The sequence below is a fragment of the Columba livia genome, chromosome 8 (assembly GCF_036013475.1).
Source record: "Columba livia isolate bColLiv1 breed racing homer chromosome 8, bColLiv1.pat.W.v2, whole genome shotgun sequence".
Taxonomy (NCBI): domain Eukaryota; kingdom Metazoa; phylum Chordata; class Aves; order Columbiformes; family Columbidae; genus Columba; species Columba livia.
Window position 1 is genome coordinate 7149293 of NC_088609.1, and position 243821 is coordinate 7393113.

General features: G+C 46.1%; 10 protein-coding genes and 2 long non-coding RNA genes across 37 annotated transcripts; 7 read left to right on the forward strand and 5 right to left on the reverse strand.

The window, feature by feature from the left end:
• The first annotated feature begins 1672 nt into the window (after nucleotides 1-1672).
• Nucleotides 1673-28108, forward strand: FAM20B (FAM20B glycosaminoglycan xylosylkinase). Of its 4 annotated transcripts, none has more exons than XM_065071765.1 (8): nucleotides 1673-1816; nucleotides 9758-10288; nucleotides 13033-13119; nucleotides 15531-15640; nucleotides 17768-17939; nucleotides 20124-20315; nucleotides 22563-22622; nucleotides 24356-28108. In XM_065071765.1, exons 2-8 carry the CDS (start codon nucleotides 9912-9914, stop codon nucleotides 24585-24587), a joined length of 1230 nt encoding a protein of 409 aa, XP_064927837.1. In that variant the 5' UTR covers nucleotides 1673-1816; nucleotides 9758-9911; the 3' UTR covers nucleotides 24588-28108. The 4 variants fall into 4 exon arrangements, with proteins under 4 accessions (XP_064927837.1, XP_064927839.1, XP_005501147.1 ...); XM_065071767.1 differs by lacking the exon at nucleotides 1673-1816 and adding an exon at nucleotides 2238-2415; XM_005501090.3 differs by lacking the exon at nucleotides 1673-1816 and adding an exon at nucleotides 2524-2606.
• Nucleotides 28109-30238: 2130 nt separating this feature from the next.
• On the forward strand, nucleotides 30239-39340 carry TOR3A (torsin family 3 member A). Of its 3 annotated transcripts, none has more exons than XM_065071770.1 (7): nucleotides 30239-32347; nucleotides 32540-32624; nucleotides 32955-33068; nucleotides 33808-34073; nucleotides 34686-34861; nucleotides 36645-36769; nucleotides 37229-39340. In XM_065071770.1, the coding sequence occupies exons 1-7, from the start codon at nucleotides 32339-32341 to the stop codon at nucleotides 37477-37479; spliced, it is 1026 nt and encodes a 341-aa protein (XP_064927842.1). In that variant the 5' UTR covers nucleotides 30239-32338; the 3' UTR covers nucleotides 37480-39340. The 3 variants fall into 3 exon arrangements, with proteins under 3 accessions (XP_064927842.1, XP_064927841.1, XP_021141487.2); XM_065071769.1 differs by having other exon boundaries at nucleotides 32339-32624; nucleotides 37229-37486; nucleotides 37969-39340; XM_021285812.2 differs by having other exon boundaries at nucleotides 32339-32624.
• Nucleotides 39341-39481: 141 nt separating this feature from the next.
• On the reverse strand, nucleotides 39482-88077 carry ABL2 (ABL proto-oncogene 2, non-receptor tyrosine kinase). 4 transcript variants are annotated; one of them, XM_065071737.1, is made up of 11 exons: nucleotides 87689-88077; nucleotides 55453-55623; nucleotides 54442-54737; nucleotides 53524-53796; nucleotides 52618-52702; nucleotides 50878-51055; nucleotides 50063-50247; nucleotides 49598-49750; nucleotides 48134-48223; nucleotides 46711-46884; nucleotides 39482-46057 (listed from the first exon to the last, which is right to left on the reverse strand). In XM_065071737.1, the coding sequence occupies exons 1-11, from the start codon at nucleotides 87864-87866 to the stop codon at nucleotides 44367-44369; spliced, it is 3474 nt and encodes a 1157-aa protein (XP_064927809.1). In that variant the 5' UTR covers nucleotides 87867-88077; the 3' UTR covers nucleotides 39482-44366. The 4 variants fall into 4 exon arrangements, with proteins under 4 accessions (XP_064927809.1, XP_064927811.1, XP_064927812.1 ...); XM_065071739.1 differs by lacking the exon at nucleotides 87689-88077 and adding an exon at nucleotides 84994-87657; XM_065071740.1 differs by lacking the exon at nucleotides 87689-88077 and adding an exon at nucleotides 65421-68793.
• On the forward strand, nucleotides 53727-55953 carry LOC110357811 (uncharacterized). Its single transcript, XR_002411715.2, has 2 exons — nucleotides 53727-53866; nucleotides 54422-55953. It is a non-coding gene; the product is annotated as an uncharacterized LOC110357811 (long non-coding RNA).
• Nucleotides 88078-89711: 1634 nt separating the features above from the next.
• Nucleotides 89712-102145, reverse strand: LOC110357810 (uncharacterized). The gene is made up of 4 exons (XR_002411713.2): nucleotides 102006-102145; nucleotides 101289-101438; nucleotides 97260-97350; nucleotides 89712-90768 (listed from the first exon to the last, which is right to left on the reverse strand). It is a non-coding gene; the product is annotated as an uncharacterized LOC110357810 (long non-coding RNA).
• A 54-nt stretch (nucleotides 102146-102199) lies between these two features.
• On the forward strand, nucleotides 102200-131577 carry SOAT1 (sterol O-acyltransferase 1). Of its 5 annotated transcripts, none has more exons than XM_065071761.1 (16): nucleotides 102200-102347; nucleotides 105555-105678; nucleotides 113593-113651; nucleotides 118475-118623; nucleotides 118714-118773; nucleotides 119211-119318; nucleotides 121030-121312; nucleotides 122360-122438; nucleotides 123121-123202; nucleotides 123913-123958; nucleotides 124381-124510; nucleotides 125443-125540; nucleotides 126027-126125; nucleotides 126617-126752; nucleotides 127544-127689; nucleotides 128554-131577. In XM_065071761.1, exons 2-16 carry the CDS (start codon nucleotides 105561-105563, stop codon nucleotides 128608-128610), a joined length of 1650 nt encoding a protein of 549 aa, XP_064927833.1. In that variant the 5' UTR covers nucleotides 102200-102347; nucleotides 105555-105560; the 3' UTR covers nucleotides 128611-131577. The 5 variants fall into 5 exon arrangements, with proteins under 5 accessions (XP_064927833.1, XP_064927836.1, XP_064927835.1 ...); XM_065071763.1 differs by lacking the exon at nucleotides 102200-102347 and adding an exon at nucleotides 102604-102745; XM_065071762.1 differs by lacking the exon at nucleotides 102200-102347 and adding an exon at nucleotides 102781-104588.
• Nucleotides 131578-132539: 962 nt separating this feature from the next.
• AXDND1 (axonemal dynein light chain domain containing 1) lies at nucleotides 132540-153612 on the forward strand. Its single transcript, XM_065071742.1, has 25 exons — nucleotides 132540-133654; nucleotides 134320-134501; nucleotides 134868-134968; nucleotides 135562-135688; nucleotides 135787-135872; nucleotides 136650-136706; nucleotides 136830-136935; nucleotides 137653-137774; nucleotides 138271-138411; nucleotides 138838-138942; nucleotides 139564-139684; nucleotides 140285-140386; nucleotides 140923-141089; nucleotides 141941-142004; nucleotides 142432-142666; nucleotides 144951-145164; nucleotides 145791-145884; nucleotides 146570-146778; nucleotides 147801-147897; nucleotides 148874-149104; nucleotides 149954-150079; nucleotides 150231-150359; nucleotides 151516-151607; nucleotides 152475-152626; nucleotides 153096-153612. Exons 1-25 carry the CDS (start codon nucleotides 133558-133560, stop codon nucleotides 153212-153214), a joined length of 3276 nt encoding a protein of 1091 aa, XP_064927814.1. The 5' UTR covers nucleotides 132540-133557; the 3' UTR covers nucleotides 153215-153612.
• Nucleotides 153613-156325: 2713 nt separating this feature from the next.
• On the reverse strand, nucleotides 156326-162804 carry NPHS2 (NPHS2 stomatin family member, podocin). The gene is made up of 8 exons (XM_005501093.3): nucleotides 162479-162804; nucleotides 161162-161265; nucleotides 159600-159672; nucleotides 159217-159299; nucleotides 158744-158947; nucleotides 157983-158038; nucleotides 157210-157288; nucleotides 156326-156743 (listed from the first exon to the last, which is right to left on the reverse strand). The coding sequence occupies exons 1-8, from the start codon at nucleotides 162753-162755 to the stop codon at nucleotides 156465-156467; spliced, it is 1155 nt and encodes a 384-aa protein (XP_005501150.2). The 5' UTR covers nucleotides 162756-162804; the 3' UTR covers nucleotides 156326-156464.
• A 1719-nt stretch (nucleotides 162805-164523) lies between these two features.
• On the forward strand, nucleotides 164524-182066 carry TDRD5 (tudor domain containing 5). 3 transcript variants are annotated; one of them, XM_021285736.2, is made up of 12 exons: nucleotides 164533-164585; nucleotides 165076-165314; nucleotides 166263-166691; nucleotides 167474-167601; nucleotides 170337-170557; nucleotides 171544-171750; nucleotides 172490-172556; nucleotides 173426-173626; nucleotides 174850-175008; nucleotides 177048-177173; nucleotides 179623-179839; nucleotides 180683-182066. In XM_021285736.2, exons 1-12 carry the CDS (start codon nucleotides 164578-164580, stop codon nucleotides 180874-180876), a joined length of 2196 nt encoding a protein of 731 aa, XP_021141411.2. In that variant the 5' UTR covers nucleotides 164533-164577; the 3' UTR covers nucleotides 180877-182066. The 3 variants fall into 3 exon arrangements, with proteins under 3 accessions (XP_064927844.1, XP_021141411.2, XP_064927843.1); XM_065071771.1 differs by having other exon boundaries at nucleotides 164538-164585; nucleotides 170337-170446; XM_065071772.1 differs by lacking the exon at nucleotides 179623-179839 and having other exon boundaries at nucleotides 164524-164585.
• A 10290-nt stretch (nucleotides 182067-192356) lies between these two features.
• Nucleotides 192357-206574, forward strand: LOC102098462 (protein FAM163A). 3 transcript variants are annotated; one of them, XM_065071782.1, is made up of 6 exons: nucleotides 192380-192430; nucleotides 192538-192612; nucleotides 201485-201581; nucleotides 202111-202133; nucleotides 202616-202730; nucleotides 203879-206574. In XM_065071782.1, exons 5-6 carry the CDS (start codon nucleotides 202638-202640, stop codon nucleotides 204269-204271), a joined length of 486 nt encoding a protein of 161 aa, XP_064927854.1. In that variant the 5' UTR covers nucleotides 192380-192430; nucleotides 192538-192612; nucleotides 201485-201581; nucleotides 202111-202133; nucleotides 202616-202637; the 3' UTR covers nucleotides 204272-206574. The 3 variants fall into 3 exon arrangements, with proteins under 3 accessions (XP_064927855.1, XP_064927854.1, XP_021141414.1); XM_065071783.1 differs by lacking the exon at nucleotides 192538-192612 and having other exon boundaries at nucleotides 192357-192430; XM_021285739.2 differs by lacking the exon at nucleotides 192380-192430 and having other exon boundaries at nucleotides 192474-192612.
• Nucleotides 206575-206751: 177 nt separating this feature from the next.
• LOC102096237 (ADAMTS-like protein 2) lies at nucleotides 206752-227644 on the reverse strand. Of its 9 annotated transcripts, none has more exons than XR_010474228.1 (18): nucleotides 227028-227300; nucleotides 220543-220680; nucleotides 218259-218334; nucleotides 217663-217765; nucleotides 216596-216741; nucleotides 215746-215869; nucleotides 214474-214554; nucleotides 213868-214043; nucleotides 213167-213587; nucleotides 212136-212556; nucleotides 211202-211308; nucleotides 210890-211016; nucleotides 210105-210318; nucleotides 209331-209486; nucleotides 208906-209069; nucleotides 208234-208410; nucleotides 207425-207569; nucleotides 206752-207303 (listed from the first exon to the last, which is right to left on the reverse strand). XR_010474228.1 is itself a non-coding variant. In XM_065071777.1 (18 exons), exons 2-18 carry the CDS (start codon nucleotides 220572-220574, stop codon nucleotides 207185-207187), a joined length of 2799 nt encoding a protein of 932 aa, XP_064927849.1. In that variant the 5' UTR covers nucleotides 220575-220680; nucleotides 227581-227644; the 3' UTR covers nucleotides 206752-207184. The 9 variants fall into 9 exon arrangements, 7 of the variants coding, with proteins under 7 accessions (XP_064927849.1, XP_064927850.1, XP_064927848.1 ...); XM_065071777.1 differs by lacking the exon at nucleotides 227028-227300 and adding an exon at nucleotides 227581-227644 and having other exon boundaries at nucleotides 208906-209076; nucleotides 210890-211019; XM_065071778.1 differs by lacking the exon at nucleotides 227028-227300 and adding an exon at nucleotides 227581-227625 and having other exon boundaries at nucleotides 208906-209076.
• A 5369-nt stretch (nucleotides 227645-233013) lies between these two features.
• TOR1AIP2 (torsin 1A interacting protein 2) lies at nucleotides 233014-241720 on the reverse strand. 2 transcript variants are annotated; one of them, XM_005501096.3, is made up of 6 exons: nucleotides 241137-241720; nucleotides 239962-240159; nucleotides 237934-238236; nucleotides 237471-237791; nucleotides 236963-237061; nucleotides 233014-236083 (listed from the first exon to the last, which is right to left on the reverse strand). In XM_005501096.3, exons 2-6 carry the CDS (start codon nucleotides 239993-239995, stop codon nucleotides 235320-235322), a joined length of 1521 nt encoding a protein of 506 aa, XP_005501153.2. In that variant the 5' UTR covers nucleotides 239996-240159; nucleotides 241137-241720; the 3' UTR covers nucleotides 233014-235319. The 2 variants fall into 2 exon arrangements, with proteins under 2 accessions (XP_005501153.2, XP_005501152.2); XM_005501095.3 differs by having other exon boundaries at nucleotides 236897-237061; nucleotides 241137-241376.
• Between the last annotated feature and the right edge of the window lie 2101 nt (nucleotides 241721-243821).

Below are 243821 nucleotides of genomic sequence, written 5' to 3' on the forward strand. Positions count from 1 at the left end.
AAAAAAGGTTTTCATTCCTAGGCTTAAAAATGGAGGAGGGGAGGGGAAAATTCCTGGAAAGAAATATATTTATTTTCCACTTCACACAGGCCAGTCTGCAAATGCAGTATTTGTCGCAGTCTTAAAGTATCCAAAGGTGTTGCATTCAACCATGTTTTAAAAAGTTACAGCGAGCCAATGATAATAAAAAACAGTGCTGCTAGGATGCAAAGTACCAAAAAAATCCAGGATGATCTGCATGGGAAGGTTAGATCCTTGTGCAAGATGAAAAATGCCCCACCAACTTATCTCCATGAGAAATTGCTTTCCAGCACCGCAGAAAGAAACTTTTTTGGCTTAGGAGAGAGCTGGAGCGGGACATAACTACAGTGTTTCTCAACAATGTCCCGTCTTTCCTGACAGCCCTTCCCAGCGTGCCTGATGGTGAACTCCTTCCCGTGCAGCACACGGGAGAGCTGAGGGACAGAGCCTCCGCTTCCTCCGCCACAACCTCCTGGCGTGGAATCTTGTGCTGCTTCTCATTGCCCTGGTAACTGAGATCGGGTGCTCCCCATTTCTGACTTGGCCATCAGACCAACTTCATCCGCATGGCACACCCAAGGGTAGGGAGGGGTTTATGGGGAGGCCATCTTCCAAGTCTGTGTGCAACGGACTTCTCCCTTTCCCCCACCCAAATAAAGAAATAATGATATTTAGTCTTGAGCAACACTTGGTGCAATAAAAAGCAAGATGCAGCCAAGGGAGACCTGGATGGTGAAGAACTACATGCAGTGCCCTCAGGAGGCCTGAAGAAAGGGATGGAGTCATCTTCCATGGCTTGGTGGACTCGCTCCAGGAGTAAGTGGAAGCAGGGTGGGCAAAAGGGACCAAAAATACTATCAGAAAGAACAAGTGAAGCAGGAACAATGGAGAAAGTGTTCTGGATAGAGTAGAGCCATGGGGGAATGGGGTGTGTAGCCTGTACTGACGGAGCACACAGGGTGACTTGCCAAGCTGCTGCTCTGCCGTGTTTCTCACTGTTGTATTTTTCCGATAAGGTTTCTGTGCTGTTCAGTGGTGACTCCTGCTGAGACAGGCTGGCATTGCACCAGCTGCGCCTTCCCTGCCAAACTTCCAGTAATGCCTGCTAAATTAAATCAATGCTGGAGCATTATTTTTAATTAGGAATGTGTAAACATAGAGGCAAACAAATTAATATATGCAATAGCATTTACATAGATAAACAAATTCTATTAATGATATAGGTAAATTTTAAAAGGAGTTATATTATTTAGGACTATAATATAGATAGTATAATAAGACTATATAGTATAATAATACTGTATAATATAGTCTAATAGGGCTTTTCTTCTACATTCACAGAAGCCAGATACCCCAAATGTTGTTGTGTGCTGTTGCAGGCATTTTGTTCACACCGTATTTTAATATATTTATTAATATATTTATTTATATATTTTAATATATTTATTAACGTTTCCCTGGATTTCACCCTCAGCTCTTGGATCTCTGGCCCGGAGCACCAGTCCCGGAGCTGCCCCCCGGAGCCGGGCCGGAGGGGGTTAATCCAAGCTCGCAGCCCATTGGCCGGCCGGAGGTGGCGCTCCTTCCGCCACTCCCATTGGAGGCAGTGGCCCGAAGGCGCTAGGAGTCGTCCAATGGCGAGGGACGGGCGGGCGGTGAGTGGAAGGGGGCAGGTGGAGCGCCCGCCCATTGGCTGCGGGGCGGGGCCGGGAGCCGGGCGGCACCATGTTGGGGAGCTGGCGGGGGCTGGCGGCGGCGGCGCCGGCCGGGGCTATGGAGCCGGGCAGCGGGCGGGGTGAGTGCGGCGCGGCGCGGGGGACGGGCCGGTGAGGGCCGCGGGCTGCTCCGCGGGGTGGTGGAGGCCGCTCCCGCACCTGCCTGCGTGGCGGGGCGGTGGCACCTGAGGGGCGGGCACGCCCCTGCCGCCTCGCCCTGCCCGGGGCGCCGGCCTGAAGCCGGGATCGGGGGGAGGATGGTGAGGCACCCCGTCGCCTCGCTCCGGGGCCGGGGTGGCCGGCGGGGGCCGGGCATCTGCCACATGGGTCGGGTCCCGGCTGAGGAGCCCCGCGGAGAGAGGGAGGAGCCGTTAGAACCGTTACGGCCGTTGGCCGGCGCGCGCAGGTGCGCAGCCGCTCGGCCGGGCCTCGCGGGAGCGGCAGCCGCGGCCTCCCGCCCAGCTGCCCCGCGGGAGGAGCCGGCGGGCTGGGCTGCACCCCGCGGCGGGCCCCGGCCGGGCCTCTCCGCCCTGCTCTCCGGCGGTGAGCTCCGCACGGCTGGGTCCCCCGGCACGTAGGACGCGTTCGGTCTGGCCGGGTTAACCTCGCTGGAAATGCCTCTGCGGTTTCCGTGTGGGGGGAGAGCAGGTCCCCGAAACACCTCCCCGTTTCATCCGTGGTCAGTTGAGGACTTCACAGAAATCGCTGTGGCAGATGTGTGTGTTAATCTGCTCTCTTGCATTTCCTTCCTCTCCTGGATCCTTGCTTTGGGATGGGAGAAGAGCCCCGCGCAGCTGGGAAGCCTTTCTAACCATGGACTGAGCTTGTGAATAGACTTGCTCCCAGGGCATCGATTGCAGCCCAGCTCAGGTCATTGTCCAGTTGGGAAAAATAAGACGTGTATTGTTTAGCAGAAATGCTGAGTCTAGTTGTCAAAGCCGTGGGTTTAACCGTTTTTAAAGGACATCTGTGTTTAGCTCCTTTCTGGATGCAGATGTGTATAAGCAGTGCAGCTGTTTTGGTTCATGCTGGCTGAGGCCCTAGTGCTACAATATACGTATGTGCTTTAGGGTCTGAGCAAACAGAGGAAACTGTAAAATGTAGGTTGTAGTCTTGCAGTGAATTCAATATGAATAGATTCTACCTGGTGCTTATTATAGAATAGAGCATTAATACTGCAGTCTTATTTTAATTTGAAAATGATTCCATGCACCTCTTATGTCCTGAAGTCTGACCTACTTAGTTGCAACAAAATTTGTCTCTATTTGCAATACAAAACCTCAGGAGGGTGAGGCGGATTTTGTTGTCTTGCACGTTAACAAAGTTGGCAGCTCAGTTCTGATACCGAAGTCTTTTGTTCTCTGGTTCGTTGTCTGCTATCTCTCTTCTTAAGAGTTAGGGAAATTGATTGGTGTTGTCTTATAGCAGAGACGGGCTCGTTGATATTGAATGTCAAGTGGGTGTAGAGACCCAGGTTGAGTTTTTGGTGCCTATCTTAGGTATGAACTGAATAAACATAAGAGCATCAAGTTGAGAAGGAAAGCTACAGGATTTTCTTAACTGTTCTGGCTTTACTTCCAAGTTGGAAAAGGCTCCCTGAAACATTTCCAGCTCGCTTTGTTGACCACAAGGGTCAAGTAGAACCATCAGTAACTGGGATGGGGATGAGGGGAATTATATCCTTTGTAGTGAAACTGTGTTTTCTGATCAGGTCCCAATGCCCTCCACTTCTGTACCCTCAGTTCCTGGCTGTGTCCCTTACCATTCCACTTTGCAATACTTTCAATTCTTCTTGTACAGCATTTCCAGCTCCTCTGTGTACCAGCTGTGTGCATGCTGGTTGCCCAGATGGCTGAGGCGAACAGGCAACTGTTGAGCTGCTGCTGCAGCCTTTCCCCTTGTGCTCCCCAGCTGCCAATTTCCAATAAACGCATAAACTCTGTCTGCAAAACATCTACTGTTTTCTCAGATGTGTTTGAAATTAGCCAATGGATCCAAAAGCTTACTGCTGAAAAGTGTGATTATATAAACTTTGTTTCCATAGGAAACCCTGCTTGAAGGAAAGTTGTTCTGTGAGGAGAATTGAGGAAGCCTGGTTTCCTGGGCACTTGTTTGCCACATCCTACCGTGGTAACTCCTGCCTGTCTCCTACAACCTCAGGCCTCTGGTAGCCTCCTTCCCCCCAGCACTGCACCCAGGTGCCACCTGTGTCCCCATCAGCCCTGTCTCCATGGGTGCTGCCAGCTGTGTCAGATGTCCCTGTGGCTGAGTGGCCAGCCAGCTGTGGGGAGAGGCTGACAGAGAAACTGAGTTGTCCTTGGCTTCTTGAGGCTCCTGTCCTCTGGCCAGTTGGTTTTGCAAAGCTCGCAGATGCTGACAAATTTGGCTGAAATGTGGGTGATGGATTCTAAAGGCAAGGTGGACAGACAGATAAATAGTTATTTTCTCTCAGAAGCGGTGTGAGAATCTATCAGGCTGTCACTGACTTTTACAGTCGAAGGCATACATAATGCAGTGGTTAAAATGCTTGTGGTCTTTTATATTTTATCTATACTCTGGCTTTCAACCAGGGATGCAGTTGTGCACGTGGACTGAGTTGAGCATAGAGTGTCTCAAAGATTTTGCCTATAGATCGCAGGGCTTTTGACAGAAAGAGAGATGGAGAAATAGCAGGCAAGTAAATATGTATGAAGCCTTTTGCGCCAGACTGCCAAACTCGTACACAAACCAGTATACAGAGAGTGGAAGTGACAGAATGAGTCTGAAATATCTAAGCAAAGGTCTATGGGAGCCTGCCTGTGAAAACTGAAATAACAAGGCTTAGGCAGAGAGGGAAAGCATGAGCCTACCCAAGGAGTTGGACAGAGCGGGGAGGATAGGAAGAAAGATCAATCTGGTGAGACTGATAAATGCTTTAGAAAGAGGAGAATGTCACTATTGTATACGCTGTTTCATCAAGACATTTTCTGGGATATACTGGAGAACTTTTAAAGACCTTTTAATAGGAGTTCCTAGAAGGCATAGTGTATTTGGGAAGAGAAAATGTGCATTTAGACAGGAATTAGAGCATACTTAACTGTGTTTCAGTTGGGCATCTGTTTGAGCTATGATTTTTTTGTGTACTTGTGCTGACAGACCAAACCTTTGCCTGCCCTCAGACCTGATTTGTTATTCAGAGCATAATAAAATCTTAGCAAATTGCACACAAGTATTTTTGAGATAATAGTTTTCTAGCTCTGTGATATAAAAATAAGATGATGATATGTGGCATAGTGTTGACCTTGTGACTAATAAAAACCTTTTTTTGGGATGTGGTGTTCTGCTAACTTTGCAGACTGCTTATGGTAGCTGTGATTTTGCTGCTTTTTGAACTAGGACTACAGTGTTATGCTGTTGGTATTTAATGCCAGTGGGCATGCTTTAGGTCAGGCATTTGTGTGCACTGTGACCCCTCCGTGATATTTAGAAGATGCTGTTATTTGAATATTGAGTTGGAAGACTCGTTACTTGCTGAGAATACAGACCTGGCTGTGATGAGAGACAAAATCGATCAGGAAATAACCTGAAGACATAGTGAAAAACAAGAAGCATTTCTGAAGCAAACTTGCCAGTCAACTACTCTATTAAAAAGCTAGTATGGTTATTTCTGACTGTTTTATTTTCCTTGTTTATCAGGGATATGATAAAAAGGCAGTAGGTTTTTCTCTGCTTCTGTGACATAGAGATGGAGGTTGGGTGGTAAAGCAACAACTCTGTCTTCTGTTAAGTAATGGTAGTGGGAGATAATGCTAAGCAGAGGCTTAGGGAAGAAAAAAACAAAACACTCCCCCAAAAAAAACCAACCAAACCAAACAAACAAACCTTTTAGAGTTACTTGACCTTGGTAGGAGATCAGCAACTGCAGGGTGGAACTTGTGTTGTTTTGGGACTGTAGGTACTTGGGGATTATTCTGTCATTGTATTGTGTTAGTGCTGGTTGGAGGTTTAAAATGTGTTTGACTTCTGAAAACTTCATTTGTGTTTTTCCTTCTCTGATAGCTTCTAGTTCAAAGATCATGTAGTATCATTTAGTGCATCCCATATTCCCACAACTTTTACACAGAAGTGGATACGCTGTCCGTTTGCCCCTTTTTGTCAAACAAGAAAACCTCTGAAAATCCTCCCACCCATCCTAGTTTCTGGAACAATCTCCTTTTTGGGTATCCGAGATGATTTCTGGGTTTACATTTGTCATTGTCATAGACCCTTTTGCCTTTTGTTCCTGAGATGTGCTGACAGCTCACCCTGTTTTTCCCTTTTTAACATTTTGAGGATGTTACGATTCCATTTGTTTCTGTGACCACCCCTCTGATCTCTGGCCTCATTCCAGAACCAGCTTCACTTTCTTGAGCTTTCAAAATCCTATTTTCCAGTGACTTGTCTTTTTCTTCAAATTACTTTCTTGTAAAATTGTTTAAATATTTTCTTCCAACACTTCGACGCTGTCACTCATGTCATCTTCAATTTAAAACCATAAAGTCTAAGTTCTCACTTTCCATGGTAAAATTCTTCATGAAGGGATTAATTTTTGCTGGCTTGTACAACCAGGAGCATAATGTTGGCACCTGAGGAGTAATGTGCTGATTGCATAGCAACCTCAGGGGTGGTTTGTTATTTGCTGGAGAAAAGCAGCTGATAATCGTTTCAGCAGATGTCATTAAAAAGTCAGAGCTGACTCACCTGCTTAAAGCTACAGAGAGCAGAATCAGGGAGTAATTGTATAACTTGAAGAGGAATGTTTGAGGATTGGATGTTCACTTAAGGGAATTACTGAAATGTCTTGTAGCAATTTTTTGTCGTTGTTGTTGCTGTAAATTCTATCTACATTGTTGGAGGTTTTCAGGCAAAATTAGCTTTGAAGCTGTCACAAAAGATAAGTAAATGACTTCTAATTTCAGTTGTAGCTCTAGTTATATTCTCCTCTCTATCCCCCTAAAAGAATACTCCTAGAAATAATCAGCGTTCCCAAAAATCAGTCTAGGAAAGCATGTGCCCAGCTTGAGCTCCAAAGGTATGAAACATTTCTGTCCAGTGCTTTAGTTGGCCAGCACTGGGCTGTGAGGCTTTCTCAAAATATGTATGTGCATGTATATGTATCTCATAATGAGGGGTAACTGTTCTGAAATGAACTGTGTTCTTCTCTGTAACTTCTTAGAAGCTCTAATAGATTTTTAAAATCAATGAAGGCAGATCGTGATAACACCAATATTCAAAATTATTTAGAATTAGTAGCTATAAAGAAGTGAAATTATGGAATTACAATGAGAGGGTGTGGTGATAGCCTGATCTGCATTGTTTGCTTTCTTAGGTTGAAGAATAATGTTATTATTTAGGGCTATCTGAGTGACTCTTTCTGTATTTGCAAGAACTGGGGCTCTCAGCTCAGGTGCATCTTTCTTATCTGTGCTTCTCACTCTGGTGCTTGCAGTGTGTAATATGCAGATTGACATGCTGTTTGGAGAAATGCAGGCTGTGTGAACAGAACTGAGAGGAACAATAATTAGTTTTAATTTCCATATAAACATGTAACTTGTTGTACGTCACTATTAGCACAAGCACTTATTTTCCAATAGATTAAACTCAGTATCACATAATTGACAGGGGACCATAGTGCTAGTTTGAAGCATCCCTGAGACTTGGTAGCTGCCTTTCACCCTATGCTCTGCCCTTCGTGGGGTTTTCATGTTGCTGCTAACGTTTAACCACCAGTTCACATTTCAGTTTTAATTCACTGTCATTAGGAGACTTTCACTTTCATTCTTGCCTTTCTGCACACAGGTTTTATAGGAAGTATTCAACAAGCAAAACGTGTGACTGGGGAAGGGCTAAGCTGAACTGAGCTGTAATCTGTGGCAGGACAGTGACGGCAAAAAAAAAATCAGCTGGTAGCCTGGGCTCAAAGCCATGCTTCTGCATGGTCAGAGCGTGTCGGCTCTAAGTTGAGCGGTGCCCAGCTTGGTGGCTGTGCCGAAAAAAGTGATTTTGAAAATGGGAAGATCTGACAGTTTGTTACGGAGTTTCCTCGTCCCTGTAAGTGGGTCTTTGTGACTGTTCCTAAGTGGTTAGGCTGCTTATCCTTTGTTGGGCTGGCCTGGGCCATAGGTTTACCTGCACGTATAGTGACAAGTGCTGCGGCCAGGAGAAACACTTGTTCTTGGCCTCATGGTGTGCCCTCCTTAGATGTTTATGTAACTACGTTGGAAGCCGGATATGGTGAAGGAGGACTGAAGCTAAAAATGAATAAATGAACATGTTCAAGCTTTAGCACTGCTCAGAGTGCAGTGCATGAAGGTGGGAGATACATGGAGGGCAGGACCATTCTTTAGGTGACAGTGCTGACATAATTTGGGGTACCCCACTGTAGATCGGTGGGCTTCATAGGCACTTGATGGGCCATCTCTCACTGTTGGAGCTGCTGGGCCCCCTCCCTTGTCTCTCTGATGTGCACTAGTTGTGGTGTTTTGTAGGCAGATGATAAACTGTGCATTGGCTCAAGAACTAACAGCAGAAGGTAGTTTACACACAAACCAAAGAAGGTGGTTTATGTTTGGGTGGGTTGGCAACATTGAACGTTGAACCACCTTGCAGCTGGGTTGTGTGAACGCTGACACTGCTGCGTGGGAAGGTGGGAGGTAGGGTGGGCCTGCTGTAGACCTGATGTAAATTTATTTAAGGGTATTTGTGCGCTTGCACTTGCTTTTATGCTAGTGCTCTTATACTGTGCCAAACCTGATTCTGCACTGATGGCCTGCTCAAAGGGTGCACCATACTGTTGTCTGCTCTTTGCCACGGCCTTAATCTTCAATGGAGGCCACACGGATGCTGAAGATGGCTGTGATCAGTGTTTGGCTCATAAACCATGATCTGGCTGTCCTTGGGTTGCTGCTGGTAAATTAACTTAGCCCGTGCAGCCTGTTTTTCCAGTGACATGATTAATAATGACTGGCTTATACGCTTATTGTTAAATCGCATGAAAAGGCTTTTGTGGATTAGTCCTGCCGCTGCTCAGGGTGCCATTTGTGGTTTTTGTGGTTACCGTTGCTTGTGCAGAGAAATCTTTGGGTCTGAGGGTTCCTCAGAGATGTGTCTTAGTATCCATTTCCAGTTGGTTTTTGACTGTGTTGAACTAGTATTATGAAGATAATTTCTGTCCTCATAACTGAAACAAAGTTGATTAACTGGGTCTTATGTGGTCCTTATATGCTAATGCTGTACTGGCAAAGGCTTGTTGAGGGGTAAGACATGCCTTGCAGCCCATTGTGAATACAGAAACACCGATGTGGCAGTAAGTGTGTTGTAAGAGATGTTTCTGAGAAGTGGCAGTATTAGTGTTTGGGGTTTTTTTTTCCTTGTTAATTCGGTGTTGAGATTACAGATAATTTGCATATTTTTTGTGGTTAGTGGTTTTACAGTTGACTGCAGAAGATAAAGATAGGTAGTAAACCACAAGGAAGTGAAGATGTCCCTTTTTTTAGAATGGAAAAAATATGCATAAATTGTAGTGGCAGCAAATGAGAGGCAATAAACAAATTAAGTCTATTCTGTCCTTATGTCTCACACCTCCAGGAAACTAGGCTGTGCAGCTTTTCTCACCAGTTGTCAGATGTCAGAAAATCTACCCGGGAGCTTTCTCTTGAGGGACAGATCTTCAGAAAACCAGAGGTTATGGGTTTTCTTAGTAATGGCAAAGTTTTTGTGAAATTGGAGATCAGCTTTAAAGACAATTCTCTGCAAAAGTCTTGCCCACGGTAGTTGCTGTAGTTATAATTTCAGCTGTGTAGGAATGCTATCAGGCGATTTCCCATTTTGTGGAGATCACCGAAAGGCGACAGGCGGACAGCAAACCCCATGTGTTGTAACAGAAATGTCTGGGCTTTAGGATACAAGTGTACGTAAATGCAGACTTACATTCCAAGAATAAACTTGATTTTGAGTTTGTTGGGATCTGCAGGAGTGTAAATTTCTGTTTTGTTTATTTTTAGGGGTACCAGAAGACGCTTCAGTGGTGATACCTCTTTCACAATGCAAGTTATGAATGAAATGAATTCACTAATATCCCCTTCCTCACCCTGATCTCCGATAGACTTCCTGTAGCGCTTGGAAGAAAGGGTCAGGGGAGAAGGGTTGAAGGTCACCATGAAGCTAAAGCAGCGAGTTGTGCTGTTGGCCATCCTCCTTGTCATCTTCATTTTCACAAAAGTTTTCCTGATTGACAACCTGGACACCTCAGCTGCCAACCGGGAGGACCAGCGCGCCTTTCACCGGATGATGGCGAGCCTCCATGTTGAGCTGGACCCCCGCCTCGACCACACGTTGCAGTCCCCTTGGGAGATTGCAGCCCAATGGGTGGTACCCCGGGAGGTGTATCCCGAGGAGACGCCCGAGCTCGGGGCTGTTATGCACGCCATGACAACCAAGAAAATAATAAAAGCTGATGTGGGATACAAAGGGACCCAACTGAAAGCTTTGCTAATACTTGAAGGAGGACAGAAGGTTGTCTTCAAACCCAAGAGGTAAATATTTCCTTCAGTGACTGAATAACTACTTTATGTATTTATTTATTTTTTTTTAATCTCCACGTTGCTGCATTGATGATTAAATTACAAATTTACACATAAATGGAAAGGCTATTCTAATATTTGCGAGACAGCACGGAGCCTTGCTGGTCCTCTAGCAACACTAGGTTGCTGTGCCAGCTGTCTCTCAGGCTGTATAGCTTCGATGCTCGAAACAGCCTGTCTTCAGGTTAAAAGAATAATCACTGTGTTCAGTCCTGAGGGAATGTTGTTAAACCTGATGTTTTCTGAGCAGTACCTTCCCCCGATTGTGGGAATGCAGGTTGTGGCAGTGTAGAGACAAGTCTTGCCTACCGTTTCTGAGTTAGAGTCATGTCAAACTGCCACAAGAGAATGCTGTTTCAAGAACAGGGGGTGAAAGTTGGCAGTGGTCTTAAAAGTAGATCTGAGTGTCTGGCATGAAGACTCTCAAAATCACTTGGTAGGTGAGAGTGAAAGCCCTTGAGTTGCCTGTGTACTAATAGTGGGTACTGGAGGAGGAATGTAAGAACGGGCAGGTAGTGATACTTCCTTGGCATGGCCTCTGTTTACGGTGATCCACAGGGGGATTTGCCGTGATTGAGCATTTATGAAGAGTCTGTGCATGTCTGTAAAGGTTCTTGAACTGTTTGCCTTTAGGGAAAAAGAGAAGAAAGAAAAATGTAAGGAAGAAAGGCAGGTGTGTTTTATGGGACTGCACTGCAAATCTAAGCTGTTGTCATCACAGAATGAGTACATCTCCAAAGGATATTGGATTGAGCAAGCGTGAAATTTTTCTGTCATGTTAATGAATGATTAGAGAATGAGAATAAAATCTGCCCTCCACTTCTTGAATTCACAGTCCTGTTTCTGTGTGGTCAGTTAACTGGTCTGGCTGGAGCTTCACTGTGGGGCTGGGCTGTGTTTCAATGGCGTGAACCTTTCACACACAAGTCTTGGTGATACGATAGGCAGCTCATCCAATAAATGCCGTAACAAAACATGGCATTTCTTCAGTGCTTTTTGTATAAATGAGTCCTATAAAGCATTTCACTGAGCATTAAATTACATTCCCATAATGGAATGGCTGTGCAGGCGGACACAGTCACTATGCTCCATCAAGGACATGCAGCTGGGAATGTTTATGGGAGTGCTAGACAGTGTATAGGGGTGCTAGACAGTATGGCCTTAGCTATACTGGTAGAGCCGTGTTCTGTTTGTGACTGCTAAATAGATAGGCTTGTAGGTAGAGTCTTGTTCTGTCATTGCAAGGTAGTCCCTTTAACCAGCTTTTGTCCTGAAACATGTCAAAGTTACTACTAAAAACCGTTTTGAGAAAACTTACTGGTTAGGGAAGAATGAATTCTCTTGATTTGCCACCATTGCTCTACACAAGACTAGATGCCTGCTGGGCATGGAAGCAAGAATTTGTTCTGTTTCACCAATAAGTTTTAGCTCTGCAGCTTTAAAAATGAGAACATGTTTTCAAAAGCCCTCTCTAAAAAAATAAAAAGACCTGACACTGGGGACATGTTTGAGGGTTAGCCGTCTCATTTCACAAAATAGTTGAAATCCAGCCTAAGTTACTAATGATTAATAGTTGCTCCCACCACATGCCAGTGATATGTGTGAAGTAAGATGCTTGTTTGGTGTAAGTTCCAATTTGGAAGGAATTGTCCAATCCTCCCAAAAACTCCATGCCACCCTGTGCTGGTTGATTCACTTTTGAGCTGCCTTGCAGAGAAACTGAAGTGTTTGCTCAGATTGATAAAGTGGACTGTGTTGTGTTGCCCAAGAGATCTTCCCTGGGCAGGATTAAAGCACTGCGGCTTCTCTTACACTGTTGCTGCTACTACTACTTGAGTGCCAAGTCTGTTAGAAACAATCCAGTTTACACAATTTGATACATAGGTAGAAATGAAAAAATAGGCAATCTGATTTGGCCTTACTTTGTTTGAAAAGGTATTGCATTTCACCCATTTGCACGGCATTGATTATGGAATTTTATGCTCATCTGAAGCATGCTTCTTAACAATAGCTAGACCTGATTCAAATGTCATGAATCTCAGAAATTTGTTTGCCTTGACTATTTAAATAACATCTATTTTAAAAGCAGAAAAAAAAAAAAGGAAAAAGCCCATCACTTCACCAAAATATGCCATTGTTGTTGTAATGAGTGTCCAATTTCCATTTCTTAGTGTTCATTATGTCTTTTTTCCGACAGAATAAAGGGTCTTTTCATATCCAATATTGTCCTCAGGTTCACGCTTGCTGATCTTCTAGCTACTAAAGATTGCATTTGGCATTTCTTCCACAATATCAGATTGTATTTTCATGTTAATCTACAATCCATTCTAACCCCAAAATCATTTGTGGAGTTGTTCTTTCCAGTATAAATAGTCCCCTGTTCTGTAGCTGGGTCTGTGTTCTTTGTTCTTGGATGAGGCTTGGCATACAGTTGAATTAAAACTCATTAGTCTGAATGAGCACCGCTTCCCAAGCTCTTGAGACCACTGCATGTCACTGACCTTTCCTCCTTATTTACTACTTCAGCAGACTGTACACTATTTAGTCTCATTAATATTTCTTTCCTCTCCTATTGCCAATCACTTTGAAAGTGACCCAGGGTCTGTTTCACATGGCAGTGTTATTGCATTTGTTACTCTGAATAGCAAAATTGATGGAAATCCTGCATTAATCACTTTGTCTTATTTCATTTACAGATACGCCAGGGATTATGTAGTGGAAGGAGAACCATACGCTGGCTATGACAGACACAATGCAGAAGTGGCGGCCTTTCACTTGGATAGGTACGGAGCTATTGGGTTACCTGGTTTTATTGTCTCTGGTAAGTGCTTTGTCAGAGTTGGGGAAATAGGAGTTCCTTGAAGAATACATCTCAGACGTGAGCTACTTATAACCTGCCAACATACCACATTGAAACCAAAAATGAAAATCAGCTTTTTTGTGAAACTTCATTTCAGAGATCTATGCAAGATTCTAACATTTAAGATTTTTGTTGAGAATTTGAAAAGGAGAATGAGCAGTGAAACCACTGATGCTTCATATTGTATGGAAGAAAGAGCTTAGCCAAATCACGTGGAAGCATCTGAAATGCGGAATTTATGTGATAAATTAATGTCTAGTACACTAAAAGGTCCAGTGTATAGACTAACAATGTAGACTAAATGTGAATCAGTGCATCCTAGAGGAAAAAACAGCTATTCTTAAATTAATTGTATTCAGGGGTACCCAGGTTGTTTTGTGGACCTGAGCTGGAGCTGCAATTACTAGAAGAAAAAGTTACAGGACATACAAAGAATGGGTCAGAACATACCAAACACTGAATGTCAGTAGTCATAAAATACAAGCTAGAGGTGCATTTTCATCTAGAAGAAATGAGCGCAGTCTTGGTCTCATTGTAAGAGGACTATATTGGCACTTTGGAGAAGATTTCCAAAGATAATTCAAGATGTGAAAGGTTCTTACATGAAGAGACTTAAAATCTTGGGAAATGGAACAAGGAGGCACAAATATAATAAAGAGCAGAATGGTTGAACTTAAAGTGAGGTTTCTCACTACATAAATAAGAGGCTTATCACTGTGACTGAAATCATAGATGGTAAAGTTATGTTTGTTAGTCATAGTTCATCTTTGGAACTTCATATGGAAATCAGTAGTTCTAGGACAGTTTAGTGATAATTAGTTGTGTAATACACGTTACTGCTGTTGCAGTCTTGAAGTGGTGGGCTAAAATCAGGGTATGTTAAGATCAAAAAAGTTATGTAGCCAGACATCTGTTGTCCATTTGTGCTTTCAAGAAAAATATAGGCGTCAGTTTCCCTAAAAAAGCAGCTATCACACATTGTAAAGCAAGAATTCAAAGCCTCTTTCCAGTGTCCAAACCCCTCTGTCTTAGCTCTTCCTTGCTGCTTGGTTGTGTTGTGCTTATTTCTCGGGCCTTTCTCCTCTCTTTGCAGGTACGCGTCTCTATATTCTTCAAGAATACCTAGCAGGAGGTACCTGCCCACATAACATTAGCACATACCTTTGTTTAGAATGGTGTCAGTTACATATTTTGTCTGAGGATGCCCTTGTTTCAAGAAGGATCTTGTATGTGTACCACTAACGGCGGGGCTGTGTTATCCAGGATACTGGACTTTCAGCTGTGGGTCTGAAAATACAGGATCAGGTTTTCTAGATCGAAGCTCTGTGCTTATTTACTTAGAACACCTGCATTTGCTCAAGCCGTACATAACTCTCTGTATCAGCTATGACTTTAGTCTTTATGCATACAATATTTGCTCAGGCATTTGGTGTTGGCCTTTTTAGAGGTATTTTATACTTATGGAAGGGACTTCCTCATTGAATAGCTAAAAAAAATACTTCACAGCTGTTGAAATAACTCTCCCAGTATTTCTGTAAAATGTAGACTGTCCCTTTTTGGGAAGGAACAGTCTGTTTTCAGTCTCTCTTTCTGAGATGCAAAGACTACCAAAAGGGTATAAAAAGTAGATTAAGAGAGTTGGGGTAGTTTGTACACCTCCTTGAAGCGCTTTTAAAATTCCATTACAAATACCCGAGTCATTTGTGGTCACAGAGCAAAGGCTGTGGCAGACATGGGAGTGGAACCTGGATCTTGTGACTGCAAGTTTTATGATTATTTTTCTCACCTCTTCTTTTCCAGACACTTTTCAGTTATTCAGTTTTGTTACACCATTCTCTCTTCCGTTCTCCCCCCTCACGCCAAACAAAATAACTCTAGATTGTTTACTTTCAAGTATAATTGAATTGGGCTTAAACCTAACATTTTAATAGATAGTAATTCCCATAGATTATAAATGATCTTTCCAGGTGACCAGCCCAAAGACCATATGGTTACTGCTTGAACTTGCACATAAGACAGATGATGGATATTTCTGGTATGAGGTCTGAGAGCTGGAGCATGATGCATCCTGTGTTGTTCTGCTGCAAATGCTCTAATAAAGGAATGTCACCGATGGCCTATAAAGCAAATTTACCATCCAGACACTTAGGAAAAAGGAGTTTCCTTACTTTGCCTTGGAGAACAGAGGAGGTTGCTGCAGGGTTCCAACTTTATTCTTTGGTTTCAGCCATCTCAATTTCAGACAGTGGCACAGAGACTGTGGGTTTGTTTTAATTTGGTAATGCTGCCCATGTTGCAAATTGTCATGTCATGTTTTTTTTCACCCCAAATTAGAATTCTGGGTTTCCGACGAGCTCCACTGGTGGTTGGCAGGTTTGTGAATCTACGGACAGAGATCAAACCAGTAGCCACAGAGCAGCTCCTGGGTACCTTCATGACTGTGGGTAAGTGGATTCTGTGGGTTGTGCAGCCCAGTAAAGAAAGAACATGTTTAATGAGAAAAAGAGCCATGGGAATCTGACAGTTATAGAACAGTTAACTATGATACAGGAAACTAGTAAGTCTCTTTCTGTGCCAAGAGGGATCATAACTTGTATAACCCCATTTGGTGGGGGAGGCAAACTTGATTTCCTCCAAGTTGTTTTTCCTCTGTAGCTTCTCTGTGTTCCCTCGTGCTGCTGTTATAGATGGGATTTTTTTCTACTAAGAATGTTTTCTCTGCTGTCAGAGGTGGTAAGAGAAGTCTGTGATTAGACCTGAAAGGAAAAAAATGGAATTGTATTTAACGCAAACACAGTGGTGATTTGGGGTAATTTATAGAGCTGATGCGTCGGTTGGTATTAGATGTTGTTTGTGCTATATCAGACTCTGCTGAGCATTCATAACTAAATGTGTCAGAACTTCTGTATGTTGTTTACACTAATAATGCTGTGAAGGACACTTAATGGGAATTATTAATGTGAACTCCTACCAAGTGGTCATTAAGCACCAAGAAATGAATTATGCTGCGGCCTGAACTCCTTCAGGCTTTCATAAAATATCCAATTATTACTCTTTTTTTTTTTTTTTTTTTTTCAAATTAGACTCTAGAGGTGATTGTTCATTACAGCTGATAAATATGCGTGCCTGTGTGTGTTTCTATTGCAAGCACTGCTGGTAGTCCTACCTACTAAGTTTGCCTAATGCTTTCAGTTATAAGGTTTAACTTTCAGAAGAGAGTAGTGCTGCCTTGCCAAACTCTTTTTGCATTCACATTGGGTGTCTGCCTCAGGCAGACTTGACTTTTTCTAATTTCAGCCAAGATAACTAATCAGTTTTCTAGCAGAAGTGCTGACTTCAAAAGTGCAGCTCCAGAAGTTTTCATTGCTGTTCTGCAGAGCATGAACCAAAGAAATAGGTGGATAGGGAGCAGGTTGTGATTCCTTGTCAACCCAAATTTGACCAAGTTTCTGAGATTTTGAAGGAAAGATAATTCATGCACACTCAGTGCAGATTTGCTAGAGCTGCAGCTGGAATCTCAAAGAATTCTGTCTTTTGCTGGACCTGCTGCAGGCCATGGATAGGAAGAGAGACTTGCAGGGTTTTCATAAAAATGAGAGAACTGGTCTGCTGCAAGCTCTGTGTTGTAAGTGATCATCTCTGCGATGTTCTCAGGTTGTCTGATTTGCAGAGTGGGAGCACAAGAGCTGGATCTGGATGGAGGATGGCAAAGGAGTGCTGGCTGGTCAAGGAATTACGAGCTGGGGAGGATGTTGGGTGTAGAGCCAAAGAAGAAAGGACAGGGAATAAGTGGAATCACAAGTGAGACATAGTTGAAGAGTATTTTGGAAGAATATCTGTGAATACGGAGCTGGAATTGACTTGGCAAGAGTCAAGTGAAGGCAGATTAGAAGAGTGAAACACAAGTGGTTAAGCTAAAAATGTTAATCTAGGCTACGTAGTTTACTGCACGCTAAAGGCTATGTAGGCCTTAATAGACTACAGACTGCAGGGTTTCATTGTTCTGTCCTGTCAGAAGACACAGGTGAAACTTCTGACATGTGCGTTCCTGGGTCACACGGCAGCTCGTTTGTGTTTCTCCCGCTGAGTCAGCTCAAGTGACTGAGCCCTGTGGCAGATCTCGGGGCTCCAAACGCATCTGAGTTCTGCTTAGGCTTTTTTCACTCATCTCTTTTTCATCAGCTTTTTCAAATAAGCGAGAAACCCGCCACCTTAAGGGTGAAGTTTAAAAAACAAGGAGGGCTAAGGTTGCAAAGTCAAGGTCCTAAGGACTAGGAAGAGATCACAAAAACTTGTTGATAGTGCAGTGTTGTATTAACTCTCAGTGTGATAAAACCATGCGAAAATACAATTGCTTTCTCCTTTGAATATTGGTCTTCAGTGTTGCTTTGAATGAATAGGTGTCTGTTTAATCTCTTGAGCCTCTCCTTCTCACAAGTAGGAAGCATCAGGTCAAGTGCAGTGAAATCCTATTGCAGGGAAGGTTCTGCTGCAACAATATGCTACTAAATTTTGGTTGGCATCCCTTGGATTATGTTCTGTTCTTTTGATACCTTTTGGGTTTTTTTTAGGTAATAACACTTGCTTCTATGGGAAGTGCTACTATTGTCGGGAAACAGAACCAGCTTGTGCAGATGGGGACATCATGGAGGGGTCAGTGACCCTGTGGCTACCAGATGTCTGGCCTCTTCAGAAACATCGGCACCCGTGGGGCAGGACATACCGTGAAGGCAAGCTTGCCAGGTATGAGAACATGATAGGCTTATTCTTTATACATGATAGCTGGTTCAGCTTACATAGGTAGGCACCGACAAGTTCTTACTTGCTTTGAATACTATCAGTATTTGGTGACCATGCTCAGCATCTAAAGGATGTTGGCAGAGAAGGAAAAACATGGGAGACAGCAGTTTGGTACAGTAGATGGAACATGTCCGAGTGTTTGGGTTGGAGATGTTTTTGCCATGACTAGAGCAGATGGTTTTGAACTTAATAAATTTTTCAAAGTCTGTGTCCTGGACAAGTGGTTTGAAAGAGATTTCATTAGTCCTTGATCTAAAATATCCAATGATGTGATTGTTCTCAGAAAGAATCTCATCCAAAGGCTTCATTGAATTGTTTTAGCATATTAAAAATACAGTTTGATTTTTTGAGCAGCAGATGTTGTCTCCTTTTCAACAGGTCAAAATCAGCTGTAAATTGCAGTAATGAATTGACTTAATTTCTTGGAGGTGTTTCTTTTTTGAGACTGTTTTTCATCATAAACTGCCTGGTTATACAGGAGCTTACCCTGATACCTATGCTGATGTGATATTTGCTATATTTTAAACTTACCTTTTCCTTGTTCAGGTGGGATTGCATGGTTCTGTTGTCTTGCACCTTGTCACATTGCGCTTTTCACTTTGAGAGGATCAGGAGAATAAAACATTCTAGATGTCATGCTCTCCTTTTTCTCTGTCTGGTGATTATGGAAAAATAACTCTGTAGAAATTTCTTTCCTGATCTAGCTGCTTCTACTCTGTCCTGAGTTGACCCTTGAATATAATTTGTATAGTCACATTAGTGTACATAATTTTTAATGGATATGTAATAGGTAAAATCCCTGACCTTCGAAGTCCTATGCTAATATAATATGAATGATCAGAAATAAATGCTGGAGAAAGTTCTGTCTTGAAAGAGTAAATGAAAAATGAGAAGAGACTGCATGGCATAGCTGAAAAAACGTTCAAGGAGATTAAATACTAATGTATAGTAAAAATGAGAGAAAGAGAAACAGTTGAGGGAGAGAGAGGGGTGTAGCATAAAATAAATGTATCCAGTACAAAGAGGAGTACATTATGAGACAGGAATGTGTGTGACATGTTAACAAAAACATCGAGAAGATAAAATTTTGGCCACGCCGATTTGGGTAACTGGAAGAAAGAAGGGATATTGGGAGTTCAGGCTTTCAGAGCTCTAGAAGATGAAGTGGGGTATGTGGCAGTTCTCATAGTTAAATTCTGATCTCCCTGCTTTTCTGACTGCGATTTTGAGCATGTCAGTGAGTTTCTCCAGCTTGTTCCCTCCATTTCTGTTCACAGATGGTTTCAGGCATTTCCAACTTAACTGCTGTTTTGTGAAGGATTGTTTCAGTCCTTACATGGAAGATTTTGTACATATACTTGTTATTTAGGTTGACAGTTGGACAGCATATACACCAGAGATTTGGCTGCTTTGGTGGTGGTTTTGAATAGCTTTGAAAACTAAAGAAGAAAATGAGAAAATTTTAAATCCTGGCTTTGGAGAATTGAGACGTGACATCCATGTTACAAGACCACAAGTACATGCCTGGGTTATGTGTAGAAGGGAAGGAAAGAAAAAAGGAAGCTTGAAATCTTGCCATTGGTGGAGAAGATGAGAGGATCTGAAAGGACAGTGGGGAGGAAAGAGACAGCTGAGTGATGAACACACGAGGCCCTTCTTGGAACAGAGGAGGTCATAAGTAACCGTGATGAGGTTATTTGTATTAGAAAGAACAAATTAAGATGATCACTGGAAAGCAAGACTGATAGGAGCAATAGAAACAGCTACAGTACTTGAAGTCCTTAGTTAGGAGATTTAAGAGAAGCAAGTTGTGATGGCAGTCGTGCTGTGAGGCAGCCTGACCACCCCTGAATTCTGAGCAAACTCTGGCCTTGTTTTCTGTAGGAAGATGATGTGTAACCTTGCACTGAAACTATAGCTTGCTCCACAGTCTGGGGTGTTAATATAGGATTTACTTTTTTAATAAAACACTTTTGTCCAGCTCTTTCTTCTTTTATATAGCCTTTCCTGCTGAACTCACCTTCTCTTTATGCACTTGTGAGTGTAGGGGCAGTTATAAACACCGTTGGTGTGCTGTGATGGAGTGTTCCTTGAAGATTTGATTTGTTTTCTCTCAACGGCCCACAGGTGGGAGTATGACGAAAGCTATTGTGATGCTGTGAAGAAGACTTCACCTTACGACTCGGGCCCACGTCTTCTTGATATCATTGACACCGCCATCTTCGACTATTTGATTGGAAATGCTGACCGGCATCACTATGAGAGCTTCCAGGATGATGAAGGAGCCAGTATGCTTATCCTCTTGGATAATGCCAAAAGGTAAGAGAAATCCTGATGGCCAGGCAGTGCTGAGCACAAGGACACACATTTATCTGCTCTGTATCTCACTGTTTTCTCCCACTATTTTGTTCATTAATACCTTTTGTGCTAAAATTTCAAATCTTTCCTACTTATCAGAAATTACTCACCAAATATTGGGGTCCTTCAAAGGCTGTGATGCTTACTCTGTACTCTAAATACTATGGCTGCTTTGGGCAAAGTCTTACCCAAACTACAGAAACGCCCAGATTAGCACAGTATGGCCTTTTTTCCCCAAGCAGCTTCTGAAGTTTGCTTGTTTCACTCCTCCTATTCACAGAAAAGCCCCTCCCCTTTATAATTGAATTAATAGAAGGTTAAAATCTTATGATTTATTATTTAACAGTGAGTATTACTGAGTGCCATAGTATAAGTAGATGTTTTCAAAACGTATCTGAATAATCTGGCATTCCTTGCCTTCTGGATCAGTCTGCTCTGGGTTTAAAAGGTTTAAAATGGAGATAGAACCGATACTGAGAGCAAAATATGATGATGTCATGAGTGTAGACATTAACTGTTATCGAAACAAAAATGAAGCATTTGGTAACTGAGAGGAACTGATGAGATGTCCTTCTTGAGGCCAAACTTCACTATTAAGCATATGTGGTTGAAATTCTAGTTGTTCTGTCTTTGCTATAGATTTTATGTGTCAGCTGGCATAGCTTAAGTTTAAATCATTGCAATTTGCTTAATTTTTCTTAAAAACATGATTTAGTCCAGAGGCTCCCGAGTTGTTTTTGTTCAGATGGGCACTGCCATCTGCAGCAGCACTGAGTTTCCCCTTCTGCGGATGCACCAACATCTGCTGGTTGGCTCTGGCAGGTCCTGCGCCAGGCTGTGCTCTGCAGGGCTTCATGTACCACTTTGTACCAAGTGTACATAGCGTTTGAGACTTCCGATCTGGACAAATTCTTGGAAAGCTCGGAGTTACCATTTCTTTCCCTAATTGCCTTTCACATAGTAGATTCCTTCCTTACTTTGTTTGTAATTTGTCTGCAGTGGCTGAGTGTTTTGTCTTTATGCATTGGCCTGTTCAGTAACATGCCTGCAGTTATGTCAGCAGGATGCATTTCACCTTGGGATTGCTTTAATTATTGCTGCTTTCAGGCTGCTTTAGGTGATTTTGGCAAAAAATGTCTTTCTGTAATGCTCTGGCAATGTGCTAGGAGGAAGTTAATGTATTAGTCACTGGAAGTTAGTCACTGGAAGGTAGTTCAAGGTCATGTCAGACCTTTCATTGTTGTACGTGTGTATAACATTATGAAAACATTTCTGGTGGGGCTTTGTAGGCCCAGGATTAAACTGTTTTCTTCAAAGTTTAAGTAATGTTCTTTCAGCTCCTTTGAGATAAGTGATAGGGGGACAGTTTTTCCATAGAATCATAGAATATCTCAACTTGGAAGGGACCTGTAAGAATCATTGAGTCCAAATCCCTGCTCCTCTCAGGAGCACCTAAAACTAAATCATACAACTAAGAGCCTCATCCAGAGCATCATCCAGATGCTCCTTGGTGCCGTGACCACTTCCCTGGGGAGCTTATTCCAGTTCTAAAGCTACTAATAACAGAATTATTTGAGCAGACTAATACCAGACTCCTAGATTAAGTTATCTTTATTGAAGGGAAAGTTCTTTGTTGAAAACAGTGTTATGAAGGGGGTGAAACTAAAATGAAAAAAAAGCTCGTGTTTAGATGAAATTTGAAATACTATGAAATCCTTTTGGCAGGCTTGCCTTAGAAAGTGTGGTCATGAAATGATGCAGTTGATCAGCTTGTTTGTTGAACTGTTGGTCTAAGCCTGGCCATCTAAACCAACACGTGGCTGCTATTTCCTTCATCCCCTGTCCAGCTGTGTCAGACAGGCAAAGCTCCTGCTCTCGGTGTCCAGAATACCAATGACTCCTTTCCCTTGCTTTGCAAGATGAGGTCAGTTTCTAAACTCCTCTGAATTTTGTTTCTAAGGTGGCTTGGTCTGATAAAGAACTAGGTACGCTGGTATTGCTTCCGTTTACCTGGTACATTAGCTGATGCTGTTGAGAGTGGTATCTGTAACTGGTTGTGCCCTGATTATATTTTAATTTAAATTATTTGGGCTGTTGGAGCATGAAATTGCCTAGTATTGATTTTTTTGAATTCTTTACAAATCTGTTGGTGTTGAGAACAACATTAGGAGTTCAACTGGTTCACTTAGTTTTAATTTTGCTTTTCAGCTTTGGAAACCCTGCCCTGGATGAAAGAAGCATCTTGGCTCCTCTTTATCAGTGCTGCATGTAAGTGAAATGCAGGGATGCTGTTCACTTCATTTATGTAAATGCTGTCCCTAGGGTTGCAATATAATTAAGTTTGAAGCCTTCTGGCAACCTGAAAACGTTCACTCGGGTACATAGTGCTTTACTTTTTTGAGGTACTACCTTTGATGCATTTTCACTTCTCAAGAAGCTGAGAAATACATTTATATTAAGGTAGTAAATCAGACGGTAGACTGTAGGAAGTAGTCTTGCCTCCAGGTCACTGGTTCAAATCTGTCCTTAGTCAGTATGACAGGTACTTTGCATCTGCAGCTGCTTCATCCAGCTCCTGCCGAACAAAAGTTCACATCACAGTTTGAGCTCTCTCTGACAGAAGCTGAGGACTCGACGTGTCTGGCAACTTAACTACCTTCATTTCCCAGTGTTCTTTCTAAAGAAAGATACAGCACTGCTCGGGGTCCTCCTTTCAAAGTGAAGTTTTGAGGTTTTTTGCAGGATTTTTTTTACGCTTTGGCCTTGTGAATTGTTTGTTCATTTCATTTGTAGAGGCTGTGACTTGTTGATTTTTGTTTTCTGTCACCTCTCTCTCACCAGGCTATCGCTGCTTCTCATTAATAGATAAGAGTATCAGAAAGAAAAATACTGAAATATCCATTTACTGTCTGTTGCTTCAAGATAACACTAACTCCTTTAAGCCTTCCAAATGAAACATGTAGTTGAGAGTTCCCTGAGCCTGTCCCTGGAGGGTTCTGTCTCCCGAATTGCTCAGGGCCCATGAAGCCTGGGTGCCCTGCAGAAAGCCTGAGCTCTCAGCCCCTGCTTATGCTAAGGCTTTATGCACGCTGCGTGCTGCAGTACACCTGGCCGACCTTCTGCAAGGTTCTTCAATTAAAGTAAATGATTTTCAAATTCTTTAGTTGTCCTACATTAATTTAAAATACATTTTTCACTTCCTGCTTTATGAGGGTCTTTTGAAGTCTTTCTCATCTGGATTCTCCCAAATACAACTAGGACAGAAGCTGATCTATATAAGAGACACTGCAGTTTTCTGCTTTTCAGATATCCTTTCTTTCTGATACCAACCAAATGCCATTTAAGAATTCATATGCATAGTTGTTTTAACTATAGATTTGTTACAACGCTTACTCACACTGCTGGTTTCTTTAGAGGCCATGAAAAGCTGAGAGTTTAGACCGGTGATGCTAAAACACACACATTTGAGGGAGAATCCCAAGAGACTTCACAGAACAAGACAGTTTAGATGGGCTGATGTGAACAAGTTCGGTGGCCAGTGAAGCAGAAGGATCACTGCTGAGTTCACCTTCTGTGGAAATTCAGTTGACTGGCTTTTGTCCTTTGTGATTAGTTGTTGGTCAGTGATACTCTTCCTGAGGTGACATGAGTTTTGGTTTTGAAATAACAGCTGCACTGTTGATCTTCTTTCCTTTTCAAACTGTATCTGGGAGGCCTCAGGACTGAAGAACTTCCTTGCTAGCAATTGAACATAATAGCACAAGAATTACATCACATTAGATTCTTCTTCACATTCAGTCTTCTAGTTTCACTTAGATATTGCATGTAATGCAGTTATACATGGACCCTTCCATCTCAAAAATTGCTTTTTTAGTAAGACTCTGTTCTATTTAGACAAAATCATGATATAACAGGCTTCCTTGAGAGGCTGGTTTTGATATTACTGATGGAACTTGAGCTGGACAGGGCCACAATGACATGTTTGTTTCTTTCTTTTTCAGCATCCGGGTTTCTACCTGGAACAGACTCAATTATCTGAAGAACGGAGTACTGAAGTCTGCCTTAAAAACTGCTATGTCCCATGACCCCATCTCACCAGTGCTTTCTGACCCTCATCTGGATGCCCTAGACCAGCGGCTTCTCAGCATTCTGGCTACAGTGAAGCAGTGCACAGACCAGTTTGGGCCAGATATTGTGCTGGTGGAAGACAGGATGACACTGTCTCATTTGTAATTGTAGTGGAACACAGATGAAACTCCTTTTTTTAAAAAACAAACAAAAAAGCGATAGGAAAACAGCACAATCAGTTGGGAAAGGCTGTGGCCAAGGTGAACTGAAATGACCAGGAGAGCTTCTGAGCCAGAGAAACAGAGGTGACACTGGCTTTTACCTTCGGCTGACAGCGGTGAGAGGTGGGAAATTGGAGCCTTGGATGGCTCAGTACCTGTAAGGGCATCTTGGCCATTGTGGTGTGTCCATTGCCGGCAGTGGACGTTGCACTGGATAAAAATGGCTCTTGACGTTGGTGGAAGTGTGTGAAATACAGACACTAATTTGTGGACTGAATCTAGAGGAGATGAACAGTGTGAGCCTCTCCCCTTCTCTTCCCCACACACGCTCTTGCGAGTTTTTGTCTGATTCAGGGTTGTATATAATCAGCTGTGAGCTGGTTAGGCATTTTACTGCTTCTTTAGAGAATGAGGAAGTGGTGAATAAAATAATTATTAGACCGAAGAGTTGTGCCATCCCCCCGGGGGTGGGATGTTCTTCTGAATGCCATTGGGGTGGGAGAGGGGACCTCTGCTGCTCAATTGTCTTTTCCTCGATAAAAGACTAGGAATGGGCTTTGCCTTGTGTTAATGCTTCAGTGTTTTTGCTGAAGTCCTATCAAAGATTTATCCACAGGGTTGGAGATTTAGGGGAGGACAGGGTGGTTATACAGCACTTGGTAATTAAGAAGTTAAGGTAAGTTTCCATGTGTCCTGTCATTGTTTTCCATTTATAAGGAATATGGCAAGGTCTGAGTAAATATTCTTGCAGTCCTGTGTCCATATTAACCAAATTTTCATTGTATTGTAGCTGAGGAGGAGGATAGAATCTGTCCTTGGAAGCAGGTTCTGTTTAGTGAGGACGTGCTGCTTACTCTGTGCCCTATTTGATGTGGGGAGTCTGGGCACCTTGTGCTGGCAAAGGAGAGGTGTATTGCTGGACTTCCCCAGTAACCACCAGCTGTGGGCAAGGCCCCAAAGAGTGGAGCAAAACCTGAACTGTGCTCGCTCTTCTTCAGCATCTCATACAGAGGGAGCTTCCTGCTGCTTGATGTTGTAATCCCAGCTCAGTGCTGCTGCTTTGTGGACACCAGCTGTTTTTCAGTCGCACCATCTACCTGGTCTGGCTTGTGGCTGAGCTGAGAAGCTGTGAACACTTGCAGTTACGTTTTCTGCCTTCCCCAGCTGCTTCCTGCAACCCTCTCTGGGATGTTGACTGGGCTGGTCGTCCTGGGCTCCTCACGCCTAATGGTTTTGCTGTAGAGAAAGGAGAGTTGGTCTGAGTTGGCTTTTCAGGGCAGACTTGTAGCACTTGCCTTGCGTTAGTCCTGTCATCCTTCAGCACCGCGTCAGCCTGTACTGTGGATGAGCTTGTGGCCATAAAACTTGTGATGCTTGCGGTAGGCCTGAGTCTGTGTCTCCAGAAGGGAAGCAGCTTCTTCGTTATGTTTCCAAATTTAGCAGCTTTGCATCTATTTTCAGTTCAGACAGTATGGTTCTTAGAAGTAAGGAAAGAGTTCACTTCCCAAAGTGATTATGTATTATTGGACTTGTGAGCAAGGGCAGCAAAATGTCGGTTTAAGACCTTTTCCCTGTCTGTCAAAATTTCCCTAGCTCTACGGTCGTGTGCTGGGCAGATCAAGAGCTGTTTCCTGTTCTTGCACCTGCTGCCGTACCTGATCAAAGAGGTGTTAGTGGAAGAGTTTATTTTTAATATGAAGTTTTATTTTGCTGAAATCTTTGTTGTTTTTCATTGCCTGAGTGCAGTACCTTGATAGTAGAACGCAACTGTTCACCTGAAATTGAATTTTACGTTCTTCTAGATCTCTTCTGGACTTGGCCACGTCACAGACCCATCCCACGGTTAGGATGGGATGTGAAGTTACTCATTGGTGTTACCAGTCAGGTCTGTAACGCACAGCCTGCTTTTAGGACACTGGTGTTGAGCTAGTGCCTGATTATCACTGTACTTGATGAAATAAGGTGTGTTTAGAAGCCATGGTCCCTTTGGTGAGTTGAAACCACCATCGCAGAGGTGCCTTGTGGGTTCTCTACGGGATTGCGCTGCTCCCTCCCCGGCTGGGCTGGCCGGTTGCTTGGCTGGCTCACGTTTTGGTGGTTGAGCGAGACAGCGTTGGCAAGTAGTGCAGACAACAGTTAGGTGGTTAGTGAATGCTTTTATTCTGAAGCAGAACAGATGCATACTGAGGCATTTTGGCATGAACTGTTTCCCAGGGAACTGAAGATGATTTACACAAAGGGGAGACAGTGATGCACATGGTAGTGGCTTATAGCATTTTTAAAAGCACGTTCTTTGAGCTTAATCATAAGCACTTAATATTTTGGGAAGGATCTACCAAAATTTGAAGTTCTGATTTCTGTATGATCATTCTTGATCATTTACATTTGATTTATTAATGGATTCCAGAAAACCCTCTTTCTATCTTTATAAATCAAATTAGTTTTCGGGGCTTATGTATTGCTTGTTTATGGGGCTCTGAGCTGAAGCTTTTGCCACCAGATGGAACTTGGGGGATCAGTTTTCCCCAGTATGAATGTCAAAGACATAAAGCACTGTATTAGTTTACTTGTAAACAATGGGCATGAAGTCCAGCATCATCAGTAGGAGGAAGCAAGAAACAATTGCTTTTTCCTTTTTTTTGTTGTTCATGTGGATGCTTCTGGTCACTGTAAACACCACAAGAGCTTGGTGTTCGGCAGCAGGAAAGAAGAATAAATTCCTCTCTTACCCAAAAAATCAGGAATATCTGATTTGGCCTCATTACAATCTCTGGCTTTTTGGCAATGATCATTGTCTTGCTTAAATACAAAACCCTGAGTAGTTTTAGAATCAGTTGTAACTATTGCAAAGGGAATCAGAAGCAGCACCCGCATGCAAACAGGATCTGCTTGAATCTCTGAAAACCAGTGTCATTTGTGAGGCAGGTGCTGTGCTCTGTTGATGAGGTTTTCTTGACACCTTCTAATTCTTGTTCGCTGTGCACACTGTCACTTGCTGGCTCCAGATGTTACAAAATGGTTGTGTTGTGGATATTAGTAATATCAGAGCGCTTGAGGCACAGAAATCCAGAACTAATTAAAGAGAGAGCTTCATCACCCATCTGCTATTTATCTCCTCCTTCCTAAGTCAGCCGTCGGGCTGGAGGAGGCTCTGAAGTCGGCTCCTCTTCCAGCAGCTGATGAACTGGAGTGTCTTGCCAAACAAACTTCAACTGAAAAATACTAATTTATTAAGAAGCTAATTTATTTACTGTGGCAGCTGGAGCAGGATGCTTGAAGCAGACACCCCTCGTGGAGCTGTGAGGATTGCCTCTGGGAGCAGCTGCACAAATGGAGGTGGCTAATAAGAAAACAGAACGCAGTCGTGACTTTCTACTTGTATCCCCCAGGATGAGATTCTGCATAAAGCAACATTGTGTGAATAAAGATTTTAATAAAGCAACATTGATAGATTGTTTAAGTCTCTCTCTTTCTCTACCCTGTCTCTCTTATTCTAACATGGTGAACTGAATGTTTAAAGTGTTTTTCTTCTGACGTATCATGGTTATTCCTTCACTAATTGTTATTAATTACATTTATTCCAGTCATGTATTTCCAAGAATGGAGTCAAATGTGCAGGTTGCTTGCAAGATCATTGTTGGTAAGGAAAGATGTGTTTAAGAAGTGTCCCAAAGTGAGACAAAAGTTGAACACAGCTTTAAGTGGTCTTTGGAGAATGAATATTTTTTGCTTTTGAAAGTGCACCACATGGCCCTGCATCTGCCAAGCCACCGAGGCTGATTTCTTGGTTCTGTCCCGATAAGCCAGTGTTGTTTTATGGAGCAAGGGATGTATATTGAGTTGGCAAGAGATGCATATAGAGTTGGCACATGTTCATGGTTGTCTCCTCTAAGCTTTTATCGAAGCCCTTTTACGAGACGGGGCAAGTAGATGGTCATCAAAATCTGTTCCACAGAATGCTGGGACTTAATCTGCCTGTGTCAGCGCTTTTTGTCTTAATAACCCGCTGCAGTGAGTTTTTGAGAGGCAGGAGGTGATGCTCACAGCTCTGAGTGTTGGGTGTCTGGAAGCCAAGGAAGCCACCGAGAGCTGCTGTGAACTTCTGAGGATGGTCTGAGCCGCTGGGGGCAGGACTCGGCAGCCCCACCGTGGCACCGTGCCTCTCCTGGGAACAGTCTGTGACCTGGCCTGGACCGTCAGCGTGATGGTGGGAAGCAACCAAAAGCACCTGCTTTTTTTAAAGCTTAAGTTTCTCAGTTGAAACTTTGGATTTGCTGGTTTTTGGGTTCTATTTTGGGGGTTCTGGGGAGGAGGATGTGCTAGGGGTTTTTTTGTCTCCTAGCATTGTGTGGTGACAATCATTTTTCATATCCTCCATCTCTATTTTTGAGGTGCCAATTTACTCAGGGAGCACGACAGGATTCTGGCTTGTGTATAATCAGTTCAACAACTTGCAGAGACTACAGATGCTTTGAAGTTTTGCAAGGCTGAAATAGCTAGTTTTGAGAGCTGTTTTTACAAGCACTTTGTTGTATTACTGCTAAGTAATTTTGGAGTGCTTTGCCGTAGTAACAGGGTGAGAATTCATATAACTGGAAGATTTTAAAGTGTTTCTGATTATGTAATGAACATAAGTTTACAGAAGAATGGACAGAAACAACTTTGAGCCAATGAAGAACCAAAGGCTTTTGAAAATTAGCACTTCCCCTGAATTTCTTTTGATTTCTTTCCCTACAAATTGTTATTGATTATAAAAATTAGAAATGAAAATGAGTTCTTATTTCATATATCCCAAGTGTGGGACTGGTGCTCTGTTGTTTTTTTCTCTATGGAGTCTCAGTATTTTAAGAGACTGGGAATAGGATTTTGTGGGGAAAAAAAATAAAGAGGGGAGAGGACTCCCCTTATATCCTTTATTCCACATCTTCCTTTTGTTTAGGGTTCTAATCCATAGCGGTGTTGTACTGAGCTCTGGAGGGAGACTCCACTCCTCCTGCCTTCTGTCAGAGTTCATTTAGGGATGTGCAGAAGGAATAGCTGCATGGAAACTGGAAAAGCCAGAAAAGGGGGGATGTGTGGCATTTCTCTGTTGGGCAGACACAGCCTGTATGACAAAATCCTGGGTTGCGAGCTTCCCTCTGAGAGTTCGCTTGTACTGAGTGGTGTTGGTGGGGCTGAATAAGCCAGGCATAACTGCATTTTCCTGGTGCTGTTTCTCCTTTCTTTTTAGACGATTCCTGTGCTGTGAGACCTGACTGGACCTGAGATCATGGATTTTTAATCAGGTGGCCGCTGCTCACCAGAACTGCTTTGGAATAACCAGCCGTGAGGTGAAAAGCTGTGCAGCTCATCTCTGGGGTCTTGCAGATCCCTGCAGCTGCCTCTTCTAGCAAAACTGTCAGCTGAAGATTACCAAATACTGCAGTGAGTGAGTGAGATTCAGCACAGGAAGCAAAAAACAAACTGGGGATATAATCCCTGCAAGCTGTACTGGGGCACTCGCTGCTGTGCCTCTGAGCCCCGTCCTTCCCAAAGTCAGGTAGGACCGAGTTCTCCTCGCTGTTGGGCACTAGGATCTCTTCCTGTCTCCTGCAGCTCCGCTTCTAATCCTTAGGGATAATTTCCTCCCTGAGGCCCTGCGAAGGGCAGGGAATTATTCATGGGGTGGAATTTTTATTTTTTATTTATTTTTAGTCACCCTCCCCCCTACTTTTCCCCTCTAGCTTTTACAATGTGCCATGTTCGAGTGAAGCTGGCATCCCAGGAATGACGCTGTGGTACCCTGGAGCTGGTGTGGTTTTGGACAATCAGTTGTCTTTCAAAATTTGCTTTTTCAGACTTTTTTTCCTTTGGATCATGAGAACATCTATTTTTGTTATTCAGTCTGTCCCTTTTGATAAGTTCTCTTCAGCCAAAGCACTTATCCCTGGGAGGGTAGAGTTTGAATGTTATTACAGCTGTGAATTTTTTTATAAATGTGTATATTTTATAAATGTTTCAATACTTCCACTAATTTTCAGAAAGACTGATAGCAGTTTAATTTTCTATAGCTACAGTGAGTTCGATTTTAAACTTTTCTAAAGTGCACCGGTTGTAGTTGTGGTTAAGTTATTGCAACTGATGTTTTTAGCCTCACTGACAATTTTTGAAGCTGGAGGGGGTGATTCTGTTAATACCAGTGTCTTTAATACTGATGTGCAGTTTGTATAGCCACCTGTAGATGGTGATAATGCTCCGCTCCATGGCTGGTGGTGCTGGATCCTGCTGCTCATCCACCTGAACCAGCGAATTGCCAGGCTGGAGGAATTGCATTTACTGTCCTTCTTATTTTTATTTGTCTGAGCATGTGGGATAACCTTGAAATCCTTTCCATGTGTAAAGCATCGTGGTGTTGTCTTGCTTAGGATGCGTCGTGAGTGGACTTGTCCTGATGCTCAGTAACCTGTAGAAGTGTTAGTCTCTTATAGTAAGCAAGCAGTGGGTACAGCTTAAGGGAAAATTCAAGCTCCATGGAGCTTATCCAGTTTTCATCTCCCTCCCACAGCTGGGTTTGTGTGTGTACCTGTTTCCAAAATCAAAGCCAGGCTTTGCATGGGATCCTAGAATCTCTTGCTAAAGCACAAGCAGTTCATGTGTATCTCTGCACAGGGGTTTTTACAGCTTGGTTGTTAGTGGTGAGCTCGGTGCTGGTAATGAGTTGTGCCTCAGTTCTCATATGTGATTTCACGGTGGTTCTGTGCTGGTCTGAATTGTGTTTTTCCTTCCTGGCTGCCTGAGTGGAGCCCACCCTGCCTGTGGTAACGTTTGGATGTACCTGTGCACGAAGATGCACTGATATCAGAGTAAGCAGCAACACTTCTTGGGGTAGATGAAGAATGACACACATGCAGTGTGGCACAGCAAGCCCAGCCCAGAGCAGCAACAAAACTGCTTCTGCGAGAGCTCTGCTCTCCTTGCTCCACTGAACCCCTAGCGCTGCCGGCAGCAGATGCACCATGCACAGCACGTTGCGGCTCCCTGTGCTCCTGCTCTGACTCATCCACCGTCTCCTGCTCCCTTGTTTGCGCCTGTCATTTTTGTGTCCCCTTAGAAATGATCCTGATGAACAACAACTTCCATTGTGGGGGGAAGACTTCAGCTGGGCCACTTAGAAAACAGATTATTTGCCTTCCCTGGGCATTTGTCACTGGTGCTGCAGCTTTTCCCGGTGTGGTGGCCAGAGCCGGAGGGCTGCGGTGGTGGAGCTCGGCATGAGCGGGCTGGTTGTGGTGTCAGGGACAGCTCTGCAGCCCAGCTGGAAGATGAGCCTCTCGCCTCCCCTCCCTGTGAGGCTTGGCAGGACCTGGGGAGAGGACAGGGTCCAAGTTTGGTGCAGAACAAGAGACCAGAGGGTGCCTGCTGCCTCCTTTCAGGAACAAGGCCAGATTTGGCAGAACGGCTCTGGCCAGATCTGTGTCAAGCCCAGCACTTGGGTGCAGGAGAGGTCGGCGGCTGTCTGCCCGTGGGACAGGGGACAGACACGAGGCGGTGGCGGTGACGCCACCGCACAGCTTCCCGCCCATGACTCCAATTGCCGGCAGCCAGGAAGTGAGATCACAGCTCGGGAGGTTTAAGGGAGGCCGGGAGCCTGCGGACACCCAACAGAGCCGGGACCGGCTCCACTCCCACCCTGCCGGGGATCGCTGACCCAGCGCCATGGGCCGGGTCAGGCTCCCGGCACCCCTGGGGCTGGTCTGCTGCCTGCTGCTGCTGCTGGGGGGCTCGGGGGGCCGGGGGACAGCGCAGGGGCCTGGGGAAGAGGAGGAGGGCCCCGGGGCAGAGGGGGGACTGTGGGGCAGGGCAAAGTATGAAGCTGTGAAGAAGCATTTGGGAGCTGTGGGTGCTCTCTCCAAGCAGTATTGGCAGTACGTGGCATGCAAGGTGTGGCATGAGGGCTGCCAAGAGGAGGAGGAAGAAGAGAAAGAGCCCAGTGCTGGCCCAGGTAAGCACCATCCTCCTTTTTCTCCCTCTCCCAGGACCCAGTGGGTCCAAACATCCCACCTCCCCCAGTCCCTGGGGATGCTGCCCTTCCCTTCCCAAGAGTCACTGCTCCGGGCATCTCCCTCCTCACTCGGTGTACCCCAAATATGGGTCTCTGTGCCCACCTGAGTGAGCTGCTGCCCATTGTGCCCTGATTCCCCTCCCCACAGCATCTGATCCCCTGCACCTGGGAGGAGGGCTGCTGTTAACAGGGCTCAGCTGAGCATCCATACAAAATACAAAGGAAGGACACTTGCTGGCACATTTCTGCTCAGACTGCTGCCTTTTCCAGGCTGGAGTTTGCCTCTGGTGGGTCAGGATTACCTGGAAATCCTCTCTACGTGGTACTGTGGCTTTGGCAAGTGCTGCGAGACAGGAGACTGCAGGATAGTCAACAATATCACAGGTAGGTGCTGTGCTTGGGAGACTCCAAAGAGTGCTTGTCCCCGCTGCCTCTCCCTACTGTCTCTTTTTTTGTTTGTGGGTATTTTCTTTTGAAGAAAAGTGTATTTTAGCAAGTTATAGAAGTAAAAGGCACCTCTGAGCAGGTTACTGAGCTGGTGGGAGGGTGAGGGGCTGAGCTAAGTCCCATTTCTCGTAATGCATTTGCAGTTCTGAGACACAAGAGAGTTTGCTACTCGCTGTGCAGTGTATGTGCTCCCATTTGCCACTAGCCCTGCCTTCACACAGTAGTTCCCAGGTAGGTGCAGTGGGACCCAAACTGGCCCAGTATCCAGCCCCAGGTTGGGAGGGCACACTGAGACCTTCATCTAAGCCCTGTGTGGGTGCCTTTGTATTTTGTTGTCCCTGAGATTTCTATTATCCATAACCCTCTGCTGGGAGCTCATGGGGGCCCATGGGCTTCAGCGCTCTCCAGTCACCAAATACCTGCTCCTTTTCCCAAAGGGAAAAAGGAGCCAGTGGAAAATCTGTGTCTCTTTGCAGTCAGGGGCTGATGCAAGCAGCACAGGCAGCCTGTTGCATTAACCCTGTGGCTTTAAGGCCACTTCAGACCCCTCTCAGCCAGGCAGCCCCCCAGCAGGACTGCGTGAGCTTAGTGCCTGCCAGGTTCTCTCTTCTTCCCCCCTGCAGCAGCAGCTGGGCTTGCAAGTTAAAGCTGAGCTCTTGCTCTCCCTTTCCCCCAGGGCTGGAAGCAGACCTCAACAGGCAGCTCCACGGGCAACACTTGGCCAAAGAAGTCGTTGTCCAGGCAGTACGAGGGTTCCTGCAGAGCCCACAGCCGCAGAAGGCTCTGGTCCTCTCCTTCCACGGCTGGTCCGGCACAGGCAAGAACTTTGTGGCCCGGATGTTGGCCAGTCACCTATACCGGGATGGGCTGAAGAGCAAGTGTGTCAGGGTGTTCATCTCGCTCTTCCATTTCCCCCACCACACATACGTGGACTCGTACAAGGTGAGAGCTGACAACGTGGTGTTGCTGTGGGGACGGTCCAGTGTACTGGGTCTGGCTGGGGTGGAGTTCGTTTTCTTCGCAGCAGCTGTAGGGTTCTGTATTTTGGATTTGTGAGCAGAACATGGTTGCTAACACAGCCTCGAGGCTCTCTCCTTCTCCCACTCCATCTTGCAGTCAGTAGGGTGGGGGTACACACACCAGACAGCTGACCCCAACTGACCAAAAGGATATTCCATGTTGATTTACTGTTGTGCTCAGCAATAAAAACTGAGGGGAAGGGGGGGTTCTGGAGTAGGAAGCCATTGCTTAGAGACTGGCTGGCCATCAGTGGCAGGAATTAATGATTGCCTTTGCATCGCTTGCTTTGCTTGCTTGCTTTCTTGTTCTGCTTTCCTTCACCTATTAAACCATCTTTAGCTTGATTTACTCATTTTCTTGCTTTTACTCTAGATATCATCTGCCCTGTCGCACTGGGTGGGAGGGAAGGAGCCAGTGGCTGTGTGATGCGTAGCTGTTTGCCAGGGTTAACCCATGCAGGCTCAGCCCCTGCATGGTGATCTGGTGGCAGCAACAGCTGCTGGGCTGCTCACACCCCTCCCTGCTGCTCTGCAGGCTCAGCTGAAGAAGCAGATAAGTGAGACTGTGCAGCTCTGCAAGCAGTCCCTGTTCATCTTCGATGAGGCAGAGAAACTTCACTTCAGCCTCCTGGATGCCATCAAGCCCTTCATGGCCCGGTATGACAACAAGGACCAGCTGGATTACCGGAGGTCCATCTTCCTCTTCCTCAGGTGATTTCTGGGCCCCCAAGGATGTGGGGAGGAACAAAGTGGTGATGGGCGTTATCCTGAGATGTGCAATGAGGGGCTCAGGCTGCAGAGGAGGGGAAAGAGATGCTAGCTCCTCCACGAAGTGTTTGCCTTTATGGTCAGTTTTGCTTATTGATGCTGAGCATCCTCCCTGGGTTCAAGGCCTTTGTAAGAGGAGCTAAGGCCAGCTTAGCTGGTACACCTGGGCCAGTGTCCTGGCTTTGAGACAAGGAACCGGTGAGTGAGAGCTAGCGTGGTGTCCCCTGCACAGCTGAGCAGGGAGATCTCGCTGTTGGTTGCAAATACTGTCCCTGACTCTGGTCTAGGGGGGATGCATCTAGGGGGAGAAGTGGGACATCTCAAAATTGATGTGAAGTAAACACGTCTGATGCAGCTAGTGAGAAATGCTAAGAAGATATTAGTATCTTGGTCCCCCTTCAATTTAGGAGTTAGACCCTTCGGCTTGGCTCTGCCCGGTGTTTGAGGAGCTGACCCCGTTTCAGTCCTACCTGCGTGGGTCTCCGGCAGGAGCCGTGGTGGAGGGGGCAGATTGTCCCTTGTTGCTCAGGGCAGGGTGGACGTGCTGCCAGCTGTGCTGAGCTGACCTTGTGTCCTACCTACCAAAGCCATGCAGGGGCCACTGGTGGCTGACAGTGGGGCACTGGGCCAGTGTCCTGTGTGCCAGCCCCTTCGTGCCCCCAAGCAGAGGGGAGCAGGGTGCCTTGAACTGCAGTAGTGTGTAATCATGGGGGGGTTTCATCATACGTGGTGGCAGTGTGACACAGACCTATTGTGGGGAGGGTTGACTCTGCCCCAGGGTTTTTTGGGACACTGGTCTGGCCCTGCAGCTTTGGCCAGGTTTGAGGGATGGGATGGGACTGGCTGGCTGTCCTCAGGCAGAAGCGGCTGTTCCTCCTGTGCTCTGGGTGGGAGCAGCACCAGCATGAGCTGAGGGACAATAGGGGTGGCTTTGTAATTTTTCCTCCCTTCCATTTGGGGAGTGGGTTCAGAGTGTCTGACATGAGGAAAGATGGGCACAAGATCTGTGTCCCCCGGCGCCTCTCTGTGTCCCCTCCCTGCAGCCAGCTGGTTCCCAGTATTGCCAGCTCACTGATGGTGGGGCACTTATGGGGCTGTTGGCTGAGGCTGCTGCAAACCCCACACCAGCACTCAGGGACTGTATGGCCTTGAACTGCTTTCTGAGGTGAGGGGCTGCCCAGGAGCCTTAATGGCTATCAGGACCCATGTCCCCCACCACGGAGCTGCCCCCAAAGCGGGTGTCCAGCAGAGTCCTCACGGGGGACCTGCGCTGCTTTGTCCCTCCTGCAGCAGGTGCTTTGCCAAGTGCTGGGCTGGCACTAGAGTCCCTGCTCCAGACCTTTACTTCTAGTGGGACTCCTGCCCAGTGCTCTGCCCTCCAGCTTGGACTTTCAGGAGTGCTGAGAGTTTGGTGTGGAGCCAGGTGTCACCTGCAGGGTCGATGACATCCAGCCAGGAGAGAGGACTGATGGGGGATTCTGCTGGGCCCTGGTCCCACCCTGGGGGAGAAGGCAGCTGCCCCAGGGACTGGGCTGGCGAGATGGATGATAGCTGTGTGTGAAGGGGATCTTTGGGAAGGAAGCTGGTTTCTCCCTGTGCCGGTATTTCAGATGCTGATCCTACACTGCAAATCCTTTGTTGTCAACAGAATTGCAGAGGCCTGCTGGCAGCTCTCAGCAGTTCATCTTTGATGGCGTGGTTAATAACTTTCCTTCTGTGTCTGCAGCAATCTCGGCGGCAATGCCATCAATGAGGTGGCCCTGGACTTCTGGCGAGCTGGCCAGGCGCGGGAGGAAATCTCCATGGAGTTCCTGGAGCAGCGGCTGCGGCTGGAGCTGCTGGAGCCTGCAGGTGAGCTGGGCTTACGCAGTCCCACCCACCCTGCGCTGTGCGGGCGTGTGTGCTGCAGAAGGAGCCTTTATTCCAGCCCTGCCCTGGGGTTATTCGCGATGGGAGTCCCTTCATCCTCATTAGCACAGCCCCATGAGCAGTGAGGCACAGGAGGCGGGAGCTGTGGCTCCTTGTCCCCTTCACCCCTGAAAATGGCCAGGGTGCAAGAGGGAGCCCAACACCATAAGGAAGTACCAAGGCTTCTCTGGGGACTCAGGCTTCTCTTGGGCCAAGATGGCCAAGCTGTAGCGATGTTCTGTGTGCAGGCCAAGTGCTGGCCAGCTCTTTGAGTGGGTGTCTCCTACCACATATGGGTGGGCAAGCCAAGGCAGCCCCTTCAGAGACAAGCCTTGCCTTGCAGAGACGTGCCAGCTCTCGGATGAAGTTTCTGAAGTTTTTTTGTCTCGTGTTTTGCTGCAGAGAACGGTTACGCCAGCAGCCACCTCCTGGAAGAGAACCTCATTGATTTCTTTGTGCCGTTCCTGCCCCTGGAGCACCACCACGTGAAGCTCTGCGCGCGGGATGCTTTCCTGGCCCGTGGGCTTCCATACACTGAGACAACGCTTGATGAGGTGGCCAGGATGATGGTGTTCGTCCCCAAAGAGGAGAAACTTTTCTCTGCACAGGGCTGCAAATCTGTATCCCAGCGCATCAGTTACTTCCTTCCTTGAACACCAGGTGGGACTGCACTGGTGGTGAAGGTGGTTCTGTGGTGGTGAAGGTGGTTCTGTCCCCTCACACAAGGTCAGGCAAGCAGGTTACCCAGCCCTGGGCTGGCACAGGGACAGAGACTTAACCCCTTGAGGCCCTGAGGGCTCTTTGTGGGGAAGGAGGTGCACCCAGCCCAGCCTTACTTCTGGGATATGGGGCAGCCTGTGCTTGGCTGCCTTTGAAGTTTGTCCAGTGTTTAAGTCTCTTCTTCTAGCAGGTAGCAGCCTGAAGCAGAGCTCTGGTTGTGCTGACAGATGCTTTGACATGATCAGGGATGTCCAAGGCCTTGGTTCGTTACCATGTAATGAAGGCCTTGGATAGACTGGTCCTGTTGAGACAGTCCAGCAGAAGCCACGTCCTCATCCCTATCCCCATGTGTCTCTGCCACTTGACAAAATTGCACAGAACTGTTATGCTGGAGCTGAGTGTTTTTTCTCTCCTGCACTCAGGAGGTGTCTGCTGCTCGGGGACGCCTGTGCCAGGATCGTGCTTTGTGCACGGAAAGAAAATGACGGAATGATCTCCTCTGGAGATGTCAAATCCAAAGCTGCTCACTTTGGAGTGTCCCTTTCTCATTAGAGTCTTTCATTGTGTGGAAGCAGCTGCGGGCATGAGGTGAACTTCAGCTGAAATTCATTTTCTAAGGTGAAGAGCCTGTTTACTTCACCACAAAATGAAAATGGGGAGACTAATTCCCTTCTCAAGGGCAAAGGACAGTTGAGGATGGTGGCTGAAGGAACAGGCTACAACTGAATCTGGGTTTTGAAGGATGCAGTAAGTGTTTTCTTTTTTTCAGTATGTTGTGTGGTGTGTTGTTTTGGCTGGTATCAGCTTTACTACACCAAGGGGCTGTTTGCTGTCTGGGTACTTGCCAGCTGATAAGTATGTTGCAGCAGGACCAAAAACATTTCAACAGTGTTACAGGAATCACTTTGTGACCTTAAGGTCAAAACTCCCTTCCAACGCAGCGGGGCCGGGCGATGAGGTGTAACTGCACGTGCCAAGGCCGGGGCTCAGCTCCCCGCACGCCCCGTGGCCGGACCTTGGATCTATTTTAGGCTTTGAACCTCGCTGCGGTGCCAGTGATGAGCAGCACGGCCTCTGGAAAAACACTGACCAGACACAGGTACGAGTCCTGCGGGCTCCGAGTTGGCGCTTCTCTCTGGTCACATACCGAGGCTTCACAGTCCACAGCAGCTGCTTCCTCACTGCTCAGCTGATGCAGAGTTAGGCTGAACTTACCTTTAGTCTCAGTGCGTGGAGTTACCAAGCACTTCTGAGACTCAGGTTATGGTTAATCTCTTAATCACAAATTGTCAAACCTAGAGCTTCAGCCTGGGCAAGAGCAGTGGGAGATGTGCCCAGGGAAGGCGGGGGGTGAAAAGCCACAGAAAGATACAATTCGGGTTGTGTTTCATAACCTGGGCAATAAGTTTAGGAAGTTGTTAGTTCAGGTTTAGTTGCTTAGAAGGTTGTATAAACCAGGATAACCTGTGATTATATTTTTTTAAACAGTACAGGTAGTTCAGCTGTGCGGGTCAGGCTGATGCTGAGAGGAAGGGCTTTGTCAGCCATTCCACGGGCTGGTATGAAGTTGGCAAGTGAAGCGGTTCTTACTCTGTTACTGATTAAGGACGTGGTGCTGTTACTATTGAGGGCAACTGTCAAACCGCTGATGCAAGACCCTGCGCTCTGCAGGTCACATGTATGTTTGAGAATTACTTGCTTATGCAACCCCAACAGCAAGAACCGCTCTCCACTGGCCACAGCAACGTTGTTTGATTTTAGAGTCATAAATAAAGATACTGCTTTGCTTTGCCATCTGGCAGAATTAAATTATTTCTCAATTTTTAACGGGTTTATAATCATCTTGTCCTTTCTACTCAAAATAACAAAGCTCAGGTTAGTACTGAGCAGCTTCAAATATTCCTTAAGAACAAAAAGCAGCCTTTACTCAAGCGGTTTTTGCCAATAAAATATTGCAACCTTTATTTAAAACAAAATGCAAATTGGCAAAACTTTGTGGAACGACAGGCAAAGAGGCCCTTCAAAGAGCCTTATTTACATCAAGTTTAACACTGTTCGCAGTTCACAGTCAGACGATAGTGAGAGAATTAAATTAGAAAAACAACCAAAATATATTACAATAACAATTAAAAACAAAAAACAGTTGACAACACTGGTAGAGTGATTGGTGATTAACGTGTTTCGTTTTAATCCGTTCCTGCCCTCAATGAGTTCACTACTGATACAAACGGCGTGCCGACACATAACGACCTCCTTTGGTACAGACATTTCTTACCGTGTAGGTATTGTAAGTCAGGTGTCCTATAACCTCGTATTTCCTACCGCCAGGGAACAGGCTGAAGGTTTGTTCTACACTACAGGCAACTGGAGCACAACCCCATTCTGAACTGGGAGGTTTCCGAGCGTGCTGTAGTCGCTACCCCTTGGTTTTCCTGCTGGCTACGGAGGAGCAGCGGGGCTGGGTTGAGTGTTTTTAAAAAGACAATAGCCTGATATATTTGCAAATCTTCTGGATTCATTAGTGCTCCTCACAGTGGCTGATGATGCCCAAGAGCAGCCACAAGCACAAGGCCGAGCACCTCAGCTGCTGGGGAAGCTGCCTCAGGTAAGCGGTGCAGACACTGGGGTTGGGATTTCTTTGCTCGGTGACTGCACGGCGTGACCCATCCTGCTTGCTCGCACCCGCTGCCCTTCAGGGAGGGGCTGCTCTGTTAACGCAGCAGTTTTGGCGCAGCTGCTGCCCCACGCAGTGGGGTTTGGTTCCTGCTGCCGTGTGCCGTGGAACTCCTGCACCAGCACACCTGATGGCGTGCCGACACTGACTGTGTCTCACTGACACAAGTGGTGCTCAGCAGAAATGTTCTGTGTCAGGAGGACGGGAACAGACAGCTTCCCGCCCCGCTTTCCCCATTGCATTCTGCGTCAGCAACGCTGCTCCGTTCAATTCCGCTTTCCCAGCAGCTAAATTTGATGTAGTCCCAAGACCCAGACTCTTAATTCAGCTTCACCCCTGTCCACACTAATGAAAAATAGGATAAAATGGAAGTGCTGCCAGCCAGACAGCTGAGTGTACCCCTTTGGGGTTAAAAAGGGCGTACAGCGCAGGAAGAGAGAATTGCACCTGTGAGTCGGCTAATTCCCCACAGTAGCCAGGAAGAGAAAGTGCCCCATGTCGGCTCACACATGCGAGCGTGTGCTTTGTGCTTGGCGTTACCAGGCCCTCTGTGATGCCGTCCCCTGTTGCAGAGACAACTGCTTTAAATTCCAGCCCATTCTATAGTGCATGTGAGAGAGCCTGGCTGGAATTGCATCCGCACCCCATGAGGCTTCAGACAGGGGTGAGGAAACACATCAGGAGTTTACACTTTGTCCCTACCCTAAACCCCGGAGCAAGAGGTGCTGCGCTTCACAAATAATGGGGCTCCAGCATCCTCGGGTTACTCTGAAGATACTGTGCAAGGTGGAAAGCAGGGAAGCTGCTAAAGTAGAGACCTTTAAGGCTGAACAGAAAGCCAAACCTAGCAAAAGGGAGAAGGAACAGTAATAATTTTAGGAGAGTAACTGTGGAAGGAAGAACTGACGGGTGAGTTAGAGCAGGACCAACTTTCCCAGGTCCCCTCCTTTTGCTCTCCCACCAGAGAGCAGGGGAAAATTCCAGTTTGGGAAGGTTGGAAGCAGAAGCAATCCTGCAGCCTCCTATTTAGGACAAAAAAATACCCCTAGCGTTAAATGAGCTCTACCTCTGCCACTATCTACCTACCTGATGTCAGACAATAGGTAAGAGCAGAGAAAATGCTCTCCATAGGAGTGATGACAGACAAATCCCAAACTCCTCTGTTGTGTGTTTTCCCTCCCCCGGAGGGATCAGACCTGAAGGGGTTTCTGTGTTGCTCACAGCAGTTGTGGAGTCTCCATCCCTGGGGATATTCAGCAGCTGTCTGGACATGGTCCTGGGCAGCTGCTGGACCAGACAACCTCCAAAGGTCCCTTTGCACCTCAGCCTCTGTCACTGCTGTCCCACTGCCCACCCCTGTCAGGAACAGGGAGAAACCACGCAGCATCTGCAAGGAATTGGGGATGAGCAGCAGGGGGGGCAGTTAGTTCTTCCTTGGGGCATGGTTGGTTTCTTCAGAAAGGGCTGAAAGAGGGGAGTTTGAGCAGTTAGAAAGTCCAGGGATTGGTTGCTGTTCTATCACTTCTCCTGCAGCTTTTCTGGAAGACAGGCATTCGGAAAAAAACAAAAAGGCTTTTTTTCAAAATACTCATCAGAACTGGACAAAGATCCTTGTAATTTTCTGGTTAAAATACCCTTCCCCTGAGAATCACTTCAGTTTCAGTCTTGTTTGTCCTAAGCTTAGTAGTAAAATGATGAAACTACACGATTGTCTGTCTTTCTGCCCCAAGGAAAGCTCCCATGCTCCCGATTGTTTAAAAAGCCACGTGAAGCAACACCACGAGCCTCTTCCCCTTTGCAGGTCCTATCTCCAAAGGCAGTTAGTCCGGTGTGTGGGATGCACACCTTCCATAAAGATGACTGGAAGAGATAAGGTAAACCACAAAAGCCCTCAGTAAAGTCTACAAGATAAGCGTTTGTCACTCGGCCTCCCCTGCGGACCCCAGGCAAGCTCAAAATCCTCCTGCAGAACCAGACAGCTGGCTTTGTTGGGCCAGCCTGGTGCTGCTAAGTCAGGATGAGTAACCCACGCTGCACTTTCCTTTGTCTCCACTTAGGCACCAGCTCACTGGGAAAAAACCTGACTTGTAGGAATAATTAATTCACTTTAATGCCTGTCAGTTGGGCCGGAGGGATTGCTTTTTGTTTTCTTTTTCTCACCATCTCACTTACTTGGGACAGTGAAGTTCACGTGGTCCGTTTTGCTTTGCGTGCTGCTCCACTGGTGCTCATTCATGCATTGTGACACAACTCTGTTTACCACAGACCAGTAATAAAAAGAGGATTCTCAGACACCAGCCCATTTCTAAAGATTTTTCAGGCCACTGTCTCACTGTGCTCCATGGGAAAAACAGGGACGCTCAGTGAGACAGCCCAGCTGAGTTCAAGCATCAACAGGGTGATGTGTCTAGAGAAACATAAGTGCCCATCTACATTCACGCCTGTGCCCCAGCTCAATTCTAAATGCTCAAACTAAAAGCAGCACAGTCACACTTTAAAAACGTTTTTTAAAAAAAAGCATTTTAGCCAAAAATAAGAGATTTAAGGTGCAAAGCAAGCCAGATCCTCTGTCATCACCAACAGTGTGAAGTGAGCAGCAGCATGCAGGGTAATGTGTATTTGGAACCAGGTATCAGGCCTGTTTTCTTCCTCTCTCAAACCAACAGTGAGTTGAGCTCTTCCTACTCGCCAGTCCATGTACATCTCGGGGAGCTGTGCGTATACACAGAAAATCAGATTTTTGAGTTCACGACAGCTACAAAGAGCACTAGGACCAAGGAAGACAACTTCAAGCATATGACAGCTTTCACCCTGGGATTGTCAGTAGGCAGCAAACATCAGCGACCATAACCTTGTGGGAGCTCACTGGGTAGAGCCTTAACGCGAGATTCTGATCTAGCCTTTAAACTGCAGCAATAAATTAAAAAAAGATGGCTGTGATTTCCCCATGTGCTGACATACATAGTCACCTTCACATGCAGGTGGAAAGCCTGTGAGACGGGTAAGCACTAGAACAAACCCCAGGACACTGTCAGCGTGAAGTGTTTGTGTTACATCAGGAGTAGGGACGGGCCCAGGGAACCCCGCAGCAGCGAGGGTGCGCGGTGGGCGGGCGGCTCTCCGCCTGCTAAAGGAATGTGGAGAGCAGCCAGGAGCGGCAGAGGCTCCGCCTGACCTACCATGGGTCCTCAAGATGATGGAACTGAACTGGGGAGTCAACCTGGTAACAAGGTAAAAAACAAACTAGAGCTTAAAGAAAAAAAAAAAAACAAACCAAACCCACCCACCCTCAATAACAACACTGGCAAGTTGTGCAAGAGCCCCAAACTACTCACAAAAGACCAACAAGCAGCACCCGTGCTAGACCACTAGAAATAGGTAAGAGCTGAGCAGAGGCTGTGTGGTGGGGAGGGGGTATTCCAGTGGTAAGTCTGCCCAGCATCCCTGACGCTTCTGATACGACGAAGATGAGAACATAAGGTGGACAGGAGGGAAAAGGGAGAGTTTCATATATTAACTTAATTTTGCAGTTCTCATTACAGCAGCAGCAGCGCTGTGGAAGTAAGCCATCATCCAGGCTAGTGCATCCACCTCCAGCAGCTCTGAACACTGTCAGTGCATTAGACCTTTCCCCCAGCCGCACGCAACCTCCCCCTGCAGAGCTGCTCCAGCTCCGGCTGCTCGGTGGTTGGTACCATGGCAGCCCCAGGGCCTTTCCTGCCCCTCGTTGGGAGGGCAAAGTGTGTGTTTGTGCAGGCGGGGAGGATCTGTACAGCCGCACAGCCTGCAGCCACTCCAGTACTCCAGCCATCACACATCAAACTGTCCTTCCCAGAGCAAGAACCTGCCATCGATTCTCCTGCCTCTCCGAGGGAAGAGCAAAGACTTCCCTCACCACACTGAGCAGATCAGAGTGGCAAGGTAGGGACAGATACTTGATGTTCTGCCCCTTTACAGCTTTAATCTACCCCTTCCATCCCCCTTTTCTTTTTTTTTTTTTTGAGATGAACCTGTAAACGTGAGGAGAACTCAGTGATCTGAGGTACTTCACATACTCAAGTATCAGTCTTTCCTTTTGAAAGCATCAGTACAGAAAGAAAGTCCCCCCCTCCCCGCCTGTATTTCTCTTACCCAGATTGACAGTAGCTACCTTTGCACCACATCGCTGATTTCTTGGACGCATGACAATAAGTTATTAAGGACGGGGTTTGCCCCAGGGACCCCAGCAGCTGTTGAGGACACCTGCAGTTCCTGCAGGCTGAGTTCCAGTTTGCTCACAGCTTCCCGGAAGGCAAATTTGTTGCGTGTATGCGGGATGCAGTCCACGTAGCCTGAGCAGTAATCCAGGAGCTGGTGCCCCGTGTCCACCAGCTGGCTGTTTGGTGTTGGCTCGGCAATGGCACTTGAGAGAAGATCTGCGCACTCCAGCAGCGCTTCCTTGCTGATTTTGTCTGCGGAGATTTTCTCGGCTGCCTGTTTGGTCTTTCTTAGTGCTACTTTTGCACCAGCCGTGCCGTTGGCCATTTTCACTGGGGAGGTGGAAGACGATGACAGAGGCACTTGAGGCGGAGGCATCACGGGCCTCCCAGATTTTCCACCAACAGGTGCTGCTGCTGCCTTCTTACTCCCATCGCTCGACTCCAGTGCGTGCTGCGCTCCCGCCGCGTTGCTCAGCTCTTCTGCTGCATCTGAGCAGGCAGCTGGCTGTTGTAGGAGCCTCATCACTGGTGGTGGAGGTGGAGCACACTTTGGTTTTACCCGTCTGGGCCGGTCCCTGTCGCCAGAAGAAGTGACCTGATGCTCAGATAAGAGCTTAAATTTGTTACCCTGAGAGTCTGTGCCAATGAGCTGCACGTCTGCTGGAGTGTGTTTTAGAGTGGGTGAGATTAGGACTGGCACTTTGTGGTTATGAGTGGTTGGAAGTATTGCTGCAGCCTTTCCTGGAGATGACCACCCCGGTCTCTCGCCATCCTCAAGGGCCCCTTGCCGTGGGCCACTGTTTTTTTCTTTGCCCTTAGGAGCTGCTGCGAGCCCTGGGCTCTCCTTCTCTTCCGATCCGGAGGGGGTTCGGAAGGGGAGCGCTGTGGCACCCCGCGGCAAGAGTTTTGCTTTTGGTCTCTCTCTGGTCAAAGCAGGGCCTTCTTCAAACCTTTTGGGAAGCAGGTCACTGGCCCTCCCCGTGCTCTCATCGGGCTGAGAAGAGGTGGACACTGTCCGTTCCAGCTGGATTTTTGACCTCTGGGAATTTCTGGGTAGGGTCATTGCCATCCTATCCTGCTCTGGGAGCCCTGAGGACATGGAAGATGTAGAGTTTGACCTTGGAAAAGGCTTTGAAGCTTCTTCACTGCCAGTGGGTTTTCCTGCTCGTAAACCCAGTGTCTTTTTAATCAAGCGTGGTGTAAAGAAGCCAGTGATGCCCGACCACCCACCACCGGTGTTTACGCCCCCACCGCTGCTGGTACCAGTGCTGTCATCATTGTAGAAGGTCCTCTGCACAAAGCCCCCACCGTAGCACTTGGGTGGTGCCAGGCTTGCGTCCTGCTGCGCGGAAGCAAAAGAGAACCCGTCCACGTGCTGCAAGGAAGCAACAGATGAAAAGTTACCCGTCAGCTCGTATTTCTTATGGGGCTGATTCTCCATTTCCCGGAAGGAACTGCTGCGCTTGGGAGGCGTGGGAGCATTCCTCTTCTTCATAAAGGAGCTGAAGAAGCCGCCTTTCCTGTCCCTGGTGAAAGTGGTCTCTTTGGCATCTTCCAACAGGCTGCTGGGGGACTTGTCCCTCTGCTTGCGAGGCAGCGCGGGAGACCCGCTGCTTGGCTGCGTGCTTCTGATAAAACCTGGACAGAAGAAACAAGTGTGAATCTGCAAAATCAATTTCTACTTCTGCCTCCCTGTCCTGCAGTGGGCTTTACGGGCCTGGTGTATTTAGCTGCCCAGGTTCTGCAGAAAGAGACTGAGAGAAGAAATCAGCACTTATATTTTTGTGCGTGGCTGGTGTGCTTTTGAGTTTGTTTGGTTCTTTTTTTTTTTTTCCACTTTTTTCCCACTTCTGAATGTATGACTTCTCTGTTATCTGTACTGGGGAGGCTACTTAGAAGAGAGATCAGGTGAAAGTGAAGTTGTTCTTGTCTTACAGTTTCTTATTCCCTTCCTGTAGTGTTTCTCCTCCTTTCCCACATACAGTAAGTATAAAAGAAAATCTCTTGTTACACTGTCAAATTTAGTTTTGAAGCTATAGTTTTTAAAAGAAGCAGCAAAACTAAATTGAAAAGAAAAAATACAATGGGATTTACTGAAAGAACATTAAACAAGCTGTATTGTTTTCTAGTTGTTCATAAGTAATTGGGCTGCCGGGGTGGCCAAGAGAGCAGCAGAGAGCACCTACCCACGTCACATTGGCCGGTTTTCTTCTGTTTCTCTGGCCATTTACACCAGCAGCAAGCCTGTCCCAGAGCAGGTGGCCTCACTGCCACTGTCCCAGTGCCCATACCTGGTGCTGAGCTGGAAGCCGAGTGCTCCACTGGATCTTGTGTTCCCTCAATGTTCTCCTTGTTCTCTGCCTGTTTCTTCAGCGTTCTGGTCTTGGAGGGAAGCATGGGTAACCGGGGCAAGTAAGGAACTATGGATGAGGAGGAAGCTGTTCTTCCCAGCTCCTCTGCTACCTCTGCAAGGGGAATAAAAAAAGGAAAATCATAAAAGGAATATTAGGAACAGAGACCGGCAGAGGAAAAGAAAACCTGGGTCTTCACTGCAAATCCAGACTGGCAAGAAGAGATACATGACTGAGAAATGCATAGTTTATGGATTTAGTTTGTCCTCAAATCCAGAGGTAATCAGCGTAAGTAATATGTTTTTTGTAATGCTTTCAAACTCATCCACATCTTCATAAATTCATCAAAAAACCCCAGTGGTAGGATGTGTACAAGAGGTCTGGTATGAACCCAGCTCTCTCTGGGGTTAAGGGCTGCTCAAGAGCTAAAGCCAGCACTGAATGCATTTGCCTCTGTTTTTAATTAAGGTGCCTCCTGTTGATGCTCCTGAGTTCCCCCAAAAGCTGTGTCCTGTCTCGATCTGGATCTAAGCTGCTTTGCTGGAAGCAAAATACCGCACCTCCCTATGGGAAATGAAGGCTGCATGTTTCTGTCTCACCAACAACGCAAGGTAAGTTGTTTAAAAAAAAATCACCACGCCAGAAAAACTCCCACAACCTCCTGTTCACACGCAGGTTGGCATTTGTGGGGGTCACTCCATGTGCCTATTCTAGATCCTCCCTGATAGAATTCAATCGGATGTGTTTTTCCTGTAGTAGGGAAATGGATGGATCAGCTTAATATTTAATTTAAAAATTCAGAAAGATGCTTAGACATTTCTGCTTCTCCGCTGTCTAATATCACACTGCTCACTAGTATTTACCTATTAGTTTATTACATTTGAGGCCTGAGTTGCACAGATTAGGTCCTAGAAGTACCTAGTAGAAAATCCAGAGATTAAGGCACAGCTTTTAAAAATGAAGGCTGGGGAATAATATTTCATGACTTAACTGCTGCTATCGGCAAAGGACTGTGATACCCATACATCTTTCTCTCTCAGCATCACTTGCTATTCCTTACTCTTCAATCTGGGAAACAAGAGGCTTCCTCTAACAGAGAGGACAATATTCTTTAGATTAACTCTTTGGCATCTTAGGGCTCAAAGGCAACTATACTGACCCCTGCACTGGTGTATCTCTAAAATTTATTCAGTATTTGTGCAGCAACTAAGAGAATGTATTTACTCACTTATGGTTAAGAAATTAAGAAAGGGATGAAGCTTCATCACAATCTCCACTGCCAGCAGATGAGCTTTGAAGGCCCATCCACAGGACACAGCACTTGAGGGATGACCTGCAGAAATAAAGCAACATGGACTCTCACCCTCTGAGATGCTCGAGTCGTGGAACATGGTTTCAAAAGCCTGGTGGGTCTCAGCAAAGGATGGTCGGTCTGGCGGGTTCCATTTCCAACCTGTAATGTGAGAAAGCAGAGGAAGTCTCAGTGCCTGAAGATAACTTTTTGATCTGTCCAAAGAGACAGAAAGCACCTAAGCTTCCTCAACTGTAGTCAGGCGCAATATCCTACTACTGAACAGGCTTTAGAGTCATTCGCAGATATTAATTCACAGCAGCAGTGAGTCACCCTCCTGTATCCTAACAAACAGATCTTGAGAGGAAGGAACCAATTCTAAAAATCCCCATTCTCTGCCAACTCCACAGCTTTTTCTCATCTTCCTGTTCCTCCCTCTGAATTTCTTGGGCAAAGAATTCCATGTTTGCTACCCTGGCTGTTTGGACTGAACACATCTAGCCCAGTCACAGATAACTGTGTGTGCAGAGTTCCAGGCAACAAACATTCTGCTCACATGCTCTTAATACTGAAATTCAGGCAGAGCCTTCCAAAAGGAGAATGTGTTCACTCTGTGGGGGAAAGAGGAGGACAGTGCATTGATCTGTGATGGAGCTTGGAAAGTTACAGAAGGGTATCATGACAAAAAAATGTCATTTCTGTAGTTAGAAATCTGCACTAAGGGAATGTGTTCTGGAAGCACTTTCAGTTCATATCACAATAGTGTCTGGAAAGCGACTGGCATTCTGCTCATTTTAGGTGGCATTAATATGAATTTCCTGCTTTTGTCAGCTTTCTGAAGGTTGGTTTTGTTTTGGCTTTTTTTTTTGAAGCAATGTCCTTCATTGTCACCCAGCTTCTTTGTTTCGTAACTGAAGTTCCACTCTGACTTTTCTTGACATGCTGGGGATCAGGCACCGCTGGCGACAGGCTGCCGAATGGCCTCATACACCCCAGTTTGTCTGTGTTGTCCCTTGAGGGCCACAGAGATGCCTGAGTTAGCATCAAGGAGGCTCTTCCCACCCTGGTCACACTGACAGGGTCTCTCTGCTCAGAGCTGTTTACCTTATCCAGCAGCACGGCCTGGTTTGCTTCCTAGGATCTTCAGCCTTTTGCCCAGGATATTCTCTGCTCTTGTGGGATGGAAGGAGATCGGCAATGCTCTTAAATGCTGTTGCTCTCTTCCTGTATCTTTTATTTTTATATTAGTGGTTTTTCAGTCTGTTACGAAGCACTAGGGAGCTTTTCATGGTGTGCTTGGAGAATGTGTTTTGTGCAACACCTTGTCAACTAAGTGCTATCTAGCTGTACTCAGAGATGACAGTTCTTGTTCCCTAGAGACCAGACTCATTTTGCATCAGTAACCAGGTACATCTCAGGTGACAGGGCCACATTAGCTAACAAAGTGGCACATAAGAAGCAAGGACTTCAAAGTTAACTACAGATTTCTCTCATCCCTCCCACGCTTTGTCCCCCAGCCTGGAAGAAGATACTCACATGCCCTCATCAGTTCGTAAACCTTTGGAGGGCACCCCTCGGGTTGTTCCATCCGATATCCCTTTTCCAGCAGATCATACACCTGAGAGAGGTCAATGCCTGGGTATGGTGACATCCCATAGGTAGCAATTTCCCACAACAGCACCCCAAAGGCTGGAATTAGAAAAAACAGAATGCCTGGTCATACATCTGCCCTCTTCTTGTGTTGCTCGTGACATTGTGGCCTGTACTGCAGCTTGAGGCAGCATCTCTTTCTTGCAGATACTTCAGGCCAGTCTAATTTCAGGCCAGTCTAGATGAAGACATGACATGATAAAAATGCTGTTGATTCATGAAGCTGTGGCCTGGCATGTGACTGTCTCCTCCTCACGTGTTTCTGCCCAAGCCAGAAAGCAAGTTACTGTCTAGGCTGGCAAAGAAAAACAAAACAAAACAGAACAGACCACTGAAGTGGAATTTTCTTACCCCACACGTCTGATTTGATTGAAAAGGTGTTATAGGCCAGGCTCTCGGGAGCAGTCCATTTGATCGGGAACTTGGCTCCAGCATGAGCTGTGTAGGTATCTCCAGTCATAAGCCGACTTAAGCCAAAGTCGGCCACCTTCACCACATGATTTTCTCCAACTAAGCAGTTCCGCGCTGCCAGGTCCCTGTATAGAGGAAAACAAGCAAACTCCTTTACTGGAGCAAGAGCTGGGCTTCTGAATATAGTTTTCTGGTTGCATAGCCTGTCCCTCCCTTCTGAATTGAAAAGCACCCTCTTTATGCAGCAAAAGCCACGTGAGCTTTGCTCCCAACAGTGTCAGGCACTGAGTGGACTTTTAGGAGCAATCAGTAAGTCAAGATTAGGGTTCATTTTCTATTAAATTTCCAGTAATGATAGCAGTTATGATGAGAAGTTTATGTTTCCTAAGAATAGGATGAGATCAGCATCTCATCACACACTGGTAACAGCTTTACGGCATGGCTTTATCTGACTGGATTAAAATAGAACATAGTGACTGACAATGCCCTACACAAAGAGAGTACATTGGAACAGGACACCAACAACTTCCATAGCTGTCAGGCAGTTAGGCACAAGACTATAAGTCTGCTATGAAAGTCATGGGCAGAAGGAATTGCAAGACGCTATTGAAACCAAAACAGACAATGGATACCCCAGTGTGAAACCTAAATCTGGAAGAAACATCCCCATAAAGAAGAATTCCTGGGCTATCATGCCAGTGGCCTGTTCATCATTACAATCTGAGATTGTACCAGCTCAGTGTGATTTTACCCACCTGTGAATGAAGTTCTTCTTCTCCAGGTACTCCATAGCGGAGGAGATCTGGGTGGCCATATAGAGTAGCACCACAGCACTCACTTCCTCCCGGTTGCATTCCCGTAAATAGTCCAGCAGGTTCCCGTAGGGCATGTATTCTGTCACGATGTAGAAGGGAGGCTCCAGGGTACACACACCTAGCAGGGAGGAGGGGGAGCATATGAATAAAGCTTCCCTTTCTTCCCTAGCTTAGCACTACTCCTGATTTAATAGCCATTTGTTGCATTTTGTAACCAGGAGCATTTCTCCAAAACATGGAGACTTCCATCTACAAGACCCAGATCAATGCAGCCCAACTTAAAATTCAGTGCTCCTGTCTGTTTATCTGTCCATCCACTTTATGGATAAAGAGAAATATGTCTATCGTTGCTATTTCTATATAATATACATAAAGAATATCTGTTCTTTGGAGGGTTGCAGAATGAAACTTTAATGCATGCGATTTGCTTTTCTTGCCCTCTCCTCCTTCATAAAGCTAAAGAGCAGCCAACTGGCCGTAGGTACCTGTCAACTGACAAGATTTCCAGACTGCCATGTCACTACAGAGTAATGTGGAGCACTCCCATGTGTGCAGGGGAAGGGATCGGCATGGTGGGACCTGCTCCCAAAGCAGCATTCTCACACATTCCGCAGATGACTACTCGCTACAGTCACCGCAATTATCTGCAAAGTGGAGGAGGAGGGCAACAGGAGACTCATGTCAAATCTCTGCCAGCTCCCACTGCAGCACTGCTGAATGCCTCTTTATACCATTACACACATGCAGGAGTGAAACACAACTACACTGTGCATCAGAAAGAGCAAAAATGCGCCTCTATGATGAGAAATATTTTAGTTTCTGCTCATGTAACCAGACAGGGTTGGGCAGCCACTTCATCTGTGCCCATTTCTTAAATGAGAATAGTTGCCATTATTAAAAGCCTTCACATTCTTCACATTTCTCCTTTCATTCTAGGCTTGGCTTGACAGCTTTGCTCCTGAAAACAGCAAAAGTCTAGAGGCAACTAAGCACTAGTAAAGGTTTAGGGTGTCTCCATAAGAATCTTTGTACGTGTAGAATTAACAGCTATGCAGACCATTTAATAGCGATCCTCATACCACGCACGTGCCAGCTCAACAAACGGGGCACAGCCACGCTGTAAGGCCTGCAGATTTCTTCCATCCATGTGCTGTTTGATCCGACCTGCATCTCCACTGCCTTGACCTCACGCACTTATTTGGTGATAAACAGAGTCCCTTATAGCAGCAGTGATCTGGCCGTCTTCTGCTTAATTTCGGACCAATTTGTTCTATTCAGCGCAGCTTTTCTATAAACATCTCTGATTTAAGGAGTATAGAGAACGGTATTTGTTGTGCTTTGAATATATTTTTTCTTTCACTTTGAATTTTCTTATAATTTTGTTCTGTTCTATCAGAAAAATAAGTAATGGAAAATAATTTTGTAAATCTGATTGAACACAGCAGAACATCAAAGTTGTCTACTAATGTAAGTGACTATATTTGATGATTTATTTAAAATTAGTGTCTGTTAGCTCCAATATTACATAAGGGAATAAGCTGTCAAAAATACTACCCCATAACCTGACCTGATTAAAAAGGTTATGTAAATACAGAAAATCTGCCACTGTTTTCAAACAAGATAGATTTCATTTTGGCAGAAACTCAAGTGAAAAAAGAAAGAGTAAGGAATTCCACTAACCTAACAACTGCACTAGATTCGGGTGCTTGATCTCTTTCATCACAGCAGCTTCTTTCAAGAACTCTTCCACCTCCATGGTATCTTCCTAGATAAACAGAAAGGCAAAAGAAAGGGCAATTCATTATCATGACCAATGTCTGCTGAACACCAGGTATCTGAGCTGAATATCAGTGATGGAATCCTTAACTCCATTCTGCTGGTTTGGCTTTTACCAAAGCAAAATACAACACCCCCAAAAAGCTGCCTGGCTGGCCTGCAGTGTGGCCAAGCCACAGATCCGCAGTACCCAGAAAGTGCTGGGCTTTCTTGTTCTGTAGCTGTTGTGGCTGGTCAGAGGAAGATTGTCAGGGCCACTGACTTAGTTCCCCTGACAAGTTATAAAAATTACGCTTGAAAGGTCCCTTACTTAGTGGGTATGTAGAATCACAGAATGTTAGGGTTGAAAGGGACCTCAAAAGATCATCTAGCCCAATCCCCCTGAACTGTAGCTGTTAATGTTAAACAGAAAGCTTTGAAAAGAAAGATAAATGGAGAAGCTGATTTTTTCCAGGAGTAGGGGAGTGGTTGTAGAAGCTATTTCAAACACCTTTGATTTCTTAAAGCTTCCATGGCTCTTCTGAGAGAAGAGGACTTGGTAAGTAAATGGTACAGATCTGACTTGGACATGCAGTTCCTGCAGGTGCTTGCTGGGCAAATTTAGATTTGTTTCTAAGCCACATGCACTGGTGCAAGTTCGATAAGCTTTGTTCTGCAAAGCTACTCTCAAGCATGGATGTTATGCATATCAGCACAGTCCATTTGCTGATATTCATATCATTAGGAGGTATAACTGAGAATGTTACAATTTCCTTACCCTTATGATAAATGGCAACCAAACAAACAGCGTAAAACAATCTGAAAACTCACCTTTAATGTTTTCACAGCAACTGTGAGATTGTATTTCTTCCAGACACCAACGTACACCTCGCCATACTGCCCTCCCCCGAGTTTGTGCTTCATGGTGATGTCAGTCCGCTCCATCTCCCACTTGTCGTGGATGGGGGACACTCCATAGACAGTGGGCTTATTGCACTTGGGTGCTGGGTAATGCAAAGTTGTCACCAGTCCATCTGCTACCGTCGAGTGATGGTGCACTAGCTCTGCTAGCGTGCTGAAACGGCTTTCTGCTGTCACATATACCTGTGAAGAACAAGCCAGGAATCTACTTAAACGAAGGCAGCTGGAAGCTCTCAGAAACACTGGGAAACAGGTAAAAACATTCTAGCAGGTTTAAAAGGGAAAAAAGGTAAGGGAACCAGACTTTGGAATATTTGTTGTGTTGCTGGACAAATGAATGTTAATCTTTGGGATTCTTACCTGCGGAAGGCAGCCAGATCTAAGCTATCACTTGAGAGCAGTGCTGTCTCCTGCCTCACGCTTTACAGGACTAGAAACCGCAATTCTTGCAGCCAACTGCAAGGCCAATGTCTGCATCACTCAACACATTGTACTGCTATTTGATCAAGGCTTCAAAAATGCTGATCAAAACTGCTGACTTATCAAAGCTCTGCTTGTTCTAAGTGGTGTCGCATCAAACTACAACTGCTTTGCTCCCTAGCTGCCTTCCGCCAGGAAAAGTACCATCTGCGCTTCTTCCAAAGTGCTGTTCAATGAGTTACCACCAAACTCTGGGCATACGTGTTCTTTTTTTATACTAATCAACCAGTGGACCTGTTTTCTCTCACATACACCCCTCTCTTAACAGTCTGCAACCTGAGATTCTGCACCACCTCTTAATTAATATCCTTATTTCCTCTCCCCACAGCATTATCCAGAGATCCTCACCTTTCCATCTGAGGTGGTATTGATCCTGTAGTGGTAAACACGTCCTTCGTACCTGAGCGAGATGGACAGCTGCCCTGGGCTGCTCTCGCTTTCACGAACCAGGAAGCTGCCGTTGATGAGGCTGCTCAACAGATACTCTGCTGCGCTGCGGGACACTGGCCCGTGGTACCACGAATGCTTTTCCAGGCTGTTCACCGGCGTGATGTAGTTGCTTGGTACCCAGCCCTGCCCGTTCTTCGAACGTACCTCACTCCATTCACCATTCTGGTTGTAACCCAGGACTCGCAACTTCTCACCTATGACCAGAAAGAAAATAAGCACAGTGCAATCTATCAGGTCTCATTAAGGGATACACTCACCATCAGCTGACTACGCCTGGGTTTAACGATAAAAATCTGCAGCAGTGATCTCATAACTACACTGCTTTATATAAAGTATTTACAAAGTAAAGTTTCAGATGGAATACTTAGGATACTTTTCCCTAATTTTCTGCAGTGTGAGTGACTGAACTCAAAAAGCTTCCCGTAGTCCAGCTTCTTAGACTAGATGGACTTTTTTTTCTTGGAGGGATGAGGTTTGTATCCTTCTTGAAGCCTCTAATGGCATGTGATTTAACACAGTTCTACAGCAGGTCGTATCTTGATACACGTACTGAGCAGAAACAGAAAATCTCTGTGCATTTCATAATTCTGGATTTTGTCGCAGCTGAAAGTGGGACAAAGCTGAAAGCTGAGTTTTGCTATCATCAATAATGCAAAGGTCCTCCTCTCTGCAGCCAGTGATTTGGGGAGCAAAGAGCAACAACTGTTACACAAACCCGTATCTGTACCAGGAGAACTGCCCGGCAGGTGTCTCTCCAACACAAGTGAGAGAGAGACCATCTGCTTATAATCATAGGTTTAGAGAATAATCTTCTCTAACTGCACTCATTCCTATTCCTATCTGGAGAAGGATTCTGTTCCCTGTTGCTAATTTTTCAACCTAGTAGCTGCTCTGCATTCACAGCCTCACCTTTGGTGATGCTGAGCGTGTTGTCGCCGCTTGCTACAAAATCGTAAAGTGCAACAAAGAGATTGGGGTCGCTCTCGGTGGCTCCGAGCAGGTTCTCCTTGGAGCTCCATCTGATGGCTTCATTCAGTGCCTGGGGCTCGACATCGCAACCATAGGGGCGGTGCAGGGCCTCTGAAGAAAGAACAGAAGAGGAAATTACTTTGTGTACAGTTGTGAATAGACCAAAACCCACTGCACAGCAGAGCTCTTTATGGAGAGGGAACACCACACCAGCACATCTTAGATCGGTGTTTTTCAATACCCACTTTGCTGACTCTTGATCCTACAAGTTACTTCTAAGAGGCTGGAGAAGGTGATTAACTGCCTATAAACCAAGTAGCAAACTATGTATATATAATTTATATTTAATATTTATTACATTATATATATTACTATTTGAAAGTATTTAAGCATTCACAGATAAAAAATGGATAAGAAAATAAAAAGCACTTTTTAAAATGACGTGAAGTAGTGAAGGAAACTTTTTAACACTGAAATGCTGTGGTTTATGTCTTCATCACTTCTGCGGCTGAAGCAGACAGCTTGCATCTGAAACCAACATTGCAAATACAGGTAAGACGGACTAAATTATGGTACATGTGATCTATAGATTGGGACAGCAACTGATTCAGTATTAGCAGCAATTATGGTGATTTGTGATACATTTCAAGGCTGTGTAAAGAAGAGGTGGAAAACTGACAGGGACAGAAAGTAGCACGGATGGTGCCAGGTATTTAGTACCTGTGTTTCTGAATAGCCAGGCAGTTCTGTTTGGCTGTTTAAAACAGCCAGCTGATGCAAACTGGACAACTGACGCAAATTTGATAGTACAAGGGAGTGGAGGGAAAGAATCAGACCTCTTTTATAGACAAAAGTCTCCACAGTCTCTGTGACCACAAAAAATAACCTAAATACACAGAGTTTTGGAAAAAAATGTAGTAAAAAGCAAAACTGTCTGAACACTTCATTGGTCCACGCCAAGACTATCATTGGCTTTCTAACCTGTAGAGAGGTTTTCCAGGAACATGTAGCAGAATAAATTTCAATATTAAGACAAAAGAAAGAGCAAGTGATGCAGTTTCATACATGTGGGCTGCTCAAGGGGGCAAAAAATATGAAGGGGTAAAGATATAAATATTTTCTCTGATGGTACAACTGACACAAGTTCCTGTCTCAATATGTATTTCCAAATTCTCTTGTTGAACTCAATTATGGAAATTCACTGTAAAAATATTTAAGTAAATGCACTAAACATAAAAAAGTCCTCTTGAAAGAACTGGATGCTTTCTTCACTCATCATTGCCTTGGCGCGATTCTGGGGGGCTGAGAAGTCAGGCTGAGGATATTTTTAAGCAGACCACAGCATGAGACTGTGTGTATATAATGCCCCCGCCCCGTTCCTGCACTCCTGTGAGATTTACATTCATAAGCGATAGCCTGTCTATAAGGCACTTTAAAAGAGAACAAAGAGCTCCAATGCAATACAGGGCAGGAAAACTGAGAAGTCAGTGAGACACAAAACAGGAAGAGGCCTGTGCCAAGTAACAGGCAAACAGATGCCAAATCTGTGTCACAGGACAGAGCTCAGGCCTGGAAAATGAGGACACAGGGGTTCCCGGCAGCTACATGCAATCTTTCTACTGTATTGTAGGTACATGACAAAGTAAATGGTTGAGCTTTTTTCTGCTTTGTTTTTAAACACATAACTAAGTGGCTTTTCACTGCATTTCTCATGATCATTCAGAGTTATATTGCTCGTATAACCTGCTCACCTCATAATTAATTAATAACCTACCTCCCAAGCCTCACTGAAGTAGCACCCTAGTTCTCTTAGCAAGGACAGAAGTGACTAGAGACATTAAGGTACCAAAATGTCACTTCTTTGATGGCATTATCTGTGGATACAATACTCAGATACGCTTCTTGCTCCTAACCATCAAACACAACTAGTTTTACAATATACTAACCCATCAGACTGCGTGCTATCCTGGGAAAGAGAGGAAATCCCAGTGTCTGCTCAACTACCTGCATTACTATATTATAGCAACGTCCCTCTGTTATTTTTTTAGGGTTTGGTATGTGCATATGCATGTCGAGTTGTGAAGTGCCAGGAAAGAACACCCGTTCCTAAATCCAGCTCCTTTATGGAGTAGAAATACATATTTAATTAAATAATGCATTCTTTATATTCCTACAGTGAATTGTGTTAAGAGTGTTTCAGTGCCTTAAGCAAAGTCACTCAGCAGATGTGCTATACAAGAAATCTGACTCATGCATCTCTGCTAAGGAGCAAATGCAAAAGTAGGCAGTGTTTCCAAAAAATATCCCACCTTTCACCTCCCAAATACCTTAAAGGTGTTTCAATAACTGCTTACTTCCAGTTATACATCTGCCAAAATGTGAAAGACTTTAAAGTAGACTTTGATTTAAATCACACATTTCTGTTTAAGTTTCTTTCTCAAGCCCGAAACGCTCATGACCTGAGCCCCCAACCCCTGCTTACCAGTCAGCACAGAGCTCAGCATTTAACTGTGCACTCACAGGTAAAGCCTGAACCAGCCAAATTTCAGCTCAGCCTCAGAGCTGCTGCAGCAAAGCCGGGGACCAGCTAAGCCTGCCCACTTCGACCAAGGCAAAACCAGCAGAGATGTCACCTGCTGCTTAGTGCTGAGCAGCTCTGCCCACATGAAACCGCTTGTGGTGGCTGTGCTGGGTTGCCAGCCAGGATTCAAACAGATGTCGGGCTACCATGGCTTCCCTGGGAATGCCTGGGAGGCTGGCACATGTTCTTAACACCTATTTTATGTACAAAAAAAAAAAAGCCAGCAGAAATTAATGTTTGATGAGGAGCTTCAATCACTTAGCTACAGTGCTTACCTAAAAATCACATCACCTAAGAATCAAATGCTTTTAAGAGTTCATGTCTCACTAACTTCTTTCACTTTCATTTTTAGAGTGACTTGGATGCGTAAGTAACTGTAAAGGTTATCCAATATCTACTAAAGGAGAGTTTACCAGGACACCAGAGTACCTACTGCAGGTTATTATCACATAATAACCTATGCGACTCAATACGGTGTGGGATCTATACCATCCAATACGTAAGGATATGGAAGGTCAGAGAAACATGATAATCACATAGACCTCATTAAGGAAAAGAAGATAACCAAAGCGGATCGCAAATGATACTAATCCAACTGAATAGTCTTCAAGTTCTATTCACAACAAGAGTAAAGAAATGAGCTGGGAAGTTCTGTTTTATAGAAGCTCCTTTTAAAGGCTAACTATAAATCATGTAGTACCACTTTCATTTCCTATACAGTGGAAAACCTACATCATCATTTAGTGTACAAGTAGTTCATGGTCATGCTTCACCCATCTCCTTCCTTTCCTTTATTCCCACAATACAACTGGCCTCTCTCCGGATATGAATTCTTTTCCTATTCAGTCCACATGTAATGGGTGTTTTGTCCCCCACCCTGTGCTGCCAAATTACCAATCTCTTTGGTCCAAGAGCAGGAGGCAGTATATACTAAATCTTAAATTTTAGAGTCACATCAAGTGCTGAAGTGGTGTCTACTTCTGAAATACTGTTCATAAAAATGAAGCATTTCAACAGTCCTAAAACCTGCATAAAATCAGGTAATCTCAGTCCTGCCCATGGCTGATCTCATCCTACAAGATAAAGAGAGACTTGGGAGGACCCACATCCACCTCGAAGCACTTAGAGAGATACGGGAAAGGAACAGCACAGCATTACAACCCTGAGCATCATACCTGTGAAACTCACACCAGGCTCAGAGGCTTCCTCGCCAAGGCAGCAGAGCAGCTTGCCCTCTTTGCCATAGCTGCTCGACTGGAAGAGGACGGTCCCCACAATCATGCTGCGCTTTGCAACAAGCAGAAGAGGCTGCTCAACCTGAGAAGTCCTGGGCTGCCACTGCCAGTGCAAACACCGCCACACGCAGACGATCACCACTCGCAAGGCTGGAGGCCAAAGAAAAAGCGAGCGCTGCCGAGAGGGCAAAGGAGTAACTGGGAAAATGAAGCTGCGGGTTAACTTGGTTATTAGCTGGAAGTGAGGGTGGAGCTTCCCAGGGAACGCAGGACAAACAGAGGATGTGGGGACTGCAAGTTGAAACAGTTTTGAGATGACCTATAAAGACAGAGTTTTGTGCCGCTAAGAGTTAGGCAACAAAGTGTTTGGGAAGAAAGCAAACAGTTTCCTTGGAGAAATTCCTCTGTACGAATTACAAAACAGATCACCCATTAAGGGGACCGCCCAGATTGATTCATTTTTCCACTCCACATGCCATTGCTAGAGCACTACTTACATGAATCAACAGGAAACGATGCGAGTGAATGAAAATACACGTCTAAGAGGTGTACAAGCACTGAGCAAGTAAACACTCTTGAACATTTTAGAACGAAACAGAGAGCAAGAGCAGTACAGTACACCCACTCTGAGCTGCGTATTTGCTGATTTAGGAAGACTCAGGACAGCTCTCCAAAAGGAGACCACCAAATTACCTCTCAAAAAAAAATATGATTTGGTGGATGAATTCTCTAAAAGCCCTAGTTTCCTAGCAAATGCTGTATGGCTTGTAGCAGGACAGGTTCCTCCTAACACATGGACAAGGAAGGGTTAAAGAACAAACCAATCTCATACCTGGGAGGGTGGTGGGCCTACAGAGGGGTATAAAAGGGAGCAGGGAAAGGGAAGTCAGTGCTTTGGACTTTTGCAGGGGGAGAGGAACTGCTGCAGCCCACCAAGGCAAAAAAAAGCAGCATTCTATAATCCATGAACCCCACTGTGCTGTGAGAAAGGCAGCTGCACCACGTGATGAGGACTCACATCAGGCTAAAGGTAAGAAACAAGCAACTTGGCTTGTTCCAAATGTTTGTGTTTTGTAAGGCTGTGGATGTAGACAAACACTATATAAGACTGTGGATATGCTGTGCTGACAAGGTGGTGTTTTTCCCTTTATGGCCTGTGACATGAGTTGTTTCTCCCACCACCATAACCTAACGTATTGTGGAAAAAATAACCAGACAAAGAAAATGCCTTAGGATACTCACATACTGTTGTCTTGCTAAAGCTCTGACAGGTGGGCAACTCTTTTCCTCCTCCTCCAAACCCAAGCTTAGTAAATCCTGCAGTGTGCTACCCAGCAGTTACAGGTTGAGATTCCTTTATTTATGAGCTCCTAGGCTTTATCTCTTTTCCCCTTTGTTTCTGCCTCTTGCAATTCATTTTTCCCCTCTTATTGGCTCCAAGCACTCTTAATTACACTGGCATTTGTATTAACCTTAGTTTATCTGTTAATGCACAAAGAATAAGCAGAATTAGTAGGGAAAAGCAGCGTAGCCTCAGAAACATGTGGATGAGCTTTGTGACAAACACACTTTTCAGGTGTATCTGAAATGGTTCCAGGAAATAACAAGCTACATATGGATTTGTGACTAAATTAGTCTTAGCTCTGATAGTTAACAACCTTAGCTGAAATAACAAATTTACTTGTTAGTTAAGATACAACAGGTAAGTAACAGGTATGTGGACCAAAGAAGAAGTAGCAGAAAGTTAGGTTGGGTTAATAATGTAACTTGTAAATATATCTGTTGAACCCATCAATTTTAGTGTCTGCCAGAAGAATATCATTAGCCAAAGCTTAATGACTGGCTGGTCTGTTAATGAGCTCCTGGTGGGAAACAAGTCATGGCCAGCACTGGCATTATGGGCAAGTAACATTTTACCTGCAAGTTTACTAAAACAGGGCAGTTCTGTCCCTGCACCCTTCCAGCCACCACCCTCCTGAAGGTGTTTCTCAGAGGGAGGGATATGGGGTGTCCCTGTACAGCGTGGAGCTGGTCATAAGGTCCTGTCAAATGCACCCAGGCTGAATAAAATCAGGCATCTTTCTACCTTCTAGATGAGCTTTATTTCTTTCACAAGCGATTTTCCTAGATAGTTGTTTTACACTGTAGGCCATCACCTTGACATCTGCATCCACCACATCTACATCCTGTTCCTATTCCCTTCACAGTAAGTGCACAATATAAAATCTTAATTCTGGTATTTTCAACTTCCTCGGTGGAAAAATCCATGTTTCAGGCAAAGCAGCTCTTCCCAGCTCTTTAAGTTATTCCCTGTGGTGCCCTTCAAAGCCATTTCCTGAGAGTGGTTACCCTTCCTGTGCAACTCATCCACTTAAAAGTATTTCTCTAGTTCTTCTAGCAGTAGGAAAAAGTTGAATGTAAGGAAGTCTTGCTGACTATGCTACTTTGAAATGTGGAGTTCAGGGAGTGTCCAAAAATTTTCTATACTCTGAACTTATGAACCAACTGTCCATGTTTCTTAATCAAACAAAATAATGTGTAAATGGAAATACATCTCTGAAAAGGATTTGGTTGTGCTGACAGCAGGCCAAAGTGACTGGTTTGTCAATGGAATGGAGACAAAGAAAGGGTTATAGGGTAAACACTGGTTGTTGCATAGAGTCTCGATCTGGTATGTTAGCATTTAAAATCAAAAACCATAGGGTGTACACACATGTGAGGGTGTATATATGTACACACATTGTGTTCTATCTTCTGGCTTCTCAAATGCGCCTTTTTCAGAAAGGGGTGCTTTAATACAAGGCCACCAAGATCCCCCCATATGCCACATTTTTCACTTCCTTTTCACTTCGAGTTTTCAAACTACTGATACAAATATCCGTGATGCTATTTTGCACACAGACTCATTTTATCTGCTTTTAAGACTACCAAAGAATAGGCACTGGTCACTTTACAGCACAGAAAGTAAACCATCAAGTAACTAATGACTGCCAGTATAACTGCTATTTTCTACCATCTTCAAAGCATACGTCACTTTACATCACTAGACTTCAAGATCTTTACCCAGCTTGTAAGTGGGAGGATTTCTGCCTTAGTGAATACAAGGAAACAAAGTTGATAACACAGCAGCAAGTGGGTTTCCTATTTTGCTGACACGATTGGAACAGTATCAAATTCTACAGTAGCTCTGTTTCTGAAGCCAAGTCTCAGCACTTCCTACTAACCAAAAATACTCAAGGCAAACCAGTGCTGAGCAGGCCAAGTTCCTGCTGTCTAATAATGTGGTAGCACAGAAGCAGACCTATGAACTTTCTTTACCCTTTAACAGACTTAAGCCCTTACCTAAACAGACCACCTAGAATTTCTGCTGACTTACATGTGGCCGTGATAAACACCAGTTTAAAAGGGTCAGACAGCTTGCATATGGCTTTGGTAAAATGTAGGCAACCTAAGTAAATGCCATTCCTAGGTGTTCCTCTCCTGGAAGTGATCAGACTCCTAATAACATGGTTTGCTTGAGCTGAGCACAGATCCATAGTTAGTCCTTGGGCCTCCCACAGAGCGGTGCAAGGTTTAAGTACTGTAAACAACCCACTAATTAAACCCAAGAAATACAGCTCCAAGCCAAGAACTTGGGATGGGCAAGGAAGAGGTTTCTATTTATGGTCCCAGGCTGGGAGAGACAGAATGGGAGGAGACTTCAGAGTCAGTGACAGAATTGCATCATGAACAGCTCACATCATATAAAAAGAAATGTTTCAAGCCAAGTCAGTAGCACTGTATTGCCTTAATTATGAAAATATCACTTTTATTAACCTTTTCTATTTCAGAGATCTTTGGTATTAGAGAGAGAAGCACATGGAGAAACCTAATAGGTTCTCCTACAGTTCACCTCTTAAATGCACATTTATTTTGCAACATGACAAACAGCTGCATTTATTCATGGTTAAAGCGGTAGCTCTTCACCTAGAAGACATGCTTTTTGGCTAGCTTGATTATAAAAATTCAAGGCAAACAGGGTTTGGGTTTCTGATGTCAATGAATTTTAATTGGTAGAAGGAGAAAGACAGACTGATCTTAACTAGTTACATCAGTGTATGAATTCATGACATTGTCTACCTGAACATGATAAGAGGTTAGCTGTGTCAAAACTAAAACTGATGTTGATAGAAGAAATCACCTTTATTCTGTTCACTGGTTCCAGTCACCCTCTTCCTTTGTTATCAACACTACCAAACATTCCAAGCTGTCCCTTAGCCCCTTTCCTGAGATGTCAGTGGTACATAGGTGTGTACCATTTCTCCCAATATCAGCCTAATGCAGCACTTCCCTACTTTTTCTCTGCTTCCTCCTGGTAAAGTAGTATATTTTTAGTACAGAACCCAGAATGAAATAAATCAAGCTTAAGGTCCAAAGTATTCATTTGAAAATCTTCCATTCAATGCAAGATGCATAAATCTCTTCATAAATCAGCAACTGTATAGGCTGTAAGTGACCAAACCTTCTACTGCAGCCTTTGGTGGCATTTCTATTTTAAGAGAGAATTTCAAAGTAGATAAGTATTAATCATCTTCAGTACAAATGCTGCTAACCCAATAGAGTGGCTCTCATTACCTCCAAGCTCTTCTGTCCTCACAGAACTCTGGCAGGACGGTCACCCTGGGATAAAGGCAGATAGCAAAGTGACGCAGGTTTTTACATGCATTTAAAGAACAGTTTAGGGTGAGGAACTCATGAGCACAGGAGAGCTGGACCTAAGAACTATTAAAAGGCACAATGGATGTTTCCTGTCACAGTACTGGCAATGGTAGGAAGCACCAGAATCCACTCAAAGTACCAATCTAACTTCTTTGAATGTGCCTCTGGGTGAGGAACCAAAACACAATGGCACAACAGATAATAAGAAAAAGACTCTCCTGAAGCGAGACATTTCAATATAAAGTGATATACAAAAAAAAGCTACAAATGTAACCTCTTCTCAAAATCCTGAATACTGTATCAAAATGTTTGCTACCTTATTTACTAAGGATTTATTCAGCTGCTATAAATCTAGACAGCTTTGCAATTGCTGGTAGCTAGAAACAAAGACACCCACTGATTTAAAATGCTCTGTATTACATACCCATTTCCATTGAGTACTGAGGTGATGAAGTTCCAGTCTTTGTTCCTCTGAATCCTGCCTACACTGGACAGTAACTACTCCCACAATAACAGTTGTAGGGAAAGGAGTGCTATGATTTCAAAGATAACTGGGAAACTGCGTACATGCAGATCAAAAGCCTGTCTGGCATTCTTCCTCTGCCGTGCTAAGTTCCAGTAAAACTCTCCAGGATGAAGGTAAGGAGGAGTAGGTCACCCAGTCCTTCTCCAGGAAAGGTGGGATGGCCAAACATTAAGACAGCTTACAGCAAGTCATTTAGCACTTTGGTTTCATTGGTACTTTGGGAGAGAAGTTGCTTAATGTGGATTACACTTCAACAGAATTCCTGAGGGGTGATCCTTGTGGGCCCTTCCATTCAGGATATTCTATGATTTATACTGGCAAGATTAAAGTCAAGATATCATCTAATTCTAAGCAAATCAAATGAATAGCTATTTACTCACAGTGTTAAGACGAACATTAAGTAAGAGTGCTTCTGCAAAAAGACTACTTGCAAAATCATGGCTCAACCAAGCCCTAAGCAAGCAATAAATACCTACACTCACAGTCTAACTGGTGGGAGGTTTATTTTGCAGATGTAAAGCACTAAGTGATCAGACCTTCCAGTTAACATGACATAAACATCCAAGCTGTTTTCCCAATGACATAATTAGATATTATTAGAAGTTCTACAGTATTAGGCCCTCTCCTTAGACTCAGCACCTGGAACAATGACCACATTAATCTGTTTCTCAGCTGGCTTTTTGAAATTTATTTTTAGCCTTCCTAGTTAGAGGGAAAACTTGGAAGGAGAGGGTACAACCTAACTCACTGAGCGGTAATCCCACAGGAGTGAAAGAAAACATCTAACAGCCCAAATTTCAGCTGATGTCACAACTTGAGGCCCAAGTAATTATTTTTGCAAGTGCCTTGGACAGGCAGCATTGCTTACCTTTCGGAGGATATTCAGAGGGCAGAGCTCCCCAGGTGAGCTGATACAGCTTCAGTTTCCAGTACATGAGTTTAATTTTTTTAATGGAATCCCAAAACGCTTGTTAGCACAGATGCGACTTCTCAGTTCCATCCACCCACACTGAATATGCAGCAACTGCCAAAGCTAGAGTACTTCTGTTTAAAAAAAAAAAAATTCTCTAGCTAAAAATAAATCACAACACTGCCACCCTCATTTGTCAGCAAGCAATATGCTGTTCAAGCCATTGTCCACAGCCATTTTCTTCTCGTGAACAAAGAAGGGCTTTCCTTTTATAAAATATTTACTTCGTTAGACTAAAATACTCTTGTGATCTTGCCTCCTTTGAAATCTATTTGTCTTAGAAAATAAACCAGCGTTTTCTTTTCTCCAAGAAAAGCCGAGCTTTAGCATGAATACTTGCCCAAAAATCACATGCTGTCTTGTTAACAACAGAACCAGGGAAAGCTCTTAATGAGGGTCCTTGTCAGGAGATCCCCAGAGTCCAACATTCAGCTGAGGGACTTTTATGTCTTGCTGCTCCTCAGCCCTCTGGGCTGATTCACTTTTAGGGGGAGGCAGCATGAACATGCACGTATGAGGTCAGAGAAACACGTCCAACACACTAAACTTAGCTCCTGGCTGCTGCGCCGCTTCCCGGTGGCAAAACCCAGACTTGTCACTTGTCACTGGCTCTGCGGAGCAGACAAGGGGCTCCATTCACCAGCCCCACATCCAACAGCTGCCAAATAACCAAGTAACACAAACCCTGGGCTCGGCAGGAAGAGAATTCCAAGCTCAACCCCAACAGCTTCACAGTTTCAGGCTGTGTCGCTACATTTGCTGTCTCAAGTCCACCAACAGCGGTGTTTAGCCCTCGTGTGTCTGAGTTCAGTACTAAGACAATAATGTACTCATAGAAATAACTTTTTTTTAGAAAAGCCTTTCTAGGTTAACGCAGAACTAATAGAGCTTTGAAGGAAAAAAAAATGACAGACTGCGCAAGTTCAATAACCTATTCTAAAAGTCATCAAACCTACAAAAAAACACAATTGTTTAAGTTGCTGGTGTAGTAATAAAGTCAGTTTTATTACAAAGAAAGATAACTGTAAATTAATAGACAAAGTTTATTATGAGTTGAGTGGATGTGGATTGAAAATGCTAATTCAATTAAGTGGGTTTCTGATATTATTTCAGTAGAGATCTGGGGGTTTTGACATAACAAAAGAAAACCAATGTTTTAAAAATAACTGAAGAGGAACGAGGCTAGTTGATATATTCAACTTGAAGGAATTTTATGCAGCTAAAATACAAACGTATTTTATACGTATCTGCCTCTGTAGTGGCAACACTACTGTAAAGTTAGGCACTGAGATTATTTTTTCTTTTTAGGAAATACAAGTACTTCTTGATGGTTAACATCAAAACTACAGAGCATCTAAAGGAAGCGTGATAGGGAAAACAAGTCCCACGCCTCAGGTTTAGCAGAACGCTTTATGTCAATAGCAAGTCAGTAGCTGACAGCTGGGATTCTTCAGTCATGTAACAACCGCCATTCTGGGTCACAGCCCAGTGTCCTGCTGCTACCATTGCCAACAGAAGCTGCCTGGGCAAAGGGTAATGGTATTATTCCAGAATACTTCTCAAACCTCCAAGAGGTTGTATCTCAAGGTCTTTCTGAGCGAAACCTGGCATTGTTGTAATTAAATTTCCCAACAACATGCTGCTTGTATTTTTTTACCTAGTTGCTGTTTGAAGTAATGCAAACTAAACATTCTGGGAGGATATTTTTTATGTGATAAGTTATCAACAACTCAACTGCTCTTATTTCTTTTGAAGTTCTTCAGTCTGTATAGTGGCCAATGCCAAATGATCGCTACCTGTTGGTGCTTTCCCCACCACTTGTGATCTTCACAGGCCTTTACCTTATTCTGCCTCCACCACCACTCCTCCAAGCTGAAGCATTTGTCTTGGGCACTCTGATGTTGTTATTGCCTTTGGTCACCTTTAAACAGTCCTCCTTTGACATTTTTCTAGCTCTACCATACATCTCTCTAGAAACCCAGATCAGAATTGCATGCCATATTGAAATCATAGCTTTGTACAGTAGCAGAATGCTATTTTTCTATTCCTATTGCTCTGCTTTTTGGACTATAATTCTAAATATGGTAATGATACTGTCTTATAACAGCTCAAAGATTTATTTCTACTGTTGTAGTAGTTGGCTCAGAGCTAAATACCTCATATGAAAAGCTAGAACCATCTTCTTCCACATACTTCCACAGAATTTTGTATCACTTCTTCAACTTGCAAGATCTTCCTGCAGTTCTTCAGTCAACTTCTGTATCTCCTGTCTTTAACAACTTGATATTATCAGCAACTTTATCTTGCTATTTGCCTTCTTTCTCTTCACATCATCTCTCACAGTCTATTAGCAGCTTTCAAGCAAAAAACGGGCGAGTTGAAGAAAAGTTAGAAAGTTGAGTACAAGACATTTTCTTCATTCCTGTTTGATTGCTTTTTCATTTCTAGCACCTTTTCACTGAACAAAAACATTATGCCTTCCAGCAAGTTATTTACTATAATCAGTGTTTAGTACAGTGTATGATCTGGCTAAATCATCAGATACTGCTATCATATGGTGAGGAGCACTTTAAAAAAAAAAAAAAATAAAATAACTGTAAGGAAACTATTGAACTAGAAGAGTGGTTAAAGAAAGTGTATTGCAGATTTATCTCCATTTGTCAAAAGACAAATCCCCATAAGAGCCAAGATCTGTTGCTAATTTACAATGTTAATCTGAACACTAGCAGTTTGTTTTTCTACAACGCTGCAAAGATTTCCTCCTTGTGCTGGGGAAATATCGAAGAGGAAAACAGCTGTATGGATTCATCTAGGATTGTAAAGGGGTTTGAAGAAATCCTAAGTAAATGAAATCTTATTTTATTGAATTGATACCACAAAGCCTTCTATTCACCCAGAGTAAGAGGAGACAGACAATGGAAACTATATTGTAAGAGCAAGGCAGGCTTTTCAAGACTGGATTTTATGCAAAGTAACTTAAAAGCATGTTACTATTAACAGTGAGAGGGGAAGGGACTAATGGTGCCTTAGCCCCCCCAAAATGCAGCTGCTCTAAAAGCAAACTATAGACAAGTGTTCATTTGGACTACTTCAGTGATGAAGTTCAATTGAGTTCTATTCCCCCAATTTTAACCAAATCTAGTCTTCTTTTGTTCTGATTTTCATCATGTTGCTTATAGGTTTTTGAACAGAAACACCAAATGACAAGGACAGTATTCACTCCCTTCTAAAACAGATCCAGCAACTAGAAAAAGCAAAAAATGATTTCATTTTGTCACCTGCTAGCCACGTAAGTACCTGACTAATTTTTCCTGTTCATAGGGTGAAACAACAACTCAATGTTGACACAGTCAGGTAAGGAGACCCACTGGTAGTTATTTAAAGAGCCTTCCTCCCACTTAATACTGGTATAGGTGTATGAGACATCTGTCCTGCTGCCAGTACTTGTGGTGGTACGACAGGGATGCTCAGAGGATTGGTTGGAATATTGTCAGCTGCTTTTAACTGAAGGCTACTCCAGCCTTTATTATTGCTTCTGCCTTTGGGTGCCACTTCCCCTGGTGCTTAATTTACTCTGCTTACTATATATATATTCAGAAAAAAGAAGGAAGACAGAAAGGGCTGGAAATACCCAGTGGGAGGTCTAACATTGCAGCTCACTCAGCAGTTTGTTGCCTCTCGCTCTGTAAAGTACTGGTTAGTTCCTAAATTGCATCCATTTACAACCTCAGTTTTTGTGGATGTTACTGTGGGTAGTAATATGCTTTTCTGGAGAGCTAAGGAGTATAGCACATCATAAACTGAGAGGATGGATCAATATCACCTTGCCTCTTGTGGTACTGGTAAGAGTTTTTACACCTGCAGCAGTGGCAGCAACAAGGAGAAATGCACAGAAACTGCCATTCAAGTTGATACGAGTTATTACTGATATTGTGATATGCGTGAACAAGACAAAAATGTGACTTTAGGGCATACAAATCAGAGAAATCAAGCCATTCATACAGCTCAGAGGAGTACTTGCAGCCCACAGAAGGAATGGTGTCCGCACTCTACTATCACCATCAATTAAAGGATGGGAAAATTAATGAAGTGCAAGATGACTTAACCAAACTCCAAAATAAGACCTCTGACAAAAGAACATCAGCTGCACTCAGTTTCATGACAAGATTTTTGACCAGTTGTGCCATACTGCTCACTTTGAGGGAGGTACATAAAACTGCTCCTCAATTTAGGAGTGTGGTTTTATGAAATATGAATTTTGAACTGAGATTGAGACCGAAGTCTAACTGTACCATCCAGCAGGGAACTTACTTACAGTGTCTCCAAATCTTCTGGTCTGAAAGGCCAAGAAAGGTCCCTTTATCTTGTTAATTTAAGATTCTTTTTTTCTAATTTGACAGTTCTACCTCATTCCTTCTTCCTTCCACTCCACAACAAAACATTCCCAGTTGTTGCTGGCCTATATAGGTTGTCAGGACAGCTGACTGCTTGGATTACACAGACTGTATTGTATCCCTTCACAAACCAGCCCCACTAAGTGCTTCCTTTGGGACCAGGGCTCGCTACTCGGCTGTACCAGCACACCAGGTGCTGTCTTGAAATTGGAAATTCCAAGACAACAGGCAATCCTGCAAATGCTCCTCTCAAAATCATTCTCCCTTTTAAGGCTCTTCAGTACAAACCTCCTCCAAATCAGATATTTGAGTAACCAGAAGCATGGTGAACTTGTATTCAGTTCTGACTTAGAGACAGAATTCTGACTTTGGCCTCTTGTCCAGGTACTGGAAACTAAAGCAGCTCTGGGTTTTAGTAGCAAGGGAGAAGATTTTTCAGTTACATTTCTACTTTTACAGCAGTTACCTACAGAAATCCTGTATTCAAATGTTATTGGAATAACTGTAGCTCTTATCTGTGCAATAGTTAGAAAGCAGAACATTTCCCATCCCACATAGATACTGCTTCCAGCCAACGGCTTCTCTTTTTTCATCCTTACAGAGACTTTTTATTTAGCACTAGTACAAGACAGTAAATCACTGCCAGTTTCTTGAGATGCTACTAAAACTCTGCCTTTTAGGGCACTTCTCTATTGGAATTCCATGCTATTGTGACATGTTACTTGACTTGAATTTCTTTGAAAAAGTACCCTTGATGTAAACTATAATACAAGACACACCTCAGCTAAAGAATTGCTATTTACCAAGCAACAGAGCATCCCAAAGCAGGTCTGATTAACTTTGGACTGGAAGCTGCCCTCTTCAAATGGGTCTTTCAGCTTAGAAAGACTTTATAGAATCAGAAGCTAATTAATATTTGAAAGTTATTTGAAGGATCTTTAGAATTAATGACTTGTTTCCTGTTCATCTACATCATTGCCAGAAACAGTCTTTGCATTGCTTTCAGGCTACTTTAAGCACTTAAAGCCAATGTAACTGTGTTCCTTAGAAGTAACAACTTCCTGGACAGGTTATAGAACTGAGCGGGTGCCAAAACTGTCAAAACCAGTGAGGGAAGTGAGGCAAGGAAAGATGTTTATATGGACATATTATTGCTTTGAGAACTAAGTCTCTTACAATCTAAAATAAACCATACAAGCATAACAGTGTTAATTTTTTATAAAGCCTGCGTGGTCAGTCCCTGACAAACTGAGAGAAGAGCTGAAATTTAGAAACCTGGAAGTACCCAGCACATCTAAGCTCCTTCAGGAAGGATGCTGAAGCTGCTTCATAAAGCATCAGCAGAGATTCTGGGACAAACACCCCTTAAGGTCATGCTTTCTTAATGAACAGTAGATTGCCTGTACCCCGGAACAGGAAATCCCCTGAAGCACCCACAAAGATCAAGTGAGGCACACATGGAGACAAGCAACACACAAACCAATGACTGAAATACAGAAGATAAGCCTAGAGAATGTCTAGCAGAGACTTGCATAAAGTATGATTTTTTTTTTCTCTAAAAAGAATAGTAAATTAAACATGCAGGGTCACACCTCAGGTTCTGAAGCTGGAAAAGCTGAGTAATGGCAAACATCAAATCATCACGATCAAACAGACCAAGCAAAATCAGCCCACAAAAGGACTGATTAATCTAGGTTGGCATGTTCTCTTATTAGTAACGTCAAATGTGACTGTTTAGTAAAACTTCTGTATTAAGAATTGCGTCTAATTAAAGTGTGCCAGAATATTATCAGTGTAACAGCTTCATTCCTAATTGCTAGAGAAACTAGATTAACAGATTTATTCACAGATCTGTGACTCCTTTGGCAGAAATATTCGTCAGATAATCCATGTGGTCATTCAACTTCAAGTTCACATCTACTTCAGTGTGAAGGACAGCCGGCCTTTACTTTAGCTGTCAGTGTCACCAACTCAATGACAGCAACAAGGAGCTGCTGTTCATTGGCACTGGGTTATAATCAAGTTTTCATTCATTCCACTAAGGCCAAGAACTCAACGAGCACTGAAGTAAAATACATGTTGAAAAATCCCACCCTTAAACCAGATAAGAGATGATCCTTTTTCTTAGAAACTTTCGGAAGTGATCTCTTATGAAGAAATACTGCCTTTGGCTCTTTAAGGTGGTGGTGGTGGGGACAAGCTTCTCTTTTGACAAGTTTTCACCAATTCAGTCTTATATTGCAATTCAGATGACCAGGATTGAAGCTGTCTGTACCCTATAAATTTACTTCAGGGTTAGGTATTTTCTAGATAAACTTACAATCCTCTCCATCTTAGCCAAAATTAATGTAAGTCTTCTTACTTTGAAAATCTCTGGTAAATCTTTTGAAAATTATGTGTTGTTAATGTTGTAGACAGCTTATTTGTAACAGACTTCATACTATGGGTACTGCTACTGTTGGCCCCATTAAGGGGAAATTACATTAGACACAATAGGTGCATGCTCTAGCAGCAGAACTAAACCTAAATGACTCACACAATTAAAATATATGGAATCTAATGACCATACTTCTGAAGAAAGGGCAGGGCTTCCTATGTAATGACAGGTACAATATAATTACAGGGAAATGGACAGTCTTGGCTTTGTTCTTGAAACATGAAGGTGGCTGCTGTAATCTAAGACAAATACACAAAATGCAGGGGGTTTTTGTTGTTTTGGGGTTTTTTTAATAATTTTTAGACACTGGAAGGGACCTCAAAAGATCATCTAGTTCAATCCCCCTGCCGGAGCAGGAACACTTAGATGAGGCTACACAGTTTGAACTGGGGAGGAAAAATACTCAGGTCTGGGTGTGGAGGTCTCAAATCAGCTTTATAGGGCACTTTGCCTGTGTTATGGAAGCAGTATATCACATAACGGTGGTAGCCTGCTCTCAAGGAAAAATTACAACTCGAAAAATCAGCATGGGAAAAAAAAGTGATAACCTGGGCAGGGGAAAAGAGGAAGAACTGAGAGCACATTTGTAGAGCACAGAGAAACACTATGGTCTATATGAGTATTATTTATGTTTAGAGGGATGTGGAACCCCGTCCAGGCTTAGACCAGCCGAACTCAACCTCTATAAAGAGTTTAGCATTATCTTGACAACTTGAATGGGGATACATAGCCCTTACAACCATCATTAGACGCTTATGAAAAGAAACACTTCAAATAACTCCTTACTCTAATTAAGATCCCCAAATCGAGCCTTCTGCAGCTGTTGAGATTCATCTCCCGTTTGTGCCTGGAGATGCGGGGTGGGGATCACTGGGGAGAGTGCAGACCCGAGCGGTAACCGCACAGCTGTCTTTGGAGGCATGCTGCTAAAAGGACTCAGCATTCCTCCTCACAGACCAGGCCAGAGATGCACTGTCGTAATCTTTTTCAGATTTAAAATTGCATCAGTGCTAACATACAAAGCTGAGAGCGAACATGTCATCCAGTGATGTGTCTGTTCTTTTACACAAGAGGCAATCAGGAAACAGCAGCACAAGCATCTCATCCCCAACAGTGAAGTTTTTCTAAATCTAGAAAACTGCTTTCTGGAAGTCGAATTGTTCTCCAGACTTGTGACAAGATGCATTAAAATTGTTCCAATGAGGATATGAATTCTAGTAAGATTTATTTCCAAGCCCTCTAAGAAGTTAACCATCTAGCCTACTCAGATGTCTACAACTAAACAATAAGATCCACAATTTTTGCTGAAACACTTTGCTAGTAAAGTTACCAGTTTTGTGGGTGACTTCCCTCAGTAGTGCTAACCATGCTGTACCCTTCACTACCAGTAAATGCTTATTCTCACATGTGTTAAATTCACAGCCTACAGAACATTCTCAGTCAGGGCATGCTAATATTGTGACTTGATACTACAGGGGATATTTTTGTAGCACTTTTTGATATTTTATTCTCTTGACAATCCTACAGAGTAGGGTAAAATTTGTACTATGCCGAAGAAGGTCTAAAGCAAAGCAACAGTCATTTGTTAAATATCAGACTGGAAGCTGTGGCAGAGCAGGACTCAAACTGGTGTTAATCAGCCATCCTTCCTAAAGGGCAATACTTGGAGCTTTTGTTACAAAATCCTTACAGCATCTCCATGAGTACCAGTTTCAATACAAAGACATAAAACACTTTGAAAACAGCTACTGTCTCAACTACTGATGCTCTCTGAACAAAAATTCCTATGCTTCCTCACACTAATGAAGTAGGATTAAAACAGCTTTAAGTTCAAGCATCAAAAAAGGGAAGAAAATCTGTCCTAGGGCAAAGCACAACAGAAAGCCTCTACAGTCAAAATTGGAAGAGAAAGCACAGATGTGCCGTTAGTTCTGCTAGAGACATGTTGCATGAACCATCTTGTGTACTCATGCCTCTCACTTATCTGTATGATAAGAGTCTTCCTTTTCTAAACTTACCACCCTACCAGTGGAAAAAAAAATGGCTAACTAAATAGGATTAGCTATTAGAAGACAGTTTTCTTAACTGCAGGGATTTTTACTCATGTCAAGATCTCAGTTTTTTAATAATTAAACATGGTAACTTCATGCATGTCTGCATTCCTGGTTTTAGAGCTGGCATCCTTTGTCTGTCAGCAAAGGCAAGGAACTGGGGAACAAACTATTTCACTAAGAGCACAGTCAGATAGGAAGATACTGTGCTAACAGGGCAAGAAGGAAGAGGGCTGTAAGGAACATTTGACAAAGAACAGTTGTTTTTACAAAACTGAGGACCTGTCGTCTGACCCCAGCAAGGGGGAAGGACCGAGAGACATCGGACTAGGAATTTGTAATGTAGAAGACGGTCTTTTCCCAGAATATGTACTGACACCTGTATATATACCGATACCTGTATTTTCAAACCGATTTAGGGGGGAAGGACTGAGAGACATTGGACTATGAATTCTTAATGGAATATACAGTCTCTTCCCGGAATATGTACTGACACCTGTATACATACCGATACCTGTATTTACAAGTTAATTTAGGGGGAAGTGTAGCCAAAGTACCAGGAATCCATAAGGGGAAGGGTATTGTATGCATCAGGATAGTCTGTAAACCCTGAGGTACCCAACCAATGGGGAATAGGGGAGGGAAATTGCAGCCGGGATTTTGGGGGATAGAAGCAGGGGCTTTTTGCCCTATTCAGTGTGCCTACCTTTAGGTAGAACACCCAGTCTTGCAAAATTGTTATTAAAATATGCTTTGCTGAGAGATCCTGCCTGGGTCTATAATATTTGCAAAATTATTGTTTTCTACAGGGCCTACTCAAGAAAGCAATAAGGAAAAAAAAATAGGTACATTAAGTTATGCAAAAACAGGAATGACAAAAAGCACAGAAGAAACAGAAGGTTCTGTATATTGAACAACACAAAGGAACCGCAGGGGCAGAAAGTAGACTTAAAGCAAGGAAAAGTAGAACAGCAGAATACAATAGAAAATCCCCACAGTTTAGGGTTGAATGTTATACACCAAAGGAAAATAATAACAGAAGGACCAGACTAAGCTTGCTGTGATTTTACCTGTCTCATTTTCAGATTGCATATGGCTGAAAAATAAAGATACAGGCAGCTGACTAAGAACACTAAATGCTCATAGGAAAGGAAATAGTGGTTCTTCCTCATTTATCACGAACACCAATTCCTGGATATTAAATTCTGTTTCCCTTTAAGCTTCAGACAACCACACTTCACAGGGTATTCACCATGACACTGCTCAGAACACAGGATCATTATCTAATTTCCAAAAACACAAGAGCATTCCCTGGAAGGGTAACCTTCACTTTGGTGATATGAAGCACTGCGGTACCAGAGCAGTTTATACTATAGATTAAAGCCCACTTCTCCATTAACAAATCAACATGTTGTTTCTATAATAGCTTTAATGGTTTCAAAAATTACAAGCCCACCTCCCTGTAGGCTCAGGGGGTGGAGCACAGGGGGTAACTGTGTGATGAAGAGTGTTTTAAGCTTTTGGTAGGAGGAAATAATGAATGGGTGGATGTAACAAAGCCAGACGCCAAGACCTGAAATGCATGTAAGATCTCAAATCATAACAAATTAGTAAAGTGCAGGGGAAAAGGACAGTTACAGCATACCTAAAGCCATGCCTCTGCTTTAACATGATAATACGCAAGCTTGGAAGTCTGTCTTGGTTGTATTTTAAACAGATTTTCCCATCTCCTTTCTAATAGTCTGTTTTAGGACTGAACAATGTGTTTCTCTCAATGTGGCCTTTCACTGACCAGTATTAATGGGAATTATAAGTGACACTTAGAAAACAACCCATAAATGCATCCCAGTTTAGGGTAACTACCCCACAGCTAAGCAGTCAATGAGGAACACCACAGCAGTGCCAGGTGATCTTATTTTTTTGTAATTACATGCCTAAACACCAGGTTTAGGACCTCTGCAAAGAGTCTGTCTCCTAGCCAACAACCCCACTGCAGGAAAGCTTACTGAAATTCACTCTTTTGTTTGTATTGCTCTGCTGCTAAACAATCAAAAACAATATACTAAGTTCTCTATCTCTTGCTAATTCACCGTAGCTTCAGCCGCTTTAGGGAAGTTTGATAGATAACATTCAGCAAAACACAGTGCTTTGAGCTTCCCATTTCAAGGCAAGTCAAACAATTAACACAAACACTAACCTTCTATCAGACCTATTATGTCACAATTGTTTTGAAATACAGGCTAGAACCACAACAAACTCATTTCCTTAACAGATGAGACAACATTTAGCCTGCAGACAGCTTTTCTGTGTCTGTTTATGCAAAGTTAAGTCTAAACATCTCCATAAAACAAGCAAGCATTACTGCCATTTTACAAATGAGACATGCACAGAAGCATTAAGAAGTGACTCTTAATTTGAGAGCTCAGATTTCCCAGCAGAAGTATCAGATTTAATGTCTTTTCATGCCCAAAACGTTGCCTGCATCCTTTCACATAAACAAGTCACAAAACCTCTCTTACCGGCAGAGGAAGTTATCTAGGATAAAGCCCAATAGAAACAAAACAACTAAAAGGGGAGCAGTTGATCTCTTAAAAGCAAAAGCAACATGTACTCCCTTAAATTTTGACACAGATGCATCTGCCTTTTGATATGTGGATCTTGCCTGCTTTCATAAACCCACAATTACTTAAAACACTGTTCACTGCAACATAGTAATGTTGAAAAAAAAAAAAAAAAAAAACAACAAACCCTCCAATTTTCCATGGATAAATTAAGTCAAAGCATCGCAGCACCCTCTCGTGGTAGGCTGAAAAATCATGATCTCCATAAGCAACCTGTAATTGATCCTTTTATATTCTTTCTTTAAAATTCCAGCATCCTCCTGTGTGCTGTCCAGATAACATGGTAGCACTGCCCAGCATGGGGCTGTGTTCTTTCATACTCACCTGCCTTCTGCTGACAATGCTGTGTTTCTAATCCCACTTCCCTGCTCAAACATAACAAGGTGAGCTTTGTGTGCAGAGGAGAAGGCTAAAGAAAGCAGAACTGCTGTCTAGGACTCGTAGTCAAGGGCTGTGCTTGTTCAGGAACAAAATGCTTACTGGCAATGCCTCCCATGAATCAGCTGCAGTGTAGTTCTGAGACAGCTGATGCACAACAGAAAACACACTAACGATCAGCACCTGGGGATGGTTACCATTCCCCCAGCCTATAGCAAGAAAACAGCACAGCTCACCTGAGTCTAAACAGCCTGTAATTCTGCTGCCTTAAGGGATGCCAGTTCCATAGACCACAGCATGAGTGAGTGCAACACCAGGGCTAAACCCATCCACCTGTGGCTGAGCAGGTACCAAGGGGCCAGCTGAGTGTTATTCTGGAGCCAGGCTGCACCCAGAAGCAGTTACATGCTTTGCTACCAACCCACAAAACAAGAAAAAACAAGAAAATTTAGCAGAAAAACTAACAAGGCACACAGAAAAAGTCATTGCACCTTTACCATCATGGTGCAAGCTTGTGTGTTGATGGAAAGGAACATAGCAAGTGTCCTCAGCAAACTTAGTTTAACCATTTGACAAAAAAATAGATGGAAGCTATACAGACTTATTCACATCAAAATAAGAAAGAATTAGAACTTCTGTAGAAGACAACAGACAAGTTTAGCTTTAACAGAGTTAAACATGTGACTTATTTCAATTTCTCAAAGCACACTGTACTTTTAACTAGGTGCTGAAGTGGAGGAATTATCACACAATTAAATCACTTTTATTTAAGAGGACAGTGCCCTCTTTAAACATTTTAGCCCTAAAAAAAGCTAAATGTATTTAATTATGGTGACCTAAAAACAGAAAATAAATAATTTTCTGACCAGACAGATATAGTGCTTTTATGACAAAAGCAAGAATGAGATGTGCTGGACTCCTGTTTCACAGGGCAGCTATGGCAGGCTACTCGAGTCATCGTTTGAGCACTTACTGATTTTGCACATCAATCCTAAACCACCTAATGTGCCCCTGCAACAAAAAAACCATTCTCCTTGTCAGGAGAAAGAGCAAGAATTCTCCAAGGCCTGCAGAGAGCTGGTTCTCAGTATTTACATTACTTCCACAAATGACAAAGCTCATCGTGGCTTGCTTGATGCTAATCCAGTCAGTAAAAAAGCAAGTTTGAAAACAAATCAGAAATGAGTGATATCACCACAAAGTGATCAAAGAAACAACTTTCAGAGCATCTGTTTAAGGTCTTGCCTATACCACAGCCTATATGCTTTGATTAAGGTGCCATTTGAAAATTAATTTTACCAAGACTCTTAATAAATATCAACAATATTCTGAAGAGCACATGTAGGACATTCAGCAATTTAAAGTTCAACTTAGAAGAACTTGCTATTTTACCTTTATCTTAAATCTGAGCCTGAGAGCTGCCAACTGTTAGATTGCTTTTTTTTTTTCCCAGCTTATAGATGAAAAGACATATAAAATTAATTTACAGGAGACAAGGAACTACAAATGAGCTCTCAGACAAAGGATGCGGTTTGTCTTTCAGTTGTACTCAAGTGAAAGGTGGACATAAAGAAAGCTGTACAATTAAAACCTGTGCTTTCAGAAAAAACTGCATTAAACGCAAGCAGTAACTCTATACTTACGAAACCCAGTTCAGGCCAGTATAAGCTTGAGTTCTGCTGCACCCAGTGACTTAAGAGGAGCTACGCCACCGTTTTAAAAGATCTTCAAGGTTATCCAGATCTCTTTTCTTGAATGACATCGCTTGATTAATTTCAAAAAAGTTTGCATAAACAGATTTTTTTTTTTAATTGTGGAACAGTCACCATAGTTTCATTAATTAGCAAGTTCTGACATACTACATTGCTTTAAAGGAAATAACACTTAAATAATTTCTTTTTAAATCCCCTCAAGACTAATCTAAATATTTTTCCAGTCCTCTTCTATTATTAAGTAAATTTTCAGAGATACTAGTGTAGCTACTTCTTCTGGTGTTGGCTTTTCTAAGCAGCAACACAAAATTGATATTCTCATCAGTTGCACAGCCTCCCACAGGTTTCTGAATAGCAGCAGTAAAACTGAACAGTCTAGTTAATTGTGTGACACTGCTGGTTAGCGAAACGAACCCTGAGAAGTAAAGGCTTTGAAATAATCTTGAGAAACTGAGCCGACCCTGTAAGCTAAGGAAGGGCTCGTTATATTAATTTACACTCCAGATTGAGTTTGAAAGGTTATTTTCACAATCAAGGGACTACAAAATTAGAATGTAAAAACCTTTTCATTTTTTGTCTACATAATAGATCTGTGCTCTGTAAACACGTTTTAGACCTCTGATGTTTAGGGTAAATGTAGGAGGTAATACTAATCTACTTGGATATGACAGTATTTAACAAGCTTCTAGGCCAGGCCATCTGTTGGAATGCACATAGATTTGTGATAAGGAAGTGTTTCTTCCCTTTGCAATTCCTTTATGTTTCGGTGTGTCTACTGTACAGCCAACTTTTCCAAAAACTGTGGGTCTAATTGAACATGGAATACGACAAACAAGAACACTTCATGAACTATGCTCCATACTACCACCATACTAGCCAATATTAATATAATTTCTTTCAGCCAGAAGCAAGCTTGACGCTTGTTTTAAAATTAGCCACAGTGCTGAGCGCGCTTAACCTGCAACAAAAGCGATTATTGGTATCTTACAGCAACCCACTGTAAATCCCACATGTGAACTGTAAAGTGTGTATACATGTATTCACTATTCAATCGTACTTGATTCTACCATTGGTAGGAACGGAATAGGGGGAAGAGATTCTTGTTGGGGGGTTTTTCCTTCCCAAAATGAACAGTCCTGCAAATTAACATTCAGTTGTGCTCCAGGAGGGTAGAAATCCTCATCTTTTTGTGCCCATGATCAGTCACCAGCTTTGTGGGGAAATCCCTCAAGCGGAATGCTGCCCACTGGCAGAGACCTTGGTCAGTAATCCACTTCCAGCTTACTATAGATCAGTTTAGAAGGCCCACCTGGCTCATTCAACAAGTATTAAGTGTACCCATGACTGTATTTTAACAGTTTTATCTCTGAAGTTGAACAGTTGCAATAAAATCTCCAGTGTACTTGAATGCACTATTAAGTAGAAGGTGCAAGACCATCTTTTCTCTTTTTCCAGTCTTTCCTCATTCGTGCTCTTTTTTCTGCAGCATTACTTTTTATGGAGATACTCTTCTCCATAGTTGTTCATCCTACATATTCTAGTTGAGATGTCAGCAAACACGAACAACAGAGACACACCTGATGCTTTGTTGTTGGGATTATTACAGGAGAAAGGAAGGAGAAATAGGAGGTGCATAGGGTCACAAATCCAGAATGTTCTCATCCTCCTGTTCTCTAATTTGATTCCTAATTTGACCCAAGAGCAGCAGGAGATGGTTCTTTTGCCTTATATAGCTTAAAACAAGAAGAAGTTGCTTCAGTTTCATGTTAGTATTAAACAACAAAAAAAACCCCAAACTATCAACAGAAAATAGAGCAAGATCCAAACCAGTTACAAAAGGATGAGGGGATGCATAACTGTCCTACAGAAGATGAGGCTGCTACTCTTACATAATTGTAGTCCAAATTTTCACATCACTATTGCCATAGAATACTTTCAAATCAACCTAAGTGAAGCTCCAAGTTGATTAACACATGTAATTATTTTTAATGGAAGTATCATAGCAAGATTAAGATGCTAAGGATAATGTCTGGGAGGAAAGGACAGGAGAAGAGGAAAGGAATTTCTTGAAGCAGTTCAGTCTTAAAAGAAATATGTTTAAATGGCCTTTCAAGAGCACTAGAAATAAAACCAATTCAGTTCTTAGTGAGGTATTTATGTGCATCTCTGTCTCCCCCTCAAAAAAGGCAAAGTTATTTTTGGACTGTTTCCTGTGCTGAGTTAGCTGATACTGAAAGCCACCTATTGAAAAGTTAATTTATACACAATTGCACATAAGCAATCATATTAGGAGATGCGCATGTCTTTATAGAAAGACCACAAAGCACATGAAACTTCCTGAGCAGATACGGGTAATATAACTAAGCTTTGTTGTTGTGGTTTACAGTGTTACCAACAGGAAGCCTCAATGGTTTTGTAACAGTCACTTATTCTAGAGAGAATAATCTCTATGGATAACACCAAGACCGGCCTTTAAAATAAAGTATTTCATAACCACAAAACCAGAGAAATGTCAGGGATGAGGCAGTGACGGTGAGAGAACCATTACCTCAGACCCAACAAGTCCACTGTGTTAGCCCCCTTGGCGCAACCTTTTGTTTCTTTCTTGCTCTGTTGAGGGAAAGAGAAACTGCTGGTGGTTAAAACAACTACGAGAAATATTTATTTACTGGTAAATACTCTTCTGAATGCTATTAAGAACAAACCTGTGTCCCTACTTTGCAGATTCACCTGCAAAGCCAGTCAAAGGGCCATTTGCACCACAGCTACCCAGCTTTGTGTCACTTGTAATTACACACCATTGAAAGAGCTACTGCCTGATTGGCACACAGTGATTTAGGATATCGGATTCTGAAACAATTATAATATAGGTGAGGCTTTAGTTTGTGGTCATCCATCCTCAGCTTTTTGAAATACAACCAGCTGAAAATCAACTTGGCAACCACTAAACAAAACCTAACTGTATTACTTTTAATAACTTTCACACGCATCCCTACTGGAATAAGTATAAACTGCTGTTTCTTGGTTTGTATGAGTTGGGTTTTAACATAGTTTCTTATGAGTGTGAATTAGTCAGCTGTCAGCAGTATTTACAAGACAGTTTATGTCTAAAAAGTACACTGGAACTATTAAGTTGTGACAACTAAGAGAAATGGGCTAGAATAAATCACGCTAATGATCATCTGGCTTCATCTATAAAACAAAGATCTAAACAGTATGATTAGACTTCAGCAAGGGCTGGCCTGCCCTAAGAACAAACAAACACAACATATGCTGAACTAAGTGGGTCAGAGAACAGGTCACTTCTCCTGAACACCAGTGAAAACATGATTTCAAGGCTACTGTCCCAGAATCTGTAATTAGTACCAGCCAGAAAATATTCCTGAAGCCAACCCTGCTACAGCATCTCTAGGAGACAGTCCAACTACCTTCCAACTCTAATTATGTGAGCTGTCAGTCCTGCTAGATTAAAAACTATGATTTAAGCCACTTGTGACAATTCGCTTTTGTGTCCAAGAGCTTACACGTTCACTTTCCATCAACTTGTTCACTTGGCCATGTCCCTATTTCCCAAAAAAAACACCCACATTTTTTTTTTCTTTTTGCAAAACATTGCACTTGCATGCAATATCAAGTTTGTGAAATATTGCTAGAACAACTTGTACCACACCATCTGCTACATGTGGAGAACTGAGAAATCAGAGATCTGTCTGGGCTTTGAAATTTGATTTTTAAGTTAGACTAACATCTTTTGAAATAACTTCATTTCAGTCTTACCTTCTTTAGACTATGTTCCTCTGTCTATGCGAAAAGTACATAGGAGATATACATATGCCAGGAATTATAACTGATAGGTAGTCTGTATTATATTGTCCCTTCCGTTGAGTTGGTAGAGTCCTCTCATTTGCGAAAGACTACGCAAAAAACTCCAACTGGAGACAAGGTATAAAAATGGGTATTGAATGCAACTGAATCTGCAAGAATAATTTAGATATCATGGAGGACGATGCAATATAGAACATGCCTATAATTTCACATTCTACAAGAGATGTTCCTCTAGACACTTAGCTGAACTATCCTTTATTCCCCAAATAACTAGTTAAGAGTTATTTATACATTATGGTCCCACAAGATTTCTGATTTACAGCACAAAGAGTCAGGCACTGAATACAGTGATTATATTCCATCTGCACAGGGCATTTACTGACAGGAAAGTCTGCCGGCAAGTAGCTCTGGCCCGAGCTTGCTGCATTTCACTGGGATGAAAAATAAAGAAAACTTCAGGAGGCCCACAAATTGCGGTTGTTAAACTGACCCTATTTTCTCTCCTTCTTTCCATTTTCCTGCATCCAGCCCTTCTGTTTCACTGAATTTCAAAGGGATGGTGTTATTTATGCTTCTTCCTATTTTAGAATGTTTTTATCACGTGGCACAGCACTCTAACTGCCTTAGGGGAGCTTTAATGATAATTTTATTTTTAAAAGTATAGGCTTATCTTGCCTGACCTTGATGCACATAGTAAAAGGTTGCTAAACTCCTCCTCTAGAAAACAAAACAGGGAACACATGTCCCGTGCCTGCTGGATCAAAAGCTCAAGTGCAGCAGAGCCTCCCGCTACCCCAAAATATATCACCAAGGCAACTGCAGCAGTATTGCAAACAGGTATTGCACAAGCTTCCCAGTCAGGATTTAAACACTCTGATTTTCCTGCAGTACATTTTCTACAACACTCAGCAAGTCTTTTCAAAGATGGAAAGCAGGCTAACACCATTCCAAAGAATATCTTGGTACAGCAGGCAGTTATCACTGCTCTTCAGAAAGAAAATTAGAGCATGGCACTGTTCAAAGGTCATATGAGGAGCCGAGTAGGGCTCATGCAACTTGGAAGATGTTGGTTGTCATCAGCTGGACCCCTTCCCTCAAACAAACTAATGAAAGGATAAAAAGTGAACCAACTACCCTGTTCTCTCCCCTTTTCCTTCTCTGAAAGCAAATTCATCCTATAATGGCACCAAGTACTTTTCTTCTGATTGCACTGAACTGTAAGAATTTGATCATAGGAGAGTGTTCACTACAGCTTCTCCCTCTTGAATTGTTGTCCCTGCAGTACTAGTTACTTCTGACGCAGTGTACGTGAGAACACTAGCATCTGAATAATCCTTCTGTTTACACTCTTCCTTTCTAGTACATTACTAGCAACCAATATGCTTGATGATCCATTGCTTGCTTTTATAAGTCACAGATTATGTGCCAGGAATGGTCGCAAAGGAGCACTTTGAAGGGCTCATTGCAAAAGGCTGCAAAATCTGTGACTTTCTGTTGCATCTTAGAGAACTGTGCTCCACAGCTAACAAATCACAGCGGCATCTCAGATTGCATAGGACTTTTCTGCTCAACTTCACAGCAGTTCTCACAGAATTCAACACTGTGGTAAGCTAAAGCCTCCAAGAATCTAGGTTGTCCTACTGATAGAAGAGTGGGGTGCCACAATACAGATTTCCTTGTTCTTCCCATCAAACAGAAAAAACATCTTCAAATTCCTTGCTTATTTCAAAAAAACACCCTGAAATAGGTAGTGCCTGTATAGCTGCAGTGCTTCTCCAACACATCTGTAACATAGCAAACACACTCGGGACAAGGTTTTTGGTAGCCTAGCATAAGAGATTTTACACTATTGATGTGACACAAGCTGGTCTTCAAAATCCTGTAGCAAAATGGGTCTGATGCTAAAAACATTGTTTACTTCTATCCTTTTTCATAAACAATTCCAAAGAAGCAAGCCCTCAAAATTAATTTTGGCAAAAGTACTTAGTTCACGTCGCTCCTGGCACAGTATAGTATGAAATCTGCCAACGTGAGGTGAGGGAAGGATTTATACCTGTAAGGGTCCAACAGGTTCTCTTCCTCACATCAAGGGCCGTATCACAGAAAGCCAAGGAAGGTAGATAATTCAGGCTCATCCTCTGACTGGCTGGTTAGTCTCTGGTCCAGGAGTGCTAACCAGTAATCCTGTGCTTTTTCCATCACTTTTCATACCCTGTGAATACATGTCCTAGTGACAAGATGGAAGGTCAGGCTCAGAAAGAAATTACTAGAAAAGAGGAATCTAGATCAAGTAACATCGCCAGCAACCACAGCATCTCAGCAAAAGAAGTGTAACACTTAAAGAAAGCCAGCAGAAAGCCGAGTTAAGTAAAATAGGAGGAGGAGGTTGGTAAATGAAAAATAACAAGTTGAGAGAAAAAAAAATAATCCCTGAGACAAAGGGAGTAAGGATCACACGAAAACAAATCATTTCAGAAAGGCAGTGAACTCCAGATCCAGTTTTCTGAATCTTTAGTTATTGCCCAAGACAAGTATTTAAATAAGTACCCAACTTCAACTAGCTTTTGGTATCAGTTATTAATAGTGAGTTGTTCGCTCATTTCTAGTAAAATGTGCATGGAATCGGGGAACAATTAAACATGGCTGAGGTATTCACCAAGATGGGACAGGAGTTTTAAGTCTGCCCTGAAACTCTCAAAAACTGGATTGCCAAAAATCCCGACCTCTTTTACATAATTTAACAGAATGAAAATCTGTATCTTATTTTCAGTAGACATGTCTTCCTTTACAGTCTCCAAATAAAATAATAGAAGCAACAAAAACCTAAGTAAAATTATATCCATTACCTTACTGCTGAAGCAGATAACCTAAGCAATATAAATAGTAGAGAAATTATTTTAAAAGATACAATCACTGTTATCACAGAGAAACGTTCTTTTCATATGCCACTGAACAGTTTTATTCAGAGCACATTGGCTTTCCAGGCTCATTCTTGTCTCTAATTCTATGGAAGACAGAGCAGAAGGGGTGACAAAGGACATATTTTGTCTTCTTGGTGCGCATGTATGCTTAAGAAAGCTTTTTCTCTCCTTTCCCCTGCCTCTACATATAAATAATTCTCTCTATCTTTAAAATTTAGTAGGGTGGAGAGATGTAGTAGAAGGATTTGTGCAGGATGCTGAACTAAACTGCCACTAAAACACACAGCAATAAACGAAAAGATGCACTCAAGTCAATCTCAACTGTGCTATTCTGAAGTAACTCCATGTCCTCACATGTTGTACTGTACTTCCCACAAATGTCCTTTCTGTCCTTGCCTTGTATGACCGAGAACCCAAGAGTCACCTTGATACCAAAACACCAAAAGACAAGACACTTTGTCATTAGCAGGAGTGCTCTTGCTCCATCCAGCTGTTTTACGCTGCCAGTAAAGATTTAAACTTCAGGATACTGAAAGAAGCAGGGTACGTGCATAACTTCTGAGGTCTGCTCCTAACATTGTGAATTTACAGTATTAGTCTATTATGAGTAATGTTTTTGCCAATGTATTTACAAAAATACAAAGACGACAGAGTAAAACATGAAGATTATGATACCATGCTTAAAAGATGCAACAAAACAGTAATCCTTAGTTTTAATTGCAGCAGTAGCAGGTCAGGCGTTTCAGCAAGCACAGAGTTCTGTTTTGGTTTTAAAGTTGATACTGTTCCCTGAACTCAAAAGCTGTGATAACACTGAGATTTTAAGAACCAGATTTAGTGCTGCGCTCTTGTTTTGATAGATACTTACATGTCAGCAGCCACAGCAGATGATATTTACATTTAGACTGCTGGTTGCATGTTCCTTAATCTTTTTGCCTATGCTCATTCCATTGAGCAAAAGAAAACATGTATTGTCAGAAGCAGCCATGCTCTACAAACATTGACATCTCTCTCCACCTAAAGCCAAGCCAGCCAAGCCCTCCATAGCAGATTCATTTTAGGATTAGAGATTCATCCGTGCTTCTATTCTCAATATGCTTGTCAAAGTAGACAGGTTTCGGTTGATCATACCTTCCAAAGCTTTGTGCATTAAGATGTTGCCAAATAGATATAATAATTAAAAAAAAAAAAAAAAAAAAAAAAAACAAAAAACCAAACACAGTTACAAAGGGGGATTTGAAGTTGCAGGGTCCTCCTAAGAGAGATTACAGAAACTATTAATAATGTTGCATTAAACATTTCCGGTATCAGTCTACAGCAATAAGAATAGCGGTGGACAAGCAAAAACTTCAACTGAGAATCAGATGGCAGCTATAATACCACAGCCAAAACAAAACCGTTTGCTCTGTCAGGAGCTATATAGCAACAGAGACTTACAGACCTAGAAGGGCAAGTCACAAGCGCCTCAGTAAACAGAAAGACAAAGCACATGTAACATTTACCTTTGTAAACAAAACCAGAGCAGGGAACCGCTGTAGTGACAGCTACCGAGCGCTGTGAGTTGTGATTCCCGGCGGTGCCCCCGAGCTCCTGCCCTGGGTGGCGGCAAGGCCCCGTCCCCAGCCCGGGGGGAGGCTCCTCCGGCCCCGAGCTCCCTGCCCGGCTCCGGGCTGGGCCGACACCAGCACCCCCGAAACGTGGCACAGCGGCGGGGGGCAACTCTGCCCTCCGCCAGTTAAACCACCAACAACAAAAGAGGCAGAGGAGGGACGGCGATCTCGGCCCTTTCCCTCCAGCCCCGGCCCCTCCCGCCCGGCGGCCCCTCACCGTGCTGGGTGAAGATATTGAAGCCTCCCTCGGCGCTGCGCCCGGCCGCCTCTCGCCGGCGGCCCGCGGGCCTGGCCGCGCTGCTCCCCCGCAGTCCCCGCGGCTGCTGGTGCTGAGGCGGCGGCTGGTGCTGGAGCCCGGCGCCCGGCTCCCCGACGCGGCCCACCTGCTGCCCCATCGCCGCGCTCCCGGCCGCGGCCCGCGCTCACATGCCGCCGCCGCCGCCGCTTCCCCGGCCCGGCAGGCGGCCTCCCCGCTCCTCCCCTCGGCGCGGCCCGGCGGCTCCCGCCCGCCTCGCCGCCCCCGCCGGCCCCGCGGCGCTCCGGCCTGGGACTCACGGACTCGCCCCCTCAGCCCCCGCCGCCATCTTAAACCACAGAGCGCCAGGAGAGCGGGGACAGAGCGGCTCCCGCAGCCGCCTCCGGTCCGCCGAGGGAGGCCGCTCAGCCCGCCCCCGCCGCAGCCAGTCGCACGCAGGGTGACACGGGGTGACACGGGCAGCGCGGTGTGGCCTAGGCCCTCGGAACTATTAATATTTCACTCCCCGTGCTGGCTACTACTGCAGTAACGCCTTGGCAGTGTTGCTGCGTAGTGGACAAGCGGCAATGCCGCTTGTCTCAGATGCCATCGCCACATCACTGAAAAGTGACAGTGACAATTGGCTTGGTCACACTCCCGAGGAGCCACAGCACCCTGGGGCTGGGCCCACCTTTGTGTGGCTGTCCTGGGGTGGGAAGGTGAGGCAAAGCTCCTCTTGGAGCTCCATGAAAGATTCTTAGGAACAGGAATTCTCAGGTCATGTTCCACCTTCCCGGGGTCACGAGGTGCCACAGAAATGCCATCTGTGCTGTCACACACACTCAACCTGTGTCCTGCTGCAATACAAATTCTGCCTAAAATTGGGGTGGCTCATCCAGCTGGGCTGGCGTGTGCTCCGACGCAGGCTGGAGTAAGTGGGAGCACGTGGAGCCAGAAATGCACTAACTCACCAAATTAATGGACTAAGAACATGGGGGAGATCAGGAATTACAGACAGGCTTGCTAATAACACACAACAAAACAGTTCTTACAGTAGTGGGGGAACATCTGGGGTGTAGCACGGGGTGCGTGTTGCCAAGTCTGGGACTCTGTATGGACACGGTTGTGTGTGTATTTCTGCAGGGTGGACAGTCTCGGGCAGAACTGGCCCACATGGGTACGCTCTGCGGTGGAGATATTTCCTGGGCTCATTCCAGCGAGAATTTGCAGGGTTTGGCATTTATAAATGGTTTGCCTTGTAAACAAAATATATATCTTCTCTGGAGACTGTAGAGAGACAACAAACATAGAGCTCCCTCGTGCCATTTGCAGTTGCCATGTGGGATAGAACCACTCTTTGCAAATCAACAGAAATTCTATTTTTCTTCCCTAATGCCTTTTACTCACTGATCCCAAAGAACTATCCGGAGGAAGGCCATTAGCATTTTGAAAGAAGATGCCAGTGTCAAGAGACTATTATACATAAGAGCACTAAGCAGAATCATGTTGAAACACTGTTCTTCTTCCTCAGATCTCATGAAATCCCTCATCCTCTCTACCAGCAGCTTGTGCACATCGACCAGCTTGCTGTGGGTTATGTTAATATCCGAATGCATAGAACTTCTCTGACATATAGCAACACCTTAACTGATGATGGAGTCAAGCAGGGACTTTCTAAGGCGGCCTGTTGCAAAGGGAAGAGGGCTGCAGCACGGTCACCATTTGCTATTGTATAAGAGTATTTTAGGATTATGCTGTACCTTGTTAAAAAAGCTTCAAAGCCAGTGCTGGTTGTGTGCTAAACAAGACATCCCCTCAGACTGTACCCCTGCTTGGTCCTCTCAGCAACATATTTTATAGGGTATCATATAAACAGGGGATGCCAAGCCCTGGCTGCTGACCACTCTTCTCGAGTGCCTGCTAGAAAAGCAATGCAGTTACAAACAAGAAACTCCCCAAAATGAAAGTAACTCTGTGCTACTAAGTCACCAATGACACCAAGCAACTTTGTTTCTTACTGTTAAAACAGAGGCTAATAAGTATTTACAGAGCATCATGGTTATTAACCATGCAAAGATTACAAAGTGCTTTGAAGAGGTAAAAATCTGTATCAGTTATACCTATTATTATCAGCTGTGATGTTATCCATCTCATGTAGTATCAGGAATAGGTTGTTTCTCAGAAGGTAATTTCTTTTGAAGAGGTCTGGCACAGTGCATTAATGAGGCACCAGTAACAGTTACTGTCCTCCTGGCGATTTTGGGCTTCCAGTCAATCTGCTGTCTCAGGAGCTGTTTAAGTAAGGGATAAAAAGGACCAAGGAACAAAGGCAGCATTGGGGTTACAGTAATGCGCCTGATGAGAAACATGGTATTTCTAGAAACGCTTCTGAACTGACTTTAAATATTCACCATATATCCGTTTCTTAAAGCTGCTTCTAAGCACTAACAATGCATTGCTTCACAGGCGCACTATGCTCCAAAAATCACACAATCATTTAAATAATTGCTGGCTGAGCAGTCTTATGTGCTCAGCCTTACATGTCACAAGCGTGGTGCTGTCATCTGCCTGAAGTACAGGTTCTGTGCCAGAAGAAGCCTGTGGACAAACTGGAGACTCCTGATCCTCAGTTTTGAGTCAACTGGGCAGCTTCTGTTTGTAACCTAGGAAAAATTAACTAGCAGTACTCTGTTGGTGGCTTGAAAGTTAATTCTAGGAGTAATCTTTGCTATTCTTCCAGCTCATATACCTTCTGTGTATCAAAGCTACACAGAGAAACGGATTTTTGTTAAACATTTGGCTGGTATTTAGGACATGGATGGTATTATTTGAGGTATTCGTTAAGTGCCAGATTGAGGCATTTGGAGGTTTCTCAAGAGTAAGGGATACATGTCCATAACATGTCAGGGTTTTTATGGTTTTATTGCAATACCAGAACAAGTTGTGGCTCTCAGGACAGCTGTAACTCCCCTGGGATGTCTGCAAAGGCAGTGTGTAATGTCCACTAGATGGCCCGTGGCATTGCTGCTCAGTGTCGCTGGAACACCCTGGACTTCACCAGGCTGAAAAACAGGCAGGTACCTTAATGGAGGTGTTGTGGAGAAAGACATTTAAAAAAAGAAAAATAAAATCTGATCCAGGCTTTGTGACACAAGGTTAGTTACCCTGCAATAAACATTGACAGCTTGTAAGTGCTGAGCCATTTCAAAGGAGAATGTTGTTTCTTGGTGCAACATGTACAAGTACTCATCCTTTCATCTCTGATTGACAGCTCTTGAAATGTACTGTCTGCATAGATCTTTCATGGCACAATAGGTAGTGTTTCAGCGTTGTCTTAAAAGTTATTTTTAATCATTCCTAGGATTTAAATTTTAATTTATGTACAGTGCATGCAAGATAGCTTGGGGTATTCAGACGCCTGTTCAGTGAGAGTCAATGAAAAGCTTTCTGGGCAGTACAGTTTTCGGTGTAACTAACCACCCCCACAGATCATAACAGGGTGGCCAGTCCTTACGTACATCTCTATTAACTGCGAACAGCAATACATTAACTGTGCTGAGCTTTCACAAGAGCTATACCCATCATGGTATAACCCATAACCTTTTCACAGCAGAGGTTTGAATAACCAGATTATAGGACTTCTTCAGTAATTGTTTTCCTGTCTGATGTGTTTCTGTAAGTACTACAGCTGCACTGCCCCTCCCAAGCATCTGTTCAAGGCACAAAAGGTTGTAGAAGGGTATGCTAATAAGAACATTAAGAACGTTGTTTGTTTGCCTTTTGCTGTGGAAAATGTTGCCTCTACCAAACAAAAATGATGACAAGTCTCTGCATCTGCTGGGAATTGCAAATTAGTACTCAGCTTGCACAGTGTGATCACTGATGAAGTACATTTGCTGAGGTAATATGAGGTCCCTCGACAGCACTGGTGATGATTCAGGCTTTTAGGCATTTGTCTTGCAGGTGGGTCGATAGAACTGTTTTGCCACCAGAGTTCCAGGGTTGCCTTAATTCAAGTTTAGTAGCATAAATTTTTGGTTCCTAATTTGAAATCTTCCTAGCTCATTTGCAGATGGAAACTTTTCTTCCTGTGTTTTCTGTTTTTTCTCCCTGAGAGGTTTGTAGTCAGAGAGCAGACATTTAGATAAGAGATGGCAAACACTTCAGAGCGGACTAGACAGCAGTGCCTCTATCAATGCCTCTGAGACCAATCTCATCCCACCTTAGATTCTTCTGATGACTAGAGAAGTGTATGTGAATTAGAATAGCCACCATGAGAGTCCAAAACAGAATAAGGGCTACATTAGCCAGAAAAATATATATATATATATATAATAAAAAAAACCCTTATCTTGTTTTTCTAAGATGTGCAGTTAGAATAATACAGAATTATAATAGTAGAATCATTTGGGTTGGAAAGCACCATTAAGACTCCAGACTTAGCAGTGCTTCCTCTTCATTCTCTTTGCTTCATGTGCTAGTTTCCCCTTATGCCTCCTCCACCTCTATCTTCTTGCTCCTCACACTGCCCCTTACACTCAGAATACTTTGCCAACCAGTGAGTTCCCAGCACCTTCACTTCCCTTTTCTAAATCATACTGAAAATTGTGTCTTCCAAAGTTGCCCTTGTTACAACAATTAATCTCTCTGTGATTTCACTCCTGGTCTCATTTTGACTTTGCATAGAACTCTGAATTTAGTTTTTGATCTTGTAACGAAGCCTGAGGGTACAACATTTTGCAGGATTGGTGTCCTGCATTATAAATTTAGAATGGCAGGGATCCAGCCTTGCTCTGGATCACTTTTATAAATGCCCATGAGCTCTGGCCATGAATGGCCATACCATATGCAATGGTCCTGAATAATTAAATTACTTTTTAAAGTCAAAGTTTGATCTAAAACATTGTTATTGTTCATTCTATAAAGTTCGGATAGATTCTTCCTTGGCAGGTTTTTTTATTTAATTATGCAAGAAATGTAAGTGATTACTTTATCTTTCAAATGACATTGTGTTCCCACCTCACACAGTTATATAATATTAAATATCCATGCTTTTCAGCTTCTAGCTTTAATGTTATTTCTTCAAAAAATGCTCAGTAGTGTGAAACTGCTCTAAAGAGAAATGTAATTGCACAACTGAAGCAGAAGAAAGCATCAGGGTTTTATAAGATGTCTCTGAACGCGTAGGTATGTGTGTGTGCCCAGAATAGGCTGGTACCCAAGAGAGAAGCATATACATTTGTAGTCGAATCTCACTTAAATTTAAAACTTGTTCCTTCTGTTAAACATGCAAATATTTCCGTTTTCTTTGCAAATTCTGCCTCTCTGCTCATTACCAAACCTTTCAGAAAAGACATAAGCCCAAATCTTCCTCTGATCAGGCTCTCAATGTGTTTTGTGTGGTCTTTATTTAGACTGTAAACTTGCTGAAGTAGGAAATGTCTTATAAAGAAACAACTACACTGTCTCATTTCACATCCAAATTCTTCTCCCATACCAGCTGTGTGTGTTTGCCTAGCAGCAAGTCTTCTGTTAATGAATGACTTGTTCTCATTAGCTTGTCAGGCTGGATATTTAGCCTATAGTTCCCACTCATACAGAGCAGCGCTCCTTCCCTTGTAGCTTCTGGTAAATCAAACAATGAGATACACAAAGCCTTGTGTCTCTGAGTCTGACCTTTGTACTTTTAATCATTAACTAACACAAAAGGCCAAAATAAAGTAACTAGCTGGTGGTTAAATATATTTTACATAAGCAGAGTCCTATGGACTGCCTGGCATGGGGATTGTTGCAGGCTTTACCATTGGCTGCCACTTCTAAGCCTTCTTTAAAAGAGGGGAAAATTAATTCCCTGATCAGCAGAGCCAAAGCAGTTGCACTTGATATGTTTGCTTTGTGAAGCTGAGGTTCAGAGTGGATTCTCCAACAGCTCAGAGGTTTTCAAAATGAGGGGCCTGAGCTGCCTCATCTAACTTTGAAGCTGGCTGTGCGTTGAGCAGGAGACTGGACTAGATGGGCTCCACTGATCCCTGCCAACTTAAATTCTTGTTCTAATAAAAGTTGAGTTTATCTGCAGGTTTTCTCCATTCAGAGCATTAATACTCTGTCCACTAACCAGGCTGATTTTTTTCACAAAACTCACAGGAACTGAATAGTTCTGGGACCTCTGGCTCTTCCATCTGGTTTGCATAAAATTGGCCAGCAGGTTCAAAAGTTGCTGGAGGCAAAAGGCAGCTGGGCAGACAGACAGACACTCCCTTCCCCACACACATAGGACAACTGTATAAGCCTGGCTTTCTTAAGAAAACCTTTCTTCCCTTTATGTTTGTGCAGAAAACTTGTTAAGTGTGCATCTAATGAGGCCTGAAGTCATTCTACGTACTCCCAGCTGCAGCCAACCTGAAATAATCCCTCCCGAGAGCCAACAGCACATTTCATACAGCTGAGGTATTCACTCTGCAATCCCAGCTATGCAGAGAAGTTGAGACATTTAGAAGTGAAACCCGGGCATCCTCTTTCTGATGGTCAGAGATTATATCGTTGCACTTACATGAGCGTATGTTTAAGTCAGCCTGGTGCCTTGTTGGTCCTGCCGGCAGACACGGGAGTGTTTCTGTTACCTCACTGAGTCGTCCTCAGCTTTCTCATAACCCGAGAGTGACAGCAAGGGGAATTTGACCTCGGCGTGCGAGAGACCGCCTGGCTGTCTGCCTTTCCCTTTTTGTCTGCTCTTTCTTAGGATGCAGTCACACTACAAAATTACCTTGAGTCATCTGTCTTGGGAGCTTTCCCCATGGGCTGCTTGTGATAAAGGGCAGACATATGAGGCACGTTAATCTGCGCTGCTAGGGGCGACACTGATATGAATCTACGGTGGATTGTGCGTGCTTCTGAGGTTTCCATCTACCTGAGCCAACTTCACACCCCTCCCCAATGTCTCTTCTGCAAGGGACCAGTTCTATAGCTGCAGTCCACAAGATCTCTTGCCTGATCAGCCAAGAGATCTTTCAGCAGCCACGGCAGCAGACGATTCTGTTTCCCTTTCTCCAGTTTGCAGAGAACACATCTATGTTCCTCTGCATTTGATGGCCCTGGAAAACATTACTTCTGTGTTCCTGAGAAAGCTTCAGAGCACTTCTATTTTCTGCCTCACAGGGAAGCAGAAACTGTGAAATTATCAGCATCCTCTGTTTGTATGTTCCCTGGAGCTGTTATACTGCGCAGTCAGAAATAGAGATCCGGCCTCAGGGATTTGCTAGTGATGCATTCAGTCTCAGCATGGCACATGCTCATTCCTGGGGAGCTACTGAGTTAGCATTTATAGTTCTACACTTTTCCTCCAAGTAGTTGAAAACCTCTGATTTTTCCCTCAGCGCTGAGGTCTTGCGCTTTGGATTCTCTTCTCATGACAGCTTACTTGGAATGCCACCAGAATGCTTTCAGCCTGGATCCTTCCTCCTAAAATCACAGGCTACAGTAACATCATGCCAGTGATTCTCCCATAACTTGGTGCCTGATCAGCAGGGAACAGGAAAATGAGGTCTTGTTAGATGCATTTTCAAAACTATAAAACAAAGACTTTTGTGCTGAAGAAGGGTAATGGTTGTTGTGGGCACTGGGAGCCACTGGGTGAATAAGCTCATGAATAGGAAGCAAGGAGCCTGCAGTTGGTAAGGAAAGCATAACTGGAAAAACTGTGGGGAGTAAGCACTGCTGTTTGTTTTGATGGTGCTAACTTGGGTTGCTACTGCAGAGAAATGGCAGTGGTAAAGGATGAAGTGAATCCACTCAAGGTTTACCCTGTTTTCTGGTTGGTTTGTCAATTCATATTTCTCCAGCCACTTTATGCAATGAGGGATTTTTTGTGTGTGGGCAAGGATTGAACTAACAGGAACACTTTTACTGTATTTCGTATTAACTTGCTAGTGAAGACAAGACCTCTCTTGCATGACCTACATGTCTGAACTCAGAATCCCTCTCCTGGGCCTGCCATCTTCAGATTCAAATCCTTTAAACAAGCTCAAGTTTTCATCTCCTCATCCATATTTCCAAAGCATGTAAGCCTCAAGGCACTAGGCCAGCAACGGAATAGTGCTGAGCACAAAGATCTTTTTGTAACCACATCAACTCAGCCCAATACAGATCAACTGCAGCAAATCCTGCAGATTGCTTCACCTCCCAGTGTAGTTCCATTATAACCTCCCATTTTTGCCTCAGCTGACAGCAAAGGCTCCTCTTTCAGCTTTTTAACTCTGATTTTTATTTTTTTCACTTTCAGGGAAATGCTGTCGAGAGCTGCCAGAGACTCAGCTGTGACAAAGATCTATCTGAATTCGGGCTTTTGGAAGTGTTCCTTCATGCCTGTCATCTCCTTCAATAAGCACGGCATTGTACCAAGTCTGTACATTCTTTACTGCTCTACTTGTTGCTAAGGCCAGCGGTGCCAAGTTTCAGTCCGATTCTTTCGGGAGACTAGACAGAAATCTGGATTTTCTTTCTTTCTGCTTTGTTTATGCTCCTGGCCCCTACAGTGCTCTCCCTTACCATCATCTAAAACATCTTTCCAAGGCAGAAAGGTTGGAAACCACTGCCCTCTCCAGGCATAACTTGCATAACCATCAGCGGTCCCTCCTTGGCCTGAATCAGTGCAGGGGAGAACACATGGATGGATTCCCTCTCTGGCAAGGTGTTTCCAAAATCAGGGAGAAGCAGAAAGCAGCAGATTGGAATGGCCTTGAGCAGAAAAGAGGGAAGCTTTTGGCAGGGGAGCGACAAACGCATGGTGTTGTTGGTCCATATGAAGCTTGGGAAAGGCTCTGGCAGAAGGGAGAGCAGCAGGATGCGCTGCCTCATTGCCATGGAAACAGCCAAAGAACTGCCTGGGCAGGTTTAAAAATGTCTCCTGCTTGGGACTGCTTTCAGTAGATGTCATCTATCTTTGCAGAGATTACAACAAGGTGGAAACAGGAAATGTCTGACACTGAGAGCTGAAAATGTTTTCTTTCGTAGTTTACAACAAAGTCAATCTTCCATGGCTTTATGAAGACATTTGTTCTCCTCTGAGAAATGTGTCCTGCTCCTGCTGGGGATTGTTTTTCCCCATGTCCTCGTATTTTTCAGGGTGTTTCAATATAAGGATAAGCCACTTCTGGCACTATGATTCTAGCTGCCGTTTTGATGTTCCTTGACTTCTCCATGGTGTTCCCCATGTGTCTTGCAAGCACACTGGCTACCTACATGACATTTCTCTGTAAGATCTCTCCTTGATGACCCTAAGGATCTCATACTCCCCCAAAGAGGCTGGTCTGTTCTCAGCATAGCACCTCAATGTTTTTTTCCCCACACCTTTCAAGTCCAATACCTTTCCCACAGCTTCATAATGTTATTTTTGAAGACAGTCTAAAAGATTACAAATATATATATATTGCAGCTTGTGTATGGAAGCCCTGCCATAAAAACATGCTTCTGTTTCTACAGCTGGGGGGTGGAGCAAGCTGTGGAAATCTCCTGATTAGAAAAGTGAAAAAGTTGATGGGTAGGACTGTACAATTACCTGCAAACGACTGTATTGGGAATCATCCTGGACCAGTCATTCCGTAAGCACAAATTCTCTTCCATGTCCATCAGCAGTCAGAATGTTTATGCTGTAACAAATAAATGAGAGACAATAAAATAGTAGAAAATCCTGGCTTACGCTGTTTTGTCCACCTAGGCACCTTAGCAGTTATGGGGAGAGCAATAGCAAATATTTAGTGTTTACTTGGGAAAAAGAGGAGGGATGCACATTTTTATTAAATATAGAGAGGAAGAGATCGCTACTACAGAGTAGTAAGCAGTCATTAAACTAGGTGTAAAATGTCAGCTCTTCCACCTGCTGTGTGTTACCTTCCCAATGAAGGGCCCCAGCTGTGTAGCACAGCTGGCAGTCTGTGCACTCACAAGGAGCACATACAGCTGCTACTGCAGGAACGGGAAGGAGGTGCTGGCCAAGTTCAGTGCTGCCTTTCCACAAAAATATTTAGAAAGGCCTTATAATCTGGAGAGTCAATACTAGTAACTAGGCCTGTTTGTTCTGGAACTAATCTCTCTGAAGTCACTCACTCTTCCAGGGCTGACTGTAGATTTAATGCAGTGTTTTCCTGCTGAAGTGACTTCAGAGACCCTCTCTTTGAGGTAGTTCAATATTTTCATGCAATTTTAATAAGCAGCAGAATATGCTGCAAAATAAATCTGATATTGGTTTGAGCCGGTGTCACGAGAATTACGATAATATATAACATATAATATACCATGTGGTTGAGAGCCAGGTGAAATTCTTTCTGAGCCTAACAGAAATAGAAAGCTGGTGTGTCACAGAAGGTACAGAACAGTTTCAGAAAACACAGTTCAGCTTACTAGGGTTAGACAATAGTTATACCTATATGGATTCAATACTTTTCATGATTTTATGTTCAGCCAGATTAGAAGTATCTTCTCCTTTTAAAATATACTGAGGAAATAACCTCCTCAATTTAAACAAACAACCCGAACTATTATGCCAGCCCAGCCGGCAAGATTAATTCTATTCCTTCAAAATGGTAGGGAAAGGAAAAAATATTTGCTCCTCAAAAAATAGTGCAAGTTTCCCTTTTCAGCAACAGAATTGCAGTAATTCAGTTGGCTGTTGCACCTCCTGCTTGCTGGTGGCAAGACACTCAACACCGGAATTTGTGAGCTTGGAGAGCAAGCCAGTAACCTGCTGGCTGGCAGCAGGGCTTCACTTTTTTCTTTTTTTATTTTGTTTTTAAAGCATGATTTAACTTCAGTAGCAAAAAGTGATGTGATGTGATGTTTGAGTAGGAATACCACTGCCCTCTGCTGAGAGAAATGTGACTGCACGAGGACTTGCTGGCTGAAGTCAGAGTTTAATTCTTGTTGCTTCTGTCTTTCCTCCAAAGTTTGCTGATCTGAATCTCTTTCAGCAAATATTTTGAAAACTCTACACCTCATACAAAGTAAAGAGGAGCAAGGGTAATTACATGCAAAATCTTGACATGATGATAGCAGAAACTGTGAAAAATTGAAGCAGAGTTTTTCAAAAGTAACATTTATGAGCTACAAACACTTCAGGCATCCTCAACAATGTGATATCTGCTGGAGCTAGTTTTCGGTTTTCCTGCCAAAATTCAATCATGCATTATCAGATCAGGCTGAAGTCCTCTACAGTTTCTTTAATTTGTTTTTTTAACTTGCCTGACTGAGTTTTGGCCTCAGTCGTCTTACATCCACACCATTTTTATGGTTATGCGAAAATGGAATCTCATTCACTGCTACATTTATAACTGGTTTTACATTACAGATCAAACATCACTGTCGTTTTGTTTTGTTTTGTTTTGTTTTTTAAAGGAAAATAGTGAAAACTGTAACAATGTTTTTAACCACTTGAGGGAGCTCTTTCCTTGATAGATTAGAAAGTTGCTATTGTGCATACATATTTTTAAACAGCTTATTATAGGACATACTACACTTTACTGAAATATGTGAAAGTATTGAGGCTCTGGGGTGACTGACTTTAAAGCCCAGATAGAAGTTTTAAAGGAAATAATCGTTCTGGTCAATAAATGTAGGCATCAGAAACAGCCATAGCTACTTCATCCCTGGGTTGACTGACACCAAAAATCTTAAAACAGACAATAAATTAGAGTTCCACAGAATTAAAAGCAGGCAACATCAATCACACCTATTTTGCAGCAGTGCCAAAAATGACAGGAAGGAACAGGATTGGGCACAGATTTACAGAGGGATTGTGAAAGTCTCAACCCTCTGCCTTGCCCCCTTTTGCCATTCCCACCTCTCCACACCCATCAGCCAATACAGACCTTGCTGCTGCCTCTCCTGGGCCAGATATGTGGTGGATGGACTTGTCCACATATTAAACATGCTGGGCAGCACATATGCATTAACAGTAAAGGCTTTTCTTTATGCTCCCCCTGAGCTTACAGGCATAAAGCAGACCCAGTCACCAAAGCGCTGGTACATAATGTGCATGTGAGAGCTGTAAATTGTTGCGTGCACTGGCTTGGTGGTGGGGAAATAGAGAAAGGAAAGGCAAAGGGAAAGGGAAAGTTAAAAATAAGAAAAGGAAAGAAAAGAAAAAAAAAAGAGAGGAGAGGAGAGGGAGAGGGAGAGGGAGAGGGAGAGGGAGAGGGAGAGGGAGAGGAGAGGAGAGGGAGAGGGAGAGGGAGAGGAGAGGGAGAGGAGAGGGAGAGGGGGAAAGGGAGAGAAGGGAAGAAGCGGGGGATACAAGCAGTGCTGCAGAAATCAAGTTGCTGCCTGGCACTGGGCAGGTGAGAGCAAGTGAAGCTGACGCAAAAGGTTGGGGTGTCAGGTCCAGAGGTTCCCACATCAAGAAATGGGAAGGACCACACAGTGATTCAGCCAGGAGTGCTGAGGAACGGCTGTAATTAGGCAATCACTGAGCAATGCAATCCATAGGATTAATGTAAAACACTCCAGAAAATCAAGATTACAACTACGTAGTGACAAGTGGAGTAAATAATGTAGCTGATGAAAGAGTGCAGCAATTTGGAGCGGTGAAGACAAGAGCAGATGATGGGCGTGAGTGGCCCAAGCAGAAGTGGCGATGCCTTCTGCCAATGTCTTGTGTAAAGGATGGGAAGAAAAGGAAGGAGAGTGACTGCTTTGCTCTTCACCCTCAGTGAGCTGCAGGTGAACAACCTCTAAAGAGCAGGAAAAGAGGCTATGAAGGCTCTGCTAGGGAGAAACCAGGGAGGTAGCTCAGTGCCCATCACATCGCGCTTTGGCCTGAGAGACGTGTCAAGAGGTGCTAAAAATATTTGGTGGCACATATCAACCACCTCTTTAAGGCAAAATAGGAAAAGCAAATCAACTAGCTCTGAAGGTTAGGTGCATTTTTATTTCTATTAAAGGCATATCATTTTCTTACCACCCAGGGTTTTACCCATTTCATTAAACAATTCCATGAACATTTTGTTGAACTTTAGGAAATTTTTGGACATAGTATGTTTGTGGTTTTTTGCTTTTCCACTTGCTGGCACCACAAGACACTTCAGTGTAAATAGCTAGAACAGCATGTTCAGCATGAAGGCATCAGCGATCATGTACAGCCTAACTTGAAAGCATCTCTAAGCAGCATTGTGTTAAAATTGACTTCTTAAGAACAGGGGCAAAGTTATGTGAAAATTCCCAGTGCACCTATTTGCATTTCAGTAATGACAGGTTTTTTTTTTCCTTTTAATTTTTACCACAGTTTTCCTATTAAGCAGCATGAAAGACTGGTGGTGGAATAAGAGTGTGAGCACACATTGCACACTGAATCTGTTTCAGACTTTTTCACTCAGCAACTCTGCTCCAAGTCCCCATGGATTATTTAGAACAACTTCTGAATAGTTCCAGCAGAGTTACACGTTTGAAAAAGTGTGTCTTTGGTATGCGTTGGTCAAAACAAGTTTGTTTTATTAATGGGTCTTCGTACCTTGGTTTGGGACAACTTTTCAAGGTGCGTTTGGGTACACGTGCATAGCACAGCCCTGAGGTCATGAGGAGAAGGAAAGACACGTACTTGGCAGTAGGAAATTAGTGGCTTAGTTCTCCTGACTTGGGGTAAACTTTCCCGTGCACACAGTGAAATGCAGCTACCGAGAGGTTACTGGAGTTTATTTGCTGGTGACGTGTTCCTGTGACTCACAGTCCGTCATGAGCCTGTGTCTGCCTGGGGAAAGAGAAAAGCAAGGGTGCAAACCTCAGCCTTTCACCCAGTTTCTGACCCTCTGAACCACAGGCTGGGACCTCTCCAGCCAGGCACCCTGTTTGGGTCCCCCCTTAACAGTGAGCTGTAGCTCACGCTCCCCAGGGTAAGACATGACCCTGAACATCCCTTTGCCACAAAAGCCCTGCTTCTTGGGGGCTACTCAAGTCAGCAGGTGCTCCACTTTTACTTCCCTTAAAAAATATTTGCCCTTGCTCCTGTAAGGCCCTTCGGAAGAACCCCACTGGAGGGGATGCGCATTTGTACTGAACCCCCAATGCGGGGGGAAGCGTTTGTTGAGCAACCCTAGCGTTCCCTCTGAAGGACGAGGACAGATAAAGCCGCGGGGTCCTCCAGGCCTCCCAGCCTTGACTTCTGTGTCCCCACAATTCCTTGACATAAAGTTTTCCTTTTGCCGGGGGGTGTGTGGAGGAGGGGGGGTCCTCATGAGGAGGGTTCTGCCCGTGGGTGCTGAATGAGCGCCCCGTGCCGCGTCCCTGGGGATGAGGTGCCTTTCTCCCTCCGCTTTACCTTCTCAAGAAGACCGGGAGAAGGTGTCGGCCCCGTTCCTGACAGGAAAGCCGGGGTGGGGGAGAGAAGGCGCGAAACCGCGGTGAGGGGGCTGCTGTGGGAGGGGCGAAAGGGGGGCGGGCGCCCCACGTGCGCCTCACGTGCCACCTCCCACCGCCCACCCCCGCGGAACGCCTCCCAGCCAATAGGCGGCGGCGCACCTCCCCCCCCCCCCTTTTTCGTTCTGCGCGCTGACGTCCGCGAGCCCTGGGAAGAGGTCGTGGCGCGCGGGCGCGCGGCGGAGGCGGGAAGCGGGCGCGGGGCAGCCGGCGCGCGGAGGGGCAGTGGCTCGGCAGCCACCAGGTGACGCCCCCGCGGGGGAAACGCGGCCGGTCCCTAAACCCCGGCCCGGCGGCGGGAGCGGGGCCGGCACACCCGCCCCTGCCTTCCGACCGGGCCCGGCACCGGCGTCCCTCCGGCGCGGTGCGGTTGGGGCGGGGGGAGCTGTGTCCGGAGCCCTTGCGCAGGGTCCTGCGGCTCGGGGGAGGGGGCAGCGCTCCGCGGGCCTCCGGGCGCTTCCGGGGCTTGGGGAGGGGGAGCTGGGGGTGGGTCTCGTTGCTAGCAGCAGACACCGCCGGACGACACTTCCGCGGTTGTTTGCGGCGAGTTAGTGTAGAAGGGAGCTGACTTGATGGTCTCGGTGTGTGCTCGGAGCCTCGGCAGCGCTCTGAGGGCTTTCCATTGTTATCTGCAGCCTTCAGGTTTTTTTGTTTTATTTATTGATTTACTTATTTTCTGCTGAGTTTTTTGCGCGTTGCGGGTGAGCCGTGCCACGACCTGAACTTTGTTTTGCTATCTTTTGATGCCGGGGGTGTCCCACACCGGCTGTCCTGGTTGTGCCCAAGGGCCAAAGGAAAGCCTTGGAGACTGAAAGGTGTTTGAGATAAGCTTATTATTTAGCATAAGCGGTATTGGAGGTAGAAGTGCCCTCACCGTGCTACCGAGCCTTGTGAAATGCAGAGATTTAGGTGTAGGGTGTTGCTTTCCTCCTAATTGCCAATGTTTCGAAAGGGAAGATGGAGAAACTCGAGGTTTCTGAGACCTTTTACGAGTACCATAAGACAATCATGCCTATAAAACCAGGGAGTTTCTGCTGGGAAATCAGTTAATGGGCTGTATTTGTGGTTCTAGATGTCCTGCAAGCACCTGGAGTAGGATGAATGGAGTGAGTTTACTGATTGTGAGGAGCAGTTTCCTTCAGTGAAGAGGATGGTGAACGTTTTGGAGTTATCCAGGCATTGTGTGTTGATTGGTTTAGTTCTTGCTGAGATTGGAGGGAAGGCCTGATGCCCTCTTTACACACTGATGTGCTGATAGCTGCTTAAATATAGTAGTGCTATGTCTCTGTTCATATGGAAACTAGACTAGGAAAATGTTTGTTTTCATAGACTTCCCCATGCACAGTTCCTGTTTTGGTGTGAAAAAGGCTTTGTGTCCACCACTTAGCCTATGTGAATTCAATAAGATTTTAGGTTAATTGCTTTAGCTTTTTTTTTTTTTCCCCACATGATTTTTTTCCTTCCCCCACCCTTAATCTCATTATTTTTAACTCCTTTCTGTCACACGCTAACCGCTCCGCACTGGGGAGGAAGGATTGCGTCCTTCACTTCTTGAAGAAGATTAAGAGTGTACTGTGAAAAGAATAAGAATTGTGATCCTCTGTTACAGCTGGAAAAGCTCTACCTTTAAGGACAGATGTGGCTCATGAGAACAGCTTGATGTGGATCAGGAGGCAGCGAAGAGGCTCGCTGCTGGCCAGGGAGTAGCTTGTTAACATGTGAATTTATAAGGCACGTTGTTTTTTTTTCCCCCTCCATCACTCTGTAGACCATATTGTGTGATCAGAGCATCCCATTCTTATCCTGTCGTAGAGTTTTGGGCAAGTGTAAGAGCGGAAAGATTGAAGTGTTTGCCTGTCCATGTTGTCCACGTAGCTGTAAGCCCTGGGTGGGCAAAATGATCCTTTCCTCCAAGATGATCCAGCTATATCTGTGCCTTGTGGGGAGGTGGATGATGGTGATTAATTTGGTTTAAAGGCAAGAGGGTTGCAGCAAAAACTGTGCATAGAGCTGGTAGGATGTAGATGGGTTCTGCCCGCTACCCTTCTGTGCTGGTGGGCATAGTTACTGTAGGAAGATTGACCATATTCTTGCCTGGTTCTTCCTGTTCTCCATGTAAATGCGTTTTGTGTTATGTAAATTACGATAATGTGAGCTATCAGGTGTTGTACAAAGCCAGCTGGGCAGTTTGTCATTTTTATGGTCTTTGTTTTGTAGCTTGCAGACCCAACTGTGGTCTCCTGAGACAGAGCTGCAAGAAATGGTGTTGGTGATTGAATGAGTCATTTGTTGTTTGGGTTGTTTTTCCCCTGTATGCTGTGATGTCCAAAAGGAGAACGGGAGGCTGTTGTACTAGAGGGACAAACACAGGAAGCTGAAGCATGAAAATGTCTGATCAGAAGTCTTATTTCTCTTCTGCAGCCTCAGTGTTATGAGGAAATCCATCCTTAAATAATTATGATCTTACTTCTAAGATCTTCTATAAGTACGTGAATTTTTCTTGTCTGTCTCTAATGGCTCATCCGTGCTCATTCACATGTTCTGTTCGCTAGCAACAAAACACGTGTCTATTTAAGAGTTTGTGCCAAGGTGAAAAAATACATCGAAAAGGAGAAGCATTAGTTTAAAAATGCGGTTACATAGACGCCTGTGTGCTTTTCTGGAAGTCCAGTTCTGAAAATTGTCCCTGCTTGTAGCCTCATCTCTGAGTGCTTCTTGAGCTGAATTTCTTGGAGAACGTGCAGGAATGTCACTTCAGGACCTTTCCATGGACTGGGAATTCTTTGTTTCCACCCTGGCTGTGGTGCTGCAGGTGTTCCCTACTAGCAGCTCTGTCCCCAGCAGTGGGTGACCTTTGTCATTGAATCTGATGTAGTTCAAACCTGATCCTCTCTTTCCTGTTTTCCCATGGTTTGCAATGCAGCCATTGTCTGGCCAGGCAGAGCACAAGGATCCATTGAGAAAACTGCTTGTTTGGGGAGGACTGAAGACTTGACAGGATGGGGCTTGGCTCCATGGCGATTCTGCAGAGCGAACCTGCCAGATATCTCAGAAGACAGATTTTGCTGTCAGACTCACTATCAGAAAGCATTTTCAAGGTCTATTTGGACTTGTAAAGATTTCACAAAGGCTTAAGTAATTTTAAATACTTAAAAGGTCTTTAGGGGAAAGAAGGGAGCAATGAAGAGAAGTTTTGGCAGTAATAAGGGAACTTGCTGGGTTACTTTATTCCTTTATGGCTTGTAGTAAGGGAGAGGAAGTATGGTCCATGGTAAATGACTAACACAAGTATTTTTGATTTCCTGTACCCTTGTTCTGAGTTCATAATGGAGGGAAGAATGTCTAACTTTAATGTAAATAAGGTAATGTAAATCGATCCTTGAACAATGTAAAGAGTAAATGAGTTTCTTCTGTCATTAATTATCCACTGTCCTTTTTCTGATCTAACTAGGCAACAATGGCAGGTGAAGACTGTGTAAGAAAACGCCAGTCCGGCTCCACCAGCAAGAGCCCTGAGAGTGAAGAAACACAGAGGAGACCTGAGAACGAGAGGTCATTTCAAAATGCAAGCAATGGTGAGATTCTTTCACTTGGGATTAGTTGCATCTCTGGCACATGGTCTCCTCTAAGGTGTCCTTTCTAGCTCATGGCTCTTGTGTCTTTGCTCTTTCGTTTCAGTTTTGTTTTTTGCTTGTAGAAAGGCTCCCAAGGTGCAGCTCTGTGTGTATGAGCTGCACTTCTCCAGCAGGTTTAGGTTATTTGGAGTGTTGTCCTGCACAACTTTCCTTCGGGGGCTCTGTGCTGCAGTGCTTACATAGTTCTAGAGTAAAGAAAGTGATTGTCACAGGAGAAATGTGTTAATGAGGAGGAGAGGCTTTAATGCTGTAAATGGTGCAAATGGATCTTGACAACAATTTTGAGTAACCCTGTAAATGCTCTTTTGGGGGACTTCATCTTGCTTCCTTTACAAGCTTTAAGTATGGGGCTTCTGTGAGACTGAACAAATTGTTAAACTGGTGTATCCATCCTGACAGACCACTGGAGGTAGGCTGGCACAGAGAATCATTCTCTGCTCCTGTTAATGCCAGAACAGGTCCCTTCTATCCAGTCTCAACCATGGCTGCCATAAACTAGAACAATAAACAGTTGGGTTTCTATGCATTTATATTGTGGTCATCTTAAAAGTTATATGGCTTATAGTTGGCTCTGTGGAAGGGTCGCTGCTGCCCTTGGTTTGCAGGGGCAGTTGCGTGACAGTGTGAGCTGTTTAGCCCATGGACGCTGTGACTGTCTCAGACTCCTGGGTTATGCTGTACCACATTCCAGCCAGGTGATCAGGAGGTTAGCGATGAAATCGCAGCTTGTTTCCTTTCTCTTTGGGAGATGGAACGGACAGAAAGCCCAATTAGTTTGTCACAATGTGCCATATGAGTGCAGCTTTCAAAACTCTGGTGCCAGTGACACAGTGAGATAATTCTTAGTGGTATGTGTCTGAATGTTGTCACTATTTCAACTGAAACAGGAATTGGAGCAAGTTTAAGTTTAGGACAAGTCAGATTTCTTCTTGCAAAAAATACAGTGGAGGGAAAGCCATCTCACAAACTGCTTGGAGAAATGGGATTTTAAGCTATTGGTAGTACCAGTATTTTAATTGAATCAAATAGGACTGTTCCATTAATTCCATTTTCAGAAAACCACAAGGAGTTAGTGGCTACTGGAAAACAGTGATGATGGGTTTAGAAGCAGACTTCTACCTTTTTATCTATGGAAACACCTTAACTGCTGTGCATGGATTTTGAGTTCTTGCAGGCTTGAGAATAAACAATAAATACAGCTCTGATAACTAGCACTTGATAGGTGGGTGTGCCTGCCTTTAAAAGCTTTTGATTTTATTACCTCTGAGATGTGCCATAATGTCACTGCAGGTGCAATACTGTGGGTGTGTGGCAAGTAAGGGGGTAGATTTCTTCCAAGTTTACTGAGCTTTCATGTGTGTCTGTGTACCTTGGTGGCTTGGCTTAGAAAAATGAGGTGTGTTTTAATACAATACAAACAGGACAGCAAGCTGGGAAGGATCCTGGTTAGTTAATATTAGGTGCCTCTTCCCTTCCAGCGTTGCTGCCAATTTGGCAGAAGTGTCACAGAGACTTCAGTGTTACCAGTTTTTGCAGATTCTTTGCTCAGCACAGCAATGGGGACACCAGGGATGCCACAGAGAGGTAGGAGGTGAGTCTGCCTGACCACTTTATATGCATCCCTCTGATCAGAAATTCTGCTGTACAGTGGAGTTTGATCAGCATCTCTGCAGCACAAAGGTTGAAGCTTTACAAGGTTCACGTATTCTAGATAGCAGCCTCTTCACAGAATCCAGTATGCTTGCGTAAGTAGCTAGAGCTTTTTGTGAAAGCACAGCTGAGTTGGAAGAATTTCTGGGAAGGAGTAACCATAGACTTTTTTCTGTCTGTCTTTTGTCCTGGCCTTTCACTTCTGAATAGCTGTTTCTAAGGCAGTGTGACTCCAATGATCTGAAGTGTCTGGCAACACCATCATTATACTGTAGCATCTTAACAGTCACTGGGGATTGTGCAGGGTTTTGAACAAGATGCGTGTTGATTGCGGTCAAGGAATCCTAGCCAGGTCAAGACAGTATCTTCTATTCAAGTAAATATGTTGTGTCTTTGTACCAATTATTTCTGTAGAAAATCTTAAACGATAATGTGATTTCCCACCCTTGATCCACCCTGATTAGCAAACACAATCTGCTTTTTAACTTGAGAGTTAATGTGTCAAGGGCCAATTGACTTGTTTCCAGAAGTGTGTGAGCTTTCTACAGAAGTGTCTAGGTCGTTAATCCTTTCTTTATTAAAACTCAAATGCATTGGCTGATCTGAGCTTGACTAGAGGAATAATTTTAATCCATATATTTACTTTAGAGCTACATGAGGTCTGACTCTTCCTTTTATTTAGTTTAGGTTATTTCTTGCCTCACCACTGCTGCTGAAAACTGTCTCTGTTTTCTGAGTTCTAACACCGAAAAGTTTGTACTTGGGTAACCCCAAATTTATGGTTAGTTGTAAATGTTCATAGCTTTGAGATTGCCAGAACAATTCTTCTGTCCCTTGATGTGTTTGTATCTTGTAATCATTCAGCCTGTCATTTCACTTTGACAGAGTAGCTGAACTTCAGTCTCATTATCACTTCTCCTTGAATTGGCTCCAGTGTTGTAATTAAACTGCTAATTTGATCCTGGTGTAGAGTCAACAGGTGATCTAGGCAGCAATAAACTCCTGTCAAAAGACCGGCTTCCTTAATAATAGTCTTACATGTTTTCAGCTGGAGATACATAAATAAATACAAACTTGTTCTGCTTAATGGGATATTGATATCGGGCAGTACCAGTTGTGACCATGGGTGTAACAAATGGGATGGGCAGATCTTAAAAGGCTAGAGAGGACATGGCTCTTCAGTGTGTATCTGAATGCCTCTAAAATGCCGAGATTTGGCCATTCAGAACAGTAAACTGATGGTTGTGGAGTCTGCCCTTGTTTACTCTGGAATCAGAAGATGCTGCAAATCAGAAGTATGTGTGGAGACTGGTCTGCAAACAATGTGATGGATCTTTGTTTGGTGTGACTAAGCCTGTTTGGCAATGCTGTCCTTAGAAAGAGATTGTTATCTTCCAGTGAAGAGGTTACTATTGATCATTGTCCATGCAAAAGTTTATGAAGGTGTGTGAATCGTGTGTGCCTACTGATAGATGTAGGAGGAGGGAGCTCTAAATCAGGGAGCAATTTGGAAAGCTTTAGGGTTTGCTGTATGACTCACAGCAATTAGTCTTCATTGTAACACCAGGGTGTTTTTTGTGAATTAATGAATTTGGGATTAGGCTGCCTGAGATTCTGGAGTGTGTTTCAGGAAGATGGATCCAACAAAACTGTCTTGTCTGAGACTAGGTGGGTTTTGGTAGTTCTAGGCATGCTCATGTTTTGGAGCCTGTGGGTTTGGTGAGGGCTGAGCAGTTTCTTATGGATGTGCTCAGGCTAGCGAAGAGGCTCTTTGGGTCCCAAGTCTCTACAGAAATGACTTTTTAACTTAATTCTTTGCTAAGCTGCAGTGCAGTGCAATGCAGAGGCTCTGCATTCTTTAAGCACATCAGCAGTCTCATCATAACTTGCTTCTGTCTGCTGAGTGGCCAAATAAATTACCATAACTCAGAGTAAGGCTTATTAGTGTCAAATTATTAACATATGTTGTATTGTGGCAAATATGGAAGACTTCCCCTCTTTACATAAGCCGTGCACTAGGTTTGCTTTAACATTGCTCTCCCTCAGATAACATGTTCAGTGTTTCTACAGACAAAACCTTTGAATTGAGGTATCCAACAGTAACAGGAAATCCTTCTGCCTATGTTGTTTTAACCTCTTGAGTGGTAAGTTGTCTGACCAAGAAATAATAAAGATAATATTTTTTAACTCTTTTAGGGAAGGGCAGTATTTGGTACAGTTTGTATCTGACTTTTTGTAAGGACCCTGAAGCTAAACAGATCCTGACATCATTATGGGAGAATGAGTGTTGTGCTTGACTGTTCTGAGAAGTGATGTTTTGGGTTGGGGGTTTTTTAAGTACATGTGGCAATAAGCTGAAGTTGGTATGTTTTTTTCTAGCTTTCCTGCAAAGAGGCATTTTTGTCTTGAATGCTGTGCAGGGATTTAGACAGCAGTAGTTTCTCCAAGTGCTTTTAACTGCTCAATAATAAAGTGGTGGCTACGATGCAGGAACAGCGGGGCGGCGATGGCTCGGAGTGCGGGGCGACTGTTTAAGTCATTGCGGGCTGGAACTGTGACACTGCACACAAGCCACAGCTTTAATCAGATTACTTATTCCCACTTGTGCCCTTGGTGGTAATTGCAGACTGTAGCGGTTAAATTAAGCGAATACTTCTTAACACCGTTAATTTTTCAGAGCTTGCTTAGTAGCTGGCTGGTGTCTTAGGTAGAAGCTGTTTTTTTGGATCCCAAGCTGTGACAGTCAGAGGTCATATGAGTGGGATGCTTCTCTGGTCATCTCCAATGTCACCTCCTTGTAACATGTACAAGAGTAGGTTGACAAATGGACAATGAGATCCTTTGAGATAAGTAGTTTGTGAATCTTCTGTGAAACAAGTTGTTGAAGTTTTCAATAGTAAGAAGCTTTGTCAATCTTCAGGTGATCTTTTATTAGCCTGGTTTCCCATGGAAACAAAGCTTACATTTAAATTGCTCTGTTTTTTCCTTATGACTTCTGAGCCTGCTTTGAGTTTGGGCTGTGTGGAGGTGTCCCATCCTACAGGGATCTGTTTCTACAAGCCCAAGGCAATAAAGATCTTATCCAATGATCTTGCTGATGGGAGGGGAACACAAGGCGCATGGAGTTAAAACTTCTCCCTATGAGTAGAGCTCTTTCAAAGCAAACCATGCTTCAGTCTCCTGTGAAATTTGCTGATGTTTCATACTAGTCTTCAAGTAAGATTTTCTTCCTTATGACTTTAAATACATTTCCTGTTTTTTGAAGGTGCAACCCATCTTGTTTTAAATGGGAAGATGTGCTTGCTTGTCTTCATTCCATTTTTGTAAGCATGTTGCAATGCCAAAGTGATACAGAGGGTTCCAGTCTTCCTTTTCAGTGTCAAAGGAAAATTAAGATCTGGACTTGTTAGCAGTGCAGCATTACTTTTAGACTCAAAATCATATGATTCCCTTCTCAAATGACCTCATAGGACATAAGTAGCAGCTTGCACAACAGAAGCTGAATGATTCAAGAAGATGATGAGTTGCGTGTTCTCTGGTATCTGCCTTGTGACACTGCTTGAGTTTCTGGGCCGATGCAACACGGCAGAATGAGTTGTTGTTTTGGTGGGTTTTCTTCTACAGGAGATTCTTTGGTCTGGAAAAGAAGCTACAAGCTTACACGTGGCTGTACTTTGGTTTATGAGATGTGTATACTGAAGATATGGAGGTCTTGATTTTGAAGCCTTTTAAAAGATGCTGTGTTTCTCATCTAGTCTGTGCGTGCACACTGGTGTGTGGGTGGACAAAGTGATAGAGGAGAGACCACATACAATTTAGCAATTACAACGTCAGCAGGTCCGAGACTGGCCTCGTTTCCTGTGCAACCATTAAAGCTGTACATTAGGTGTCTGTAAAACTATATCCATCTTTAAGGCCTTGCAAGTCGAAAAGAGGGTTTTATTTCTAAAGTGAGCTGCTCCTGGGTAGATAATAATAACAACTAAGGTTTGAAATGTGAGATCTGGCAAGAAATATATGGCCAAAGAAGTGGCTATTTTTAGTTTGGCTCACAAAGAAAATAGTGAAATCCCTTAAGTCTCATGTGCCTTGTCCTCTTTGGTGATATTGGATGGCTTCAAGCAAACTTGATAGTCTTGAAGACTGTCAGCCTGATAAGAGACACAAATTCTTCCCTTTTTACAGCAAAAAGTTGGTTGTGCTTTGGGCTCAAAAGCTCTGTCTGGTCTGCTTGCTAGCAGGTGAGCACAAGGTGGTTCTTTAGTAGTAATGGGGTGAGTGGGCTATTAATACAATTGTGGTGTGGCACAGTGAAGGAGTAGAGCCATTGAGATGATATGAAGGGGATATAGTTTTGCCGCTTGTGGAACAGCTTAACTATTATTATTATTTATTGGAAGAGAGGTGGGGGTAATCCATTTGAGACCAGCAAAGCACAGAGGCTGAGGTGGACAAGGGACTCTCTAGTGGTATCTTTTACTCTTCTCTTGAGTTATTTTCCAAACTTCTGCTGTTTGGCAATGGTGACAGTATAATGAGCTTAAATGCTGAGGGGTTTTCTTTGTCTTGTAGGTGAGATGCTTAGCAACCAGGAATTCTATTTCTGTAAAAATGGATCTTTGCAGGCAGCTGAAAAATCATGGTGCTAAGCAGTTTACTTGTTTGTTGTTACATTACATGGCTGCTAAGTAATAGCCTGTTGTTGCTGGTCTGTTTGTAAGTCTACAGCTTGTGTAGCAGTTTTTATAGACAAAAAAATGGTCTTCCTGCTTGATGAGGGTGGGGACAGAGAAATAATGCTGACAACTGAGTATAGTTTCATTGCAGATGGAGTTTTACCTTTCATTTAACTCTTCTCCAGTATTGGAATTGGAAATAATCTCTGAAGCAGGTCTATCTCAGTTTCTTAGAAGTGGCTGATCATAAGAGCACCTTCAGACTAATGTGTGCACCACAGAAGCACTTGCTTCTATTTAAAATGACGCACTGTGTATCTTGCGTGCATGCACTGCGCACATACGAGGAGGACCAGACCGGGAGGCTGTGTGATGAACTGTGATATTGCTGTGAATCTGTCTCCTCGTCACACAGCAGCACAGCACTGACACCTCTGCTGCAAATCTGTGAGCTCATGCTTCACTGGAGGTGTTAGTAGAGAATCAGCTCAGTATCCACTTTTTCTGGAAGTTGTAGTGTTGTCTTAGGTACTGAACATCAAAGTTGTGACACTAACCATGTGTTAGTGTGTAAGGTACTGTTGTAATTGCAAAAGGACATGTACAAGGCAAGGTTTGTTGCCCTCTTTTCACCCTGGCTGGTATTTTAGGGGGTGGATATTGCTGCTCTAATACTGCTTTTCATTCATGTGCAAGACTCTCTGTTTTAAGTAACTTTATCTTCTGTGTTGTTTGTTCCTATTGGAGAAGTAAAACACCAGCTGGATTGCCAGCACTGTGCAACTGCTGCAGCCAAACCTTGTCTTAAAACCCAACTGGCCTGAAGTGTCTGATCCACTTGATGTAATAGAAGCATCTCAGATGTGTGCAGTGCTTTATGCAAAAGGGTGATATTTGAGGCTTTATATATGAGCCCATACTGAGGAATATGGTCAGACTGATGTCTAACACTTCTCCTGGGGGATGAAAGGAGTAGGGGTAGCCAGGTTTGAACACAGAATAACTTCCTGACTTGTGATTTAGCCAGTTCTCAAAGCTGGTTACTGTATTTTACAGATAGTTGTGACTCGCCTGCCTTGTCTATTGGCAGTGTAGAAACCTCCAGACAAACTAATCTTACGTCTAGTTTGCTGTGCATAAGATAAAGCGCTGATAAAAGACCAATGTGCTTTAATATGACCTTTTAAAGGTTGTTCTAATGGTTGCTTCAAGGCTGAATATGTTTAGGGACCTTGGGGAGATTCACAGAATTGCTGATGAAAAATAAAGCTTTTTAAAATCCAGCATGTTATCAGCTGTTGACTGTTTTATGGTGCTGTAATCCTAAATGGCTGTTTAAACTACTTGGTCGTCGCTTATGAATTTCCTCCAGCTTAGTTTTGAATTTACTGGGACCTCATTAGAATTAAGAAGCACTGATGAAAAATCAGTGACTGAGCTACTGTATGTTGTGCTGTGTTTTCAGACATGTGACTCACATCACTGAAAATGCAAGTGTTTAATATTAATATTTGCTTTCCTTCCTTAGGCCGGGTTGATGTCGACCATGCGATAACACGGAAAATGCAGCTAATAGCAGAAGCTGAGGTAAATATACTGTAATGCTTGCTTATGGGGAGGAGCGGGATTATTGACCCAGGATGTCTTTTGGAGAATCACTAGTCCTGAAACACAAATATCCCTCTTCAGTCATAGCTCGGGTGCAGTCACTTTTATAGAACCCTCTTTCCTTCCTCCTCTCTTCTGACTTTGCACGAGAGGTAGTGTTGTGAAATGCGGTTCTGTCCTACTTGACCCCAATCGGTTGAAGTCCAAAGATAAGAATAAACTTTGAGGTCTGTAAATAATATGGAACTTCCCTCACCACTAATGTTTGTCAGTATGATTATCATCTAGGTTCTTTAAAATGCTCTGTGTCCTGTTATCCATTAAATAAAGGGTAGCGTGTAGCCTGTATCCCGCTACTCCTGTTGCCCTGGCTCTGGAGATGACCTTCCTGAGCCTTAGTCCCACCTTTTTTGTCAGTGAGTAATATCCCCAAAGAAAATAGCACTGGGTGTTTCTAACATAACCTGCATTTTTGTGAACTGCCATTGTCTTAGCTTATGTCAAGGTGATTTATGCCCAAATTAAATGAAGTTAGCTAACAATGAACTCTTGTTAACCATTGTTTTTTAGCATGCATGTTCCTCAGGGCAAATCGTCCTGTACTTTTGCTTCATTTTGTTGCAGAGATTTCCATGGTAAAGATGAAGTAATCTAATTGTGCCACTCTTATGTGAATATTAGGGTTTGGAGACTTTATAAGATAGAGAAAAATATCTTGCATCTTTAAAATGTTTTCCTGTGTAAAAGTATTTTTTTCTACCCATGTAGGTGGTGTGTAATTTATAACAGCTGTAACTGAAGTGTATTTAAATGTCTTCTGCCAGGGGTGTGCTGCTTTTTGTGCAGACACTCCTAAAATTCAGCATGTTAGAGGCGTAGTCAGCTCTGAATTTCATTTCATATGTTGCCTTCTCTGAATGATTCTTACTGAGGACATGATAGAGCAAGCCTCTTATCCTTTCTCTGCAGGCAGAACAACCACTGCAAATCACTGTGTTGGCAACAGATGGTTGCAAGAGAAAGCTTTGATTGCTAAACACATGTAGCTTTGTAAGTTCTGGGTTCCAGGGAACATTAACTGGTTGTAGAGGACAACTTGATCTTGGATTTGCTTTCTTCAGGAATGTCTCTTGCTTCTACTCTTCTTTTTTTTCTGGCCACCAGCTTTGAAAGACACTAGTTTGTAGGCAAGCTGATTTCTTATCCACAAAAAGAATGATGAAAACCAGCAGTGGCACATTAATTACTGAATTTTCTCCCAAAGCAAGGGTAGTTGAAGTTTTAAACACTGAGTTAGACAGCTTGCAAATTTGTAGCTCTCTTAAGGCAAGTTAAACAATGATAGCTACAAGGCTAGGTAAAAACCTCCATCTACTGCAAAATTCCTGAGAATTCTGGAGCGCCCGGCCCTTTTGTTGTGTGAAGCACTGCACAAAGGCTTGGACTGCAGTTCACCCTTCAGATGATGGGTGCCTGAGATCTAGACAGGTGCTTGACTTCTGGAAAGTGCTGGCCCCTGACAGCTCCCACTGGTTTGAATGGGCTTTGTAGGTGTTATTCATGTATAGGATGCCTTCAGGCATCTGCAGTCCAGTCTGAAAATCTAGTCCTTCATTCATTCTAAACTGAGTTGTGAATGGTGTGTTCTGTCGCTTGGTCAGAGCTGGATGTTGTCATGTTTTAGTGACTGAAATTACTACATCTGTTAGAATGAGTACAATGCTGGGGAATTCTGGCAGCTTTTTCTTTGTAAGTGAGCCAGGGGTTACTTCCCTCAACTTTCTCTGACTTCTTGTCCGGCTTCTGCTTTTTATGGCATAGCATTTTTTTTTGTACTTGCCCCTCTTTTGTAATGATCTGATTCTTTTCTTGGAAACTTAATGGTGACAGCTGAGTGGATCTGTGCAGTTCCTTGTTCCAGACTTCAAGCACGCTTGAGGGAGCTCTTGGTTGCATGTTCTCCATCAGGGAAGCGATGGATCTGTGTGTCCATACCCTGTCACAGTGAAGGCTGGCGGGTGTTGCATTCTCTTGCATTTAATTTCTTTGGTGACTAAGAGGAATGCACTTTGCTGATTGACCACCAAACAGTTACTCTGGCAATTGCTCAAGTCGTTTGCCCTTTGAATGGTAGTAGTAAGAGATAAGAGAGCATGATATGTTGTGCAGTTTCATTGTATGGAGTTACAAGTACCGTCGGGTATATGCTCTGGTTGTATTTAATCTAATGAGAACTCAAGACCTGCTCTTCCATCCAAACATATGCAGATGTTGGTGTCAGCCATGGAGGGTTAGATTAAGAGGAGACAATCTCAGCAGAGCACTAACTCACAGGAAGAGGTAGTTTAAGGAAATAATTTCTGTTAAAGTCTTGCTGAAAGGAGATTCGACTGAAAAAAGGGGAGAGACTTTAAAAAAAAAAGACAGGGTTTTGTTAGGAATGAACAGTGCTTTGTTTGACATGGAAATTTGAGCACTGCAAGAGGAGCAGGAATTTCTGTTTGACTTTTTTGGCAGGGTTATGTGCACGCATGCTGTAAAAGCAGGCTGTGCCAGAGAGCACCAGTGTCATCTGTTATGGCTCTAGTTCCAAAGTACTCAAGGTTTTGGGTTGTTTTTGTTAGTGGTTTTTGTTTATTTGTTTTTAAAGGAACAAATCCACATCTCTTGCAGAGACAATTGTCTTCTCTGCCTCCTAGAAAAGCAGTAACCAGCTCCTAAGAGCTTCTGTTTCATTAAGCACTGGTGAATCTTGTTTATTCTATACTGACAGCTGGGGAAAATGTTTTTATTAAGTTAAATATTAATCTGCTCCTTCTCCTAAGGCATCTTCTGATTCAAGAGATCTCTGCATCTGACCACCATGAAACAGGAGGAATGTAGAATTCTGATAGATCTTGACTTCAGGGTCTTCTGGTTTTATGTGGTCTCACTTCAGATCTATCTTGTATTTCCTGCCAAAGAGTTTAACTTGTGTACTTGCCTATTGTTACATTAGAATTTTGTACGAATATGTCATCTATTAATATATTTTGTTAGCCTACAAGTTTTTCTTCTAGAGAGGGCTTTTTAGCTTAGTTTTTTTGGTGATCTACAACATAAAATCAATCCAAGTGTGCCTAGAAAAAGAAGGATGTATCATGGATGACAAGTGTCCATCAGTGGAAATAGACTCCTTAAAACATAACTGTGGAAAGAGGTCTGTGTAAGAGGCAAACATATCAGCACTCCAGCTTAGAGCTGACAGACCCTGTTTTAGTTATCTGTTTTTTTTCTTAGACCTTGTGCCTCTTCCTTTTTAGCAAAAACAATGCTGCCACAACTTTATTTAACATAGTATTTAGGCACCGAAACAGAAATGCCTACTGACAAATGAGCTCAAGTGTCACAAATGCCCTTTTGAGGTAATGTCATTTTTGTGCACAACCTCCAGGCTCTTTCTTTCCCTCCTTGAAAACTGATTTATTGGTTTTGTTACTTTTTTGCCTTAAGGATTAGAAAGTAGGTGGCAGCTGGGAATTCTGGAGGTGATCAGGGTAACGTGTTTCTTATGCGGTTGATTAGTAGGAGGATTAGATGAAATAATATGTAGTTATCATGTGGGAAGACTTGGACCTTGAATCTGGTGGCAAACTTGAAAAATCGTATCTTCTGAAGTTCCAGAGATCTTAGGAGCTTTAGACTCCCAAAGTTCTCACTGAAATATAGTGAATGCGTGTTGCTTTATTGGGGGAATTAATTTGGCTTGCTTTTTCTAGTCATGAGAATAACACAGCGCTGTGCCAATCTTGGGATCATCTGTGCATGTAGAGAGTAAGAGAATTTGCACCCCAACAAAAAATATTCAATGCTCAGTGTAGCACTTTTTGCAGAAATACAGTAACTTTGAACGTTTTATCATTTAAGTTTCCTCTAAATGCATCTAGTTTTAAAAACTCTGCCTGGGCAGTGGGAAAGGAGGTCTTTGAAGGTTCACGTGAGACTGAATAGCAGATCCATCCATATTGCAGACAGGAAAACAGAGAATTAATTACACATTTTACAGGCAAGACAAAAGGGATATGAAAACATCTTAGATTTTACAGTCTGCTTTATGAAGATGAATTCTAACCCTTGTCTGGATAACTTATTGTTGGGATGGTTAAGTAATCTTTTCCTTTCTACAAAAGAAATTTTCTTATCAGGTGAAACAAGCAGTCTTTGACCAGGGTGGCCTGTGCTTTATCCACCTCTAATTATCTCCTTTTTTATTTCCACGCTATTAGTGCATTTTTCCAAAAAGGTGGCAGAGAGGGGGACGCTCACCTACGATTTTTCATGTACCCATAGAAGTCAAGCTTTCTGGTAAACCAGATGCTTCAGAAATCGCCTTTCTCTATTAGGATGATAGAAGAAAAACATGAATAGGCTAAAAATCTTGCAACTTTACCGCAGCTCTGCTTAGAATTGAGAAATGCTTTCTCAATTTCTCAAAAGTTTAGCTCAACCTTCCTGGCACCATAAAATATGTAAAATAACCTGCCGCTCCAGACATATAGATACAAAAAGCAGTATGTTTACTTTTTTGCTCTGTGTTGGTTCTGATAAAGAAGAAAAGTGGTATTCAAAGTCATCTGGCCTGAGGTGTGTGAACAGGCCAGAATAAGCCCCTGATCTTGTCCAAGTTGGCTCCAACTGTTGGCAGATGGTACGAGGAGGGTGTTTTCCTGATGCCTTGCTCCAGGATAAAGAGGAATATGAATATTTTTATATAACTGTATCTGAGTTTAAAAACAGAGCAGATAATTTTTCTTCTCTGTCAGCAATTGAAGCCAGTTTTCATGAAGGAAGTGGACAGTCACTTCACGGAGTTTGTGAACAGTTTGGTGGCAAAATCAGCACTCCTGGACTCCTCATCTCCAGCCTCCCTCTTCCCAGCTTCTTGCTCAGAGAAGGAACTGCACAGAGCCAAGTAAGTCAGTTTTAAGCTGTTCCTATAACAAGGTTATGTTTCCTGGAAGCTTTATTTCCTTTCTTGTCTGAAATATTCTCTTCTCTGCAGGACCTTGAGGGCTCCTCCAGAACACGGGAAGATCTTTACTGCCAGGAGATCCCTTTTGGAGTGAGTAAGCTCACATTTTCCATTAAATTGACGGATAATACCCTTGAGAGCAAACTAAATAGCCTTTGCTTTGAGGTACTCTCCCCACTGCCATCTGTGGTCTTACGTTCAAACCCATGTGGACTAATCTGTTTAAGCTTTTCTGTCTCTTTATAAAACATCTCTACTACAGCTTTCAGGCTTCCCCAAATGTAAACCTTAATTACAGTCCCCTCTGTACCACTGAGGTAGTGGCTAATTTTCCTTTCTCTGACAATAAACTGAGGAAGTGTCTGTATGGACTGGCACCCAAATTGTACATTAACTTCAGTCTCTTTAATTGGGATGGCATCGATGTCATCTTTCCTTACTGTGAAACACTCTGAAAGGGAACATATGGGAGGTGTGATGTGATATGCTGTGTGAATGGCCTGATAGCATTTTAATCTCTCCCTTAGTGAGCTGTTTGAAGTGAGTCACATCAGGACGATCTACCACATGTTCATCGCTCTTCTCATTGTCTTTATCCTCAGCACGCTTTTAGTAGACTTCATTGATGAAGGAAGGTAAGAAGACAGACAGGGACCGGGGCTGGGAAATGCTCTTTTCCAAAGTACAAGCGGTACATGAAACTACAGGATGGTGCAAAAAAGGCAAAAATCTTTTATTGGGGTCTTGTTGGAATGGGGATTTTCAACTTGACATACTTAAAATATATACTGGATTTCCTGTTGAGGGGATATGGTAATTTCAAATCAGATAGCTGGGTTTTATTAAAATCCTGCAGATTGGTGTATTCTGTGCGAATTGTGGCCAGCACAGTCTAGCCTAACATAGCAAGGCTGGCAAAAGGGAGGGCTCATCACTGAATGTGGGCTATTTTAGTTGAGTAATAAAATGGCAGCTTTCAGCTCCTTGTGTTGCCTGAAGGAGGACTGTGGTTAGAAAAACTTTAAATACTTCAGCAGCCCTTCCTCTGTTTAAAAATGACAGTTCTGGAACACTGTACTTGTGCTTAAATAAAAATAGAACTTTTTGTTGGGAAAAGTCTCAAGGATATTGGCACAGCCTCTGTTAAGATTGTGCTTTGCAGGTAGCCAGTTGTGAATGAGATTATGAAAGACTGCTTTCCTCACACTTGCTTGTTGCTTTAAATAGTATCTTTTTGGCAAGCTGTATGCCATGTACACAAGTAGGATTATGAGTCTATCTTGCTGCTTATCTAATCTTCGGTGTACAAAACTAGAGCTGTATTTTGATTATAATCATTGTCCCTCTTGTGAAAGTGTAAGAACAGGCTTGTGCACTATTGAATATTGTGTAGCTGATCCTAACTTAATAGTAGGTATTTACCTGTAATCTCAACTAATAGAGCTGGATTCTCTGATTACTTTAAAAGTAATTAAAATAAGATCATTGCTGTGTCCTCAGCTAGATCTGATAATTTGGATCCGGTTTGCAATTGAGCCTCCCCATGAGAGTAAATAAATGGTGTTGGTGTACTCTGTACTACCTCCCTCTCTGACCCTAGTTTAGAAGAGCTGCTTATGCATAGGAGTAAGCTCTGGGGACTTTGCCAGTAAGGCTGAACATCCTTTTGTTTATATCTTTACATTTTTAAGCTTCATTAATGAACTAAAGCACCTGTTGTGTACCAGTTGGACATATTTGGACTGACTGTCTAATGGTCCTAAGCCTTTTTGAGCAAGTTCTAAACTGAATGCATGTGGAATGCCTACAGATTTCACAACGCAGAATTAAATTACGTTTGAGCGCTAGGTCTTAAACTACCTTGTGTCTGTAGAGGTGGGGAAAAAGCCACTTTAGGTGTTAAAATCCTGGGAAGAACTGATTCTTAATGTAATAGTGATGGTGTCCTGGGAGTGTTCCCCAAAAGCTCTTTTGGACCCTGGCTGAGCAGTGGATGGTTTAGTCACATGCTTGTTCTTAGCAGGGATGAGCTTGAGCATGCTCTTAAAGCACATGCTGATCTTAAAGATGTGCTTAAGCCCTGTGGGATTTGAAGGTAAGCTGTGCCTTGACAGCATCGATGGCATGAGTCCTTCATCTCTTATTTTCTGGTGTGCTTGTGGGTGGTCACTTTTAAACCTGCCACAGACAGCCCTCTGTTTCTGAACTGAAAATTGCTGCAGTCACCTCTGTCTAGACTGGAATTATGACCTGGAAGCTGTGTGTTTTGTAGCTGCTTAGTGAAACAGTAGTATTTCCAATGAAACAATGGACACTGAATATTGTAACTTTCTTTGTGCCTTCTAGGCTGGTCCTAGGATTTGATCTCTTGGTCTTTGTTTTTGGAAAGTTCCCAGTCGTCTTCTGTACTTGGCTGTGCATGTTCAGTGCCACAGTGATCATTCCATACAACCTCTTTGTCTGGTGGGCCCAAGGCCATTGCAGTTCCTCCCATCGCAGAATCCGCTCTTTCTTCTACGGGATGTTGTTCACACTCTTCCAAACAGCTGGGCTTGGATTTGGACCAACCTATATTGCTGTATCGTACGCCCTGCCTCCAGCTTCCCGTTTTATTGTAATACTGGAACAGGTAGGTCCCTACCCAGTATATTTGGATGTATTGAATCTTGTTTTCAAAATGGAAAGGGTCCTTTTTCATAAGGACTCAACTGTTGCTTTTATTCATTAAATTAAGCCTAGGCTGTGAATGGAGTTTATCTTTGACTTGAAGACAGACTTAACATGCAGCAAGTCTAATGAAAAAAAAGTAGATAGTAAACTTTTTCTTGACCTGGAAACCACTTTTTATTTACCCTGTATTTAAAATTTTACTGTGGGTTTTTTTCTGAACATACTTGAAGGCTGAAATTCCATTTATATCTAGTTGTCTTGTGGATGCTAAATGCTTAAAACCGATTTGAAGAGCCTGTTGTGCCATAGCTCACAAGGAAGCTGTAACATTCCTCTTAAAAAACAAACAAAAACCCAACAAGAAAACAAGCCAAACAAAATTCGCCCACAGTGGTCCCTGTGTCCTTTTCTGTTCTCAAGAAGCAACTGTCTCTGTTCTGTAGTCAGAACTTTATTGAAAGTGGAGTTTTCTTTTCTGAGGGAATGGGGGAGGAGTGCAAGAGTGTGGAGGACAGGTCAGATCTCTGATTAAAACAAGGATAGTCAGAGAGGAGTGCAGGCTTGAAGAATTAACTTTGAACTAAACCCTCCTTTTGGTCCTTCCATGGCTACTTATATGTGCAGCATCTAAGGTCATGGAGTCAGTTTCAAGACTTGAAGCATACTGGCCTATTAAAATGGATAGGGTTTTTTTTGCTTCAATTTTAAGTTAATGTTAACTGGTTAGTGACTTAGTGGTGTGAGTTGGAGTCTTTGTGTGTGCTGTGGTCTTAACAGTGTAAATGAGAAACATTTTGACTTGGAGTCATGATTGTTACTGCAGTGTTGTACATTCATGTCAGTTACACTGGCTTGTGGGCAGAGGAAGCAGCTCTTCCCTTGTAAAAGGGATAAATTGGAGAGAAAGCAAGATATTGAAGGTGTTGCCTTAAAATGCTTGATCCCACTCTTCATCGGAAAGTTGAGAAAGTACAAATATTAAACTGATACTCTCTTGGTATTGCAGGTGCGTCTTGTTATGAAGGCTCATTCATTTGTGCGGGAGAATGTACCCAGAGTGCTATCTTCTGTAAAGGACAAGTCCAGTGAGTAACTTGCCATAGTGTTTTTATTTGGCAGCAGTGCATAACCAGCTCTTGGTTTTGCTCTGTTTTGAGTTGGAGAGATAGGATTTGAGTACATGACTTCGGATGGGCAGGTCATGAAGCTCTAGACAGACCTGCATCATAATTTCAGCCTGAACCTTTTCATTTGGTATTAAGGAATGAGCTAGACTGTTGTTCAGATCCAAGTCATTTCTGCACCTTAAGTCTTGCTTCAACAAGACTCCTTATTTCTGCTTTTAGGAGAAAAAATGTAGAAGTTGCCTGCGCAACCCCCAGTTCAGTGCTCTGATTGATATGACAGCAGTTGTAGAAGCACAGAAGTTCTTTCAGCAAGTCATGCCAGAGCTGAACATGAACCCACGTGTTCATACAGGTCTTGGAGCTTCATATTCCCTAGGATGAAAGGAGACGTGATATCAGGGTGTTAGCGCTGCTCTGCCTGTTAGTCACCCTCACTTGCTAACTGTGCTTCACAGGGGCAGCTCCATATTATATGTCTAGTTTGATTTAGTCTGTGCAAGTCTCAGACCTTTAGTTCCAGACTGAGGATTTTTGAGGTGGTAAGGGTTCTGTGTTGTGAAAGTATTCTGGGGAAACTAAACTGTCAGTAAGCAGAAAGATTATTAAGTGTCCTTTTTTTTATTTCCCCCTCCTCTCTCAGGTACAGTACCTATTCCCAGAATTTCTCAATACCTGTACTTCCTCTTTGCTCCCACCCTCATCTACAGAGACAACTATCCCAGGTAATGTGAGCAACACCAACAGAACATTAAAATAGTCTAAAAACTGAAACCAACATCAAGCATCCCTGGATGCCATATGTTCAATTTATCAGAGCTTTCTTATAGATGTGGTTAAGTCAGTAACCTGGCAAGGGCAGGACTTGGTCATGAAAACTCACTCTAATGCTAAAGGTATTTTGACTTTACAGTTCTGGTTTTATTTATTTAAGTAGTATTAATACACTTGAAGTGAACAAATTGAGAACTTGCTACTGAACATCTAATTCCTGCAGTAGGGTTGTGTGTTGTCTTGTGTGGTGCTAATGAGCAGCCATGCCTCTGGAGTTTGAGGAGATAGGCTGAAGCCTTCAAAACTGGGAACGGTGCAAACTTTTCTGTACTTTGCTGGGTTGCACTTTGACAGTGTCAAGTCAGCAATCCTTTACGTGACTGTTGGGCGGATCACCACCTACATAATGGCATATTGCTGCTCTCAAGACACTGCCATTTATGGAATTGCTATAGTTGTCCTGATGAAAGCTGAAGAACCAGCAGTTTGGGCAGACATCTCTTGCTGGATGCCAATGTCAGGAGATTAAGAACACTGAAATTGATAAAACAGGGTGTTTTTTTTTTTTCAGAGTACGGTTCAGTAAAATCAATAATTGAAGAGAGGTTTTTGCTGCTTTGAGGTCCTATTTAGATATGATATCACGTTCTTTTTTTCCTAGGAGTCCTGTGATAAGATGGGGCTATGTAGCTACCAAGTTTGCACAGGTGAGTAGTGCAGCTTTCTGGAGAATGTGCTTTTAGAGATCACCAAAACTGTTGCTAAACAGTTATCCCTTTGGCACTAAGTCACTGTTTGCCTGGTGTGAGCTTACTAGAAAATAATACCTTTTAGTTACATTTACTTTGGCATTGGCATAAATCCTTTGTTTCATAACTTCTGAGTTGTTAGAACTATGAGAAACAGCTTCTCCAGTAAAAAAGACAAGTTGAATTTGCTGCTGGCTATCAATGTGGTACAGACATGGCCATCACTTTCTGCCTGGACCCTTCGGGAAGTTTATTAGCAGCAATGTAAAATAAATTATTTTGGCTTGTGCTAACAGGTACGGTTCCTCTCCTAGAGCTGTCAAGTGATGATGTGTTAATTGTGTGTTTCTCTTATGGAATCAGACTTGTTTTTGTTCCAGGTGCTTGGTTCCCTTTTCTATGCTTACTACATCTTTGTGAGACTCTGCATTCCTCAGTTTCTCAACAGTGGTCAAGAAACCTTCAATCTTCGTGGGTTGGTCCTCCGCATCTTCAATTCCATTCTGCCAGGTAAGACTCAGATTTATGAGTGATTATATCTTCAGGGAAGAGGAGGTAGGGAAGGAAAGTGCTTTGTATGAGATACATTCACGACAGGCAAAGATCTGCAAAGGAGGTATCGTGGGCAGACTTCAGTGTTATGGTATTAAACTTTGGACTCAGCAGCACAAAATAAAAGCTGGGGTTTTAATATAATGGTCTTCAAAGCCAAGTTCTAGGCTCTACAGCAACCTTACTGTTGCCCTCTGGGGTAAGCATGGTGTGACCATGAGCCACATCTGGAATATTGTGTCCAGTTCTGGGCCGCTCAGTTCCAGAAGGACAGGGAACTGCTGGAGAGAGTCCAGCGCAGGGCAACAAAGATGATGGAGTGGAGCATCTCCCATATGAGGAAAGGCTGAGGGAGCTGGGGCTCTTTAGCTTGGAGAAGAGGAGACTGAGGGGTGACCTCATTAATGTTTACAGAGATATAAAGGGTGAGTGTCACAAGGATGGAGCCAGGCTCTTCTCAGTGACAACCAATGGTAGGACAAGGGGTAATGGGTTCAAACTGGAACACAAGAGGTTCCACTTTGAGAAGAAACTTCTCAGTGAGGGTGGCAGACACTGGAACAGACTGCCCAGGGAGGTTGTGGAGTCTCCTTCTCTGGAGACATTCAAACACGCCTGGACACCTTCCTGTGTAACCTCATCTGGGTGTTCCTGCTCTAGCAGGGGGATTGGACTGGATGAACTTTTGAGGTCCCTTCCAATCCCTGACATTCTGTGATTCTGTCATTCTGTGGTGTGATGAGAAACTGAAATGCTTTTACTTTTTTGTGTAAGTAGTACAAAGCTCATTTATATCAGTGCCTGTAAGAACAGTCTTGACTGCATTCCATGTTCTTGATTATTGCTGAGAAAAACACTGTAAAACCGGTCTGAATCTACCTTGTTTCTAGGTGTGCTGATTCTCTTCCTGGTTTTCTTTGCATTCCTTCATTGTTGGCTTAATGCGTTTGCTGAGATGCTGCGCTTTGCAGATAGGATGTTCTACAAGGTAAGAAGCAGCAGTTCTAGTTTCTAAAGCAAGCTTTCTAAGGCTTCTAAAATTCATTTTTCTAACGAAAAGAGGAGGAAACTGAAGATTGCTTTACAAAACAAAGTATCCACAGAGCTTTGCTTGTTTATGCTGTTTAGGGCTCAAGTTTGTTGCTGCGCTGTAGAACAGATCCGATTTATACTTGACAGTCTGAATTGTTTTTAAGGCGCACAAACAGAACCAGCCACCAGACCTACCCAGCAGCTCTTTTAGCACTCTTTTTATTCTTACCTCATCTGAGCCACTGCAGTTTGGAGTAAAACCAAACTTTGTTAGACAGAGTAGAATGTTGAGAGTGCAATGGAATGCATAATTTCATTGTGCAACTTATTATATTAGCTTGGTATTATCCTGATTAATATTTTTTCAACTTGTTATCCCAGAAAAGACCTGTAGAATGTTTTATGCTTCATTAGATTTGTATTTTTTCAACTGTGCTTTCAGGACTGGTGGAACTCCACTTCCTATGCAAACTACTACCGAACCTGGAACGTGGTAGTACATGACTGGCTATATTACTATGCCTACAGGGACTTCCTTTGGGTGAGTAACAAGCAGATGTGTTCCTTTTGTTAGTTGTATGCTTAACCACCAAGCAAGACAGTACATTTGTCAAGGTTCAGCATCACTGTCCATTGAGAAACACAAAAATGTCTTGCCTCAGCTGTTGTGGGTAGCTATGGTGCTTTTTAGAGATCTGTTGCTCATTTCCAAGTCCTTACTGTTTGCAAAATGGGTGTCTGGGATGTAGGAGTGTAAGGATTGAGTCAACGCTCTGAACTCATGTTGCACTATTTTCCTGAGCTACGGTAGATATTTCGTGAGTGGGCTCAACCTGAGTACTTATGCTGGAGAGCAGAATTATGCCTGAGAAAAACACCTAAAATCTGAGATACTCTGTAAAGCACTTATCATTTCATGTATGCCTCTTGTTTGGAGCAGGCACTTCTTAGCTCAGGTTTAAAATAAGAAGTTGAAACAAACAAACTGAAAACAGAATAGCTTATAATACTTGGTGTTCTTCTCTTTTCCAGTTTTTTGGTAAGAAGTTCAAAGCAGCAGCTATGCTGTCTGTCTTCACAGTATCAGCTGCTGTGCACGAGTATGTTCTGAGCATCTGCTTTGGCTTCTTCTACCCCGTTCTCTTTTGCCTGTTTATGTGCTTTGGAAGTAAGTTCCCAGGAGAGCATATGTGAGTGGGTTGTGGGTTTTGTGGCTTTTGTTTGTGTTTTTTTAAACAAGCATGCTTTGCTCTTCTGTTGCCAGTTATCCTTTAGGCACACGGAACTGTTTCTTGTCCAGGAGTTGCAATTGTGGGTCCAAACTTTGTGAATGGATTTTTGCAGCCAAGCAGCTCGATAGATACATGTATACACACAGTGGGTTTGCAAGCTTGGAACTTAAATGAGCAAGATACAAATGGGGAGGAACAGAGAAACTGCTGTTCATGTGACACTGTATATATTTTAATAGCACTCCTTCCTCTTTGTCAAGTCTTAGTTCAATCACTGCATGTCAGCAAGCTGGAGGTTTTCCTCTTTAAAGTCATGGTGTAAGACCAGTATGACTTTGCTGTTGCAGGGAGGAGAAGAGCCCATTTAGAAGATAAAGGTCTCGCATTTAGTTTTGGGTTTTGAGCTAAAACAAGTTAGAGGGCTCTAATAAACTCTAGGCCATCTCTGCCAGTATGTCTTGGTCACTAGCATGACACAAATGATATTGATCCCCAGAGACATACAGCTAGGCCAGCTTGTTGGAAAACTTAGTGGAAGTGTCAGAATCAGCTCATAGTATTTACTCTGCTGCCAAGCATAATCAGATTTTCTTCCACTATTCTGACATCATGGAGCAGCCTTGTTGCTTCAGAGATGAAGTGAAAGATTCAGTGAAATCACTTGGTCTTTGATTATTTAATCCCAAGTGTGTTTCTGAATGGTGCTTTTTGTTTCACCTCTTCCCAGTGGTCTTCAACTTCATCCTTAACGACCGTCGAAAAGGGCCCATCTGGAACGTGATCATGTGGACATCCCTTTTCCTGGGCCAAGGTGTCATCATTTGTCTCTACAGCCAGGAGTGGTACGCCCGCTGCCACTGCCCTATGGAAAACGTGAGTGACTGACCTTTCCCTTGGGATAACTGGCCTTGAGAGTGACTTGTCCTTTCTTGCTGCGGGGACAGGGCAGAAGTTAAATGGCACAAGCCTTTCTGGCAGTGTGCTCCATCAGTTCGTTAGGAGTTATTTAGTCTAGAAACTATAGACAATCTACGAAAGCTTAAGAAAAATGCTTTCATTAGTGCTCCTTCTATGCTGAGTGTGTTTCACTACTTGAAACCGAGGGTGTGTTTCCCACATTCTGAGGACCCAAGCCACTACATGAGAGTATACAAGGCCATTCAGGATGTGTAAATGGAACTGCAGCATTTGGCCAATGAGGTCAAGAGAAGCTTTTCTAGGAGGCCCACAAAAAATGAGCCTATTGTGCCTCTACCAGGCTAGAGTGGGCGGCAGTGAGAATGGTTGCCTATAAATGGTCAGTTTGGGGTTTTGTTGGTGTTACTTTCTCTGGCTTACAACTTAATTTCTTGGTACCAGATTCTGTTCTACATAGAACTTCTTGCTGTCCTAGCTGATATCAGTTTTAATCAAAGGTGTATCCTCAGACAAACTCTATTTTAAGTTTGATTTTCCCCAGTTAAGATTTTGCCATCATAAATGACTGGCTTCTTGACACAATATGCCACTAGGTGCAGCATTTACCTGGTGTATCAGAACTGGGGGTGAGGTGGGTGGCAGGCAAACAGCTTGTGGCTGCAGCTACGTTTCCACACGCTGTTTAGCGCAGATAAGAATAGTGTTGCAGGATGTGAAAATGCCGTTTGATCTTTGCTGTTAGGGAACTTTGGGTTCAGACCACACCCCAGCTGGAGCAATTTTCCTGTGACTAACTTGCTGCCTCTCCATCTTTTGCAGCCCACGTTCCTGTACTACTTAAAACCACGTTCATGGTCCTGTCCTATGAAGATGTAGAAACAGTACACTCGGGCCGTGTCATCACGGAATATCAGAGTTGTCCTCCAAGTATTTGTACCAATGACCTAACTCACTATGGACTTTTTCTAAAGGAAGTTGTGCCTCCTGATTATTGGGGAGAAACTGTAATTTTTACTGAGGCAAACCAGTTGACCTGGGTTGCAACAGGCTTCATAGACAGCATGTGCTACATGCTGTCCCACTTTGAGCCATTTCCATGCCAGTTAAACATTGAGCTGAAGGTGGAGTCTACTGGAATCCTGCTCATCCAGGGGTCCCCCCAAGTTGCTGCTCTTCTGGACAGTAGCTCCTCTAATCAGTTTTCTTGTAGCTCATTGTTGGCGTCCGTCCATCTTCCTTAGCCATCCCTTTGCAATTTTTTTTCTCCCTTTTAGTAGTGGGATGTCTACAAAACTTTGTGATCCTGTTTGCTGCTATGATGTGGACAAGTGGCAGAGCAACAGGATATTTGCCTCCTTGCTCTGAAAATAGCCAAAGTATTCCTGGGTGGCTCTGAACCGTGTTCTGTGTACATTGGCTGCCTACAGATTTAAAATGGGCAGAGGAGGAGGAGATTGTCAGTTTGTGGCTGCATTGGAGAACCAGGTTCAGAAGCAGGGCACAGTGTGTGTAGTCTTCATATGACCTTTTACACTGAAAATTTGTTTTTTCTGTTTTCATTAATTTCCCAACTGACAGCGTTTTTGTTCTCTTGAAGGCCTTTGTGACTAGAGGAACTGTTTTTCTTCTAGCTACAACCTTTCTATTGCTCCAGATAATCAATTCTTTTAACACAATTAACTTGTAAAAGAGCTTTTGCTTTAATATGGCAGGTGCTTTAAGGTATACAAGTCATTAAACCTTCCTTTAGTATGGAAGATTTTGAAATACTATGACCCAACTGTAAGAAAACGCAAATGACTTTACAGGTACGTAGCATGTTCCCATCTGAAATGACTCCATCCAGTTCCATATGCCAGCACATCTTGGTGACTCTTGCCAACCTGTATCATAGCAGCTTCTAACGCTGTCAGTGGAAAATGAGGGTTTGACCCAGTGTCTGGAGTCAGAGCTGCTTTTTATCTGCTTGAGTCTGCTCTTGTGTCAGTGGGGCCTTCAGGTGAAGATCCGTTCCACAGGTAGTGCCTGGGTAGGACACCCTCCCATACACATAGATAAAGGCAGAAGCATTATGTTAATTTGTTCCCTCCCATACACACAGATAAAGGCAGAAGCAGTATGTTAATTTGGTCCCTCCCATACACACAGGTAAAGGCAGAAGCAGTATGTGAATTTGGTGTTTCAGTATCTATTAATTAGGCATTAGTTAGGCATTCAGTTTCCTTGTTCTCTCAGATGTTAAGCGCAAAAGGGAACTTGCATAGTATCCAAGTATGTATCTCTCTGGTTTTACTGGAACTGCAGCTCCCATTATTGGAGAGGGAGGGTCACCTGATGGAGGTACCTTAACTTTGGTCACCTGATGGAGGTACCTTAACTTTGGTCACCTGATGGAGGTACCTTAACTTTGGTCACCTGATGGAGGTACCTTAACTTTGGTCACCTGATGGAGGTACCTTAACTTTGGTCACAGGGATTTCTGAATTACTCAAATATTCTTTATTGGCCGTTTTTGGTAACAGCTTTTCCTTACTGACCTGCGGCCCAGGTCTTTGATACCAGCAGTCTTGGGACTGCTGATGGGCTTGTCTTCTCATCCACATAAGACTCTTTTGGGCTTTTGTTTTTTTATTCACCTGAGTTAAAACTAATGTAATGAAAGCTAGATGATACTCAAACTCTTCCAGGTTTTCACTTTTCTTTAAGAAGGAATCTCACCCTTCAGAAAGGATGTTTTGTCAGGTCAAATTTGCCAAATCCAGTGTTTGCGTATGTCACTCTCCTCTGACAATATCTCCTACTAGAACTACTTTGTTAAAACAGTGGGGTTAATTTCAGAGGAAGGGGTTCATGTATATACTCAAACTTGGCCATATTAGTATATAAAATCCTGAGAATGATATAAATTACTTTAACCACATTCAGTTTGATTAATCCTTAATTTTTCACTGTACCTTTTGTGGGAGGAAGGGATAGAAGTGCTGAAGCAACTAAGTTTCCTTTTTCTAAAGAAATAAACAAAAAACCTCAGCCTTTGGCCAAACAGCTTTGTCACCTCCTTAACGTAGGATGAAACTCAGTCCAGTACATTTTAGTTCTGGTGCTCAAAACATTTATGTACAGCTCTAATTGCACTCAAATAGGGTGTGATGGATTAGGGACTTGATTTATCTTCTTGATGCCTGTGTCAGGTCTTGCTACTGTCTCAGCGTTCTCAAAAGGAGATCAAATCATGGCACTTTGTGCCAAGTTTTGGTGTTTCCTCCACAGCTAGCACTGTCATTCCTCATAAAGAATATCAGCATTTGCTGTGTCAGCGTCCTCAGTGTTTAAAGCCTCTGAGGGCTTGAGCATCTGGCAAGCAAAAGACAACCAGAAAGGGATGCTCAGCTGTTGGAACTAGTCTTAATTTTTGACAGATTGAGGTTTTTAGCCTTGTAGACCAAGGCATCTGGCAACTGTGCTGTCAGGGCATTAACAATTGGGATAACTTTCTGTTTCCTGGGGGTTTGTTGAAATTGCATTTGAATGTGGGCTTATTTTCCTTTTTCTCAAGAGTACTGGAGGGGAAATACTCTTTTGCACATTGTTTAATTGGAGTTAATTATACCATGTTTGTTTCAGTTTTCTTAGGCTCTGAGTGCCAGAGCCAGCAATATTGTATTCTGGTCGGTAATGAGGATGCTAAGGTTCACAACCTGCCCTTTACAAATTCTTAATAATAGTATATACTGTTTCCTGTGGTTCTTTCCAACACGAGAACCGTGCAGCTTGCTTCCATGGTAACTCCCTCAGTTTTGAGGTGGAAAGCTCCCAGCTCCTTCCTCAGAAACATCACAAAAATCAGTATTAATATAGCAAAATGTGTCCTGGTTTTTGCACAGATGATTTTGTTCTCAGGAGGCACCGAGTCTTCACGCCTAGAGTGTCTTTTCTGTTGGGGTGTTTGGCTTCCAGCCTGCCGAGGTGAAGCAGATCTGCATCTGAGCTGTGAACTCTCTGCTACCCTGAGGCAAGGCCTGTGTGTGTGGTGGCAGAGAGAGGGGAAATCCTGATGTTTGGATTTTAATACGAAATGCCACAGATTACTTTAATCAGTCCCCATGCTGAAGGAAAACCAGGGGAGAGACGTGTGGGCAGGGGATGGCCGGGCAGCCACTGGATGCTGCTCTGGGCCTGGGCACCAGCTGTTCCCTGTGTGCAACCTGTACCGTGTTCTGTCACGCGGAAGAGCTGTTTATAATCTACTGTATTACAGCAGTTAAAATATATTTTGCTATTAAGGGATGAAAAAAAAAATCGTCTTGGCCTGTTTGTTCTCTGAGGCTTCTGTTTTGGGGAGGGGGAAGTGGGGTTGGGGGTGTAGGGTAAGATTTGTGAGGTTGCTGCTGTGGGGAGAAGATGGGGGGGCCATGAGCCTTGTGGGGCTGGGGAGGGAGAGAATCTTCCAGAACATGGTGGGGGGAGCTCAGCGTTTCCATGGTGATGGAGCCGGAGAGGAGCTGCCAGCAGGTATGGGGGTGCCCTTCTGCTGTTCCCCAGATGAGGAGGGGGCAGCTGGCCTATCTTTGGGGTCTGGGGGGGATGAGGAGCACCAGTGGGGGCTGTGGGGCTGCCAGAGGCTGAGCGGGATGGAGATGACCCTGCTGGGGCAGAGCCAGGCCTGGGGGCACCAGGAGGTTGGGAGGGTTGGGAGATCTCCTTGACTGGGGACATAGGAAGAAACTTTTACACAAGCCTGTATTCAGGCCTTAAAAAGCAGCAGGGAATGTCAAGGCTAAACCCCAGCTGAGAAGGACAGTTGGGATTTTATATGCTGCGTGTCAGCCATCGTTTCTCTGCTAGAGGGGACGCCCTTGGAAGTGCTGGAGAGGAGCACGGGGAAGGAGCTGATAACTCTTGGAACAGTCCAGAGCTTCTAGCCTCTCCCTACTTAAATATTAAATTGGAGCAACTGCCAAACTTATATCATGTTTGTGATTTCTGCCTTTATTTTGGGCCTGAAAAGGGTTTGTGTGCCAAGAACTTGATGTGATATTCTCCAGCTGTGTACCACATGCTCTAAAGTCTTGTCTCTGTCCTTAAACTGTAGCTGCTACAGAACAGTGTCATTAATCTCATTCTTTCTGGTGGGGATGTAATGTACTGCCAAACAGAGTTCTTAAAGGGGGAAAAAAGTTCGTCTGTCAGCCATTTCTAACAAACTTCTGTATCTTCTTTGAAATAAACCATTTATGCAGCAAGACAAGAAACTACCTGGCAAGATTACTCCTAGATTATACCTACACTCTCAAACATGTATCTGAAGGCAAAGTAATGTAGTTAAGCTAATTAGAAACCACAGTACACAAGGATACAGCTGATAAAAAGGTCAAAAAGTTAATACTAAGAGCATTTATAAAGAACAAAATACATACTGGCAAGGCTAGTGGGGGGAAAAGGCTTCAGAAGAGAATTCATGGAGATGATGAAACTGGTGGAAATATGTTTGTTTTTTTCATTGCTAAGATATTACTAAGAAGAAGTGGTAATATTAGTAATTTGAGACAAAGATAATTAAATCTCTGGCCCAGATACATGTAGAAAAGAAGCAGTTGTTATTAACACCATTTGTAGATGGAGGATATAGCAAAGCATCAGGGGCTCCTTCTGAACTGATGGATGTTGTATCAGGTGTTTAAGGGGGTTTTTCCACAATAAATAACAACAAAAAAACCCCCACGTTAATCCTGTGAAGTACAATCACGGGTTTAATTCTGTTTCTAGATCACATATTACTGCAAATTTCATTGGCTAAGCACTAAGGTGAAATAAACCTTCACCATGCCTGCAACTGGAGCGCCGGTTCCTGGACCAAAACCTGATGGAAGGAAGACGAGCGGTGCCTTGTGGGTGGGCTCAGTCTGCACAAACCCCTCAGGTAGGGCTGGGCTGGAGGCCATGGGGGCTGTATGTTTGACCTTTATCCTTCCAGCTTGCCTTTAGCAGCAGGATGCTCCTCTGCATTAAGTTTTGCCTTTATTTAGGCAGTTTTAGGGTGTTAATAGCTTTGGAGAAAGCTGGCTGCTAGCAATCTGCAAGGAGGAAAATGGCCTTAAAGAAATATGTGAACTTCAGCGGCCTAGAACATCTCTTAGGGTCTGTATACCTGACAGCTTGGTGCAGTCCTGTGGCCAGTGCTTTATCTAAAAATGGGGTTCACTGCCTGTGATTTAGATCCCAATTTGGGGTAAGAGAACAGACAGCTTGTCACCATTTTTCTCGGCCCTGTATTTTATCATTGGTTTTGCTTTCTCTTTCATCAGCAGTAGGATGAAAGGAAACAGCTTCAAGTTGTGCCAGGGGATATTAGGAAAAATTTCTTCTTGTAGAGGGCTGTCGGGCATTGGAACAGGCTGCCCAGTGCAGTGATGGAGTCACCATCCCCGGAGGGGTTTAAAAGACATATAGATAAGGTTCTTAGGGACATGGGTTAGTGCCTGTGTTGGGTTAATGGTTGGACTTGATGATCTTGAGGATCTTTTTCAACCAAAATGATTCTATGAATCAATGCTGTTGAAATGATTCTGACATGCTGTTTTCCAGAGATCTCCAAGTTGAGGGGTACCTCAAGGATGCTTGACCCCACCAGGCCAGTTTCTTCCTCCCTGGAGCATAGTTTTGTTCCAGAGGAGGTTTTCCGAAGCCTGACTTGTGCCAGCAGTTCTCTCTACAGCTCAGAGTACTTACAGTCCCCACAAACCACCAGAACCCCAATGGGCTTCAAGGTGAGCAGGTTTCCATCTCTTGCCTTTTTCTGTACCAAATCATTTCTTCATTGGGTGTGTGTTCATTCCCTGGGCAAAAAGAAAAGTTTGCCAACCTCGTAGGATAAATCTGTCTTATATTGCTTCACTTTTTTGTCTATGCTATTTGATGCAGATCTAAAGAGCTGCCTGCCAGTCTCTGCAAAACATGCTTGCACCCTGGTGCTGCCACAAAACCCTTGCCAAGGCTATTTTGTCTACATCAGTTTCTTTAGCTCCAAGACAAAAATAATAATGCGGAGCTTGTTTAGACAGCCACCCTTCCCTCTCCCCGCTCCTTGGCACATTTCCGCTAAGAAGTAATAGCCACATGTGCCTTGTCTGCAGGGCTGCCTGCAAACCCCAGATCGGATTTGGCATTATCCTAATCGTCGAGGCAAGTTGAGACACCTGACAGACCACCCTGTCAGTTTGACGGGTGCTGGAAGGTAAGCAAAGAAGGGATAAGGAGCCCAGGGCGATGGAAAGACACTTGAGCTTGGAATGCAGACCCTTGGTCTTTTCCTCGGGTAGGTGACTGTGTTCCTTGATGTGGCTGGATGAATGGACCAGCTGTTACATCTGAGTTTGGGCTGGAGAGATTTGAGGGAAAGATGTTTCGGGAATAACGAGTTGCTAAATGAGCAAGCCTTGGAACCATCCTTCCAAAGGATGCCAGGCTCACAGGGATGCTCTGTGATCTACGATTAAGAAAAGAAGCTCTTCTGGCTTTAATGGACTTAGCAGGGAGTAGCTTTACACTTCTTAAATAAGCAATGCTTAATGATGCGAGGAAGTGAAAAGCTTTGCTCTATCAGACATTGGACATGTATGCAATAGGACATTGGCAGCAGATGTGAAAATCAATAGACATTGCAAGGTTAATCTGCCTAAAAACCATGATCTAGTCTGTATTTTTGACCCAGGGGAAGGAGCCTTGGGCTGAGCAGAACAAACCCACATGTGGCTCAGGCTGGCAGTAAGGGACTGGTGGGTTGCCTGCAGGGTGGGTTGGTGAATAAGCTCTTCCTCTCCGTTTCAGGGATGTCTCTTACCTGTGTGACGTTGCAACTGGCCAAGAAGCCAAGAAAGCAATGGCCAGCAGAAGCGCTTTTGCTGGGAGTCGCTGGCACCGGCAAGGGAGCCTTGATACAGTCCCATGTCCTCCTGTGAGTGTTCCTCTGTCCTCTCCTCGGGAAGGAACCAGGAGCATGTCTATGTCATTTTATGCTGATTTTTTTGAGCGCTCTCTCTTTTCCATCCCCAGCAAGCAACCCTAGCAGATAGTCTGGTTCCCAAGGAATTTCACATTGTGAAGAACAGGGGAGTTTTGCCCCTGAAGTACTTTGATGGGTGAGTGCTTTGTGCATTACAAGGGCTGGTCCTCAGCTGTTCAGTGCGGGGGGATAAACTGACGAGAGGCTGAGGATGCTGCCCAAACACACTTCTCACCATCAGGAAAGGGAAAGTATAAAAGGGAGGTTATGCAAATCCTATGCTAATGACCAGGCTGTAGTGGACCCTGCAGAGCAACATCTCCCTCCATCTCTTTGTCCCCACTGCTTTGGGGTGTCCAACAGAGAATTTGCTGCACACAAGTGTTGCTGCTTGGGGGAGTTCTGGTAGCTGGACATGAATGTAGAAGCTGAAGTACGATTTGATCCCTGGAGGCAACTTTTGGAAGTTGCTACTGTTTGGTTTTTTTTTTTTTTTTCTTTATTTGTTTTTGAGGGGCGTGGTGGTAGTTGGTAGTTGAGTTTTGGATTGAGCTTACCAAGCCGTGTCCAAAAAATGGCACTAAGAGCCCCCTTGGTTTCTCTGGACAACTTACTGCATTTAGAGGAGGTTCTTTCTCATTGTTCAAGGATTAAAATACTCAGATTAGGAGTGAAATCTGCACAAATGTTTGCCAACATGACATAAAAGAACATAATATTTTTATTTCAATGGTTTCCTGTAATCATTCTCTGGGTGTGGGTGGTGCGGATACATGGTGCTTTTCCGGCCCTACCAGTAACTTTTAAACCCATTGGTCACTTCTTAACGAAGTACCAGGAGAGAGTGGGATCCTGTAGCTAGCACTGGGAGGATTGCTTTGTGATCAAGTTCTAATATTTGTGTTTGTTTCAGTAAATACACAACACTGCTCAAAGACCGTGAAAAGAAACTGCGGCTGTTCCCATCCATGTAAGCACTACCCTGCGTGAAGTTGTTGGGAACAAAAACCCAGCTGTTTGTATTTCAGTTCCTGGGAAAGCATCGTAATATGCTATGCAGAATAATGATGTCTCTCTCTCTCTGGTCTGTCAGAAAACCTTCTGGGAGGCTAGAGGTGATCCAGCTGATGGAGGCAATGGACAGCATGTTGGAAAAAGCTGGAGTAGACAAGCTAATCAGAGTAACAGGACCTTCACAGGTGGATAACTTGCTCATACCTGAAAAACTTTCTTGTTTCCAGAAAAAAAAAATCCTGTTTTCCCCAGAGTTTATCCCTGCTGCGCTTAAGGTTCCTGCTAGCAGCCAGTTTCTGCCCAAGCCAGCTGTCTGTAGGTCCTGTCATAGCCAGGGGTTTCCTTGGTTGAGCTTCTGTTCATCTTCATCTGATCCACAAAGAACAGTTAGCTTGCTGGTGTAGGAAGTTAAATTTCTTGCAAAAATGCCAGAAGGAAATACATTAGGCATTATTACTATGGTAGAACGAAGGCAATAGCTGTCTTATATCTTCATTGGGAGACAGGCTGCTGTGTTACAAAATAGGCCATCGGAAACCTTTATACAACTAAAAAGCAGGTGTCAAAGAACATCTGTACCTTGCTTCATCTTATTTTTTGTTATTCTTGCACAGTGATGGGGAAGGATTTTTGAAAAATATAGAGCGTTGCCATAGCTGGAATTAGCAGAGAACCTTCCATGGTTGTTGACAGGAGGGTAGTCAGGATAGTGCATAACATGTTTGAATACAAACCTGTGAATACATGCAGGATGGCTCTTTCCTTCCCCTTTATACATTTAGTAGTGCTTTGTCCTCAAAGGGAAACTTTCTTCAGAAGAAACGAGAGATCTGTTCTACCCTCTGTTGTTAAAGGCTGGCCAAGCTTTGTAAGGCTGTGATTTTTCTCGTGTGTTTTTACAGCTGCATGAAATGCTGGAGCTGATAAAAGCAGAGCAGAACATCTACAACATTGTTTTCCATGAGCTGATTCGTCAGGTCAGCGTGGACTGTGTGGAGAGAGGACAACTGCTTTCGAAGCTCAGGTCATCATCAGCCAACCCTTAATCCCCCTCTTGATTTATGGCAGAGCCCTGTCAGGAGCAGCATTAATTATTGCAGATTGTTCCTTATGTCCTTGTCCAGCAAAGCCAGCCTGTCACCATGTAATTGGCGTGGGGTCTGTTGCCAGGAGTGACATAGGATTTCCTTGACTAGTAAACAACCAGGACTAACAAGCCTCTGTTAATAACGTGAAACTTGAAGTCGGTGGCACTGTCACCACCCTTGAGATTGTGGCCACCGTATTGGTGTGACATTCAGTGATCACATATAGAATAGTTGGTACTTCCCTCACAGCCGATGTTCCCATGCCCAGATTACCACTATTTGTAGCAATGGGATTGTTCCAGAGTGTTTGAAATCCACAGTTCAAACATTCAAGAGTTTGCCCCCTGTGCACTGAGAGGGAAGGGTCTTCAGATGGCATAAGAGAGCTCTGCACTCTCGGGTAAATACCCTTTTCTACTCGTTTTACTGCAGGCAGAGGTATGTGGATCTCATGGAGAGGATTCCTGAACAGATCAAAACCCTCTACAACAAAATGATGGCACAGCGGTTGGTTGACACGCATATTACAGAAGAACTTCTCTATTTTAAGGAATCTGTTGGACAGCTGGCCAGGTTTGAATCCTGCTTGATCTTAAGAAATTATGTCTATGCCCTAGGCTTAGTCCATTGATTTTTGTCCAATTTTTCTAATCTTCCTCCCATAGAAGTGTGAAGAGGGTGTTAGGATTTGGAGAAGAACTACAGGGACCACACTTGAGCCTCCTCTCACACTCTCTCTACACCCTCTTAGTGCCAAATAATAACAAAGCCACCTCTTTTCCTTAGCACACTGGAGGTTTGTTGGTGGGGACTGCAGAAACGGGTTGTTGGAGCAACATGCATGTGAAAAGGTGCTCAAGATGCCTTTCACCCCTACACTGAGATGATGGTGTTGGAGGAAGAGACCCCTGCATTATAGCATATGGCCCACCAGGCTGTGTCTGCAAGAGACCTTAGGCTTGGGCTAAGTTGCATTAGGACTGTTTCCTGCTGTTTCAGTGAGCTGTGCAAGATACAAGAGCATGACCATGAGATGAGCAAAGAAGCAGAAGAAACTCAGGAGGAGCTGGCTGTGGCCATGGAGGAAGCTGAGGAGAGTGCAAAGTAAGTTGCTTTCTAAGTTGAGGTTGGGAGATTTCTGCAGTGTGCTGGTATCACTCTCTTGGGGTTGTTGGGAAGGAGAGGTGAGGATTGATTTCCTTCTGGGGAAGAGAACTCGGCTGTTTATGACATTCCATTATTTTGTGATACGTCCTAAACTCCCCAAAGGGATAGAAAGCTCTTCAAAAATTTTTAAAACATGAAAGTTGCATTTGTTGCCCAGATGCTGACATTCCCTTTTCTTCACCCCATATTCACAGCTGGTGAGCTCTTAATAGTCTAGCAGAGCTTGCAGCTCTGAACTTCTCAGGGCCTATAGATGTCCTCAGGTACCTAAGAAATGGAGGATTTAGGTGGCTGATATCAGAGCTGTGGTGAGTGCTTAGGCAGATGGATTCACTTATCGTATTCATTCTGATCAGAAACTTACAATGGACATAACAGAAAGGTGTTGTAGGGGCTCAGGTAAAAGGAGCTGTGAAATTACAGGCTGTGTGGAAAGTAACTGAGAAAGGAAGGGAGAACAGGTGGTGACTTAGAAAAGCTTTAGTAATTGGGAGAAAGATAATAAACATGAATGAGAAACACATGTGTACATATTTCCTTGTCTTTCCCATCTTCTAGCCTTTTGGAAGAGTATCGGGAGTTATACGAGTTACAGAGACGACGACTGGAACAGCAAATTCTGCTGCTAGCCCAAGAGAGAGACATCTGGATCTCAGCTGCCTGTGACCTGGCTATGAAGGTAGGTGCAGGACCTCTGTCACACCTTGCAAGGTATAAGCCATTGTTGCTAGCCATCTTGTTCCAAGGGCAGATTTCATCCCAAAGAACATTTTCATTCAATGTGATTGGGTACTAACACATCTCATACCTACCCTGACATAATTTCCTGAGGTCTCTTGTATTTCATGGGTACATTTTTTGAACAGAAACAGTTAATTCACACAGCACTTTTGGTATGGATCTCCAGACTCTGTGCAGGAAGAAAGTCTATGAAATTAGTATTTCCATTCAGAGATGGGTTTGACTAAGAAGTTTCCTATTCCTCATAATTTACAGTATCATAGCCAGATTACTTGCACTTCCTCACAAAATATTATTCTTGGTTCATTCTGTGGTTCCTTGTTTGTGTGTTCCTATTGTTTGTGATCTCCTACTTTATCCCATTTAAATTTAAAATTTATTAGCAGAACTTCTGGGCCTGTCTGGGAGATCAGAAATTTAATTATGAGGAAAGGGGACTCGACCACTTCATGTTCATTTCATTTATGCTAAAGATCCCCTGCTACTGTCAGATGCCTTTCCTCTCGGAAGAAAACAAGGCAGATAATGTTTCTTTCAGATAATAGACAGAAACCAGTTCACGTTGGTTCGCAGGCTCCATGTTAGTGGAAGAACACTGACCAACATTCTCAAGCATTTCATGGTCCTCTTGGCCTCAAAGGTAGGGCCTGTCTGTGATGGGTACCTATTTAAATTGTGTCTGTGTGGGGTATTTGTAGCTCTATTGCTGTTATTTGAACTTGCAAGTCTTGGTCTAGTTTCAAGCAAGCACTGAAATTTGAATGAGTTCACTCTGCTTTTCTGTCTTTATTCCAAGTCTCTTTTTCCCAATCTCAAACTTTTTTTCTCTGTTGCCCCTATTTCTTTGTGGCTTTCTTCCCTCTCCCCATACCTTCTCCATAAAACCAAACCATATCCAGGCTAGTGTAATTCTGGCCTCATAGGTATGGGGCTACACGGTATCTCAATAGCATAAGCATCAAGGAGTCAAGAACTCAGTTCTGGCATGCATGGGGAGGGTCAGCCACCCTACTCCCCTCTCAAGCGGTATATGAGGGCTGGGCTGTGGAATTACAGACATTTCCCAGATCTCTGATACGTGCGTATCTCAAAACAGCTAGAGCAAAGGGAGAACTCCTGCAATTCGGATCAAAACAATCGTGACAACCATCCATTTCCCCACCTTCTTGCCTGCAGGACACGAGAGACCTGGCCGATCTGCAGGAAGAGACCGAGCAGTTCAGGGAGAGGCTGGTTCGCATTGAAGCAGAAATGGAGTTTTCCGAGGAGTCCAGCCAGGGAAAATTGCAAATCGCCTGCGGCAGCCTCAACAAGTGGCTTCAGTACTTCCATCACAGTGACCCGTGAGTGGCCCAGAGGGACTAGGGGTGCCAGTTGGAACCCCAACCTTTGCCTCATGACACTAGGTCTCACTGGCCATGTGCAAAGAGTGCACTCTCAGATGTGGTGAGATCTGGTGCAATCTGCACATCCCTCACTGCTCAACTCTTCTGCTCCACGCATGTATTTTGATAATCACATCCCTAACAGTAACAATGAAGGTGGGTTTGGGGTTGAACTCACTGGAGCAAGGCTTCTGCCTTCCTGCTGTGAGCCAGAGTGTCCTTTGTGCAGCTGTAATTGCTGTAACAGAATTCTTCTGTTTAGTTTGTTTCATTTTAACTTGAATGCACACACATTGATGCTTCAATAGAACATTCAGTTCTGTCATGTACAAACACAAAATGAGACTTGGAGACACGAGGGTTCAAATCCAAAGTCATTTTTTATGTTAAGGTGATTATATTTTGCAGGCTTTTTGTTAGTTCATTGTGATATGTTAAATAAAGCAAAGCATAAATGCAAGTAAAAAATACAAAAATTCACCCAGTATGTACATTGACAGGAGACATCGCTTGATAGGTTTCAATCACAGAGTTAATAAGGCCTGAATTTTCAATATGTGCTTGAGCCTGACTTTCATCCTTGCTGGGAGTATGTATTTTCTTAACTGACACACAGTGTTTGTGTTATTTGGAGTGAGAGAACAAAAATCTCTGGTTGAGTAGGATCTGGTGGGTTTTAATTCTCTTTCAATTTACAGTTTGTGTCACAAACTTCATATGCATAGAGTATATGTTGACTCTTGGTTTTACACTGGCTACTAAAGGAGTGTTTTCTCTCAGCTCTCATCCCTTCTTCCCCTCTGCTTTAGCTCCTCTCCAATGAATGAAAAGCTACTAGATGAAATCCTACAAGATATCAAGAACTTGATAAATGTAAGATTTGGGGGGGTCAGACATATTATGGAGTGGTATCTGGTCAGCAAATTACCATGTATTAGCTGAGCCCCAGTGTGCATCTGTGCCCATTACAGATTTGAACGAAAACACATCAGCTCAAACTTAGCTTAAGCTAAGGGTCTACACATGAGAAGTTATAATTGGCAATACCATGGTTCAACCAGCTCATTATACTTCGTTGTGCATTTGACAGCTCTGGTGACTGATAAATGATATTAATCTAGAGAAGCACTGAGAATTGTCACCAATAAGTTTCCAATTTATTATGCTTTTTACTCACTGTGACATCTTTATGCTCGTGGATTCTTCACACTTCTCTTACCTGGTTTCCATCACCTTTCTGCTGCAGCCAAGGGGTGGTCCAACTTTTGGGGGCACAGCGAGCTTACTGCTTTTCTTTCAGATGCTGGAAGAAGATCTAGAGCAGTTCAGAGGGGAGGTCCACCTAAGAAGGACTGAAAGTCTGAGGAGCACTGTCAGGCTGCAGGAGCACTGGGCAGAGCTGGGACAAACGCTGCTGAATCGACACAAGGACTCTGCTGGAGCGTTGTCTCCACAGCACTCTGCCCTGGAAGAAATAACCCAAACGACATGTGAACTCTACCGGCAATACAATATAAGGATAAGCGGGAATAACGGTAAGGAATGACTCGTTTTGCAGTTTGGCCTTTCCTTGAGGATGCCCTGAAAGCAGTGGGTAATAAAGGACACAGTCTATACTGGCTCTTTCCAAAGCTAAAGTTTGACCCCCAGATATGTGCTGAGAATCAAGAGCATTCAAGGGGCAAACTCCAAGAAACTTTCAGTCACACGTAGGAAGAATACCTGAAATTTTAAATGTGATGCAGTGCAAAGAACATGCAATGCAGACACAACACAGGGAAGTTGTGTGCAGAGTGTGCGTGGGCAGTATGTGATTATGTAGGTAATGCATGGAAAAGAAAATAAACGTAAAAGGAAAGAACGGGTGTTTAAAACGTTAAGTAAAACGTCACTTTGGAAATCATTAATCAGGTGACACTGTCTCAGAGGGTAATACCTTTTTTATTGTTTTATCATTTATACAAAGTTTCTTAATCAAGATATTGAATTATCTTGATAATAAAGTAGGTAAATAAATGTGGGTTTTGCTGATACGAAGTTATCATGTCCTGTGTAAGATAACAAATATATGTTGGGTAATTTGCAACTGAAATTCTCAACCTTTGCCTCTGCAAGACCTTGACTCATTTCTCATTTCAGAATTGTTTCATCTCTGTTTTTTTAATCAGCTTATTACCTTTTAGCAGGCTAAAACTAAACTGAACATGTGCTGTCAGGAATTGCTGCTCATGTCTGCTAAGCTGCTTCACATACTGTCATCTTATTCTTTCATTCAGGGTTATCCTTGTGCTTTTCCCTACATTATCTTATGCTATATGTTATATTTCAGCCTACTAAAAAGCTGAGGTAGAATGGTAAGTCTGTCCACCCTAAGAGACAGCTAAAGGAATTAAATACTTCCAGTAGCTCTCATTAGAAAGTGACAGAAAGAAGGAGGAATGGGGCTGTAATTGATCAGATACCAGCACGGCAAAAAGGTAACAGCAGATTGTCAGAAGCCTCAATAGTTGGTCATGGTCTGAGCGAAGGGCTTGGGCAACACGGACATCTGCTGCAAACCTCTTTCAGCCAGGAAAGTCCCTAAAAAGGGATCTTGGCTTACTCTAACAAAAGCTTTGTGAACTGAGCTGCAGGAAAGGTATTCTCTTGATCCACACAAGGCAGTGTGTTTTGAATGGCTTGGATTCATTTTTGCATTGTAATGCAATGGCCTTTCAGTAAAAAAGACAAGATATCCCTTCTCTTTACATTGCATCTCTGGTAAGAAACAGTGAAAATGAAAGAGATTATAAAGAACAGGTAAGAGACAACGTAGACAACATGGTAATTTCACCCTGTAAGGCAGTGGGACTCAGTTACTTGAAGTATTTCTCAGTTACCTGAAGTATTTATTGTCTTCTAGGATCTCATTACCTGATCTCAAGCAGCATGTGCCAGAAATACAAAGGGTTTGGTATTTGATGACAAGGATTAGAGATGCACAGAGAACAATGAGTTATGAGATTGTTTTAGACAGGAGATATAATAGAGGACTTACATTACATTTATGAGGTTTGGCTTAAGGTGTTTGCTTTTATTCAGTCTTCCTTGATCACTTCTCAGAGCTTTCACAGTGTACTTTACCTTTTTTTGTGAGAATAAGATTGTTGTCTGGACGTCCCAACACTGCTTCATTGCACTTCTCCCAGTCCAGAGCAGAGAAGTTAACCAGTTCTACCCCACAGCTGTACAGTGGGCAAACCAAGTCATGCATCAAAATCACTGAAATATTAAAAAAATTGTCATTAGCTTCACATGCATAATGTGCGATCCTTGCTACTAGATGTCATGGAGGCCAGGACCTAACCAGGATTTAAAGAAAGCTTAAACATTGGATAGCAAGAGCAAACATCGTTACATTTCAAGCATATTCAACCATAGACAGGGAATATCCATCAGCATGTGCCAGATGAGTGAATGAACAAGTAATTTACTACCTTGTCCAGGCTTTTTCACATCCTAGCACACTGTATCACCTGCATCTTTGGAGAATCAGGTTGTAACTGCAAAGCTGGTTTAAAAAGTGATATATTAAGCCTTTATGCAATGAAGGAGCCAAGTCTGCCAAGACAAGAAAGTAAGTCAGGGCTTCAAATCAAGCCTGTTTTATTTCAGTTTGCTTTGAATTCAGTGCTTACTAAACAGCTCATTCTTAGTCCTAAGCATAGCCAGTTCCCACATAGGCTGTTCATTCCCCCTTGGCATCCCTCTTTGAATCCAGCTTTGTTTTTGTTGGCTGCAAGAATTGTAATTAAAGGTTCGTATTTTCTTCCTCCACAGGCACAATTAAGTTTTTGACAGCCTTGCTGAAAAGTATGGAAGACTGGTTATTCAAGGTGCAAAAGCTGAAGAGAGGCTCTGGCACACATGAAGCAGAGCTGCAGGTGTTTTATCACAAAATTCCTGCATGGCTGGCCCAGATGGACGCAGCAATGAGCTGTATAGGCTCCAGCCAGCTGCATCAAGCTGGGAGCGATGAGAAACCACATTTCCCGTAAGGACGGAGGTGTTAATTGTGTCTGGGCTGGCGTTGTACATTAAATTACAATTGTAAGAAAAGAGAAATATTCTTTTGTGGGGATCCTGGTGCAGGAAACTGGCAGTGGGATAAATGTGATCAGCTGAAGTGCTAAAATGATTGGCAACTGCCTTTCTTTTGCTTTGATTTAACAATTTCTGTGGAAACATTTGGTGGCTTCAGTATTGCTCCTGGAACATCACTGTCTCCCTCATAACTGCCACCTGCTCTGGAAATCTTGACGTCTGAAGGAAAAACAGAATATATGATTCATTTACATTCAGGTTTGTGGAGGCATATTCCTCCTCATGGTGCTCCATTGCCCTTGGTAAATATTGTCAGGAAATAAATTATTTGCAGACCATGGGCATAACATATATTAAGAGATTACTTGCAAATGACAAGTTTGCCTGCAACTATAGCATTAACAAAGATGCCTGTGTCATGTTTCCAGCATATGGTTTTCTAAAATATGTTGTTTTCCTTGAGTTTGGCAGCAAACTGTGTCTTTTAGGCAGAAGATCCTTGGGTCTGGTGCACTAGAGTTCACTTTGTTTCTGGATTTGTGTGTGTGTGTTGGTTTTGTTTTGTTTTTTTTTTAGGGTGGTACCTAGAGAATTTTTTAAGATGATTCAGCAATGGGTTCTGTCTCTGAATACTGAGGTTGAGAAGAAAGTCACGTATCTTACTGAAAGAGTAAGTGCAAGCCTGAAAGTGCTGGGGATAAGAGCACTATATGTAGTATTCAGCTTTTCCTTTAATTTCCAGCTGGCCAGAGTTGCAGTTGAGGACCGCTCGTGTCTCCTTTGACACCTGCTTTCCTGTTTGAGTTTAGTTGTGTCTTTTGTTTCCCAGCCAAAGGAGCAGAGGAGAACACCTCTAAAAATAGCTGTGAGTTCTCCTATACAGTACATGAGCATAATTTATTGCTTCATCTTAAGCAAGCATTTCCCCTGGAATAACATTGATATTTCCTGTTCAGAGAGCTGCTGTGGCTGCTGGGTCTCAGTGGTTTTTCTTCTCTCTTCCAGGATTGCAGACTGGAAGTTCTCACTATGCATTTTTAAATGTTCTGTAAGTGTAGTGTGTGATTTTTTTGTTTGCTGAATTCTGGAAAAGAGAAAGCGCCACGTGGCTGATAAGCAGCATATGATCCTAAACAAGAACTGGGAGAAGGACAGATCTGTGATAGGAAAAAATGTGTTTGTAATGGGAATGAACATGTGAGAAAAAATTGTAAAAATGAATGTTTCTGTCATTAGGTCAGTTTGCAACTGGAATTAGGTGGAACATTGACTTATGTGAAATGCACTGACTTGAGACTCCTTGGCAAGACCAGTTATTTATTACTGGTTTAGATTTGCTCTGATGTTTTGCACAGGTGACAGAACTGCACCACAACCTGACCATGTGGCTGGTGAATTTGCTGAAATACCTGGCAGCAGATCGCTTGTCCTGGGAGTGTCCCCCACGACAAAAGTCAGACACTGAGATGGACGAGGAGCTCAGACTTCTGGGGGTTAATAAGCTGCAGCATGAAGCTCAAGAGCTGGTTGCAGAGATGTGCAGACACTCTGGTTCTATAGTCAGGTATCAGCAGAAGTTTTCAATTTAATTTAAGGGGATTTTCTCAAAAAAAAAAAAATGTAGTATGCCAAGAGATTGACCATGGTGAGAGATTGCACCAATTTGTTTGTCCTTGGATCTTTTCCCAGGTCTTAAACCACAGAGTCATAGAACAGTTTGGGTTGGAAGGGACCTTCAAAGCTCCCCCAGTGCCACCTCTGCCATGAGCAGGGACATCTTCACCAGCTCAGGTTGCTCAGAGCCCCGTCCAGCCTGGCCTGGGATGTCTCCAGCAATGGTTCATCCACCACCTCTCTGGGCAACCTGGGCCAGGCTCTCACCAACCTCAGTGTAACAAATTTCTTCCTCATGTCTGGCCTGAGTCTCCCCTCTTGTAGTTTAAAACCATCACCCCTTGTCCTATCGCAACAGACCCTGCTAAAAATTTTGTCCCCATCTTTCTTATTGGTCCCTTTTAAGTATGGCAAGGCTGCAATAAGGTCTCCCTGGAGTCTTCTCCAGCTGAACACCCCAACTATCTCAGCCTGTCCTCCCAGCAGAGCTGTTCCAGCCTCGGATCATTTCTGTGGCTGCTCTGGCCCCATTCCAACAGGTCCATGTCTGTCCTGTACCAAGGAGCTTAATAAGATAGGAACACCTAAAAAGAATGGCAGTGCCTGCTTTATATCTAGTACAGCTACAAAACATGCATGGGTTCTGCCCACACTTCTGAGGGTGACCTCGAGGATGTACAGGCAGCAAGTCTGCAGTCCAGGTCACCTGGACAAAAGCCTCTGCCTGATTCAGGGTCTGTGCTCACATGTCCTCTGTGGGTTAGTACAACACTGGCACAGACAAACTGCCCGGGAGGTTGCTGTGTGAGTGGAGCTGGTGAGGATTGCTTCTCTGGAGACTTCTCTAGTGCAGAGGTCTACAGATGTCTCCTGTGCCTTGCTGACAGCAGCAGGCTCCTGGCTGAAGGGAATAAAGCATTTGCAGGGAATAAAGCACTCCTGCAGGGCTGATGACATTCTGCATCTTTGCAGCTGCTGCCGTGACGTTGTTGATGCAATCGTACGAAAGAAACGGGCCGAGATGGATGCAGAAGCTGATTTTGAGCTGAAGGAGCTGAATAAGATCAAGGTAAAAGGTGCCTGTGTTTACAGCTCTCTAGGTCTGGGGTAGATGAGACTGCATCTGCTTTGTAAAAGGCAGAGGAAAATATATGTGAGGGTTTCAAGAAGGAGGACTCCTGCTACTCCAGTGGATTACCCTGGTTCTGCAGGTTTCCTGCTGACTCCACAATCCTGGAAACCATGATAAACCTGGATCAGGTCATCTTCAGTTTCGATGTTTTCCTTACCCTGTTTCAGGGTATATATGTAAGGGCTCTCCTGTGATATTTTATCTCATATGGGTGGCAGTAAATTTACCTCTGGTTCAAAGCTTGTCAGAACCATGTACATCCAGATTTGAGTGGTGCTTAGGAGTTCCTGGAGGTACTTGGTGCAGTATACTTTTATACAGATGCCATTGAAAGTTTTTGCAGTCAACTAGCCTACCTGCCATCTTCTTATTCTACACTTTTGTGTAAAGCTCTTAATTGCTACCACTGACATCACCAGTGTTTAGCTGAGCTTTGCCTGTGCAAATGTAAGAGGTGGAGTCTTCCTGAAACCCAAGTCTTCCTTCAGCACAGGGCAAATGGTGTTGGTCCAAGGAATGTAAGAAGACGCTCTGCAGGGATTGAAAATACTTGTGCTTCTGTTCTGTGTTACCCCAGCAAGTGAAAAATTAACCCCTGGGATTTATGCTCATTTCTCCTCACATGGGCTGGGACAGCAGCTGTGGCAGGGATGTTCTGCACGGGCCTGAGGAGGAGCTTGTTGAAGGAATTAATTGGTGGGAGTGATTAGCCACTGACAGATGCCATGTCTGAAAGCCTGGAGAAATGTGTCGTCTTTTTTCTTTGTAGGTTGAGGATGGAAGGGTCCAGGTAGGTGCCTGGAACAGTCAAAGACAGAAAAGTGGAGTTATTTAACTTTCTGGATGAATATGAGAATGCTATTTTTTCTGCTCAATAATCCCTGAATAATCATTTTCTGTTATGTGTTCCTAGGCTGAGTGCTGCAATTGGATTCAAGCGTGTAGTCTTCTCCTTTCAGAGATCAAAGGCACTCGTATCTCCATTCTACATTTAGAAGACCTGAGAAACCTCTTTGAATCAGAGGAAGAACTGAGAGATCTCTTTAGATCAGAGGAAAAACTGAGATACTTCTTTGGATCGGAGGAAGAACAGAGGAACCTCTTTGGATCGGAGGAAGAACAGAGAAGCCTCTTTGGACTGGAGGTATATATAAACTGCATTTGCTGTTCTATGTTGAAACAGTTGGAATGAAGATCTGCTTCAAAACTTTTCCTTAAGGAAGCATTGACTGTTCCATTTGAGGGAAGGTTTAGCAAGGGGACATGCACGCACTCAAAGTGGCAGCTAGATCTGAGGTGTCATGGTTATAAATTGGTTAAAAATCACAGTGCTTCCTGGGAGGGCAGGTCTGAGGCAAAACAAGAGCTTCAGTGGAGTTAGATTTTATCCCAGTGGTAGATCAGCTCCCCATGGTGAGGGATAGCTCATGCTTCACCCCTGGGGTTGGCCTCTGGCTGGAATGGTGGTGGTTGCCTTGCCCAGGAGATCGAGCTGGACCTCTAGTTTAATTCCTTACATGGCTAGATGTATGTCTGACACTGCTTGCGACAATTAGATGTGTTTTATAGATGGTTGGCTTGTCATTGGCCTAGTTTAATATGAAACAGGCTAAATTCAGATAATGAGGAAATGGATTTATATTTGTCTTGAACAGTTTGTTTGCATCAGTTCTGAACTCAACGCCCAAGTAAAGTGATGTTGTTCATGACTTTGTGCACAGTCAGTGGTGTAGTTCATGTGCTGCCTCTCTTTTTCTCTGTGCCATGGCCTATACAAAGCAGGTATGCTGCAGGAGGTCCTGCCTGTATAACATTCAGTAATTAGTATATTCCTTTGTGATTTGAAATATATTCCTACTCAGGATATCCTAGGTGGCTGGAGTCCAGGTCTAAATATGTGCAAGAGAAAGTCAGAGATCAGTTTGCTTTGCCTCGGTTATTTGGATGGACAAAGGGAGCACACTACTAACCCCATCCTTATGGTGCCTTACAGGATTTGCAGCCAAATTTTAAGCTTAAGGACACTCTTATTTCCTCAACTCAGGAAGAACTTGAAGCTGAAGATGCCGTAACAGAGGAAGAAACATCAGAAGTAAAAGAGGAAACTGCTGTTTTGCAGGTGACTGCAGTAGCTGCAATATGCTACTTTGCAGCAGGGCATTTTTATTTATTGCTCGGTGTATGCAATGTGAAACGTGCCTTTACAGCTGCCTCGAATGCCACTAGGCTGGTGGTATCTCCAATTTCTTGTTCTTTTTCTCTCTTGGCAGCAGCCAGGTGCTGGTACAGATTCTCTGACTGATAACAATGAAGCTACTGCAGACATGATCAGATATGTCGGACATGACTCCAACGTCCACCTGAAGTCTCTGAAGTCAGACATCGTTTCGGTTACAGGGGTAAGAGTCTCCACTCCTCCAATGGTTTACCCTGTTGGCAGAGATTTGGAGCTGGGTTTTAGCTGTCTGCACAGACTCTGTTATGTGACCTTAAACGCTTGTGCCAGACCTGTTAGGGCAGTGCAAGCTGTTGGTGTTCTCTCCGATTTCTCTCTTCTTGCAATTTTAAATAATCATTAGAACAGTTGTCACAGCTGTAATTTGTCCTCCTGACTTACGCATTAGTGCCACAGTGCAGAACTTTTGTGGGACCAGTGACTGGTGATGTGTGTAGTGTGAACCAGGACTATCTGCAGAGCCTGGGATGGTGAAAACACTTTGGTGCTGAGCACATGGAAGGAGTTGAAGAGGGTTCAGAGATTCAGGGAGATCCGACAACAACAGGGATGCAAGAAGTTCAGCTTTTTCAGCCTCTTAGGTCCTTGTTTTCTCCACTTGCCTTTGGGATAGTGCTTTTTGCTAAATGTGCTCTTCAGAGGTCATAGACTTGCCTTTTGCAGTCATTCCCTGGGCAGTCTGTTATCCAGAGTGGAGCCCAGAGGTGCAGGAATTGTGGAGCTTTAGCAAACTGTCCCTGAATGGTCCCACTCCTTAAGCATGCTGCATTGCTGAATGTGTCTTGTCCCTCATGCTTTAGAACTGGGTGGCTAGTTCAGGGTGACAGTGGGAGACACAGGAGGGTTTCTGGATGGACTTTGGTTTGCTTTACAGAAATGAATCCCTGGAAATCACAGTTACCTTCCAGAGCTTAGAGTAGGAGCCTTTCAACAGTTACCTTTACAGAAAAACCCCGGTTGTCAGAAAACTGACTTATGCCTTGTGGGCCCTGTGAGGAGCTGCCTCTTTCTGTTTTCTGGATATTGTTTTGTTGTGTTTGTTGGGTTTTTTTTTTTCCACTCCTGGTCAGGCTACAGCCAACTCCAACCTCTGTAATCCAGTGAATGCATCAGCAACCCAAGACCACGAGCTAGTGAGACTTCCATGTCTGCGTCAGAAAAGCATTTTAGTCTATTTTTAATGCCAAGATCAGCTCGGTGTCTGAACTGGCCTCTGGTTTTACATGTTTTGCTGATACGGAGCTTGTGACAGCACACTGAGACATGATGCGTTGTTGGTTTCATGTTTACTTATAGAATGTTTTGCTCTTCCCAACCAGAGGGAGATGACTGCCTCCAAGCCCTCAACTCCCTTTTCTCAGAAAGAGTTTGAAGCCCTGGCAATGCTGGAACATCTGCAAGCGCAGGTCCTGTGAGTACTGGTGGCTGGAGCATGAGCGGGGCTGGGTTTCATCGCAGGCAAGTTCTGCTGTTCTGTTCTCTGATAAGGTTGTGCTTCATCCAGTGTCTGTTGGCCTAATTTTGCATTTCCTTCCACTCTGATTGTCTTGAGCCATTGACTGTGATTTATATTAGCTGAAGACATGACCCATGTCAGCTTTCCCTCATCTATGTGCAGCTTTTCCATTTTGTGTACTCATAAGGCATGTTGCAGAGGTCCTCATGATGGTTTTCTGCAAGGTTTCTTAATACTTCAGGTCCTGGTGGCACTTGTAGGGTGCTGTGTGAACACAGCTGAGCACTTCCAGGGCCTTCTAGTGCCCAGGAACTTGGCAGGTTCAGCCATGCAATGTGGTGCCTACGTGAGGGAATACAATGAAGGGACACCCAACTGGCTCCGTGCAGAACCACATTAAGGTTTGTGTTTGGTGACGACTTCTTCTATGCTTAAGCAGCCTTGGGCACCTTGAATTGCATTCCCTCATACTTCTTTTTTTGTCTGTGAGCTTATATTATCCAGGGTAAGTCCATCTCATTAACGTTGCTAACAGAATTGCCTGTGCTCTGTATTTATCCTTGCACAATGAAGATCAGCATCTCACCCTTTGCTAGCAAACACTGAGCTTTAAAATTAATTCAGTTTGCAGGGTTTACATAGATGTGACATGAAGCCCCTTACAGATCTTTTAACAATGCTCTTCTCTGAAACCATGAATGTGTTTTATAGGGTCTGTCAATCCTACTGAATGTTTCAGCTTTCTAAATCTTTCTTGTAGGTATCCTGCCAGCAACTGCTTAGATTTCAGGTTTCAGCATTATCTTTGCTTCTGTGTTCCAGAGAAAGAGAGATCCGTGCTCAGAATGCAGAGGAGAGATCTGAAGATCTTGAAAAGAAACTGGAAGAAGCTCTGCAGAGAATCAAAGATCTAGAGATTGAGCTAGAGAAAGAGGGGGAAGTCATCCCAGAAGCAATACACAAAGAAGAGCAAGGTCAGGAGAATCAATACTCTGAACCCTCTCCTAGACTCTGAGCGGGAAAATAATCTTAGAGGACACCTCATTCATCTCTCATTTAGTGCATGACCCTCTCCTGGGCAGATCCTAGGGTTTTGTCTGGACTCTGTCAGAGCCCAAGCAAGGAGGCTTTTACCATGACTCTAGACGGGACAGAAATAACTTCTGAACGTGGTCTGTTTTAAAAATAATTTTGTTTGATTTTGACATATAACACAGGGTCTATATCTAGGAGGTCAGTGTAATTGGCTTCATCTTCCTTGTAAGTGGAAAAGGACAAAGAACAGGAAATAAAATGTTTTCCCTTAGTCTTTCAGTATATCCTCTCTGACATCGAAGTGGGAGGAGAAGCTAATTTGTTTGTTAAGAATGCGATACCTGGGGCACATCTTTACTCTGTAATATTTTTAATGGCTTTGGTTTGTTGTTTTGTTTTTTCTTTCAGAAGAATGTATCCAAGAAAGTGTCTCAGAAGTCAAGACCTGCTCATCTCCCAAAGCTTCTACCTCTGGCCAGTCCAAGAAATCAAAAAAAAAGCAAACATTAAAGAAGAGCAAAACCTGAGTAGTTTCTTGGTGCCTATTCATAGTAGCATCTCACCCCCAATCTGCTGCCTTACTTCTCATCCACTACCCCAAAATCTCTGTGCCATGTCAGCATTTACACTGTTCTTCTAGCTGGTTCTGCTGCTTCCACGTCTTGCTTGTCCTCTACCTCCTCCCACAGTTCTAATATCTTTACTTTTCCTTGTAATACCATTGCTACCTTGACTTGCTCCTACCCACATCTCTCCTGCCTGTGCACCCTCCTCCCCTGCCCTTGCCCTGTGCTTGCTTCCTCTTTGTGTTTATCAGTCTCTTCTTGTTACTCTGTCTCATTCAGCCTCATCCCTGTTGGACTATGCAAATAAAAGTAGTTTGCACCTTTTTCCTCTCATATAAAGTGTTGGTGTTCTTTTTTCTTCTCAGTGCCAGCATGGCCTGGTTGTGTATCTGGTTATGGGTACCTCCTTCACCCTCTGGACTTTCAGATGACTAGCAGACTGGTAAGGAAGAAATTGTACAGAATTGTACAGGCAAATTTTTGTTCCTATTTGAATCTTCTTTTGAAGGTTTAATCTTTCTTTCAGAAAGTATGAAGCAGCCTGATGCTGTGTGTGATACGGATTATTTTCTCAAATTGCTGCCACAGGAGAGCTGCCTGCAAACAAGGTCACAAATTCAGACTTCGGATGATGCCAGTTTGCCATCTCAGTACACTGGACTGGCATTTAAAATGCATCCTCCATCTCCCCATGATTTCTGTGTTTGGCCCCCCTGGCTTTGCATCTACAGTAACCCCTACAGCCTCAACAGCGAGTTGGCCACCCAAGACTCTGCCGGGTCCCCAACTCAGGGCAGTCTGTAGTTACAGAGCTCTGCAAGGCCAGTGGAACTGCCCAAGTTCAGTGTCACTCTGCAGCTGGATCCACTCTTGGCTCAGAAGAGCAGGCAGTGAAATGATCGGGAATCACATCAGCTCAGACAGCCCTTGCCAACTCCCCCAGAGTAAATACCGTTTTGGAAACATCATATATCACTAATCCTGAACTACATTTTTAAATTATGTTTTCCTTCTGCAAGATTTTTGAATGTAATTTCTCCTGAAGGTAAAATGACAAGTTTCTGCCAGCTCTGTATATGTAAAAGACAGAAGATCCTGCTGGAGCAAGGTGTATTCTTTGGAACTGAGGATGCTCTTAGCTATCATTTGCCTTTTCTGTAACTGCAGAAAAGTTACTTGTTTGAAAAAATTAAGCCTGACTTGTGCAGGTATGAGTGCAAATAGGTTAATGTGTGTGCCCTGGTGCAGTCCTGCGTGTCTCTTGACAGTTGTTTCTCAGGCAGTGTCATTCCTTTGAGACATTATCTGTAGAGATGTTAGTCCTTGATGTGCCAAGGATGGAACATTTTACACAGAGTTAGAAATGCAGCCAGAGAACTGACCAGAGAAGGGATCATCTGCAGCTCACTCCATATAGTATTTTCACCCTTTAGCACTAGGCTGGGAAACAGGTGCCTATTCCAGCAGCATGAGAAATAACCAGAACAAGCCTTAGAGAAGTAACTACACAGCTCATCTTCACCAGTGGAAGATCACAGAGCTGTTCCACTTCCCAGAGCTAGTTTTCCGTGAGTGGATCACTCCTGAGATCTGTTACAGACACACAAGCAGGAGCCACAACCATCCTGCAGCCCTCTTTGCAGGGGCAGAAGGATTTGGATGGATGTCAAGTTACACCTGGAGCTTGAGTGATCCCCAGTAATTTCACAGGTGGGTGTTTCCCATTTCCCAGGCCAGTTTGCTGCATGCCCTTGCTGTCAAAAGGCTTTCAAATACTTGTGCAGCACTGAGTGTTCAGAAAGGGACTCCAGGGAGCTGAAGGGGCTGATTAAATACAGAATATGTGGTACTTAGCACAAGTGGGATCCTTGTCCTTTTGCAGCAGTATTAAGCCAGTACCTGCATGCCATCCTCATGACACAGCTGCATTTAACAGAAATATTACCAATTAATGTGTGTGAGTGTTACCAGCAGGCAAAGAGGGACTGGAAAAATGAGTAAAAATACAAGAGTAAGCAACTGCCTGGGTAACCCCCTGCTAGGCATGTGTGCATTGGCCAACTGCAGAGTGGACAATTAAGAGAAAGGCCACAAAGTGCCCTCTGTCTTGGCCTCTACAGGCCACCAACAGCAGAAGGTTGGTTCTAGGAATGGCTGTGCAGGGGATGTCTGCTTTGAAGCGAGGGGAGATGCTGCAGGTCAAGTAAAAGGGCAGGAACAGAACTGAGGTCCACCCAAATGGCAGCAGGATCAGAGAAAGCGAGTGCAGCAGTATTTCCTTTGGCAGTGCTCCCTGTCTTTGCCAAAGGAAAGGATTGCCGTAGCTGTACATTCCTGGTCCTTTCAAATAGTTGTTGGCAGGAAAGATACACAGGAGTTTGAGGACTTTGTTCCTTCCCTGTGTGTAGAGGTTGCCAAGGCAGCTGCAGGAGGGAAAAGTATTGTGTTCTCAAGGCTCTCAGCTGGTTCATCCCCAGCAGAGCTGGATTCCCCCTTGTCAGCTCAGTGGGAGCTGGTTGAAAGGGTCAACTCTAATATTTTAGAGACACCCACAAGCTCAGAGCTTGTCCTGCCTCACCCCCCAGTGGAAGCGAGCAGCAGCACAGCCTGCCCTTTGCACAGCCTGCCCTTCCCTCCTCTTCCTTTTCCTCCTGTTCTAGAACCAGAGCTAAACACCTTGTCTGCCTGCATGTGTTTGTCTGTGTGCATGGGTGGTGACCGAAATCATATATCCAGGGAGACATGCTATGAGACTCAGGACCCAGCTCGTTCCCTTGTTGTAAAACCTTGTTGCTGAGCCCCTTTCTGTTCCCCCAGCAACTGCTGGGCTCCCACCCCACCTGCCCTGCTGTTCAGTTTGGGAATGGGGGCATTTAAGCACACAGGGGCTAGTCTGTCCTTCCTGCTGAGGTGATGGGGCAGCATGGAGCAGTCCCCAAGGCCAGCCCTTAGGGTGTCAGGGTGTCTGTGAAGGGACGACATCTTTCTTCCCTCAACCCCCTGCTCACACTCATCCCACCCCTGCTCCTTGTGCTCCGTATTTTTCCCTTTCCAAAACAAGCAGGAGTCGACTTCAAGGTACAATTCACTTTATATTACAGGCCTCGACTGCTTTCTCTTCTGCTCCAGGACCTGCTGGTGGGCTCCCTTCTTGCTCCTCTCTGAGCAGGACTGACCAGGGGAAACGTGGCAACTATTTCTGGGACAGCTCTTAGAGCATGGGTGAGTCCTTCTTGTCTTTCGGGCTTTCTGGTTGCTTTGTGGTGTCTGTGAGGAGGCTGCTCACGGCCGGAGGACTGTGAGTAGCTGAAGAGACCAGGTTCATGGCATCCAGAGGCAAGGGCAAGATGAAAGCAGCAGGTTTCTCTGCAGTGAGGGAGTGCAGAGCGTGGAGGTAACGGAGCTGAGCAGCAGCAGGGGCACTGGACAGGATCTCGGCTGCCATCCGCAGGGACTCGGATGCTGCCTTTTCCCCCTCGGCAGCGATCACCTACCAAAGAACAAAGAAGGTTTCTGTGAGGCTGGGAGCAAGGAGGCGTGAACTCTTCATTACAAATGGAGGTTGCCACCATGAAATTCCCAGAGCCAGTCCGATTATAATATTCTTGCTGTCTGAAGATCATGGGAGAGAGCAGCCTCCAGGCTAAGCTTGTGGCAGGAGTGCTGGACACCACCATTACCCATGGAGATCACTGTGGGCCTGGGGATAACCCCAGACTTCTGTGTCCTTCTGTCCTACCTGTAGGCCAGGTACCAGACCTGACACTCCAGTGGGCTGGCTCAGACTGCTGCTGCAGGTTCCCTTGCTAGACACAGCTCTTGGACATAAATTAAAGGAGATGTGTCTTCCCAGAGCTGTACCCTTGTGTAGCATTTCCCAGGGACCTCAAAGCAGGGGTGGGAAAGGAAGAAGGGACGCTTTGGAAGGAGTACAGGGGTATTCAGGGTTGGCATACCTGCACTTTGGCTTGTCTCTGGGCCTCTGCTTCCACGGCCAGGGACTGCCGGACTTCAGCAGGCAGCTGCACATTGTTGCTGCAGTAAAAAGGAAGGGACAGGGATTAGCTGGGCTCTAGAATCTTCTGGTGGCACTGGGTGGTCAGTCTGAGGCTTGGAATGGGCTTATCAGTCAGTCTCTGCAGAGCAGATCACTTGTGTTTTTTGTTCTCTGGCTATCCCTCTTTGTGTGTTTCACTTTAGCCTTCTACCTCCACTCCCATCCTTCTTTTCCAGCCTGGTTTTCTAAAGACCAGGCTTGCATGATCACTAGGCAGCAAAGTGACAGCTTCTCTCTGAGGCTTGAATCCCCTGGGAGACTGCTCTTAAGACAGGCACAGAGATTTCCTTCTGTTCATAGATTTACTCAATTACCACTTGGCTCTCTCCTTTATGGCCCTCTATGTGATGAGCATATCCCACCCTTCTGCATGGGCTTCTGAGTGATGAGCCCATCCCAACCAGTGCCAAGACTCTGGAGCCTTTGATCTGGAGGAGGACACGGTGTTTGGTGCCTGCTGCAACTCTTGGGCTACCAGAAGTGGGTGGAAACATACATGGAAGTTTTACATGATGCAGAGGCTGAAAAGGGTAGGGAAAACAGGAAGGCAAAGGCTTTGCCTTCTGCAGAATAGCTAGAAGGAGAGAGCCAGAGGCAAAGCAGGCAGCAGTGAGCAGGACAGGTACTTGCAAAGAACAGGATAAGTCCCCTCTACCAGCATGTCCCACCTACATTTCTGTTCTCTCCACTTTGATCCCCCAGCAGCCCGTGACCGCATCCAAAGCCACCTGTGAAGAAGACAATTTGTTTACAGCATGGGGAGAACACCAGCCCTGCCCTATGCCCCTTACAAGCTGTGAGACAGCACAAGGACATCAATTCAAGGCAGTAAGGAAGATTTATTAGTTTTTGTGTGCTAGTGTGTGAAGCCCCTCAGAAATAAAATTACTTCCCTCACTCTGCTTCTGATTTGTGTTTGTTCCATGGGTTTAGCATGATTTAACCAGTCCATACTGGTTCAAGTGTGGAAACATTTCTATTTCATAGGAAACATTCAGTTCCTGACTGGTATCATCGTGTACGTGTGTCACGGCCACGAAGACCTGCTGCTGGAGATCCCGTGTATACTGGGTCTGTGGCAGCTCATTCAGGCTGCAGAATAAATTTCTTACGAGAATCTCATCTCTGGGGTAAATACTAAAGCTGGGGTATCACCAAGCACTGATGAAGTGGTTCCTTCATGCCCCACACACCATACTCTCTGCTATTCACCATGGTCACCTGTGTGGCCCACACCGTATATCCTTCCCCTAAAGTGATGCAAGCCAAAAATAACCCCAGGGGATAAATCTCTCATTTTTCTGTGAAGGACACACAAGTTATTGTACCCTTCTGCAAACCAGTGTCTGTGATTTTGAGGGACTGATCACTTGGGCTTCTTTGTAGAGCCTCAGTTCACCCCTTGCTCTGCTGTCTCCCCCTGGTGGAAGCACCTTTATCTCCTGGCTGATGCTCTTCCTCTCCAAGAGAAGTTCAGAGAAGGCTCGATGTGCCAGGAGGCGCTTTGTGGTGGTCTGCACCAGCAGCTGAATGGCGCTGGAGATGCTGGTCAGAGTGGTGAGGAGAAGAGAGGCATTCTCCAAACGGTAGTAGCAGACAGCATCTATCTCCAAGGTAACCATGTCTTTGGTCACCACCTAAGCAGAAGACATTAGGGAAGATGCAGCTGGTTTTGCAGCTCTGAGGTAAGATCTGTAGCAAAATCCTGAGAGCCAGCAATGCTAAACAATATCTTATGGCTAATGAATTGGTCTTTTGTGACCTGGAACCAGAATCACTACTGTAAGCATAAGCTACTTGCTTAACATCAAGGCAAAATCAGGGCTGTCATTGAGTCCGTGACCAGTCACAGGGAGAAGTAATGATAAAGAGACCCAAAAATTAATGTAGGAAGTGTCAGCCATACCTGATGGAACGGGATCTCTAGGGTTTTGAGGCGAAGGTCTACCTTGTGGTATGTGTCCAGACAGGGAAGGAAAAAGAAAAGGCCTGTGGGAAGAAGAGAAAGGCAGCTGGTGATCATCAGAACCAAAGAAAGTGCCTCTTGCTCTGGGGAACAGGGGAGGGTTTGGCATACAGAACTACAAAGGAAGAGCAATACACAGGCACAAATTCTGAGGCCATTTCTGTCATGGGAAAAGCCATTAAAAGCTACTGGCCCTAAAAGGAAGGGAGCAAAGACATCCCATCTGCTGTCTGGCTGTGTCTGCTTGAAGGGCACCAGCAAGTGTGTTTTGGTAGAGCATGAAGAGGAGACACATGGCTGGGGGGGCTCAGTAAACACTTTACCAGGCCCTCTAGCTCTGCCAGGGAGAAGACGCCCAAGTCTGAAAACGATGGCTCTCTCATATTCCCGCACTACCTGCAGAGGGAAACAAAAGTTAGGCTGGAGAGGAAGATGTAGGACTGGGGAAATGGGAGGATGTCTGTTCCGGGAAAGCCCTGCAAAGGAAGGATTTCGGTAGTTGTGAGCTGGTGGAGTCACCTGTCACTGGGTCCCTCTACCCCGACAGAGAACCTGGCCCAAAAGTGCTCGCTGGCTTGTGTGTGAGCAGTGTCAGAGCAGCTTTCTGACAGCCTGAGATGTGGTGAGAGCAGCCTGTGTTAGAACTGCCCAGGGTTTCCCAGGATGAGGCCAGCATTCTGCTTCTTATAGCCTGGCCAAACAAACACTCCAAGCTAAAATTTTACTTGTTGGTTGTTGGCCTCCAAGGGAACCAGGTGTGCATGTGCTCACACGTGTAAGCTCTGAGCCATAATACTGATCCTTTAATTGAGTACAAGATGCATGCAAAATTTCCTGAGGAGTGGGAATCAAAATATGCCTACTTGTAGCCATGCTAGAAAGTCAGCTATTAACTGAGAGATCAATCTCTCTTAAAATCACAGAATCACAGAATGTTGGGGACTGGAAGGGACCTCAAAAGTTCATCCAGTCCAAACCCCCCGCCGGAGCAGGAACACCCAGATGAGGTTATACAGGAACATGTCCAGGCAGGTTGGAATGTCTGCAGAGAAGGAGATTCCACAACCCCCCTGGGCAGCCTGGGCCAGGCTCTGTCACCCTCACTGAGAAGAAGTTTCTTCTCAAATTTAAGTGGAACCTCTTGTGTTCCAATTTGAACCCGTTACCCCTTGTCCTACCATTGGTTGTCACTGAGAAGAGCCTGTGTCCATACTCATGACACTCACCCTTTATATATCTATAAACATTAATGAGGTCACCCCTCAGTCTCCTCCAAGCTAAAGAGCCCCAGCTCCCTCAGCCTTTCCTCACACAGGAGATGCTCCACTCCCTTCATCATCTTTGTTGCCCTGCGCTGGACTCTCTCCAGCAGTTCCCTGTCCTTCTGGAACTGAGGGGCCACAACTGGACACAATATTCCAGATGTGGTCTCACCAGGGCAGAGTAGAGGGGGAGGAGAACCTCTCTGACCTACTGACCACCGCCCTTCTAATACACAAAATTTCAAAATTTATTATTTCAAAATTTCTGATTCAAAACTTATTTACCTTGCTGCTGCAATGCAGACATCTCTGGGCTGGGTAGTCTGAAGGTTATGTTTGAAAGTGAACAGACTTGCAGTTTGTTTTAAAAAAAGAGAAACCTAAGCCCTTGCCTGCTGATATTGAAGCAGGAGTACTTGACAGGTAGGGGCTGGATCCCTGTGCAGCCCTCTGCTGCAGTAACATATGATAAAGGATAAGTAAAAATTAACTAAGAGTTGAAGAAGTGTAAATAGAGCCTTACACCAACTTTATGCTCATGTCTGACAGACGCTAAATCAGTGAGTTACATCCACATCAGACACTGAAGCCCAAACCTAGAGAGGCCCCATGACTATTCTTACCTTCATGCAGAACCAGACAGAAATGGGGAAGGTCATTATGACGAACATGAAAGATAAGATGGTCAGAAGCCACTCACAGACACCTAGACCTGGAGACTTTACACCTGGAGAGAAATCCAACATGACTGTGTTAGGAGATGACTGCTCCCAAAATACTGATGGCCCGACAAACGCCTGCACAGATCAGCTTCAGTGTTGTCGTTTGCCTAAACCGGATGTCTGTGAATTGTTTGTCTCTCTCTGGAGCTGTGTTAATGAACACAGGAGCTGCTACCATGGACTGACAGATTTTGTCTCTGCTTTACTGTCAGAAATTGGGCCATGCTTCTCCATAGCACCTTGACTAAAGAGTAGCCTTTAGCTTGAAGACCTGTGGCTACCAAGTTGCATTGAAAGGCTTGGAATGGGCAGCTTGCTGGCTGAGATGGAATCCCAAATGCTTATCTGTAGAGATAAGTTAATGGCCAAGAGAAAGATTTAAAATAAGACGTAGCTTTCAACATGCACAGCCTGAACTGCCCTTCCCTATCAGAGTATCTCAGGTCCTTTTGGAATAGAATTTTGGTGGCATCCCAGCTGCCTAATGAAGCGGGACCAAGCCCAGAGTAGGGACTATGTCTTCTAGCAGTGAAGTGGGCATCTCTGCATCCCTCCTGTTTTGAATCCCTTCGAGCCCTTCCATCCCTTCCCCTTTGCTTTTGGAGCTTTCTGCAGAGTCAACAGGTTCTGAGGAGGTTCAGATCCCGAAAAACTGTGTGATGACTCTACCTTCACAGCACTGCTAACTAGCTGGGACTCTTCTACTCCAAGCAGGAAGAGGCAGCTGTGAAAAATCAGTTCCCAGAGAGACAGGAGCAAGTCTGAAGCTCTGTGTCACTCCAGGGCAGCAGAACAAGTGACACGGGCTCCTGTAATACACATCCTGTAATAGAGCATCTGTGGTGATGCTGGGTCCAAAGAGGCCTAGCCATCTCACAAAAAAAAAAACTCCATCTACCTAAAGAAGGGCAAGGGAGAAACGCAACAGAGTATGAACAGAACAGGGGAGCAGTGAGCTGATGCATGAAGGATGCTGGGGATGTAACTGCTCATAGTGAAGTTCATTCCTTTGCTAGGCTGTGCTGATCAGCCAGGACTGACTGCAGAAGCTGGCTGGGAGGCTGGCTGAATTCTCCCATATCCTATCCTGAAGATAACTACGTGTCTGTGCAAGGTGGGGCTGGGGACACTCACCATGCAGAGAGCAGAGTCACACTGTGACCACACAGGGTCAATGAACCCATAGCTTTCCAGCCCCTTCCCTTCTGTAAGCCATACCTTCCTCTGGCTGCTCGCTGTCCAGCAACGCCATCGCCTCCATCTCTTCATCAGATATCACATCATCTACATCCACCACTGTGGATGTGTGCACCCTACCGTCGGTCCCTGTGGTGCTCTTGATCTCCTTTGCTTTCTCCTGCTTTGTGTCGCCCCTTCTTTTGCCGGCTTCTCTGCTGCTCTCCCTCTTCTCCCGTTTGCTCTGTGTACCTGGCGAGTCTCTGTGTCTCTTATGAGACTCCCTGGAATTGCTCCGAGACCTCTTATCCATCCTCATCTGTGCCGAGGAGCACGCAGCTGCCTGTGGGAGTAGAATGGATTTGTGCTCAAATTTATTGCTGCAGGCAGGAAAACCCAGCCGGGGAGGAGAGAAGGGGAGGTGTCAGATCAAGGAGGCTTGTTTCAAATTCATCACAGGCTTGTCAGACGTAATGGACAGTGAAGTGAGCAAGCTGGTTCCCAGCTGCTCTGCTCCCATCACACACCGTTGCGGAGATGGGAAGGAAGGTTAGACCTGGATGGGATGGACTCCAGGAGGACATCCTGTTTATATCTTCCTTTGGAAATAAAATACAACCAGAAGCACTCAGCTGATTTTTGATAGCTGTTTTCTGCAAAGATGTTGAAAAGCAACCTAAAAATAACCATCAGACATGTGGCTCTGAAGTCCTCAAACGGTGAGAATGGCCCAGAACAATAAGCATCAGGGTGAAAAACCTTTACTGGTGAGACCAGTGGCTTAACTCAGGAGTGTTTGAAGGGGGTGTTGCAGAGAATGGCTGGGTGAGTAGCATCTCACTCTGGTCTGCTCTCCAGAAACCTTTTGTCTGGCACAGTGGTGGGATGTTGACAGCAAACTCCCTCTCTCTAGGGTCACCTCACATTTTAACAAGGCAGGACATCAACTGGCCCATGACTTTCCTGAATGGGTGCAAAACGTGGAGGCCATTGCAGAGCTAGAACTATCATAACTAAATTGCAAAAAGAACTTGTGCCTAAACACCTCCTTAGTTTTCCACAGCAGGTCCCGAGGCCCCGAGCTTTTTCTTTTCCTGCTGCACAGCCTGTGATAACAGCTGTGGAAATCTCTGCAAGAAACACTTTTAAGTGTTTTAAAGCCCCTGGATGTATTAAAGAAACCTGCTCCTGGCTAGAAATCATACTCAGCAAGACGAGGCTGGGACATAAAGCTGTCACCTCCCTGTCAATGGGGCTGTGCTGAGCTCAGGGATGCCCAGTCTCTGGTGTGTAGGAGTGGCTGGAGGGAGTTGGGAAGCTGGCTGGGGAAGTGCTGCTCTTGTTTTTTTTCATAGATTCCTATTTTATTGGAGACTTTTGGCTTTCATGGAGTCAGGATATTGCAGGCAGGGAGGGCAGGAGCAGCAGCTCCCTCCTTCCTCTGCTGCGCTGTGCTGGGTGCTTTGTCAGCAGGTCACCAGGGAGGCGATGGATGGAGAGGGCTGAAGGCAGAGGAGAAAAGTTGAGCGGAAATGGAGTGTAATTAATAAATCCATAGAGTGCCTGTGTTTGCTTTGGAAGTGCTCCAGAGACATTTTTCACTTTGTGTATATCCCTTGGGCAGCATGGGGCAGGGGGAGATGTTCTGGAAGGGCTGGTGGTGATTTAAGAAGTGAACGGCAGCTCAAGTCTGGTTCTGGGCAGCACAGGCTCTGACTGATTTCTTGTCCAAAACACGATGGGACAGCAAACACCTGCGAACCCGAAACTTTCCAGTTTTGTCTGATGCCCAGGTCTTGACTCCTTTGTCCCCGTGGGGTGTTTTTGGTCACTCCCTTGTACTTTAAAGGAATTGTTCCTTCTTTTGTCCGTCACTGTGTGGCAGTGCACTAACTTTCGCTGCCAGGGAGGGAAACGCACCTAACGCTTTAACTCGGGGAGAGGCAGCGGCACCAGCCCCTCACCGGCCCTACCGGTACCGGGGGACCCGCAGCCGCCGCCATCGCCCTCTCGGCTCGCACGGGGGCGCTCTCGCTGCCATAGCGGGAGGAGGCGGGGGGGCGCCCCGCCCTCGCGCCCTCAAAAGCGCGGGAAAGGGCAGGCGCAGGCGCTGTGGGGCGGCGTGTGAGCGCGGAGGAGGGATGGCGGGGTGAGACGAGACGAGACGGGGGATCAGAGCCTCTGTGCGGGGTCTCCAGGCTGTGGTTGAGGGGCACAGGGATCTCTTTAGGGGGCGGTGGCTCTGTATGCGGAGCGGGGAATCCTCGGGGCCAGGTTTAGGGGCGCAGGGCTGGCTGTGAGGCGGTCCTCAGGCAGCAGCTCAGTGGAGTGGCAGGGTTTGTAGAGTGCAGCCCCTGGGTGGGAGTTTAGGGGTGCACGAAGCTCCGGGGGTGCAGTGTATATGGGCCAGGTGGCGAGTGTAGGAGAACCTTGATCCTGGCTGGGACAGTGAGTGCCCAAGGTGGCAGCTCCACAGGCAAGGAAGTACAGGGGGTGGTGGGGAGTGGCTGTTGGAGAACATGGTTTTCTGTCCTCTCCCTCCTGCAAACCTCCATCTTCTAAGCATTAAAAAGTCTCTCTGCCTGTATTTGAGCTGCTTGGGCATGGGTTGTTTTCATCTTGCGTTTGTTCCCCTCTAGCGTGGATGGGTCGAAGCGGGCACAGCTAATGGAGGTGCTGAAGAAGGAGCTGAGGTCTTTGCTGACAGCTGCCAAGGAGGGCTTAACCCCAGCACAGCTGGAGCAGGAGTACGTGGCCATGATTGGCAAACCTCTTCCTCTGCGTGACCTGGGCTTCCGGTCCACCTTGGAGCTGGTGGCAAACATGCCAGAAGTTGTCAGAGTCTGTCCTTGTGAGAAAGGCACTTTTATCCTCAAAGGTGAGGTTTTGTTTCCTTATGGATAGAGCAGTTTTTTTGGAACAAAGTGGGGGTGTGCAGGATGAATTCCTGGAGATGTAGGTCACGTATCTTTGTTATTCTTTTTCTCATATAGCTCTGTTTAATTTATTGTCTTTGGTGTTTCTTCCTGTATTTTGATTTGCCTTTTAATGCTTTTCCATGCTTTCCTACTGAAAAATCACCCAGGTTTCTAGTTATTTTTGTACATTTTTTAATGCACTTAGTTTAGAAACTGCAGTAACATTTCTTATGGGTACACTAGGACTGGTAAGCATCACTTTTCCTGTAAATGCAGGCTACAGCAGGAGCCAAAACTGGGGATGGGGCCTCTCAGGAGAAGCTGTAAATGTTTCTCTACCTGACCCCATGGCAAGTTTAGTCTGTATCAAAGAAACTTTCATTTTCCTTTTCTTTGGGGAAGAGCTGCCAAAACAAATGGTAGCTGCAAAGAGTTGATTGGGAAGGGTGAAATGATAAATTTTTTTTAAGAGTAGTACAGTAAGACGAGAAAAAGTTGTTTAAAAACATGGAAAAGACTTGGGCTGCTTCTCAAGGGAGACCATGTCTGGGCAGGTGGGAGAAGTGAGCCATGTACTGTTTTCCCAGCAGAACTCAGAGCAGCTGGGTTTCCTGTTGTGATCCTGTATCCAAGAATTTGACCCACCTTCCTACCTGGATCTGGGTTTATATGGATGAGGGTGCAGATTGGTTGTTGGCTGTTAAATCTGGTTCAGTGCACTTTGCAAAGGGAGAGGAAAAGCAGTTGCCCTGCTGGAAGTCAGCCATGGTTTAGTGTGATTGCTTTTGAAAGAGACACCTGTTTCTGAACAGGGTGGGGGAAGAGGGAAGGAAAGGAGTTTTGCTTGTGTAGAGCTTTTAATGGTTTGCTGTTTTGGTAGTCTAATAGTTTATTTGTTTCGGTTGTAGCCATCACAGATGAGGCCACCAGAGGAATTGCCAGGCTGGTTGCCAGACAGAAAAGTGCTAAAGCACGGAAGAATGCTGTTGTGAAGGCAGATGCTGCTTCTCCCTCGAAGAATCTGCAGAGTTTCCCTTGGAAGGGCAGGGCTCCTGTCCTGCCAGCAACAGTGAAGGCTGAGCTGCGGGATCTGCTGAGTTCCTCACCGCTTCTGCTCTTGGAATTCAATCAAGCTTTCTCCAGACGCTTTGGCCGAGCGTTTCAGTACACAAAATATGGATTTTCCTCCATGTCTGAAGTCCTCAGAAGTGTGTCCGATATCATTGCGGTGGAGCAGACGAGAGCAGGTTCTTTGCTGACCCTGAAGAAGCACCTGGCAAGAGGGAGAGAGAAGAAAGAGGTGCCGCGAGATAAGGTGTGGGAAGAACTGTCTCAAGGTGAGGTGTGTTATTTAACTGAAAGCATGTAGCTCTCAGTGCTGTGGCCAAGTCGCTGTGTTGCAAGTGGATGTAGCTGCATTTCCAGTTGCTGTAGTAGTCCAAGTTCCCCCAGTTTTTAGCACATAAGGGCTGTGGGGCGCTGGAGAAACAGCTGTCTCAAGGGACTTGTCTTTGTAGCAGAGAGCTTAACTGGAAGTTTACATAGGTTGCCACTGTTTGTTTGGTGTGAGGTGCAAGAAGGGTTGTTTAGCCCATTCAGAGTACAGACATTCTGAATGTATGTACGAGATTGGAGTTTCTTATTGTTCCAGTCAACAGAAAATAAAACTAACATTATCTCCTGAACATCTGCTATGCAGGCTGGTAAAGCCTTTTCAATGTGCTTTTTGAGATTGAAGGTTTAGTACTTGTCTGAAAGGTATAGCTACAGTGTTCCACACAAGAAGAGACTGCAGATGTCCTCAGTGTTCCCAAAGCCACTATGAGAGAAGGCAGAAGATCACATGCAATTCCTGCCAAATTCCTGAATTGTCTGAGCAAAATTCATTTGAGCATCGTTCTAGCGATTGATTTAACCCTTGGCGTGCTTGCAAGAGCAAGTGTGCTTTGTTTTACTTTAGTAATACAGTGAAGGATGCCTTTCAAGTGATTCCTCTTGAATCTGGTGGCTGTGAATGCTACAAGAGATGAGGAAATTTGAAGCAGTACTTTCATTTTCAGATGTCTTCTCTTTCTGCTTGATATGTAAATAAAGAATAACAGCCACCTTGTCTTTACAGCAACACCTGCAGTTGGGATGCCTCCTTTGGAACCCATCTGTGAGACGGAAAACTTACACCTGACAGCAGAAGAGAAGACAGAGCCGGTGGAAACACAAGTAGTAGATTTGGGCGATCGTCTCAAACAAGTAAGTGGCTGGATGAGTGTTCTGTAGCTTTATCATGTCTTAATCCAGGAGGTGATAATCTTTTTACTGTTTTTGTTTCTGTTGAGTTTGTATTGTTGATGCACTGCTGCTTCCAAAAATTTTTGTCCCTGTTTTAGGTGAGTCTGGAGGTGACCAGCCTCACACTGACCTGGTATACAGCTTTATATGCTGTCCAGACTAGGTCTTTTGTGGTCTCGTGATTTATGTTACAGATTATCCAAGATCAATTATGCATCGTCTTGCTCCCTGGCAACAGTGGTGATACCTTTTGGGGTACTTACTTGTAACTGGACTTCAATAACTTTGTTCTGAGACTAGTTCTGTGGTATTTCCCCTGCTGTGGTAGGCAGGGCTTAAGTGTCAAGCAGCTATGGGACAGAGCTGCGGGAGGCCCTCAGAGACCTTGATTTCTTTGGTCTCAACTCTGCTATTTGGTTGGACTTGGAAATTTTTTCTTGTTTTGTTTAGCAATGTGTTGTTAGAAAGGGATGGAGAAGAGCAGTACAGAGGCTCCAAGCTGCCAGACCTGAGTGGGAGAATTTGCTTGTGTCCTCTTTTTTCTTTTTCTTTTGAGCATCTTTAGGCGTTTTTTTCAGGAAAACCCTCCTAATGAAGAGTTGTTTCCTTTGTGAAGCTCATCTTGTGGCAGTACGCAACTGTACGTTTGGAGTGCATAGGCGGGGAAAGGGTCCTAGGAATTCTGGAATCTGGTGTTTTGTGCACTAATGAACTTAGAAGCCTGGGAACTACAGGTTGGACTTTGTGTGGCATTTCATAAAACATACACTTTAAGAGATTTTTGTCAGCCTGTTCTGATCCTTTAAAGAAGTTCTAGTTTGGTGTGAGGAAGTCCACAGGGAATTCCCCTGGATCGAACAAAGTCTGCTTGTGGGAAGGGTAAAAAAATGGGGGATATGGTCAAGGTAGCCCCAGATTTTTGCTCTTATGTATCATACAGTGAACCTGTTTAAAAATCCTAGCAGGATAAGTCTTAGAAGATGTATGCAGAACTAGTATTTGTCATTAAACACCCAGCTTACTGTTTTGTTTAAAAAATGCCCTAAAGCGGAGGAAAGCGTGTTGGAATGTGTTAGTTCGGGTGTGTAATGAATGCTTGTCCATCAGGATGCTGCAAGGTAGAGGGGAAAGATGCAACCTCATCCCCGCCCTGCTGTAAAATATCAGTGTCTGGTCACGAGGGACTAATAGTGGAAGTGTCATAAGGGACAAATGAGGGACAAGGGCTGATTTAATCCATTCAGCCCTGAAGAGGCTGAAGTATCTAGGGGTGCTGCTTTCAGCAGCTTTTTCTCACTGCCAAGAGCAGAAGGAAAAGTGTAATCTGCACCACTGACAGCTGCCAGTCCAGCTTAGGGTAAGGACTTAGCCAGTCTTGCGAACCAACCCTCTCGTAAGCCTAGTTTTACAGTGTGTTCTTTTGGTTTATCTTTTTATAATTTTGTATCTTTTTATTTTTTGTGAATGAGTATGTTTTTGAAATAAATCTCTGTTGCTAATGTATGAGCCAAATTATAAAGGTTGTGTGTGTCCTTAACAGTCTGATATGAAGAGCATTCTTGGAGTAAAACTGTCCCTTAGAAATGCTGCTGTTCCCAGGCACTTCTTACAGGAAATCCATGAAATGTAAGGGTTTTTTAGAGGTGATGCTGCTGCACAGGCAAGAATTCCCTCAGTTGCTCTTTAACTCAATGTTAACTCACTGTTTAACTCATTGCTTTAGTCAAAATTTTTAACTCAACAAAAATTCAAGGGCATTAGCCCTTGCTTAGTCTGCAGAAGGTGAGACTCTTATCTGCTTCTTTAAAAAATGGTTAAATGAGCCACTATTGCAAAACCCCATTGTTTGCAATTGAATATAGCCACGTAAGCAAGGGAGTTGGTGCTGGAAGACAGATTTCCTGTATATTGCCTCAGTATAATGCAGTGGTAACTTGTACCATATTCATGATGAGTAAAACCGAAATAATTTTGACTTCTGATCGTTGGAGGAGTGCTCTTTGTGGACACAAAGTAAAGCTCTTGAAACAGTGAAAGTAGCTGATGTCTCATTAAGGTTCCCATCCACACTAGTTGAAGTGAAATGATGTGCTAACAGCTCACTCATTTACAAATTGTTCTAGAGTGAGCAAAGAACAGAATTTGTTGTTATCCTTGTGAAACTTCTCCAGTGTGAAAGTGACATATATTTGTGCCTTCTGACACTTGGAATCATTTTCAGGTAGTGTTTTGCTGGCTCAGTCATGTACTGTTTCATGATCACAAAACAGAAATAGCATCTTTTGGGTAAAATCCAACAAATGGGTGGGTTGTGTTTGGTTTGTGGGTTTTATTGGTTTTGGGTTTTGTTTTGCTTTTTTAGCAATAGCCATTCAGTAATTCTGTCTAAATATGTGACATGACTTCAGTTCCTCTCCTTTATTCCTTGCAGGAATATGAGCAAGGTATTTTATTTGCACCCCTCTTTACAGTGGAGGGAAGAAGGAAGAAAGGGAGAGAGTGTAAAAATGACTGCGTCTATCACAGGGAAAGTTTTAATCTAAGTTTGCAAAATTTGTTGGGATTCTCGGATACTCAGTAATACTCAGATCCCCAGGAAAGCAGAACTATCTTTTTACTTTAATGGGAAGGCCAGTCATATGTGTTCAGTGCATGATGAAACATCCTAGTGACACCTTCCTCTTGTCCCTTTGTAGCCTCAAGATTTGGAGCAGTCCCTACAAGCCAAGTTGATAAAGACTCCAGAAATCCCCCTCGATGCTGTTCAAGACAGAAACCTTTGCAGTTTACCACAGCTGGAGACAAGGTGCTTGGTGGGAGTCTTTGTGGAATTCATTGTCTCTCCTAGCCAGTTCTACATCCATGTCTGCAGCAGGGAAACATCTGATAAACTGCAGGATATGATGATTGAGATGAGGTAGGAACATGCTTTGCTGATTCAGAACTGCTACCCATTGTGTGTGTGTCGGTGCTTAGGGAATAGGGCACCCAGCTGTTAGTTTTGGTCACTGCTGGCTGGTTTACTTCAATCAGAGATGCCAGTACTGTACTGAAACACCTACTTGTAATGCTTACCCATTCCTTTTCACCAGCAAGCAATAAGTTTGGTTAATAGCGGTTTGTCGTGGTTTGGCTGTGTCCTAGACAGACCTAAACTTTAAAAGCCTGGAAAAGTTAAAGGAACATGAGGGGTCCTTTGTACATCTCTATTGTCTGTGCTGCTATTGCTCATGTTCTTAGTTAAGGCTTTTACTTCCATGTCCAACACTTACCAAAAGCAACAGGTAATAGGCCTTTGTCATACCTATATTTGAAAGCAAAACCCTTTGTTTGTCTCAGTTACCTTATGCATTTGACATCCTATTCCATCATGTCAGTGCTACAGTTGCTGCCAGCTGTGTGCCCCAGTAAATGCTTGGTGTCTGGGGCTTGTGTATGTGTGATTGCAGACTCTGCAGAGAGATACTGTGCATGTGAGCCAGTTCTCCAGAACCTGGTATGTAAGAAGTGCTGATGTGTCAAGGTAATGTTAAAAATTAATGACTAGAATGACTGTATTTAGCCTCTGATTAGTCCCTATTATTTCACTTTTTGTTGCACCCTGAGAATATACAGTGTGTTTTAAAAAGATGAACCCAGTTATACCCTGTGACTGCTTTGAAATTGGGTCCATCTTTTTGAAACACCCTGTATTTCCAATGGTAAAAGTTTAGGTTTGTATTTTTGATTGACATTTCAGTTTGTGTGGCAGAACAGAAATATAAAGGATCTGTTATAACAACTCCTAAAAATTTGTGTCATGGGAACTCTGAGAAATCAGGATTCTTCTGAAGCCCTGTATATTTCCCTTTGTTTATCTCCTGCATCCCACCAAGCATGGTTTCTCATTATGATCTTTTGCAGACATCTTTACTCAAATAAACTTATTTCTGATCGTTATATCATGCCTGAGTCTGCAGTACAGCCTGGACAGCTTTGCTGTGTAACAGTCTCAAAATGGTGGTACCGCGTTATCATCCACCGCGTGATCAGTGACGAAGAAGTAGAGGTGTTCTACGCAGATTATGGAAACCTTGAAATTGTCCGAAAGTCTTGGCTGAGATTCCTCAAGTAAGTAAATTACACATGGGTGGCAGAATCACAGAATGGTTGAGGCTTGAAGAGAACTATGGCAGGTCACTTCATCCAAGCTCCCTGCTCAAGCAGGGTCATCTAGAGCTGGCTGCCCAGAACCACATTGAGACAGTTTTTTTGATGTCTTCAAGGGCAGGGATTCCATGACCTCTTTGGGCAAACCCATTCCAGTGCTTGGTCACCCCCATGGTAAAAATGCTGCTTTCCAACCGGTCAGCCCCCATCATGTACTGGTGCATCATGGTGTTCTTGCCCAAGTGCAGGACTTGATTGAACTTGATGAGGTTCCTGTCCAAGCAGGACATGTTTGCAGTGTCAGAGGTGCTCGTTCTCACCTGTGATTCAGTACCTTTTCCATATTTGTTTCTTCGCTCTTGTTTCACTCCACTTGTGCCCAACCGTTAGAATTCTTTGGTTCAAAAGTCATTGGTCTCTGCCTGTAACTTTGTAATTTTAAGAGACTTTGATGGGAAGATGCTTGGGGAAGGGAAGGCACAAGGGACCAGTTGCTGTTGCTGCTTCTGCTGTTCCCATTCTCTGGATATGGAGTGTTTTCCAAAGCCGCTGTTGGGTTTTAGTCATAAGTGCAAAATCCAATATGTGCCTCTCTATCCCTAAACAGATCTTAAAACCCAGAAGATGAGGAAGTTCTGCTCTTCTGCCTGGCTTTGCTCTGTTTTTTCTGTAATGGTGGTAGCCTCCTTTTGTATTGTAGGTGGTGCTACTTGAAACTCCCTGCTCAGGCCATCCCATGTTCCTTGGCTTGGGTAAAACCCATGGAGGTATGTGTTCACGTGCTGTTTTGTTTACTGAGATATGTATGAGAGCTGTCCAGTAGAAGGTGGCTTTCTCTTCTGATAAGGGCAAACGTTTGGATTAATTCAGGTTGCATTGATGTTTATAGCAGAATTGCTGCTGTTATGTTCAGCAGAGTGTGACTGTGCAAGTCTCTGCAAGTGATCACTCTTCTGCTGACTGTTGCGTTATCATCAGAGTATTCTTGCTTGTATTGTTGCAGAGACAGATACTGCTGAGCAAGTCAGGAGACTTGTTTCTTCCCCTGCCAGTAGTATTGCAGGGTCCTTCTGGAGCCTCGGTAGCTGCAGCCCACTGTTTAAAATACTACTTCTGCAATGGAGCCTTAAGTGAGTTGGTTTGATGCAATCGGCACAGGCAAAGAATTTTAGAGGTCATAAGAAAGTTTCTCTGTGCTGGTCAAGAAGCCTGAGAAATACGATCTCTGAAGAAAAGCATGTGAGATGAGCTGCTGCTTCTGTGTTTTAAAGACAGGATCTTAAAACAACTTTCCTCTGTTTTTAGGGTTAAAGAATCATAATTTTCATTGTGGTGAGGCTTAGCAGCTTGTTACCCACAGGGGTCAGTTCTGATAAAATCACTGCTGAATGCCATCAAACTGCGTTTGAAAATAGATCTTTAGGGTGAAAGGGCATTCCAAGTGTAACTAGCATTGCAGGCTTTCAAGTAGTTTGATTTAGTTCTGTGCTGGGAGGCTTGTCTGCCCAGCTTTCCTGTATATGTCCCTCGCCTGACCTGCCTTAACTGCCTTGTTGACAAGTACCCACAAGGGGAAGTCTCAGGTGGCAGATGTTCATCTGTTTACAGTACCTTTACATCCTTGTTTCTTCCTCAGGGTACGTGGTCTAGCGCAGCAACTCTTCTGTTCAAGAAGCTGTGCAACTCCAAGCTGCTCGTGGGCATCGTGGATGAATACGTGAACGGCATTTTGCATCTCTTCCTGTGTGACACATCCACAAAGGAGGATGTCTACTTCCACTGCGTCTTGAGGGATGAGGGATACGCCGACGTCTGTGGAGAGAATGTTCCTTCCCAGGTTGGGAAGGACACGTGTGCTGCTGAAAGGAGGGGCAGGGAAAGGATCGGTTGGGTGCCTGTAAGAGGAAGATATTTAGTTCGAAGCAAGTAGTTTTGTGAAAAGCAAAACTGGTATTCCCTGTTTTCCTGTAACTTATTTTGTGACTGCATACCTTGGTGTCTTATGTTGAGAGCTTTCTTTTTGTTTAAGGTGCAGTCTGTGCAACAGAGATGATCTGGTTTTGTAGAAGAACTGTTTTCATTCTGTTTTCTAACAGTGGATTAGAAGACTTTGATTTTTTTTTTTTTAAGTTGATTATCTTGCTAGAGTTGCAGATTCATCTGAAGCTTTTGCACATCTTGTATAAATAATATGGAGAAGTAAATAGCTATAGATGTTCTTAGCATAACGCTGAACTGAGAGGTTAAGAGATGTTAGATACTTGGCTATGCGTTTTTAATTCCACAAATTTTTCCTGGCCATAATTTAAGAGGTCCCTGATTCATACAAACAATTAATGAGAGCAACTTGATTAGATTTTTAGTGTCTTACTTGATGTAGTGTTACATACAGGCAGGGGCAGTTTGACGAGGAACAGAACAGTTAAATAGCTTGTTTTGGCCTTCTCTGCTCCAGTCATTGAAGATTGGTTATGCCATTAACAAAGTGGATTGTGAAAATGATCTTGGTTAAAAATGTCTCTTACTGTGCCACTGAAACGTACCATGTTGGACAACACAACCATGGTAGATGGCACGTTGTGCCTTGGACAGAGATTCAAGTTATAAGCCAGTGCAGAGGGCATTTATGATTTAGGCCCATCATTTTCTGAATGTCTCACACAGTTTCACCAAAACTGTGTGGGTACAAAAACCCTTAGAAAGGGGCTGTCACAGATTTATATCTCAGCAGAAAGTCAGGCTTTACAGAGCAGAGTGTTTGTATCTGTGTTATTCAATAGATGCAGAATGTGTGCTTTGGCAGGATTAGATTCTGCAGTTGTATTTTTTGCATGTGTATGAGCAATTCTGGGGGGAGAGAGGCATTGCTGAGCAATTTTGTTGCTGGAGGGAGGAGAGGCGATTTTTGTAGTTTTGTAGTCAATTTCTGCAAGAATTTGAAGCTAACTTGTGGGTGGTGTGCCTCTTCATAAAACCTATTAGAATCTTGCTGAATCCTTTTTGTGCATTGTGGTAGTGACAACATGGTTTTCTTGACTATACTTTTTTGTTTGTTCCCAGGAGTTCATGGAACTGAATCCTTCAGCCTTGTACGTTCAGGCCAGTGGAACGCAGAATGCTGAACCAGTGATGCCAGACCCTGGCTTGCAGCAGGAATCTCTAGATACAGATAGTGAAACAGCAACCTCAAAGCTGGATGGGGATGAGCTGTGTGACCAGGTGGGAGTTTGGCTATGGCGTAGCTATCATTCAATGAAATGAGCTCCTGGGGTCATTAGACATGTGTTGGTTTAGTTCCATTAAGTTTTTGGTGGAGTTGGTTGGTTTGTTTGTTTTCTTTTATAAAAAGCAAGCAGAACCATAACATAACAACAATTACTCATGAACCATAAATACATCTCTAGCTGCTTGTCCTCTGATCCCTGTGCAGGCTGCAGGGAGGCTGCGTGCTCTGTGATTTCTCTGACCTCTCATTTGCACCATAATTTTTCAGTTAGAGAGAGAATGGATTGTGAGAACTCAGACCAGTACCAGATTCTCAAGATCAGTTTGACTTGACACTTTTGTGTTTTGCACCCCCAGGAGCCAAGAAGTGATGTGTTTTCCTCTTGCATCTCTGGGGTTTGGCAAAGGCTGTGTAATAAGTCAGGGCATCGTGTAAATGTGGGAAAAGACCAGAAGAACTACTGGTGTATTATTTGCATTAAGGGTCTTGTTCATTCTAAAACTAACTTAAAAGAGGCCATTTGCAATCTTGGTTGTAGCAGGGGATAAGGATACAACTACAGTTTTATTAAAACAAACAAGCAAACAAACCCACAAAACACCCCTAAACAAAAACAACCAAAAAACTTCTAAAGGTGAATGATATCCAGCACTTGATTTCAGAGCATGTTTAAAAGAGGAGCCCTTGGCTCTTTAACAGATTGAGATGCAGATGAACTGAGGAGTTAAGGAGGGATTAAAACCCAGGTGTTGAGGGCAATCTACTGTAGTTCTGTTAGAAACACCAGGAACTCTTTCTACAGGTGACTCTCTGTACTTTTTCTGTGTCATTTAAATTGTAGTATTTTCATGACACATTTTATTACAGGGGCCAAAGCACCTTTCCAGTAAATGTCAGGTGTAGAAGTGTTCAGCGGTGGGCCTGCTCCGAGGCTGGTTTTCTGACATTACTCTGAAATAGAAGTAAAAGCTAGTGTAACGCTGGTGACTTAACTGCATTTCCCATGCTAGAGAAACTCTATATAAGCTGTGTATCTTGGATATTAATTGCCTTGCACTGTCAATATATCATCTGAACTGAAAGACACAAACCAGCATCTTAATGTATGTATTTGGAAGAAATTACCGTGGTGATGACTGCAAATCTGAGTTTCCTGTTACTTTTTTTTAATGGAAAAATCTGGAGAGCACCATAACTAATTAACTGTAGCAATATCCATTTATGTAAATGTCAGACATAGCTGGTGATTTGGAGACTAGAGGAATGTAAATGCATCCAGGTTTTGTCGTGTCTGACTTCAAGGATCTTATTAGAATTCTTTTCTGGAAACTGCAGTCCTCTAGATATGTCTTAGTGTAAGACTTTAAACATTTCCTTTTCTGCTGTTCTGTTCAGCTGTCCAAAATGTTTCCTTCTCTTCCTTGGTCCATCGCTAACATGATCATCAATGGCAGTTAAAATGTCTCAGAATGTTTTGAACTAGGGGGAATATGTCCAATATGACATTGTTACTGCTTAGCTATCATTTTCTGGTAACTCCTCATAAGCAGTGGGGAACTCCGTTTGCATTGTCCAGCTTTAGATTTGCCTTGTCAGGTTTAACAACTTTTTTTTCTCCACCTTCTTTAAGTGCAAAGTAGCTGGACACTGTGTTGTGTCAGCTCTGCCATGTTAGGACACTTCTCCATGGTAAAATTTCTCAGAAGGCAGCAAGCAATAACCAGAAAACATTGCTTGAATAAAACTGCACTTCTCAAGTGGTAAGTTTTACTATGGAGGAGAGAAGTTAATGTGACAGTTTCTTGTTCATGTTGTTTCCTGTCCTTTTTTTTTCCTGCCTTTTCCAAGTAGCTCATGCTTTTCCAGATAGAAATGTTAAAACTTCTGAGCGGAACAGAAAAGCTCCTTTGTTTTTCTCACTCAGTTAATCTCTGAGTAGTGTCATCCAATTGCTCTGTCACTTGCTCCAGTGCATCCTGCTTGCTTCTACCCGCACTAGCTGTGCCTTTTCTTGCTTTGTCCATCTCCTCAGCAATGGCACCTGTCTGCTAAGCAGGAGACATGGGATGATGTGCAGCCACTTCTGCATGAAGTGAGTGTCCCAAGAACAGACCAAGACCCTGAACTTGCACAGGAGGAGCTTATGGCAGTGGTTAAGGTAAGGGCGTTTTGCTCAGCTGTTGCTGTTGAGGGGGGTTGTTCTTGTTTTTAGGTTATTTGAATCACCCATTGGTTGACGTGATGTGTGGGGTTTTTTAAGTGGCTGGCAAAGAAGTAACTACTGGCTGTTAGCTTGGGCTCAGACCTATACATTTTCCACTTTGCTGTTGTTTCTGGTGTTATTGATGATCCGCTAGTGCTCAAGGTATTGTGGAAACAAGACTGTTTCAGCACTTTATAGACCAAACCTGGCCCTTTATTCACTTCCCCACCATTCACAGTCCATAGGGTTACTGGGAGTTACTGTGGGCCTACTCTGGATCACACAGCCCTCCTTTTGAGTCAGGAGCATGGGCTTGGGAGGGTTTTGTCTTGTGCTGTGCTTTGAGGTGTTGTGTGGTGCCGGTGTTGTGAGTTTGCTTCTTAAATAGTGGTTAATGATGAGTCTAACGAAGCCTACAGCTTGGCATTTTGCAAACACTGCTCTGGGTTCGGCAGGGACCCAGTGTTGCTTCAGATTCGTTGTGCCACAGAAGGCATTGCAGAGCTGGAAATGGGAGTGTGACTACAAGGTTTTAGATAACAGTAGCTCCTTACGCATCTGGAGACTGAGGCTGAAACACAACTCTTTCTAGAGGGATTAGGAGAAAAATTGGTTCTTGGATAGCCTAGAGCAGAGGTGGAAGAGTTGGTGTCTCTGGGATACGTTACCCGAAAGGGATGGAGAGAAAGCAAGCTGGGAAAAGGGACCTTGAGAGACTGAGAGAAGATAAAACCCTCTGTTAGCACATGTAGGGGTAAAGTACGATGAGGTGTGATGAGATGGAGGCAGGTGGGTAGATAGAAGTAGGGTCCTTGTGGGCAGACTTAAACTATCCCCTGCTAGTTTTAAACTATGTGAGTTTCAAAGCGTAGGAGTTTCCTAACAGGATCAGAGAAGTCCTGAGAACATTTTTGTCCCTTGCTGTGACCTCTTTAGAAAAAATAACAAGAATTTCTATTGAGGAAGCTTGTGGGATGCCTATAGATGTTAGTGGGGGAAATGCACCAGTCAGCGAGTTCTGAGGACAGACAGAAGGATTTCTTGTCTATGGTTCCTGTTCATTTCTTGGCCTCAGGGTTTTGTGGCCCTTGGAGCATCACCAAGTGGTATATTCTCCTTTACAGATCTCACTGCTCATGTTTTTCTTTTCAGTGGTGCTGTTCTTAATTGTGTGAATCAGGAGGAAGAGTAAATACTGCCTTACTTCCTGCCCCTCACAGCACTCTCTAGGGCATCCTGTCTTGTTTGCCTCTTCTGTAAACAGAACAGCCTCCTTTTTTAATTATTTCCATCCCATCTTTTTGCAATGCTAATGGACATTCCTAGTGTCCATCCCTGCACCCTGCCTGCTCCTGCTTTGCCCTGGAGTGGCAGTGACACTGCCTGTCCCCCAACAAGCATAGTGTGGGTGGGAAGAGGAGATAATAATCATCTTTGAATATTTTTCTTGCCCAACACTTTTTTTTTTAAAACTGCATGTTAGGCAGGGTTTTTCAGTTCGCTGGTGGTATCAAGCTGAGTAGTTGGTTAATTGGGTTCCAGTGATGCCTGTCATTCAAATTATTCTGTCTTGGCATCCTGTCAGCACTGAATTTCTGCTGCCTGGCCATGTAACTCTCCTTGCTGCTTCAGGGACACCTCATGGTCCCCTTGTGGGGAACCATTTAGGCTGCTTAAAAGTGCTTGTATAAAAACAGTTGTTTTATTCTGGGCTCATCCTCTGAGCACACTCTAGCTAAGGGGTGAAGCACCTCTGGGTGGTGATTCACCCCTTCTGAAGATGGATGTCTGTCTTCTGCTGCCTTGACAATAGGAGAAGCCTGGGGAGCAAGCACCTAATTTTTGAACAGCTACGGCTGGGCAGGGACAATTGCTGCTTGCCTGTCGTTTCACCCTTTTTCTCCTGCAGACTGAGTTAACAAATACAAACATTGTCTCTAGTGGCTGCCTAAGGCTGAGACAGGGTGATCATCCCTAAATCTTAAGTTTAATTTGTGTCCTTAAGCAAAAATGTGGAGGGAGTCCCTGTGACGCGGTTCCTGCTCCCTTGCAGAAACTCCCTCTGTCATTGCCATTGCTTGTTCTGTGTGGGGCTGCTGAGAAATGAGCCAGCTGTTAATTCTTTGCTAAGACCTGGTGATTTGTATCCTGTCACTGTTCTCAGCTTGCTGTGCAGGAAAAGCTGCCCTTTGGCCAGGGTAACTAGGTTTTGGGGTGGGCTTTTTTGTGTGAATTTTTTTTAAGTTATCCACTTGCTGACATTCCAGTTCTTTGTGGACTTTGAGAGATAATAAAGATCAGGGCAGTTACTGTGGACTTTGAGAGATAATAAAGATCAGGGCAGTTACTGAGCTGAGTGTGCATTAATCACAGCCTCTCCTGGGTGTTTTATATACATTTACAGACACCTCATTCTCTTGGAGAGTCCTCAATGCCTGTTGTCTTATTCAAGTCAGTGGAAGACTTTCACACCTCTTCTATCTACTCCAAGCAACCAGCAGAAATGAGCCAAGATGATCCTGATCACATAGAAAGATTTTCCAACGAAATCCAACTTCATGAGGCTGTCCATCCGTCTGTTCTACTTATGGCAATACCGTTTATGCTGGACAACCGTAACAGTACGAATAGATTTATCAGTAAAAGTTAACCCGGCAGAAAGCTGAGCAGTCTGTGACTGTGCTGAGTTTTGCAGGCGCTATTGGGTATCCTAGGGCTGGTGCTGCTTCTGTGCTAGAACAGATGAAAATGTTGGTGTTTCTGTGGGATGGAGATGTGGCAATAATCAATGGCTGGATGCAATGCTTCAGTTTGACCTTTGTGCAGCAAAATGGGTTTGTAAGTGTTTTAATGGGAACAAATGAATTGAGGGTTATTTCTTTCTCTGTTGATTTTTGTTGTCTGTTCTACACTTTCTGCTGCTTTCATGCAGAAGTCTTTGCGTCTCCACTCCATACATTAGCCTGTGTTTATTTCATACTGAGAGTCTCTCAATCTTCTGACTGTAAGGGGCAAAAGAATTTTTTTTTTTTTTTAAACCTTATAAGGTTCCTGTGTGGGTGTTTGTCTTCCATCTTCCAAATTATGAAAGAATTTACAAAACCTGTATATGAGTTGCCCAATTTATGAGGTGCATTAAGTGACTTGGAGAAGGCAGCACCTCTTTGTGCCTTGGAACAGACCTGTCTGTCTGTCTGGAGGGGAGGCCCAGTTCTCCAGACAGGAGCTACTCAGTTCACACCTGATTTCCCACCCTGGGGAAACGGAGGTGAGAACTGGGAGGAGAGAGAGAGAGAAAGACTCTTGGATTGTGCCGTGTTGGGCTCATCACATAGGTGTGCAGTAGAAAGTCCTCTTGCCATGACCTGGTAAGGTCCAGGCAAAAGGGGTTTCAATCTAAACTGGAGCTCTTAGAGTTACCAATAGAGATACCATCTTTCTTTTCTGTGTCCCTCCTTATGCAGGTGAAGAGAAAGTGAACAAAGACCTTCCTGGGAGCCTGGCGGCTGGCCCGTGTGGTGCCAGTGAGCTGCCAGGCCAAGGGCCATCTCAGAAAGTGTATGTCCCTCCTGCCAGGCTGTCCGCGTTGGTGGCGGCTGCGCGCTTGGCCACTTCCAGTGACTACTTCCAGTGGCTCCCCAGACTGAAAAAGGTGTGAGACGAGAGGAGAAGCTGGAACAGCTGCCAAGGAAGGCTGCCTAGAGCAGCAAAGCCCTCTGTGTCACCGTGCTGCCATTTTTTTTCTTCAGAAACGTTTAATCCCTTGAAAAACTTGGAGTCTGACTTTTTAGCTGTGTCCAGTACATGTGGTAAATGTTACTTTTTACTTTCAGGAAAACAGTTTGTTTTTGTTGTACTGGTTCAGGAGAACCTTTTGTGTTACACATAACGTTTTGTGTTATGTATCCTTTAAATTTAGGAGAGTGAAACTGGCTACTTATCCCTCCTTCCTGCAGCGCACAAGAAGTTTTGACATTGTGCGGGAAAATGTTTCTGATTTTTAACATGGTGGATGTTCTACACAGCCTTTCCTTTTGGGAGCTGTGGTTGTACAGAATCAAAGAATAGTTTGGGTTGGAAGGGACCTTCTGGTTCCAACCCCCCTGCCACGGGCAGGGACACCTTCTACTAGACCAGGTTGCTCAAAGCTCTGTCCAACTTGACCTTGAATGCTTCCAGGGATGTGTCAAGCACAGTCTCTGAGCAGTCTGTGCTGGTGCCTCACCACCTTCACATCCCAGCTCAGGCCTCAGTCTGTGGTAACTTGCAAAAATAAAATTCCTTCCCCAAGAAAAAGACGCTCTGATCTGTTGATGAACTAGGACGCCACACATCTGAAGTGTTGCAGCTGGATGAATGCATGGTGAGACGGATCATGAACTGGCTGAATGGCAAAGCTCAGAGGGTTGTGATCAACTGCGCAAAGTCTGGTTGGAGGCCTGTAGTTAGTGGGGCTCCCCAGGGGTCAGTGTTAGGTCCAGTTTTGTTCCCCCTGTTCATCAATGACCTGGATGAAGAGACTGAGTGTGCCCTCAGCAAGCTGGGAGGAAGGGTGCCTGGGCTGTTCCTCAGGTCTTCAGGGGCTTCAAGGGCTGCATTGTGCCCACTTGCAAACATGCCAGAGGTGTGCTTCACTGCAGACCACCTAGAAAAAGCTCCAGATAGCATTTAATGGTAATGTTGGAATGGATAAAAGCTCAGCATAAGATGGTTTTTTGGTTGGACGAGATGATCTTTAAAGCTCTCTTCCAACCCAAACTGTTCTATGACTATTTTGTTGTAATTTCAGCATTTGGAGGTCATTTTTAAATGTGAGATGGCTGAATAAATGTAGAGAAAGAAAGAAAATCTGTGGCTCATTAAGAAATATCTGCATAGAAAGCTAATGAGGGAGGTCTCCTTAGGGTTTTAGGGAGGTGAGAACTGGGGTGGGGTGTCCTGAGGAGACCCCCCCACCTCCTCCCCTGCCTGTCCCTGGGCTGGAGGAGCTGTCACCCTGTCCCCACTGCTGCCAGTCACAGCTAGGTGGTGGCTGAGGCCAGCTTCTGGTGGCTCACCTCCTTTCAGCCTAAAATTCCTCTTTTTGGGGGGTCTGGGAGGGTGAGGCTTAAAGGTATAACTGGGGGCTTTTGGGATGGGTCCCACTGCTGTTCGGAGTTGGGCTGTCCTGGGAAATTGGGGATGGGGAGATGTAGTGGGGCTCTGGAGGGGCTGTGTGGGCCCTGGGAGCTCGTGTGTGTGGAAATTTGTGGGAGGGAGCTGGCAGGTGTTAAGCAGCATCGAGGCATCCCCTTTGTCTTGGGAGCTCCCTAGCCTGCTGGTTTGGGGAGGGCAGAAGCCTATTCTGGGCTGTAAACACAGATCATCACCCTTTTTGCACGCTCTCCTTGGGTACCTGTTGGAGGTGGGGTACAGAGCTTTGCTGCCATCCCATTAACCTTTTCTGGTGCTTAACTGGTCAGTTGGTTTGGTTTGGTGGTGGGTTTTTTTTTGCTATCATTTTTTGCCACTCACATGTTGTTTGTAGGTGCTTGATTATTTTTCTGCACCCTTTCAATCAAGATAAAAGGTGTGTGAAGAACTGAGCTTTAACCCTGAGCCTGGACCCCCCAGCACCCCGGGGAACACAGAACCCACCCAGATCCACTGCTCTGCTGCTGCGTGACCTGGGCTGATCATCTCGGATGTGCGGTGGCATCTCCCTTCCCAGAGCAGCTCAGGTCACATTTCTCATGCCCAGCGGGTCCCTGTTTGTACATTTGCTGCTTAAGGCAGTGGAAAAAAAGAGAAAGACACCTCGGGGACTGGAAAGTGATGTTGTATTCGTGTCCCTGCTCCCGGGCATTGCCGTGGTGGGGAAGTAGAAGTGGCTGTGGCAGGCATCATGGTAAAGCTGAGCAAGCTGTCAAGTTTGGAGGGACCCAACCCCACAGAGGTGTCTGGTGAGAAGGAGGAAGGTGTTCTGCCCTGTGACAACCTTGTTTCTTCAGGTATCAGGCCCCTGGAGGGGCTGGGGGTCTCCTTGTCCTTGAGTAACATCTCCATGGGGCACTGGGGAACCCTTGTACTGCAGCACCCAGTGTGGGTGCCCCTCATACTGGGCTGTACGAAGGGGTCCTGCTCATCCAGACCTTCTCTCCCTGTTTCCACCTGCCCCATAGCTGTGGGGCAGCTGTGCTGCTGTCAGAGGTTATTGACTGAGAGTCCCTAGGCAAAACAACCAAAATGTTTAGCGCAAATTAAAAATTGAAAGGCGGCACAGCTCTGAGTTCTTCCTAAAAGCCAGGGTCAAGCAGAACGCCTGTGAGATGTGCACTCCGGGGACTCGCTAATGGACTTGGGTGATGTGTGGGGCCCGGGGTCAGCCCTTCAAGGTGAGGGAAACCAGGGCAGGTGGCTCTTCTCCCACCTGGGGTGGTGGGAAGCAGGTGCTGGCATTTTGGTGATGGAAATGTGGGGTCCCCTTGGCTGGGGCCATGTGTGTGAGAGCAGAGCTGGACCTGGATTGGCTTGAGGAAGACTCTGGTGCCCCCCAGGTATGGGTCTGGGCATGGATTTCATTTTGGGGGGAAAATATGGAAGAGTTTCTGGTGGTGTCTGTGAGCAGCTGCCTGGCCGTGGCGCTAAGTGGTTTCTTTGAGTTTTAAAAGGGCTGTCAGGACGCATTTGGCTGGCAGGGAGGAGGCTGGAAAACGACAGCTCGCTTCGGATCATCGTGGCCAAACACCTCCCAACGCCCGGGAGCAGAGGTTGGGGTACCCAAGCAGCATGCTGAGGACATGGGGGTGTCCCAGGCTGGCCCCCGTGGGGGCTGCCACCCCGTGTCTGGTGCTATCTCAGCGTGGCTGAAATTTTCCAGGTGGATGCATCAGCCCGTCCCCTCCCCACCCTTCTGCACTTCTGGGTCAGCCCATGCTTCACAAATTGGGGTTCAATTCAGCAAGTCATTTGGGCTTAAAAACCAAAATCGAGTGCTTCTGACCCCAAAAGCCTTTTTATTTTTATTTTTAGATTTATTTTTTTTTTTCAGACAGCAGTTTAATCTTTTTTTCTGGTTTGTGGAGAATAAGACTGCACTCAGCCCTGCATCAGATTCTTTTACTTGACCCGTGAGTAAATGCTTTTCTTTTCTCTGACCTGGAAGGATTTCTTTTTCTTTCCATTTGGCAAGAAAAAGGAAAAAGCCAATTCTTGGTACAGGTCACTGCAAAACAAGGTCTGGAGCTGGACGTAGCTTTTTAGCCCGAGCGCTGTGCCAAAACCCATCAGCTCTTCCCACCGCTCCTGAGCGCACGCACACATCCCTGGAGTGGCTCCCTTTTTCTTGCCGTAAAAAGCCCTGCTTTCCCCTGCATTTTGCTGGGAGCAAACAGCTTCCAGGCAGAGGAGCAGCCTCTGGCCGCCGACGATGAGCAGATATGAGGATGGTGCTTGTGTATTGCTGGCTTTTTGGAGGGTGACTTAGCAGCCACCCTGGGGGTGGTTCATGCAAGATAACCACCACTCGGTCCCTGCAGAAGCCCGTTTCAGGGAGATGCTGAGATATTCCTGTTTGCGGGAAGGAGGATGGAGGAGGCCTGGGGCAGCAGTGCTGCTGGAGCATCTTTCAGCTGGGAAGCATCAGCGCTGCCTTTTAGTTAAACCAGGCCTGTGCTCTGGGGCAGGGGTTTGGTGCCAGCTGTGAGGGTCTGTGCACACCCTGTCCTGCAGAAATACGGGCTGTGGGTGCCCTGCTGAGCACCCACTTGCATCTGAGTGAGCTGTCCCATCTCTCCAGCTTGGACCCAGCTGCTTAGGTTTTGTTTCCAGCAGCGGTGACATTGCTCCAAGTGCTGCTCCCCAAGGAGAGAGTGAAAGGGAGGTACTTGTGGGTGCTGTGTGATGCCTTGTGCTTGCAGGCAGGGAGAGAGAGGTGGGAGCAACATGTGTTGCACAGGCTGCTCTGCAGCCAAAGTTTAGGGCAGGAGAAGTACCAACCCACGGGGATCATTTGGAATGGGGGTGTTGCTGGTGAAACCCTTCACTGGCACTGCTGGGGGGGGTAGGTTGGCTCCTTCCTGATGACGGTGGGTTGACAGGACGAGCGAGCAGGGCTCAGGATGAGTGAGGTTTTCCCAGCCCCTGCTGCCCTTGCCCTGTGTGTTTGCGGGCTCCTCACCCCCCCACTGCCAGGAGGGTTCTTTTCTGGTTCAGCTCTTCTAAGGCAGAAGCTGATTGCAGAGGGGTTGCGATCTCACTTGTGCTTTTAATCCCGCTGCTGTCAGGCTCCATTAGGAGGTTTGGCATCATCTCGCTACCTCTGGGGCCAGGCCTCTGCTCACCCAGCCCGAAATGAGGACAAGCCTGGGCTATGCTGGAGCGGGCAGGGGATGCAGGGATGCTTTAGGGGCTGCTGCTACCCCCATTATCCTCCCCAGAGCTTCCAGCCATCATGGGGGTCTGCGAGGAGGTGTGAGACCAGCCTGGTCACTTTGGGAGCTGAGTGTGGAGCTGGGGTGGCAGCTAGCCCCGTTCCCCAGGCAGTGAGGGTGTTTGAAAACCTTTCAGCACTGCAGCCTCAGCCCACGCTCTTCACAGCAGGAGGGTGGCTGCTTTTCGGTAACCTGCTCCTGACTTCCCTTGGCTCCCGTCACGGCAATTGCGGCCGTGTTCCCGCTGCATGTGGCTGGGCATCCCTCCCTGCGCTGCCACATGTGACTCCTGGTGCATCTGTGGGAGGCAAAGCAGCTGGAGATGATGGCGGGAAGGGGAGCTAATGGGCCAGGAACTGGGGCTGAGAGTCCTTCCCAGCTTGGCGATGGGAGGGGAAGGTGCTGTCACTCATCCCCAGCCACCAACACCCTGTGAGCATCCCCTGGGATTTGCAGGGTGCCAGCGTGCTGGGCACACATGCCGCAGGGAGCCTGGGGGCTGCCCTAGGACCAACCTGGCTCCCCATTGCTCTCCTGAGCTTGTTGACAGCAGTTTCGCAGCCCCATCTGCCCACAGGCTTGCGGCTACCTGGGAAGGGGCCTGATGTATGATGGGAGTGTGAAGACAGGCAGGGAGGATGTGAATACAGAGAGCTCCAGCCCTAAAGGTGCCTGGGGGCTGACTGTGTGGTCATCTGGGTAGTGTCTTAATTTTCCCTGACCTCTCTGCCAGCTGTGCCCAATGAGAGCTGCCCTTGGCCACCAGTTCCAGGGCTTGACTGGCTCTGCCAGGTTGGTTATGGCTGGAGAGTGGCTTTTAAAGGCTTCTGTGCAGGCAGGGAGGCTGGAGAGAGCAAAAAGAAGGAAGAAAACCCTCCTGGGGCTGCCCCTGCGGTGGAGGTCTTCAGCCCGGCGCTGGGCCGGGGCTTAGGGATGCTGGTGCTGGTTGGGGTCAGGGTAGCACCTCCACATTCCTTGCCTCTTGCTGGTGGCTCCGGAATTTTTCTCTGGCCAGCACACAAGTCTGGCTTCGTTCCTGTGGGTTTGCGCCATGTTGCATGGACGGCCCGCGGCTGATTCCCAGGAGGATGCTCTGACCAAACCGTGGAGCTTGCATTACATTGAGTGGTCCGTGTACATGTGGTAAAGTCACAGTTGGCTGGAAGGAGTTAATTCCTTTCTTTCCACTCCCCTGAGCATCACCCAAACTCCCCCGGGACCAACAGGCTGCAGTGGGGTAGTCTCCATGCCCGTGGCATTGGCCCTGTTTGGAGCCACGTGAACCACCAGTCCCGCGGGACGTGTTTTCTCCACGCTGTGCCTGCGGCGATCAATGAGCCCCTGCAACGCCAAGCAGGGCTGTGGCTTGGCAGGCGAGAGACCCCTCAGCTGATTGATGCACCGTGCTGCCCGAGGAAGTCCCTGGCTTGCAAGATAGCCCACTGGCATCACCTTCCCGTGTCCCCTCTCCCCTGAGGCCTCTTCCATGGGCACCAGGGCATGGTGAAACCCCTGAGGATTTATTTTCCTTGCTGCATAGCATTGGGTTGCTTGTATGGCTCAGTGTTTCCTTCCCAGTGCCAGAAAAAGCTGTTTGGCTGCGTCAAATACTTAGGCTTCTTGTTTGTGGGAGGGTAGAAGGAAAGACACAGCTCACGGCAGCGCTGCACCCACTAGTGATGGGGAGAGCTGCACCGCTTTCCTGGAGGACACCCATGGGACCCCCAGTTTGGCCAGGGCAAATCCTATCTCCCTGTGGGTGCTTGGTGAGGGAGGTGAAAATCAATGAGGTTTTAATTTCTCCAAGTTTTCCACATGTGCTGCATTTCTGTGGTTGGGTAAGGCTGGTGATTCTGCCCCAAATGTTGACCCTTTTTCTCTCTTTTTACCCTAAGCTTGTTCAGACCCCTGTGGGGAAGCCTGCTTTGCGCAGTCCACACGGTCTCCTGAGGAGGATGAACCCCGAGGGATGTGTTTATCCAGCTTGGGGCAAATGTCCCAATTTGGGGCTGAAGATGTGACATACGACTTTTTGCCTGTATCTTGACTATCTTGGGGTAAGGTAAAGTGCATCCACAGCCCCTGACAGGGCTTAGGAGCACAGGGATAAAGCTCCATGTTGCACATTTGCCACTAAACAAGGAAAATAACTAAGACAGATGGTGAGCAGCCAGTAGCTCCTTAATGGGGCACCTAAAAATCACAGCACAGGACAAACAAAAGAAAAATTTCCCCTTACTACTCCAGGTGTGACTTTAAGTGGCACATAAATCAGAAAAAGCAGCCCTGACTTGGGGCTGGGGGCACCTCCTGTGCAGGTATCGGGCAGCTGGGACGTTTTCTGGGTGCCTGGCTTTGCCTGTGCCGCTGCTTGCGCTGCTGCTCCCCTGTGGCCCTGGGGATGTGCGAGGCTTGTGCACCCCAAGAACTGCGTGTATTTCCCTTCTGTAGTTTCAAGTGCTGTGTCTGGGTCCCCCCAGTTTTCCCGCTGCCTCCCAGGGTGGGGGTACTGGGCCAGCTGAAGGAGAGAACTCAAAGTGACAAAAGGCTGATGCTTGGGGAATGCCATGGGTTAATACTATGCTGCTGCCTAATTGCATGGAAAGCTGGAAACCCCCACCTGGGAAGGGGGAACATTCATTCTGTCTCTGGATGTAAAATACACAAGGGCTGAGCTTTAATGACATTTATCTTTGTTTGGGAAGGAGACAGCGTAACTCTCCCTAACCACATTACCGTGGGCTCCTTTATTCCTCTCCTCCAGGCAGACGGATATCACCCCGGCGGGTGACCCTGCGTGTCCCCGCGTGTCTCCTGGGCAGCCCTGGCCTTCATCATCCAGGCTGGAGCTCCCAGGTGATCACATGTGATGGAGAAGCATCTTTTTTGGAAACGCAGCCTCCCTTGTCCAGCTCCCAGAGAAAAACAACCATCTACCCCATTAAATGTGTCTGCAGGTGCTGTGGCAGGTCTCTCTTCCAGCCCACCAGGAATGGAGGGTCCCTGCACTCCCATAAGCACATTGGATTTGGGGGTGTGCAGCTGCACAGAGACCTCCTGGTGCTGGCAGGAGATGTGACACTGACGAATGGATGTGTGTGATCCCTGCGTTGCAGGATGGGTGCATCACTTGGATAATGGGGAGAGGTCAGGGCTGCTGGGGCAGCTCCCACTGAATGTTTCTTGTGCCATTGGTTGGGTTTGTTTTCCAGTGCTTGGGCAGGCAAAAACGAACCCACCGAGGTGTATAATGACTAATCCACATCTGTCGGTGGGAAAGTGCTGTGGAGGGGAAAGCTGTGCGTTAACTCTGCGCTCCCCAGGGAGCAGCACGACTGCGGGGGTTGCGAGGAAGGGCTGGGAGGGAAGAAGGTGCTATGAGGGCATCACAGCATGATGCCAAGATGCTGTAACCAGCTCTGTGTACGCTCCTACCCCCCACCAGAAACACAGGAGGGCTGAAGGTTGCTCTGTCTGCCTCCGGAGATCCTTTCCATGTGCTAATGTCCCCATTTACAGCCCAGCATTCCTGTTGTCTGGAGAGCACAGGGCAGAGACAGCTCCAAACCTGCGAGGAGCAGGCTGGATGCTGGCAGGGATGTCATTTTGCACTGTCAGGCTTTTTTCTGATTGATACAGCTGCCCCAAGCTCACTAAAAATGAAAATAAAAGCAAGATACGGCACTGAACAAAATAAATTCTCGTGCCAACCTCTGCGGGTTCAGCTCCTGAACATCCTCCAACATCAGCGTTTTGGGCCAGTGGAAACGCTTGCTTGAACAGGAAGGAAATTATCGATGTGCTGAAGTGCAGGGGTGTAAGGTGTAAGAACGCAAGGGCACCAGCAAGCACCGGGCTTTTGTGCAGCGTGGCCGTGTGTACACATGGATGTGGATGTCTTGCAGGGTTTGCATGAGCAGATGTTGCTGGAGAAGGACCTAAGCAAGGATTCACTGTGTTATTTAGCTGAACGTTCCTTCTAACAAATAAGGGAATGTAGTATCAGTGTGCAGTAATGAGGTCTGTGGGCTTAGATTTTTTTACAAGAGAGGAAAACCAGAAGGTGAATAAAAGTATTTTATAGTTTTGGTTTAAAACTAGTCAGTAAAATTCTTTTCCGTGCTGAGGAGAAGCAATCTCGTAAAACTCACACAAGCTTGCTGAGCTGAGCTGAGTTTAGCTGCAATACTTAAAAGCTTTAAAGTCAATTGTACACATGGGTACCGTGATGTCTGAGGGCTGCAGAGGGGGAAATTTGGCAGGTTCATGATCCCTGTGTTCCCAGGGTGCCTGTGCAGGCTGAGCTGTGCTGAGCTGTGTGCGATGCCCTGGAGGTGCTGGGTACCGAGATGCTGGTGAGGCAGGGATGCCGTGCAGGTGCTTCGTGTTTCCTTTCCCACCACCAAAGAAACTGAGATAAGAACTTGAGAAGTACTCTGAATCAAACTGCTGCTCGTTTTACCAGCAGTGCTAACCCCAAGCACTCCAAACACACCAGCTGGGCTTCCCGAACCATGTGTTTTATTTAAAACCACATTGATTGAAAAGAACTGTTTTGGGTTTAATTTTCTTCCCTGCTGTGGAGCATCTGGCACTCTCACTTCCAAGCTTTTCCCAGCCACCACTGAGGTGGGAATCTCAGTTTTCCTGTTCTGTTGGGTCATCCCTGTGCTGCTTTAAAAAATAATGAACTGATGATAGGGAACAAGGCTTGGGGGGGAAAAAAAATCAGGCAGTGAAGTCATGCATGCTGATACTCATGTTGTTTCATGTTTGCTTTGTCGTGATCTTCTGCAGCACTTGTCTGCTTTGTGCAGGAGCCACGGGGGTGATGGACGAGCATGATCTGTATCTGGGCAATCTCAGCTTGGTGTTGGCTAACTGACTCTTTAACCCCAAAGAGACTCTTTTCCACGTCCATCCACAGGGATGGTGAAATGTAAGTTCCTGAATTAGCTGTGATAATGCCTCCCGTAGCCCTGGCAGCACTTTCTGAGAAGTGGCTCTCCCTGCACCCTGAGCTGTCACCACCTCCTCGCTGCCCAGAGCAGCCCAGGAAATGACTTTCTCACTTCTGCTGACCTTCTCCTCCTCTATGCTCACCTAGATGTCCCTAATTCACGTCCCTCCAGCAGCTCTGAAGCCCAGCTAAGTGAACATACCTCTCTACTACCCTCTGCGGAAATACTCTGCGGTGCTTGTTTTTCTCACTTGATGCTTCTCCATATTTACCACTGGTCTAATGCACCGTGGTTGGTAATGCTGATTTCTTTATCGGGGGGGGGAATAGGGAAGCTTCCCTCCCAGCCCAGGCTGTATGCAGGTGTACGTGTGTGCTGCACAGCCCTTCGCCGGCAGACGCTTAGATCCTGCGGCACGGAGAGTAAGTGCTGTGACAGTATCCACTTATCTCGCCTTTGCATTTCATAATTCATCCTGCCCTTTTGCTAAAGGCGCAAAGCCATTTGCATCCAAACGAGCGTACCCAGAGCTCAGCTCTGCTGCTGAGTCCTGGGGAGGAACCAGCATGTTGGGCTCCTGGCACTGGTAGCAAGAAGCAGTGAGGGCCAGACTTGGACAACGGGGAGAGCAATCGGTGGCCAATGCGGTACCCTGACTGATGGCAAGGGTGATGAAAGAGAAGGTGAGTGGTGCTTTCTGCCCAACTTTAGAGCTTGCTCTACGGGGAGGAAAAGTATTGGCAGTGTCCCTTACTTAAAAATGGGGAAACTGAGGCACAAGAGGATTTGACAGGCTCGCTGTAGCATAGGTCTTTCATTAGTTCCACCAAGCTGCGTTGCCTTGTAGTGGCTCTCATGCCCTACAGAGAGTGAAATCAGAGAGAAACAGGCAAACACATGTTCTCACATGGCAATCCTCACACTCGCAGCAGCCAGCTCACAGCACAAGGCATGAGATTTGATTATCTGTATTGCAGCTTGCAGAGGTGAGCAGCTCTCCATTTCCAAAGGCAGTGCCAGCTGCAAGCTGTACTTTCTCCAGTTTAAACTCTTGGTTTGGAGCTTCAAAGCTTCCCAACAGCTGGAAGCACTTATAGGGGGCAACACCTTTCTGTGTGCACGTGTTTGTGGCTCCCCAGCGCTGGCATGTGCTTGGGGCACTGCAGCAATGGGCCAAGCTCTGGCAGAGCAGGAAACACTGTAGTGCAGCTGACCTCACGCTGGGAAGATGATGTATCCTGAAGGTTGTGTCTGTTTTATCGAGAGTCATGGGGTGAGGGGTTATCTTGTTTGAAAAATAGGGGGTAGGCCTGGCACCTTCCCCCTGCCCCAGCTCATCCTTCTCCCAGCAGTGTGATGGGTTTTTCTCCCAGCTGTTTGCAGCACCACATCCCTGCCTGTGCTGTCATTATCTGGGATGTGCCAGGATGGATCAAGCTGGAGCCAGAGCCTCCAGGCCCTTGGCATTGGGCTGGTGATGGCAGCAGCACTGGGGACACTAATGGGGCCAGGGGTGCTCAGGGGGCTGCAGGGGTGCGTTTGGGGCGCTCAGGGGTGCTGTGAGACCCGGGCTTGAGAATGCTGCAAGTTTGATAGTGCCTGGGGTGCTGCAGGGCTCAGGCTTGGGGGTGCCCTGTGGGTACCCGGGAGTTTGGGGGTGTTCAGGGGATGCTGCCCGTGTGTGCCCGTCCGGGAGAGGTGTAGGCGGGGGGTGCTGACTGGGTGCACCCCTCTTGTTTCGGGGGCGGTGCGGGGGGCGGTGCTGGGGGTGAACTCCTCCCCCGCTCGTCTCCACCCCCGCCGGCCGGACCCGCCTCGGCTCTCTCGCTCCTCCGCTCCGGTGATTATTCTTTTTTCTTTTTATTTCTTATTATTATCGCCGTTGTTATTATTACTATTATTACTGTGATCCTCTTCCTCCTCCCCTTCCTCCCGCTGCCCCGCCAGCCGCCGCGGTGCTGCCGGACCCGGCTCCGCTGCTGCCTGCACCGCTGCCCGCTCCTGCCCGGCCCGGGCGCACAGGTACGACTCGGGCATCCACCCCTCAACACCCCCTTTCCCTGGGCATCGGGGCTTTGTAGACGGGTCGGGGCAAGGGAAAGGCTCTCGCTTGAATTTGGGGCTGTGGTGGGAAGAGGAGCCCGTGCGGTGGGGGTGCTGCGTACAGGGCGGGCTGGGGTGTCTGGGTGGGATGCTCCCCGCATCCCGGGGCTGCGCTGAGCCCCAGCGCCACAGCCTCGTCCAGGTGAAGCTCCAGGGTTGTGGTTCCCTGCAAGGTCCTGACTTATTTTCTCAGGGTTATGTGGTCCGACTTTGTGTTGAGCTGGGTTTTTTAAGTAGCCGTTGACTCTTCTGGCTGCTTAGGTGGGTAGGACTGAGTTTACCCGTCTCTAAACCCTACTTCTTCGCAGCTGGGTGAAGTTTTGAAAGTCCCAAGCCTGGGGCTGAGCCTCTTGCTCCCTCGGTGGGAGCCCAGAGCCTTGCCATTCAGCAAGGACACGATGGCCTGACAAATCCCCAGCCTCACTACCAAACCCCTTGGTGGAAATGGTGACTGCCTTCGCTGAAGTGGAGGAAATCAAATCCTTTTGTTTATTCCAAAGGATCTCTGTTTTATCTCTCACCGTGCTGTGGTAATTAAAGGAGACCTGCGCTCAAGTTATTTGCCTGGCTTTTGTTTTCTCCTAAGGTTATCCTGGAGGACTTTATTCCCTGCAAAAGGGCATGTGGAAACATTTAGTGTTTTCAGCTGGATTTTGTTTGCGTGCTATCGATTGTCTCTCCAGCAGAGAGATTTTTCTAAGGTGTGGTGGAATATTCCACCCCGATGGAGGCTTGTATTACTGGGGCTATTTTTTTCCCTCCCCCAGCCTTGCCCCTCGCTTGTCTGAGTCGTTGTTCTGGGGCACTGGGTGTAATGGGGCTGCTGGTTGGCATTCAGTGTTGTCCCCATGGAATCTGATGGGCTCTACCCTGGTCTTTGCCAGGGAAGGGGACAAAAGGTTTTTTCTAGGAAGGGTTTTTTCACCTGTTGAAAAGCCAAGAGGGAAAAGTGGCAATAGGCTGCTGTTCCTGACCTTGTGGTGAACATTGAATCGGTGAGTCCAATTCCGTTCTGGCACTGTCTCTACTGGGATGTGCGGTCTTCTCCTACCTCCTTCCAAAGTGCTGGATTTTAGCCTAACCACAGGTCTTAGGACAGAGTCCTGCTTAGGCAAGGCTGCCCAGCCCCACTCCTCTCCAGCCCAAAAGACCCCAAACAGGGTGGAAATCAGGTGCAGAGGATTTTCCACTCAGCAAACCCTCCTCTCCAAAGGGACGCCGAGCATCCTCCAGCCATTTTGCATGGGAACATTTTGGGTGCGTGGACCAATGGTGACCCAGGCAGCCGCCTGTCTGCTGGGAAGTGTTATGATGGGGTTTTTGGAGGAGCTCCGCTCCTGGCTGGGGCAGGACCTTAGCCACGGGCACAAATGGGAACACAAGAGCTGCTTCCCTTTCTGGGGCCTGCTTTTTGTGGTCATGCCTCAAACCCAGTAGCCCCCAGGGCAAGCAGAAATAAGGTCAGGCTAAGGCATCCCCATTGTTCCTAGCCCCATCTGCCTCCATCCCTGCCGTCCCCCATCCCTCCCGGCATCTCTGCCTGCCCGACCTTCCCCATCGCTGCTTTCCCACCAGGATGAAATATTTATTGAGGCTCCGTTACCCTTGTTTTCTTGAAAGCACATTTCACACTTCATTTGCAGGAGACATTAAGAGACTTCATGGTGGGTTTTTCTTCTCGTTGGGCGCGTGTGATGGTGTGTGTTTGACCATGCCGGCCAGCCCTGCTGCTCCCTGACCGGGCAGCGTGGGCTGGGTGAGGTGGAGCATCTTGAGCGATGGATGAGTTTGTATCCCCACAGTGTGCTAAATCAACTAGAAAAAAAATTAAAATAGCTGGTCTGAAACCCAGCAAAGGGTTTTGCTCTGCAGAGCTGACCTGTCTGTGCTGGGTTGCATTGTGCCTCCTCATCCCGGCTGGAATGCAGTAAGTAAGAGGAGTGTGAGTGGTCCTGTAAAGCAACCGTGGGTGCAGTTTTCCCACAGCTTTATGGAAAAGTCACTCTTGGACCTGAGCTTGGGGTGACTCCACTTGAATTTACCCTAAACAGCAGACTTGGGATTGGGCGCTGTGCCCCTGTGTTGGCCCAGAACAATAAGCAGCTCCATCTTTCCCTGGGTCTGTGCAGCCTGTGGGCTGTGGTCCAGGATCAGTCCCAGAGGGATGTATTCCTGTTGGTGTAAAAAGCGAAGCTGTGTTTGGGGACCTGTGCCTGTCCCTGAGCGGGCTGTCCTCCCATGGCACAGTGTCAGGATCTTTGTGGGTACTGTGGGCATCTGGATTGCAGAGTGGGAAGGGGAGCTTGCGGCTCTGCCGCGCCTGCGTGGGACAGCTTTCTGGGGGAAGAAAGCTGCAAGTTGACGAAGATTGATCCACCCTGGCTGTGTGGGTGGGAAGGGCAGGATGGGCTTCCCAGTGTGTGTCCCAGTGATGGGGATCCCTGGGGGTCGGGATGGCTGTAAGCTCCCATCCCTGTGGGTGACGTGGCTGTCACTGGGTCTGTGTCCTGCCAGGAAGGGCAGAACCAGCTGGGGCACCCAAAAAAGCGGAGGAGGCAGAGTGCAGAGTTCCTTGTGTGTAGTATCAGTGACAAGGAGGTACCCGGACTGCAGGTGGTGCAGTTTTGGCTGGTTGCCCTCCAAGCTGGCTGTTTCTTAGTGTGACTGCTCAGTTGTCCCCAACCCAGGGTGCTCCTGAGATGAGAGAAGCTGCTTGTCCCTGTGCTGTGTCCAGCTCCCTGCCAGGGTAATCTGCGGTGGTTCCTGCACAAACCCCACCCTGCCGAGCTCCCCATTCTTGCTACAGGGTCCTTAAAAGCACAGGAGAGTTAAAAGCATGTGTGGCCACCCCCCAAAATAGCTCCCGGCCTGAGGGTCTGGAGATGGGCATCCAAGCTGCAGGGCAGCTCAGGGATGAGCAGCCAGTGGCAGCCGTCGCATTGGGCAGATGGAGGTGAATGAAGAGAACACAGACTTTCCCGGGCTGTTTTTTTGGATCCTGACCATGATGCCGCACTGCTCCAGAGCCAGCACCTGTCCCTGCTGTCTGGTCCCGCCGAAAAGAGACAGCCTGTCTGTCTGCCTTGCGCTTTTGGGGAGGCTTTGAGAGCCCTCCTGACTGTAGTACTGCCGCACGTGGGAGGCTCCTCTCTCTGTATTGCTGGCTGAATGCAATTAGGCTTTAATGAGTCATTAAAATAAATCTCTGTTTCTACTCCAAGCGAACATGTCGGGGGGATGCTGACAGTCGGAGCAGCAGGTCTTGCATCATGTGGAGAAAGAGGCTGCGCTTCCCCATGCCTTCCTCCCTGGGACTGGACCACAGCGCTGTCCATCTCCCTTTTCCATGAAAAAAAGAACCTTTTTCCAAGATCTCTACGTTTGCAGATGCTACAGGAGTGGGATTAAATTATAACCAGTCCTCACATTAATTTCTTTGGGAGGAGCGGTGGTCTGAGGATTATCTGCTCCCTGATGCTGAAGGGCGCTTGCATGGCTAGAAGTGGGCAGAGATGTAAGTTGAACTGGTTTTTGGCTCCTGGTTTGTCAAAGATGCTGATGGCCGTGTCCTTTTCAACCTGTATCTGGTCTGGTGGGCAGCTGGGGGAGACCTCAGCTCTGCAGCTGGAGGGAGATGGACGTCAAGCAAGCACCAAAATACAAAAGAGAAAGTGTGGTGCATCAGTGACAGACATCCATCCAGTTTTCCTAGCTGTAAATGGGATTTGAAGAGCTCACGAGCTGACAGGGATGATGGTGGCCCTTCTCCTCCTGGTCAGACACAAGGCTCATCTTCTCTTATTCCACCCAACTGCTAAACAGCTCGGTTACCCATGATGGTGTCTTTGCTGATTTAATCCCTCCACAGTGGCTGTCTTTCTGGCACACTTGCAGGCGGCAGGGAGGGCAGATGCTGGCAGGACACGGAGGGACGTCCCCTGCATGTCCCTGGGGAGCAACATCCCTCAAATGTGCAGTCGCTATTTCAGCCACTGGCTCCCATAGTGTTATCCAGGCTGTGGGAGGGTATGAATTAAAACCAGGGGTTGAGCAGGATAATTTATTTTATGTTTTATCTTAGCAAAACAAATAAATTATGTGACGTCGAGGCATGGCAGATCCGCCCCAGCGTGACTCGGACAGCGTTGCCTGAGCGTGCTGTGCCGGGGGGGCTGAAGCCGATGGGATTACAGAGGCTCCAGCCTTGGCCAGAGCTTTTCCCCTGGGCTTTCCTTTCAGGAGCAGAGCTTGCTACTACACAGAAAGGTTTTGCACAAGTCGTGTTTCATATGTCAGGCTGGGAAGAACAGAGACAGGACAGCGAGGACAGATCTGGGTGGAAATTAAGCAGAAGATTTTCACAGGAGTGAGTGAAACCAGGTAGAAAGGGTGAGACAGCATCCATGTCCAGGGTAAGGAGGGAGATAACAAGGTGATGCCTGGAGGAGATAATGTCCTGGGTCCTGTTTCAAACAAAGCTTGTGAGAAAATGGCTTAATGAAAAAAAATCTTTAGTGAGAAATTTGCTGTTGTGCTCAGTTGGCTCTTGTTGGGGATGCTCTGCAGGGACGTTCCCTGGTGGGATTAGTCCTGCTGGAGAACAGAGCATGCACCTTCCTGGGGCAGAGCAGCGAGCAAATCAAACTGGGGAGAAGATTGTAGCTCCACAGGGTGTGTTTGCAGCACCTGGGGAATGAGAGACCCAGCCAAGGTCTCCATCCCCTTGCCCTGATGGGAAGAACCTCCTGGTGTGAAAATAAATGGGTGCTGAGGAGGTGAAGGTTTCATCTAGGAGCAAGGAGGGTCTGCAGCAATGCTCTCGTGGTACTGGGAATGAGCAGCAGAGCATCCTTGAAGGGAGGGTGGTCCTGTCATGCTGCTGGGGAGGGTCTGCAGGATCCTGATCCATCATCTGGATCTTCCTGCTCCCTGAGGCCTCGATGTGGAACAGCTGTAGGCTGGGAGCTTTTAAAGAGATCCCAGCTGCCCCTGTTTGCTTTGCTGGTGCTTTCTCGGCTTTTCCTGGGCAGTGCTGGCTGATGAGGGGAAATACCTGTGTTGTGTTGGTGCTCTACCACAGGGTTAAATCAGCCATGGGATACCTACATTGGTGCAATGAGTTTGTGCAAACACCAAGGGGATGTTCAGTCCTGCATGGCTGGAAGGTGGTTGCTGCCGCTGGGGAAGGTCTCTTGGGCTCCCACAGGGTAGGATGAGGCACAGCGTGGAATGGAGCAAACCTGGGTTGGCAAAAAGGAGTTTTTTGGCAGAGTTTGGTGGTCAGGAAAGGGGATCTGCTGGGCTCAGTGGTTCAGGAGCATGGTGTTAGCAGCAGGAGCGCAAGCCCTTCGCACCCACCCAGGAGCCAGGGTCTGGCTGGCAGCTTCCACCCTTGAAGGGGTCTGATTTTTTGTTAATTGCAATTAATATCTTGCTTTTTCCACAAGGCTTTTGCAAGAAAAGAGCAGGTTCCAAAACCCTGTCGGTATTCCTTCTTTCCCATCCCTTACCTTGGAAGGAGGTGGTGGGGAGCCCTTGGGAACTGGTGCAGGTACTGGGGTACCCTTGAGCTATGGTGGAGGAAAACCAAGGACAGGCTTGTGGCAGGGCACAGGATTTTTTGGTTTTGATGACTGACTGCAAATCTCTGGAGCCTCAGCTGGGGTACAGTGTCACCTCTGTGACCTGGGTGTCCTTGCGGTGGCCGGGAGCAAGGAGCAGGGTGGTGGCTGAGGTTTCCCTGCCAAAACTGCTGGGACAAACCCCATGCAGCTCGAGGCACCAAAAGAGCCAAGCACGAAAAAAGGCACAAAAAAGCCTCATGTAGGGAATGGGAAAAAGCCTTTTTTGGTGTTCTCTGCAGCAGGCTGCAAACAAAGTTTTCCCAACTGCTGCTGTGATTTCTGTCCACAGGCTGGTCCAAACTTGAATATAACCTGGGCAGAACCAGCCACGGAGCCCAGTGCTGCTCCTGGGGGGTGTTATTGCTGCAGGAGGGAGCAGGGCACTTTTTTATGCCTTAAAGATGCTTTTTCCTCAGTATATTTAGTAACAGAATATCAAAAGTCAGAAGGGGCTGGCCCCTCCTGAAATGATGGGGCTTAAGCACACTCGTGCGCAAGGGCAAAGCAAAACAGCAGTTTTTGACTCCTCCAAAAATCAGTGTTTGCAGTGCCTGGGGCAGACAGCAGGTTTGGCTCTCTGGGGCTCACGTGGATCCCTTAATTAAGAGTTTAAAGGCTCTGAAGTGACCCAGTGGTTTGGGACCTGGGCAAGAAGCACAGCGGGGGGAGCGCTGCGGGCTGTTGGCTCGTGCAGCCCCCCGCATCCTCTTGCATCCTGAGTTGCCATCGCTCTTTGGGTGAAATTTCATTTGGGTTTGGCTTATTTTGGGGGCAGATCTCCTTGTTTCTGTTCCCCCATGACTTGGCTTGTCCCCTTATGTGTTGCAGCACAGGATATCTGATAAGCAATAAGTCTGCAGGGTCTCAACCCTCCCTGTGCAGCCATTCTGCCCCATGGCTGGGGGGACAGTGCTACTCACGTCCTCTCCCTCTTGCTACGGTTTGCAGTTGTGGGTTAATCCAGCCACATTCCACCGGGCTGAGGTGCAGGGCAGGACAGTGCAGGGCAGGACGGTGCAGGGCAGGACTGTGCAGGGCAGGACGCAGCCACCCTGTTGTTTGCTGCCATAATCTGTTTTAAAAAGGCAGCCCCTGATGCTGGTTTTTTCCAATTAGGCCCTGGGAGATGATTCTGGTAAAACAGCGGCCGGGGCTAATTTCCCAGGCAGACATTTCATTGAATTAGCCCATGAGCTGCAGAGCAAAACGGGGAGAGCAGAGCCCGGGCTGGGGCAGGACTTGCCGGCGAGGTTTGGCATGATGCTCCCAGCAAATAGCCTAAAACCCGCTACTGTGTCTTGTGTTAGTGTTGGACCCTTGTTGGATGGGGAGTGAGCTTGGGGCTGGTGGGGCAGGAGAGGAAGGATGGGAATTTCTCAGCTGGGCTGAGAGTGCTGTCGGCTGGCAAAAACCTCCCATCGACCTGCAAACCCTGCAAATCTGCTGTGGACGTCATTGAAGGAGAATAAATATAGAAGCCTGCGATGCCGCTTGTTTCCCAGAGTCACTTTTCAGGCCGTAACTTTGTGCTGCGAGGCAACATCAATTAAAGAAAATGTATCTCTGCAGCAAGCGGTTTTGCGCGCCAGCCCGGAGGAGTTCGATACGGCCGGGGGACCCTCCCGCCACCCGCTCCCGTCCCCATCGGGGACAGCGTGACACCTCTGCCTAGCATCTCAAACCGCTTGCCCGAAAGCCAGACGGTCCCCACAGCTGCCCGTGGGTTGTAGCCCCCTCTCCTGAGCTGCCCAGGAGTAGTGAGCCCCGAGGCATTTGCTCAGTGTGGGATATTTAAATATTTAAACAACTCACAACCCCCTTTCTCTGAAAGCATCACCTCCGAAGAGATGAGGTAAGGCAGTGCATCTCTTATGGTTCATTTTAATTTTTGCCTTTTTTTTTAACATTCTCTGTTTTCAAAAGCAGGAGTCTGGCTCCTGAGCGTGGCTGGTGAAACACTGATCCCAGCATCCCCAGAAATGGGGATACTGGAGATGGGGCATGTGGAAGCCCAGACATCCTCAAGGCAGTGCCAATTGGACTTGGACGTGACCAAAGGATCCCCAGGGCTGGTCCCTCCCTGCCTGGGGTCATTCTCCAAGGCTGCCTGCTCGCTCCAAACCTCAGGCTAATTGGATGCTGCTCTCTGAGCTCTAAATCAAATCACAGCTCCCATGAAATGAAGTTTTCTGGATGCGAACAGCTGCCTGCATCATCCATCACTGCCCGGCTCACGGCGCATCTCTCTCGGGGGGCATCAAAGGTCGACGTTTGCTTTTTCCAGCCACCTGCCGGCACCTGGGGAGTTGATAACTCCATCGAAGGCTCCCACGTGTGCCTCCCCTACCATCCCTGGTGCCCCTCGCTCTTAGCAATGTTTCAGGGTGCAGTTTGGGAATAAGGTGCAGGAGCTGGTTGTGTTGGTCTCTATTATTAGCTCTGCGTCGGGTCCCATGATGGATGGAGATATTAACTGGGTTATGGACCTATTGATTTCTCAGTTGTGTTTTTTTTTTTTCCTTTGTTTCATGTGTGAGAGTGGCTTGGGGAGGAAATCCAATGCATGCCCGCCTTTTGGCTTCGTACAGGAACTTTCCAAGAGCTGAAAATCAATTTGTGGCAGGCAGGATCCTGCAAATCACTGCAGCAGAGTGAGGAGGGTGGGGGATTTAGGGGAGGTGGAAGGACTCCCTACGGTGCTCACCAGCATGTGGGGCAGTGTCTTGTCTGGAAGCTGCCACCTCCCTCCGTCAATTAGGGCCACGTGGCGAAGGGTAATTAGATCTCCTTGGCTGCAACCGGCTGGCACTTGGGGTCTATCAATTAGCCTTGCGCTGGACGAGGCGCAGAGGGATGTGGCAGCCGGTAATGAAATGTGGTTGTGCCAGACGTTGCCAGAGGGTGGGGGCGATGGGTGCACCCACTTCTTGGGTGCAAGTCTCTTGCTTTTGCTGAAATGGCAGGTTTCAGGTGTGGGATCCTGGCGGTTTGGGTTTATCTACCTGTGTAGAGCACACCTTTTCTGCCAGTCTCCCGTAAAAAAGCAGTTTATTTAGCCCTGATGTAGGGACACAGGAGGTATCAGCAAGGATGGGGACACTGGGAAGCCCCCTTGGGCAGAGGGGGCAGAGCTGATGGTGGGTTTTTCTCCTTGTCCTCCCTCCCAGGGCTTCCAGACCCTCCCCATGGCCATGCAGCGCTGCTTGTCCTGGCCGCCCACCCTGGGGCCAGCGTGACCGCAACATCCTTATTGTCCTTTTCCAGGTAGGTGCCCACGAGGTGGTGAGGGGACACTGGGATGTGGCAGGGGGACACTGGGACCTGCCAGCCCCGGAGGGGATGGAGGGGAGAGCCCCTTTCCCAGCAGCACAAAAATCATTGTCCACTTGTGAGATGGTGCATCCGCCTCCTCCATAATTAATTTTAAAGAAGAAAAGGCCAAGTGCTGACTAAGCCAGGCCTTTGCCCTGTGAAGCTGCCTGATTCACAAGCTGCTCATGGCACAGCCTTGTCCTATGGAGTATTTATCCAAGCTTGGGAAATACCTCTTTTCCCAATTCCAAATTAAAGAAAATAATAAGATTAATAATAATATCATCATCATCTGCATGACCCAAAATGCTTTTTGCACCACAGAGGCTCCCGGATGAGCTGAGCCCTATCCCTGTGGGATGCGGAACATGAAGCAGGTCTTCCCACAGGTCCCAAATTAAGGCAAATTCTCAGGAAGCGGGGAAACATGCAAGAGGGGTGCTGATGGGCCATGGCTAACCTCTCCTTCTGCTCCTTCCAGGTCCAACGCCTCCGTCACTGAACGTGAGTAGCCCCCAGGTTCCCTAGCCAGTGCCAAGCCCATGTTAGACCTATTGGCGGACAGCTGGGGTGTGTTTTTTGGGCTCAGACTACCAGATTTGCAGAGTTCAAAGGCTCCCCTTGGACTTTGCCCGGTGGAAACCCAAGTTTGCTTCTGTGTTTTGAAGCAGAAGCTGTATTTTCTGCCAGGAGGGTGGAAGCTGGCCCTTTTGGCTCAGTGAGGGGAGAGGCTCTGCGGGTGGACCACAGGGTGTTTCCCAAAGACCCCGAGCCAGAGGCAGCGAGGGAACGTGATGCTGCATTTCAGGTGTCCTCTCGCTAGGAGAAGGACAGGGATATTGGGTGATAGTTTCCAGTTGGGGAGGGAGGAACGGGAATGCGATATTTTGGGATGCAGGCATCATGTCTGTGATGTGATGACAAAGCTGTGGTAGGTGACTTTCATGTCCCGGGGTGACGCGCGTCCCTGTGGCTCTGCCTTTCAGAGTTTGATGGAGAATTGGTCGGATGACAGCGGGAACTGTTGTTATCACCGGGGGAATCCTAGCGACAGTGATCCTACTGTGCATCATTGCCGTGCTCTGCTACTGTAGGCTACAGGTGAGTGCCGGGGCCGTCCCCTATCTTGTCATGGACCTTGGCAGGATCGATGCTTCTCGGGCCAAACTGCTGCAGGAAGGGTCTCAGAGGGGGTTTCTCACCTGTGACAGGCAGGGAGTCAAACCTCTTTTTTCCCCCCCTTGCTGCAGAGTTATGTCCTTTCCTCCTCCTGGCGCGGGGGGACTCCCCTAAGGCTTTTTTGAGGCTCTGCAGTACTTGTGAATTTCGATGTAGGCTTGGCTGGGTTTGCAATACCAGATGGAGACTGTTACATTTATTTTTTTCCCCCTGTAAATTAAACGAGGAGGCTTTCAACAACAGCTAGCTACAGCCTCCTGCTCTTTAAAAGTTAATGTGAAGTCTGGGCCATGCAGCAGTGCACATGTGATGAAAAGCACAGCCGTTACTTAGAGAAGTTTCCAACTGGCGCAGTAAAATACCTTCTTCCCCTTGCAAACCTTGCTGGGAGGGGAGATGACAAGTTCCCCAGCAGCTGCCTTCTGCATCATGCTCAGGTCTGGGTTTTGTCTGGCTTCTGCTGCTTTGCAGGACCCAGGTACTGATGGAGCGGAGCAGCCAGAGGCTGATGGGGGGTCTGTCTGACAGGGGGATGAGGGGAGCAGGGACACACTGAGGTGCTGGAGCGAGTTAAGAGAAGGGAACGGAGCTGGGGAGGGGGCTGGAGCACAAGTGTGAGGGGAGCGGCTGAGGGACTTGGGGGGTTCAGCTGAAGAACAGGAGCTGAGGGGAGACCTTCTGATCTCTGAACTGCCTGGAAGGAGCTTGGAGCCAGGGGGGTCGGGCTCTCCTCCCAAGTACCAAGTGATAGGATGAGAAGAAATGGCCTCAAGTTGTGCCAGGGGAGGTTTAGATTGGATATTAGGAAAAATTGCTTCCTGGAAAGGGTTGTTGGGCATTGGAACAGGCTGCCAGCACGGTGATGGAGTCGCCGTCCCTGAAGGGGTTGAACAGACGCATAGGTGAGGTTCTTAGGGACATGGGTTAGTGCTAGGGTTGGGTTCACAGTTGGACTTGAAGATCTTGAGGGTCTCTTCCAACCAAGATGATTCAGTGTTGCAGCAGTGCTGGCTGTGAAGCTGAATCTGCTGCTCCGCTTCCCCTAATCCAACCTCTTCGCTTCCACACAGTACTACTGCTGCAAGAAAGATGACTCCGATGAGGAAGAGGAGGAGGAGGAGGAGGAAGAGGAAGAGCCCGACCTTCCCACGCACTCGCACCTCGGCCCATGCAATGCCTGCAACTCCCGGGTGGTGGATGGCCAGGGCAGCCCCCCCAGTGAGCTCAACCACCACGGGGCTCACACCTACTGCCCGACCTGCTCCCCTTACGCCTCCCCCTTTTACATCCGAACTGCCGACATGGTGCGCAATGGCGGGGAGAGGGTCACCTACACCCCCGCGTGCTACAAGGAGATGGGGCCGCCCCTCAACATGGCCACCCTGCAAGGCTACCCGGTGAGCCGGCACGGCCTCCTCCGCGAGGGCTTCCCAAACCCGCGGGCTGTCAGCACGGAGGTGTAGCCACCATGGCCACTCACACGGGGTGTCCCCCAGCCAGCACCTGCTCCAAGGAAGGGGCTTTTCACTTGTCTTTGGCGGGGAGGGGGACCTGCAGAGAGGCCCCCCTAAGCCCACCCTAAGACCAGCATGGTCCTCCTGCCGGACCGCCCAGCATGGGCGAGAAGACAAGAGAGATCTCCAAGGGCAGTGACATCAAACCGGCCACCTCTGAACCCATCATAAGTGTCATTATTATTCTACTCTATCTCCTGACGGGACTTGTCTAACGAGGGCTATGTACAGTACAACCTAATTTAATTACTCCTGACTCCCCAAGCCCAGAGCGAGGTCTTAGGTGTCCCCATGCAGCCACCCGAGGAGATGCCTGTCCCACCACCTCCGGCGTGACCAGTTGCCACCGCTGAGCGGGGAACGGCAGCGCTCCTTGGCAATGGGAAAGCCACGAAGGGAAGATCGGGATCGTCCTTCTCCCCTCGCACCGCGTTAGTTGCTGCTAGCAGTTAGCTTTTGTGTTCGAGTGTAAGATAAGACACTGTCTCCCACCCGCTTCGGTCTTTGCACGCGCTGGAGAAGTTCGAGACGTGAATTTAGATCACGGGCGAGGGGAGGAAAAGTTGCTCGTGAAACTGCTCACCCATGCAAATGGGCACAGGCTGATGGTTCTGCGGCCAGAGCCCCCACCTCTCCTACTCTTCACAAGCTTTCTAAGGAGCTATTTTAACTTCAACCCATTAAAAAATGGCAGGATTTTACTTATGGGAAGAATTGCATCAGTAAATAACTGCAGTTTTGGTCACCTTTGGTGTTGGAAGCTTGACGCAGCCCACCCTGACAGCTCCGCACAACCAGAGGAAGGCTGGCTTTGGGGTGGCTTTTGCTTTCAACGGCAGCACCAGAGGCCACCTGGTCACATCTCCTCCTTCGCAGGGCCCACAACCTCCCATGAGAGAGTGATGCTTGGGTGGTCAACCTTCCCCTTTTTTTAGCTTTCAGAAGAAGAGGGTGCAAGGCCCAAACCTGGGTTCACCAGTTCTGTGGCTGGTGACGACAGCCAGTGACTCTGCCTTTCTGCAAAATGAATGTGGGAAAGTTCTTCCTTCCTCCATAAATCAAATTAAGTGAAAAATTACTACAAGGACATCTTCGTCATTCGCAGGCACTTCCATAGCAACCGGTGCAGGACCACTGGGCTGAGCGCTTCCCATCCGTGGCAGGGAGGAGGGACCTGGACGGTGACGATGCCCACGGCCATGTGTTGGAGGTGATGGCAGGAAACGCTTGCCGTGCCTTTGCAGTATAGGGTGCGACTGCTCAGAAATGTGAGTGGTGGGTTTACTTGTTTTTATTTTTACTGCCACAATTTAGAAATCATGCTGCTGCCCGCAGAAGGATTTGGACTTCACCTCCCCCGTTCATGCACAGAAAAAGTAGGTCTTGGCATAGAGGCGCATGCTACATGAGCCCAGAGTGTCTACATTATCAGGCAAAAGGCTAATTTACACTTTGGACCTGCTCCTGCCTTGGCACCTCTGCTCAAACTGCGCAAAGAAAAGGAGCCGGACAAATGCTAAACGTGGTGATGGTCCTTGTAAGCAAACACCTTGCCCCAACCTGCATTTTACACAGCCTTTTGAGCAAATGTTATGCACCATCTCCCCCACCCATATTGCCATTATCGGAGACTCAGACTAGCTGCAGCTCTTTCGGAGAGTCTCCTTCCATTCTCCAACTAGTGATAGCAGGTTTTAAATGTCCTCTCATGTTAAAGGCAGGCAGGAGAGAAGACAAATTAGCAGCAGCAAAGCTCTCTGGATCCCACTGGCTGAATGCTCCTACTGCTTCCCATCTAGCCAGTACTCCTCCCTGAAAATGTAAGTCTGTAACTTGAAAAAAATCTTGGCTAACTCAGTAAATCCCATCCTTTCTGGTGAAAGGAAGGCATCCACTTTGTCATCTTCATCCTATAGCAAATTAAGCGTGACCTGTTGCCAGCTAACGAGGTGCCAAGGCTGGCGAGGCAGTTCCTGAGTAGCTGAATGGCTAAGATGAGGGTTGGCCTCAGAGCCAACACAGTGCCTTGTCTGGCACAGCTACAGTGAAACGGGTGAGTCTGCAAGGCTGGAAACACAGGAGATGCAGCTGTGGGTCAGAAGGTTTTGGGGATGGTGGAGGAAGAGGAAGGGTAGTGGCAGGGATCACAGGTTTGTTCTACTTCAGATTCCTTCTGTTACTATTCTCTGCCTTTGCTCAGCTATGGGTTCAAATTCAATGTCAGAAATAAATGAGGACTTTGAAATACAAAACAGGAGTGGTTTCTCTTCTTTGGCAGGCAACATAAAATGAGGGTTATCTGGTGCTGCCTGGAAGCTGTACTGGTGCAAGGATTTTTCCTCCCCACCTTTCCTGCTCCTGCTTTTGTTCCTCTTGTGTCCCTCCCTCCCTTGCCTCTGGCCTAGGTACCTGCCTCCCAAAAACACAGGTTTAAAGTTTAGCTCTTTATTATGACACAGAATTTTTCAGTGTGTTTTGGAAATTGCTCTTGTAGTAGAAAAATCTGTAGGGCAGACCAGAAAGACGGCTGCTTGTCGTCTGTGTCCTGCTGCAGGCTGGCCTCTGCGCCCCACCACCTCCAACTGGAGCTCTGCAGAGATGATGACAGCAGGGACAGGCATTCCCCACTCGCTTCTCAGTAGCTTTCTAGGAACTGATTGATGGCTTTTCTTGTGTAAAAATCCTCTTGGTGGAGAGGGAACGGTGATGACTAAGTCCTAGGTATCCTTCCTCGCTGAGTAGACTGGTCTACAGGGACTGGCTCTGCAGCCAAGCCAAGCAGAGTGGCTTCAAGTGGTATAAAGTCTGGTTCAAGGGGGCTCTTGCCCCTGAACTTGGATGGAAAGTTGGGCCTGACAGCAGTCAGGGTGACCTGAGGCGACAGGACCGGCAGCAAGCCTTCCTGTAGTACCAGTGAGAGCACAGCTTCACCTTCAGCACCAGCACGCAGTTGGCCGTTGCTTTGTCTTCACAGTCTTCTTCTGGAGAGCAGAAGCAACCACAGCAGGGGTTAAAAAAAGGAGATGTGCTTCCCCAGCAGAGAAATGGAGAGACCAAGGGGCTCCCCACAGCTCCTCACCCTCCCTGCCCTCCCAGACTTACCCGGTGCCTCTGTGGGGCACGGCTGGAGCTGGCACGTCTGCCTGGCCTCGGGTTTGGAAGTGGGGTCGCAGCCCTGAGCCAGCACGTCCCCCTGGTAACACTTCACCTCCCGCAGCCGCACACCAGCTCCACATGTCTTGCTGCACTGTTGGGATGGAGAGAGAGGGAAGGGATCATGAGAGGCTTTCATTTTATTATTTTATTTTTCTATAGTTCCTAAGTTCTTTCTACCAGTGACATCTCCTGGTCTCTACTTTGGAGACTGTTCTTGAAGAGGTTTGGCACAAATCCCAAAGTGATCTCAAAATTATGTTTCCCTTTTGTTGCTGAAGGCAAGTGTCCCTGATCCCAGGTTGGGCCAGAGCAAGGAAGGAGTTCGCATTCATCTCTTTAATGCAACTTGCAATTGTTTTTGCTTTGAGTGTTGATGCTGGGACAGAAGATGGAGAAAATGGCTGCAGCAAGCCTGGCCCAGCTTGCCTTGTCCTCCCATTCCCAGTTAAAGCAAGCAGGGGAGGACAGAACATTGACCTCTGGCAGAGGAGACACAGCTGTACCCTGTACACCTGCAGTGTGGTGCATGCTCTTGCTCAAGGAAATAATCCACGTGCTCTAAGGTTTTCTACAGCTTAGTGTGCTGGTCTCTCCACCTGGTGCCTGGTCTGCAGAAGAGCAGAGCTCATGGTCCCACTCAGACCTAACGGAGCTCTCGGCAGAAGGGGCTGCTAGAAACCTTCAGTGCAGGTCATGCTTCACCAACCAGGGTGACGAGCCCTTGTCTCCCCCTTCCCCACCATCCCGAACCCGACCTGAGACCAGGAGGTGGTGAACCACGTTGAACATGGCCTCCTGAAACAGGCAGCTTGTTCCTCGGGTTTCTGAGAGGCTTCACAGCGCTTCTCGGGGTACTCCCTGTACACGCCGTTCTCCAAGCCCGCGCACAAGACGACCCGGGTCTTTGTCCCTCGCCCACAGCTGGCATCACACTGGGGAAAAGAACAGAACAGCCAGGTAACAAATGATGCTTGTCGGCTGTGGCTCACTTTTACCTCCGGCTATTATTTATCAGAAATGAAGCTGGTTTGTTGCAGCTTTCTCTCTAGTGCTGGGACCAAAATCTTGGGGAGATGCATGCACATTCTGGACAAAGAGCTCTGCTGGGATCTCTGCAGCTGCCAGCTGGGAGCCAGAGGTGGGAGAGGACGTTTTCCTTAGGATATTGCTGCCCTCCAATGGAGGTCCCTGGGAAGGCAGCAAATGCTACAAACTTTGGGGTGGCCTTTAGGGTATTGGGGGACAGAAGCTAGCATATTTACTGCTCCTTCCCTCTCTCTGGAAGGCCCTAGGATGAGGGTACGGCTCCACGGTTAGAGGTCACATCATACAGCCTTGCTCTGCCAAGGGAACCGGGCTCCCACCAGCTCCTGTGGGACATGGGGTAGGAAGGAGTGCTGAGGACACGGGGCTGGTCTTGGTTTTACCTGGTCCCACTCCTGCTCCACCCAGTGCGCAGGGCAGTTCTTATCTCCACATGGATGGACAGCCAGGGGCTTGGTGGCCGGGTCACACTGCGAGTCGGAAATCACTTTGCCCTCCTGGTTGCGACACGTGATGAAGCGGCTCATGCGTCCCTCACCACACGAACCTGAGCACTTGGAGGAATAAAGGCCATTTAGACACATCAGAGAGCAGGAAGGTGGAGGGGTTGGGGTTGGTGGTGCTGGGACATCCGAGCCCAGAGCCTTGCTCTGCCATGGGGACTGTGACATGGGACTTTTAGCAGAACGTTTGGTCAGAGGCTTCCCTTCCCCAGGTGTCATGAGCTTCCCAGATCCTTGAACAGAGCTCACCTCACAGCTCATCAAAACTTACAGCACGGAGAAGCAAAAATACAGACTATTCTCACCGGGCCCCAGTCAGAGGCAGTCCAGCGGCGGTCGCAGGGTGGGCCCACGCATGTCTTCTCACTGCTGGGCTTCTGGGACTTGTCGCAGAGGGGTGCCTCCACCGAGCAGCGCACCTCCCGCTTCATCGTCCCCTCCGTGCCGCACCGCGCCGAGCACTGCAAGGGCCAGACAGAGTCAGTCCTGGCACTCAGAAGCAGAGGACAAGAGGAATGAGCAAAGGGAGGCACCTCTGCCTCTCCCCTTTCTCATCCTGCTGCACTTGGGAAGAGGGGGAGGGCCCCAGCAGGGACAGAAAAAGGTGGGTCTGCCTCTTATCTCTGCTGCTTAATTAATTTTGGTCCTAGAGCACCCATGCTACAAGATGCCAAGGTCTGGACTGCTGTTCAAAGTCACGGGGCAGCTTCACTGTCCCAGTCCCAAGCAGGCTGTGGGAAGTCAATCAAAGGGATTTTGATTGGGTTTTAGCTCCTCTGTGTCTCCACGTTGTTTTCTCATCTGTCCTTAGTTAAATCCTTGGGAAGGCAGAGACAAAGCTGACAGGGCTTTTGTTTGGTCAACGTCCTGCTTGAGAAGTGACCTTAGGAAAAACATGTTTTGCGATGGCCTTTGTTGTCTGGGCAGTGCGAGAACAGGGGAGCCGTGGGTGAAGGCAGACCTTGACTCCCCAGGATGGAGTCAGCCAGGGGCTTCCTCAGTACCCAACATTTCCTAGCCACCTTCCCCCTCAGCCCTGGCTGCTTACCTCTGGGAGCAAAGCTCCCCAGACTGCCTACCTCAGACCACTCGGAGAGCTCCCACTGGGGCCCACAGGCCTTGTTCTTGCAGGCTTTCCTCTCCATGGGCCTGGCCAGCCCCGCCGATTCGCAGAGGTCATCATAAACGGAGCTGTCAAAGCCTGGAGCCAGCATCTTCCAGCATCGGACGGTGCGGTACTGATAGCCCTCACCACAGGTCCTGGAGCACTCGCTCCACCGGCTGGTCTCCCACCTCCACGAGCAGTCCCCAGGAGAGAAAGGACAAAGGAGAACCCAGGTAAGGGGGCACAAGGGCTGGCTGGGAAGTGTCTGCATGCTGGGGACTCCCCCACCCAGTGGGTGCTGCTATGAATCTGCTTATCACGTATATGTCTGTCGTAAGGGGATGCTGGTCTTGAAACGGCCTCAAGTTGTGCCACAAAAGGTTAAGATTGGACATTAGGAAACATTTCTTCTCGGAAATGGCTGTTGGGCATTGGTACAGGCTGCCCATGGCAGTGGTGGAGACACTGTCCCTGGAGGGGTTTGAAAGACATATAGATGAGTTTCTTAGGGACATGCTTTAGTGCCAGAGTTCAGTTATGGTTAGACGTGATGACCTTAAGGGTCTCTTCCAACCAAAGTGATTCTATGAAATCCAACTTTGTCCTTAGCAGGCAATTTAGACAGCAAATTCCTTCCCTCTTTTTGCTTAGCTGTTTAAGCATATCCTCCAGCCCACAAATGGCTGTATACTTTGAGCAGAAAATGGTCCTTACCAAGATATGTTGTCCCCATTGACAGCTGATGTCACTTCTACTCACCTAGGTTGGCAATCTCTCCCTGTGCAAAATTCATGAGTAGGTTCTGGTCTGGTTAGGGCATCGCAGTACGTTTCATCCACTTCCACTCCATCATACCGGACACACATGGCATAGGAGGTGCTGATACCTGCTGGGCAATCAAGACCCTCTCTTGATCTGGCTCCACTAGATCCAAAAGACTCCTCCCACCATTTTTAAATTACCGGAGTGCTCACTGCAACTGAAACTCTACCTGCCATTTTAGAGAATACCAGTGTTCTTTCCATCAACAGCAAAGAAGGACCTTACATGGTCACCTGAAGCCAAACTTACCTGAAGTGCATGTGGAGCTGCAGGGCGCATAAGCTGAGACTTTCCACCGATACATATCAGCCAAGCTGATGTCGTCATGGCCCACGGGGCTCACATCAAAGTCATTGCTGTGGAAAAAGAAGGCGGCGTGAGCTAAAAATGAAAAATTGTTGCAAACATAAAATCTAGTGAATTTCCTTTTCAGTGTCTTTGAAGACGGGAAGAAACTCAGTGCTTCCGCTCTCCATCTCCCTCACCTTGGGCAAGATGGACCACTGATGAATAGAGATTGTAAAGCTTTGATCCACCTCCTGAATTCAACTAGGAAGGCTGTGAATAGCCATGGATCAAAATCCTTCTGAGAGAAGGCATCGTTCATAGTGAGTCTTGTGTATATAACGGTTTTTCAACCACACAGGTGCCCTCAGCCTCATACCATCACCTTAAGTGGTATGACGTCAAGTTAGAAAGGAGAGCTCAAGCAAGGTCCCTCTTAGTATCATATGAAGTGGTGGGGAAAGTTCACATGTGGCTTGCCAGAAATGTTTCAAAGTTGGCCCTCAGTCTCCTGCCAAATGTTTATTGAAGTTACAGAAGCTTCTGTGCCCAGAGGAATAGGACAGAAGGGGCATGATGTGGCGGTAAACGTGTGTGGCATGGTATAGACTCTTTGCCTTCTTTACAGTCATATCAGTTTTGGCCTCGCAGGTCCTTCAACACCCATTTAAATGTATCCTTTAGAGGCAGGAGGACCTGAAATACATTTAGGGACCTCCGCCTCAGGCCAGTTGTGACAATCGGTCTTTGGAGGACACGCTATTGGTCAAGTAGCTGCCATGGACAGGCACTGGTGAATGGGGACATCAAGGACAGCAGTGAAACTACCAGCAGACTGGTCTGGCCCTCCCTCCCCAGCTAACCACGCTCCTGTTTTGCCCAGGAAACCAAGTGCCACCTTTCAGTGCCAGGGGCTCGCAGGGGCTCTGCCTGGCTGATGTTCGCGGTTGGGCTGGCACCTAGCAGAGGGCTCTCCGCAGACACCATCATGCTGTAGTTGGCTGCTTCCCCCTGACTCCCAGCAAATGCCTCCTCCACCTTCAAGTCCTCCAGTGAGTTCTTACGGGCCGGCGCTTTGTGGAGGCCCTGTGGCCACCGGGCAGCCGTCTCTGTCCACAGTCCCGCTGCGGTGGAGTTCCTCAGCCTGGCTGCCAAGTGCTGCAGCTCCCTACAGAAGGCAGTGTTGTGCGGGTCTCGGTGACAAAGTCGCCTGAAGAGACGAAGCCTGGAGGACACTATGCGGCTGTTCTCCGAGAGCTCAGATCCCCTCATGCTGTAGGGTACAGCCGTGCTGATGGAAATCCGATTGAACCTGAGAGCTGGAGGAAAAACACAGGGATGTTTTAACTATGTTGGATAGCTCATACTTCAGCATGTAGTACCTAACAAGGTGAAAACCATTGAGTTTTCAGCTTCAAAGTCATGAATTGCCACCAGGGTGCACCAACAGGCTCTAATTGCCCTGACCAACCACACACACACTCTGCCCGTGACTCAGGAGCCCTATTTAAGCTCAGGCCTGGGCTTTCAGTCCTTGCCTGAGCAATGCTGCAGGTGTACTTTGCCCCTGAATTGTTGCTTGGCATTCCCCTATTGACCTCAGACTAGACTTGCCACCCTGCTGTCACCTGACCATCAATGACCGGTTGCTAGGACCTGTTGCTGTCACTGCCCTGCTCGCCAAGCTCAGGTCCCGTGGGACTGCTCAAGAGGAAACTGCCTGATCCGTACCATGGCTGCCCTCTCCCAGCTCCCTGTCCCTCGCAGAGCTACTGGCACTTGATGCTCTGGGAGTCTCCATCCCACTACTAATCGTCATTCTCTCCTGCCTGCCCTGTGGTAAAGCCACCTTAGAATTCAAGAAGACCAGTGTGGGATGCCTGCTTTCAGCAAATAAAATGGGACAGAAGGAAAAGCAAAGCAACCAACCCAACTCTGTTTCTCTGCCAACTGCTGCTGCTTCCTCCTCCTCTTCCTCTCCTGCTGTGTTTGTATGGTAGACTTGTCTTATCTGGAAGTCATACTTCTCTTCACTTTGCTTCCAGCCCCAGTCCCGAGTCTGACTGGTGGAGTTGATCTGGATGAGGTGTGGGTGACCAAAGCCTAAATCTTCCTGCCCTTCTCTTAGAGGAAGCTGTTCACTTGTGTCATCTGGGGACAGGGAGAGCCACGTGGCATTGAGGTCCTGGGCAGCTCTGGAGTCGGCTGGAATGGGATGGCTCTGGCTGGTCTCTGGTAGGTGACGATAGAGAGGTCTGTCTACAGCGGGGGCTGCAGTTCGGAGAGGTGGTGTCCGTGGTACAGTGTAGTCATAAGTTATGTGTGGCATTTTCCCATTAAAGTTATAGTACTGGAAGAAACAGGTCAAGAGAACAAAACCCTTATTTTAAGGACATGTATTTCCCAGAGCCCTCTTTTAGCTACATCCATTTTGTAACGGATATTATAAGGCGGCAGCAACCTCATAAATCCAAGAGGAACCCCCCGCAACAAGACAATTTCTGGCTTCCTCAGCCACCTACACACTCAGGTTTGGCTTGGGAACCAGGTTAATATTCCCTTTGTCTGAGGGAGGCTCACAATTTTGGGACAGGCAAGACAGAAAAGCCTAAAATGAGCTCCTCTCATACCATGGCATTCAGAGACTGGTTGGTGGGCCCATGAGCTATGATATACTCCAGCCCATCTGAGTTCAGGCTCGGGGGCCGCCGGTACTTGAAGACTGTGCCAGCTACCCTGAAGTTTTGGGGGTTGTCAATGGCGGAGTTGCCGTTGAAGAAGAAATGTCCGGATTCATCTGCGAGCGCTTCAAAGAGAGAGAGAAAAGGGACAAATGTGATACTCTGTGCAGAACGTGAGGGGTGCACTGGCACTGAGGAGGGCAAACAGCTCACGACTGAGAAAAGCCCAACAGAAAAAGAACTGCAGGCTCCCCAGCGTTCATCTTCCCCATCAGGTCAGATCAGAGGTATTCAGTGCCTGCTGCTTTCATTGTCCTCTCCAACAAAAGCACAAATGTCTCCACAACAGGGACTGCCCGTAGTGAGCTTGGTTTCCAAATGTCCCTCCTGCTGCTGGAGGCCTTGGTTTGTGGAGAGATGAAGTGTCCCCGTGCTACCCTGGCAGAAATGCTCACAGACAGCTCTCACAGCACAGGTGGGAGTGCACAGAGCCCTCCTCCCACCTCCCAGGCAGCTAAACCACAACCTCAATGTCTGCCCAGTTTTTCTGCTTACCTAGGATGTTTTCTGTTTTCCTGCGCTCAATGATGAGGATGTCCGTGGCACCGGCGGGGATGTTTGTGATGAACACGTAACCTGAGGAACGGGAATAGAACAGAGTGAGGAGACCCCGAGGACAGAATAAAAAGTTCTAGGTAGGAAAAGCAGCCCGTGGGGTGTGTATGTAGGAGGACATAAATGCACGTTGTGCCAACCTGTAAGCTCTAATCCCAGCTCCCCTCTGAAGTCCCACTACAGATCACCATTGCGGGTCTCTGAGCACTGCTGGCTTTGGAGTCAGGAAAAAACTGCACAACAGTCTGGCTTGAGGTGTGTGGATGAACATGCTCCCAGGCTCTTTCTGGCAAGAGCACAGAAAAAGCTTATTGTGATCAGGGCTGATGCTGAACATGTCCCCTCAGCTCCTGACTCAATAGAATTTGTCTCAGGAGTAGCATAAAAATTGACCTTTGAAGAGAGAGAATATAAGAAGGCTCTCAAATGATGTGATCTGGCAGCTTGTCTTTCCTGCTAGAAACACAGATCTTATCAGCCATGTAAGATTTTGTAAGGACTGGAATGGGAGGCCAAAACTGTATCTGTACTGCCAGAGAGGTTAGCACCATTAACCCTACTCTGGAGAGGGGCCCGAGTGTTCTTCTAGCCTGGTGTCTGTACAGAGCGAGGCAGACTAGTGAAACAATGTGAAATGATGTTCCAAAGCATCCTCAAACCACAGTTAATTAAATACTAATGAGCATACCACAGTCTATTCCTTCTGTGGGTGGAGGAATGGGCCATGAGGTGCCAAGGGATGAATCTCAGCCCAGTTTCAGAGGGACTGTCCTTCGGCTGTGCCAGCCACAGGAGTCGGGGAAGCAGGAGATTACGTGCAGGCGGAAACAAACACTGTGACCCTCATCACAGGAGCTTAAGTTTCAAACGAACATGTAGCACAAATAAAAGAAGATTCATTGATCTCTTCACGTTATCTGAGGTGGGCAGGATGCCAAAATCAATAGGAACAAATAGATCCCCAGCTGCTTCCTATTGTAAAGAGGTGAAAGGAAACCTTACCAGCCTAATATACAGCACATCAAACCAATCTGCTGTGATGATTAAGTGAAAAGGACAAAATATAGGCTTTTAAGCAAGGGTGGCGCTATTCAGTTCTTTCCACCAAGCAGCTGGGAAACTCCTACCCACGTTCAAGCCAGTCACCCTTCATGTCAGCTGGTGGTTAAGAAGTAGCAGGTCAAGTCTCCGGACTGTGGTAGCAGGGAGTACCTATCTGTGAGATTGCCTTTCGGAAGCTGCCCGAGACACGGTGGCAAGTGCTGCCGTCCCCTCCACACACCCTGCATCTGTCCATCGTCCGGGGTGAGTACAGGCTCCCATCGCACCCAACTGGCTGCAAAGAATAAAACAAGAGAGGGTTTGCTGGGGCCAGCTTGTCTCCACAGGGCAGGGTCTTCTCAAGGAAATGCTACCATGCTCTTTTGCTGAGGTTCTGAGTTCTCGGGGGGATGTAGGGTAGCATGGAGCGGAGTAATGAATGAATCCAACAGCAACAGAAATTCACTTGTGACCATCTACATTGTGCCTCTGAACATGAGGTGGGGGCTTGTGAGTGTAGGTGAATGGATTAAGGCTGGGGTAAGCTATTTTGGTTCCTTTTGTCTCTGCATTTAGGTCAGTCCTCCTTTCTCACTGACACAGCGACGTACAACATTACCCTCCAGGATAAGCTGCAGCAAAGGCAGGCCTGCCTGAAGTTGTAAGGTATCTCTCTGTAACGTTATATACAACCACCCTTCATTCTTGCTGTATGAGAAAAAAAATCAAATGGAAGATTTTTCTTTCATAAATCGGATTACTATGTAAACAAACTTGCAATTCTAGTCTCTGTGCTGGGAGGAAAGTGCTGTCACTCACTGGGAATATGTGGATGTATATAATTCCCTTTATGTGAGTCTCTTTGCTCTCCTCTTGCCCACAGGCATTCGAGACTGAATGTAATCACTCCACACCAGGCCCCAGTTACAATTCCCTGCTGGGACCCCTGGCCCTGCGATGACCTGGTCCAGCCACACACTTACACTCCCAGTTTCTGTTCTCCTTCCCCTCAGAACCTCACCTCACACTTCCCATTGATGCAGACCCCTTGATAGGTCCTGTCCTTGCAGGAGGTACCATCCTGTGCTCGGGCCATCAGCTGCCTCTCTCCGCTCCGGGTGGTGCATTGGAGGTCACACGGCTTGTTGGAGATACTGGTGTAGTCATCTGAAGGGACAGAGGCAGAAAGTCACCAGGGAGACCGAGGTGCTCAGAGGTGGACAGCGAGGAAGGGAACATTCCTCTTATCCATACTGATGGTTTGATATCACCTTGGATGTTCTTATTGCTTGAGACAAGACCCCAAGGCTACAGATTTTATAGTAGTAAAGGGGTCATGGTATGAAGCTGCAGCTGGGGACCATGGCTAGCAGAAATGCTTCTTGCTGGCAAAACCCCTGCCATACCCTCTCCCCTTTGCAGTGCAATCCCATCTGCCAGAATGGGAATCTGTATCAGCTAGCAAGACTTGTAAGAGGGTTTCTGACTGTGTGTGGCCATCGCTAGCTATGCTCCATCTAGCCGAGCAACCGCAGGCAGAGGTGCAGATGTTCTAGGTCCCCTTGGCAGATAACAGAGAAACATGTGGGCCCAGAAAGAGGGATAATATCTCAATCTGGGCCTCAATGGCCAAGGGGCAAGTCATGTGACACAATCTGTCTTGCCTGGGCAGGAAATGGGTGGGCATCCTGCTGAGAACGCACCACCAAGCCAGCAGGAAGCATGCTGGGTGACAGCAGCAGTCAAAATAGTAGAAGGCACAAAGAGCATCAACAACCGCTCTGCCAAGATGACTGCTGGTTAGCCAAGACAACTCAGAGAAGCCTGTGTCCTGTCTGCCCACTACCGCTTGCTGATGTAGGAGCCAAACCAGGAGCCATGTAGTGAGAGGAGGCCTGGCTGGGTGGAGCTCTTCTCTGAAGAGACAGGGAATGATTTCTCCAAAGCAGGGAGCACAGGGAAGCACTGCCAGAGCAGCCAGGAGCATCCATCCCTTGTCCCCTGAGACCTTCCCCTTCTCCCATGTCTAAGAAGAGCCTGGGGGTTTTTTCTCACCCTGCTCCTTTGTGTAAAGCTGTGAAAACCCACCTGGATAGAGAGGCATCCAGTGGTAGTAGCGCTTCCCAAAGGCTTTGGCATTGAAACTGGAGCACTGCTGCTGTTTGAAGCTTGCTGTGTTGGCTGGGCAGGGCTAGGGAGGGAATAAATGTGATCAAAAGCCTCCTATGTCACAGCCACAGTTGTGACAGCTGCTTGTCCCCGCTGCATCCTTGGAGGATGAAAACGCCCTGTCCACCCTGGAAGGAATCAGTGATGGACTCTGAGGTGCTGTAATACAGTCAGAAAAGCCAAGGGCCCCTCAGACAGCTGTATTTAACAGTCCTGCAAGAATTACTTCCAGCGAAGGGCAAAGCACACAGGAAAATCTTTGTTCCTCCTCCCACCCCATAACCAATATGGTTTTATATCCTTTTCCCCTATCTCTGAGTCCCAGAGGGTAGAGGTCACCTCCCACATCTTCAAAGTCACAGTCAGCCACTCCAAGAGTGGATCATACCCCTTGTCTGCACTCCCCTGGGGACCAGTCGCACCCTGAGTGCTTGGTGCTCTTGCAGCTCCAAACACGATCCCCTGAGTCCCACATCCCCCAGTAAGAACCAGTGAGTACTGGAAGTGGTTCTCACCTGCTGCTGGCACAGTTGGTAGTGCTTGGCTTGGCCAACACACATGGTGCTGTTCATTCCTTGGGGCATCTGAAGCCTGCAAAGCAGAAAGAAAATGAGCTGGATGTCTGTGAAGTACTGAGGTATTGGGGATGACAGAGAAGTCAGGCCTGACTTAATGGGGAGAAGCAAGGCAGGCATTTTATCAGAGCAAAGCTTTCTGGATCTAGACTAGCCAAAAACCTTCTCCAAAACATATTTTTCAATGTTTTTAGGTGGACTGTGAATTTAGATTACTCTTGGGGTATTTTTAGGTGGACCGTGATTTTAATCTACTCTTGTTTTGGGGTAGGTTGAGCAGATGGGGAACAACTGCAGTATCACCACCACTTTGTCCCTTCACCTCTGAGCTCCAAAATGTGACAAGAGCAGTAGATCCTGATGATCCATCACTCCCATGGAAGCACCTGTGATTTGCAATGACCAGGGGAGCTGATTTCAAGATTTGCTGAGCAGCAGGCAGAGAGATGGCACCACTCATGGGGACCAGCCACCTTAAAAGATCAGCAGAAAAGATTCAGTGCAGATGATGGACCAAAACCATGAGAATTTCTCAACACTTGATGCTTTAGCTCTGGCCAGCAGGAATTATCCAGGGGATACTAGAGTCCTTGACTGATGCAGAGGTGAAAAAATTCTTGAAAGCTGCGAAGATGTATGGAGAATGGCTGAGACCACAGATCAGGGCAACGTGGTCTGCGTAAACATGAGCAAACAATGCATTACAGTATTGGAAACTTAGGATGTGTCATGTAATTAAGAACCCTGCAGGCATATTTGAGCTGGACTGGCTAGAGGTACTGCAGTTATTCCTCCAGAGCAATGCTTTACACAATGTAGGCAAAGCCTAAATTTGCACCAAAAGACTTGAAAACTGCCATTCCTTTCAGTTGAGGCAGAGCCTGCCTGCAGACTGGGGCAGAAATTGGTTTGTGAGCATAACTGGCTCACACTGAAGCCACTCTCCTTGAGGCTGCAGAAATCTTTTAGCTGGGTTTTATGTTGGGTTTTTTATTTTTTAAATTCAGACTTGAACCCAAGGAGTAAAACACCACAGCAAAACCTTCCCCTCCCCAGCTGTGGAGTCAAAGATAGAGCAGATGCCAAATGGAGAGGAAAAAAATCTCTTTTCTGGCAGCAGGCAAAGGGCAGAAGGGCTGTGCGGGGTGTGGGGCAGCCCCAGGCTCCCTCCCACAATGGCCACAGCGTGCTGGGGGACAAGAGCATCAGCACAGACACCAGCAAGCCCAGACAGCAGGGAGGTCACATCCAGATGGAAGGTACCACAGCACATCTGGTCCCTCACTTTGCCAACCAGCCCACAAAAGCCAAGTTTTTTGCTGCAGGAAGGAGAGCAGGTTGGGGGCCCAGGTTTGAGGTTCCTCCACTCAGGAGTGCATTCATGTGGAAGGGGAAAGGGTTGAGCGTGGGGCAGGCAGCCCCCACGGGCTCACTGTGCTGCAGGATGCCAGCTCACATTAACAACCCGGGAGCCTGGAGGAGGTCAGTGAGGTGAACAAGGAGAAGGAGGGCTTGGTGGCAACGTGACCCAAAGGGGACAGCGGGAATCCAGGCACCTGAAGTTCCCCAGCTCTTCCCGCTCAAAAACCCTGTCCAACTGATAGCGGGACTGTAGCAGCTTTGTAGGGGACAAACGTGGCCGTAGGGGACAAATGGAGATGCTGTCAGGTGACAGCCAGATAAATGACAGAGTGGAAAAAAACTTGCAAGCTCGGCAGGGAATGAAGAGGGGAAATTGCTGAGATGCAGCTGAGCTGGCTGCTGCCAGGAGTAAATCAAGTCCCCAGAAGGTGTCTGGGAACATGCACCCACATCCTCAGTGCAGGAACCAGCTGCAAATCAGGGTGAGGTTGGTCAGAGCAGCCACAGAAAGTGAGGGTTTGTAAAAGAGAGGGGAAGAGGAATGGAGATAGCCTTCTCCAGCCCACAGCCCTGTCTTCTTCAAGTGTCCCACGGACCCCAAGAAAGGACCAAGGGGTTGGTTCCCATCGGACAAGCCAGGCTGAGTGGGTGACATGTTCAGGGGGCCTGTCACCTGCCCCACTGCATCATGTTTCTCCCTCTTGAGCCCTCCCACCCCACCGGCACCAGCCGCCTTCCTTTTGGAGAGGCTGCAGAAGAGAGCATACTGACCCTGCAAACCCAAAACGCAGGTTGGGGGGCACCCCGTTTCCCTTCTGCCACTGGAGACCTGGCCAAAGGCGCGGGCTGGGACACGACTCACCTCTGCCGCAAGCAGTGCCTCTCCCGGGACATCACGCCTCCCCCGCAGGACCGGGAGCAGGTAGACCAGGAGCTCCACTCTCCCCACCACTTGGTGACTTCTTCATCCCAGGGGCCAGCTCCATCTTCTGCCTCACTACTGTCCTGACAGAAACAGAGGATGGTTAGCTGGAGAACCTGGCTCATCACCAGGAGGCCTGTGAGGCCACGCCAGGCTCACACATCTCAAAATTCAACTTTCCTTCCAAGATGGAGTTATGCCCCTGGAATCTTGTGACATGATGTGGAAAAGGGCTGTCGGGCCGGACACATGTGACAGTAACACCAGCATCGCTCCCAGGCCAGGTCAGACAGAGCAGAAGAAAATCTGGGGTGCTTGGCCATGCGGAGTCCTGCCCGCAGAGGATAACGCATCTGTCACTCACTGGAGCTGCATTTCAACAAGTAAACATCTTTTTTTTTAAGAAGTAAGCTCAGATCTAAGTTCTTCACACTCAACTCTCACAAAAGTAATTTTCAAGAGTGCTTCAGAACCAGAGCCTCCTGCATTTGCTGTTGTCCCCTCACCCCATCCACCCCACTATGCTCAGAGGTGCATCATTCTCGCTCCCAACATCCCTCGCTGGGGCTGAGCCTTTAAATTGGGCAAACCTGTGCTCTCCTGGTCCCAACATGTTCATTGCAGCAGGCTGCTGTTGGCTGTGCCTCCACAATTCCTAGCAGGTAAGGCATTCTATGTTTTAGCTGGTTTTTTTTACCTTACAATGTTTTCCTATTTAGCATCTGATGGCCTAAAAGCTCCCAGGGACTTTGGCAAACTAGCTTGTGCAGGAACTAATTTGCTGTTTACTGAAATACATCTGTGAGCAGTGTTAAATGCAGCAAGGAGTTTAAGACAGGACAATGACTAGAAGGGATTTATCCAGCTGAAAATGCTGACAGTGTTTCAGTATTAGTAGAAGAAAATGAATAATTTGTGTGTGTGTGAAGCATGCTGTATTAAAATAAGAGCTTGTGGAAGTTGTATCAGTGCTGCTATTGGCAAAACCTGGTTTATGGCAGTAGCTGATAGTCCTGTTGTGAAGAATCAGTCTGCAAAATGTAATTGAGGGATGTGAAAGAAAACTCGGCAGTGTTTGCTCATCACTAAATGTGCTCTGTTTGTTACTTTGGTTGACTTGTCTCTTGGCTTTATGCTCTTTCATGGTGTAATAAAGCCAAAGTGTTCTTTATCTTGTAGTGTAATTCCTCCCTGAGAATTTGTTGTTTCTATAGCGTCTGCCAACAGAATGTCCTCCGGGCAGAGGAGATGCAGCTGGTTTCAGGCAAATGGTTTTAAGTTGTAACTTAGCCTGGTTGAAATGTGCGCACTGTCTCTTCTCTTCCTGGTGATGATACCACAGTCAGATCATGTTGAAAATAACATCCTCTGCTGCAAAAAAGCACCATGCTACCTGATGCTCTGCTCTCTCATGATTACAACGGTTGATTGTGAAAACAATACAACGCTTTTTGCTGTACTCGGATGTTCTGGCTGGAGTTGACTTGCCTGGCAGGGACCAAATGCTGTGGCCAGCAGTTGTGTTGCACAAGAGAAAAACTAATTTTAAATGAAATAGACATGTTTTCAAAAATACCTTTTTCCCTTGTTCCAAATGATCATCTCGACCTATTTCCCATGAGAATTTTTGTCTCACTATGTCAACTACATAGATTCCACACTCAAAGAAAAAAAAACACAAAGGTCTCTTATTGTAAGGTATTTTCAGGTAAACTCTTTCACTGACCCCTTCTCTTTGCTTCTCTGTGATAAGCATCTCAAGGTCTGTGGAAGAAAAGCTCTTCACAACTGTCGGGAAGGAGAGTGCCAATGATTTATCTGGTGTGTGTGTGGAGTGCCCAGTGCAATACAGATTCTCCTATAGCTGGGGTGATAATCCAAGCTGGTGTCTTACCACTTCTCTGAGTAGTTACATGAGGCGTGTGGACTGCCTGGAAGGAAGGCATGCGGACCAAAAGCTGCAATGTTTACAAAGCTTTTCCCCAGGTGGTAATAAAGATCTGTGCAGCTGTAAACTGCAAGGTAGTCCTGCTCCCGAGATCTTAAAATCCAAATAGGTGAGACAGGGCAGAAGGGAAATGGCAGAATGGAAGTGAAATAGCCTGTTCTACTGACCTGCCCCTGGATATGAAATCTGCTTTGTGTATTTGGAGCAGTGAAAAGCTGAAGGCTCCTTTTCAGGGTTAATGCTCTTGGGTGTTGTGCCTGGATACAAGGGGGCTTGGCAAGAGGTGGCAGAGCAGAGGTTTGGGGAAGATCAGCACCTCCGCCTTTGTGTGCCTCTCTCTTCCAGTTAGGATACAATATGTTCCTCTCTGCGCTATGACTTTCAGGAATGACAGGAGCCCAAATGAAGATTTATTGAAGGATGCTAGTCAAAGAGACTTTTCTTTAATTTTTTGTTAATCAAATGTGTTCCCCTATAACCATAAGCCCTGTTCCTGCCTCCTCTCTGCACTGGAGGAATCAATCACTTTTTAAGCAGACAGATTTGGCTCTCAGGTTCTCCGTGACCAAGCTCCCTTGCTGGTCCTTGCCGAGGAGTGTTTATTTACTTGCGTAAGCGAGGACAATGCTGAGCTGTCCCCTTGGCCACCAAGACTTATGGTGTGACTGCGTCCCAGTCCTAGGCCTGGTGACGTGGAGGGGGAACTTCAGGTACTTAGAGCTGTGGCAGCTGGTTCTAATCTGTGCCGAATTTATTATAATGTCAGAAATAAATCTGCATTAAGCATGACACACAAATGGTTCTTGTTTTTAATTAGAGATACTTGCATTTTCCAACTTTCCAGATAATAAATTAAGGAGTGCGGGACATACTCCAGATTAGATTAGCTCCTAGCTTTAGCTTCCCAAACACATCGACAAATCCCAGGAGTTACCTTCCAGCTGAGTGAATGCCCTGAAATCAAAGGGGTTTTACAACAACGCTTTTGCACTCTCCTGATTACGGGAGCTGCTGGAGCCGCTCTAACTCGCGCTTTGCTGCAGAACTGCAGAAACAGAGCAGGCTAGAAACACCGGAGCAGGAGACAGGCACAGGTCCAGTCTTTATAAGGCTGACTCTGCCTGGGCTTGGGTGAGGGCTTTTCCTAAAGGAGGTAAGAGGGTCTGTTATAATTCCTTAGGTGATGAGAAATAACAGTCCTAGAATTGACATCTGCAGAAACAGACAGACCATATTCCAGTTCGGGCAGGTGCTCTCCGCAAGAATTTCCCCAGAGGTGCTTGTGGCTTGGCACGTGGTGACTGTACAGCTGCAGTTCTTCCTCCCTGAGGCTAACAGAGTTATTCTGCACCTACGCTGGAGGCCACACGACCGACCGAGGAGGTGAGGGCTGCCCTCCTGTCCCCTTGTTTGGGGAGACCAGAGCTTTGAACCCCAACCTGTAGGGAGTATTTCCAGGATTAAAAATATCTGCCTCCAGATTCGCCAGTATCAAAGACAGAAGCACCAGCCTCTAAGACAGCTTTTTCTGTCTAACCAAAGGCTCGGCAGCTGCTTCCCCTCTCCCAAACAAAGGCTGCCACAAATGAAATGCAAAGACGGGTGGGCCTGGGCTGACATCCTATCGGATTTCCAGGCGGTCTTTCTGAAGAGCCAAAGGGATAAAATAAATTCTCCGCTGGCTCAGCTCTGAGCTGCGCTGGGTTTCCCAGAAACCTGGGAATAACTGCAATTACCGTGTCGGTGGCCCAGCCTCCCGTGTTGCCTATTGTTGTGCCTAATCTTGAGATTCATTAGAGCCTGGGTTCTGGAAAAAAAGAAGAAAAGCTGTCTGGGAAGAGAGAGACCACAAGCATGTCTGTCTGGTTCCCTTCACAGAGGAGCTGGGTGGGGGAGGCTCTCAGTCGCAGCCTTAAGGGCTGGCCCATCACCGAAGGGCACAGGAGCTGCCATAAACTGCCCTGCTAAACCCCATCAGAGCTTACAAGACTACAAGAAACAGCAGCTGAAAATGAAATAAATTCTTCACAGACCTTTTCTGAGGCCATTAACTGCTTGTTCTCTACCAAAAACTGCCCTGATCCCTTTACTTAAAGGCTTCTCTCTGCAGCAAACCACACTAATTGCTGAAATGTTAAGTAGCTTCAGATGCCTTGATGCCTGGAATGGATGTCAGATTATTATCTGGAAATGAATGACCATGTTCAGCCCCCCTGGCTTGGGTTCCCCATGTCATGCTCTGGGTAAAGCTGTGGTGACAGACTCTTGCCACAGCCCTGAAAAAAACAATAGCATTTGCAATTGCACCCTGATGTTTTACAGAAGAATTGGGTTTTGTGTAAAGCTATTTCTCATCCTGTCATTGTTTTATCCTATTTGGGTAGACTAGATAGTTTGTATGAGAGACTCAGTGTTGGACTAGACACAAAACCAAATTTTCCTTAGAAAAGCTGAAACAAGATATTTGAGGAGGAGTTTCCCATGAGGGGAAGGTACCCTGAGGTAAAATGAGCCATGCAGAATAATTTCTATGGGATCAGGAAGAACAGATATCTGGGGAAAAATGGTAAGCTTGCTAAAGATGTGATACCATAGCAGATAAGTAACAGAAATCCAGACATATAATGAGGAGCAGATGAGCAGCAAATTAGAAAGTCAGTGAACAGAAGCCAGTGGAGAACTATCAAGTACTGTTGTTCACAGTCCTGCCATGACAGAAAGTTCAAAGCTACATGCTGCACATCATTACAAAACATTTGATCCAAGTCAGTTACGCCATTCCATTCAAGCGGGTAACGCGCTTATTCTGGGGCAAACCGGTAGAAAGGGTGGAAATGTGTGAAGGGAAAGAAGGGAGCAACACACGGTGTGCATGAGAGGTATCTCAGCGGGTTTTTAGAGGTGTTGAATGCAGTTAGCTCCACGTAGGAAGGAGTTGCTTACCCTACCTATGTACTGAGGCTTTCTGTGATGCTTTCTGTATAATGTTGCATGCAGAAAACTGGGCATCAAGAGGAATTGCAGGGTAATCGCCTAACGCAGATTTTGTGCGCAGCCTTGCACCAGAGATACCTATCAACGCTATCAACTCCATCTGCCAGGCCAGCTCACACCATGCGGTCCTTGATCACTCTGTGTGATCTCCTGCAGTATGGAAGTCCTCAGGGCAGGCCGAGCACAAGTACGGGTGTGTGTTTGTCCTGGGGTGGGCTGAGCAGCCCTCTCCCAGCCTCGGATGCCCTCATCTTCTGTGCTGTACAAACACAGCTGCTGGGGGCAGGGAGAACCATGAGCAGCCAAGGCTTGTGTACACACGTTACGGAGGAGTCCATCCAGGTCAGTCCTAAGTGAAGGATTTATGTTTGGCTTGACCTGGCTTTTCTCTGGCTTAGCCCTGCAGTTAAGGGGTAAACAGAACAAACAGCGGATGCGAGTGAAGGTAAAAATGCAGCGGAAACGAGCCACTTGATATTTAAAATGAATACAATGCCAGAACAGGAGATGCTGCTGCTCCTCAAACCTGGGTTATCTGCAGTAAAGCTGCGGTGTCTGGTGTTCTCTGCACGTAAGATAGCTCACCATGCCATGGAGTCGGGGTGTGGGGGTGAGAAACACAACCCCAAAACCCTCTTCCTTTGGCAGAGCAGGATCCCTTCAGCAGCAGAGAAATGCAGCCAGGTTCCCCTTGGGGAAACGCGAGCCACAATGCACACGGTGACCCGCGACGGCAGAGGTGCAGCCGGTGCCCTGTGGAGCTGGGGTTTCTGCCTCCCACTGTAATGGGGGCGATTCTCCCAGGTCCAGAGGGGTTCTGGCGCTGCCGTGAAACAAGTGCCATGAGGACCGGGATGAGATGATCCTTTGTGGAGGAGAGAGAGATGAGGGCAGCGTGGGGCTGCCCCGCACCACATCGTTAGCACAGAAAGCAGCTGCCTAAAGCTGGCGGGAGACAGAGGGAAGCGGAAAAAACTGTTTCCAGCCCTGAAGGGGAGTCAACCCTCTCCTAGGGATGAATGTGGGGGGCACCCTCGTGCGAACCCCCAACCAGGGAAAGGCCCTGCTCCCCTATGGTCCTTCTGGTGACGCTGGGAAGCCACCTCGGGCATCCTCACCCCCCCGCACCGGCCTTTTGTTAGTGCCAGGCGGCTGGGGAGCGGGCAAAGCGCCCGGTCCTCGGGGTGAACTTGGGGGAGACAAGACCAAACCCCCATCTCAAGCACCTCAACACTAAGGGCGAGCGGCGGGGGAGGCACCCCCAAGTGCAAGCTGTGCCCTGCAGGGACCAGAAACCTCCGGGGAAGGGCGAGGGGCCGCCGCTCCCCGGAGGCGACCGCTCGCTCCCCGGGGCGGCCCGGGCCACCCTGCCCCGCTCGGGCCCGGAGCGCCCCTCCTGGCCCCGGCCCCGCCGCGGCTCCCCGACGGGAGGGAGGGAAGAAGGGGAGGCTCCGCCGCCGCCGACCCACCCGCCGCCGCTTACCTTAGCGCCGAGGGGGGCGGCGGCGGCGCTGAGGAGGAGGAGGAGGAGGCGGAGGGGAGCGGCGGCCATGCCGCGCTGCTGCTGCTGCTGCAGCCGCGGAGGAGGCGGCGGGGCGGCCCACCAGCGGCGGTCGCAGGAGCAGCCGCCGCCGGAGCGCGGCCCGGCATGGCTGAGGGAGTTAATGACTTTACAACCTGCCGGGTGGCGGGCGGCGACCCGCGGCGCGGCCGCTCGGCGGGGGTTGGGGGGTAGGGGGGCCGGGCGGTTCCTGAGGCTCCGCCGCCCCGGGGCTCGGCCCCGCGTCCCGCCTGCGAGCTATGGGGCAGGCACTGGGGAGCCGGGCAGCCTGAGCCTGCCCCCTCGCACCGCCCTGCCCGCCGCCGGTCCCAGCGCCCAGCCCTTTGGCAATGGCGCTCGCCGCTTTTTGGAGCTTGTTCGCAGCGTCCCGGGACCGAGCGATCGGTCCCTGCGGAGCCACCCGCGGGCTCGGACACCCGGGCTGCCAAGCCGAGCCCTCCGTTCCTTTCCTCCTGCGCCAAACCCCGTTTGTTACCCGATTCATCTTTCAGGGCAAGTTCTGTTTTCTGGCGCATCCCTTTTGATGGCCCCGGAGGGCAGCGCTCCGTTCTGGGCAGGGTGGGAGGGAAACATCCCCCGCCATGGAGAGCTGCCCTTGCTGGGGGGCAGATGAATCATTCCCACATGGTGAGGCAGCCTGATGAGCTGGTCCTTACTAAGAGAATACATAGCTGTCCGGAGGCCCCAGCTCTCAGCCATGGTTTGTTAAGTCACATACCACAGCCCAGCCTAAGTCTCACATGAAAGTTATTCTCCACCGCCTCAGTTGGTGCATCTTGTCTTTATGCAGGAGCTGCAAAAAAGCACACTGCCAAATCAGACCTCTTGAGGCTACTCGGTATCCCTAGAGGGGTCTAAAAGACACGTAGATTAGGTTCTTAGGGACATGGTTTAGTGTCAGTGTTAATGTTTGGACTCAGTGATATTGAGGGTCTCTTCCAAACAAAATGATTCTACTTTTCTACTTACATCTGTCTGCTTGAGGCGTTACTCAGAGGGTGCAGTGGCACCTCAGAAGCCCCCATAAGCTCTCTGAGACCTTCCGTGCTAAAGAAATCTGCTGATGCCTGTCTTTGGGTACAGCTTTTAGGCTGGTACACTGAGATAGTCAACTTCATGACTTAAAAGGGATGAATTTACTTGCTGATACCATCCCCTGCTCCCATCTGGATCCCACCCCTGCTGTGCTTGCGATCAGAAGGCAGCTCTTGGCAAGATGCTGTGAATCTCTGTGCTGCTCTCACACCTCACCCCCCCCGCCCGGGAGCCAGGCTGCTGTGAGCTGTGGACAGAGGCTGTGCAAAAACAGCTTCAGATGTCCCCAGCCTGGGGTGGGCATCTGGGGAGCAGCAGTTTCTGCCTGCCAGATGTGCTGTCATTAGTGTGGGAAGGTGATCAGAGTCCTCCACGCTTCTCCCCCACCAAGGGTTTCAGCCTCAAGGTGGAGGGAGGGGAGAGGAACGGTGGAAGGCTCAGCAGGGGGGAGCGACTGGGGATTCCTGATCAAAGCCGTTTGCTAGCAAGGAGGGGACAAGGGGAGGACGGGGTGATCTGCTTCTGACCCACCCAGAGAAAGCAAGGCTGAGGAGGGCGGAAAAATAATGTGGCTGCTCTGTGAGCTGCCTTCTACGAAGGCCGGGGGGGGGGGGAAAGCTTCAGAGGTAACTCTTGGCTTTCCTGCCCTGCCACAGCCCTGTGTAATGTTCCTCTGGAGCCAGCTCCTGCCCTGCAGATCAGGGTGCGCAAAGCTGTGGAGAGGCACAGAGGAGAGGGAGAAGCTGTGCCTAAAAATAAAACTGGGGCTGACTCCAGTTGAGCAAGGGAGTCAGTGGCAGGGCCAGTCTCACACAAGTTTTAATGCATCTCATTGTCTTCAGCCCCTCTCAAATCCAGGGCCTGAGCAGCAGCTCTAGGAGGCAGGAGCAGCTGCTGAGTGCAGAGGTTTGGGGAGAGGCATCTGCGTATGAGGCGCTAAGGGAGCGTGACAGGGTAAATCCAGGTGGGCTGCAATGCTTTTTCCCTCCAGGGCCCCTCTGTGCCCCCTCATTCCTGACCTTTCTTGTTAGTCCTGCTCTCATCCCACAAGCACAGCTCCTGAGCCTCTTCTGGTCTCAGGCGTGATGCACATGTGGTGTGGAAGACAACAAGACAATGTTTGCCATTCTACATCCTAATTTTAAGCAGTGCCGTTGTTTTCTTGCCGTTTGGAGGAGATTTTGACTCCTCCTCTCAGTTGATATGGGAGCAAGGGTATGAGAGATAAAGGTTCCCTTGTAGTCTTGAGACCCCTCCGGGAAACCATTGTATTGAAAGGTTTAATAGTGCTACTGAACCGATTAATGCATTTAAAACCTTGCTAATAAAACCATCAACAGCCACCATAAACAGCATCTAGTCTTGCAATTGTTTGTAATCCACCTCTCTCAATTTGTACTTTTTTTTTCCTACTGTCTTTATTTAGACCATAAAATTGCCACTTTCTAACTGGGCCAGCTGGCTCTGCCGTGGTCTGTATTCCCTGTGTGAGCAGGCTGAGCTCTGTGGGTGCAGCAGCCCTTTGTGGTTTTGCATTCAGCCCTGTCATTACAAGGAGCTTTTCCCCAGTTGCTTCCCAGTTTCATGTGCCCTGTTAACAGGAAGTAAGTCTGTAATACCAACAGGGAATGTTTAAAAGATTCTCAAAGGTTGAGGATGTCTACTAGTATCCAAGCACCAGAGCCATGTGGTTTCATCCTGATAGTCTTTCCATAATCAGAATAGAGCTGGAGCCAGCTTGTGTGTTTCATTGCAGGTACCAGCCACGTTTGGATGCTTGCACTGCTTACGGGGACTGATTCTCATTCACCCCCTGCCCTCTGGGTGTTGCCTAGGATTTCAGCCTCTTGTTTCATTGAATTAGGATTCAATCAGCCAACTGTTTCTCTGAAACGCTTCCACAGTCTGGAGAGCAAATCAAAGGGCATTGCCTTTGGAGAGGAGGACCGATGTTTGTGGCTGCTATGGCAGCAGGTCCTGCAGGACTGGAGTTAGACCATCCTCTAACATGACCTGAAGGGATTTGTTCTGCTCACAGCTCCCTTGCAGATGTTACAGATGGCAGCCTTCTTCCTGTGGGGAAAGTCCCGGGATCATAATTATAGAGGTTGAGAGTTTAGAAAAATGTATGTGAGAGAGTGGCCTGGAGTGTGAAGGTCCTTGGACACCTCTTTATTTCTGTGTGTGTTTTCCTCCCGTCAACCAAGCTGCTGGAGGGAACCTGTCTTTGATAGCAGTCTTGCAGGATATTGCACCAGGTTTTCAGTCAATCCATCTGGCTGAACAATCCCCGTAACTCAGTTGGCTTTACCTGGTGCTTGCCCCATCACAGATGCCCCTTCCTGCCCCTGGGAGCAGAAACGACAACTGGACTTTGCTCTCCCTGTGAGGAGGAACCTGCGTGGTCCAAGGCTCCCCCCTGCAGAAACAAGCTCTGACCAGAGAAACGGCTGGTCCTTCTTTCTGCTGCTCTGAGCAGCTATAAGAGTTCAGCTCTGTGAATGCAGAGAAAACAGTGTCTTCATTCAACTCAAGCTGTAACTGTGGCAAGGGGCCAGGTCTGCTCCTCTGTGGCGATCACCATGACCTGAAGCTGCTTCCTGAGATGTCGGAGTGGTCCCTGGGCTGCTGGGGCAGAGGATGGAGCAGACCTCAAAGGATGCATAGTTTAGGGAGGCTGTTTCCATTCCTTGTGTTGAACCATGCTGCTGCCTCTGCTCAGGCTCTGACAGCATCCTCAGCTGTTGAGTGCCCTTACGAGGGATCTACAGAGCCCCCTTGGCCTGAGCATAACTGCACAGTCCAGCCAAAGCAGGGAGAGGCCAGCAGAAGGTCTGCTTATGGTTTTGTCCCCTCCCTGTGCCAGGAGCATGCTTGCAAGCTGTGTTCTTTGAGCCTTTTCCTTGCAGGCTCTTGGATCTGCATCCCACAGGCTGAGGCCAAGCTCCTTTGTGCCGTTCATTGTGTGGCTGCTTCCCCTGGAGAGACAAAGAAGGGAAATAAAAAGTCTTAAGCTCCTGATATCTGCAAATCTCTCTCACAATGGAGGTTTTGCAGGCCTAAAAGTGACCCCAAAGGGACCAGCCCTGTGGCAGGGAAGCCTGCCCGTGCATGGAACTTCCAGAGGTTAAAGCTCAGCAGGAGAGACGCAGCTCAACTGGGTTCGTATCCATCTCTCTGCATCCTGCCTTCTTCCAGCTTTATTCCATGCTGGTGCAAAGGGGTAAAAAGAGATGTGGCACGATGCGCCTGCTGCAGAGACAGGGATGCTGCAGGGCGGTGTGCTGAGCCTGTCCAGGACCAGTTGGGCCACTCGCCTTTAAATGCTGGGGATGATGAGTTTTTGTCACCTCATAAGACAGTGGCACACTCACATGTATAATCAGCACTCATTTTGCAGCTGAGCAGTCCAGGCTGGCCGTGCAGAACTGGTTTGCCACCTTGGTTGAGCTTGCTATGTAATTTTTAAAGTAGTTTTTAGGGTTGTTGAGTGCCCTGTGGCAGCACATCCTTCCCTGCAGAACTACTGCTGCAGAGAGCAGGACTGAAAAACATAAGGCCAAGATGGTTGAGGAGGGCAAGTAGAACAATAAATTTTTTTTGGTAGATGATAAGTTGAAAAATAATTTAGTGTTGGCCTTAACATAACAGCAGGCAACTGATAAGCTCCAGCCCAACTCGTGTCCTTGCTGTGCTTGGGTAATGTGTGTATGTGCAGGAAGAGATGCTCCTGCATGAACCGGTGCACGGCGAAGAGTAGAAGGATGTCAGGGAGGAAAGTGCTGCTCAGCCACTGCAGGGACTCACAGGAGGCTCTCGCCTGGTGTTATACATATTAAAGATCCTTCCTTTGAACAGGCTGCAGATTTAGCCCTAAAATTTACAGAGAGGTGCAGTCGCTGCTGAGCAGCCTCTGGACTTACCTGCTCTGTTTCACTGCCTCTCTTCAATAGCAGGAACCGTTCCCACTCCTGATTCAAACTGGTTTTTGGAGCAGGTATGAGAATCATGATGTTATTTACCAACACACATCATGGTGGGCACATCATCTAGGGGAAATCCACCGCTTCATCCTCCTGCCTGGAGATGCTCTTGGAGCTCGTTCAGCTGCTCCCTTTGGACTTGCTTTCAAATTCATGTGCAAGAACTAAAAAAGCAGCCTGGCTTTGGCATCCAAGCAATCACTGCACCTGTTGACACTGGATTTTCATCTGAATCTTTGGGTTAGGACCAAATCTTGTCCTCTCGCACCAGAAAACAGGAGATGAGTGATGTTTACTTCTGAAAATTGATCACATGAATGTGGATTTGAAAATAGATGCCAATGTTATGAGTGTTTAAGTTGCCAGAGCCTGGACAGGGACTGAAGAAAATCCAGAATAACATGTAAATCTTCTTTTTTAATCAACTCTCTCTCTGTTTAGGCCACAAACTTAAAAATTCATGTGTGCTGAGGTGGTGTGACATTGGGTGGAACTGGTCTGATCAAGGGTGTTGAAATGAGAAACATTTGCTCTCTGCATTTCCAAAATATTTCAGTTGTCCGTGGATTTCAGTTTAATTGTTATCATTAAGTATTATGCAAACCTCAGTATGTTTCAGTCTGGCTTGAATTCAGCAGCTGTTTGTAAGTTTGTTTTTGGTTTCGTGCTTAGTTGAAAAAGCTGTGAATGTTGTCCCAAACAACTGAGAAGAAGTTTGTTTGGTATTTTTCCAGCAAAAGCAAATATTCACCTTGTTTGCACAACTACAGCCCTGACATAAATAAAACTTTGTCCGGTAGGATGAACTCTGTTGCTTAGTGAACTGAAAATAGCTAGAGGAAAAAACAGAATATGGTAGGACTCCAGTATCACTTCAAAGACTTTGCTGGTTTCTTTCACAATCTCTTTATTTATTTTTAAATAGAAGTCTTGTTTCAGAAGCTAGCAGAAATTCTGTCTTTATAAGGTCATAGAATTATCTGTGTATTGGAAGAGCTGGGGTGGGCAACGCTTACAGTGATGTGCCCAAGCAGCACGAAGTCACCTGTGCAAACCTTGGCTATGCGTTACAAACACAGTACATAAAACAGAGAGCGAGATAATGTTAAAATACAGATCTCCTTCAAGATATTGACATAACATGATTAATGCTTTGCTGGTTCTGACATCAACGCCCGTACTGAACCGTGCAGAGAAGAAACAGTGTTTTCTGTTACCAAGGTAGTGTATAGCAATAAAAAGGAGGGAGAGGAGGAAGCAACTCGTGTCTCATACAAAACCATGCCCTGGGTTGCCCTGCTGATATTGGGCTCCAGCAGGTAATTCTCACACCTAGCCCAGCATCCGTCATGGTTAAAACCCCTGTGGTCTTGTCTTCATGTCCCCAACCAACAAAAAGTCTGTTATTTGGTTCTAGCTTGAACAAATACCCCCCTCCTCTTCCTTTGTGTTGTCCTCTCCTCCAAGTTGATGGCTACAAATCTCCTGAGACAGGTCAAGGCACGTGGCAGGAGGAGACAGGCTCTGGTTTTGGGGTGCATGGCTGCGCCTCAGCAGAGCCATCGGTGGGGCAAATCAACAAGGCACCATTGGCAGGAGACCTGGCCGACACCAGGGTCCCGCTGGCATAAGGAGCACTTGGGTGTGACGCTTGTAAAAACATCACAGTGTTCTTGATTTGCGTCTTGTTCAGACACAAAGCCCAGCTCTGCAAGGCCCCAGTCTGTGCTGCTCACATGGAAATAAGCTGTGCTCTCATACAGCTGCTCCTTCTCAGGCACGTTAGGCACAAGGGTTGACACCTGGGGCTGATTTTTGGGTTATTTATTACAAATGCTGTAACCATCACCTGTCCCCCAGGTATTCCCTGAGTTGGCTGGTCTACCCCAGAGCTTCTGCAGAGACACAGTGTGTAGGGACCCCACAGTGTTGCCAGGATTCAAATTCATCTTCCTGGGATGTGGAAGAGGAGGCACGGTAGAAAACCAACCTGCTTCATTGAGGATTTTTAGTGTTAATGCTAGAGATTGTCTTTCCCAGCTAATCCCAGCTCTGCTCCTAGTTTTTTTTTTTAGGAGATGCCTGGCAGGGAAGCTTTTGGAGGGCAAGGACCTGGTGTGCTGCTCTACATAATTTGAAACAAATATCAATATTAACATCTACATTCATCAAAAAAAGGTAGCTAGGAGGAGGCAATAAGCCAGCTCCCTGCCCTACGCATGGATCAGATATCCAGGTGAAGAGCAATCTGCTGTGTGAGACCAAAGCTAATGCTTCAGATATAAGAGATGATCATAGTCTTTTGGTGGCAAAGGGATCAGGAGTGGACCGATTTTTAAAGAGGTAGCATTAAGTTAAACTGTATTACTCATTCTTTTATGTGTGCAATCCCTTGAGGCTTCACACTATCAGAGTGCCAGTGAAGTGGTTTCTGTTTCACTGCTATCTAGTTTTGGAGCTTGTTCTCTGGCATGTGGGATCCCCCCTTTTGTGTGGCATTTAAGTGCTGACAAGCTGAAATAACTTGTGATTGATGTTTAGGGGATTTCTGAATTGCAGGTTTGTTTGAACATGCTATTACATATTTAGGATCTGGGTTTTACTGGGTGTCAGTCAGTCTGTGCAAGCGGGACTCTACCAGGACTGACTGCGCTAACCGTGGACTAGCAAACTGGTTTTCTTTCTGAAGCGTGCCTTCAAAATGTTGGGCTTTGGGGAATTTGACCTTCCCGTATTCCAGCGGTTCTCTGCAAAGAGGGAGAAACCTTCTAGTTATACATTGAAACTGATGTACGTGATGCTAGCAAACTGAGGGGCAGCAAGAAATGTAAGAGCTACTGAACTGAGCTGTCTTTCTGGTGTAATAGTTGTGTATGCTATTTGTGTATTTCCTGATAGAAACACTACCTGCAAAGTCCTGTTTTCCCTCCTGCCTCCCCACACGGTGATGCTCTCCTGTGCAATTAGCAGACTAAAATATCCACTCCCATCTGCCAGCAGGAAGCGTGTGATTTATCACCTCCAGAATGAGCTGGCCAAATGGCCTGGATCACCGTGTACCTGTCAAACTCTTCCTAGGAAAGTTTGGTAAAACAAATTGAAGAGAAATATTAATAGCACTGGTTGTGCCTTCACCTGCACTGGAGTAAGCCAGGACTCTTTCCAGCCCTTCCTGGGGTCCTGTCAGCCTTTGTCCCTAGGGTTTGGTGTGGATGTGGCAGCCCTCCTCCTCGATGGTCTGCACTGGGTGAATGGGTAGGACCAGGTGGGAGATGCGGCTCCACAGCCCACTCAGTTTGTCAGAATCCATGTGGTCGTAGGAGCTGGGGGTCCTGGTGTTGGTGAACTTGGCCCAGAGGAAGTCACGGACCTTCTCTTCCACCTGTGGGAGGCTGATGTGGGTCTCCAAGGTCTCCTCCTCCAGCAGCACGGTCAGCAGCAGAGCTACATCCTTGAAAGCAGCACTTTCGTGGTCACAGTATTTGTAGAAGATGAGGGTGGCCCCCGCCGGCAGCAATTCAAAGTGGTGTATCACTGCAGCACGGCCCTCTGCCTCGAACGCTGAGCTCAGCTCTGAGTCCACCTCCAGCTTGGCGTGGTCACTCTGGAGCCTGGATTTATCTGTGCCATCAATCTGGACGGTGCTGCCATGCAGGGCGGCCGAGTAAGTGTTGGCCACATGGGTGCTAAGGCATTGCAAAGTCCGCTTGCCCTTGCGGGCGGCTGTGAAGATGATGATGGCCGGCTGCGTGTGGTGGGATGTGTTGAGGTGCTTCTGCAGGAACTTGCACCCCCGGAGCCACAGCTGAGGACTCTGCCCTGGAAACCTGTCCTGCAGCTGGTTGAACTGGGACAGGAAGGCTTCCACCGCCGGGTTCCTGGGGGCTGGCTGGGACTTGGCGGATGGGCTGATGAAGCAGACTATGCAGTAGCCAAGCAACAGGAGGCTGATGACAAGCCCTGTTCAACAGAGGAGAGACCCGACAAGGGTAACAGAAGTCAGTCCCAAATGACATGCAGTGGTATGCTAGAAAGTAGCTACAAGGGCTCTTTTTCCCCTCTCAGACCTTCAACTCCCAGCATTAGGAAAGTGGTTAAGGTTGGGATGTTCTCTGGGACCCCAGGAATGGAGAAGAGGCTTTTTTGCCCAATGTCGTGGGACCTATGCTCCTATACACCAGCTGGAGGGGCTACAGCTCCAGAGATGGAGACAAGGCTATAACTGTGTTGTCACAGTGCAGAATTTCCGGAGGAGATTGCAGCTGGCCACAAACTTTCTTCTCTTTCCCTTTTCTCTGTTCTCTTCAATGTTTGTGGCCATTTGGAGCAACTACCTCCACACAGGGAGGTGTCTGAGCCAGCCGTTGTGTTCACTGCCCAGCTGTGCTGGGTGAACAAAGGCTACCATGCTCCTGCCCAGAAAAGGAGGATGGCAAGGTCCACAAACAACTTGCATCCCTCTCCAAAAGCAAAGCAGGGTCTCTTTCTACCAGGAGAAACATGTGGTGCAGATCAGCTTGGCACAACCTGACACACAGGGAGACTGGGATGGGGGACATCAGCAGAGAAGCCCCAACCTCCCAGGGCATGTCAGGGAGCTCCTGTCACACTGAACACGCTGTGCTTGCTTTTGAGGCTGGGGAGCTGGAGGGAAAGCTGCTACTACAGGCTGAAACTCAGCTTATTTTTAAGGGGATGTTTTTTTTTTTCCCTTAAACCCTCAGAAAGACTGTGAAAGGTTCTGAGAGAGAAGAATTAAATGTGCTTCATTACTTGTTCCCAGAGGATCAGTGCCTTCTGGTCGATGAGTACCAGGCAGGGGAAGCTTCTTTTCCTCACCTGTCCAGAACAGGGGCTTTTTGGCCTTCTCCTGGTCTGTGTTCTGGGTGGTGACGTTCTGCAAGCAGGACTGAGCCTCTGGCTTTGGGGCTGTGTACCCTACAGTAAGAGAAAGAAATGTGTCACTCCCTTTTCAGGGAACAGGGAAATGGGGCTGTAATAAGAAAAGCAACAGAGCTGCCAGGAGCTCCCAGCTGAGCAAAAGAGTTAGAAGTTAATATGGCTTTGGGTTAATACTGCTTTGAGTCTGGGCTCTCTCTGCTGTTTGGGCAGGGGAAGGAGAAAGGTGATGCAGAGTGTGGTGTGGTTTCATGCCTCTCAAAGCAGGACAACAGCCAAAGGAGAGAGAAAGAGGGAAGCCAGTTAATTCCTTCTGCCTTCTCTCCTAGTCAGGTCCAGAACAGTGACAACAGGCACTAGACACCTCACCAGACCACGTTTCTAATGCCTATGGAGACTGTAGGGATGTGCACGGTGGAGGAGCAGCGTTGTGCAGCCACCAGCTCACCTCTGGTCCCATATCTGTTCCTTAAGGTGCCTCGGGATCCGCTCTCCTGTGTTTCTTGCTCTGTGTGCTCTTCTGGCTCCTGAGCCAGGAGAGGGTCACTGCTGCTCTGCTCTGCCAGGAGGTTCTTGGTGGCATCTTCTGTTGCAGTTACATCTGAATGTGTCACTTTACTGTCAGAGCTCAGTGACTCGCTTCTTGATGAAGCATCTTCCTCTGCTGTGTAGGAGCTTTCACGTTGCCTGCTTGTGTCTTGGTCCTCCCGTGTTTCCTGGTGGACAGGATTATCTCCTTCACTGTCCATTTTATCATGGGCCAGCCTGGCTGTGGGGAACAAAATTTGCAGACCTACACTTAGTCTCAGCACAACAAACAGCAACTCTTCCTTTTGCTCTGCCTCCTCTAAGCAGAGGCCAAGTTATCATCATTTTGGAAATGCTGTACACAGGGATGGGGAGAGACTCACCTTCACCCAAGCCATCTTCTTCCTGGGATCTTTCCGAGATGCCATCTCTTGTCTTCCCAGGTTCTGCCAGTGATACTTCGGCTTCCTGGTTAACCTGCTCCTCTACTGTGGGGCTGGTTAAATCTGACGGTGTTGTCTCTCCCCCATCAGCAGTTGGTGATTTACTCACCAAGGAGTCCTCCTCTGGTTCGCAGGAGGTCTCAGGACACCTGCTTGTCACTTGATGCTCAGGTGTTTGTTGGGGTGTCTCTTGGTGCTCAGGATGTGCTGCTGTGCTCTCCACCTTATCTTGGGCTGGCCTGGCTGTTGGGATCAGAGCTCATGAGCTCAGCTGGCCATTCAGGACTTAAGAACACCCAGTGGTTTCCCCCCACCCTGTAAAACTCCCAGTACTTGCATTTCAGAAACATGTGTCCTCAGTGAAATGGGGGAGAGAATAGGGTGACTGAAAGTGAGAAAATTCATGGGTCGAGATCAAGACAGCTGAATAGTTGGAGGAAAGAGGGGGAGGTCACAAGCGATGCCAAGGCCATCGCTCACCACCTCCCACAAGCAGACTGCTGCCAGGCCAGTCTCTGAGTGATGGCCACCTTGGAAGCCAAACCCCTCTCCCTTTCTCTCTGTACCCCAGTTTTTGTCGCTAAGCTTGATGTTTTACTATATGGAATCTCCCTTTGCCCACCTTGGGTCCCTACCCAACCTTCTTAGCTGCTTGGCAAGAGGAGAGGGGGGAAGAAGAGAAAGCCTCGATGCTGTGCCAACACTGTTCAGCAATAGCCAAAACACTGCTGTGTTATCAACAGTTTTTTGGGGTTTGTTTTTGTTTTTCTTTTAACCCACAAATCATAACAGCACCATACAGGCTGCTATGAGGAAAGTTAACTCTGTGCCAGTGTATGTCCCACGCTGTCCCATGTGGGGTGGGCAGGCAAATTCTTCATTAAGTGGCAGGATATGTTACCGCATCATTCACAGACAGTGAGTTTTCCTAGGCTGGTAAATTAAGGTGATGGATTTGAAGCATTTCTAAGGCTGTTGTTCAGTACTGGCCAGAATAGCTATGCCAACGCATTTCAGGCATCTGTCTGAATGTAGAGGTTAGCTCTACTTGTGCTCCTTCTCTGCTCCTGTGCTGGAGCTGCTCTCCCAAAGAGCTATGGCAACGTGTAATTAAAAGCAAACACTGGAGCATAATTCAATAGAGAAATTCTGAGGATGAGCATAAGCGTTTGCAACATGTTCTGAATCTTACAAGACCAAACAGTGTTGTTTCAGGCACTATTTGTGAACACTTGCTTATGAATAATCAAGCACTACAGTTAGAGGAAGCAATATGCTAACATTAGAATAAAGACTGATAAAAATGGCAGGAAACTCCCTGCTAATTTGAAAACAGAGAAGCAGCTGTTCTTATCACGTGCCAGAACATGCTTGTCCTGTGGAGCATGATTTTTACATTCCTTGTTGATTATTATTATGGGAACGCTTCTGAGTGCCTAGGACAGATCTGAGCTGGTTATAGCAGCACGGTATCACTGAAATACTCACTGTAGCAGTCATAACAAGGCACCTGGAGAATTTAAGTACCTGGTAGAAACCAAACTAAGAGGAACCTGGAGGTATCCTGCTATTCAGGCTGGGCACAAACAGTGCTCCTTGCCCTACCTCCTCCAGAGGTTTTCTATCCATAGGTGGTGGGAAACTGGGTTATTATTTAAGCATCTGTAGACAGAAAGCACTGGGATGCGAGGAAGAAAGCTCTCCCAGTCTGGGGCTCCATCTTTAGCCTTCCTTGTGCTGCCATCCTGGACACAGAGTGTAAACCTTGCTACAGATGGGACTCCAAAACTAAAAGTAACTTGTTAATCTTTCACCCCTCAAAAAAAGGTAGCAACTTGCTTTTCTTGGCCTGTAGAAGAGGGGATTTAAAAATTATTATTATTTTTCTTTTGCTTAGGTTTCCCATGTCACTGTTGAAATCTCTTGCAAAGGGATTTTCTTAGTAGATAAAGTGTAGGATTCTCTTACCTTCAGACAGATCCACACCTGGATTCTTTTCCATCCTCTTTCTCCCCTGAAGCTCTGGCTTCTGCGCAGTTTTGTTTCACTTTCTGCTTCGGTCATAAGGAGACGCACCTCCCTGCTGCTGCTCAAGCGGCTGACCAACCCCCCTCACAGACGCCATTCCTTCTTGGCCTTGCAAATTGTGATTAAATGCCCATAAACCTGATAAGCAGAAACACAGGAGGAGTGATTCACAGCAGAGAAGGAGGCTCCTCCTTCCTTGCTTACCAAGCTGCTGTGAAAATGGAAGGATGTCACCGATAGCCGTGAACTTTCAGCCCAAGGGCTATTAGATATTTTGCTTCCCGGCAGGCTACAAGCAATCCAAGGGCTAACACAAACCACAGTTGTCTCAGGACAAGCTGATGGGGGGGTGAGGCACTGGTTTCTCATCCAGATGAACTTGGCCGTGGTCCCAGATGGCCGGACAGGAGTCTGGGGCTCAGCGGGCTGCCCCCCATGCTTTGGGGCACCCGGTATCTCACAGGTCGACACAGAGCAATAAGCCTGCTCCACCTTACCGTCCTGTCTCTGGCATGTCAGAGCAGGTGATGGCGGCACTGGAAGGCGAAGCCGCGGGCAGAAGCGTCACCCAGCCCCGGTATAGCAGTGTCACCACCACTCCACCTCGCACCCATCTGAGGGGACCCAGCAGAGTCCTGGCCAGGTGGTGTGAACCTGCAGCCGCAGCCTGACTCCCCCAGAGCGATAATTTCCCCCCCATCCCCCCATAAAGCATTTTGGGACCAGATGGAGCCACGCTCACTGGTGTGACCTGAGGAAGCTGATGGTTTTCTCAAGCACAACGCCTGCTCCTGCAAAACTGACAGCACGGAAAACTCCCGAGAAACTTTCCCTGCTGGAGATCGGCTCGTGCAGATTTCCGTACAAAAACCTCAAGCCCAGCCTTCTCAGCAGCTCTTTGAGCATCAGGGGGGCACCTTTTCCCCCTTGCACTGTCTCTACAGCTGAGCTTTTTGCTGAATACAAGATTTGGAGTTGTGTTTGGGGTATAATTGCTGCTCGCTGCCGCCCGGCTCTCGTCCCTCCCCTCCCTGTGCCGTTCCCGCTGGTGACGCTCGGGCAGGAGAAGGAAGTCAGAGGAACAAAAGTGGCTTTTTGTGGAGTCGGACGCTTACCCAGACTTGGAGGTTTGGAGCCGGTCGAGGTGGCGAAGTGAAGCGGGGAGCGGGTGGCAAGAGGAGACCAGTGCCGACCCCTCTGCTTGCCCTTCCCAAAAGGCCCTTTGGCTGGTGGCAGGACGGCCCGTGGCCCCAACGAGCACCCAAATCCTGCGCTGTCAACGTGACAGTGAGCTCTGCCCTTCCACGGGCTCCGGCAGGCTGCTGGGAGGTGTAGTTTTCCTTCCCTCCTTCTCGGCAAAGGCGGATGGCTGCTTCCCGGTAAACAACAGCCGTTCTCGAGGGCGCTCGGGAAATGATAACTTCTTTTTTGGCTGTATTTCTGAAACTCTGTGGTCAACGCAGGCTTTGCTTCAGGCAGACAGGGTGACTGGCTTCTTTCTGTGTTAAGTAACGCAGTGGTAGATTTAAACAACTAAATGGCAGCAAGGAGGGAACTATTTTGAGAGTTGATGTTTATGCAGATCAGAAGTGCCACAAGAAAAACAACCCACACATGTAGCTGGCGGACTCCAGGCTCTGGAAATGTCTGGGAGCTGCAGGCTGGGAAATGGGGTGTGTTTAGCACCAGCCTGGAGGGCAAAGGATGGGGACCACCCCCGCAGTGGTCCAGAGACTGCAATGGGGGGGTGTGTAGCTGCTCCTGGCCTCATTTGGGCAACGCTTTTCTAAAAAATGATGCTATGCCTTGCTGCACCCATGAAGGGGACAGATGTGGTTGAATCCCCTACTGCTCCAGGACATGTTTAATGGGAAGCAGCAGCATGGAGCAGGGCATGCCAGGGAAAACACATCAGTAGTGCAGAGACTGCAACCCCCCTCAAAGTCAGCTTGCAGCCTTTTCACAAACATCCCGGAGGAGCCTGGCTGCAAACGGCTGAGATGAAGCACAGGGACAGGCAACTGGAACTGTGCTTGGAGGGAATAGAGACTAAACGGCTGGGACTCCTCGATTGGAGAGCAGAAGGCTGAAGCGGGGATTGGACTGGTGGGCAGCTGTTGTTGACCAGATCCCTCAATACCAGGGCTTGAAACACTCGTAAAACAACTAAGAGGTTGGGTTCAAGTGGGATGCTAAAGCCGGGAGGTGCAGTGTGTGGCCCCCTGGGCAGGACGGGCCTCTGTTTTTCCCCTGGCCTCCATGAGCTGTCCCCTGCCCTATGGCCATCTGTGTATCCATCCCTTGGCCGTATTGTAACCGCTCAGTTACTAGACACATGTGTACGTTGGTGAGTATCATGTGCAAAAGATTTACTGCTGCTGGTCATAACGGGAAGGTGAGGAGGTGTGAGGGGTGCGCGGGTGCAGTGCAGGGAGCGACAGCAGGATCCGACCTGCTCTCCAGCAGCGCAGAGAGCCAGCGGGTTCCTCCATGACCCACAGAGCCACCCGGCTGGTGACCAGGAGGGGACAAGGTCCACCTCCCTCCCTGGCTGATTCAGCACATTCTTTTATCCTGGCCAAGCTCCCACTGGGTGCAGCAGAGGCTGTAAATGCGGGGGAATGGCAAAGCAGGAAGGAAAAGTCAGAGCAGCTGATCTATGGAGAACAAGATGCCTCTGAGGACCCTGCTTGTGGCCAAGAGAACGTGTGACCTGATCTGCTTCTAGACATAAGGGACAGCTGAGGGGGCCAACGTAAGCAGCAGCTGAGGGTATCAAGGGCTTCCTGAAAATTATAGTATTTTACATCCTTCTGTCCCTACAACCAGCCAGGCAGTCACTTCAGCATGGGAGGCGATGGGGAGTGTCTGCAGAACCACAGATGTTGTGAAACTGGCGGTGGAACCCCAGCTTGGCAAACATGTGACAAAATCAGCTTCAGTCTGTGCTGGCTGAGAACACCCAACAGCAGCCAGACAGGAGAATTAACTCCTCGGTCTATGACATGAAGTCACCCACCGTCACAAAACTGTCACAAAAAAGCGTGTTGGCATTGTCTAATGTCGCTTTTCTGCTGTCAGCATTCACAAAGTCACGGGATATGAGCTGGGATGTATTAATAGAATTGTAACTTAACATATCAGGTCTTTTTTTAACTAGTGTTTGAGGGAGGGGTTTAATTAAATAGGAATCACATTTTCTCTCAATCTGCAGAGGGATTAGGGGTGAGCAGGTGAATTACAAAGGACATGCTATGTTAATATTTACATAAAGTAACCATTTAGTAGCTTGCTTTGGAAACTTGTGAATGAAGTGATACTGCTTGTAGCTGGGGTCAGCAAACATGAGCCAGTCACCAGCAGGTCTCTTTTACTTGATTTGAACTGCACAAACAGTTCAGCTATGCTTTGCAGCATCCTTATTACATCCTCTTTTATTTTTGCTTTAGAAACATTACTCAATGTCTGTGTTCTGCTTTTACATCTGAAAAGAATGGCAGGATTTACTCTGTTGCTGGTACAGGAGTTACGTGTAAGTTATCTCACAAATACACACTTGCTTCTGGATGAAACTGGAACATTTATGGTGTGCTAGTAGGGCAGTACAATGTTTATTTTGACAAATCTGTACAGACAAGACAGTTGCAGAAGAGAGGACAGAATGGCACCTTCCTCGCCCACCCTTCTTGTTTCAGTCCAGGGACAGTACACACCTACCTTGTTTACAAACCCACAAAACAAATAACATCACAAACGTGAGCATGTGTGTTTGGGAGCCTTGTAGGGCAAGATAACGTTCT

Bases quoted from the DNA above. Each gene is read 5' to 3' on its own strand.
- FAM20B (XM_065071765.1), top strand. From the start codon at position 9,912: ATGAAGCTAAAGCAGCGAGTTGTGCTGTTGGCCATCCTCCTTGTCATC. The intron at 10,289-13,032 runs GTAAATATTTCC...TTTCATTTACAG, and splicing joins GTTGTCTTCAAACCCAAGAG to ATACGCCAGGGATTATGTAG. The intron at 13,120-15,530 runs GTACGGAGCTAT...ACCCCAAATTAG, and splicing joins GCGGCCTTTCACTTGGATAG to AATTCTGGGTTTCCGACGAG.
- TOR3A (XM_021285812.2), top strand. From the start codon at position 32,339: ATGGGCCGGGTCAGGCTCCCGGCACCCCTGGGGCTGGTCTGCTGCCTG. The intron at 32,625-32,954 runs GTAAGCACCATC...TGCCTTTTCCAG, and splicing joins AGAGCCCAGTGCTGGCCCAG to GCTGGAGTTTGCCTCTGGTG. The intron at 36,770-37,228 runs GTGAGCTGGGCT...GTTTTGCTGCAG, and splicing joins GGAGCTGCTGGAGCCTGCAG to AGAACGGTTACGCCAGCAGC.
- ABL2 (XM_065071737.1), bottom strand. From the start codon at position 87,866: ATGGGGCAGCAGGTGGGCCGCGTCGGGGAGCCGGGCGCCGGGCTCCAG. The intron at 55,624-87,688 runs GTGAGGGGCCGC...TTCTTTCTTCAG, and splicing joins CAATATCTTCACCCAGCACG to AGGCCCTGCACCGCCCCTAT. The intron at 53,797-54,441 runs GTGAGGATCTCT...TGTTCTTCACAG, and splicing joins ATACCACCTCAGATGGAAAG to GTATATGTGACAGCAGAAAG.
- SOAT1 (XM_005501092.3), top strand. From the start codon at position 105,103: ATGGGGCTTGGCTCCATGGCGATTCTGCAGAGCGAACCTGCCAGATAT. The intron at 118,774-119,210 runs GTGAGTAAGCTC...TCTCTCCCTTAG, and splicing joins GCCAGGAGATCCCTTTTGGA to TGAGCTGTTTGAAGTGAGTC. The intron at 121,313-122,359 runs GTAGGTCCCTAC...TTGGTATTGCAG, and splicing joins TTATTGTAATACTGGAACAG to GTGCGTCTTGTTATGAAGGC.
- AXDND1 (XM_065071742.1), top strand. From the start codon at position 133,558: ATGCCTGCAACTGGAGCGCCGGTTCCTGGACCAAAACCTGATGGAAGG. The intron at 142,005-142,431 runs GTAAGATTTGGG...CTTTTCTTTCAG, and splicing joins ATATCAAGAACTTGATAAAT to ATGCTGGAAGAAGATCTAGA. The intron at 150,360-151,515 runs GTAAGAGTCTCC...CTTCCCAACCAG, and splicing joins ACATCGTTTCGGTTACAGGG to AGGGAGATGACTGCCTCCAA.
- NPHS2 (XM_005501093.3), bottom strand. From the start codon at position 162,755: ATGAGGATGGATAAGAGGTCTCGGAGCAATTCCAGGGAGTCTCATAAG. The intron at 158,948-159,216 runs GTATGGCTGACA...TCTTCTGCTTAG, and splicing joins TAGAGATCCCGTTCCATCAG to GTGGTGACCAAAGACATGGT. The intron at 157,289-157,982 runs GTAGGTGGGACA...TTTTTACTGCAG, and splicing joins AAAGTGGAGAGAACAGAAAT to CAACAATGTGCAGCTGCCTG.
- TDRD5 (XM_021285736.2), top strand. The intron at 166,692-167,473 runs GTGAGGTGTGTT...TTGTCTTTACAG, and splicing joins GTGGGAAGAACTGTCTCAAG to CAACACCTGCAGTTGGGATG. The intron at 175,009-177,047 runs GTGGGAGTTTGG...CCATCTCCTCAG, and splicing joins GGGATGAGCTGTGTGACCAG to CAATGGCACCTGTCTGCTAA.
- LOC102098462 (XM_065071783.1), top strand. From the start codon at position 202,638: ATGACAGCGGGAACTGTTGTTATCACCGGGGGAATCCTAGCGACAGTG. The intron at 202,731-203,878 runs GTGAGTGCCGGG...GCTTCCACACAG, and splicing joins TCTGCTACTGTAGGCTACAG to TACTACTGCTGCAAGAAAGA.
- LOC102096237 (XM_065071776.1), bottom strand. From the start codon at position 227,194: ATGCCGGGCCGCGCTCCGGCGGCGGCTGCTCCTGCGACCGCCGCTGGT. The intron at 214,044-214,473 runs GTAAGCAGAAAA...CTCTCTTTGAAG, and splicing joins GAAAACAGAAAACATCCTAG to CGCTCGCAGATGAATCCGGA. The intron at 213,588-213,867 runs GTATGAGAGGAG...TGTTTCTTCCAG, and splicing joins ACCAGTCTCTGAATGCCATG to TACTATAACTTTAATGGGAA.
- TOR1AIP2 (XM_005501095.3), bottom strand. From the start codon at position 239,995: ATGGAAAAGAATCCAGGTGTGGATCTGTCTGAAG. The intron at 238,237-239,961 runs GTAAGAGAATCC...TGATCCCAACAG, and splicing joins AGGTGTGGATCTGTCTGAAG to CCAGGCCAGCCCAAGATAAG. The intron at 237,062-237,470 runs GTGAGCTGGTGG...CTCTTACTGTAG, and splicing joins GAACAGATATGGGACCAGAG to GGTACACAGCCCCAAAGCCA.